The following is a 261159-nucleotide window of genomic DNA, read 5'->3' as shown; positions in this document are numbered from 1 at the left end:
TACATAATTAGCGAACTCATAATTAGCGTGTACAACATGATCACGTGATCTCTAATCTATGTGGGGAAACATGGCTTCTTCCATGTGCAAAAATAAGCATTACAAATATGATTTAAGAACGGATCTTTTACGAAGCGCCAGGTAAGATTACCATAATTATGTATCGTCCATTCGTATTCGTATTGAATCGTTATATTTTTTTTCCTTGCACAATTACAATTTTGGTATACAGAGAAGAAAAGAAATTTTAAACCATATTACCCATACCCGTTTTCCACAGTTTTGCAAGTGATTTCAAAATAAAAATTGTTTAAAAAAAATAACTGCATATGTGTAATTAGCAATTAAACTTAAAAATATCAAAAACTTTATTTGTTTCATGTTTTATGCATTCAATAATTTTCACATCTTTATTTTTAAATTATAGTATTACAGGAGTCATCACAGGAAAATAGTTACTAACTTGAGATTGCATTTAGAAACATGTTATATATGACATGACTGACTTCCTAGCAGATGTGATATCAGTGATCTAGGTATCTGAATCTTACTGTTAGCTAAAAGTCAGCTCCTTGTTTCTAACAGTAGCTTTTACGTTTATTATCATTCTCCTATCACTGCAAGAACTGTTTCCCAGGTTTGTCATTAAAAAAGAAATCATATAAAAATTATTTAAGTGACAATTTTTCCTTTTCAAATAAATTAAAAAAAAAAATAATAAGAATTCTTAATTAATTTTAAGTTAAAGACTCTATGCAACGTAGTTTTGAGCTTTTTTTTTCTTTCATTTTTGTCTTTTTCCCTGTATAATTTAAGAATTCCAATAATTGAAGGACCTTTGTGTATCTAATGTATATTTCCCGTAATTTTTCTATTGATGAGTTGCAATTTTATTTGCAAACCACACATTTTTTTGAAATATAAAAATTCCCCAGCAATTGTCAAAATTTCTTCCTCCTACACTGGTCACGCAATGAAGTGTTCTAGCTACAGTATTCTTATATTATCTTCATTAATGTAATTTTCAAACATCGTCAAAGGTGCTGAACATATATACAGATAAGAAATTAACTAGTGTCTTGAACAGTCTATCAAGGACATATAAAATAAGATAACTGATGTGTAAGCTTCAGACCAGGGAAAGAAAATGAAATCATTCATAGCTTTGAAATTTATATATAAAAATTAAAAATTAATATGATCATAATTAAATTTTTGACACACATAGAAGAACTGGAAACGATTTCTCTTTTTCGTCGGTGATTTCTCTTATGTAGCGATAAGTCTTATTTTGGGAGTTATACTTGGAAGAAATTGATACCTTTACGTCCAGTACTGTGACTTTATGGTCCTTTAATCTGTAATATTTTTATTTCAATGATTTTAAATGATTTCAGAGATGAAATGGAGGCAGGTGGTAGTTTTGTATGGATTTGTCTGGACACTTTGCATCGCATCAGCGCAACGAAGTAATGGTTACTCTAATCTCTCTCTCTCTCTTTTATTATTTTTAAATATTTAAATATACTTCAAATAAATAAATTTTTATTTATCATTAAAGCAAATACTGGACCAGAGTTTGGATTTGCCCGAACATTGATCTCCCCTGACAGTACGGATCCAGATCCATTCGGGACTGAGTCGTCTTTCAATTCACTGCCAAACCTAGACGATCTAGCTAATGTGCCTCTAGATTTCTTGGGAGGGACAACAATGAGGCCTCCAGATTTCTCCTTGGAAAGGATATTTGAGAACATCACTCCACCAGATGCCTCTGTGAATGATGGTTTATTCACAAGTGCAAATTCTTTCAACGACATTTTGTCCCCTGATGGAATAGTCGACTTTCAACTACCACCAGGAACAAATGGAGATGTTTTCCCTGTAAACGACTCAAACTCTACTCCAGACATAAGTCAAACTCGCGTTGAGCCCATACGTCCAGAGCTTCCTGATTTACAGTCAGTGATGTCTATGCAATCCCAATCCTCGTCTCAACAAAATGCAGCACCACCTTCCACAAACCAAGATATTAATCCAAACCCACTACCACAGAATTTTCCTCCTGAGCTATCAGTACCCAGTGGACCCGGTGCCCCCTCCTCTGTTATAAATGACTGGTTATCATTTACATCAGACCAGACACAAAGACCCCAGATCAATAATCAACTAATAACAGGTGCTGGTGGTCAAAATTTAGCAGGTAACATAGGCATTAATGACAATCAGATCGCTGGAATCAATGATGTCCAGCATGATATGTGGTCAGATAACTCATTATTTAACAATCCAAATCTAGGCGATCCCTCTGATGTTTTTGGAAACATGAACATCCCAATCAATTTTCCCATAGAAGAAAATTCTGCACCAAGTGGGATAGAACAGCAACGAAGACTTCCTATTTCTTCACCTGAAATGAATACAAATCAGAATCGTGTAATTCAATCATCAATTCCTGAAATCACAGGAACGTCTGTAAACAGACCGTTTTTGCCACCATTCAATCCTCAAAGCAGGATTCCATCGGGATTTGCGTCGGGTCCTAACTGGAGAGAACCCCCTGAACGTATACCAGTATTTCAAGTGGGTGGAGGACTGCCAGCCCAACAGAATCAGATTAATCCTGCCCGTAGAATCGATCCATTTAATGAACAAATCCTCATCAGAGATGTCTTTCGAGACTCTCCTACGTCCCCACAAAATAACAGAATGAGGCCTAGGAATCTAGAAAGGGACAATGCGATCAACAGTCAAGCTCGAATGGTTCTATCATCTCCAATGCCAATTGCTCGTCCATCTCGAGTCAATATACCAAGTCCTCAGCAGATTTTTGCGGGTGGTCAACAGTCTCAACAACCAACAAGAGGTGGTTTAACTGCGTTTCCCCAATCTCTTACTGCTCGTCGATCACCAACACTGAGTATATTTCAGGGAACTCCAACAAGGCCAGCAGACATGCAGCTGAGACCATTACCAAGGAATTCTTTTCTTCCATCAGCAACAAATATCCAATTTAGACCAAATCCACCATCTCCTCTCCGTGTAAATAATCGATTGAACTCTGTTCGAACCGTCACACGTCCAGTACCGGTTGGAAACCAAGAAGCAGCACGCTTTATAACCGATCAGCGTAATATGAATAGAAACATGCAAGTATGGACAAGGATTGAAGGTAGAGCTCAGAACTTCGCTGGGCAAACATCATTTCCAGGCAACCAAATAGAGCGTTCAAATTTGGCCTTCAGACCACCCAACCAGTTTCGTATTAACCAAAGACTACCCGAATCACTTCTCAGGGGGCTCCCTATTTCTAGACAAAGACAAGCCTTACGTTCAACGCCATCGACACCTATTCCTTCTCAAATTGGTTCTCGGCGACTGCCATTTCGACTTCAAGGCCCTTCGCCATCACCCTTGGAAAGAAATCGCCTCCGAATTTCTCCGATGCAACCTTCAATTACGCCAGGATTACAAGCACGGCAACAAAGGAGGGAATTCCCGATTGGGAACCGAAGATCAACACAAGGTGGGCCTCCTTTCGATCCTGTTCTCTTCCTCTCTCTTCAAGACTCTTTTCAAGCTCCTCTTGACTATGAACTCTTTGATATCTTCGAAGACAATCCTCTGCTCTTTCTTCAAGATCTTAATTTACCTTTGACAAACAATTTATTTAATCCGTTATTAGAATTTTCAGGCGGACGGCTTCGTGAAAATCGACGACCACGACAGTTCCCTTCAGGACAAATTCCCAATCGAATGGTTGTTAATATACCATTTAACCAACAGACAACTAATAACCCATTCGGAATACGACAAGTAGCACCACCTGTCTCACCATTATTAAGGGACGAAAATCTTCCTTTTCTGGGATCCGGGTTCTTTAACCCCAGAATGATGATGCTTGCTGACATTACAGTGAAGCCATCTTCAAAGAAAAGAGTAAAACCTGTATCGAAACAGAATGCAACACAAAATCTATTAGATAAAGTCAATTTACAGGGTTTAAGGAAAGCTGAATATATAAATACACCTGTAGTGAAAGAAAATAGGGTATTTTGATTTTTAATGTATAGGAAAAATACCAGCTTTGTATATGTAAAATGGGTTTTTTTTTCATTGTGTATAAGCATATCTACTTTTCTACGAGTTTTAAGAAAAGAATAAACATGTAATAATGTAGAATGAATTAAAAAAGAAATGTTTTTGCATTTCTCCAAAACTGGGAGTTATACATTTGGTAATTATTCATCTGAGTATTTGAAAAATGATTATTCGAGAAAGAATTTCCATTGCTTTTTTATTGCTCAAAAGCTATTGATCCATATGGTTATTATCAATTTAACCTTTCATCATAAATAAAACTATGTGAATTTGATTGAAGCATTATACTTTCTGTTATTCCTTTTACACTACATTTAGATATTGCCTCAATTTAAAATGATCTGATCAATTGATTAGGTTTTAATATGGATTAAAGTGCCTCATAAAAGGTTTCAATAGGGACAGCAGGAAAAAATATCTAAAATGGCCATCAAACTTTTGCTACATACAATTGCATTTTACATGAAAGGATGTAAGGTTGGACGAAGTCATTTGCCATAGCTGTTTAGAGTGTTAGAACTATTCTTTTCAATTTGATTACGTGTGGATATGTCCTAATGTGACCTGTAGATACCATAACACGCATGCGCATTCAGCATCTGAGAAAAACTTAAGCACGCGCCTATAGAAACACTTCAAATGAGAGATGCAGACGGACTTCCCACTCAAAATGAAAATTTGTAAAAAGGATTTGTTTGTAATTTTTCTTGCTTTCATATTTAAAGGTAAGCTCCTAGTGAATAGTGGACTGTAAAGAAGAAGAGTTATGTTTCTAATTCTTTTCATTTTCAACCACTAAAACTTAACGAACCTTTATTTACTCCATGAGAAAGTTTCAATAATCAATCTTTTCGCATTGAATTTTGAAAATACATTTTTAAGTAATTCACAAATTCAATCAAGTTTAAAATGTGTTTTTCAAAACTGAAGTTTAAGGTACATGTAGCAATTCAGAAGTATTTTTCATTTTTTTAAAACGCCCTACTCCCATGAGAAAGATATTGTACCTGAATGGAAGAAAACACACATTCATCTTATTTTAAATGTTAAGTGCGTTGGTATTAGACTAACAAGTAAAAAGACTTTCACTAACCACACTACAGGTACATGTAGTTAGTTACAACAAATCTGTTCAAAATAAATACATGTATTATTTACATGTTTACTGAATGTTCAAATTTCAAATTATATAGGCCATGAATGCCTAAATTACATTATAATGTATTATAAAATGTTACCATAAAGTTAAGGATCCTAAGTAACATAGATTTTTAGCTTTATTTTCAGTTACTCTAAGTAGAAATTCTTTCCTGTGGCATGGAGTGCCGGAATGGAGGAACAAGTTAGCCCATGGAGACTTTCTATGGCAGTCACGGGAGCGTAGCAAGATTATATGTTCCTACCGTTGTCTACAGCACAAGTCTTGTGTTTCTTTTTTCTACCAGAGCTCGACACAGTACTGCCAGGGTCATTCATCTGTGTTCCTGCACTTATCTGATGCAAGTAGTAAAGATTCATCAGAAACAGTGTATTTCAAAAGTAAGACTTAGTTTTTGTTGTCATTGTTTTTTTTTAATTTGTGGTGGAGGAGGGTACAAAATAAAGACAGTCGCGTCAACTCCTGGTGATACTATCCATTCCAGAATTTTATTGATATGCGTACATCTTACTGGTTGATCGCGTGGTTCAGTGGTTAGAACGTTTGCTCTAAGGTTGCGGAGGCGGAGTAACGAGTTGATCCTTACGTCGAGGGTTCGAATCCACTGTGTGACGCGGAGACCCCTCCTTCGAACCGAGGTCTCGTGTCGCAGTAGGTGCTGGCACAAAAAATATCCCTCATTGCTCAAAGGCCGTAAATGCCAAGTACAGATCTAAATTTGCAGCCCTCCACTGGCAATTGATGGCGTCTCAATATGAGTAAAAATTTTCGAAGGGACGTTAAACAAAGAAAAACATCTTATTGAAATAGCAAATATATACTATTGACTATTGATATATTAACAAGGGGATGCATGTTAAATCGATGTATAGGCCAACAGATTCCTTCCAGTTTCATAACCTCTTTATATATATATATATATATAAATTTTCTCCATTATTGCATATTAAAACAATATTGTTGTCATCTGAAGCAACACCGTAAAATTCATGTTCACTGTTGTTAGATCCCGCCTTATTATCTCCAAAAAATGGACAAGTGTTTAACGTCAACTGTTTCATTGCTCTTCCATCTTTGTAACGTACGGAGTGAATATACTATGGTGGCATATTTATGCCATCAACATAATTTTTTATCAACATAGCATATCATGACAATTCAAGATAACTATCTCGTCAAGTCATAATAACTTTCTGGTTTGTCGTCAAACACCGACTTTTATCTTGTCCAGGCAAGATAAGCTATCGTACTTTTTGCGATAGCTATCTCGACAAATAGAGATAATATATCTTGTATCGTGACTATAAGTTCTCTCCTCATGTCAAGATAGCTATCGCTACAAAATATGCCACCATAAAATACAATACTAGTATTTTACATGTATGTTCTCTCATCCACTTTTAACGTTGATTGATTGTATGGTGTTTTTAGTTCCCATTCGAGAATATTTCACTCATATATAGACCTATACTCGGCACTCAGCCTTTGAGCAGTGAGGGTTCTTTATCGTGACGTGGGACCTTGGTTTTTAAGGTCTCATCCGAAAGACCCGTGACTTTCATTTCTAGTGCCAGGAGGTTGGCGAAGGAATACGTCTTAGGTTTGAAGTGGGCGGGAGAATCGAACCCGGGCCTCCCGATCACAAAGCGAACGCTCTATCACTAGGGTACCGTGACCGGATTCCACTTTAAATGAATAACTAAAAAATATAACTTTAAACAAGCATTCTGAGAGTGTTGCAATAGCAATACTAGTCCCCTACCGGCAAGTGTAATCTGGTTCCCGTTAAAAAAATGAAAATACCATAATTCCATCAAAAATCAATGAAGCGGAACGAAATGCTAACCTGCTCTATAACTCATCAAGGTAAAGTCACATACCAAAAATCAGCTCAATATCTGCAAATATTTAGGAAAAAAGTGCGGAAAACCCTGAAAAATTGAAAAGGTCGTAATTCGTCAAAAAAATCAATGAAGCAGAACGAAATGTAAACTTGATCTGTAACTTATCAAGATACACTCACATACCAAAAATAAGCTCAATATCTGCAAGCGTTCAGAAAAAAACTGCGAAAAACCAAGTGGGACAGACTGACAGACAGAGGGACAGCTAGACACCGGTAGGGGACTAATAATAGGACGTCTTTCATTGTTTTGTTTTTTAGGGTTGACGGTTGCAATCATTGAAAAAAAAAGTTAAAAAATTATCCGCTATTGTCTCTTTTTTCTGCATTGTTGGCATTCTGATGCAAGTTACAAATTTGTCGTATTTCCCCCTATAACACATTAAAGACAGCATTTTATTAGTCAACTACCGGTGAAACCTGAAGGGACTATAGGTTTCCTCTGAGTCTGTCCATCCATCTGTCTAGCTGTCTCTCTATCTGTCCCACTTGGTTTTCCGCACTTTTTTTTAAACGCTTGCAGATATTGAGCTATTTTTTTTTTATATGTGACATCCTCACAATGTCAAGGTTTTGTGATTTCGGAACTCCACACAAACCCTTGACATAAGTCGTTATTTAAAAGTTGGGCTAGAAAGCTACTATTTCATTTGTTCCTGGTCTAGGACTGGAACCAATCAGAAAACAGATTTTATTGTAGTTATTAAAAAGTTTTGTAAATAAATAGACTCGTCTTTAAAATGGAAAGTGCCAGTATTGTAGGATTTGTGACTAGTTACTTTAAATAAAACATCGGGGATTGATTTTTTGAAGATCGTCCTCCTTACAATCACGAAAGATATGCTCTGGAGTTGGGCAATTTGATAACGACAGATTTGAAAAAAATATCTTCTCACTGGTTAGTTTATAATTACCCATTACGTCATGTGTAACTACAAGCCCAACATTTAAATAACGACTTATGTCAAGGGTTTGTGTGGAGTTCCGAAATCACAAAACCTTGACATTGTGAGGATGGATATGTGAGTGTATCTTGATGAGTTACAGATCAAGTTTGCATTTCGTTCCGCTTCAGTGATTTTTGATTTACTCTCAGAATGCTTGTTAGTCCCCTACCGGTGAAACCGGAGGGGACTATAGGTTTCCTCTGGGTCTGTCCGTCCGTCTGTCTGTCTGTCCCTCTGTCTGTGTGTCAGTCTGTCCCACTTGGTTTTCCGCACTTTTTTCCAAAACGCTTGCAGATATTGAGCCGATTTTTGGTATGCGAGTGTATCTTGATGAGTTACAGATCAACTTTGCTTTTCGTTCCGCTTCATTGATTTTTGACTCAACTACGACCTTTTCAATTTTGAAGGGTTTTCTGCGATTTTTTTCTAAACGCTTGAAGATATTGAGCTGATTTTTGTTTTTTTTCAATTTTGAAGGGTTTTCTGCAATTTTTTTTCTAAACGCTTGAAGATATTGAGCTGATTTTTGGTATGTGATATTACCTTGATCACTTATAGATCAATTTTGCATTTCGTTCCGCTTCAATGATTTTTGACGGAATTATGGCATTTTCAATTTTTAACCGGAACCAGATTACACTTACCGGTAGGGGACTATATTGCTAATGCAATACTCTCAAAATGCTTGTTGTTTAAATTATATATGTACATTTCTTGCTGATGATTGTTTGGTGATGAACAAGATCATTTCAAGGCTTATATATTGTGTCACGCCATGCGTGTACTTATGAAACGCCAATTCAAATTAACAAATAATCAAATAATTGAATATGCCTTTAATTATTTGAAGATATAATTAATTGAATTCATTTAATTTGATCTCAGCTAAAATTCTGTTAAAGATCTTTTCTTATAATTCATACTGTATCTTTAATTCTTGATTAATTCATTGTTCTTACTTATAAATAATCTTAATAATTGAATTGCTCTCTTTCAAATAAATGAGTGATAGAAACTGACTCGAAGAAGTCGAAAATGTGAAGTTTACAGACAGACGAACGGACAGCGAGACACGGACTGCAGACAAAGTGTGATCAGAAAAGCTCACTTGAGCTTTCAGCTCAGGTGAGCTAAAAATCAAAAATGCATGGCCGTAGGAACCGGAGGGAGCACGGGAAGGGGGGGGGGCTTTGTTTTTGGCTTGACAAGGAATTTTGGTAGTTGATAGTGTCCCCCCACCTGAAAATGTATGGCTGTGTCCCCTCAAAGTGAAATTGCTTCCTACGGGCCTGAAATGTTACAAATTTGTACTACTATAACTATATAGATTTATCGAATCAAAAATAAAGTAAATGTGTCTTATTTTCAATATCTTCTAAAATAAAAAAATTTAAAAAATTCGTATAATTTTCAAGAATCTGATTGGAATGTGGTCTTTATACCTGCCAAATTCTAGAGAAATTATGTTAAGAATTCATTTGAAAAGCCTTTATTTAATAAGTTTGTGAAAATCTTTTCGTTTATTATTACATACCTTGGAGCCTTTTACTGTTATAGACATATTTACTGTACATGTACAGCCTTGAGCCTTAATTATTACACACAAAAGTATCGGATAAAAGTTCTTTCAACTAACTGAAACTTTTATAATCAACGACTAATTTCATATCTGATGGTTAATACTTTTACATTATATAGCAAATTAAATGAGCATTCTTAAAGAGCTTGAAAGACTTTCCATTAGAAATTTAGTGAAATTATAATGCAATTCTTTATAATTTTTTTTTATTAAACATCTATCACCATTCAAAACCCCAACAACTTTTGTATTGCACAGCACACTGAAAAAACACAATGAGATCATACAATATAATGAATACAAAAAATAAAAACAATTAAAAAAAATGGATCATTACAATTAGGTAAAAAAATTAAAAATGCCACTGAATGGGCTTGGTGGGAATGTAAAGCATTTATATACATAATAAATCTCATGACTTGCATTAAATTAAAGCATATCAAGAGTTTAACCTTGGTCCACATTGAACACTGATAGGCCAAACCCAAATCAGAAAACTCTGTGTACATTTTGCATTTCAAGCTTTGTGACCTTCATGTTTGGAAATCATTTCTTTTCCAAATAGATTTAATACAGTAACGCATTTAAAGGGTAAATTCATGTTTCTCAATCAAATGTGAAATGTACATTTTATAGCAATGTACAATTCATAGCCCCAACTGTGTGAATGTGTTGTCTGATGACTGATGAGCCTAAATTGCTGGAGATGCATCAAGTCTTTATTAAATGAGACATTTTCCATACTTTTCCAATTCCATTATAATCTCTAACACAAAAAAGTGTATGCTTCGACATTAACTCCCTAATGAAAGGCCTCTGCCATCAATGAAGTTGCACAAATACCTAGTAACAGCTTCATTAAATATAATGCTAGCATTTTTTATGCTAGCACCATTGACTACTTGTGTGTCAGCAGTTTTAATACACATTGTATTGAATATTTTTTTCTAAATAAAAATTCTTTTGTTCCAGATGCTATTGCATATACATTGCATACATTTAATAATTATCCTAGAGCTATATTAATTTCAACACCAGAGGTCATTGCCATTTTCAATATATGGCATGCAAGGAATAGTTTTCTAATAATTTCTAATAATTTTCTAATAATTTACTATGTCATATTATAAACTGCTTGTGATTCACACATACACATGCTAAATGATCAAAATTGAAATTTCAAATAAGAATTTGGCAAATAAGACACAGTATTTAATAAAGGTCATTGCATGAATTTCAAAGAAAAAAAATTGACAGAGACTATACATATTCCTGTACAACAAAGAAGCATTATAGTAAGTACATGTAAGTATACATAATGTATGGCACAAGTCTACCAGTATTACACAATGCCCATGTACTTCTCACTTGAACATCTTTTCCCCATCACAATGAATGGGATGTCATTATAATACACAAACATTACCTTCTGTTTAGAAATGAATCACAGCTTTATGATCCTGTTTCTTTTGTAAAAAAAAAAAAAAACCAGGAAGTTCCTTTGTGCATTTGAGAATGCAGTTATTTTGACAGCATAGCTTTTTATTCCACTTTGCTGCTTTGAACACTTTAATGTCCTGGCCTGTTTATGTCATTTACACATACTCGCATAATATAATCTATGGAAATCGTGTTTGTTTGGAGTTCTCTATAAGCTTCTTGAAAGAGCTCTGAGGTTGAATATCCATGATCGGATATAAAACACGGAATGTATTTAGCATGTGGACTGCCATTTCCTAATCTTATGAGAAAGCTGATATCAGAGGGCACAATTCCAACTTTCTGTGCAACAATACCTAGATACACATCATCCTCTCTAAAGTGGGGGATGTAAGGAATGACTTTCTGAAATTTATTTATTGTTGCTTTGTTAAAGAAAACTGTTCCGGACGGTATGTATGGAGGAAAACAGTCAAAGGGATAATCTTCCCAGGACACATAATGTTTGTCGGAAAAATCACGGATGGGAAATGGTTTTTCCACCAGAAATCCACTATAAAGATAATCCACATTACTTCTGTCAATAGAGCTAAGATATTTCAAACTGTTTTGCATGTTAACAAACATGTCATCATCCACAAACAAGATATATTTTGCAGAATTACAGTATTTTGTAATCCAGCTAAATGCCATCTCCATTTTGTATGTATTGCTCCAGTAATTATCTTGGAAATCCTCCTGGATTATGTCCTTAAACACTTGATTTTCATATTCTATAGAAGCTTGTTGCACTTCTGAATATCCAAGGATAAAAACCAGACGCCGATTTTCTAAGCTGGCTTCTTTGCCCCATGTCTGTCTTATGTAAAGCCTATTCTTGTAGTTATGTGTAGCAGATTTTACAAGAGTTAGAAGATAAATCTCCTCATCATTTTCACATACAGTGTTTGCCACAAATTTATATCGAAATGGATGAATGTTTAATGGATCAATACTAATGTTGTCCAAGTTTTTGAATTTGTATGGAGTATAACCGAAATCAGTCTCGCACCTAAAAATGATTTCATTCCTTTCCAAAGAAAAGCACTTTGTTACTATAAATATCACAAGTCCTATAAATAGCACTTTGATGTGCCATTTTTTGTAACGACAAAATTTCCTGATGAAGATTGATAAGAGTGCCCTCTGTATTCTGTAAAGAAAAAAACTGCTCATTTTACATTAAAATCTAATGTATACTATTGATACTATATAATGGGTATTTTCTGCAACTTGAATTCTTTGCAGTTTCATGAATCCACTAAAGCTATAGAATTCTGACCTCTGTACATACTATTTGTGGGATTCATCTGAAGTACAATTAATAAAGGGATATATTTAAATATTTTGTGATTTCATTTTCTGTGAATTTGACAGAACTATATAATTCTGCCAAAATTGGACAACTGCATTATACACTATGTTTTAATCATCCAGAAATACCTTAATGAGGGGAGGGGTTTGGAATTAAGTGGTCAAATGTAGTTTTCTATGCCACCAGAAATATTACATTCATGCTAAGAAATAAATCTGTGTAGAAATTTACAATACCTGGTACTTATCAGATCTCAGTCACTAAATAAAAATTCACTCAATGTTTGTTAATCCATGTACTTAAGTGATAAGCATTCACATCTGTTGTGGGTAACTTATCTTAATTAACTTTCATGATCACCTTTAAATTTCATGCTGAGAAACATATACATTTAGCTAGGATGCAATGATTTTGAGTACTAGAAACCTTTCATGTTAATCTACATTTACACAATTTTAAATTTTGAAATTGGTACATGTATATATGAGAGATCAATGCTTCTCTTTAACATCTTATTTAGCCAACAGAGAATGTTACCCACTGAGAATGTGAATACTTAGCAACCCTTCCACTTTGTCTTTTGTAATTGTGATTCCATTTATTTTGTAATGGCTCTATCATAAATACACTAGTTTTCTTTTAATTACCGTCTACATAGATGTCCAGCCTCCATGCAAGGTGAAGGTTCTCGAGAATGGTTTCCGTAGTGAGACCAAGGCACTTCAACATAGTGTATTCTCATCTTTCATATTCGCACTGTTGGGTGTAAAAAATAGCCTGATCAAGGTCTGTTGCCATATACATCTCTGAATCTAGCATTGAGATAAAGAAAAAAAGTATATTTAGCTAAGACTGACTAAATGTGCCACCTATAGAAAAAATTTAATTGTACATAATTATTTTGCATAAAAAAGTGCACCGTTTCTCGATTTATTTCTCTGTATATTTAAACTGCAATCTAAAAATATTACTGTGTGTTCCTAATATATTCCTTCACTATTTCCATATCAAAATATAACCATTTTCAGTAGCCCTCCTGGGCCTGAAATTGAGACCATCCAAAATTTCGCCTATTTATACTGCCATTTTGGATGGCAAGACAATTCGGTCCAAGTGCGCCGAGCAGAGGTCAACTACAATAGTAGTTGATAATTCTTTGAAATCTAGCTTTTCTCCAGTTGAGGCAAGATTTTGGAGAAATACATCCAGAACTGAGAACAAATTTTTGTGCACAATAAATGTACATTTTTTTTCTATGGGTGGCACTGTAGCTCTCCAGTCTGTCTGACTCAATATTTTTTTCGGAGAGCTACAGTTCTACAGCTACTGTGATTATTATAACTTATACTGGCCATGAGGATAATAGCAAGTTCACTGAACCCCAGGAGAGCAACAACTTCCCAAGGAGTAGCTGAGGGAAATATATATCGTTGCTATCGAGGGAGACAATAAACTTGCTTTTGTCCAAATAGTCAGTAAAAAGGTGTTTTATTATACCGAAGTAGACTTTACTTGCATGTTTAATGTCATGATCAGGATAAAACCAGAAGAGATCCGAAATTAAATGGGAGGGTAATAGAATGCTGGTGGTGAATAGTTTGATGACTATTTCATCGTGGGCAAATACCACAAAAACTATTCCATGGTAGGAAGCTGTTAATTTAGAAAATAATTGCAGGTTTATTCATCAGGGAGGTATAGTATAATAAACACTGTTATAACATGTATAAGTCATTAGGTGTACAAGCAGGATCTTGATTGACATTGCCAAGAATTAGACCCATTCAAAGGACCCATTCCCAATTCAAAAAAAAATAATACCTAATTTCCCAATTAACCGTGCTAATTTTTCCAATAGTCATTTTACACATATATAATTGAATATATTGTAGTAGGAAAGGAGAAACGCATGAAGGAAACATATGGCTGGACCGGGAATTGATCCCGGGACCCCTGCTGTACTAGTCAGGTGCTCTAACCACTGAGCTATCCAGGCCGAAGTCCACGGTCCATAAAGCCAGAACTCCTACAACATGTACAATATTATAAATAAACACTGATAAACTTTCTACTCGTATTTCTCTCTACTGCAGAATAGAAATTTGGTTGATAACAAACATCAAGAACCCAATTTTATTTTATAATGATTTTATGTACAATGATTTTCCCAAATCCCCCAAAAAGTAGGCAATTTCCCCAATTTTTAGCCCCGGCCCCAGTCCCCAAAAGGGTAGACAGACATCTCGGCCCAATGACACGTCGGCCCGTCACGTTTGACACCTCGGCCCTGACAGGTCGGTCCAAGATAATTGACACGTCGGCCCATATAAAATACACCTCGGCCCAAGCAAAATTTTGTGATAGAAGGAATTAATCCAGGGTCTGAATTGATATTATTATATAATAGATATAATTATTCTTTCTGACGATTAAACAATTTTCTTCACAAAAATCAAATTGAGAAGGGGGTGTCTTTGATAGATAATTGGTTCATTTCTATAACTAAAATCAGATAAGTCCTTAACTTGCATCTCTCTCTTGTGGAAAATGCCCAATATACATGATATATATGCTACATGTGTAATTATTTATACTATATTTCAATTTACTAGCAATTCTTTCTTACGATTTCTATTATAATTTTAAGAATCTACATTATCGAATCATTTTGCATTGTTTCTCTGATGATTTGAAACGTATGAGATAGGTCAATAATCCTGAAAGAAATGAATTACTTTTAAACTTTTTTTGTGCTTGGGAGATTAATGTGAGAATAATCAGATGCATCCTTCATGATTTTTTTGAACCTACATCTAAAAAGTTCTGTAAACTGTTTGATAAAATATTAACTTTCGTAAAGGAGAAAATATTCAATGGATGTAAATGTACTATCTCACAATTAAGCCTGCTCGTAATTAACCCCTCATTGTCACCAGTATGACACGCACTTGAGACTACAAAAGATGCGCCGCGGTATCTTGTTTGTTTATCAGTTAGCACTTTAATTAATTCATTGACCTATATACTAAGTATGAAGTTAGTATAGGTCCCTGATTAATTGTCTTCTCTCTCCTCGATTATTAAAATTACCAAAAAATTCTTGACCGTTTATTCATAATTTTTTCCAGTCAATATTTTATTCAAGTTGCAAATTGGAAATGTATGTTAATACATTTCATAATGAAATTCTGCTTGGGCCGAGGTGTCTTATAGATGGGCCGACCTGTCTTAAATCTTGGGCCGACCTGTCTGAGCCGAGGTGTCATTGGGCCGAATGTCGTTGGGCCGAGGTGTCGTTGGGCCGAGGTGTCTGACATTCCTCCAAAAGTGGTGCGAAAGCTCTGACATGGGCAGCTGATGGGAGGAGGGGGGGGGGGCTGCAAAGGCCGGGAATAGAAAGAGGAGGGGGAAATAGATGAGGAATGGGGATACAGAGAGAGGGAAGTGTTGAGTCGAAAGAGAATGAAGACAGCGAGTAGGAAGCAGGACATACCCTCAAACATCCACCCACACACGCATGGTAACGATTGTCAATATGTTCTAACATTCAAGTTTTAACACAGTACTCATGGAACTGTTCTACAAAACAGAACACATAATTTAAACCAGACTTTAATAAATATGTCACTTTGAATTTATCTTACCTTAATTATTAAGACTTAATCAATATTTTACCTGTACAGTGTACAGCAGTCACCATCATACCATGGGCAGACAACCATAATCTGAAATTCTAAACTATTACCCAAGTTTTTCTGGACCGAGTTCCGTTAATGGCATCTAAGATAGTTGTCTCGTCTTCCGAATTAAATAAAAATTTATTTTTAAAAATTTATTATAATGAATTTATTTTAAGAAAGTATGCACTGTATTTTTATCTAATGAAAGGCTGTATTTTAAAATTGTATCGTACCACCATTATAGCAACATTCGCTACATGATCGCCATTCCCGTTGTCAATTTTTAAGTGAATAGTGAGTTGCATCCTGTATGCACGTGTCAACATGCAACTTATTTACGTCAGCTTGCGAAAAAAGTAAGGTTGCATGTCAACATAAATAAGCTACATGTCAACACAAATAAGTTACATGTCAACGTAACTGAGAACTTTGCGTGTTAAAATGCAAGGGAGGAAATATGTTTAAACTTTTGAAATCAACATGTGCATAAAAATTATTTCAATAAAAAATGTGCATTTGACAGTTTTCCCTTTCTTTATTTTATTTCTTTATTATCTTTTATTTTTACTTTATTTATTTATTATTTTTATTTATCTATTATTATTGTTTTTTTTTTTTTTTTTTTTTTTTTTTTTTTTTTTTTTTTTTTTTGCTTGCTTGCTTGTCAAAGTTTTTTAAGGGAAGTTGTCAAATTAACTTTTTTATTATTAGTATATTATTTTTTATTTATTTATTTATTTGCTTGTCAAAGTTTTTTAGGGAAGTTGTATTTTTTCCCCTGCCCCCCCCCCCCCTTTCCAAAAACGATATTAGCCTGTTAAAATTATGTTGAAAGTGAGAAAACATACCTCGTCGCTGATGATCTATTACATGTATAACGAACTTGGCCGATCTATTATGACGAACTTGGTCGCTTTCTTCTTTGAATTCAAAGAAAAAATCGCATTATAAAATTAATTTTGGTTGAAGGTATTAGAATCAGAGAATTGTATAAGGAAAAGTATTTACCACGATATGCTTGAAACAATTGAGACATGTCCTTGTACAAAATATAATTAGCTACTTGTAATTAGCTAATGTAAAATATTTATTACTTTAATTAAGGTTCAGAGAAGCTTTGTATTGTCAAAATATTACATTTAGAATCTGTTTGGTTATATATAAATTGTTAAAAAAAACAAAAAAGATTTACGGATTTTTTAAGCAAAATTGTGATGCCTTATCTTTCTTCGAATTTCCTCTATCGTCTTTATTTAAATGAACATTATGGGTACTATGGTGGCCAGAGAAATAAATAATTAATTTTCTCGATGGTAAACGTCCACACGATAAATAGATTTTTTTAAAACAATATATATACTTACATTATGATTATATTTTTTACTGTCAATTAAAAAAATGTCGATATGATTGCCTTGTAGTTTACATTCGTGACTTTTTAAAACAATTTTTTAATAATATTTCGTAGCATGAATGATTTTTTAAGAGATATCGCTGAAAATGTTTCAGTTGACGAATTTTATATTAAAGTATAAAAATTATTTTGTTTCACTCAAAATTAGACAAGGATTACTAGACAGACATCTTGTGTAATGCAATGTGTATATTATTTTTGGCATACCGAGCATTGGGGCCGTCCAGGTAAATAACACCAGGAGGCCTGTTTTACAAAAGAACTTAAATTACGACTAAGACCAAAATTTAATTTGGCTTATTACTTTCTATTTTTCATTAATTTGAATATGATTTTTATCTGTTTAAAAAGAATTTAGAAAGATATTTTTTTCTAGGAATTTTAAAAAGAATTATCAATTAATTTTGCAATATTTTAAGATCAAATAAAGTTTTTGGTCTTAGTCGTAAGTTTGTTTGTAAAACGGGCTCCTATATTACCAAGACCGACTCCCTCTCCTCGGGTAATCAGACGTTAAAAAGATTTGGTCTTTATAGTGTTTTTGTACAGATATTTAAGAAATAATTTGTGTATGCAATCCTAGATTGCAATTCCTAGATTAAAGTCCTTAGAATAATAATTTAACTTAATAATACAACAGAAAATCACTGTTCTTTTAATATAAAAAGATGCATTTTTTAATGAAAGCGATGATGCTATATTTTCTATACAACTTCAATATTTTCTGTTCTTGTGTTTTTTCGCGTTCACCTGATCGACTGAAAATATAGGTAAATTCCTACAGAAAGCAGAAACACTTAGAGAGATTCACTATTGTAAACTAAAATTTTGTTGTTGTTGTTGTTGGAAATTTAATATACAAACAATATTATGGAAAACCAAGTGTATGTAAAAATATTTTATGTATGTACATTCATTAAAATGCAATACTTCTGTATTATATAACATCAGGGACCTATATACTAAGTATATAGGTCCCTGATAACATTTATTTTGTAAATGCATAATGATAATTTGGTCTGATAAGCCATAATGGCTTAAGGAATAAATAAACAAACACCGTTAATGATTACGATGGGTTGTAATATGGGGGGGGGGGGAGGTAGGTGTTGATGATGTAATCCTTTTGGTTTTTATTTTCTAGTCGCATGTAAAGGAGGACCCTCCTACATATATGACCGTGGGGCCAACACCTGCTACAGCGTGAAAGAGAAAAGGGGATCGTGGTTCACAGCACAGTCTTACTGCAATTCCGAAAATTCATGGCTTCTGGATTTGAGTGACGATCAAATTTCTTCTCAACTAATGACGAAATTCAATGATCACCGCGATCCTTGTATGTAACCTTTATTTATAAACCAGTCTTTCATTTTTAAAAGAAAAATTGGTTATTATTGTACAGGAATTCGACAATATATCAATCCGACTTTTGAAGACCAGACACCCTATAAGAAATTAAGTTAATGCTTACAGCTGAAACGACATGCATGTTTTCGAAATTAGTGCGTTTTTTTTGTTTTGTTTTGTTTTGTTTTTTGTTTTTTTTTGCTAATTTGAGCTAGGCTCCCAGGTGAGCTTTTTGACTAAAAGGTCTAGAATCTTATTCACAGTTCTAAATATCTTTCAGTTCTATTAATAGACTTTTCATGTCTTTTTCGTACGTAAAAAACTAATAACTATATCAAGATATGTTACTTTTTTTTTTCTAAAATGCCTTTTATGGCGTATAGGGTATCAATTAGGTCTTAAAATCAGTGTCTACCTAGCTGAGCGATCAGGTATGGAAACAATGTAAAATCCATAGGCGCAACATGAGATAAAGCGGGGTAATGGGGTATCGCATGAGTTGAACAACAAAAATGTCAATCCTTCCATTCTTACAAAGCTACTACAATTAACAATTTGGTCCTAGATACGTGTTCGCAATCTCTAGCAGCAAATAAAAACATTTTAGTCTCTTTCGGGCATTTTCCTGTCTGCACACATAATTTTTTCAATAGCTCGGTGCTCCGCCAAGACGTTCAATAACATTGCCATTTTTGACTTCGTTTTGACGCATTGATTATCTATAATAAGCGATAAAGCAGTCATAAATCCCTCTAATTCAATTAAAAATTTCGCCAAATGACGTTTCATGAATATTGTAGCCACAAGTGAATTAACATAAATCCAAGGCCGTAACTACCATTGAGGCAAATGAGGCAAATGCCTCACTAAATTTTTTGGAGTTTTCTGAAAAGTGAAAACATTTAACTTTATAGTTCAGTTATAGTTCAATATGGTGAATTGTGTGAGTCTTTGTACTAAATTAATATTTTCAGCTTTGGTTTCATTTTCTGTAGGCCTAAATCGATCATCTCGCCAGGTGCTTCATTATAGTTTGAAAAGTATTAAAACAATGATTCAAAACGTGATACTTTGAAAGATGAAGTCCTTAATTTGCTTAAAGGTTTCGGGAACCCTCTACCCCTAGAACCCCCATCAGAGTTCTACCGTGGACCAGCTTAGGATTCAAGTAGACCCCCGAACCGTTGCCTCTCTAAAAATTTGGGCCTAATTATGGCCTTGAAATCTTTTTATCCCATGTTTACCCCTTTATCCCGTGGATATCACTCATTGGACTTTTTTTTAGCTCACTTGAGCTGAAAGCTCAAGTGAGCTTTTCTGATCACATTTTGTCCGTCGTCCGTCTGTCTGTCTGTCCGTTCGTCTGTAAACTTTTCACATTTTTGACTTCTTCTACAGAACCACTGGGCCAATTTCAACCAAACTTGCCATGAAGCATCCTTGGGTAAAGGAGATTCAAGTTTGTTCAAATGGAGGGCCAAGCCCTCTTTCAAGGGGAGATAATTTGGAATTAGTGAAAAAATAATGGCATCATTTAAAAATCTTCTTCTCAAGAACCACTGGGCCAGGAAAAATGAAACTTATGTGGAAACCTCCTCAGGTAGTGAAGATTCAGGTTGTTCAAATCATGACCCCCGGGGGTAGGGTGGGGCCACAATGGGGGATCAAAGTTTTACATAGAAATATATAGGAAAATATCTTTAAAAATCTTCTTCTTAAGAACAGCAAAGCCATGATTGGTCATATTTATATGGAAGCATCCTCAGGTAGTGTAGATTCAAGTTTGTTCAAATCATGACCCCCGGGGATAGGGTGGGGCCACAATGGGGGATCAAAGTTTTACATAGAAATATATAGGAAAATATCTTTAAAAATCTTCTTCTTAAGAACAGCAAAGCCATGATTGGTCATATTTATATGGAAGCATCCTCAGGTAGTGTAGATTCAAGTTTGTTCAAATCATGACCCCCGGGGGTAGTATGGGGCCACAATGGGGGATCAAAGCTTTACATAGAAATATATAGGAAAATATCTTTAAAAATCTTCCTCTTTAGAACAGTAAAGCCATGATTGGTCATATTTATATGGAAGCATCCTCAGGTAGTGTAGATTCGAATTTGTTCAAATCATGACCCCCAGGGGTAGTATGGGGCCACAATGGGGGATGAAAGTTTTACATAGAAATATATATAGGAAAATATCTTTAAAAATCTTTTTAAGAACAGCAAAGCCATGATTGGTCATATTTATGTGGAAGCACCCTGAGGTAGTGTAGATTCAAGTCTGTTCAAATCATGACCCCCGGGGGTATGGTGGAGCCACAATGGGGGATCAAAGTTTTTCATAGAAATATATCTATAGGAAAATATCTTTAAAAATCTTCTTAAGAAAAGCAAAACCATGATTGGTCATATTTATATGGAAGCATCCTCAGGTAGTGTAGATTTAAATTTGTTCAAATCATGACCCCCAGGGGTAGGGTGGGGCCACAATGGGGGATCAAAGTTTTACATAGAAATATATAGGAAAATATCTTTAAAAATCTTCTTAAGAACAGCAAAGCCATGATTGGTCATATTTATATGGAAGCATCCTCAGGTAGGGTAGATTCAAGTTTGTTCAAGTCATGACATCCCCCCCCCCCCCCCCCGGGATAGGATGGGGTCACTATGAGGGATCAAAGTTTACAGAGGATTATATAGGAAAAAATCTTTTTGTCAAGAACAGAAAAGCCATGATTAGTCAAATTAATATGGAGGCATCCTTGGGAGTGTAGAATGAAAATTGTTCAAATGAGGGCCCCTGTAGGTAGGGTGGGGCCACAATGGGGGATCAAAGTTTTACAAATGAATATATGGGAAAAAATCTGCTGCTCAAGAACAGCAAAGCCATTTGTTATAGTGATATGAAAGCATCATTAGGTAGTTTAAAATTCAACCCCCCCCCCCTAAACTTTTCAATACTGAACTGATTTTTGCTTTTTTTCCTAGCCAATGTGCTCAGGTGAGCGATGTGGCCCATGGGCCTCTTGATTTTCATATCCCACTGCTGTGACGTCGCAATGGTTTTTGAGTGAAAGTGGTGAAGTAAAATAAAGTAGATTCCTATATAAAAACGGTGTAAAATATTGATAGTGATGCATAAAACATGGGATAAAAAGAAACTCCCATGATTTGTAGCTGGATGATTCTTATCCAACTCGTTGTGTGTTTTTATCCCCTTGCCATGGCTCGGGGATAAACACACACACACACACAACTCCTTGCCTAAAAACCATATCAGCTTTGTTCCCATTTTGCCTTAACTGTAAAATTTGCTATTCCCATTTCGCCTTAGTACCTTCTGGGGTTTATTAAGGCGAAATGGGAACTTGTGTAAACATACCGGTATAATAATGCGTACAAGTATTGTTTGCATTGCATAGCAAAATATTTCAAATCATATTCATAATTATCCAACTATAAATCATGGGAGATTCCATAGGGACTTGTCTTTCGGATTGTTAAATGTAAAATAAATTAATAAAATTTTGAATCTACTTAAAGATACACTTCAAAGTTGTTAAAATAAAGATTCTGACACTTTCAGTCATGAAAAACCACGTTTAAAAAAGACATACAACACCTATATACATAAACTCTAGAGTTTATGTGTATAGATGTGGTACGTCTTTTTTAGAGTTTGATATGCTCTATCTGTGTTATTCTATCTGTGTAGTGAAGTTATTCTATTAAAAACTGGATGGGAATCTTGACATTGGTGACCTTGACCTCCTGACCTTAAATTTTGAGTACCTGAGCCCAAAATCTGTGAGTTTCTTCCTTTCATTATCCTAAGATTTGGCTATATGTAGATTATATACCCAAACAATAATGTAACAGAAAAGTGCTAAAAAACAGATGGACAAAGTAATTTGTTTATTGCATTTCATCCAGAGAAGACCACACACACACAAAAATCAATTACAACTACAATAATGCTGCTTAATGTGGCAAGATGAACATAATGTTCCATTAAATGATCTACCAAGCATCTTTCTTTACTACTCACCAAAATATTAACAGCAGTGAAGGAGAAGCTTCAGGAGTACTGTGCAACAATATATTTGAGAAGTGGTGTAAATCAGATGTGGATACTTAAAAATTCCAAGGAACTTTTTGGAAAATTTGAAATCACAAAATTTTACCAAAATCAGTAACATGAAAACTGACTTTTCAACTCTGTATACAACCATTCCTCAATTAAGATAAATTAAAGTCCAGGCTTTTTGACATCATTGACAGCTGCTTTTTCAATAAAAATGGAATGGAAATTTACTTACCTTGTCATTGGTCATTTGCAAAATTATTTTGTTAAAAAACATTCTGATTGTACACACAAGTACTCTGAAGTTGATATTAAAAAGATGTTTGGGTTTCTGATTGACAATATCTATGTGGTTTTTGGAGACCAGGTCTTCCAACAATCTGTTGGAATTCTCATGGGTACCAATTGCGCCCCCTTGTTAGCAGACCTATTTTTGTATTCATATGAAGCAGAATTTATTCAAAATCTTATACAAGAGAAAAAGAAATCTTTTGCTGTGGCCTTCAACTCAACATTTAGATATATCGACGACATATTATCAATTAACAATAGTTATTTCCGTTCATATGTCAACACGATATATCCCAGTGAGCTTGAAATAAAAGATACCACAGAGTCTGACACATCTGTTTCATATTTGGATATTTTTCTAGAAAAAAATGTTAATGGTAATCTAACAGCAAAGCTTTATGATAAACGTGATGACTTAACTTTTCAATCGTCAACTTCCCTTACTTATGCAGCAATATACCCTTATCACCTGCATATGGGGTGTATATCTCTCAGTTGATTTGATACACAAGAACATGCTCTAGGTATGAACAATTTCTAAAACGAGGTAAGTTATTGACAAACAAGTTGATGAAACAAGAATATCGACAGTCTCGTTTATTAAAGTCATCATTTAGTAAGTTCTATGGTTCATACAATGACCTTGTCAGCAAATACAATCTATCATTAAGTCATTTGCTGACTGACGTTTTTCATACTAATTGTTAGGCCTTTATTTACACACTGAATTGTCGACAGATTTTTTCGTTATTTACTGAATATGACAAGGAGCACACGGCAGGTGTGACAGGTTGGCAGGGGATGCTCACTCCTCCATGTCACCTGATCCCACCTCTGATGTTTTTGGAGGTCCGTGTTTGCTCTGCTCCCAGTTTGTTTTGTTTCAGTGGACTTTGAGCTTGAACACTGTTCGTTATCTCCATATTTCATTAGACCAAACTGCCATACATTGTTTATCTTTACCGGTACTCCAACTTTGTTTTTCATTTTTAAAATCCATGCCTATCATCTAATCTATCCATTTTCTTGATCGCAGATTTTGCCTACTTTTGGTTCTGGATTGGATTAACCATTCAGTCAGATGGACGCTTCATTTGGAGACATTCACAACAACCCCTAAATGGGTCAGTTTATTGGTTGCCAGGGCAACCAGATAATGCCACTGGGAATCAAAACTGTGTCTACATGAGGAATCATGGTGGTAAATTTCTTTGGGATGACATAGACTGTATGACAGACTTTATCGAATTCATTTGTCAGTCTGATGTTGTTTAAAGCTCACGAGCAAAATCCCTGTTTTTTTTCCAGATATAATGCCATATATAAAACATATTCACTAAATAAATTAATTCTGCTGATTCACAGCTCCTTAACTTTACTGCTGTGTATGCATACCTCCATGATTTTTTCAACTGTTAAATTTTTGGAGTGTGTCTCATTATAGGCAGATTGAAACATTTCTAATGTTGTGTATCCATGATCAGAAATCAAGCATGGCAGAAACTTGAGATCTGATCTATCATCTCCCAGTCCAATTAGAAAATTGATTTTTGATGGTGTAACTCCAGATTTTTGAGCAACCATGCCTAAATATACATCATCCTCTCGAAAATGAGGAATATATGGCATCAATTTTTGAATTTTTCGGATGACAGCCTTGCTAAAAAATACTGTTCCAGACGGTATGTATGGAGGGAAGCAATCCAATGGATAATCCTGTCGGGATATGTAATGTTTATTAAAGTAATCTCTTGTGGGAAATGGTTTTTCCACTACAAGTCCACTGTAAAGATTCTCCACTTTTCTTTCATCCACAGAATGAAGATATTTTAGAGTATTTGGCATATTCAGATACATATCATCATCCACGAATACAGCATATTTGGCATTACTACAATATTTAGTTATCCAGTTAAATGCCATTTCCATTTTGTATGTGTTGCTCCAATATCCATCTTGAAAATTTTCTTGAATGATGTCATTAAACTGTCTAGACTCTGATTCTACTTGTGTTTGGTCTTCTTCATTGTATCCCAGGATAAAAACCAGTCTCCTATTCCCCGAGTTACTCTCCCTTCCCCAGGTCTGTCTAATGCAGTGTCTCTTGTATGAGTTTTTAGTTGCGGACTTTACCACTGCTAAAAGATATACCTCTGGAATGGTATTACACAAGGACTCTGCTAAAAGTTTGAACTTATATGGGTGAATATTAATGGGACTGATGGTTATATTGTCTAAATTGTCAAACTTATATTTGGAATATCCATAGTCTTTGCTGCATGTGTAGATGTAACTTTCGTACACCATGTGTCCAAAGTAACAAACGCTTATAATGCAGAATACTGAAAGGCTAAGGAAAAGCCGATTCAAATTCCTTATTTTTGAGTAACTAGAGATGAGGTTATGAATTCGCATAGTTGGGACTAGCCTGAGGGATCTGTAAAAGATAATCAAGACAATCAATTAACAATCAAATGTTTGTGCTTTTGAAAATGATAAGAATCCATCATTCCAACTCCAACCAAATGCTGCTAAAATTGTAATAAACTGAAAGTAGATGATGTATTATCACATGGAATTTCTTATTTTGTATTAATATGAAAACATTATGCATGATATCTGCAGTTTTTTAGCAAGTCTAGTATGTATTTGATATGATAATATCTTTACTGTGAATTACAAAGTAGTGGTAATGGTTTCAAGTGCTTGCTGGATAACTCAATAGGGTATGATATATCTAGCAATGAGTTGTACCTGTTTTTTCCATTCATTTTTCAATTGTTATAATTTGATGCTAGTCACAACTTGGACATATTCTAAATATTTGTATCTTGAATTATGCACTGAAGGAAAAAATGAAATAGGATTTTCGGGTTTGGACAATTTTCAATTTCTTTTTTTTTTTTTGCTTGTCAAGTTTTTTTCAGTTTTTCAGTTTTTTTCTCTTTCAATTAGCCCCCCACCCCCACCCCCTTCAATTTGCTTCCAACGCCTATGCAATATATCAAAAAGAGCACAACCGCTGATCCAAAATTTGCAATTATATACTTATAGAACTATTTCAATCTGAAGATTATAAAACATGATTCAATTTTTGGATCACAGAGAACATTGCATTTTCACAAAGCCTGTTTTCAATACCTGGGCTGCTTTCAGAGGAAACTTTGTTGTAGGAAATGAAAGAACTAAGTCTCTACTTTATATTGATGCTTGAAATGTGACACAGAGTGTTAGTCAATTTACTGGTATATATTTATGCATATAGTGAACCTAGCTCTTTAACAATTGATAGGGAACAGAGGGCTATATCCTTAAATAATATTTTATGTCTATATATATGGACACATTTTCAAACACTTATTAAATTATAAATGCCTTACATGCATCCCACATTGGCATTAGTTGTCCCAGTAGTCTGTTGTTAATTAGGAAGTGATCCTAAATTTTTAAACTGTCATCTACAAACCTGAATTCAAAAACTGACTCAAAGAATTATGGTCAGTCAATCCAATTTTGTGTATCAGGTTGCTTTAATAACTAATACAAGAGGCCCATGGGCCACATCGCTCACCTGAGCACATTGGCTAGGCAAAAGCACAAATCAGTTCAGTATTGAAAAGACCGGGACCGGGGGGGGGGGGGGGGGGGGGGGGGGGGGGGGGAGGCTTGAATTTTAAACTACCTGATGATGCTTCCATGTCAATGTAACAAATGGCTTTGTTGTACTTGAGAAGATTTTTTAAAAAAATTCCCATATATTCTTTTGTAAAAATTTGATCCCCCATTGTGGCTCCTCCCTATCCCAGGGGTCATCATTTGAACAAACTTGAATCTACACTACCTGAGGATGCTTCCATATAAATATGACTAAACATAGCTTTTCTGTTCTTGAGAAGAAAAATTTCTTCTTTATGTTCTTATGTTAAACTTTCCATTCCCCATTGGGCCCCACCCTACCCCTGCGGGTCATCATTTGAACAAAATTGAATCTACACTACCTGAGGATGTTTCCATATAAAAATGACTAATCATGGTTTGCAGTTCTTCAGAAGAAGAAATTTTCCTTTATATTCATTTGTAGAACTTTGATCCTCCATTGTGGCCCCACCCTACCCCCGGGGGTCATGGTTTGAACAAACTTGAATCTACACTACCTGAGGATGCTTCCATATAAATATGACTCATCATGGCTTTGCTGTTCTTGAGAAGATGATTTTTAAAGATTTTTCCTATATATTTCTATGTAAAACTTTGATCCTCCATTGTGGCCCCACCCTACCCCCAGGGGTCATGATTTGAACAAACTTGAATCTACACTACCTGAAGATGCTTCCATATAAATATGACTCATCATGGCTTTGCTGTTCTTGAGAAGAAGATTTTTAAAGATTTTTCCTATATATTTCTATGTAACACTTTGATCCTCCATTGTGGCCCCACCCTACCCCCAGGGGTCATGATTTGAACAAACTTGAATCTACACTACCTGAAGATGCTTCCATATAAATATGACTCATCATGGCTTTGCTGTTCTTGAGAAGAAGATTTTTAAAGATTTTTCCTATATATTTCTATGTAAAACTTTGATCCTCCATTGTGGCCCCGCCCTACCCCCGGGGGTCATGGTTTGAACAAACTTGAATCTACACTACCTGAGGATGCTTCCACATGAATATGACTCATCATGGCTTTGCTGTTCTTGAGAAGAAGATTTTTAAAGATTTTTCCTATATATTTCTATGTAAAACTTTGATCCTCCATTGTGGCCCCACCCTACCCCGGGGGGTCATGATTTGAACAAACTTGAATCTACACTACCTGAGGATGCTTCCACATGAATATGACTCATCATGGCTTTGCTGTTCTTGAGAAGAAGATTTTTAAAGATTTTTCCTATATATTTCTATGTAAAACTTTGATCCTCCATTGTGACCCCGCCCTACCCCCAGGGGTCATGATTTGAACAAACTTGAATCTACACTACCTGAGGATGCTTCCATATAAATATGACTCATCATGGCTTTGCTGTTCTTGAGAAGAAGATTTTTAAAGATTTTTCCTATATATTTCTATGTAAAACTTTGATCCTCCATTGTGGCCCCGCCCTACCCCCGGGGGTCATGATTTGAACAAACTTGAATCTACACTACCTGAGGATGCTTCCACATGAGTTTCATCTTTCCTGGCCCTATGGTTCTTGAGAAGAAGATTTTTAAATGATGCCATTATTTTTTCAGTAATTCCTAATTATCTTCCCTTGAAAGAGGGCGTGGCCCTTCATTTGAACAAACTTGAATCCCCTTTACCCAAGGATACTTTGTGGCAAGTTTGGTTGAAATTGGCCCAGTGGTTCTTGAGAAGAAGTCGAAAATGTGAAAAGTTTACAGACAGACAAACAGACGGACAGACAGACGGACTGACAGACAAACGGACAGACAGACGGATGCCAGACAAAATGTGATCAGAAAAGCTCACTTGAGCTTTCAGCTCAGGTGAGCTAATAAAGAAAAACCTCTAGAACAATCTCTTAAAAGGACTACATTCTGTAATGACCAAAATCTGCTTTAAAATCTTTTTTTTTTCAACTTTCAAGGAGAATTTTTTTTCTAAACCAAGGGGATATTTGGAGGACCTCAAAGCTTAAATATTTTCATCAATCATGATGTTGACACTAAAAGTTAGATACAATATGTGTGAGGTCAACAAAATATTTAACTTAAAAATTAACTTTTGATACAATGTGTACTAGAATGAAATATACCAATGAAATATGTAAATATACATGTGTTACATTAAATGTTTAAATTTAAATAAGTTTAAACTTATCTATCTATAACTTAGGTATTGTAACACATGTGGTACATGTAGTATCAGAACAAGTTTGCCCTCTGTGAAAAATTTCATCAAAACTGAACAAACTTTGTGCATTTTGCCCTTAGTCTTTTTTTTTTTAAGTAACATACATTAAGTCCAAATAGTTTTTGACATATAAGATAGAGAATGTCAATAATTTTCTTCAATCAACAATATACTTTGTTAATTCAGATTTTTTAAATTCAGTTTTTACAATTGTGCACATTTCAAGAGATTTATAAAATTTGACTTTTATGGGAACAGGAACATGCCTTTACTGTACACAGTTCTTTCAATCAATTTTTTTGCAATGCTTCTTGTCCATGATGCCCTTGTTTTTATTTGTTAAATCATTGACTACATGACCATTTTAAATGTCTGGATACTTAATTGAGTCATGAAAAAGAAATATAATAAGGTGCATATATTATTTTTGAAGTTGTCAAATCTCTGAAGCAACAAAAAAGTACCCACATTATACATTGTTATATGCAGGAAATCCATTTATCAATGAAAGAGTATTTGTCATGAAAAATATTTCTAATAGGAGCAAAATATTGCTTTACTTATAGCTTAATACCTTTGAAAATCCATATTAAGGAAAACAGATCCTCATAAACATTGAAATCAAATTTACCTGTAAAATCTAATACCACACCTGAGTAACACATTGAAATCAACTCAAATTTACCTGTAAAATCTAATAGCACACCTGAGTAACATCATGACTAAGATTTAAACCTAATGCGACTCCTGGCAAACCAAACTGTTTCTTTTGTTGAGCTATCCAGGAAGCATTATTGAAAACACTATCACTCTTTTGTAATTCGCTGTAAAAAATAGTGTTAACTGTTAAATAGAGTAAATAAATTGTGCAGTACAGGTAATGATAAACACAACATACATATAAAAAACATTTTGATGAAAAATGTGCTAAATTTTGTTTGAGTCAAAAGTGGCATGATTTATATTAAAACCATCATGCTGCCATTATATATAATATATTAATTAACAATACAAGGATGTACACACACTGACGGATACATACAGTACATATTACATAGGTCTAGTACAATTAGTACATTTAGCTAGTCATAGCTAGAATTGCTGCGTTTGAACACTTTTAAGCAAAAGATGTATTTTCATTGTTTCAATAGCTGTATACCACTTTGTGAGCGGTGAAGCATGGATAAGTATGATTACTTCACATTGTGCTGAATAATTACCAATCAATTATCATGTTAACAAATACTGGTCTTCTTTGTTATTTCATTCAAGAAGTAACTGTTTGGTCACAAATTAACTGTTGTATATAGCCCCAAAACTTTTAGAACTTTGGTTGCAATTGCGCAGAAAAAGACACATTTTCAAGAGTGATTTTTTCATGAATTATTTTCAGATTAGTTTAAAGTTGAAAATTATCACTGCACTGCGATTTTCTGCACATCCAGAGAAAAATGCTAATTTAAGAAATGTTTGATTTAGTAGCTAAATAAAGCTACTTCAGGTAGGAAAATAAAGCTATATAGGTAATTCAAGTTACGTAGCTAAATCTAATGATGGGACCAGACCTGTTACACACTGTATCAAGGACACGTGGTGTTTGCTGCCAAATCGTAATTGAGTTCAATATTAATTATATAGATAAATATACATTCATTTGCAGACTATGGAATGCTAATCATTCTTACTTAAATTTATTTGATATACCTTAAACAAAGCCACAAACCTCGCTCATTCGTTCAATACTTTGTCACCACCACATATGTACACAATAAATCGAAAGTGGAACTATAACCCAAACCGTTTCGTCAAAGCATCCGGAATAATGTACCTAGTCCTAGGAACTGATGATTGAACTAAATTTAGACCCTGGTTTTTATGCCCCCGTGATCGAAGATACGGAGGCATATAGCTTTTGCCCTGTCCGTCCGTCCGTCTGTCTGACTTTCTGCCTGTCTAGCTGTCAGTCTGTCTGTCTAGTCTGTTTGTCCGCAAAAACTTTAACCTTGCTCGTAACTTTTGATTGGTAAGAGCTATGGCTTTCATATTTCACATGTGTATTCCTTGCGACAAGAGCTTTCTTTGGGTACCACCAATTTTAACCTTTTGACCTTGGAGTCTGACCCACTTTTGCAAAATTTTATCAGACTTTAACCTTGGCCATAACTTTTGAACAGTTGGTGCTAGGGCTTTCAAACTTCACATGTGTATTCCTTGTGACAAGACCTTCCTTCAGATACCAACAACTTTGACCGTTTGACCTACTTTGGAAAAGCTTTAACCTTGGCCATAACTTTTGAACAGATAGTGCTAGTGCTGTCATACTTAATTCACATGTGTATTCCATGTGACAAGACCTTCCTATCGATACCAATAACTTTGATCCTTGACCTTGGAGTATGAGCTACTTTTTGAAAAACTTGAACCTTGGTCATAACTTTTGAAGAACTGGTGCTAGGGCTTTCAAACTTCACATGTGCATTCCTTGTGACAAGACCTTCCTTCAGGTACCAACAACTTCGACCGTTTGACCTTGACCTTGGAGTTTGACCTACTTTTGAAAAACTTTAACCTTGGCCATAACTTTTGATCAGATGGTGCTAGGGCTATCATATTATACTTCACATATGTATTCCCTGTGACGATTTTTTTTATCTTTTGACCTGGAGTTTGATTTGCATGTGAGAAACTTTAACCTTCGCCAAAAGCTGCCATACGAGGGCATCAGTGTTTCACAAACACATCTTGTTTTTAATGGGGGCGTGGATAGAGTACTCAACACAAGTCATATTTTTTTTGAGTGTATGTCGACTGCAGAGTAGAGCGACACTTCGGGATCACTTTACCCGGCGTCTGTCTGTTTGTCCGTCCGTCTGTCACACCTTAGATCTCGAGAATTAACTGTAAGACGTATGAATGCATGTTATATAGCTTGTCATTTTTCCTAAAATGCTGAAGAGCCATATATGGTGACATGAAAATTGCTAGTTGATTTCAATTTGCTTGATAATTAATTGTCAATCTGAAATATAAAGTCGTTTGAAGTTTGTTGAACAAGCAAATTCAAAGAGTTGTGATTCTCCGCTTTAGCTGTCTTAGTGGATGGGGTGACATTATTTATAGCATATTGTAATTGTCTTGGTCAAACTTCAAGGTCAAGATCAAGGGGTCAAAAATTATAGTACATTTGGAAAGGTCTTACCACAGGCAATGTACATGATAAATATGGAAGCCCTATCCCTTCTTAATCAAAAGTTATAAGCAAAGATTAAATTTTTGAAAAGTAGTTCAAACCTCAAGGACAAGAGGTCAAAAACCGTAGTAATTTGGAAAGGTCTTGTCACAGGTAATGTACTTGTGCATTATGAAAGCCCTACCTTTTCTCATTCAAATTTTATAGCCAAGTTAAAGTAATGTTTAAATTTTTGAGAAAAAAAGTAGGTTAAACTTCAAGGTCAAGGTCACGGGGTCAAAAATCATAGTAAATTTAACAAGCAAATTCAAAGAATTGTGGTCCCCCGCTTTCGGTGTCTTAGTGGATGGGATGCCATTATTTATGGCATATTGTGTCAAATATGTACGCCCTATCATATTTTATGCAAAAGTAATAACTTAAATTAAAATTTCTAAAATTTAGGTCAAACATGAGGGTCGAGGGGTCAAAAATTAAAGCATGCTCGGAAACATCTTGTTACAGGCAATGCACATGTCAAATATGAAAGCCCTATCTCTTCTCTATCAAAAGTTATAAGGAAAGATAACATTTTTGAGAAGTTGGTCAAACTTCAAGGTCAAGGTCACATGGTCAAAAATCATAGTGTATTTAGAAAGATCTTGTCAGAGGTAATACACATGTGAAATATGAAAGCCATATCTTTTCTCATTAAAATGTTATGACCAAGGTTAAAAGTTTTGAAAAGAAGGTCAAATTTCAAGGTGAAGGTCACGGGATCAAAAATCATAGTGCATTTAAAAAGGTCTTGTCACAGGTAATACACATGTGTAATATAAAAGCCCTACCTTTTCTCTTTCAAAAGTTATGGCCAATTTAAAGTAATGTTTAAACTTTTGAAAAGGAGGTCAAATTTCAAGGTCAAGGTCACAGGATCAAAAATCATAGTGTATTTAGAAAGGTCTTGTCACAGATAATACACATGTGTAACATGAAAACCCTATCTCTTCTCATTCAACAGTTATGACCAAGGTTAAAGTTTTTGTGACAGACGGACAGACTGATAGACTTACAGACTGACAGACGAATGAGATTTAATTTCCCCTCGCTTTCGCGAAAGCGGGGGACAAAAAGGTCTTGTCACAGATAATGTGCATGTCAAATATGAAAGCCCCATCTCTTCTTAATCAAAAGTTATAAGCAAAGATTAAATTTTTGAAAAGAAGGTCAGTCTTCAAGGTCAAGGTCATGGGGTGAAAAGTCTAGTATATTTAGAAAGGTCTTGTCAAAGGTTATATACTTGTTTAATATGAAAGCCCTATTTCTTCTCATTCAAAAGTTATGACCAATTTAAAGTAATGTTAAAATTTTTGAAAAGTAGGTCAAACTTCAAGGTCAAGGTCACGGGGTCAAAATTCATAGTATATTTAAAAAGGTCTTGTCACAGGTAATGCACATGTGAAATATGAGGCCATATCTCTTCTCATTCCAAAGTTATGACAAAGGCTAAAGTTTTTTGACAGATTGACAGACGGACAGACTGACAGACGAATGAGATTTAATGTCCCCGCGCTTTCGCGAAAGCGGGGGACAGAAAGAAAAAATTGTGCCCAGCTATGACATCTTACTAGCAAATTGCATGTTAGATTATTTTGTTTGTAAGATATTTTAACATGCAACTTACTTAATATTGCTAACATGCGACTTTCTTACATGTAGTATGAACATGAAACTTAGATATTGTAAGTTATACTTATGATTATCTTGTCTTTTTTGTATAATGCACAGACAAGACAGGGCACACAAACAAGACAGTTACAATATGCCATAAATAATGGCATCCCATCCACTAAGACACAGAAAGGGGGTACCTGACAATTCTTTGCATTTGCTTGTTTTACCAGATTTGTCAATTTTTGGACCACTGGGTCAAGGGTTTTGGTGTTGGGCAGGGCTCTTTTGATCCTTTAGGGAAAGTTGCGCTCTGCTTTGAGAGAGGTTATTGTTCCTCGCTTTCGCGAAAGCGAGGGGACATTAAATCTCATTCGTCTGTCAGTCTGTTTAGCTGTCTGTCTTTCTGTCTGTCCGTCTGTCACAAAAAACTTTAATCTTGGTCATAACTTTGGAATGAGAAGAGAAGGGCTTTCATATTTCACATGTACATTACCTGTGACATGACCTTTTCAAATATACTATGATTTTTGACCCCGTGACCTTGACATTGAAGTTTGACCCACTTTTGAAAATTTTTAACATTTCTTTAAATTGAGGAGTTTACGTTTTTTTTTTGTTTTTTGTTTTTTTGCTTGTCAAGAAATTTCTGGGTTGGATTTTTTAGACTGGCGTGGACCCCCCCCCCCCCCAAACAATCCTGGATCCGAACCTATAATGCCTGAACCCATAATGCAGTTCAACTCATTTAGCTGATTGGTCGGTTTGTAAGTCACGTTGATGCCTCATTTAGCATGTAAATTTATTCTGCTGTCACAGAAAATAGTTTCCTTGACCTGTTAAAGCTTTTATCTTTTATTAAAATTAATTTTCTTAGTCAATTGGCATTTCCCTTTTGACTTTAAAATCAAATCAAAACAAATCAAAATTGAAAGACACTTGTCTTACTGCTACTACTGGTAATGTTCTAGAACGTCAGTTTGATCTGGTGTGCCAGAAAAAAGAGAAAAATATCAAACCGCTCATTGTCATCGTATATACATGTACGAGGGGTGATCAAAAAGTTCGCGAACTACATGTATCTCTATATTTACAAAACCACACTTCAAATCAGAATGGAATATGGCACACACATAGTCATAAACATGTTCTATAAGTAGCAGATGTTATGTAATATTTTGCTCCATGTTTATGACGTCACATTGTGCAAATGACGTCAATATGTAGATAACTTGTGACAGAAAATGGTTGACTCAGTCGTACTCGTGCAAGGAACGGCTGTAATGTTTAAGGTATAACTTGGAAATTCCTGTGTAGTAGAATATAAAAATTTGTACAAGATAAATGAAGACAAAGGACTTGCTAGAAGTTCAATCATTAATTGGATATTTAAATTGTTTTAATGAAGGAAGGGAGGTGGTTAAAATGATGTTTGCTCTGGTGCCCAGTGGAAGTAAGCTGGGGAAAAGATGTGTCCTTAGTTGAACAATTTGTTATGGTAGCTCTCCAAGTTACAGTTAGAAAAATAGTTGAATATCTTAACAATGAAATAATTATTAAATCCCTAAAACATCATTTACTTTAGACTTTAAACATAACAGATATGATAAAGAGAAGGCACCCATACGTGATCCACATTGGATAAACGACGCATCAAAGACAGAGGAGTCGGATTGTGATGGTCACTATGCTCATTCTGGGAAAGGATATCCTTATCCACCCATCCTATTTCCGAGATTTGGCCATTTGTGACAAATGGAGTATTCTTGTTATAAAAAATAACCTGCAAGATTTTATCCGCTCAAATGTCCGAAAAACTTTTGAATATTTTCGATTTCTTCTGATGAACGGCTTAACCAAGTCTAACCAATTTTGGTATATAGCACCTTTGCGTTAAGGGAAAGAATACTTGTGAATTTCATGGTCCTTTCCTGAAGCCTGAGAGATGCAGTGAAAAACCATCAAAATTAATGCAATTTTCAAAAATCTTCTTTATTTCTGGACACCACGCGCTCAAACTGTTGACTTGATTTTAACAAACAATTATAGGTCTTTTACCAAAATTGTGAAATCCATGACCACTGGGTTAGGAGTTCTTGTGTTAAGACGGAACCCTATTAATTATGTGGTAAAATGCATTATATGTCTTTGTTTATTACTCTCAAACCATACAATGGTATTTGAGGTATATTGTACATGAACATATTTATATAATACAAAATACAAAGTCATGTCAGGAAGAGTAGTATAAAATAATAGAGTACATGTATTACTGAAAACAGACCAATATTTCTTTTAACAAACAAAGAGAGCTTTATCAATGAATCGACGTTTGAGGTGGATGTAATTATAAGAGTCTCAAATTTATAATTATTAACATGAGAATATTTCTTATCAATAAGTTTCCTACGAAATGAAAAAAATGGACAATCCATTACGTAATGGAATTCATCAACTAAAGAGCTTTTATTACAAAAGTTACATATTCTCTGAAAATCTTCTCTGCTCCTTGGTTTGAAATAAACAAACTAAATGCATGGTTACATGTATGATGAACAGGAATGCCTCTTCCAAACGTGTGAAATTCGCTGTCCCTGCGTCAGAGGTTCTGGTATTAAGACGGGGTTTTATTTATTAGATAGTGAAAATGTATTATTTCATCAAAATTGTCTTCTCTGTCGATGGTTATTTTGCAAACATATTAAGCGGATGATTATGATGAGCCAGGATGCCTCCTCCAAAATCGTGAATTTCACGGCACCAGCAAGGATCGAGTCAGCGGCTCTGGTGTTAGGGTGAGGCTCTATTGATTTTATCATTTAAAATGCATTTTTTTTGAAAATCTTCCTCTCTGCTCCTGGGTATTTAGGAAGCAAACAGAATGCGTAGTACGTTGTAATGAGCAAGGGAATTTTTACTGATTTGTGAAGTTCTGCATGGTGCTTGGCTTGGCTCTATTGATCTTTTGGGGGAATTTATGCTCTACTGATAGAAGTTATTCATTTAATCCTTGTAAATAATGTAATTGATAAGTCAGTTGAATTAAAGAATTAAAAAAAAAGATATAAAGAACTTTTTAATGTACAATACAAAAAATACTTTTATAGTTTTTAATACTTATGTAAAATTGTAAACAATAGATAAATAAATATGATACAAAAATATCTTTTTTCTGTACATTAAATCTTCGAAGACCAATTAAAAGAGGGCAGTGTATGAGGGATCGAATAAGATGGGTTTACTGTGTGTACTCAAGCACTCCTGTGTTGTTCATAGTGTGCATGGTGATATGATAGTGTCTAATGAGAATAACTATATACATGTAAATCTGCTTGAAATGTTTTATTACTGAGTATTTGACTAACTATTTTGTTGATCCCTGATCACCCTATTTCTCTTGCCTTTGGGCAACATATCTTTATCTATCAGTTTATTATTTTTTTTATTTCATACAATATGTTGTTTGACCCATGCAACTGAAATAATCAACAAATTCAGATAAAATAGAAATTGGTGTTTGTATCCTTAAATTTTTCGCTATCCCTCGACAAAAGTAATCAGAGTCATTCTAACTTCCTTATTGGAGTAATGTGTAAATATAAACACTCCGTAATTACAGATGATTATCAGTTTCGATCAAGAGAATTAATTACGCAAAACAATATTTTATATATATATATATATATATATATATATATATATATATATATATATATATATATATATATATATATATATATATATATATATATATATATATATATATATATATATATATATATACATGTATATATAAAACTTTCAGGACATTGAGATGAATTATGAGGATTTCAAGAAGGGCATGAATTTGTATACTTCATATTCGAATACTACATGTATGTACTGTTATGACATCCCGTTGACTAAGGCCCAGTTTCCTTTCGTTTCACACAGGGAAGTTTATTCTTTGAAGTAAAACTCTTAAGCAACTAACAGGGCATATTTTGATTAAAGCTACTCATAATCCCAGTTTTATAAAAAATGAAAAAGGAACTTTTATTTCTCTTAACCATCGTTTTCTGGATTTACCGAATATCAACAGATAGCGAATTTTCAGGTAATGAAAAATACAATTTCATACTTATTTTATAACACATCTACGACGTACGTATTATCTAAACAATAAAATGCTTTCTTTGTTCATTTTTCAAGCATTGAATTCTTATTTTGGATGTCGTCGGTGATATAACGGCACCTGACCGTGCCGAAAAATTGAATTCCGCGCGGTGGTACAATGTATAACATCTCATATCGAATTCAAAAGTATTTTTGATAGGTCTTTTGAATGGACCTCAGAAGCATTTCGATAACCCCTATTTAAACTAAAATGAGAGGTGCTGGTTGATAAATAAGTAGTTGATAAAATTGTAATAATTATTGTAAATCTAATTCATATCGACCCCGAAATTAATTTTGATGACTATTAATATACCGAGGTAATGTTGGACAATGCAGTATTAATCGTTTCCTGTAATTACAATGTAATAGTAAAATATGAAGGAGATTTTCAGTATTTCTTTTCAGTCCAGACAACTTGCACACCACCACACAACTGGCGTGATGAAATTCAAATCAACTGTGCAGTATGTGGCTTCAGTGACAATGATTTTTTGCATTTCGAAGTAGAATGGCATCTTCAAAAAAATCTTAGTATTACAAGTCCAGCTAAAAGTACACCTGGTAATCCAGAAGGAAACAACACAAAGTACTGGTGGGAATTTATTACGTTAACATCTGATGGAGACTACGAAGGAAACAAGACAGTCTTTAAATTAGTTGACAAAAGTAAGGAAAACCAAAAATGACTCCCATCACTTACCATTTTTTCATAATCTCTATGAATATTCTTAAAATGGCTAATTTTTTTAAATCCAAAATGCATTATATATCTTTAAAAAAGATTTAAAAGTAATTATGATTTTTTTCTTTACACTTTGTTTGAAGTATACTGAGGCAGCTTCATATTTACATTTAAACAACACTCTGTGTATGAAGTAATTAAATACTGTCTTATATACATTGGCTTCTTTACAGATCCTACTTCCTTGTCACTCGGCATTTACACTTGTTATGTAACTCTAAACAAAAACATGACTAAACATAGCAGCGTCGATCTTTCATGTAAGTAAAGCAACATATAAGTGTTGATTTTTTCTCTCAACATGACAGTTTTTTTTTCTTCACTTTAGGACAACAGTAATTTTTTTCTATTTTCATTAGTACGTAAAGTACCAAATTTTTATTTCATATCATCTGATAATTACTACTCATGCACACGTTTTGTTTCTATTTTTTAGCTGGAGAGGAAGACACATCATCAAATTATATTCTGATTAACGTCACAAATGTTCCAGTGGGAGAAATCACAGAAAATTGCAGAAAATATGGATATAATGTATTAATGAATGAGTCTGTGGCAAAATCTGTACGACTGCGTGAAAAAGAAAGTGTGTATTTCCCTGTTTGTCCCAGTATTCAAATAAATAACAAAAGTATCGCTGTTTGCAAACCATGGATTTCTAGAATAGGTACTTTAAAAATATATATTCATACACTTAAAAGCATTAATTGTAAAAAATATTTGTTTACTAACTTTGTCGTGGTCTCGTTTTGTTCATGAGTTTCTTTATTCAATTTGTTTCTGTATTGTATATTTATATATTTTGTATATTCCTCTCTCTTTTTGCTTGTTTTATTTCAGTTGTTTTATTTTAAAACAATCTTATCATTTTATATCAGGATGCTACAATATCACAGTGGATATGATAGCTAATTCTACGGAGATGGATTGTAGGAACATCAACATAACGAATTGGAATAAATCGCTTCCACTCATAGGAAACACGGTATGAGCTTTTTTTTCTTTATACATGTAGTAGGTTTTTCGCTAAAAAAAATAATTTGCTGCATCCATGAACAAGCTAAAGAGTTTATATTCCCTAGAGAAAAGTGCTAAAGATATACATGGTAATTATACATGCAATGTATGCTGAATGAATAAAAACAGTAGAAAAGTCTTCTTTTGTAGAAGCCATTCTACTTGAAAGCATTTTTTTTGGGTAAAAGTCAAATTTGTAAATAATATTTGCTTGACTGACTGAAAAATAATCTGCCTCACTAGCTAACAATGTTGAATTGTCAATGGTTCTTTGTAATTTGCTTTGAAAAAGATCTTTTGAGAGTATATATTTTGGTAAGCATGTAACAATTTAATTATATTTTGTTAAAGCATTAAAAATGCATTGCTTTGTTGTTGTTGTTGTCTTCTGAGCTATGTGAAACAGCAATGGTGACGCTTTCTGTTAACATGAACTACTCAGTCTGCCTGAGTCGATGTAAAAAATGTTATAGCAGAATTTTCATTGTTTATGTTCTTCATAATGGCTAATTCCTGATTGGTCTTTATTTTAAGACAATAGAATGTGGGATTTAGTTTTAAACACTTTTTCATAGAAAAATCCAGTTATTGAAATGGTGAAAAGTCGGGCGAGTGGCTGTCAAAAGGGTGCATCATTAATATATTTGTCCGGATAACATCTCCTACAGTTTTTAAGATGTTTTTTTTTGCAGATCAGTTATACATATATCAGAGACGTGCATAGTGCTTAATAATTTTTGAGAATAATACCAGCTGTAAAACGTTTTTTTTTTCTCAAAATACTCGGGGTATTGCGTAAAGGGTACAGCATTTGTCCGAGTAACTCCTCCTACAGTTTTCAAAATAGGAAGTTCCTTTTTAGCCTAGAAGAATAATTGTATATGTATCACAAATGTGCATTTTTTTTTAATTTGGTTTTGAATTTTCGTAATTTATGAGTTAAAACAAGTTGTTGAACGTCGTCATTTTAATGCAAAACATATTCATACGGTGAATTGATATTGTTGGGATGTCACCTCCTACAGTTTTCAGAAAAGAAAATTTTTAAAATTTATATGAGAAACACCAATACTGTTCACACACAGTAGAAAAAACGACTTGCTATCAAACTGACAAATTTCCCCTAGTTTTATTTTAATATTTGCTCACTTTCACTAAGCACACAGCAGCTGTAAAGTGAGTATTTTCTTGAGTGATATAGTACATGTAGTTAGAAGCACTTAAGTAGTCTGAAATTTGTCTTAAGTTATTAAGCAGCCTTTTGTGATACCTGATACAAAAATATGTTTTGTTGATGTTAATTGTTTCGACTGTTTTAGTTTAACAATGAAACTAAGTTTATATTTATATCCACAAATTTCCCTGTAGTGAGAGGAGACAATTCTGGCTATTCGCAGCTTGTTTTGCATAACCTCTTATATATAGTATTAAGAAAGAAACATTGAGTGAAAATATCGTTTACTGAAACTAATAAATGACTAAAACTACATTTAAATATTACATAGACTTATATAACAATTAATTGGCTCGGCTTAAAACAAAATATATAGTACATACAAATTGACTAGTTAAACATGCTGACTAGTCACATGACATAATTCTTACTAATCACATGACAAAAATAGCCCAGCCAATAGTATAAATGGTAAAAAACACTTAAGAAGCAAAAAGGTGGTGCACAAAAAAGCCTGTGCACAAAAGGAAATAAATGTTAAAACATACAAATAATAACAAACATCAAACTATACATTTTTCATAATCAAAAATATACAAATTAAATGAGGTAGATTGCAAGTATTACACAAAAGGGCGGTGGAGGGGAAGAGGTGGTTGCTGGAAAATTCCGTGGCTTCTTCTCCGATTGAAAATGGCTAGAGTGAATTAACCACGTGATATGTATAACCTCATCTGATTGGTCAATACCGTAAAAACCAAGTAGTAAGTGCAAGGGGCACCCAAAAGGATAACAATTAAATAATAAATTACATAAGTTATTGGTAATACAAAAATTTTGCATATAAAACAATTTACTGTACCAATAAATGTTTATTTATTATAATACAGTGATTTAGATAACGGCGTCTGTGGCGTAATCGGTAGCGCGTCGGACTGACAATCTAGGGGTCGTGAGTACGATCCCCGGCGTGGGCGTAGCCTGGTTCCCTGTCTCATCCTTGCCAAGGCACTAGTGTCGCGGAGTATACGAAGCATAACAGGGACAGGGAACCAGACTAACGTGGGCGCTGTGGGATTTTCTGCAGAAAAAGAAGCCGTGCAATATTTCGGCATAGTTTGCTTACGCTATATAAATCCTTTAAACACTATGCGATAATAGTTGGGTATTGATTATATAGAGACAAACTGATAGGAAGCATAATTATTGAATGTTTTACTGACTATAGACATAAGGGCCAACTAACGACAAAGGAGATAACTTCAGCTTTTTCATCGTTAAACTTTCCATGATTATTTAGTTATCTTCGACTATCACTTGCATATCATGTTTACGTATCTCAGCTTATCCGATATTCAAGAGCATGCTCTGAGTAAGATCATTTTTTTCTGTCAGACTTCTGACAGATAAGTTAATGTTACAGGGATTTCAACAACCTCGCTTAGAGCCAGCATTTGTTAGCAAATGACCTTGTTAGCAAATGTATCCTCTCATTGGGTCCTATTTTGACTGGCATACACCAATTGTTCTAAGCCTTTGTTTTTATACTAAAGGAGATGGGTAAACATGACGAGCGATAAGCCTATAGTGTGACAAACATGAAGATGAAAAATTAAATTTCAATTATATCAAAATTTTCCTTGATATTTCGTCTAACATTAAAATATACTTTATGTAAAATCTCTACAATTTGCAAAAATACCTCAAAGATTGAAGTTATATGCCTGTGAAATATTAGACACACACCAAAGCGGGCAAAAAGAGTCATTTTTGCATACTATAGCACTATTTTTCGATATGACTGGGTCTTCGCTCCACCTTTTTGAAAGTTAATCCTCAAAGTTTTCATAAAAATATACATTTTTTGGTTACCAAAAATATGGAGCAATGACCCACTATACCTTAAAAATATACTTTTATGACATAACATTCGCTTCTTTTCGAGAAATACTTGAAGTCCATTAAGTCAAGGGTCATATCACAAACATGATTTAAATGCCACTGTTCGACAGGACTTGTGTAGTCTAGTGGTTAGCGTGCTAGTCTCGAAAGAAAATTATATTCAGGATTTTTATTGCTAGGATTCGAACCCCATGAATACCACATTAATTTTTTTAATAAAAGAACACATTTTGCCGAGAAAATTTTCCTCAGAAAAGTTTTGTTTATCACAATTTCATAAATTTCAATAATGAGAACTTTACTCTAAATATTAAATTCACAAACTGAACATTATTTTTATATTTCTGAAGCTATAGGCTTTCTGCACGCTATGTTCGCCCATCTCCTTTGACTACGGAATGTTCCGTCTACCTAATCAATACATAGGGCTTATGGCGGGTGTAACGGGTCAACAGAGGATGCTTACTCCTCCTAGGCACCTGATCCCACCTCTAAAATTTCCGGAGTCCTTGATTTATTCCCTGTTCACAGATTTGTATTGTTTGTAGATTTTTTGGAGATTGTTCACTGTTTGTTATCTTCACCTTTCTCATTGAACTCTTCCCGTCATATTTTTACCCTGGGAGAGCTACAAACTTGGTGCCTAAATCAAACTACAATGGATCTGGATACGAATGATGGGTGGGGTTGGCGGCTAAAGTATTGATTTGTTGTTCTATAATCACGTCTTCCTCTAGGGTTGTTTCTGTTTGTTTTTCTGTCGTATATTGTTCTTAATGTTTTTTTTTTGTGTAATCTTCAGGCCATTTCTTGAAACCTCTACAACTATATATGCCATTCTGCGGTAGCCACTGTTCTTGATTATTATTCCTTTAATTTGTCAATGGCATATGTTAGTGTATCCGATGGTTCTATTATTGGAGGGCTCAAAACTTGATATCATGTTGAAAGTGTATAGTTTTTATAACAACGATTCATGAAAAAATTATTTCCACTAAATGATAAATTTCCTTACGCAGATATGGCTATGGTATGTACATTTCAGGATGATTGATTCATGAATTACATAGTAACTAGATCTTTGGCCATGCTGAATCCCTAAGAAGAAAATATTGGTATTGAGCAATATAAATACGACATTTACATCACATTGTACATTTTCACCTGCGTATTTGACTTAAAAACTTGTTTGAAGTGCAGTTATTTATAGTGAAATATTGAAGACATGAATATGAACGAAAAATATTTTCAGAAAGACTGAAAGGCTCTAAATATGTAAAACATTACGTTATTTTAACCAGAACAAAGTCTGAGGAGATATTATATTGTTTTTGTTCCACCTTATTTTCTCTGCAGGAGTTCGGAGTACTCGCAGACTGTTTAGACAATCTTAATGAAACTTCAAACTCATAATAATCATCTGGTGTATTTGTACATGCAATACTCAAAATGGACATCGTTGCCATGGGAAAGGGGGATGTTTAGTTCCGGATGAAATATGATAGCTTTCAATATCAAAGTTTGTGTTTGCTCCAAAGTTCAGTTGTGAACTTCCGACATGTATGCAATGAATAAAATATTCAAAAGTTATGCCTGCATAAAATGTCTATTCATATATTAAACTTTCAAAACAAGTTTTCAGTCTGAAATATCTTAAATTTATTTAACTAAAATGCTAAAATACGATAATCAATATCAAATTCCGTGAATAAAAAACTGTGCATATGATACGTGAATTTTAAAACTAAATCTTTCTTCAAGATAATAAGAACAGTTCTCAACCTTGCATTTCAAATTATCTGTTAGTGGAAAAAAATGCATTCTGTAAAACCTAAGTCACATTTAAGCCTATGGTCAGGCGACCAAATTTTTCTCGTATCGTCGGCTGAAAAACCCCCCATAATCGACCGACACTAGTATCGGGCTACGCAGAGTAGTCACATTAATACCTAGGAACACTGATGCCTTTAAAAGTTAAAAATTCATAAGTCGGCTAACCGTCGCCCGATCATCGTTCGCTGAGCCGCATTTTGATTTTCACCATCGGCCGACATTTACGAAAACCCAATTCCTAAATGTCGACCGACCAAAGACCTACTTAATAAACTGCCTGCCGATGGTCGGACGATGATCGAAGGTTGGTCGACAGACTATTCAACGACAGCTTCAATTGAAGAAAAAATTATAATTTGGCCCGACGGACACAAAGTTAGTCGGCCGACAAAAAAAGAGGTAAAAATCGGGCAAGACAATGCCCAGTGAAATGCCGACTGTCGCCCGAAGAATCCATTTTTTGCCTAAAAAAAAACGTCGGCCGTTGGTCGTTTTTGGAAATGTGACTGGGGTTTAAGCAGTCCAAACTGGAATAAGATTTTAAGGACCCTCTATACACTAAAGGAAATGTTTCTTTCGGACATTGAGAAAATTATAGTGAGTAAAGGTGTAAATATTGAGCTTATCTATAACATTTTTAACATAGGGTACCTCACATTTACCCCCAGGAAAAATGTTCAAAGACAATGAAGTACTGATGAACAGAAATCATTGTTATTTACTTAAGTTGGCAAAATACCTGCAAATGATGTGATCAATCTATTTATCTTGGCCTTTTAAATGTTATGAATGCTTGATTTGATCACAAATTAAGGAATACACTGTACATTTCAATTTCTTTTATTCTATCAAAGGGCGGATTACTCTGCATAAAAATACCACAAAATCAGAACTCTTTAGTGTGCAGTGTATAGAGGGTTCTTAAGGTTGAATTCTTCTGGATCGACTACTACACATTCTTTTCTTTTAGATACATGTCTTAAACATATGACCTTGTTAAGATGAGTATAATAACTCATATTTTTTCTCTCTATTTTATATGTAGACCCATGGCTCTTGTTACCTACTGGATGGAAAACTGAAAGACGTCAACCCAAAGGTTTCAGACGCTTACTGCACAGAAGCAGGTTCTGACAATTCTTATCACGACAAAACAACAATGTTTCTAACTCTCTTTTCCATCGTTGACAGTGAGTTTATTTCATTAAAAATATTGAATTTCTATTGAGATTTTTAAATTAAAAAGATCAATTTGATGGGATTTATGAATAGCTCGAGGTATTCAGTTCATGCATCGCATAATTTAGCAATAAAATGTATGAATAAGTCAACATAAGAAAAGTAGGCCTCGAACTTTTTCTTCACCAGAGAGGTACTTTTATAATCTGTTGTGGTGTCATTGATTATATTAGCAAATTTTGAAAAGCTTTTATGAACTATCTAGTAAGATCATGTATTTTGTGGTTAGTAAAGAAATAATAGAATCCCAAATTTACTTAACAAAGAGCAAAAGAAATCACAATTACCTTATTTATTTCATCAATTTATCATTCTCGTCAGCATTAAACTAAAAGATGTACATATAACAATCCTTTGAATTTGCACTGAAAATCATTAAATATGCCTTTAATACCCAATTTAGTAGATCCAATCCAGTTAACAGAAGAAACAAAATCGGAATGTGTGGCTACTCACAAAGACTTTGCTACTTCTGAACTCTATGAAAAGGCTTGTGATGAACGCTGTGATGCATTTTGTACTCAGTACAGTAGGTATTTTTCATTTCTATTTGTAAAAATATGAGATCATCTCTCTCTCTCTCTCTCTCTCTCTCTCTCTCTCTCTATATATATATATACATACTTTATACGTTTATAGTTCTTTTTTCCAGACGAGCCCAGTGTTAGTTCTCAAGGTTTCTTAGATTGGGAGGATGCCTTGGAAATATGCCGCAGCCAAAATAGTTCTCTTCCCAATGAAAACTTTCAATTCTCTGACCCAACGCAATTCAGTAATGGGAGTGCAGTGTGTCTTTATGTTTTTAAAAGTTCTTCTGTCTTATTTGAACCTGTCATCAAGCTTGCAAGGAACAAAAATGGAACTATAATCATAAACACTCCTACTAATTATTCAGAAAAACTGCCATTTTTATGTGGGATGAAAATAGGTAAGAATATTTGTGAAAAGTTCTGGAAGAAGATTTTTGAGTTTCCTTTTTCTGTTTGCGTAATTTTTACTGATAGGAAGTTCAACCCACCCACCCCCAAAATATATTAATGTTGTTTCTGTGTTTTACAAAATTGTACATCAGTACTACTATAGTGTCATCAATGTCCTCACTAAGATTTTTAGACTTTATTCCCTAGATGCAAGTTTTTTCGAGATGGTTGAGTTCGTGTATAAGGAAAAATATTGAATAGTGGTTATTCTCAGAAATTCAGTAAACAAAACGAATCGTGAACAGGGCAAAACACGGACCCCTGGAAACCCCAGAGGTTGGATCAGTTGCATCGAAGAAGTAAGCATCTCCTCCAACCGATCACACCTGCCATGAACGTTATGTATTGATCAGGTACACGGAGTACTCCGTTGTCAAATTTAGTATAAACGCAATGACCTAACAAAGGGTATGAAACATGTCTGACAAAGTCCGATACAAAGATAGGTTGTATTTACAAAAAGGGACATTATAACGACCGTAAAATTTGCTGACTTTAGATGGGTTTGTTGAAATCCTTGTAACTTCAACTTATTTGCCAGTAACTTGCCTCGGTTTAAACATTGATCGTGTTTAGTTATTATTCGGTCATTTTCGTCTTTAGTTAGTAGACGCCCAAATTTGAAACAAATGTGACACACTCCGAAGTGTCTTTTATTTCAACTTCACTAGGATATATCGAGTCGACATATCAATGAAAGTAGCTCTATATAAAACGTCTTCGATATATCTAACTGTTTAGTAGAAGGCCACAGGTCTTCTCATGAAGAAGTTTTTGAATATATTCTTCCTCATATGAATATAAAAATAGCTAGGTTAATAAACCTGCACAGTGCCAATCGAAATGCCGACAGATTTTTCGAAACCTTGTCTCCATAGACTACGTAGATATTGTCAATTGGAACTCCAGCATCTTCTATATATCAACTTTAGAGTACTTGTATGTAGAAACAGAATGATTTTTAACAAAGTAATTTTGTAGATGACTAATCACCAGATATGAAAATGCGAGCTCCATTTTTATTGAGGAAGCAGTTGTCTATGATGTCGTAAAAGCCTGCTCTTAAATTTATCGTGAGGAATGGTTGTATAAAGCGTAGAAATTTTGATGAATCCAAGACAAACTAGAGGTACTGTGAGCACCGAGATCACAAAATGATACCCCCACCTCCCATATGATTATAATGGCAAAGTCCATGTTTGATATGGGAAACTCGAAATAAGTGTAACATCAAAAAGGAAATTGGAGGTGCACAATGAACTATGTAATAAAGATTCTGTGAAAGTATCATTAAATTTTATTCAGTAGTTTAGGAGGTTTTACGGATAAGAGATGGGTACCTCTCAATGTTAAATGTCAAAACCTATATTTTATCAGAAATGATTATTTTATGCAATTAATAAAATATATTTCTATACTGCATCTTAAAAAACATAATTATATAAAATAAACAATTGTATGTTCAAATAGATAATAAATTGTTGTGAAATGAACAGACAAGTTATGTACATGTACCCTCAGTTGACCACAGAGGTGCATAATACAAATTGATATCAAATTCACATGTGCCTTAAGCAAGGAAGGGTAAATAATCCCCACGGTCGTCTTCTGGGTGAAATTCATGACATTATCAAGCCACATTGCGTGTACAAGCAGTAATCATGGTTTCTACAAGTTTCCTGTGTGTGAAAACTCCTGCCATGCGTTTACACAGTTACAGTTATCGGAGTTGGAAAAACTGTGAAGGAATAGGGAAATATCTAATTATCATATTCATTAAAAGACTAGTAAGGTGATGGTTTTTATACTTGTATCACTAAGAATTTTTAAACCAGATTCCAATTTCTTATGTTAAGAGCCTCATAAGGTTCATTTTCCTGCAAATTTTTCGGTCATGAGCACCCTGATTTATGTTATAAAAACGTAATAATTTATATGCTAAATCCAATAATTTAAATGGTTTTAATAAGGCCAATTATTTTTCTCGTGATTCATTTCTATGATCTCGCCAACTTAGACCAATAATGATTTTACATCAGTAACAAAAACTAGGAATAACCTTACTATAGATATGGTCACTTGATTGACCGAGTACATGTGATTGCTGGATAAAAGTGACTTATGATAAAAATTTGCACGGCTAACATGGTTGATGATTACTTTCTCTTTTTTTATTTGCACACAGAAAAATCGAATCCCAGAGAGTGTGATATGGTGACAGGTGATTTCAACGAAACCCACACTAGGGGTACAACTTCAGAAACGTTGGAATTCCAAACAGAGATGCAACCAAGACAAGACACGTGTAAAGCTTTCATTCATTTCATTAGCATTTTGCATTTCTATGCATGAGGAATACCATTACTAATCGTGAAAATACTGCACATTTCATGAGTACACTGTAAAAATTGTGTTTAGGAATAAACACTTCTATTACATGTTTAGATCTAAACGTGTACATAGTATTGTGTTTAACAACTAAACACTTATGTCTTAACGTGTTTTATATCTAAACGCGTTTAGAAATTAAACACGTTTTACTGTAAAGTGCAGAGTTATCTTCCCGGAAATGACACACATATATTTGAACGTTAATTTGAGCGGCTATCTAAACAAAGAAAACACAACAAACTAAGGTGATGTATCAACGAGAGTTATGACAACCCAGTTCAAAGGATAACCATGACGAAATAGTGAAATACGTGAAAGGGCATATTGTTACTGCAATACATTAAAGGTTTGTTTTCTTTTTCTGTGCATTAATTAACCACGATGAGCAACGTAAATAAAGCTGACTTGGGATATCTTGAATTCGTTCATAGACTTGCAGGAGAGGAAATATTATTAATAATATTAAATGTCATTAAAAACATATATATTCATATCAGTATAGTTTTACTAAAACTTGAACAATTTTGTTTTTCTAAGTAATATAAAATATCAGTGATAGTGTACTTTTTCTAAAATCTGACTTTCTTTCCTACAGGCACTGTAGTCCAGATCGAACTCAAAATACACGTATAAGAGTACCTGGTGTCAACTTCAAGTGCAATTTTGTTGTTCCATAATCAACACTTTGAAACTTCATTTGCTGAAGACTACTGAGTTAATTCGACAGTGTTTACAGTTATCCTCGTGCATTCGAAATGGATTACTTTCTGGCAGTTATTGATGGGATATAGATTATGATACTAGTATCTGGTGCTTTGGGACTTGCTGAAAGTTCAAATAAAATTTGATATTTTTGTGATTGACATGAGGAAAACTCTGCAGCCGATTAAAATTATAATGATTATAACAAATTTATATATAAATATACATTTTGTATTTTTAATATAAAAATTCTTTGATAAAGCCTTTTAGAAATATTCAATGAAGTTTTGAAATTAAATTGTCAGCTTAATATTTTTTTCTTAATAATTTTGAAGATTAAAAGTTTGTTATCTATGTGTAAGTTATAAATAATGTGTCATTCTGATTGAATTGTTGAGACTAATCAAATCTATTCGTGAAAGTGTCACAAAATCATTTTCTGTCTAATGTACCTATGGCCAAACTGTATATTACTAAAGTATATTACATTTTAACAATTTAACATTTATACTACATGTGTTTATATTACCATGCCACACAACCTTCTTTTGATGTTTGTTATATTTACTCAATGCTATATGATGTATGTTTTGGGCAATAAAGATTACATATTCAGTTCTATCTCCTACATTATTTGTGTAAATTAAGTACATGTACATTGCACAGTGTCCATTGTATTGTATAATTAAATACATATCCCAACGTTCAGTGGCTTTATGGAAAATAATTAATATTGGTTACATATTTTGAAAATTTTGACAATTATGCGCATTGAAAAAAACATATACTTTTTGTGCCTAAATTTACGAGAGTGTTTTGTTTTTCTGCAGGTACAAATTATACTTATGATGTGTTTAGATTTTAAACACTTCTGCTGTTATGTGTTTAGAATTTAAACTCTTGTTTTTATGTGTTTAGATATGTTTAATTTCTAAGCACACAAGTGTTTAACTTCTAAACACTTTCTAAGACATTTACATGTTTAGGAATTAAACATATAAAAAGGAGGTGACAACAAAGTGTTTAGAAAAGTGTTTGAATTGTAAACACATTTTTTACAGTGTAGTTTGAGTCACATCGTATTTTTAAAATAAAAAATATACATTGAAAAATTAAAATAAGTTGTTTAAAGATAAAAATATACGACTCTCTGAAAATAAGAGCAGATAAACGACTATGGATGATAAGAGTCGTTTTTGCCCCCCAAAATCAACAATTTAGAATGTTATTCAGATTTGTGTCATTTATTTTAATTTGTTAAAGAGATTATATTAGAGATATTTCCAGTATATTTTTCACATTTATATGCACTTACAGGCTGTAAATGACGTCAGAAATTATGCTATTTTTGCAATCCAATCAAAATAAGACAAAAATGTGCATTTTTCCTGAAGTTTTTTCTATGGGAAACAGAACGCACCTTTGAACATGCAATTGTTTTTCTGTCAGTTATTAGTCTCGGATAGATACATCTTTGGTAAAAATAAAATGTTTGCTAAAGTCTGCGCTCAATATTTTCTTGAAGAAAACTGCTTGAATCTGCTTCGATCCTGTACATGTACGAACGCCACCATTAATCATTTGAGCTTTTCTGGAATTTAGGTTTTGATACGAAGTGATGTTAATCGATATTCCTACGATTTATTTCGCTTTAATGCGATATGCGACTGATCAGTTTCAGATGTCACTATCTTTCAATGTTACAACGGCGTTCAGATATGACCATGTACGGTCTGAAAGGATTCTTTCGATCGAGTCTACGATTTGATTTCAATCTGACATGATCATCACAATCCAGGTATTGTAGATTCCTAAATATACGCGAGGAATTAATAATCGCGTAATTACGCGAGAAGCACCACTCACAAAATAAAATTACTCGCTTTTATTTTTATGGTTCTGAAATCCATGTAAAATCTCTTGATCAACAGCCCATTCGCGAATTTTTGTTCTCGCGATTTGACGTTAAAGAGCCATTTCGCGATAATAAGTACTCGCGAAAAATAAGGAAAACTTGAGTGGGATTTACGTCCGCAATTACATCACTATGCTTCAAGTATTCTCTAGTTATTTGTAAATTAATTTTTGACTTGATTTGTTTGTTTGTTTGGTTGGTTGGTTGTCCCATCGAGAATTTTTCATTCATATTGAAACGCCCCCACTTGCCGGTGGAAGGCTGCAAATAAACTTACTTACGGCCTTTGAGCAGCGGGGGATCTTTTTTCGTGCCAGCACCTACTGCTTCACGGGACCTCAATTTACACGTTTTCATTCAACGGACCGGTCTATACGTCGCATAGTGGACGTAAGGATCAACTTCTTACTCTGTGATTCTAGAGCAAACGCTCTAACCGCTGCTCCACGCGAGACAATTTTTGAATTGAAGAATACAAGACTTGTAGAACCAGTGAACACCTAGTTTGAAATATTCCAGTGTGTCCTACTATTTTGTAGCAACTGCATCTTCTGGGGCCTTTCTGGCAACTCGGAAAATCATTTCCGAGCTTGCCAGAAACCTCCCGGAATGAAGTACTGTAGTCGTCCTACCAGACACTCGGTTGTCTCCGTTAATCTCAAACAAGCACTTCGTCGGAGATATACAGAGACGGCCGAGCGCCAGTTGAACGACACTAGGAAGGTAAGTTTTTATGATAATTTTAGAAATAACTGATCTATACAATCTTGGCATAATAGAGTCTAAGTTACTATCTCTTTTTTTTTTTACTTATTTGTATTTTCGAGAGTTGATAAAATGAAATTGACACGGTACAATTCATTTGTTCCAAGAATGCCCTACCATGAATTCGAACATGCGTATTCCAGTGAAAAAAAGACTGGAGAGCGCAAGCAATCACTAACCGATGCACTCTGTGTCGATAGGATACGATTTTTGGTCATGATGTCGTTTATGATCCGGATTGAGAGTTCTCACAAAATATTGACAATCACTTAATATTTCCTTTTTATATTTCCTGAAAACCGATTGTCATTATCATCCATTAACAATAAACTAGTTAGAACCGTTGTTAAAACCATCTGTTTGAAATATTTCTTAAGAAATGAGCTTTTCCACCAATGCTACAATATTTTACGCACTTTCACATACTTTACACGAATAATTTTTTCAGATATGAATATAAACCATAAATGTCTTATTATTTGTTAATGAAGTGATTAACGGTTGAAATTATTGCAGAAAAAATACACATCCCGCATATGCATGATATATATATATATATATATATATATATATATATATATATATATATATATATATATATATATATATATATATATATATATATATATATATATATATATTTCTGCAATATCACAACCTTTATTCTCGCATTTAGAATCAATGAAAGCATTTTATCCTTAATTGAGTTTCCCTTGAATCCCGTCTAGTATATTTGCAGACGAACTTTTAAATTATTACTGATTACAATTACAGTTTGAGAATTGATATTAAAATATTTTTGAATCGTGATTAAAAGGAAAAAGATACGTGGGTCAGTGACCATTTCCCACATTACGTTCCGTTAAAGATATAAAATGGAACTGACCATCTTATGCTTGCATTTGTGATATTGATAGGTACATTCTAAAGTAAAAATTCTAGTCCGATTTCAATCGTTATAGTGGAAAAATAGTCTCATTAATGAAATTTTTTCAGCTGAGGATTTACAATTACCAATCATCATTACATCCTCAATTGTTGGACTTCTTTTGATCGTTATATTTGTCTGTCTCATCACCAGGTGAAGTAAAACATGAAAACATATATTAATATGTATATTAATATATATATATATATTCTTTAAACTTTCAATAATTTCTACATATTAACTTAAAAATACAATATTAATATTATTTTCTTTTACAACGAATCATTGTAGATTAATCAAAAGAAAAGAAAAACAAGGAAATAAACGTTCCACTACAGAGGTAAACATGTTAACAGATCTTTACTCTGAGCCGATACCTGGGGCGGGTGAAAGCAAAATGAAAACAATGGATCACATTAATGCTGAAGAAGAACCAGCGTATTCTGTGACAGATTCTAAAGAAAATGAGTATTCACAACCCCTCATCAACAGAGACAATAATGGATCTGAACCTACAAAAGCTGTTACCTCTACAGACAGTGAATATGCTGATACAGATTTGGGTGAATATGACGTTTTAAGAGGCCAAAGAATGAAACTCCCCGAGAATGCATCATCGCATTGTGAAATTTATGACAGGACAAATAATGTTGTCACTGGTATTTATGACGTCACTTCAAATACGCAAAACGAAAACGAATATTCAATGGTTGATAACGATTTAAAATAATACTGCATGATTATATAATATGATTAATAATTTGTTGACGTTATGGGAATGTTTAGGGCATACTCATTTACTTTAGGCAAACAAACCGCCAAAATATAGAAAATATATATAAATGCGAAATGCGCTAGATTTTCAGAAGTTTGATTTTTCATCAGGTATATAAGAAAGTAGATATACATGTATTTTTTTTTTTTTGGGGGGGGGGGGTTCAATAAAGATGAAGAGTATTAATAGTGAAAATGTATGCTTTTATTTAATAAAATTTCCCGTAACAATTTTTTTTTTCAAATGACATACTTAAAATATAAATCACAATTATGCTCGCAATACAATTTGTTTAAAAATCATTAATAAGTATAAATTGTTTGAGTCATCATGTAGAAGTCACATTCTGTCAAGAACTGCGAACGATAGTATTGTTCTCTCGCCTATCTCCAAGTCAATTTTCAAAAGTTAACAGATTTGAATGATTTTTCATAATTATCTAGATATTCATATGAATTTTCATAAAACATTACTTCATTGGGAAAACAAAGAGAGATAACTCTATAATTTTGGTAAAACTTATGTTTTTCACTATAGAAATCAACGGAAAACGGAAAATATTTTTAAAACATCTCCCCCCCCCCTCCCCCCGTGAAACAAAAATTCCTTTTTACATGTAATATGGACTGTCATTTCACAAATTCATACCAAAGCTTTTTGTGTTTCACCGGGGGGGGGGGGGGGACATATGTCTACAGACAAAAAACTACAAAAATGCTAATTTTTTCCACCAATTTCAATGGGTTTACAATTTAAACATTGTATTTTATTAATAATATATGCTTAACTTTATATGCGTAAAACATAAGAAAAGATTTAAGGGACATTTATTCATATCCAAGAATATTTTAAAATGTGGTGATGCTTTAAAGTCCGATTTCAATGGAAAATATCGTCTACCCCCCTTATTTAAAGAGCTGGAATTAGGGGGTAATTAACAATTCAACACTGGTATTAAAATTATCAGTCAATTACCATTGAACTGTTCTTTGCATTCAACAAAGATTTTAAGGCCAAATTACCATTAGTATTGAATTATATGGGTTTAAAATGTAGGCGGGAATCGAAAGTTAGCATGCGTAGTTCTTTACCAACTTTTAAACAAATGGTTTTCTTACCCACAATTGTATTTTTCTCTGTGGAATGTTCAAAATATGCTCTACATCAATTTTTTTAATCATTTTGATATCGATCATGCCTTGAATTGAAAATGTCGCACAAAAAGCATTGCTTTGAATTTCAATATCAGATCTAGACCTACCATTAACAGCAACAAAAATATACGCCTAATTTGGCCAACCTGAATTTTATAGAAGTCTTTTGATCGCGGAAGAAAATCAGTATATATTTTTTTATTAATAATATTTATTTTCAAGACCCTCCAATCAATTACATGTTTTAATTCTTAATTTTAGGGGTGGATTTCCTGTGAACTAAAAAACACATATTTTCATCATGAATACATTATTTTTCATCATTACATATCGGAGTGACAAGATTTTAAACATGATTTAGCTCGGATATAAATAGATTTTTAATATCGTTACATGTCTATTAGATATATGTATATTATTCATTTCTTGATAAACAGGAAAATCTATGTCTAGTATGTAAAAGGTTGTACATCTTCAGTCAAGATTCTTTTTTGCAAAGTAAAATGCGTCTTAATAAAATTGAACCAATCCAAATAATCTTTGTTTTCGAAGAATTTTGAAGCATGATGATTTATAGACATAAATTTCAGTATTTTGTAGGAATGTGTAATCAGCTTATTGGAGATTTTTATGTTATTTCAATTTCATTTCATTTATTTTGTTTCATGTGAATAGTACGGAAGCCCAATAGTGCAAACCGAAAAAATAAAAAATAAAAAACGAAATTATTAAATAAAGAAAACGAAATTATTAAATAAAGAAAACGAAATTATTAAATAAAAAACAAACGAAATTATTAAATAAAGAAAACGAAATTATTAAATAAAGAAAACGAAATTATTAAATAAAGAAAACGAAATTATTAAATACAAAACGAAATTATTAAATACAAAAACGAAATGATTTTGAACCAAATAAAGTTCACCTGTGGTTTTTTTTCCATAACCAAGATATTCCAAATCTTTATACATGTAAATAAACAAGCATGTAATAATTTTTAAAAAATCAAATTTTATCAGCACCTATAACTTTAAGGAAAGGTGGGGGAAGTCAAGTAATACGAAAATCTCTTAAACATTAAATACTAGTATTTTCTTATTCAGTTAAATATCCTCCATTTTTATATCCAGTACGTGTTTCAGATAAAAATGACTATGACATCCAGAAATAACCTTGCATAAAATACGCATGCTCTGGGTTTGAAACATTCCAAGAATTCTTTATTTTTGAGAAATAAGAATTTTAATTTAAAAAGAACATAAGTTATTGAAGATAAAATATAATTATTTAACCTTAGCAAAAACTTCCAGCTGATGATACCTTTTTGTATTTTTCCTCCTCAAATACTTTATTTCCACAATGTTTCTCTGTAGTGTATATGATTGATTGATTGTATGTTGTTTTACGTCCCGTTCGAGATTTTTTTACTCATATAGAGACGTCACCAGATACCGGTGAAGAGCTTCAAATTTAGACCTTTACTCGGCACTCAGGGCCATTGAGCAGTGGGGTTCTTTATCGTGCCAATGCCTACCGTGACACGGGGCCTCGGTTTTTAAGGTCTCATCCGAAGGACTCGCAACTTTCACTTCAAAGTGCCGAGCGCTTGGCGAAGGAACAGTTGCTACCTATTTTTTATCGACTTAGGTCAGTTGCGGCCGTGATTCGAACACACGACCTTCCAATCACGGAGCGAGCGCTCTACCAAATGAGCTACCGTGACGGCCTGTAGTGTATTTAAAATGATTTTTGGAAAACTTCAGATTATGTATGTGTTTATAAAGATATCTAAAAAAAACTTCTCAAAGGTCAAAACTGAGATGTGCAACTGCGCCAACTACAGAGTTATGTAAAAAATAATCTGGTTTAAACAGGTTGGGACCAATTTCCCAAACGGGATAGGTATCACAAACGGGTTATTATGAGCCGAACGGACTATGTATAAACAGATAAACTAAGGCTATAGACCGCGGTTTTTTATTGGACAACAGAAAAACATGATTTGCAAGATGCCCCTTACAGTGGTGAAGAAATACATATCTAATGTGTAGTCTCGGTGATCATTTACATGTTTTTCATCTCTAATTATCAGCGTAGGTTATTTTCTTTAATAATAAAAGTTGCCGTGATCTTATTTATTGATCAGTCTTTGTAGAATTGAAACAATGAATTATCGCAATATCAAATTATCGAAACAGAAATTGATTATGATCTTTGATGCGCCTCAATATTGGAGTTAATGTATGGAGTACAGTTAGATCTTTGATTGTAAATAAAATAAATCTTAAAGAGGGAAAATAAAATATAATTATTTAACATATTTTGAATACATTCGCCCCTATTCAATAGAATTTTAAAATTTTAAATTTTGTGCATAGTCTTTTAATATATTTCATACACTAAATCCACATTTTCAATGAATAAACATTTTTCTTAAAAAGAAAATACAAAAAAAAAAACAAAAAAAAAAACAAAAAAAAAACCAAATTGATGAAACTGTTACTCTTGGAAAGACAGCTAGGAAAGAACACGAAGTCTGTTACAGCAACGGTGGGTCAATGGGAGTGTCATTGGCATTTTGTTAAACAAAAGAACATTCTAGAAATTTGAATGTGCTTTTGTGCGTGTATTTGTGCACCATACAATCTGAATGGATTTTTTTTTATAAACAATATCTAAACACTATATCGATAGTTTTTGATCACAAGAATATGCAAGCACATCAACATGGCGGAGAGAGGATAAGTTTTTCGACGAGTAAGAATACTTGTGGTATTTTTTAACTTTAAAAAGCATTTAAACGGAAATTCCTATTGTAACTCAACAAGTGGCATACAGTCCACCTGCTGTACTCCCATTTGTACAATGTTTCTTTGTGTGACACCGTACATAACAGTGTCTTAAATTGTATATTTGGGTCCAATGTGCAATCCTAATTCTTTGAAAGGAGTGTATTTGGGAATTTCTTGTGCAAAATATAAAGCCAAAATTAACATAGCCTGTTTGAGATACTCATTTATAGTTCCTTTAGATCATCTTACCCGTTTGGGGTATTCAATATCGCATTTGGGAGGTTGGTCCCAACCTGTTAAAATTTCTAAATAATCATAAACATTTTCTTCCTCCAGTTAGATATTATTTAAATAGCTATCAGACTCTCAGTTACAAAGCGACAGATGATACATATAAAAAAATGGATGCCTGGATTGGTATATATGTATGGACTTATTTTGGTTGTAAATGATGCAAATAATGAACTTCTTAAATACTAGAATAATTGTAGAACATTCTATGATGTTTAAAAATTCTACCTTTCGGCAACCATTCTTTTAATCTATATAACTTTTTGTCACTTGAAATGCCATTGTTGTGAAAATTTGAATGAAAAATCAAAATCTAATTCAGTTTGCTTATATAAAAATTGCTTAAATTGTTATTGTCAAGATTTCTGATAAAAGTTTGTGTCATCCGTCCTTAAGTTACGACAAAATTAAAATGATTTAGTTAACTTCCAATGCAGTTCAAGTAGGAAATAAACTCTTATGAGATCAACACGACCTTTTATCTACTATAAACACAAGGATGATCCTTACAAACAAAATAAGGGTTCCAGTAAATGTTCTACCAAGCCTCTTTCTTTACTCTTCACTAAGATATTAAAAACAGTGAGAGAGAAACTTCAGGAGTACCGTACAACAATATTAGAAAAATGGTGTAAATCAGATTTGGATTCTTAAAAACTCTGAGGAACTTTTTAGAAAATTTGAAATCAAAACATTTTACCATAATCAAACATCAAAACGTACGACTTTTCAACACTTTATACAACCATCCCCCATGTTCAAATTAAAGTTCAGGCTTTTTGGCATCAAAGACAGCTGCTTTTTAAAATAAGAATGGAACTTGTAAATTGACTTACCTTGTCACTGGTCATTTGCAAACATATTTTGTTAAAACATTCTGATTGTACCCACAATTACTCCGAAGAAGATATTAAAAATATGCTTGGGTTTCTGATTTACAATATCCATGTAGTTTTTGGAGATCGGGTCTTCCAACAATCTGTTGGAATTTCCATTGCATCCCGTTATTAGCAGACCAATTTTTGTACTCGTATAAGGCAGAATTTATTCAAAAATTTATACATGACATGCAAGATGAAGACATTTGCCGTCGGCTTTAACTCAACATTTAGATATATCGACGACGTACTGTATCAATTAATAATAGTTACTTCCATTCATACATGTATGTCTACTCGATATATTCCAGTGAAATTGAAAAAAAAAGATATCACAGTTTCTGACATATCTTCTTCATATTTGGATATTTTTTCTAGAAAAAGACGTTAATGGTAACCTTAAACAAAATTTTATGATAAATGTGATGACTTTTCTATCGTCGACTTTCCTTACTTATGTAGCAATATACCTTTATCATCTGCATACGGGGTTTATATCTCCCAGTTGATTCGATATACTAAAGCATGCTTTACGTACGAACAATTTCTTAAACGAGGCAAGCTCCTGACAAACAGGTTGATGAAACAAGGATATCAACAGTCTCGTTTTAAGTCATCATTTCGCGAAATTAATTCTTTGGTCGATATAATAACCTTGTTAGCAAGTACAATCTATCATTCAGTCGAATGCTGACTGACGATTTTCATACAAATTGTTAGGCCATTATTTAAACACTGAATTATCTAGGGTTTTTCCGTTGGCCCGATAATGACATTAAGCACACTGCGGGTATGACCGGTCGGCAGGGGATGCTTACTACTCCATGGTACCAATCTCTGATAATTTTAGAGGTCCATGTTTGATATGCTCCCGATTTGTATTGTTCCAAAGTACTTTTGAGCTTGATTACTGTTAGCTATTTCCATATTTCATCTTATAGGCCTATTAGGCCCTTGACACTCTACCTTCTTTCATTTACGGAATTATTTTCTTCTTACGGTAATTAACAACTATACACATACAGTGTACCACTGATACGTTTAAGAGCGAAAGAAGTTTCGCGTTTGGCTAAAATAATTCTGCTTTAGATAGCTTTAAATCTATATCTTTCAACTTTGATATTAAAGAACCGTTGTCTGTATTCCGTGTTCCACTTGTTAACTTAAAAAGACAATTTTGTAGATTCTGCTAAAGATATTGTCTATCCAAATGATGTTCATCAGAGTGGCGACAAAGATTTTATTGGGAAAATGCTACCTTTCATTTTTTTTTTTTTTTTTTTTTTTTTGAAATTAGTATTTTTTCCTATGTGATTTACTTTTCACATAAAAATAGGATGTGTAAGCATTATCATCTGTTATTTTGACATTGCTCATAGTATATCAAACAGTTTTCAATACACCGCATGATTGATGTTGATAATATCACACTTAAATGATGACAGCAGAAAAAATTGATTTCATGTAAGATGCTGATCAAGTATACTGTTAAGAGGCAGTCCACCAAAAACACTAGGCAATGAGTCGCACATCGTATGTCATGGATTTTAATTATTTTTTGCTTTTGCATGTAGACTTATTAAAGCAAATGTTTACACACGGCAACATCAAAAAAATTTTTTAATGTTCCTCAAGTCCTATTTTTGGTAAGTGCTTAATTAAAGTGCAAAAGGTCAACATGTTGGTTAAAATTTACTACGTTTTTTGTTTTGTTTTATTTGAAACAGATACTCGAAACAATAAATATAATTTATAGTATAAACCCTTATCTTTTATAATATCAATGAATAAGAGAACAATTTATATTATTTAGAAAAAAAAATAGGTGGTCTAAACTTGAATTAAGCAAGTGACTTTATGAATTCATTATCCAGTTTTTATTACGTTCTAAAATCCAATACATATCAATGTCAAAACTTTCTCCTCATGTTATCATAAGTATTATTATTATTATTATTATATTTATATTAATATTATTATTATCAATATTATTATGTTGCTATAAATACAAAGTACAAATTGTTGAATCCAAAAATAAAATCGGTGGGAACAGGTATATTGAGAGAAATAAGAGTTGTCAAATTTTCTATTTTTTTTTTTTAATAAATGTATCCAATTTAAACCGATCCCGACCGGAATTATATAAAGAAGAACGTAACTATGATTTCATCATGAAATTTGGTTGTTTTGTTGTAATATGGTTACAAATTAATTGATTTATTTTTTAACATTTTTTCTATTTGGAAATTGGCTTTAGTTTGATTACTTAATAATTTTGCATTAATTTTGAATCGAGATTGGTTTTCATCTTAAAAATTAGAAATATTTCCTAACATCGGCTCTTCATTGTAATTTATCATAAAAATATGTGTGTATTTTGTTTCTTTTCTGTAAGCCAAATGTTTTAGATGATTTTATCCATAGATTCAATTAATTTTTAATACTATGATAAATAAATGACAAAAGTTTTAAGCTGGTTGGTGCATTCGGAGGTACTGAAATGTCAAAGAAATTGTAGGAAAATGGGATGTTTTAGGGATTTTGCGTGAAACATCATCAGTTTGATTAGTATTTGTGACGTCATTAGTGCACTATATTTAAATTTCTAAACATTTTAGCGTAAAACAGTTTCCAAACATTAAGTACATAAACAGTTTTCATAACCTTGGTGACTTTAAAATTTTGTGAATTTTGGGGCCATTTTAGAGGCATTGCAGCCTTTTCCTCTTCCAAATTGACCAAATTCTTTGACAAATTAATAGAAGTAAAATTGGATAAAATATGGAAATTACAGAAGATACCGAAAAAACCCAAACCTGGTGTTAAGTGCAGAATCTTTGAAGTACACACTATTTTATCTTTATTTATTATTTTTTTAATTACTTTATTTATTCATTTATTAATATTGTTTGCATAATGTTATGTCTGACCCTTGCAACTGAAATAATCAGCATATCCAGATTAAAAAAGAAATTGGTGTTCCTTAACAAAATTTATCAATAAATATATATGCAGCTACCAAATTTCTACACCCCAGACATAAATTTCTTTAAAACCTTCCTTACAGATGTTACATCATTTCCGATCATTAGAATTAATGACACAAAACAATATTATTTTCTGTGCGTACTTCGAGAGCGTTTTTATGACATGTAGATGAAATTTAAAGATTTTAAAGTGACACTGTGACGGTCAAACGGGAAAATTGACAACAGTAGAATTTTTGCATGACACATGCAAATTTTGTTCAGTTCTTGAAGATATAAGATTTCAGAAAATTACAGGTTTCAGAACCTAAAAAATCTAATTTAATGGAGAAAAATAAAAGTAAAAAAATCTTTGTATAACCCAAAAATATTCCTTCACTTCTTCCTCTTTATTGTACGCATGCGCTGAAAAGTTGAAGAATTTTCCATGGTTTCAATTCCATAGATATAAATGTCGGATGACTGAGAATTTTGACACAATCTTAAAAAAAATAATAATAACTTATTCCTTACTTTTGTTTGCCCCAATTCAATGTTGTTTACAAGTTTCACTCTAAAAATAAAGGACGCGTGACCTTGACATTGTTGACATTGACGATAAAAGCAAAGCGGTAGATACAACATTTGTTTTTCCGGCACTTATAATTTGCAGTTATTTTTCTTGCTTTACAGTGCAGTTGAGTTGTCAAAACTTCGCTATATTCATATTTTACAGAAATCTTTTGTTTTGTGATACAATTTTCTTGAAAGAAACACATGGTTTTGACACATTAAGCAACTTTAAGACGGGCATGTATTTGTGTACTTTATTTTCGAATAAGTTAGTATTATCGCATCCCGTCGACTATAAGGCCCAATTTCCGAATCACACAAGGAAGTTTGTTCTTTGACGCAAAACTCAAGCAATTAAGGGGGTATCTGTTGATCAAAGCTATTCATAAACCCAGTTTTATAACCATGAGATGCGAACTTTTATTTCTCTTAAACTTTCTTTTCTGGATTTACCAAACATCAACAGATAACACATTTTCAGGTAATGAATAATATATACTGCTTCAGTAATATGTACAGCGTATAATAATTATTTGTAGACAATACACTGCTTTCTTTGTTGATATGTATGGCATGTCAAACGTTGCAATATTCGATCTTTTCAATTTATATTGTATAACTTTCCATTTGTATTGTACAAGTTTTATTTGTATTGTATAATATTCATTTGTATTGCATAATTTTTCATTTGTATTGTATAATTTTCCATTTAGATTGTATAACATTTATTTGTATTCTATATTTTCCATTTGTATTGTAAAAAAAATCATTTGTATTGTATAACTTTTTATTTGTATTCTACAATTTCTTATTATGCGATAATTTTTCATTTATATTGTATCCGAGGATTGTTTATTTATTTCGTTACGAAGGATTTCATTGGTCATTAGTCTGTATAAAGTGTTCAAGACGAGCGAGATGTTACAAGTGCCCAACATAAACTTAGTCTGATACCCTTCCCACGATCCCGATCGCGCACTTTCTACAAATACAAACTCGGCTCCTCTAATTGCTTGGATGCTAAGGGACGACCATTTGATTCTCGGAGGGGGGTTGTCGAATCCGATTATTTATTTTCATGCTCTGCAAGAGAAAATATTTATTTCCAATATGACCAGAAAAAAGGAGAGAAAGGAAAAGAAGAAAATCTACCCAAACCCGCCGAAAACTCAGTTTCTTGGGGCTGGGGGTAGGTACCACCCCTCAAGGTCAATTTATTCATTTTCTCAGTCAACATTTCTAAGGACAGATTATTTATTTGCCATCTGCCAGCGCTCCCTTTTTAGAATCCAATGACCGTCTAACATGCACGCAAATACATATGAGCCCAGTTTGCTTTGAGCACCCGGAACATCTCCAACCCGATACAGACTAAAACTTGACCAATGAAGTCCTTCGTAACGAAATAAATAAACAATCCGCGGATACAATACAAATGAAAAATTATCGCATGCAAATAAGAAATTTTACAATACAAATAAGAAATTATACAATTAAAATGGAAAATTATAGAATTCAAATAAAATCATATAATACAAAAGAAAAATTATAGAATACAAACAGAGAATTATAGAATACAAAAAAAATTGAACAATACAAATGAAAAATTATACAATACAAATAGAAAATTATAGAATACAAATAGAAATTATACAATACAAACAGAAAATAAATTATACAATGCAAATGGTAAAGATCGAATATTGCAACGTTTGACATGCCATAGATATGAACAGTAATGTAACCCGTTAAATATTGGAATTAATGAACAGTTGCAACATCGGAGAAAAAAAAATCTTATTTTTTTCTTATTATTTGGAACCTTTAATCCATGTATTAACAAAGAAAGAAAGACATTTCTTTGTTTTAAATTCATATCCTTATTTTAATCATTCATAGAACGTTGAATACCATTGTAATATCGGTCAGTACACGATTAATTGATGGAGGAGCTAAATAAATAATATTGCTTCTGATCAACAGCAATCTATTCCTAAGGAATAAAGAAGAAAAAATCATGCGCCGATCTTGAGAGGGTAGGGGGTCGGAGGGGGGCCCCCTACTCATTTTTTTAGAGTTATCAAATTTTTATGGTTAAGTAATTAAATCCTGACCCCGGTAAGGAGTCTTAAATTTGAAGGAGGTTGACTAGGAAAAGCGATCTGTCCTAGGTGCTGGATGATAAATCTTGATATAAATTTGTAATATAATTCATATCAACCGGGAAATACTGATGACTATTTTATGATATGTTGCAGTAGCAGTAGTTTCCTGTAATTAATAGCGAATTATGAAGGAGATTTGCAATTATATTTATTTTCAGTCCACACTACCTGTAGTGCAACACCACATGACTGTGAAATTCGAATTAATTGTACAATATGCGGGTTCAGTGGCGCTGATTTGTTTAATTTCGAAGTAGAATGGTATCTGCAAAAACATCTTAACATTACGAGTCCAGCTAATAAAACTACACCTGGTAAACAGAGAGGGAATAACACAAAGTACATGTGGGATTTTATTCCGTTGACGTCTGGTGGAGATTGCGAAGGAAACAAGACGGTCTTTAAATTAGTTGATAAAAGTGAGAAAAGCTCTTCAATTTTCCACCATTTTCACAGTTTTTTAACAACAGTGTTATATCACCTGAGCGTAGATTCAGATTTTATTCTGATCCAAAAATCATTAAACATTGTATCAAAACAAAATTTTAAAAACTCTTTATTTGAATTAATAAGACAACTTTAAAACCATCATATGTACGAGTAACAAATATTTGTTGAACTTTTGTCTGAATCACCTTCTGTATAATTGACACAATACTGTAAAAGTACTTTATGTCCAATGATTTCTTGTTCCTTTTAACAGACTCTACTTCCTTGTCACTCGGCATATACACTTGTTATGTAACTCTGTACGGAAATTCGACTAAGTATAGCAGCATAGATCTTTCATGTAAGTAAAGTAGCCGAGAAGTGGCTTTTTCCTACTTGTATAGGTGGTACAATGTAATAAGATTTTAGTATTAAATTCTACCATCATTAAATATGTAAAATATCATTTTTTTTTTACTTTATATTATGAAGTAATTACTACAAAATTTACTATTCGTGAAAATTGTTTTTGTCTGTTGTTAGCTGGAGAAGAAAACATATCATCAAATTATGTTCTGATTAGAGTCACCAATGTTCCAGTAGGAGAAATCTCAGAAAGTTGCAGAAAATATGGATATAATGTATTAATGAATGAGTCTTTGGCAAAATCTGTACCACTGCTTGAAAAAGAAAGTGTGTATTTTCCTGTTTGTCCCAGTATTCAAATAAATAACAGAAGTATTGCTGTTTGCAAACCATGGATTTCTAGAGTAGGTAGAGTAAACAATTTTCATATAATAATTAAAAGTTTTCTTGCAAACAATATCGTCTGGCTTACATTCTGTGGTATCTTTTCCTTTATTTTCTAGTTCAGTTTCTTCTTGCTGTAGTTTTTTCTTTGAATCAATATTATAATTTTAAAACAGGTTGCTACAATCTCACAAAAGACAGGATTGATAATTCAGTGGAGATGGATTGTAGGAGCATCAACATAGCAAATTGGAATAAATCCCTTCCACTGATAGGAAACACGGTATGGACTTGATTTCGCATAAGTTTCTTAATAGATTTTTAGCTAGAAGAATTGTCCTGTGGCAAACCTTCTTCTAAGAACGAAGATACTAATGTAAAACACGATTTCGAAATCCCTACCTAGATACATGTATAAATGGTAAAGGATATGATTGCTTATTTGTCATGCATACAATGTAGAACGGAATAAATAAAAGCAGTTCTATAACACAATTGTATTCGGATTAAGAAGATTCTTGTAAGATTATAAAGATATATTTTAAAATTCACAGCAAAGGCAAATTAATATAACACTGGTACTAAAAAGTTCATTAGCTAGAGGCCAAGATAGTAAAAGCTATTAATACTAAATGCGAACATGTTTTATTGTTTTTGCAAGATGAGAATAACATTTTAGCAACAGTAAATAGTAAGTTAGAGGGTCCTTAAATATCTATAGCCCAACATAGCTTAGGCTCTGTCTCTCAGCTTTTTGCATGAACAATGTGAATTTTGCACATTTTCAGTTAATTAGATGGTTGCAGATTTGCACAAAGTCTGATTGGAAAGTATCAAGTGAAGTTCGTGAACAATACTAAACAACTACTGGCTTTTGACGAGATCTACTCGTAACTATACGGACCTTAGTTATTGGTTGACCGAGGCAAACGTTAACCAAGGCCTGACCAGGTCCGTATAGTCAGGAGTAGTTGAATTCAAAATTCAATAACTGTTTTATTAAATAATCAGGAATTTTACAACATTTTTGACACATTAGTTCTTGTCTCCAACAAATATAAATGTTCATAATATAATGCACAGTGCAACAAAACATAATAATTATATTTCAACAGCTAAACAACTGTTTGAAAGTGGAAAACAATATTATAAAACAATAAATACTCAACCATTCACTAATAAAGGAGTTAAGTCTCTTCGATACTTGCATCTGCCATGTTTACATTTACAACGACGCATGCGTAATTTAAAACGCGTAAATTGATTGGTCGAAAAAATGTAAACAAATCTTTGGTTGGTCAAGAGGAAAAACCAGAATAAATCTCCCGGAACTTCATTTTGAGGTGAACTTACTCCTAGCTACACCTCAGAAAAGGGAGTTCAGAGCAATCAGAAAGCATCAAAATTCCTCATCATTTAATAAATTGTGAAATCAAATTGTCCGTCAAATGATTGATTGATTGATTGATTGTGTGTTGCTCAACGTCCCATTCAAAAATTTTTCTCGCATATAGAGCAGAGCTCCCACTGGAGCGAAAATATTTTTCGCCACTTTTCGCGATGAAAGGAATCACATTTTTACATCTCGTCTCGACAAGTGTACAGTGTTAAACACTCCACTAATAGCACTATTTCAATTTGTTTATATCACAGGCATTGTTTTAAAATTGTAAGATTTAAAGTTGTATCCACTTAAAAACTGATATAGGAATTATTTCTACATTTATACAATTAATTTGATACTGATATTAGCCAACTCTCGACAGTAGTTGTCCTCTTGTTCATAACTTTTTAGCCTGGGGAGGGGGGTTACAGACTTAGTAAAGATATATGAAATTTTTTTAAAAAATGAAAAAATAATATAATAGGCGAAAATTTTAATCATATCAACAATTTATTGTGAAAAGAAGTATTACTAATTAAAATCAGGTTTAAAACTTGGCTTAATTTAACAACTTGGACACTGGGTGTATATGCATGTAAATTCATATAACTGAAAGTAATTCAGCGTAATTGACAAAAGTATTGTTTTGTTTCCAAGCCAGAATCTCTTTCACTCTTTGTCAGTTTATGGTATAATGAACACACTATTTTGACTTTAATCAGGTAAAATTAGCAGCCATGCTCTGCAATTTTCGTCATGCTTTCCTACTTTCGGTTTAAAAAATTAAAACAATCTATATAGATCCAGATTTTATTGATTAAAATCTTTTATTAACTAACTTCATCTCCCCAAAACACTTCGTCTTTCCTTGTTTAATCCATCTTATATTATTTCAAGTAATTTCCCCTTACTGCTCCAGGCTAAAGTTACCTACTAAATCAGCTGTGTGCGTTCAAGCGAGACATGATTTCCTACATGTACATTGCTTTGTTAGTTTCATGGAGTTTTCACACCCTGAATTCACACGTCTGCTTGCATTAAATAAACAAAGGGGCTAATCTGTATACATTGAATAAACAAAGGAGATAGCCAGGAGTACACACACTTTTGAATTTTATAGCTAAAAAAAAAAGTTCAATTTCGCCACTTTTGAATTTCTTTTCGCCACTTTTGGAAAAAATTCGCAATTGGCGCAAATGGCGAATTACAGCTCGAGCCCTGATATAGAGACGTCACCGTATGCCGGTGAAGGGCTTCACATTTAGACCTATACTCGGCACTCAAAGCCATTGAGCAGTGAGGGTTCTTTATAGTTCCAACGCCCACCGTGACACGGGACCTCGGTTTTTAAGGTCTCATCCGAAAAAACTGTGACTTTTACTGCTAGTGCCGGGCGCTTGGCGAAGGAACAGTCACTACCTATGTTAACGTCTTAGGTTTGACGCGGCGCGGCGAAGATAATTGAACCCGGGCCTCCCTATCACGAAGCGAGCTCCATACCACTAGGCTACCTTGACCGGTTCCCGTCAAATGAAGACATTGTATCCAATCTTTCGGAATCTGTAAATTTATTCACTCATTGTGTGTTACAGTAGGATTTTTTCAAAGCAATTCCTCTTGGAAACATTTTCTGGTTATATAACCAAATTGATGGCAGCATTTGCTTTGTCGGGGAGAATTACTGGCTTGAGGAAAATGGTATCTATTTCACAATTCTCTAGTTTTCAGAGACTAATTGCATATATTAATCTGCTACTTGGTTTTGCCTAATGGATACAGATATCTGTTAAGAATATAATATTGTTAACAAGTAAACATTTGTCTTATTAGGCTTTCTCAGCATAAGATCAGATTCTTATAAAACAAACGTTGAAGATCGTAGCTCTACGTACATGTAGTTCGATTATTTATTTTGTAGACCGTTATTGGAAGTGGTCATCGTTGTAATTAACTCAGCTACAGTAAACAGATTACGAGGGATCGTCCTCATTCATAGTCATCTAGGACCTTTTTTCTCTAATTGCTTGTTCACACAACTCTTTAAGCATTTAGATGTCTATGGCACTATAAATTCATTTAGTATTTTAAGTAAGCCTTAAGTTACGAGCTCTATCTCCAAGGTGCTGCTGACCACGAAGTAAATACTTTTAAATGAATGAGGAAGTTTTGAACGTTTGAAAATAATAAATGTACTTTAAGAAGAACTGAGTTGTTTTTCGAGAAATTTGAACCACTGCATGGCGTTTTCAAAAAAATGAAAACGAATCGACAGTAAATGTTCATAACTGTTACTTTTCGTAAATGTAAAATCGCTGGAAATGCCATCCACACTGAGTTCACTGAGTTTTTCACGTCATATTTTATATAAAGGGGGAAAGGGGTATAACCTTGGGCTAAAGTCAATGTGCAATGGTTCTGGATTATAGACGGAAGAGTTAGGTTGGCGGCTTGGATATTGATGATAGTAACAAAGTCTTTCTCTGATGTTGTGTTCATAGGATTGTTTTTCTGTTGTGTGTTGTTTTTGATTAGCCATCTGTAACATGTATGCCATTTCTTCTAGTTATTCTTGAAGAGTTTGCAGATCCAGGTTTATATGCCTTTCTGCAGCACCTGTAGTGTTTTTGTTTAGAGCTAACTGTCCTTCTTATTTTTAATAGCTGATGTTAGGATATTCTCTTATTTGTATTTGATGATTCTATTATAATCAAAAGGTACATTATTGAATGTAATCTTGTAGTTTTATTAGCTGTAGTGTTTGTAATAAGAAATGAGAAATAATTAGTTTTTAACAAAACGATAAATATAGGATCTCCCATGATTTGTTGTTTGATGTGGTTTTTGTCTTTATCCAAAAAGTATGTTTTTATCCCCAAGCCTTGGTAATTCATGTTTTACACTTAGCTTATTCATGTTTTATATTGTTTTATATATTTGAACGTAAAAACATTATAACGACATATCCGTTGATTTATTAGTTATCCAGACCCTTCGGGCAAGGTTTTATTTGCCAACAAAATCTCTCAGACATCGGGATATATTCTCCCATTCTCTATCCAGATTTGTCTTTCGCTACGCTTCCAACACCTCTGTCAACGGTCGTTGTACAAGATTCTTTTATAAGTTTTAAATGGAGAATATTTTAAGTTAAAATCATTATAAATTAATTTCATTATCAATAAAGGTGACATTTTATCATTTCCTAGTATTTTAAAACCGTCATCCCTTAAAACAATTTATTTTCTCGGTTATAAAGGAAATATTTTGCGGAATAAAAATTGAAAACTTAGGGAAAAATCCTTTAAAGAGGTGATAGATTTAAAAAAGTCCTTTAAACTGATAAATAACATGATTAAAAACTAATTTAATATAATTTTCACATGAACAATTTTTCCAAAATCTTGTATTCCAAGCGTTGACAGAGGTGTGTATGTGGGAGCTTAGTGGGAACCACAACTCTGGATATAGATTTAAATTTATCATTAATTCCTCCGACGCGGGCATTATTTATAAAATAACCGAAAAAATTACACAAAGTCACTGACTATGCCTAATACCTAAGAAAAATAAATTGAAAATGAGCACTTAGTCTAATATATTAATATGACACCTGCGTGTACTTCTTCACGTGGGTAAGTGACCGTAAAGTTTGTTGTTAATACGATAATTTTAAATATACCTTAGTTATTCAACTATATTAATATAGTATTAATTATTATTATAAATTTCAGCGTAATGTTTATAAAAAATAAATCTAGAGAATAAAACACTGTCATTATGTGTCGGTTTAGCATAAACTGGTTCAAAGTATTTTCCAAAGACAATATTCTTCCCAAATCGGGAAACTTTGCATTTCAAATTATCTTTTAGAGGAAAAGATTTGCTCTCTGGAAGCAGTTGAGACTAGAATTAAGGTTGAAAGGATGAACGTTTTATTCTGCTGCATTCACTGATAGTTTCTAGATACTTATGAATATAGTTTTGTTTACATGTCTAAGGACTTTTTTAAAGATCGGCGGCTCTTGTTACGTACTGGATGGAGATGTAAAAGACCCTAATCTCAAGGTTTCCGACGCTTACTGTTCAGATATGGGTTTAGACCTTTCTATGAAGGACAACAGAACAGTGTTTCTAAATCTCTTTTCCATCCTTGACAGTGAGTTCGTTTCATCACATTTCTATTATCATAAAATACTAAGGCTTATTTCTACTTTCGCGAGACAAAAATCTTAAAACTTCCAAGCAAGAAAGATAAACAGGATTTTTCCATATTTCTAAGCGTTCATTTCATCTACAGCATAAAGAGGAAAGGTGTATTTTTTTCTGATAATAAAACATAAAAAGAATCTAGTCTTTTCCACATTAGAAGTTGCTTTGTATTTAGATGTGACACTTCTTGAATGTTTCTAAAATTTAGAGTCCAAAATGATTAAATATACTTTAACACAATCACAACAATGGTCTTATTTATATCATAAAATACTTACATGTAAATCCTCACTTATTCTGTCATTTCAAAAAATTAACAATTAGTTGTATTTGAAATTACTGAAACATGTTAAATTAAACTTTACAAACAATTCAGTAAATCCAAAACGTTTAGAAGAAACGAATTCGAAATGTGTAGCTGCCTACATGGACATGGAATCTTCTACTCTCTTTCAAATTTCTTGCGATGACCATTGTGATGCCTATTGTCCTCAGTACGGTAGGTGAGAACTTCTACAGTATATCATATCGTTATTTCAATTATGAAAATACCCCCGCCCCCTCCCAGAAATATATATATTATACTCATCATTTCTCAAATTTTAATTTTTTTTTTCCAGGTGGGTCCAAGGTTAGTTTTCAAGGTTTCAAAGATTGGAAGGTTGCCCGGAAAATTTGTCAAAGTCTAAATAGTTCTCTACCAAATGAAGAGTTTACTTTAAATAACAGACAACAATTCAACAGAAGTAGTCTTGTATGCCTTGATGTTTTTAAAAGTTCATTTGTTTTATTTCGACCTGTCATCAAGCTTGCAAGAAAAGAAAACGGAACGATAATCATTAACGCTCCCATTGACTATTCAGAGAAACTGCCATATTTATGTGGGACAAAAGTAGGTAAGTATTGGAAAGTGTTGGAGTAAGGCTTTGTTTAATTCAGTGTTGTTTGTCTTTTTATTATGTCTGCAAGATATCCCAACAAGGACCCATGAGCCACAACGCTCACCTGAGTTACAATGGCCCTTTTGTTCTTTGTCAGCAGATTTTTTCCTTATACATTCCTATGTTAAATTAATATTGTGGCCCATCCCTACCCCTAGGCATCATGATTTGAAAAATCTTGAATCTAAACTACATGAGTATGCTTCCATAAAAATATGAATAATCATGTCTTTGCTGTTTTTGAGAAGAAGAATTTTAAAAAAAAAAAATTCCTGTGCATTCCTATGTAAAACTTTGACCGCCTATAGTGACCCCATCCTACCCACGAGTGCCATGATTTGAACAAACTTAATCTACACTACCTGAAGACGCTTCAAAATAAAAATAATTTACAGACTCTCTGTACACTTCATGCAAACTTGTTTTTTCTTTTACATGATGTTGTACGTATTTCTTATATTGTTTATACTAAAACCGCAGCTTGATGCTTTTCCTTGAACAATGATAAACTTGTCAAGAGAGTCCAATATAATTAATCCCTAATAGTATATTAAATTTAAAAGAAGTATGATAATATAGAGCAGAAATAGGAGAAAATTTTCAATGTAACGTTATATATTTACCCACATGTACAGGCCAAACTCTGTTATAAAGCAAGTTTTCTATAACAATATTTTAAATCGCATTCTAAAATTTCAAATTATAGGAGAAATATAGCACTCAAAGGGACAACGATACTTCTAGGATGCAAAGCAAGTTGACTTATGAATATGCTTTTATTGATTTGAACGCCGTAAAAACGTAACAAAGCACTAGGACTTGAATTTGAGAAATTTTTAGCGTAAGATAAGTGTTTTGTAGAAGAAAAAAATGAAAACATTGTATTTATTGCAGTATTTACCAGTATATCTTTCAAAAAACTTACCATGTAGTTAGTGCGTGGAAGCATATTAGCAAAGATATTTTTTAAAAGAATAGTCCTTGTTCAAAACTTGAGATACATTTCTTTGAATTTTAAAGGGGGACAACTTCTGATTAGTACTCAAATTCATGATAGATGAATACATGTAGGCTTATATGCTGGTTATGAAAATATTCATCGTTAAGTTTGCGCGGCTTACACTGATGAGATGCATTCATTATTTCTCTTTTTTTTCATTTAGACACAGGAAAATCAAATTTAAGAGACTGCAATATGATGACAAGTGATTTCGACGAATCCAATACGAGGGATACAACTACAGAGATTTTGCAATTTCACACAAACATGCAACCAAAACCAGACATTTGTAAAGTTCCATTTATTTTGTTACTAGCATTTCCGCATTTCTATATATTACAAAGCCTGAAAATACCAGACAGTTAAAGACTAGTTAGGGTCAATCTAATTTTATTTCTTAGCAAACAAGGAAAGTACATTGGAAAAATTTTTTAAAACAGAAATGGTCGACTTTCTGAAAGCTTAAGCAGATAAAGATTCCCAACCGCGCTATCAAATATGAATACCACGATTAACCATTCGCAGCTGATCGCAGAAATTCTATTGAATTTTAGGTGATGTGAATCGACACATTTTTATACAATTCATTTCGATTTAATATGATACTGTCACGATTGGTCAATTCAGATAACACGATCAGATCACTGTTCAGATACGATCACTCACGTTCTGAAAGGATTGTCCCGATTGAATGCACGCGATTTGATCTCGATCTGACACGATTATCACAATAGTGGTCCCCTATTTACATGTAGAGCGATTGGGATTCGTGAGGGTATTCATTTAATACGTTAATCACGACTTGATACGATATGTTTTGATAGGATGATTGATGTTATGATGCTTTTCATGATCTAAATAAAGCGTTATCACAAATTGAGTAATGAATTGTCCAGGTTAGTATATTTTCAGTCCGACCATGGATTTTTTTTTTTTTACTGATGAGAAAATGTGAGAATTGGTATAAAACAGTTTTGTCGTGATTAAAAAGAAAAAAAAAGAAGATTTGAGTGCATCGTAAACATTTTTCTCAATAAAGGTCCGTTAGGGAATATATACAAAGGGACTGCCCATCTTATACGTACTATTTTCTGGCATTGATATGTACTTTGTAAAGTAAAAACGCAATTCTGAATAGGACTGCAGTTTGTTATAGAATCAAGATTTCCAAAGAGACAAGGTCATCAATTTTAATGTTGGACATTGCAAGACATAGAAATATGAATGGTGCTTTCTTTGTTTAATGCCATGCGTTCTTATGAGATTATCATGATTAAAAATTAATTGTGTTGATCGTAGAAATGTTTTTGACTTGTCAAAAAACTTACTTAGATCAACCAGAGAGAGATGACTGATCTTAAAATCTGGTTAGATCTCCTCTTAAGCAGGGAAGAAAGTCTTATCAATGAATTTTTTTTTCAGCTGAAAATTCACGGTTGACGATCATCATAGCATCTTCCATTTTTGGACTTCTTTTGATCGTTTCGATATTTGCTTGTCTCATCACAAGGTGAAGTAAAATATGAAAACATATATATTCGTCAAACCTTCAATGATTTCCACAGGTTAACTCTTAAAAAACAATATATTTTCTTTAACAACAAATCTTTGTAGAATATTAAAAAGAAATCAAGGAAATAAAAGTTCCACTACAGACGTGTTATTAGATCTTTACTCTGAACCGATTCCTGGGCCAGAAGAAAGCCAAATGAAAACAAAGGGTCACATTAAAGCTGAAGAGGAATCAGCGTATTCTGTTGCAGATACTAAAGATAATGAATATTCACAACCCCTCGTCAACAGAGATAATAATCGACAAGGACCTGCAAAAGCTGTTACCTCTATAGACAGTGAATATGCTGATACAGATTTGGGTGAATATGATGTTTTAAGAAGCCAAAGAACGAAACGCACCGAGAATGCATCATCGCATTGTGAATTTTATGACAGGACGAATAATGTGGTCACAGGTATTTATGACGTCACTTCAAATACGCAAAACGCAAACGAATACTCAATGGCTGAAAACGATTAAAAACAATAATGCAGAGTTAATAATTCAGAGTTAATAATTCATTGACTTTATCGGAATGTTACAGGGCATTCTCATTTACATAAGGCAAAATTATTGTGCAAAAAACCTCCAAAATATTGAATGCGAAATGCTTGAGATTTTCAGAAGTTTGCTTCTACATCAAATATATAATAAAGTACATATATGTAATTTGTATTTTCCAACTCAGATGGAGAGTGCCGATAGGGATAATGTGTATTTTTATTTGGTATAATTCCCCATGACTAATTTTTTTCCCAATGACATATATACTTTTAACATATTTTAATATTACGATCACAATACAATTTGAAAATAATAAATTTGTGTAAATTGTTTTATGTAATAATGGTGATCTGACAAAGTTCCATATCATACAGACCAACGATCCAAACATAATATAACACATATATTGTGTGAATATTGTAATTTATTAGATGACAATACATCAAATATTATCATTCTGTATAATGATAACAAAATCAAGCTAAGGGGAGATCCAGACAATATACTACTGACAGCAGAAGTTGCTTTTGTATAAATTGTTTGAGTCATGTAGAATTCACATTCTGTCATTTTACCAACTTTTATACAAATGATTTTGTATAATTGTATTCTATTGTATTCTATCGCTATGGACGGTTAAAATTGCTTTTGTATAAATTGTTTGAGTCATCTAGAAGTCACATTCTGTCATTTTACCAACTTTTATAGAAATGATTTTGTATAATTGATTTCTTTTATATTCTATCACTATGGACTGTTAAAAATCTGTTTTACGTTAAAATAATTTTTCAAACGTGTTGATATCAATCATGCGATGAATTGAAAATGTCGTACAAAAGAGTTGTTTTGCAACAGAAAATATAAAACCTGCCATTAATTGCAATAAAAATGTCCGCCTATTTTGGCCAATGTGAATTTTCTTTAAAGTTAACTTAGCCTTTTGACCCAGGGAAATCTGTGATATTTTTTATTAAAAATATTTATTTTTTGAAGACCCTTAAGTCGAATTTGTTTTTATCTTCTTGATTTTATCAAAGTTGGATTTCCTGTAAACATATTTCATAAATAGATTATTTGCATGATGAGATTTTGGACTGAAATGATTTGAAACATAATCATGCTCGGAAAATGAATTTATTAATCGGATTTATGTAGTGAATGCATTATAAATCCATTTATCACAGCGCCCCACGTGGAAGGATGCGCGCGCAATATATGCGCAAGCATTTGTACATTCCATTCTCACACCATTTCCAAATGTTGCACGTTTAGGGTTTGCTGTGAATTTTTAAGAAAATTTAGAATATTGCACAATGACATTGTCAAAAGACTGTGGTGTACAAAGACGAGGTTTTACTGATTGTTTGCACTAATTGTACCGTTAGTGTACTTCAACATGCTAGAGTTTTCGACTTCGCGCCGAAGGGCTGTAAAGAGCGTATGGACGTTAGCCGAGGCTCTTACTTGTAGGAGTATTGTTGCTGTAAATATTGACCAAGATGTCCACAACATCTATAGTCGCCAAAGCCAAACAAGGCATTACAAAACGGAGAGAGAGAATAACGTCAATACCAGCGCTAGCAATGAGGAGGACATGCATAATACTACGACACACAGCACAAACGGTATGTCATCTTGTATGCCTACATCAATTATTAGTATAATGTTTTCACTGTTGTATCAATTACATTTTTAAAAAATGCACAAGAAAATACTAAATGTTCAGTTAATCGATCATTCTGTTAAAATCAGTGGGAAAAGGCAAAGAATAAGCTAGTCATTACAATTGGTTTTATTGTATTTAGTAGACTCTAAATTTAAGCACACCCCCTTCAACCACAGAGTTTAGAGCAATATAAATATAATTATGCACACGTTAAGATTGGGTTCCATAAAACTCCCATTGACTTGAATTAATTTAACCTCATACTCTCAAGATCACGCACTCGGCATCGTCGGTCATTGTTCCGATGTTGTAAGCGCCCGAGTATATACTTCATGGAGCCTTAATGTTATCAATATATGAGGCTATAATAATAAGACTTATTTATCTATTCACCAATCAATGAGCTTTGAAAGGGTGGCATATATATATAATTTATAAAAACAATACAATTACGTTTATAGCAAGTAATGGCTGCATTACGTGCAATATTAACCTGATCCTCACTTGTAATCTTTAACTGCCCTCTCTAGCATCCCTCATACAATTGAAAGACTAGTGTTTTGATGCCAAATATCGTTACTTATTGTGTATATATGTGCACATTGTTATAAAATATGTATTTTAAGCTTGTTCTCCCTTCGATTAACATCTTCGTGTCCGTCCTCAACAAATCAGCAACTCCGGCCTGGGGAAACACTTTTTGAAACAGAAAACCTTACATTTCGTTACTCCTAGGCATTCAATTAATAAACATCGGTCATTCTTAAGTAAATATTAAACTACTTCCAATATTTATGCATGTCATGTTCCACCAAAGCAAGAATTAGGCGATGAGTTGAGAAATGGTTTTAATTTAATTTAGGGCGCATGGAGTGAAGAGCAAATTAATTAATTAATTAATTGAAATTAATTTCAGTAGATCTGTATCAAGACAAATTCAGTATATGTTGCTGAGTGAAATAGCTATGGCTGTTCCTTTTCCTTAACACCTCTATCAAAACTAGGCCCATAAATCATGGAGGGGGATCAATATCCACATAACAATAAACCCAAAAATTTTATAGATTGAGGGCCATAATCGGTATGATAGCACCATTGATAAGATCTTTACCTGGCAAAATGGATACAAAAAATATCGTTTTTAGACTATTGTCTAGAAAACCAGATGATTTTTTGCTTACTTGGCTTCGAATAACTACTATGTCAAACGCATTCCATTTGTTGTTACACATCGTCACAAATAAATAAATAAATAAAGTGATTAATAAATTAATTAAACACAAATGAAATATTATCTTTTTTCAATGGGTCGTCAGGTCACAACCTGGTTCGAAATATGAAAAGCATTTATTTATCTTGATGTCTTTCTGTTTTGCAAGTTCAGCTCACGCCAACATTTGCTCAAAATTGATGACACGTTTGGCGATTTTGGTCAGCATTGGGAATTCTTCAATGCGTTGAACATTTGTTCCCGTCACAAAAATTAATTCATCTGGGTTTGGAAATTGATACATGTCAAGTTTGTATTCTGACGAAAAGCTAATCAAACCTAAGATTTTGCTGATAGGAAGGGCCAATAAATCTTAAAAGTCACTTCAAATGAAATGCAATTCTTTTAGTGCCGTCTTACCGCGCTGTTACCAGCGTTCCCACGATGCAATGAATGGCATAAAAATTGCAGCAACTTTTCATTTGTATAAAGACCATTTGTTTTTATGTCATTTAAATTTTGAATCACTTTATATTTATTTCTTTACGATATGGCTGATTAAGCAGTAATTTTCTTTAGCTGAGCACGGTAAGCGCAGACGGAAGGCATACTGGCTGCGGGAAAGCCAGCATATGATTATACAACTATAATTGTAGTAAAGTTATTTTGGTTACGATTAGATCACACAACTTTATAAACAGACGTCAAAATATGTAAGATCTATACAGTTTGATTTGATGTTTAGTATATTTATAAATGACTTATACACGTTTTTAGATTTTACCTTATTAAATTGAGATCTCCATCTTAGAATTACTTGATCACACTTCACATGTTACCATCACGGAAGTACTATTTCATTTATCAATATTACTTACATATACAGTGTCAAATTTTACAATACACAAATACATGTATAGATTATTTAGTATGTATACACATAAATTGTTTGTACTGTTTGTAATTGTAGAAATCATGCTTGTTGTTTGTGATGCCTGAAAGGGCCCTGATTTGGAAATAAAGAATCTTATCTACCATACTATCATCATCAATAAATAAATAAATAAATAGTGTATTCCATTTCATGTTCTCATTAATGTTAATATGTATCCAACAGTAGATAATTAACTATCTTTAGTAAGAAAACCTTTTTATACTAAGCACTTTAAGTTTAAACTCGGCATTGCATAAGTAGAACCTCGTTATAAACGAGTACTTTCATCACGTAGACGTTAAACTGCAGGGGGGGGGGGGGGGGAGGGCAGTAGGGTAAAGAGACACAGTTACTCTCTGTATTGTTAATTATTAGTCATGCACCATTGTTTACGAATCAGAGCAAACATTCCTGGTAACTTATTATTTATATTAACCTTAAACTACATGTGTTGCGTCTCAATATAAATATATCCACTACACATGTATATTAATATTCTTTTAGAACTTGAAAAGCTATTACTTTCATGCGAATCAATTCAATTATTTGGAAGAGAACAATTTAAATGTTATCATTCATAGATTATAAACCCTGCAGTTCAATAGAATAAGAAAGACATTTGAACTTTTTCTCTAGATATTTGGTTCATCTGTTCATTTTAATCACAGGCTTCTATAGCAGTAAATTTTAGTATGTTGTAACAAAGCAAGAGAGTAATGTGCTAGAATGGGGTTCCTAATCCGATATTCTATTGCGGGGCAAATGACCTTGGCTGTGTAAAGATATGCACTGCCGAATCCTTAAATAGTTCAGTAAAGTTAACTATAGGGTCGTTTCCAGATGTGATGGGAAGTTCGATCAGGAAAAAGATCGCAAAAGTAATTAACTCAGTTACCAAGCATAATTAATCTAGTTACAACAGAGGATATTTTATATATACAATTCGTCTGGCAGTAAGCTAAAATTTTTAAAAGCGGGCTTAAAAATAGTGAACTGCCAACTTGATTTAATATTATCATTTATAGTAGTAGTAGTATCATTGATATATATTCTGGGGGTCACGGCTGGTTTTGTGAGTAGAGTGTTAAGCTACCCCCACGTTTGTGGCGGCGTGCATATTACATGAGTAACTATGCACGTTTGGCGGATTTAGCTTAACACAATTCATCTCGACTAGCGCCGCTGTGAACAGGGCGCGGCTGCAACATAATTATTCTGACAACTGGTCAATGGAAAACAATTGACAGAACATTGATTAATTGAAATATTGTTTGGCTTAAACATAAACTTACTACAATTCATTGAATTGAGTGAGTATTGATTGATTGAACATTGATTGATTGAACATTGATTGATTGAACATTGATTGATTGAATATTGAAACATTGATTGATTGAACATTGATTGATTGAATATTGATTGATTGATTTAATATTGATTGATATTATTGAAAATGGATTGATTCATTGGACTGAAACTTTTTGATTGATTCAACTGAATATTCATTAATTGATTGGATATTCATTAATTGAATTGATAAATTTATTGATTGATTGATTGAACTTGATATTGATTGATTCAATTGAATATTGATTGATTGATTGAATATTGTTTTATAAGGCTGGCGCACCGCAAAATTTGGAAAGCAAACGCCAGTCTTATAGTGTAAAAAATGACATGTGTACAGTTAATATTGATTGATTGATTGTTTGCTTTGATTGGAGGTGTGCCAAAAACCAATTGGGTCGGCACCCACTGAACACATGTACCTTAAATAATTGATCTGCAACCAGCCGTGGCCATATGATGCCAAACTTAATAAATAAATAATTAAGAAATGGTGTCACTTGTTTTTTAGTGGTAGTCTGTGATAATCGGATTTATGTAGTGAATGCGTTATAAATCCATTTATCACAGCGCCCCACGTGGAAGGATGCGCGCGCAATATATGCGCAAGCATTTGTACATTCCATTCTCACACCATTTCCAAATGTTGCACGTTTAGGGTTTGCTGTGAATTTTTAAGAAAATTTACCCGCCCTTCCACACCCCATATTACTTTGAGTTGTTTTCTGCGCCGAGTTCTTTTCATTTCAGAGAAAGAGGCCTAAGGAGCCAAGCTGTCAATCATTCTAAGACCTTGCCTTAGTCACGACCGGCCAAAGCTGCCATTCCTCGCCATACAGTGATGAATGCTATCGTGATGGACACTTCCAAGTACCAGAAGGAAGGATTTCGCTCACCCAATCGTATTGGCTTATTGACTCTAAACAGGGTGAAGCTGCAACACGATAACTATCGATCAAGGACTAGACAACACCCATCGTCACGGCTGGTCATCTTATTATGCGGACAGTATTGTCTCTGTAATTGACAGAGCGAAGAGCCAATTGGAGAGATACATGTACATCGTATAGCGCTTAACACAAATCATCTTGACACGCGTCGCTGTTAACAGGGCGCAGCTGCAACTTGATTATGTGGATAACTTATCGATGGAAAACAATTAATTGACTTGATAATTAACACAGAACATTGATTAATTGAAATATTGTTTGGCTTAAACATAAACTTACTACAATTCATTGAATTGAGTGAGTATTGATTGATTGAACATTGATTGATTGAACATTGATTGATTGAATATTGATTGATTGATTTAATATTGATTGATATTATTGAAAATGGATTGATTCATTGGACTGAAACTTTTTGATTGATTCAACTGAATATTCATTAATTGATTGGATATTCATTAATTGAATTGATAAATTTATTGATTGATTGATTGAACTTGATATTGATTGATTCAATTGAATATTGATTGATTGATTGAATATTGTTTTATAAGGCTGGCGCACCGCAAAATTTGGAAAGCAAACGCCAGTCTTATAATGTAAAAATTGACATGTGTACAGTTAATATTGATTGATTGATTGTTTGCTTTGATTGGAGGTGTGCCAAAAACCAATTGGGTCGGCACCCACTGAACACATGTACCTTAAATAATTGATCTGCAACCAGCCGTGGCCATATGATGCCAAACTTAATAAATAAATAATTAAGAAATGGTGTCACTTGTTTTTTAGTGGTAGTCTGTGATAATACTATTATTATTAATATCGTTACAACGCCATTGAATCAATGTTTAAATTTTTGGTAAATGAAAGTTAATGATGACTATTATTAATATCTTGAATCTATTTTTTCCATGGAAGTTTTGATTACATCTTCAAAAATCAGGTTGTCATGTTTCTTTCTCCAAAAATGGATCTATGGGTGTTTTTAACTAATCAACACAAACAGAAAATCTCCAAAATCTCTAATACTAGTGCATAAGATTTTGAAAAAAAGAAGTACTTATATAAAAACCATCTTTCTAGGAAACAGACTTTTCAAATGATGTCAAAATATTTGCCATACAGGACTTCAGAGACAAAATGAGGATGCTGACTTAAACATCATTGCGGCTTTTTCGAACCGACATAAAAATGACGTGAAATTGAAAACTGCTGCTGAGGTTCAAACTTAAATGCCTGTCTAAAAATAATTGATTTAACATAAGTTCAACTTTCATATTGATAAAATTGCTTGGTTATGTGGTTTTCATTTTTACAAAATGTTTTTTACATTAATACTGTCCAACTTTATATTGAAACCGCGAAGTCGGGCATGTTTGCTGAAACACCCTGTATGTCTGGGTTGCAATGATAATATTGGAAAATGAGATTTTTAGCCACTATGAAGTCTTGACATTAAAGTCGAAGAAAATAATTTTGACCACACATGCAAAATATAATATTTGTGGATTCTTATGATTAAGAGACACAAAGTTTATGATATAGAGATGTGTTCTCAGCTTATTGCAAGATCCTATGGCTTTTTAAATTCCTTTTTATTTACATGTATTTTGTTTGATGTGAAGTGCAAGGACTTTATAAAACATAAAGAAGAAATATTCATGATGATATACATGTATCCTATAATAAATGCTCATCTGTGGTTTTTTAGGTAACCTCAAGTGATCTATTGCTATCTGTTATTGTCTGTCGTCGTGCTGATAAGCGTCGTGCTTGAACTTTTCACATTTTCAACTTCTTAGGAACCACTGGACCAATTTCAATCAAACTTGCAACAAAGTATCCTTAGGTGAAGGAAATTCAAGTTTATTCAAATGAAAGGCAATGCCCCCTTCCAAGGGGAGATAATCAAGAAAAGGCCAAAATAGGGTGGGTCATATAAGATCTTCCTGACATACATTGTATACTAGACGAAATTGCTAACGCACCACTCATTATTTTCATTTGTTTAATGGGCTGTAGTATATCTAATATGCATCCTTGCCCAATGCAGTTGAATTGGCAAATACCTTGGTGTCATGACAAGATCCACAAATGACCTTGCCCGGAAACCAATTTCCCAAAGTCCACTGCGCACGATATTAATTTGTTCTGATATGAAGTTGGTGGGTACCAATGCTAGTCAATAATGTTGAAACAGAAGTAGTTTTCCAGTCAAAAATCGAACGACAAAGGGCAATATGTCTAACATATCACCTAGTATTCACCCAGAGCTTTCGTGTTCATACCCCGTCCACCACACTTCCGGTTGCCATATTTTTGTAGAACAATCTTGCAATTGTCGTGTGGTGACAACTGAATGCTGTTGTCACCTATAAAACTCTTTAATATGTTTAATTTTTACAGACTTTTGCAAAGGAACACCCTGCAGACACGATACTATTTACTCCCATGCGTGTTGTTATTTTTTTCGAAGTTTTTTTTTTTATTTGGACAAACATAAAGAACACAAACACAAAGAAGAAAATGGAAATTTTTTTCCCTCCAAAATCCGTTTGCACAATTTTAATGTTTTCTATGAAATGGTTATGCTTCAGTAAACGTTGTAGCCATGTATCGGTTAATACATTTAAATGACTTACTGTTAACTTTAGTAACATTTTTATATATTAATTACATCATCAGAAAATTTGAAAAGTTGAGTATGAATTTTCTTTGGTTGTGCGTTAGCAATTTTGTCTAGTGTAGTGTAAATTTAAGTTTGTTGAAATAATGGCCCCCGGGGGTCGGGTGGCGCCAAAGAAAAGGATCAAAGTTTACATGGAAATCCATAGCTAGAATTCTTTTAAAATCTTCTCAAGAACAGCCAAGCCATGATAAGTCATATCAATACGGAAGCATCCTCAGGTAGTGTAGATTCAAATTTCTTCAAACCCCAGATGGGGCCACAATGGGCGATCAAGGTTTTACACAGGAATTATATAGGAAAGATCTTTAAAAATCTTCTTTTCTTAAGAATAGCAAAGCCACGTAAGTCATATTAACATGGAAGCATCCTCATTTTGTGCAGATTCAAGTTTGTTCAAACCATGACCCCTGTGTATGGGTTCCGGTGTAAAGACGAATGATGACTCCCGTAGAATAATGACCGGGGGGTTATCGAAAAATGACCCCCTAGCCGTAGAAAAATTTAAGTTTTTGTAGAAAAAGAACCCTAGGAGTCATTTTTTTATATGTGCAACCTATAAGAAATTGACCCCCTTTGAAAAATGACCCCCACCCACCCCCCCCCACCCCCATCGGAACAGATTGATACAAAGTTCAAAAGAGATTATTGATGCCAAGGTTTGGATTCTCTTTGCGTTTTTATCTGATTACATGTAATACTAGACGAACAAGCAATTAAAGTTTGTTTAAAAACATTGCATATGTTTCTTTCTATTAGACCTATTGCGTTGGCCTAAAATTAAAATTGCACAATAGATACATTGTTATCGCCAGACCTGTTATTTTGTCTGAACATTTTCTCGGACATGACTTTGATAAACTTAATGAAACGTTTCAGAAATGACGATTATCAATAGTTACTCTAGATATTCATTAAACATTTTGATATTTAAAACTGACCACCGTTGTCATGGGGAAAAATTGTCAACTAATATTTTCACGGTTGCCTTGTTAAATCTTTGTGAAACTTCACAAATGCGTTTACATTTACATGTAAAATTTTTAAAACTGTTTCCATTGCCGTGGAAACGATTGGACAAACTTTTTCTCACAACGAACGAGTGAATTAACGCGCAGAGGTACAAAAATTTCGTTACAGGATCATTTATGGATCATTGTGTATTTCTATTGTATCAGGCGCAGCATTGGTATTTATTGCCATTTAGTAATATCACCTATTCGAATAGGTGATATCACCTGTTTGAAAAGGTGATATCACTTATTCAAATGGTTGGTTGGTTGTTTTTTGTTTAACGTCCCTCTCGAGAATTTTTCACTCATATGGAGACGCCACCACTTGCCGGTGGAGAGCTACAAATTTTGACCTATACTCGGCACTCAGGGCCATTGAGCAGTGAGGGATCTTTTTCGTGCCAGCACCTACTGCGACACGGGACCTCGGTTTATAGTTTTCATCTGAAGGACCGGTCTCCACGTCCCACAGTAGGATTCGAACCCGCGAGGTAAGGATCAACTCCTTACACCGCGACTCTAGAGCGAACGCTATAACCACTGCGCCACGCGGGCGACTATTCAAATGGAATAGGTGATATCATCTATTCGAATAGGTTATAACACTTATTCGAATAGGTGATATCACTTTTTGAATTGGTGATATCACCTATTTGAAATAAATAGGTGATATCACTTATTGGAATAAGTGATATCATCTTTTGATATCACCTTTTTGTTTTGAATTGGTTATATCACGAATTTGAATTAGTTATATGACCTATTTGCGTTTTATTACATTAAAAATGAATGCGAAAAACAAGACAATCTAGCCTGCAAATTAAAGGATAAACATTCAAAACGCCTTCAAATAGCAGTTCTATTTCCTCAGCAGTGATTCAAAATTGATGAAATTGATTCCATTGCTCTTGCACAAACTTTTACAAAAAGATAGTAAAGTTTCTATGGACTTACTGCACTTAATTTGAGACATACCCTCTAGTATGTTGGCATTGATCAAATAAACTGAAGATTCTAGGTAAGATCATTTATTTGGCACAAAGAGGAGAGGGGACACTGTTTTTAAGTTACAATGTACCGGTATATAAAAAAAGGCCATAAAACAACCTGTTTGCATATGAAAAACTAGATTTCTATTGACCATAAGCAAATTTTCCTCTGCGTTATAGTCCAAGGCATTTAAAACGCCATTTGTTTTCAATTCCTGTGAAGTTATATAAATTTCACTTGCAGTCAGTTTTGCTATATTTATTGATACTTTCTCTCTGTTATAATTATCTAAGTGAAAAGAGACTGAACTTTTTCCTTCCTGTTTAGAGTAAATGAATGCACTTTAATACTTAATTTGAATAGGTGGTATCACCTATTCAAGAAGGGGATATCACAAATTCAAAAGCTAAAAAGGTGATATCACACATTCAAATAGCTGATATCACTTAATAGCGGTTAATACTAAAACGGTCCCTCATACTATTGCTTGCAATAGCATACATTCTAGTCTTGATCCTTTTAATCATTTGTTTCATACTTCGATATTTTACTGATTATAGACGTTTATGGCCAATTAACAAACGGGTTGACTTTAGATTGATTGATTGTATATTGTTTTACGTCCAATTCGAGAATTTTTCCCTCATATAGAGACGTCACTATATACCGGTGAAGGGCCTCAAATTTAGACCTTTACTCGGCACTCAGGGCCATTGAGCAGTGAGGGATCTTTATCGTGCTAACGCCTGCCGTGGCATGGGGCCTCGGTTTTTAAGGTCTCATCCGAAAGACCTGCAACTTATTTTCACTTCAAAGTGCCGAGCGCCTGGCGAAGGAACAGTTGCTACCTATTTTTTATCGACTCTGCCGCTGCCGAGATTCGAACTCACGGCGAGCGCTTTACCGACTGAACTACCGTGATGGCGGTTATTTTAGAAGTCTCTAAAAAAGTAATTCTTCTTATTTTAAAAATTGTGAGGCACTTTTGCTATTTGTCCGAAAATTACATGTATGTACACTATTTAAATCATTGGCTTAAAAAGGTATTTGGACGCAACTTAATTAACCGATAGATAGACATCGTAAACATCTCTCTCTCTCTCTCTCTGGACTCTGGATAGTATAAGCGAAATAAAAAAAAGTTTGTTTTTTTAAACAATGATACATAAGACAATTAGAATGAAAGCATTTCCACATAAGGTACATTGTCAATTCACCATAAAAGACATTTGAAAGATTAAATGAGAACGACAGATCATCGCTATATCTTCAATTTACCTCAGGTGAGCATTTTGATCCATGACCCTCTTGATTCATTAGTTCTTAATTTTTTTTTAATCCAAAAAATATATTTTTGATCAAATCTACCAGGGGTCATTATTCTACGGGGGTCATTTTTCTTCACGTAGGGTATGCAGATTTTAAGGGTGATGCCACTTTTTCTACGGGCGAAAGGGTCATTTTTCTATGTCGAATAATGACCAGGGGTCATTTTTCTACGTCGAATAATGACAGGGAGTCATTTTTCGACGTCGGAAAATGACCCCCGGTCATAATTCTACGGGGGTCATTATTCGTCTTTACACCGGCCATAATAAGGGATAAAATATCTACATAGGAAAATATAGGGAAAATCTTCAAAATTCATTAATACAATAAATATTTTTTTCTATAATCATTTTTTTACAGAAACAAATCATAATAGAAAGTGATCATAAAGGAGGGAAATTGTATACGTTGTTTTGGAGTATATACAGCAGAAATATTTTCCGAAAAACAAGCAATAAACTTCCTTCTTTAATTTCAGAAACAAAGTCAGAACGTCCCACGTTTTGCTTTACTCCTTGTAGATCTCACAAATTCCACTCAATTAACGAGTGTTAAACCAAAAATAATGTCACAATTGCTGTAAAATCAATAATAACGGAAAATTTTATACAGAATTCTATTGATCAATATCTCTATCTATTGTGACTTTTGCCTTAAAATTTCATTCACATATATGCAATACTTTTCAATATATTAAAATAAACACAACGTCAGGTTTCGATTATCGCCGTACGGCAAGAATATTTAATATTCGACGTCGTTATGACGTTTGTCTTCGGGACTCATTTTCAGTTCATCCATAAATCTATTTTAATCTCTCACATATACGTTTATAATTATTTCATGTACTTTCAACTTCTGCTGAAGCTTCATAAACTTGTGCTTAAGTGTCTACTTCTGAGCTAAAAAAAAATTATTTTAACTTTCCTTAATGCATTTGCATATTTATTTGGCTGTGCGTACATGTATATCAAGCGTAGTGTCAGATTCAGAGGAGGTGACGAGAACGGCTCATCCTCGACGCACTTTCCTCTTCCTAGTATCTGTCCATCTTTTGACTTCCATTTACATTGGTACTTAATGCAACTTTTGTATCTTTATGATGTTTAAACTGAGGAAGAAGAAAGTGAATGGACTGAATTCGCAGCAACTGCTAATGATGAAACGCCGCTTAATGATAGAAATAAAAATGATATAGAAATTGCAATGCATTATTGCATTAATAATTGACTTTTTCAATCGCTAATGCTAAATCGCCGATTAATGAAAGAAATATATCATTAAGCGGTTGAAAATGTCAACTATTAATGTAATTATTTATTACATTAAGCGTTGCAATGCAACTCTTAATGATATTTTTATCATTAAGCAGCGTTTTATCATTAGCGGTTGCTACAATGGACGATCCTATAATGTCACCTACTCTTGAATCTGATGAAACACAAGATCTACACAAATGGAATGGATTTAGAAATAACATTTGGACAGAGTTTGAATAATTTTAAAAGCAACTCAAAACAAGACGCTTTATAGTAAAATGGTAGTAAATATTATTAAAAAGAAGCATGCCAGAGATTAAAAAAATTGTGGATAAACCGAGAATGAAAGTACCAAAAAGTAAAGTTATAACGACATCGGCAACATTCTTGTCGTGCGGCGATAAACAAAACCTAACGTTGTGTCTATCTTAATACGAGTATTAAAAAACTATTTAATATAACTGATTGAAAGGACAAGGTATGGTAAGGGCCGAATCTGGCCCCTAATTTGATGTAAAAATCAGAACACAGTTTGAATTGTGATAGTTTTTACTTAAGAACTTAAAATGATGCTTGTTTTAAAACCAGCACTAATTTTGCTTCAAAGCTTATACAGAGGGCACAAGAGGGTGCATAAGTTGGACATTTTCCCGAATTTCCTCAATTCTGATGGATTTTTCTCAAATCTGAGATACTTTTCACTTCGGGAAACATAGAGCACAAGCTTGCCTATCTGAGATTTTTATACACAAGATGCATCTGATACTAGTGTATGAAACATATAAATTTGGTAGATAGGCAAGCTTGTGCTCTATGTTTTCTGGAACAAAATGTGCTGTAAAATCCATGAAAATTTGCATAAAAATGAGAAAATTCAGAAATTGACATATTTTCTGACCTTCCTGTGACCTCTATGTATGCCATAACTTAGAACCAATACTCTTTTTGTGGTAGGGGTGGCAACATGTTTTTATTGAAAAAACTGTTGCACCATTCTAAAACACTCCCCAAACCAGGGGCCAAAAAGGGGTCTTAGCCTATCTTGTCCTTTAATTTAAAAATCAAAATAGATAGGGTATTATTATGTAAAATTCTGTTGATAAGATTCGAGTTTTAAAGATTTTATAGCTGTTGTTACATTATCTTTGGATCAACCCTCGTATTATGATATTAACACATGTACGATGGTTGTCCATAAAGTTCGTGACAAATGCTATAATTTCCTGAATAAAGTCCGCACTGGCAAACATGTACAATAATATTTTAATATAGACCGCAATTAAGTAAATAAATAAAAATTAAAATAATTAACACAATTTTACAAATGTTATAGGTGTAAACACTTTGTTTTTTTTCGGACGGCCGATTTCGATTTTTCTGTTAATTTTTGAAACATGTTTCTTCCGGTTTTTACTAAATATTTTCACTTTCTTTATAGTAAGCGATACTAAAGATATAAGAAAATAACGATAGCCGCTTTATTTGTGACACATTTAATTTTCATTAAGCTTTGGCTCGTTTTATAAAGAAAATAATCATTTTAATACTTTATTTCAAAGTTTATAGTGTTTTAACCCTGGGCCATGCGCACTATCTGCGATCTTAAAAGACCCAAATTTTTACAAAAATATTAAATAATAATAACCAAACTATTATGACTTGGATTTTCATGAGAAATATTTTGATGTACAATAAGTATATATATGGAACCATTCATTTTGATTAAAAAGGCATTGTCAACGAACTTCATGGACAACCCTCGTATTTCTCTTTAAAAAGAAAACGTTGTCTTTTGTCTTTTCTGCCCACTCGCCATTTTGATACAGAAAGCAAAATTCTTAGAATCATAAAGAGAGTTATATCTTTGGTTTTGTTAAATTTTAAACATAATTAAGAGCCATTCTCTGTAATGACTTTAACTTTTATATAGGAGCTGTGGCACGCATAGTCTCAGAATTTGTTCAAACTCTCTATAATAAAAGTCTTTGATAACGTAAACACAATTCAGACAAAAATTGGTTGCTACGTGTCATGGTTACCATAGCAACGTGTCCTAAAGTTTGAAAAATGGCATTTTTTAACATGTTCAGAGTCCCCCAGTTAACAATTGCAGCAAAGCAAACAAGTGGCAATGACTGTTTCTGAAAGTTGAAGGCCTGATGTCTTAAATGCATGATAAACATGTTTGGTAAATCAGCTATTACATACGTTACTATGGAAACAAAGTATTCAAAAGTAATAATTTTGTTCATTTAAATTTATAAAGTTATACACTTAAGAATAAAAACAATTATAGGTTGAAATGCAAGCATATAATAGACAAGAGATCCTTGTAACATATACCAAGGACGAAATATGATATTTCTTATAGGTTGGCAATGGTTGCCATGGTTTTAATACCACAATGGGATTTTAAATTTTCTCTCTTAGTGTTTTAATCTTATCCTATCTTTTTAAAAAGCATATTTCTATATAACTGATGATCAATTTTTAAAGGCATTGGTGTGATCCTAATTTCCACATTTCAAAAAATTCAAATTCAATTCTTTAAATAGAGCGTTGCTATGGAAATTAGCCGAAAAAATATGCATAAAAATCTGAAAAATATTCTGTTTCCTTGGATACGTACCCTTGTATGTAGATTCCCAAAACTTTTATGATTGATATAAATGAACAACTAACCTGACTTTAAAATTTGACTTCCACCCAATCTCTAACTGGATGCAAAAAGCTGGCACATAGGATCTAATGTTGATATAAACTTAACAAAATCGAACATTTTCCCTTCTTGGTAACCATAGCAACAGTGTTGTATTTTTCAACAAACTTTATCAATATATGATATTCAACTTTAGTTCTACCAGATAAATACTATTCAAGATGAGTCAAATAATATGTTTCTTGATTAAAAGGTAAGTAAAATCCTAAAGCAGCAAAAAAAAATATCACTTTAAACAACTGGTACACTGTTTCCATGGTTACACTGCAAATAAACAATTAATACCAATTTTTCTTATGTTGTCGGTGTTGCAAGGTCCTAAGGATGTATATGTGCCAGTCATGAATTTTATTGTTTTTCCTCAAGATGGTAGCATTAACCCAATCTTAGCAACAGATTTTGCATGGTTACACTGTGTTACCATGGCAACCATAAAAGTTATTTTTAGAATAATATTGCCAATACCTAATTACTTAAGGTCAAATATTTTTATTGTTTTTCTTTGGTTGTTGATTGAGTTTTATCATGTAACATCTTTCATTAGTGAATATTAAGCGTTTTTCAGCATTTTTCAGCATCTAAAATGTATTCCAAACGTACCCATGGTTACCACTTACTTAGAGATAAACTCTTAATAGTTTCTTTATAGCATACGTGACAACAAGGTGTCATGTTTTTGTGAGAATAGTTTGTTTGGTTTTCTTAGTCTTTATTTAGGCTTAATAAAGATTCAAAGTAGCTGAAAATCTCAATTTTTTCAACTTTTCTGGCTGTTACCATGGCAACCAAGACACATAGCAACAAAATTTTATTTGATATATGTTTCTGGTGTCAAGTTGTAATAATGGGCAAAGTTTCATCAAAATTGGTGACCATGCGTGGCAAAGAAGTTTAAGTGGTTACAGAGAATCGCTATTAAAACCAGAATAATAAGAAAAGGAATCATCACAAAATCAAATAATGAAATAACGTTCTCTGTTAAGTGAAACGTCATTAAGTCCCTCTTAAAATTGGCACTTAAAAATATGCTTAATGTGGTCAGGTACTCCATGAATACGAACGCTATAGCTTATAAGGAAGATGAAGACATAAGCATTTAATTTTGTATATCATACGATTTCCTATAAAACACTTTTTCCGCATACATGTATTGTAATCAGTTCCCCGGCATTGTTTACCACAGACGACGGGAAGTAAACGACTAAGAGGAGTAAATTTTGTTTTAATGTTTTCTTAAATAAAACGTCCAATACATCAGAAACCATGATGGGAAAGAACCTTGTGATTGGAGTCCTTTTCCTTTGCAAAGGTATTTTTCAGATTTGTACGTTGTAGTCGAAAAACTGATTGTAAATTAAAATAAAAAAAGACGCGGATAAAGGATTTTTTTTCGGGGTGGGGGGGGGGGGCACTCCAGTCCAAAAAAATTGCACCCCCCATAAAACAAAACCTAAAATCCATTTCCCAATCATGAAAAAGACTTATTTAGTGGTGGTGGTGGTGGCCAGGGTCCACGTTTCCTAGGGGGGTCCAAAGTCATTTTTTATTTGATTTAGTATATATTTTTAATAACTCTGCAAATTCCAGGGGGTCCGGAACCCCCCCCCCCAATCCCCCTCTAGATCCGCGCATGAAAAACTTTTTTTGTTTTTAAGGAACAGAATCTATTAATGTTCCTCCTGTCATAACATCAGAGTTTGAGCTGGAATATTTTGTACCGATCTTTCATTCTACTCCATTATCCTTGTTTTGCCAAGCAAATAACACTGTAGTCAGGTGAGTAACAGTGTATGATTACCTTTGCAATTGGCAGATGATTATGAAAAAGCTTAATACTTTAGTTAATAATATCAAACAGAATACAATTCATGATCTAATTATCTTATGTCTAAATCATTTGAATAGGTATCAGTGGTATAAAAATGATTTGAAGATTGTGGAAAATGATCGAGTTTCCTGTAATCAGTCAACTGGTGAAATCGTCTTCAGAAACCTAGAAAAAGAGGACTTTGGTATCTATTATTGTATGGCAGAAAATAAGTTTGGAATTTCAGTCTCACTGTTTGTCAAATTATCGGAAGCAGGTAAAGCATTTACAATTTATAAAATGTCATTATTCAACGTGACTTTAGCTCGAAAAGGTATAATATCAATTTCAAATCTTCTGTAAATTGAAATTTAAAAAAAAAATTAAAAATACAGGATTAACGTAATTAGCATGTGATAGTAATGCGATGGGGTTTTTTAATACGACACGGCTAACAACAAGGAATATTGTTTTTAATTCCTTGTAAAGAATACCTAGAGTTTTCCCAATTTATTCAAGTATTCCAAAATATTAGTCTATATGTTCATAATTAGTCTCTATGTTCAAACATTAAATCAATTATCTTGAAAATAGATGTATATGTTTCATTGTTGTACATTTTGAACATTTTGATTGATTACTTGATTGATTGTATGTTGTTTAAAGTCCCATTCAAGAATTTTTCACTCATTAAGAGACGTCATCGTATGGCGGTGAAGGACTTCAAATTTAGACCTACCGGGTATACTCGGCACTCGCGGCCATGAGCTGTGAGGGTTCTTTATCGTGCCAAAGCCTACCAAGAAACGGGATCTGGGTTTTTTAAGGTCTCATCCGAAAGACCCGCGACCTTCACTTCTGCCGGGAGTTTGGCGAAGGAACAGTCACTACAATTGTTTACGTCTTAGGTTTGACGTAGCGAGAATCGAAACCGGGCATCCGATCACGAAGTATGACCGGTTTTGAATATTTTGAAGTTACCACCAAAATGCACAAAAAAATATTTTGAAAGCATTTTCATGGCAGCAATATATCGAAAAAACGAATAAACCATTCATGTTATATGCATTTAAATGTGTGAAATAATTACTTAGGGTTTGTAAAGTCTGAAAATGTTATTGCATTACCAGCAGCTCTATCTTGATCATGAAATGTTTTCCTGTGTTATTTACTTGACAGTCACGTTGTGGCAAACAGAACTGAAGTTGCCATTACTTGTTATTGTAGTTCTTGATCAGTTTTCTTTAACATCGAATGTGGAACAAACTTGCATGGAATATCATCATTGCACACTCATCTGTCATAATCAGCCATTTTGCCAACCAAAAACTGAATGTATGATAGAATGGAAACTTGGATATGGAACCACAAGAATATCGTACAACGAATCTGTAACCTTGGATCGTGAGGGTAATCAAATCTCGTAATTGCTAAAATAGATGTTCGAGAAGCTACAATATCAATTTATACTAAAAATATTTGTATTTTCACCTTAAATACAATAGTTAGAGTACGATTTAATTGAGTTTTAATATATTGAAAAAAATTCACTCAGGAAATCTTCATTTTCTGAACATAAGTAAATCTGACGGGGGACAAAATTACACATGTGGAATGTGGAATGAAAAGATCAGAGTATTAAAAATGGGCGACATAACAAATCTCAAGATAAATGGTAAGTGGAGTTTTGGATTGCTATTTTTAAGACGTGGAAGAGATAAATCCAATTACATGTATTTTTATTTACCACCAGTGGTCGAATTGACGTAAAATACTACAAATGATCTCGACAACAAAGGCAACACGTGCACAAACGTACAGACCTAAACATTTATATTCATGTAACTATTGTTATGGTTCTATAAATATATACAGTACCAACCAGACCCAACCTGACACAAAGCAGTCCCACAGCAGTCCCGGGGACTGCTTTCTGGGACTGCTCTGGGACTGCTAAAGCAGTCCCAGAGCAGTCCCACAGCGGTCCCAGAGCAGTCCCACAGCGGTCCAAGAGCAGTCCCAGCGGTCCCAGAAAGCAGTCCCAGCAGTCCCAGTGGGCGGGGTTAATTAATTTAATGGGCGGAACTTACTCAGAAATGAGATTATCAATAAACAATGTAACTATAAAAGGCAGTTGAAATTGATGATCCATTTCTTTCTGAGCAGTATCAATTCTCATGCGACAGTCATTTTTTAACTGTTAAGAAAATCACACCACGCGTATGGAAACAAATAATAAATATTGAACAAAGAAGACGTTCACACCTATAAATAACATGAATATTTAAACACAGTTTTGTGGTATATTAATTTTTCAACAAAATAAATCAATTTCTAAATTACTGTGATTGATATTGGTTTCCATATTTATTTATTTATTTTTTTTGTAGATAATTAAGCTTGAGTTATTTATTTTCTATCAAAACTAGCTTTAAATAGGCCTTATAATTATAGAGCAAGGCCGATTTCCATACTATACTCTGAATGCAGTTTTCTTAAGTACTAGAGCTTTTGAAAAATTCTTTGAGTATTATATTTCAGTCATGATTATTTTCACTGACTTGCCAATTTAATTATCGTTAAATTATCTATGTAACAGAAAACAATAATACTTTTATTATATAAACGTTTGAGTGAGTCTGAGTGGAACCCTCAGATTATGTTCAAAATTAATTAATCCCGAAATAAATTTATATACATTTATTGAAATGAAGATTTTTTGCAGTACATAGATTGAAATTACTGTCATTGTTGACCAGCATGTTCAGTGATGTGTAACACTGATACCCAAATAACATGCATTGACTTTCTGCTAATAATGCCCGAAGGCGATTGAAACTTCAGGTGTTGACACCATTTTATACATTTGTATTGCTTTTTGTTAATCGGCCAGGAAAACACAAACAAAACAAATAAGAAATAAGTCACAATTCCCAATATTTTAAAATGTTTATAAATTTACTCTTTTAATTACTTGTTTATAAATCAAAAACAAATTCATAAATAAATCCTCCAATAATTCTTCACAAATATAATGCTTTAAATGACTGAAGAATGGTACAATAATTTCATTTCATGGTCATTTAATAAATTATTAGGTTTTATTTGAGGGCAGTAAAAAAATAGCATGGAATGCTCTTTTTTAGCATGCATATGGTTTTAGCTTTTTCAATTTTAAAAAAAAACCAGTACAGTACGTCCCTCTGAATATCTTATTGTAATGACAAGTTTGTTTGTTTTTTTGTTTGTTTGTTTGTTTTTAAATAGTGCTAATGCAAACTTTGAGTACATTCTGTAACTTGACAGCATTAATTAATGAAATAGGCCTCGATATTTTTTTTCAAACACCTGTATTAAAGTCTTAATTAGCATTAATTAATTAAATAGGCCTAGATATATTTTTTTTCAAACACCTGTATTAAAGTTTAATTTAAAGGATAAAAGTCATCTCCTGACTTCCCTTTTAACTACTTTCATTTTTTTTAAAATTAATTCTAGACTACAATTGTGTAAATTTACAGCCCCTGAAGACATTTAGTAATTACATGTATATCTATCTCTACTTATTAAAATGTAGTAAAAACATCCTTGGTTTTTTTTATTCTTTATCTTAAACACCTCTGTGCTGAAAGTAAACAACACAACAACAGGGAGCCTGCAAATTCAGAATACACAAGGGGCGGAGCTATCATGTCACTCAGAACCTTTTTCATGCATGAGTGAGCAAAGCAGTCCCAGAAAGCAGTCCCAGGGACTGTTGGGTCTGCTTTCTAGAGCAGTCCCAGAGCATTCCAACAGCGGTCCCAGAGCAGTCCCACAGCAGTCCCAGAGCGGTCCCAAAGCAGTCCCGGGGACTGCTTTCTGGGACTGCTTAGGTGTCAGGTTGGGTCTGGTTGGTACTGTATGTACTTTTTTTTAATTTAAAAAGTGTTTCCTTCGTTATGCGAGATTGCTTGATAGATAGGAAGATATTTAAATTCATATGGACAATAGTCATAAAATAAAGCTGAAACCGCCTTCTGTTGGTCCAATAAATAAGTTTTTTTTTTCTTTGATTTGGTATTTATGAGGTTTGGTACGTTGAAATTGTGTTCGTGGATAAAATTTGACAGAAGTATTAGCAAAATTAAATATGATTTTATTATTTCCCCATGCTGACTCAGAAAGAAAGTACACAATTTTTGACTCATGTGAAGTCATCTCGACAATTTATCTTCCTTAAACACAAAAGATGATATTCAAACCTAGTCCTTATGAATGTATTGACATCATAAAGGTCAGTACTTATGATAAGAATTTTTTTTTTACATTTGTGAATGTAATTGGTGTGTAATTCACATATTATATAAGGCGCGCTAGCCCTTCATGAAAAATATGCCTACGTGCAAGTCTGTGTGATTTACACACACCAATAACATTCAGAAATGGAAAGCATTCATTATATTTACATATTAAAGCAATGAGCCCTACAAAAATACATATTATTTCAAATTTTGTTCTCCTATATCGTTATAGATAGCATTTCCGTCCGGTCATTGCTACGTCACTTTAACAAGGCTTTCTCCGTGTATATAACGACACATGACTATACACAAAGAAAGGTATCAAACACTTCACAATTCACCTAAAAGTGTTCAGGTTTTAGCATTGAGATTTAATTATCGCCTCGCGCAACTAGTTGCGAAGGGGATATAGCATCGCTACTGTGAGTAAGTGTGTGTTAGTGTGTCCGTTACAACTTGTGGACAGGATTTAAAAAGAACCTTTCCACTATCAATTCTCAGCCTCTACTTACTTATGGGGCATTGTAAAAGGAGGAACTCTATTCATTTTCAAGATTATCGGTGAAATATTTTATAAAATATCTCTTTTTTACTACCTTCAAATCCTAAAATTTTATGTACAAGATGACAATACTCACTTCCGGTTAATTAAACTGGTACCCTGTTGACCTGGTAAATTCGGGTCGCTTCGATAGAGTCGCTTCGGTAAGTTGGTGTACTAACTTTGTCATATTATTGTGCGTATCTTGAGACAGTCTGTATGAATTAAAAGTGTTATCTCTGACACTGAGTAATTGATATAATTTGATGAACGTTTCATTACCAAATTACCACACGTGTATGCTAACAATATGGAATTTATTTTTGAGGCGCATGTAATTCTTCAAAGCTATAAAGACACTTCACAAGTTTCATCGACCTCTCAACACCGGTATATTGTCATTTTTCATTACAAAAATATTGCTTCCGTGGGTATTTTCAGATTTGATGCATATTGTATGCAACTGTGAGATATACTCAGGTAGGTAAATTACTGAAATTTAGAGCATACGTGATATGTTTCTGCTAGGAATAGGGGAAACTGCCCAATCACGTATGCATCTTATGCCCCCATCCCCACCCTCACCAAGATGATATGCACCTTGCTTTTGCTAAAAATGGACCCCCCCCCTCCCGATAATATCCACCGTGACTTTGTTAAAATTTTAATTAGTGTTGCAATACATTTTAATTTCTTTACCGTATTTTTAAGCTGTATATAGAAATACTGGGTACCCTCGATTACTATAGAGGATTGTATTTTGTTTAACATCCCTCTTGAGAATTTATCTCTCTTAAGGAGATATTGCCATTACTGGTGAAGTTCCTGCCGCGAGGGGATGCTCCGCTTAACGATGCCCTTGTTTTACGTGTTTCCCTCAATCGCACCAATAAACATTTTGGAGGACAATATATTTGAAAATAGGATTTCACTCCAGGAGCTCTTATCTCCGCCAATCTGAAATCAAAGTACACAAACAAAAGTTATCTCTTACATGTTAATTTGGCCACCTAGTTGCTGATACAATTTGAATTATTCTTCCTTTTCTCAAATGACATATCCCCACCCAGTTAGATTTCACTTGCAACTTTAAGTGAGACAAATTTCAAAAAAAAAAAAAAAAATACAGAAAATATTCAAACATCTACAGAAAATATTAAAACATCTTAATCTTAAGCTAAATCGTCTTCAAAAAATTTTCAAAACAGATTTTAAAATTCCCTAGGAACGTTAATTTTTTTTTTTATTTTCATAAAAATCAATTCAAGACCGTTTTAAAGTGATCAGAGAAAAACCTGGATGAAATCATTACAATGTCATCTTTTAAACTTCATTGCATTGATGGAAGTTATATTTTTCGTAATGTTATCGATATTCAAAGAATGATCTTAGGCCAGTGACATTCTTTTTTATCTACAAAATGGAGAGTTTTTGCCCTTTCTCCTCATTTTAATAAACTATAATATACATTAAATTAATAACGTAAACAGCGATAAACGTATCGCACTTGGATACTATAATTCTGTTTTAGGTAGCTTCAAATGTATGCATGTATAACTTCAACTTTAATTTAAATTAAAATTGTATTCTGAATTACCGAGTATCTTAAAAAAGATTTCTGTAGATTCCACTAAAGATGTCATCCCAGAGGCTGTCTATCAAAGTGGCGACAAAGTTTCCATTGGGGAAAATGCTACTCTTCAATGTATTTTTTCTGGAAAGTAAGTGTGGTTTTCTTATTAATTTCCTATTTAAATTCAAAACACAATTTGGAAACCCGAAATTTTGCATGATGTATATAAGAGCCATTTACTTCAAACTTGCTATGATAAAAGGATTTAAACTCATATCAGGCAATCAGGCAAAAATTTGTTGCTATGTATCATGGTTACCAGATTAACATATCCTTAAGTTTGATATATATATATATATATATATATATATATATATATATATATATATATATATATATATATATATATATATATATATATATATATATATATATATATATATATATATATATATATATATATATATATAAATTTTGAACATGTTAAAGGTCTCATCATTAATATTTGAAGTAATACAGAAAAGTAACAGTGATTGTTTCCGAAAGTCGAAGACTCAATTCGTACAAGAATTGAATAAATGTGGAATTTTTTATCATATTGATTGATTGATTGATTGTATGTTGTTAAACGTCCCATTCGAGAATTTTTTTTCACTCATTCAGGGACATCACCGAATGCCTGTGAAGGGCTGCAAATTTAGACCTATACTCAACACTTAAAGCCATTGACAGTGAGGGTTATTTATCGTGCCAACGCCTACCGTGACACGGGACCTCAGTTTTTAAGGTCTCATCCGAAAGACCCGTGACTCTAATTTCTAGTGCCGGGCGCTTCGCGAAGAAACGATCACTACTTAGGGATGAAGCGACGCGGCAAACGAGAATCGAACCCGGGTCTCCCGATCAGGAATCGAGCGCCCTACCACTAGGCTACCGTGACCGGTTACATTTTCTATTAGAGATATATTTGAAAAATCCTTTTCCGAACCCATGCCATCTGTTTCTGAATGTTCTGCTAAAATTGAATCACCTGTGATGTTTTGATTATAAGTTGTTCTTTACTAGTTATTTTACTGGACAAAGCTTCTATACCAAACTTGGGAAAATCGTAACTGCAAATATTCTAATGTTGTCTTTGTACTAGTTTGTTCCCTTTTTTGGTGAAACAAACGGTTTACTTAACAAAAGAATATTTGGGCATTGATTTCAAATTAACAAGGGGGGCCAGCAGCCTTCACATTAATTTACCTGATCATTCTGTCAATGAAATAATTCTAGAAAAGATTAACCATCATACTAATAGCCCCTCACTGTGTACACCTTTCCGTAGACAACGAGAAGGCATACTGGATTAGGAAACTAGGCACTTCTTTTCCATATACATGTAGTTGCAATGACAATGTCGATTGTGTTGCGAATCTTTCAAATCCACAATGTAGTAATGTGAATGCGATGGGACTTTTAACGATACACAGAGGTGTAAGAGTAGTCATGGACATCGATCTGTGCTGATACACGATGGCTTGGTCATAATGACACGAGGCAGCATAGCTTCCGCGAGTTGTCATTATGACTACGGTCATCGGGTATCTGCACATAATCAACAATATTATATGGGGTAAGTGCCTTGTACCATAGTTCTAAAAAATCAATCATATCTACTAGTAAGTCTACATACGTATTCGACTGATTTGTGTTATTTAAAAAGGTGCTTTGTTCCGATGTGACATGTTGATTTGATCTAATTTTTTTCCCGTATATTTAAAACATCAAAATGAAATGAAATGAAATTAAATAATTCCAACCTTTAATGAACTTCATTAATTTCTTCCTCTTCTTTTTTTTTTTTTTCTTTTTTTTTTTTTTTTTGCCTGATACCTACTCTCCTATTGCATTGTTTCATTTTTTTGCTTGTATTCTATATTTTTTATTTGTATTGCAAAAAAAAATCATTATTTTATTTGCATTCTATATTTTCTATTTGTATTGTAAAAATTCTTACTAGTATACAATAAATTTTCATTTGTATTGTATCTGAGGGATTGTTTATTTGTTTTGTTATGAAGGATATCATTGGTCAAGTTTTAGTCTGCATCATGTTAAAAACGAGCGAGATGTCCTCGAACTCAAAGTAAACTGGGCTATTTCCATGCATGTAGGGCGAGGAGCATGGGGGGGAGGGGGCTGGAAAATTTTGTTGAGTCAGATTATTTTCATGCTTTCGTAGGACAGACTACTTGTTTCCAAGATGACCATCGACAGATTATTTATTTTCTTCAATAGGAAAAGTAGACAGGGGTTAAAAAAAGGTTTTGGTACCATCAGTCAGAGTCAGATTATGTTTTTTTTCTTCACCGTGGAGGACTGATTATTTATTTATTATTGAAATTTCTGAGGACAGATTATTTCCACCCACCCCCTTTCAGAATCAAATGGTCGTTTCCTAATTTGCACGCAAATAAGGGCCAGTTTGTTTTAAAAATCGCAACATCTCGCTCGTTTTCAACACGATATAGGCTCAAACTTGACCAATGGAATCCTTCTTAACGAAATAAAAAAAAAAAAAAAACATCGGATACAATGCAAATGAAAAATTTTCGCAGACAAATAATAAATTATACAATACAAATAAAAAAACTTTTTTCAGTACAACTGGAAAATATAGAAAACAAATGAAATTTATAAAATACAAATTAAAAAAAAATTTACAATACAAATGGAAAAATAGAATATATACAAATAGGAAATTATGAAATACAAATGAAAAATGTTGAATACAAATAAAAAAAAATTATACAATACAAATAAGAATTTTTGCAATACAAATGGAAAAGATAAAATATTGCAGCGTTTGACATGCAGTAGAAAACAAAGTATTGAAATGCAATATTTTTTATATTCATTTTGATTATTCATACGTTCGCAAAAATTTTCATTTTACACACATTTTGATTGATTTATGTTTCTAATGTCCAACTTTAATAATGGGCAAAGTTTCATCTTAAGTGACAATGTGTGCCAGAAAAGTTTAAGTGGCTACAGAGAATAGCTCTTAAATTTTTTAATAAATCAGGCTATTTCAGTTTTGTTTACGTTTCACGTCCATATATACGCACATAAATTTCATTACCATTTGACGTCTGTAAGAGTAACTAATAGCAGTAGTAGTTATTGTTTCTTTTAACAGCCCTGTTCCAAAAGTAGAATGGCAGAACAAAAACGGAACAACCATAACAACAAACCACAAATACGACTTTAGTCAGTATGGACGACAACTACATATCTTGAATGTAACTTTTGATGATGAGGGTTTTTATAAATGTATAGCCAATAAAAACTTGACACAGCGACCATTCCTCAATGTCACATGTAAGTTCAAGTTGTTGCTTAAAAAATGCAGTTATAAAAATCGTCTTTGATGTTATTATTTATATATATATTAGGGATGTCAATTTTGTCAATAATTCATATTCGAATATTCAATGAAAGTATTCGAATATATTTGAATATTCGATAGAATAAATAAAATCTGTTTTATTTTAAATATGCATCACCCTACTCTCATGAAAGGTTTAGCATAGGTGTACTTATATTGGAAGTAAAATTGTATGGAAACTTTTGTAGGTGTACAAAAAGGAATTCCATTTGATATTTGTCAATGCTTGAAATTAATAACTGATTTAAATGTAGAAAAGAGTCATTTTAACAAATAAAACCCGCGTATTTATAGTAGCTTCAACTGAGGAACCAGTCGTCTTACCAAAGGCAAGATAGTCGTAACGGTATACTGTTTATAATTCAATACTTGTAATAAATTACAATTACCTGCGTAATAAGAGATTTCATAATAATCTTTGATGCAATGTTTTTTAAAATATGAACAAATATTTCCACAGACAATTTTCATAGATAGTTAACTAATTCCCCGATAATGAATAAAAATTTGAGGATTATGTATAACCGGAGATAATCAAGTAATTTACACATTTATTCTGAAATTGAGCCCCTTACATTAATTACAGATTAATTCTATCGGACATTCATTCAATTATAAATTAAATTTATTTTGATAAGTATACTCTTCACATCTTTTAGACATTCTAAGAAGGATTTCCTTTTGTTGTTCTCGATTCTAGATCCGATCGTATCTAACTAATAAAACTATGAAAGTAATTTTTGTATTATACATAAAGCACCATTGTATAATTCTTTAACACCTTACTCAAAACAAAATAATTTAGTAAATCAGGCGAAATCGAATTGATCGCTAGTAAATTAAACAGGGATAATTCCAACACTGTTCTAAACAAAATTTATTAATCACAGTACTTCTTTTTATGAAATCTGGAAAACACCGAATATTCTAATCTAAAATTCATATTCGAATATCAACTCATCGAATGAATATTCGAATATTCGTTGCCATCCCTAATACACACACACACACACACACCCTCACACACACCCACCCACCCACCCACCCACCCATATATATATATATATATATATATATATATATATATATATATATATATATATATATATATATATATATATATATATATATATATATATATATATATATATATATATATATATATTAAATTGTACGTTTTATTTTGTAATAATGTTTTGTTTTTTTTTTTTAAAAATTTCATATATACTTAGGCCCTCCACTATTTCCTGACGTTGGTAAACGTTTCATGACCAAAATAGTGCATATATCGACAAAAGAGTCAACACTTTTCCTGTGCAATACAATGTCCTTATTGACTGAAGATGACCCCGTTGTGATCAAATGGATGAAAAATGGAAAAATCTTGGATGAAGGTTTTTTTTTTGTTGTTAACAATATATTATGAATAGTGTTTTGAGTGTAAAAATGTTATCATTTTTTTAAGATTATTTATAGTAAAATAATGATAATGATATCAGAATCGATCATCGACCCTCTGTTCAGTTGCTGTTGTTGTAGCCCTGATACTTTTTTCAAGTAGAAAGAAGAGGGTGTTTGAATATCTGTTATTTTCACATTATTTGCATAATATCAGTATATTGCCTTACATCAGTCATAAGTTCTTTTGATTGCAGAAAGTCCCATCTACAAAAATTCTGAAAAAAAAAATAAAATAATAATCATACCACCAGCCAGGACTAACAGTGCACTGTGCCTTTTTTACCTTCTCCTCTTATATTGCAGAAATAGATATTTAAGAAAATAAGACCTTAAGACAAAGGAAATATTAGCTTTTGGCTTTCAAATTTAAGTTTTGTAATGGCGAATAATCGAATAATACATCTTTTTCTTTTGATTTATTTATTTTAGATATAAGAAATATGTACCAACTTTCTGAGGACAAAAAATCTCTTCATATCTACAACATAAAATCATACGGCACTGGTTGTTACACGTGTGTGATAGAAAACAGCGAAGGAATTGCAGTGGCCAATTTTTTAGTCCCTTTCGGTAAAATTTTTACGATTATACTTCAAAATTCTGGATCTTGGATCAGGTTGAATTACTGCTACTCATTACAGAAGAAATATGAACTTTCAGTGAAACGACGGCATTCAGTGACTGAATGGTGCCTAATGGCGTGTAGATTTCACTTACCTTTCATTTATCTTTTAGTGATCATTCAGTACATTTCTCTGATGTTTGATGGTGACGAAATAACTTCATTTTTCACGAAGATGTATTTGTACATATTTTAGAGGTATTAATGGGATAGTTTATGTTTTGCTGTTTATTTAATCGTTCGTCAACTTGTTATTGGAAATTTAATTTCCTTACGTTTGGCATATATGAATACACAAATATTTAATTTTGAATGTTCTTTTCTATAAACTGAAATAAATATGATCATAAATTCTATTTCATAGAATATTTTCCGCTTCTGAATTTATTGGTGGGGATATTTATTCGTTCGTCAGCTTGTTAGATATTTGAATTAATTTCCACGTTTTGCATATTTGAAGGCACAAGTAAATTATATGCTTTTTTCTAAGAAACTACCGTCAGATTGTGTTATTGATAATTCTATTTTTAAATAATATCCTTTTCCTAATATAACTTTTTAATCCTTGCCCAAAATTTGTACACTATGAGATATCAATATTATATACTAGTAATCTGATGACATATTCATTGAGTGAAAAAGGAAATCAGGCAATTAAACTTCTCCGATAGATAATTATCTCCTTCATTTTTCTTAATATCGCCCTACTTCCTGAATTTAATTTGGAAATTTAAAATGAAGTTAGATATTATATGTTGATTATTGTTTTTTTTTTTTTTAGAATATTTGATTTTTTTAACACATGTTTTTTTATGTTTCCTGAGAAATTGGTTCACTTAGTATCCCATTTATACCAATTTGCAATGGAAAAATACATACATTTCAAATGAATTATCTAATTAATAGTGAAAGATAAATTATTAATGATGCAGCAGTGGGAAAAGATTAGTAACATTAGCATGTATCAAATTAGCAAGAGACAACTAATGATCATAGGAATTTGGTTATCTTTTGCATGAATGATTTAATGAACCACACAACGATTTTGAATTTTCAAAATAAGAATTTCCTTTGCACATTAAAAGTTCACCATGATATTCATTTGATTCTCGTGTATAACTAATTTGTAGCGAAATCAGATAATCATCAGTCATGTAAGTAAAATTTATTACAAAATAAATTGATAATGAAATAAAACCATCCTTATCAGTCTGCTATATGCTTTTTGGGTTTAATTTCTTTACTTTTACTAACCGATTGCAATATACAACTATCTAAAAAGCCATCAACAGTTTCCAGTGTCAGTCTCAAAGGAAATATGTCTGGGGCAAGAATAAATGATAAAGATTTGCATGAGCATCCAAAGAAAGACGCAGTTTTCCCCCTTAAATTGCGCGTTGGAATAAACCACACTTTACATGTCTAACACTTTAACACGGAGAAAGATGATCCTTGTTTGTATACTTAGTTTTTCAGTGATAAAATTATGCCATCTAGTTAACTTCAATTTCCTTGTGGGTTTTTTTCTTATAATTAATGTTAGTGCGTCTGTTTCTCTAAGCCATTATTGTTCTTTTTTTTCTTTTTTTTTGCCCCTGTATAACATAATTTAATTTTTGCTTTATGTTTTCAGCTCACGTTATGACAACTGCATTAAGAGCTATAATTATAGCTTTTGTTGGACTATTATTATTGATTATAGCTGCAATATTCATATATAAAAGGTGAGAAGAAAACTGTGTTGTTTAGGATATTTTAAAATTTGTATATTCATTGTAATTGAACGAATCAAATGTAGTGTTAACAATATTTTGTAGAGCATGCATTGTTATGAAAGACAAAAAATTAACTGCACGATTCCAGATCGCCAGAACCAGTAATCTTTTTCCAGATCCAGACGACAGTACTGGTCCTATAACCGAGGAACCTGAATATACATATGTTGATAATCGAAATACACATACATGTAGCGATGGTGTTGAAGCTGTAACAAAATTTCAGTATGAAGATGTTTGTGATGAAAACCACTACAACATTTTGGGAGAATGTAGAAATATGACTTCAGAATATGCTGAATCTAATCTTTATGACTATTCAGAAAATGTCAGTGGAATATACAGTAGTACATGTAGAGGAAAAGTTAACATAACAAACATTGAATCAAATGATTGAGAGTGTTTCATACGAAGAATCTATCTTAATATCCATGTCTTTGAGGATAATGGTTATCGAAAATATTTTATGCAGAATATGAGTTGGTTGGTCATAAACAATGTTTGAAGGCAATTTTGGGTATTAATACCTTGAATAAGAATTAATCACTGACTTTGTAAGGAGGTCGTTCTTTAAAGGTTAAGTTAATATGTAAGAATCTTGTTTTCGATTAAGACATCAACTACTTTTGTGTAAGAAAACAAAAACTTCTTTACATAATAGGAAATCTGCATTTGCTATTGCACTGCATATTGTTATCAAAATTGTAAAATATTAAATTTTGATATTGATATTTATTTATCTAGTATATGGTTATTTTGTCTGTTTAGAACATTTTTTTTTAATTTAAGATTTTGTAATTTGCATCAATACAATTCTGTCATCTAAAACCCTGAGTAAAAATCATCCTTAAGCAAGTGTTGAATGTATCTTCATTTTAGACATTACTGGAAAGTATGTGATGTATATGTAAATATCGCTAACAACTGAAGAAAGAGGGCAGTAATCATGATCTCCCTAATATAAAATATTACAGTAAACTATAATTTATCTAAATTTAACATATTCATATCTAAATATTCTTATCTATTGATATTCCCAATTTAACACAGATTTTAACTTAAGGAAATACTTGAATTTAAACCACCGATATTTGATTGAAACGCGAATTGTTACCTTTAAACTTTAGAGAGTAACAAGTATCCGTAAATCTCTCCAAATTCTATTGTACAGCGAGTATGTCCACCATGCATCAATTACACGCAGATTGTACGATGCATTGAGTTCATGAGTCTCTGGATTTTAGGTAGAAAAAAATATTATTCCAGTCTTTTTAATTGCCTGTTTCTCAGATGCTGAAGTCGCATTCCTCCTTCCAGGTGCAGCGTAGTAGCCATTTGCCTTCCGGTTTACAGACTGTCAGTCAAGCTTTAGAGACGTATGCGCATCTAGAGTGAATCTTTGCATCTGAAACACTCTTTTCTTCATTTTGAGAATATTTCCCGATAGAAGCAATTGGCATGCATGATAACAATCAATTTCAGGAAGTCAAGCATTAAGCTTAAGAAACGAGAAGTTTTTTTATGCCCCCAGATCGAAAGAATCCGGGGGTATATTGTTTTTGTCCTGTCTGTCTGTTTGTCTGTCTGTCTGTCTTTTGTCAACTTTAACCTTGCCCATAACTTTTGATTGGTTGGAGCTATGACTTTCATATTTCACATGTGTATTCTTTGTGACAAGACCTTTCTTTGGGTACCATCATATTTGACCTTGACCTTGGAGTTTGACCCATTTTTGCAACATTTTATGAGACTTTTACCTTGGCCATAACTTCTGAACAGTTGGCGCTTGGGATTTCAAATTTCACATGTGTATTCTTTGTGACAAGGCCTTCCTCTGATACCAACAACTTTGACCTTTTGACCTTGACCTTGGAGTTTGAACTACTTTTGAAAAACTTTAACCTTGCAAATAACTTTTGAACGGTTGGAGCTAGGGTTTTCATACTTCACATATGTAATTCTTGTGACATCACCTTCCTTTGAATACCAACCACTTTGACCTTGAATTAGGAGTTTGACCTATTTTTGAAAAACTATAACCTTGGCCATAACTTTTGAATGGTTGGTGCTAGGGCTTTCATACTTCACATATGTAATCCTTGTGACAAGACCTTCTTTTGGATACCAACAACTTTGACCTTGACCTTGACTTTAACTTTAATCTTCGCCATACGCTGCCATACGGGGGCATCAGTGTTTCACAAACACATCTTTTTTTTTAAATAATACTGCGATACTTATAATGAACAGAAACATTCTTCTATAGACCAGGTTTTAGTAAATTATTTGTTTAATTGCAATTTGAACCGTCAGGGTGACGCGAAAAATTGACAAAAATAGAATTTGTTCAATTTTGGACAATTTTCCCCCTTTTTCTTCTGCTTGTCAAGGTTTTTGCAGATATTATTATTTTTTCCAAGCTACCCTCTTTTCTCATTCTCTCTCTCAAAATCAATGCTACGTGTATGAGGAATATCTTTTAATGTGGTCATACTTGTATTTTTATATGCATACGAACCCAAACTTTGATGGATTGTATAAGGAAGATAAAGCCTTGAGTAGATAATCCAATAATCAAACAATTTTTCTATAGAGCACATTTACTGAATGTTCACAATTTTGTAACTTGGTACATTATTTCCTATTATATTTATTGCCCGTATATATTTTGCACAGATGACAGGAAAAGACTCAGAGAAGTATATTCTATATTTAATTTTTTTAAATAAAAAGTACCATATATGAGGAACCATGATGGAAAACCTAGTGATTGGTGTCCTTTACCTTTGCGTCAGAGAAAACACCTTCTTTTGCAAAGGTAAATTTGTGTTTCAGACTTGTACGATGTATTCAAAAAACTTATTCAATGTAAAAATAAAAATAATATTATGAATCTAAGGAGCAGAACCTATGAATCTACCTCCTGTCATAACATCAGAGTTTGAGCCGGAGTATTTTGTACCGATCTTTCATTCTACTCCATTATCCTTGTTTTGCCAAGCAAATAACACTGTAGTCAGGTGAGTAACAGTGTATGATTACCTTTGCAATTTTCAGATGGCGAGATGATAATGAAAAAAAGGATGAAAATATTAATTTATAATGTCAAATACATGTAGAATACAATTCATGATCTAATGATCTAAATGTTTTATGTCTAATTCATTTAAATAGGTACCAGTGGTATAAAAATTATTCAAAGATTCTGGAAAATGATCGAGTTTCCTTTAATCCGTCAACTGGTAAAATTGTCTTCATAAATCTAGATAAAGATGACTTTGGTATCTATTATTGTATGGCAGAAAATAAGTTTGGAATTTCAGTCTCACAGTTTGTCAAATTATCGGAAGCAGGTAAAGCATTTATATTTTTTTTAATGTCATATTCTAATTACGGAATGTTCCATCTACTTGATCAATACATAGGACTCACGGCGAGTGTGACCGGTCAACAGGAGATGCTTATTTCTCCTAGGCATCTAGTCTCACCTCTGAAATTTCCAGGGGTTCGTGTTTATGCCCTGTCATATATTTGCTTTGAAGTTTGTCTTTTTTTTTTTTTATAAAATCAATATTATCTTTACCCTTCATCATTCATCATCATGATCGATGGAGAAATGATAAATATCACCTTCAGATCATCTGTAAATCTTAATTTCAAAGAAATATTTAACAGGATTAATATAATTAGCATGTGCTGGACCTTTTGAATACATCACTACAACAAGCAATATTACAATCCTTATAAATAATACCTGGATTTTCTCCCATTTATTCCACTTTGCCAAGATACAGTATCAGTCTACATCGTCAAACATTATATGTTATATGTAACATTACACATTGGTATTTGAAAGTACATGTATGTGTTTCATTTTTGTAGCATCAGAGATTATTGCTAGTAAAAATATGTTCAGACAGTTTGAATAATTTGAAGTGACCACCAAAATACCAAAAAAAAAAAAAAAAGAATTATTTAAAAAACTTTTCTATGGCTGCGATACTAATGAAACGAAAGATGCATTCAACTATAAGGCATTTAAATGTGTGATATCTTGGGGTTGGTAAAATATGCAGATGAAATTGCAACAACATCAGCTATACCTTGATAATGAAATGTTTTTCTGTGTCTATTTACTTGTCAGTTACGTTGTAGCAAACATAACTGAAGTTGCCGTTATTTGTTATTGTAGTTCTTGACCAATTTTCTTCAATGTCGAATGTGGAACAAACTTGCAGGGAATATCATCATTGCGCACTTACCTGTCATAATCAGCCACGATGCCGTCCAAAAACTGAATGTATGATAGAATGGAAACTTACATATGGAACCTCACGAAGTGTGTTGTACAACAAATTTGTAACCTCGGATCGTGAGGGTAATCAAATCTTATAATTGCTAAAATAGATGTTCCAGAAGCTGCAATGTCAATTTATACTTAATATATCTGTATTTTCACCTTAGATACCATAGTTTGAGTAAGATGAAATCAATTTTTAATTTATTGAAAAAAAAATTATTTAGGAAATCTTCATTTTCTGAACATAAGTAAATCTGATGGGGAAAAGAATTACACATGTGGAATGTGGAATGAAAAGCTCAGAGTATTAAAAATGAGCAGCATTACAGATCTCCAGATCAATGGTAAGTGGATTTTGGTTTGCAATTTTTCAGACGTGAAAGATGTTATTTTTGTTTCATGCCAGTGGTCGAATTGACGTTAGAAATGCTTTAAAGAATCTCAACAACAACAACCCTTTATATTAATGTTACTGTTTTACCGTATAGGCAGGAAGAGTGGATAACAGTCATATGACAAACCTGAAATGTCCTTCTTTAAAATTACGCATGTTGGTGCAATAAATCAAGGTTAAAATGTATTATTTATTTGATAATTAAAACAGTTTAAGATTAAGAATAATTAACCAGGTATATTAAGTTGAGCATTGTATTCAATGAAAAAATTGACACACGTAAAATATAGACAAAACTAAACATGATGTAATTATGGTAATTGAAGGAGAAAATAAACAATATTTTATCTACTCTACACACGAAGGAATATATTATAGCGTAAAGTCTTTATGACTGTACTGATCTCATGAAGGTCAGTACCTATTTAAGTATTTACGTACGTATTACCTTTGGTTAAATATGTATGAAATGAGATAAATTTCGTCATTCTAATTTCTTTGCTTTCTTTTATCTTTTCATATAATTATAATTCCTGGAAAATCATCTAAAACATCTGAATGATCTTCACCGGTGTTACATTTATACAGAAAAATTTTATTGATAGAGAGTACAAATCGAAGTTGGTATCTAACACTTTACAAATCAGTTTAAAAGTACTTAAGAGTCATTCTTTGTAAGCATCAAAATGGGACGGAAATTGACTCTCACCGATTTTGTTGAAACTTGGTGAAATAATTACATTATAAGCCCATTTTATAAAAATATTATTGGAAATGATGGATTGGTCTTGTTTCCATGGCAACAGGTTACCTATTTTTGCACATAGGTGGAAAATACCTATAAATGTCATTTCATCCGGTTAATGTATATTTAATTAATATAGGTGACAATTATTAATTTTTTTTAAAAAATAATTTGTAAGTTGTATTTTCTATACAAGAAAGTTAAAAAAAAATCTTGGACCTGCCAATAAATGCTAAATGATATCAAAAATCGCTTTAAAAGAGGAGGGGGTAACATAACAGTGTGCACAAAAAACGCAGGCACTGGTGGAATATTTTGATGCTCTGAATTTTACCCTAAACAATTATGAAGAACATATTAAAAAATTGGAGAGGTATTATTTATTTTAAGAAAATAAATTCATTTTAAATTTTCTAAAAATCTCTAAATTTACACACATTTTTTGTCAAGAGTTATTTCCCCTTTCGGAAATCTTTTGTTAAAATCAAAGAAAATGAAAGTTAAAGTAGAGAGCAGAACATGACTTTGAGGAGTAGATTCTGTCTGTTTTGGATATTTTCAGACTTTTTTTTAACCAAACTTTTGTAGTATTTTATATTACCCATAGTTAAATGTTTGTTCAGGCCTTACGGTGTCTGAGAAATATACATGTATGCGTATAATGGTGATTAGCATGAAAATGGATTGCACCTATTCCTACCTAGTATATGACACGTACTGCATCATTGCAAAAAAGTGTTCAAAAACAAAGCACATCAGTTACATGGACTTCAGAGCTACAAGTTGAGTGGGATAATAAGGTTGTAATGTAGAAAGATACCTGACAGTAAGAAGATCACTAGGCAAGTATCAGTGAAAATTTTTACTTTTCTCAATATTTACTCAAACTCACACGTTTTGTAATAATTAAGTTAATTAGTAACAGGGTATGACTATATAAAGTAAAGAAACATTAAAGTATCCAAAACATAATTACATGAATCTAATTATATCATAATTTAATGTCTATTAGTATAGGCATACTTTTAACTATCCGTTGATGAAAATTATGTTAACCTAAAGCATACCTGTAGTGCATATATGACAAAAGCTATTGATTTTAGGCATAGTATCAGCTTTCTAAGTGTGTGCTGTGAAGGGGGGGGGGGGGGATAACAAGCTATTGCCATGCAAGGTATTTCATCCATTTATTTATTCATTTTATTTTATTTTAATTATTATTATTATTATTTTTTTTTTTTTTTTTTTTTTTTTTTATTATTTTTTATTTTTTTTATTTTTTTATTTATTTTTTTTTTTTTGCTTTTACATGTTTACCTCAGTAGACAGTATATATATTTTAAATCACATCGCTAAACTGAACACGTGACAATATTGCAAGTTTTTTTTAGATTTCAGTTTGTGCAGGGCTTAAATTTATTATGTTTTTGTTTTGTTTTTTGAAGGGGGGGGGGGGGGGGTCCTTTCATTTAGGAACTTATTGCAAAAAAATTGTAAGAACTTTGAAATTTATCTCTTATCAGATTATCTAATTGCAGCAAAGAGAAAATTAATTATATATTAAGAATTTTTTTTATCATTATAACTAAATACTCAGTTAAATTTAAGTCAAATTACAATGTGTATACTTTACTGAAACAATATCAACGAATACTATAAGATGGGGGAAATATGGCAATTTCCAGTGGAGAAGAGTTCCTTTACATGCATCCAGATGTTGAGTATATGTATAATGCACATTGTTGAAATCTTGATTCATAGATAAGATTTATGTGCCCAAATTTTAGTAGAGAATTTTTTATTTTTATGTCATATTTTATGAGAACATCTCATTATTCCATTTATTACAGATTTTATGTTCTGGAAAATATTTTAAAGAAGCTTTCCAAATAGTTTTAGGTAAAAATGAACCTGAAAAAATATTTATGCTAATCGATCAAGGCCCTTTTTTTAAAATTACATTTTGGGGGGTGGGGGGTCACACTTTAGTGTGCACCCACTTAAACAAAAGAAAAATATTTCGGATATAGTTTTTCTGTCATAAATCGAGGTACATGTGTACTAAAGGTAAATTTACACCCACTTTGAGTCAAAATGAGGTTGTCTATTTATTTAATTTCAAAAGCTTTCAGGGAGTTCACTCCCAGTGAGCCCCCTACGGACAGTTTTTTGGACCTCATTAGAATGGTTGTGGTCTGTAGACTGCTTTCCACCTAATAGCATCTCCCCTAACACAAAGCTTGGTTTTGCGCCTGAATGAGGAAGAACAAAATCTTTAAACTATATATTGAATTGTGATTGTCAATTTTAATGTGTATGATGATTGACAATTATATCTTCAACAGTTTCTTTGTACTTGAGCTAAAATGTAAAATGATGGAAGGGAGAACAAAAAATGAGGCACCTGACAAATAATATATTCCCCTAGCATATTGTTTGTGGCAAAATTTGAAGGACATACTATATTTTTTCAGGGAGGGGGAGGTATAAGATGGAGGGTGTGTGTGTCAAAATTCATCTTTTTAACAAGAATTTTTTTTAGATACATGTGGCAAGGTTTTAGACCATACATCTGCTACTGCAACAAAACGGAATTTTTTTATATCATTTAATAAATAATTCCCAACTAAGTGAACAGCAGAAGATTATTTAAAAAAAAAAAGTGGAGTCGGGGGGGGGGGGGGTACTTATTACTATGTGCTTGTCCTACTAGAAGTTCATGTTTAAACATGTATATCTGTTTCAATGATAAAAGCATTAGCTTCAATAAGCAGTGAAAAGATTGGTCATGATTATATATAGGTAAGTATTGCTTGTTTCCATGGAAACTGCACAGTGCAAAAAAAAAAAATAAAAACCTATGCTGCAGTAATTCAGAAATGTGATCAGTTTAAGTATCAGGGATTTATCAGTACCTTCTCAGGGGTCGAAATTCGGCCCCATTCCCAATTGAAAATGAGTTCAGTTTTTCCCAATTTGGCAGTATTTTTTCCCAATTGATGACAATACTTTAACACTTCGTTATCTTTGAAAAAACAAAGAGTAAAATTGTCAGATTGTCTGTAATTTTCATCTATATAACTCATTTAGCAAAGCTACAGTCATAACGCATGTTTAAAAACACTGTAAAAACATCGCCAACTTTTAATCCGAATTTCCTCTGTTTTTCTGAAAAAGGTGATATTGTGTAATTGAATAGATTTATTAAGTTATTTCCACCTACTCAATTGATCTACGAGTGAATGGTAAGGACTGTAGGCATTCTTTCAAATAGAAAAATATATTTTCAATGTTTTAATACATATTAAAAGAGGACTTTGAGAAAATGTGTACTTAGTACAATTTTTTTGCAGGAGGTTTATAATCTCCAGAAACATATTCTATAATGTCCTAAGTTGGAATCTCATACACACATGTACTACCCTAAGTTGTATAGGTAAATACTTTATATTCATTGAAGTCGATTTTACTTTTATTAGTTTATTATTCATAATTGATCTTGTTTGATGAAGTTGGATCAGTTAGGATTTAATTGTCTGTTTGGTTTCCCAAATTAGAGTTCCTGCTGAAATGTTAAATAAATTACACCTGAATACATGATTTAAGCGATATTTAAATTTTTTACCAATTTCATAAAAAAGCCGATAATTTTTTCCCAATTCCCCAAAAATGGCGTTTCCCAAAATAGGCTGATAAATCCCTGAGTATTCATCTGTATATTCCGAGTAAATATATAAATAAGAAGTACAACCAAACACTGAGACTATAGGTTTTGTATATTGATACATCGATAATTATAGGGATCATTCCTGGACTATTTGGGTGCCATAGCAACTGCTTTTTTTAAATTATGAATTTCTATTTTAATGAAAATGAAATACAAATTTAATTAATGTTATTTATTTTATTGAAAAAGAAAAATAATAATTATGCATGAAGCTATAATAATATTTGTTGTATATACTTGTGATAGTAACCGTTATAAGGAAGTGTTCCAGAACTATTTAGTTACCATAGCAACATGATTTTTAGATGTATGAATTATTTTTTTAAATGTTAGTGAAATAACAAATATAATAAGTGTGATCTATTTTATTGAAGAATCATGCACTGAGGCCATAGTTTTTGCATAATGATAACATCAATAGTTATAACGATTGTTCCTGAACTATTTGGTTGCCATAGCAACACAATATTTTTTTTTAAATTTATGAACTTATACATATTTTTAATAATGTAAGTGAAATTACAAGGTTTATTAATGTGATTTATTTTACTAATGATTTTTTAAAGCTATAATGTACAAAAAATGAGCCAAATGTTGAATATACAAATTAATCCAAATTCTCCATAGCAACCATTTTCGTTTTCAATTTATTTTATTTTAAGAAATAATACCTCTCTAGAAATTTTATATTTTGTTAAGTATAGAATGAACTTTTCAATGATGGTAGTTGTTTGTTATGGATTGCCCGCGTTTTCTTGCTACTATGATTAGAAAATGCCAAAAATTGGCATTTTTTCAAATTTGTGAAATTTCAAAAAATTGACACTTTTCACTGAAAGATGACTCCTCCATGAGCTACTACTGAATCAAATCATTAGTTGAGGAAGTTACTCCAACAAATAGTCCATCAGAGTAGGCAACAATTAATCCTGTAAAAAATATGTAGAAAATAGAAATTTAAGATGAAGTTGGTATAATTTCAGCAGGCCGCTCCATATTTTTGGCCTTAAAAATGGTGGTTTTGGTTACCATGGCAACCGGAACTCAAATTTAATAATTGACCTCAAATATGCTCTATACATGGTGTTTCTACATTACATGCAAAAAATCAGCCAAATCTGTGATGTACCATTTCCAACTTTTTTCTAAATTCTTTGATTCTTACAGAGAATGACACTTAATATGTGTAATGCATTGAGATTTTTTAAAATTTCTACTTGTTTTCCTCAGGTATCACTTGTAAAACGTTTTGGAGGACGATTTAATTGATAACAGGATATCACTCACAGATCTTTTATCTTGGCCAGTATAAACTTAAGCAAGAGTTATCTCTTTTACATGTTATAATTTGGCCATCGAATTTATAATTAAAATTGTTCTTCCTTTTCCAATACTACACATTTCCACTCAATTAAATTCACTTGCAATATTTCTCGAGTGCAAAAGAAAAGCACTTACAGAAAAATTATTCAAGCATATTAATTTTAACACCTTCGCAAGATTCCCAAGGAAAATCCTTTTTTAATGTCATCCAAATCTGTTTTAGATAATTTGTGGACAGAGAAAATTGTGCATGAAATCATTACATCTTTGTCAATTTGTCGAAATGCGCATCTGGTGCATCAAAATTGGTACCCTATATAATTTGCATCTTTTAATTTCATTGCATTGATGGAAGTCGTAAGTTTTAATTAGTGCTCTCGATATTCAAAAAATGATATAAGGCCAATGGCACTCTACTTTTTTCACTTGTCCTTTCTCCTCATGGTTATAGACAACAATATACATAGGATTGATAACATAAACTGCAATAGAAAATTCACACTTGGATACAATAATTGTGTTCAGGCTTCAAATCTATGCTTGTCAAGCTTCATCTTACAAAAAAAAAATTATTGTATAATGAACCACTAAGTATCTTAAAAGAGACATTTGTAGATTCTACTGAAAACGTCTCTCCAGAGGCTGTTTATCAAAGTGGCGACAAAGTTTTCATTGGAGAAAATGCTACCCTTCTATGCATTTTTTCTGGAAAGTTAGTATGTTTTCTTAAAAATTTTCCATTTAGATTTAAAACATAATCTGGTAACCCCAAATTTTGCATTATATTTAAAAAATTATAACACATCAGGCAATTTCAAATTTTTGTTTCTCTTTCAAATGCATATATATAATAGTTTTTGTTCCTGTTAATATAGCCCTGTTCCAAAAGTAGAATGGCAGAACAAAAACGGAACATACATAACAACAAACCACAAATATATCGTCGGTCAGTATGGACGACAGCTACAAATCATGAACGTAACTTTTGATGATGAGGGTGTCTATAAATGTATAGCCAACGACAGCCTAATTCAAAATCCATTCCTCAATGTCACACGTATGTTTTGTTTCTTTAAAGTTTTTATAATCTTCTTTTTCGCGATTAGATATATATTGAAACATAATTTAATTTTCACGAGAACAACTGATTTTTTTTTTAATTTTGCAATTAGCCCCTCCGCTTTTTCCCGATGCTGATAAACGTTTCATGACAAAAATAGTGCAGATATCGACAAAAAAGTCCAATGTTCTCCTATGCAACGCAATGTCCTTATCGGCCGAAATTGAGCCTGTTGTGATCAAATGGATGAAGAATGGAAAGATCTTGGATGAAGGTTTCTTTTTGTTGTGTTTAGAAATGTATGGTAAATAGTGTTTTTTTTTTTCTAGCGTAAACGTTATTATTCTTATATTATTTATATTCAAATAATGAAAATGATACCAGAATTGATCATCGGCCCTCTGTTCAAAGTTTCTTTAGTCCTTATACTTTTTTTACGTAGAGAAACTGGGTGCTTATACATTACCTTCAATTATTTTTGCATTGTTCATATGATGTCAGCATAATGCCTTAATTGATAAGATAATATCACGCTCTATTGATTCCAAAAAATAAATCTAATCACAAGCCATAACTAGCAGTGCATTGGGTTTTTTTTTTTAACTTTCCTTATATCACATGTCCGTTACCCAAAAGAAAAAAAGACGTGAAGAACAAATGGAGAAATAGCTTTTGGCTTTTAATTTTAAGCTTGGTTATGACAAATAATACAACTTTACGTGTATATTTTGATAATATATTCATATATATTTTTTCATAGATGTTAGATACAAGTTTTCAAAGGACAAAAAGACTCTTCATATTTACAACAAAACTGCTGCTGCTTGTTATACATGTGTGATAGAAAATAGCGAAGGGATTGCAGTGGCAAATTTTTTACTCCATTTCGGTAATATTTTTAAGATATTTTTTTTCTCAGTTTCTGGATTCCGGATAGGGTTTGAAATTGCTGTACTATCACAGGAAGAAATATGAACTATCAGTGAAAGGAGGGCATTCAGTGATTGAATGGTGCTGAATGGCAGGTAGATTTCACTGACATTTCATTTATCTTTCAATGTGCATATAACATATCACTGACCGTTCATGGTGACTAAAGAGGAACTTCCTTATCACTTTATAAAGATCTTTGTAAATGTACATATTTCAGCGTTATTGATAGAGTACTTTGGGTTTGTCTGTTTAATTATTGATTTGTTTGTCAACGTGTTAGATACTTGAATTAATTTCCCTGTGTTTTGCGTATTTCAGGAAACAAGTCAATTCAATTGCTATCTAAAAAAAAACTGTAATCACGCATATTATATAATCAATAATTCTATTTTCAATATTTTTTTCTTCTCTAAATCTATTTTTGTAATGTTTCCCAAAGGTTCGTAACCTATGGAATATTAATATTGTTATATGAAAACACCTTCATTCAGTGAAAAAAGAAAATCAGACAATTACAATTTCTTTTTTCGATATGCATTTATCTCCTTCAGTATTCTGAATATCACCCTATTTTCCTAATTTAATTTGTAATTTTAAACTTAACTTTAATATTATATGCTGATAGTTTTTTTTTTTTTCTAGAATATTTGATTTTTTTTAAATCCTATGTTTTCAATGTTTTCCGAGAAATTTTTTACTGAGTATCTCATTGATATCAAGCGACAATGGAAAGATTTCAATGTACATACATTTCAACATTAATAATCTAGTTTGTAATGTGACTGGAAATAAATTATCTATGATATAGCGATGGAAAATGATGACATTGATAATTAACTCTTGTACGTATCAAAATATTAAGAAACGAGAAGTGATCTTAAAGATTCGGTTATCTTTTACATATATGGTTTTTATGAACCACGTAAGTATTTTGCATGTTCAAAATATTTAAAGTGGTTTTTTTTTTTTTTTTTTTTTTTTTTTTTTTTTTTTTATTACTATCATTATAAAATGCACCACAGTAATCATTTGATTCTCGTATGTGTTTCCAATTTTTAGATAAATCAGATAATCATCTGTCAAGTAAGTAAAATTTAATTACGTTTATAAAGAAAATTGATGTTAAAATAAACTTCTTCCTCTGTGTGCAGATTGTATTGGGTTTAATAACAGTTTCCAATAAAAATTTGGTGGGAAATGTGCCTCGATAATAAAAATTTGCAGGAGCATCCAATAAAAGCGGCAGAGGCAAGATTTCTGTAAATTGTGCATTGGTCGAGGGATCCCTGCAATTGCCTTTTTCTCGGTCCGTTTTGTTTACTGAATTTATGAGATTGACACTGTTCGTTAACTTCACTTTTTGCATTCCCACTCTTTATCAACCGTTTACAATATACTAGTATCTTAAAAGTTATAAACAGTTTCCAGTGTAAATTTTGTAGCAAATATGCTTCGGATCAAGGCTAAAATGTTAAAGATTTGCAGGAGCATCCAAAAGAGGTAGAGGCAGGTTTTTCTGTAAATTGTGCATTAAAATAAGCCTCTCTGTATTGTATGAAGAAAACGCTTGTTTGACCACAGTTTTCTGTGCGTTTGTTTTTAAAAGTACATGCATCTTCTTTTTTGTCCCTTTGATCTTCGTCTGTGGACCTGTAACATAGCATTATTCAATTTTTACTTTATTTTACTTTATTTTTTCAGCTCGCGATTTTGGGTCTCTATTAATAGTTATTATAGCTTTTGTTGGACTTTCATTATTGAGTGTAGCTGCAATATTCATACGTAAAAGGTGAGAAGAATACTGTGATGTTCATGTTTTAGATTTGTAAATTCATTGTAATTGAACGAATAAAAATAGTGATATCAATTTTTCTGTAGATTTTGCCTCATTAAAAAAGACAAAGAATTAATTGCACGATTCCAGATCGCCAGAACCAACAAACTGTGCTCATATTCAGACGACTGTATTATTGGTCCTATTACCGAGGAACCTGAATATACATATGTTGAAAATCAAAATACACGCACAGATAGTGATAATGAAGAAACTGTGTCACAAAATCAGGGTGAGGATAGTTGTGCTGAAAATCAATACAATATTTTGGGAGAATGTAGAACTATGACGTCAGACCATGCTGAATCTAAACTTTATGACTATTCAGAAAATGTCAGTGGAATATACAGTAGTACATGTAGAGGAAAAGTTAACATAATAAACATTGAATCAAATGATTGAGAATTTTTCATATGGAGAATCAATCTTAATATCTAATGCTTATCGAAAATATTTTATGCAGAATATGAGTTGCTGGGTCATATACAATGTTTGAATGAAATTTTAGGAATTAATACTTTGTATAAGAATAACTGACTTTGTAAGGAGGACTTTCTTTAAAAATTAAGTTCATATGTAAGAATCTTGTTTCCGATTAAGACCTTAACTACTTTTATGTAAGAAAATAAAAACTTCCTTGCATAATCGAAAGGCTACATTTGTTGTTGGATATTGTTATCAAGTTGTAATATTTTAAATATAGATATTGATATTTATTAATTTATTAAATGGTTATTTTGTCTGTTTAAACAGTTTTTGATTTAAGATTTTGTAATTTATATCAATGCATTTCTATCAACTAAAACCTTAAGTAAAAATAATCCTTAAGTAAGTGTTGAATGTGTCTTTCTTTTTAGCCTTTGCTGGAATGTATGTGATGAATATGTAAATATCGCTAAAAAAAGAGCCAAGGGATCTTGATCTCCCTAGGCCTAATATAAAAATAGTACAGAAAACTATAGTTTATCAAAAATAAACATATTTATGTGTATATATTTTTATCTATTGATATTAACAATTTAACATGTCGCCCGCGTGGCGCAGTGGTGCTGGCACGAAAAAGATCCCTCACTGCTCAATGGCCGTAAGTGCCGAGTATGGGACAAAATTTGCAGCTCTCCGCCGGCAAGTGGTGGCGTCTCCATATGAGTGAAAAAAGAATTCTCGAGAGGGACGTTAAACAACAAACAAACAATTTAACATAGATTTTAACTTAAGAAAAAACTTGAATTAAAACCACCGATATTTGATTGAAATGTGGATTGTTACCTTTAAACTTGAAAAAGTAACAAGTATCCGTTGATCTCCCCCAGATGTATTGCAGCGAGTACATGTATGTCCACCATGCAACGCAGATTGGATTGTACAATGTATTGAGTTCATGAGTCTCTGGATTTTAAGTAATCATTATTCCAGTCTTTTGAAGTGCCTGTTTCTCAGATGTTGAAGTCCTGGTGCAGCGTAGTAATCCTTAGTATTCCGGTTCACGGACTGTCAGTCAAGCTTTTAGGACGTATGCGCATCTAGAGTGAATCTTTGCTAGAAGCAATTTTTATGCATCATAACAGTAATTTGTGGGAAGCCTTGGCGTTACACTTAAGGTAAAGAAACGAGAAGTCTTTTCTGAATAGGAAATTATGAAATACAAATGAAAAATGTACAATACAAATAAAAATTTATACAATACAAATAAGAATTTTTACAATACAAATGGAAAAGATCAAATATTGCACCGTTTAACATGCCGTAGAAAGCAAAGTATTAAAATGAAATATTTTTTAAAATTCAATTTGATTATTCATACATTCACGAAAATTTTTATCCTACACACATTCTGATTGATTTATGTTTCTAGTGTCAAACTTTAATAATGGACTGTCACAGAGTGGCTGGCGGCTTCCCGAATTTTTACAATTCAATTTTTTTGATAAAATAGTTTTATTTACAAAATATACAAAACACACGCGTTTTCTGCATGGCTGAATGGTTCAATGGCATAATGGCACAATGGCATGATGGCTTAATGGCTTTATGGGATCTATAATATAAATTAAAGTTAGATACAGACATAATATACTTGATATACTTTGTTCATACTCGTACATTTTCCTGTACATCCACTAAGGTGCATTTTACTGCATTATACATATAATAAGTTGCATTTTACTGCACAGTATATATACCTCATTGATTCAATTTACTTTACTTTACAGAACTTTAACGTTCACAGTTAGACTAAGTGTACTACTTGTAGACAATAACTTTACTTTAAGACGAATACTATACGCCATACTTTGTACATACAACACAATATCTACATTATACATATACTCATACACTTATACTTTTACTTGTAATATACATACATCACATGAGCAATTGCAAATACTACTTTGAATCTAACTTACGAATGAAAATATAGAACAAAGTTCTGTGGCCATTTCAGGAATAAAAACCATCAATAAACAATATTAACTAATGATAATAAATAAAATACACTTACCCAGAATAGGTGGACCTCTGGTCATTAAATATTAAGCAATTATTCGAACATATAGGGAAAACTTGAGACTGTCTTACAACACGACTGCTCTGGTCAATTGCTACTCCCAATTTCATTTTAGAATAGCACGGGATTTAAATCGCTGAACAAGCTTAAAAGTATGGAGAACATATTGGGCAATAAATATTAGTTATACAGTAATCTGATAAATATACGGAAACAATTATGGACATGAATTGTGACATGGACAAAGTTTCATCTTGAGTGACCATGCGTGCATTTAGTGGCTACAGAGAATGGCTCTTAAAAATTTTAGTAAATCAGATATTTCCAATTTTGTTACTTTTCACGTGCATATTTACGCACATAAATTTCATTACCATTTGACGTCTGTAAGAGTAACTAATAGGAGTAGTAGTTACTGTTCCTTTTAACAGCCCTGTTCCAAAAGTAGTATGGCAGAACAAAAACGGAACAACCATAACAACAAACCACAAATACGTATTTCGTCAGTATGGACAAAAGCTACATACATGTATCTTGAACGTAACTTTTGATGATGAGGGTTTTTATAAATGTATATTAAACTTTCATGTAAATTAGTTGAATCTGATTCGTCGAGAAAGATTTGTTAAAAAAACACTATTACCTGCTGAATAATGAAGCCACGCCCTCCAGCATAGCAACAGTTAACATTGCTTGACGACGGGTGTTATTCCAAAAAATATTGACTGCGCAGAATTTATACACGAAAGGCTCACTGTTATATGTATTTGTATAAAACAGTATAATATATATAAAACAGTATAATAATAACTGTAATATGTATTTGTATAAATCAGTATAATATAATAAATACTGCATGTAGTTGAGTGTAACATTGAAAATTTTCACCCCTCGAAAACCATTGTCAACCTCGGGTGCGCCTCGGTTGACAATGGTTTTCTTGGGGTGATAATTTTCAATGTTACACTCAACTACATGCAGTATTCATATACTAGCCAACAAAAACTTGACACAGCGACCACTCCTCAACGTCACATGTAAGTAAAAGTTGTTGCTTCAAAATTGAAGTTATAAAAATCATCTTTGACGTGGTTATATATCTAGAGAGAGAGAGAGAGAGAGGAAAAAGAAACGCGCGCTAACATAGTATTGGATAATTATTTTAATACTTGACAAACGTTAAGAAAATTTATATAGGAGGTATTTTGGTTACATTGCACCTAAATTGGTGTTCAAAATTACTCAACCATAATAGGTATGATGTCACATAGGGAAAGTGGTATAAAAACAAAAGCACGTGCATATTGACAATAACAGGTTTGTCAACATTTTTTTTTAATAAAAACTTATTTTCGCTATTTAAAGTTAATTTGAATTTCTTGCAAAAATGGTACGGCCTATGGAAGTGTAAAGTTGTCTGCCAATTGCTTTGCATGAGAACGAACAAAGGTAACAATAGGTTGTTGTAATGTTTGTTATGGATTTTCTACCATAAGACGTCTTATCGGTCCCCAGAGAAAGAGTGGAAGGGATTTCGTTCAACTTATGTAATTGATCCATAAAGTTTCCTTTTATTATATTTTGCTAGTTGTCAAACGGTGTATAACAAATTTATTATTATAACAGTAACTTGATCCGAAGAGCCGTATCACGTCTCGTTGACAGGCGCGGATCATCAGATCAAACTCGACGCTTCGGGTCTCGTTTGATCTGATAATCCGCGCCTGTCAGCTTGACGTGATACGGCTCTTCGGATCAAGTTACTGTTATAATAATATATATGTCTCCAATTGAACATTTGTGGGACTTACTGGACTGTAGAGTAAGAAAGCATCGGAATATCCCAGCCCCTCTTGACCAGCTAAGGGTTACCTTGCTGGAAGGGTTGAATAATATCCCTATGAGAAAGATAAATGCACCGAAGATCTACATGCACAGGAGTATTAAGGCTGTGACCGTTGCGTTTTTTTACCCCTCCTCTTATATTGCATGTCCGCTAAACAAAAGAAAATAAGACTTTAAGACTAAGGAGTCAATAGCTTTTGGCTTTCAAATTTAAGTTTTGTTATGGCGAATAATCGAATAATACATCTTTTTCTTTTGATTTAATTTTTTTTAGATATTAGAAATATGTACTAACTTTCTGAGGACAAAAAATCTCTTCATATCTACAACATAAAATCATACGGCACTGGTTGTTACACGTGTGTGATAGAAAACATCGAAGGAATTGCAATGGCCAATTTTTTAGTCCATTTCGGTAAAAATTTTTACGATTATACTTCAAAATTCTGGATCTTGGATCAGGTTGAATTTCTGCTACTCATTACAGAAGAAATGTGAACTTTCAGTAAAACGACGGCATTCAGTGACTAAATGGTGCTGAATGGCGTGTAGATTTCACTTACCTTTCATTTATCTTTTAGTGATCATTCAGTGCATTTCTCTGACCTTTAATTTTCACGAAGACGTAATTGTAAATATTTTTGCTGTATTAATGGGATAGTTTATGTTTTGCTCTTTATTTAATAGTTCATCAACTTGTTATTCGTGATTTAATTTCCTTACGTTTGGCATATTTGGATAAACAAATAAATTTAATGTTCTTTTATATAAATTCAAATAAATCTTTTCCGCTTCTAAATTTATTGGGGTGGGGGAGGGGTGTATTTATTCGTTCGTAAAACTGTTAGATAGTTGAATTAATTTCCATTTTTGCATATTTGAAGACACAAGTAAATTCTATACTTTTTTCTATTAAACTACAATCAGAATGTGAAATTGATAATTCTATTTTAAAATAATATCCTTTTCTTGATATATCTTTTCAATCCTTGTCCAAAATTTGTACACTATGGGATATCAGTATTATATACTAGTAATCTGATGACATATTCACTGAGTGAAAAAAAGAAATCAGGCAATTAAACTTCTCCAATAGACAATTATCTCCTTCATTTTTCTTAAGGACATACGCAACGTACCTTACCTACTGATAATTTTTCAAGATATTCTTAATTTAAGATTATAGTGTCATCAGATGTTCGTAGACAAAAAATCGGCATGCATTACCAGGGGTTTTGAAAAGATATCAGTTGATGAAAATTCTTGTATAATTCAAAGAAAAATACACAAAAATTACTGAACATATATTCAAAATGTTTTGTTTATCAAAACTTGTTTTAGAAGAAGTGTACAACAGGATATATAGACATTAAAATGTAGCACACAGTTCCTTTAAGTATTGGAACTCTTCAACTCCAGGAAAAAAAACAATAAAGTTCAAACTATGTTGCGTATGTCCTTAATATCACCTTACTTCCTGAATTTAATTTGAGAATTTAAAATGAAGTTAAATATTATATGCTGATTATTGTTTTTCTAGAATATTTGATTTTTTTAACACATGTTTCCTGAGAAATTGGTTTACTTAGTATCCCATTTATACAAATTGGCAATGGAAAAATACATACATTTCAAATTGAATTATCTAATTAATAGTGAAAGATAAATTATTAATGATACAGCAGTGGGAAAAGATGACACTGATAAGTACCATTAGCATGTATCAAAATATCAAGAGACAACTAATGATCATAGGAATTTGGTTATCTTTTGCATTTATGATTCAATGAACCACACAACGGTTTTGAATTTTCAAAAAAATATTTTTATATTTCCTTTGCACCTTGAAGTTTACCATGCTATTCATTTGATTCTCGTGTATAACTAATTTGTAGCGAAATCAGATAATCATTAGTCGTGTAAGTAAAATTTATTACAAAATAAAGTTTTGATATTGATAATGAAAGAAAACCATCCTTATCTGTCTGCTTTTTAATTTGGGTTTGGGTTTAACTTCTTTACCTTTACTAACCGATTGCAATATACAACCATCTAAAGTCATCAGCAGCTTCTAGTGTCAATCTGGGACAAGAATAATATTTCCATGAGCAAAGAAAGAGGCATTTTTCCCCTTGAATTCTGCGTTGGTATAACCACACTATACATGTCTTACACTATGATATGGAGAAAGAAGATGATCCTAGTTGTATGCTTAGTTTTCCAGGTATAGAATGTATGCCATCTAGTTAACTTCAGTTTCCTTGTGTGTTTTTTTTTTCTAATGTTACTAGTATATGTGTCTGTTTCTCTAAGCCATTGTTGTTCTTTTTTCCTCCTGTATAACATAATTTAATTTTGCTTTATGTTTTCAGTTCACGTTTTGGGAACTGCATTAAGAGCTATAATTATAGCTTTTGTTGGACTTTTATTATTGAGTATAGCTGCAATATTCATATACAGTGGCGCCGCGTTTATCCGGACGCCATTTATCCGGACGCTTCACCATCCGGATGATATTTTTTTGGAACCGATTTTTTCAACGTTATTTTGTCTCATTAATCTGGAAATTCGCGTTCCGTATCCGGACGGTCAATTTCTACTACAAAACGTAATATTTCATTGAAAAATGGCTCGTTTATTCGGACGGTAATTTTTCAAGAAACGACTTTCTCACACTTTTCTTGCACTCGTGTTAATTGTTGTAAAAACATTGGCCATGCAGTCAGTTTGAAGGCGGTTACCTGTGACCTACAAACAATAGCGTCTATAATTAGTATGTGTTTACCCCAATTCAGTCACACGTTTATCTTTAGTATGAAGCAAAGAATTTAGCTTATACTGTGCATTAATTAAATGATAATCCGTTCAAATTTATATTGCTAACCGTATATACATCGGTAAATTGATGAGAATTTTGGAGAGTTGTAAATAAAATGAACAATAAATAACGAGCGATTTCGTAATGCTCTTTATCATGTCGATTGTAGTTTAAAATACGAATCTATTTCTAAAAACGTTACTCTATTTCAAACGCTTTTTCCCACAAGACAGTTTACAAAGGTACATATTTGAAGAAACATCTCTGTTTAATGTACTACCGTTTACAAACGTTCATTACTTTAGAAAGGATATATAAAACTGGCGTTACGTACAGAAGTTGATTACGTTTTTCAAGGTATTTTTAATGATGGGAATTCAAACTTTTTTTTCTTTAATCAATTACTGCTTTTAAAACAATAAACCAAAATATAATTTAAAAGTTTTTTTTTTCTTTGCTGTCACATTTTAAACAAGAATGTGCATATATACATGCTTAAAGAGTGTTTTTTGAGATGTAATTCAATTATCCGGACGATTCATTTATCCGGACGATTTCGTTGGGGACAGAGACGTCCGGATAAACGAGGCGTCACTGTATAAAAGGTGATAGGAAAACCTTGATGTCCAGGATATTTTAAAATTTGTAAATTCATTGTAATTGAAGGAATCAAATGTAGTGGTAACAATATTTTGTAGAATTTGCATTGTTACAAAAGACAAAAAATTAACTGCACGATTCCAGATCGCCAGAACCAGCAACCTTTACCCAGATCCAGAAGTCAGTACATGTCCTATTACCACGGAACCTGAATATACATATGTTGATAATCGAAATACACATACAGGTAGCGTTGAAGCTGTAACATAAATTCAGTATGAAGATGTTTGTGATGAAAATCACTACAATATTTTGGGAGAATGTAGAAATATGACTTCAGACTATGCTGAATCTAATCTTTAAGACTATTCAGAAAATGTCAGTGGAATATACAGTAGTACATGTAGAGGAAAAGTTTACATAACAAACATTGAATCAAATGATTGAGAGTGTTTCATATGAAGAATCTATCTTAATATCCATGTCTTTGAGGATAATGGTTATCGAAAATATTTTATGCAGAATATGAGTTGGTTGGTCATATACAATGTTTGAAGGCAATTTTAGGTATTAATACCTTGAATAAGAATTAATCACTGACTTTGTAAGGTCATTCTCTAAAAGTTAAGTTCATATGTACCAATTGTGCCCCGTTTTTAGCAGATCTATTTCTGTATTCATATGAAACAGAATTTGTTCAAAATCGTTTACGTGAAAAGAAGAAAACACTTGCTGTGGCCTTCAACTCGACATTTAGATATATCGACAACGTATTGTCAATTAACAATAGTTATTTCCATTCTTATGTCGACACGATATATCCCGGTGAGCTTGAGATAAAAGATACCAGTGTCTGACACATCTATTTCATATTTGGATATTTTATTAGAAAAAGACATTAATGGTAATCTATCAACAAAGCTTTATGATAAACGTGATGACTTTAACTTTTCAAACGTCAACGTCCCTTACTTAAGCAGTAATATACCTTTATCACCTTCATACTTGGTTTATCTCTCTCAGTCGATTCGATCCGCTAGAGCATGATCTACGTATGAACAATTTCTAAAACGAGGTAAGATATTGACAATCAAGTTGATGATACAAGAATATCAGCAGTCCCGTTTAAAGTCATCATTTCGTGAGTTCTGTGATCGATACAATGACCTTGTCAGCAAATACAATCTTTCACTAAGTGAAATGCTGACTGACTTTTTTCATACTTATTGTTAGACAATTATTTACACCCTGAATTGTCGATTTCTCCTTTATTTCCCGATCATAACAAGGAACACACGGCGGGTGTGACCGGTCGGCAGGGGATGCTTACTCCTCCATGGCACCTAATCCCACCTCTAAATTTTGAGGTCCGTGTTTGCTCTGCTCCAGATTTGTATCATTCCATTGGACTTTTGAGCTTGAATACTGTTCCTTATCTTCATATTTCATTTGTGTAAGAAAATAAAAACTTCCTTACATAAACGGAAATCTGCATTTATTGTTGCATTGCATACCATTATCAAATTGTAAAATGTTTGAATTTTTATATTGATATTTATGACATTTTTTAATTCAAGATTTCGTAATTTACATCAATAAAATTCTCTCATCTAAAAACGTACCCTGAGTAAAATTCATCCTTAAGCAAGTGTTGAATGTGTCTTCATTTTAGTCATGGCTGAAAAGTATGTGATGTTTATGTAAAAATCGCTAAAAACTGAAGAAAGAGCACAGTAATCATGATCTCCCTAACATAAAAATACTATAGTAAACTATAAATAATCTAAAATTAACATATTCATATCTAAATATTCTTATCTATTGATATTCCCAATTTAACACAGATTTTAACTTAAGGAGAAACTTGAAATTAAACCACCGATATTTGATTGAAACGCGAATTGTTACCTTTAAACTTTAGAAAGTAACAAATGTCCGTAGATCACTCCAAATTCTATTACAGCGAGTGTGTCCACCATGCATCAGTTGCAGCGCAGATTGTCCGATGCATTGAGTTCATGAGTCACTGGATTTTAAGGAAAAAAATTAATATTCCAGTCTTTTTAATTGCCTTCTCTCAGATGCTGAAGTCACATTCCTCCCTCCAGGTGCAGCGAAGTAGCCATTTGTTTTCCGGTTTACAGACTGTCAGTCAAGCTTTTGAGACGTATACGCATCTAGATTCGTAGTAGAGTGAATCTTTGCATCCGAAATACTCTTTCCTTCATTTTGTGAATATTTCCCGCTAGAAGCAATTGGTATGCATGATTGCAGTCATTTTCAGGAAGTCATGGCAACACTTCAGCTCAAGAAACGAGAAGTTCTTTTTTTCTAAATAATACTGCGGTACTTATGATGAATAGAAATATACTTCTATAGACCCCGATTTTAGTAATTGTTTGCGGTGACGCAAGAAATTGACAAATATAGAATTTGTTCAATTTTGGACAATTTTCCCCTTTTTCATTTGCTTGTCAAGGTTTTGGCAGATGTTTTCATTTTATCCAAGCCGTCCCTTTTTTCTCTCTCTCAAAATCGATGTTACGTGTATGAGGAATACCTTTAATGAGGTCATATTTGTATTTCTTATGCATACGAACCCAAACTTTGATGGATTGTATAGGGAAGATAAAGCCTTGAGCAGATAATCCAGTATCAAACAATTTTCTATAGAGCACTTTTACCGCATGTTCACAATTTTCTAGCATTGTACATTATTTCCTATTTTATTTATTGTCCATATATATTTAGCACAGATGACAGGAAACAGCTCAGACAAGTAAATTTTATATTTAAGTTTTCTTAAGTAAAAAGTACAATATATGAGGAACCATGATGGAAAACCTGGTGATTTGTGTCCTTTACCTTTGTGTCAGAGAAAGCACCTTCCGCAAAGGTAAATTTATTTTTCAGATTTGTACGATGTATTTGAAAAACTTATTCTGATTGAAAATTTAAAAAATATTATGAATTTAAGGAGCAGAGCCTTTGAATCTTCCCCCTGTCATAATATCAGAGTTTGAGTCGGAGTATTTTGTACCGATATTTCATTCAACTCCGTTTGTTCTGTCAAGCAAATAACACTGTAGTCAGGTGAGTAACAGTATATGATTACCTATGGAATTACAGATGGCGAGATGATAATGAAGAAAAGGATGGAAATATTAATTTATAATGTCAAATACATGTAGAATACAATTTACGATCTGTTGATCTAAAAGTTTTATGTCTTATTCATTTAAATAGGTACCAGAGGTATACAAATGATTCAAAGATTATGGAAAATGATCGCGTTTCCTTTAATCAGTCAACTCGTGAAAACGTCTTCAGAAATCTAGAAAAAGAGGACTTTGGTATCTATTATTGTATGGCAGAAAATACACTTGGAATTTCAGTCTCACAGTTTGTCAAATTATCGGAAGCAGGTAAAACATTTATATTTTTTTTAAATGTCATATTCTAATTAAGAATGTTCCGTCTACTTGATCAATATATAGGGCTCACGGCGAGTGTGGCCGGTCAGTAGGGGATGCTTATTCCTCCTACGCACCTGATCTCACTTCTGAAATTTCCAGGTTCCGTGTTTATGCCCTGTCACATATTTGTATTGAAGTTTTTATAAAATCGATCAATGTTATCTTCACCCTTTATCATTCATCATCATGATAGATCGAGAAATGATCAATATCAATTTCAGATCATCTGTAAATCTAAATTTCAAAGAAATATATAACACGGTTAATATAATAGGCATATGCTGGACCTTTTGAATACCTCACTACAACAAGCAATATTGCAATCCTTATAAATAACACCTGGATTTTCAACCATTTATTCCACTTTGCCAAGATACAGTATTAGTCAACATCGTCAAACATTATAGCACATTGATGTTTGAAAATCCATGCATGTGATTCATTTTTGAAGCATCAGAGATTATTGCTAGTAAAAAAAATGTTTCAGACAGTTTTAATAATTTAAATTGACCATCAAAATACAAAAAAGAATTATTTAAAAACCTTTATATGACAGCGATATCGATGAAACGAAAAATGCATTCAAAAACCACGCATTTAAATGTGTGAAATAATTACTTCGGGTTGATAAATTCTGGAGATGTAATTGCTATATTATCAGCCAAATCTTGATCATGAAATCTTTTTCTGTGTCTATTTACTTGTCAGTTACGTTGTAGTAAACATAGCTGAATTTGCCTTTATTTGTTACTGTAGTTCTTGACCAATTTTCTTCAATATTGAATGTGGAACAAACTTGCAGGGAATATCATCATTGCGCACTTACCTGTCATAATCAGCCACTTTGCCAACCAAAAACTGAATGTATAACAGAATGGGCACGTGGATATGGAGCCATACGAAGTATGTTTTACAAAGAACCTGTAACCTTGGATCGTGAGGGTAATCAAATCTTGTAAATCATCCACAATTGAAGGTTTGGTAAAATAGATGTTTCAGAATCTACAACGCCAATTTATACAAAAAACATCTGTATTTTCAACTTGGAAATCACATTTAGAGAAAAATAAAATAAGTTCTCATATATTAAAAAAAAAATTCATTCAGGAGACCTTCATTTTCTGAACATAAGTAAATCTGACGGGGGACAAAGTTACACATGTGGAATGTGGAATGAAAAGATCACTGTATTCAAAGTGAACAGTTTTTTCAAATCTCCAGATTAATGGTAATTGGATTTTTGGTTCGCATTTTTTCAGACGTGAAAGAAGTAACTGTTGTTTAATGCCAGTGGTCGAATTGACGTAAAAATACGCATGTTGGTTCAATTAATCAAGGTTAAATATATTATTTACTGGGTAATTTTAACAGTTTAAATTAATTTACCTGGTGTTGTAGATCGAACATTGTGTTCATTGAAAAAAATTGACAAACTAAAGTATAGACAAAATTAAATATGATGTAACTTACGGAAAAAATAAACAATAATTTATAGACCCTTCACAAAAGGAATTATGTTCAAACTTATAGTTTTTATGATTGTATTGATCCCAAAAAAGTCCCTTTTTATTTGAGTATTTACAGTACAATGTACGTATAACCTTTGGTTAGATATGTATGAGATGAAACAAATTTCGCCAATGTATTTTCCTTTGCTATCATTATCTTTTTATTATTGTTATAACTCCCGGAAATCATCTTAAATGACCTTTGAACAGTTTTACATTAATACAAATAATTCATTTATTTTATTAATAGAGAGTATCGAACACTTCACAAATCAACTTAAAATTATTTATATTTAATGCATTTAGATTCAATATCTACTTGTCCTCAGGTATCACCGATTAAACTTTTTGGAGGACAATTAAATTAATAACAGGATATCACCCACAAAGCTCTTACCTTGCCCAGTCTAAATTCTAAGTACACAAACAAGAGTTATCTCTTTTATTTGTTATTACTTGGACATTGACTTTACAATTTAAATTATTCTTCCTTTTCCGGTATGACATATCCCCACCAAATATCATTTTACTTGCAACATTTGATGAGGGCAGAAGAAAAAAGGCTTGCACAATTATTCACAATCTAATTAAAACTAGATGTTCCGAATCCGCTACCGCTTGTCAAACGGTAGCGGATTCAGAACGTCTTATTTTAATTCGATTGAAATTATTCAAAAATCTGAATTTAACACATTCATAAGATGTCCAAGGAAAATCATTTTTAATGTCAACAAACTCTATTCAAAACCGTTTTAGATAGTTTGTGGATAGAGAAAAATGTGCATGAAATCATTACATCTTTTAAACTTTTTTGCATTGATGGAAGATTTATTTAGTGCTATCGATATTCAAAGAATGATCTAAGACCAATGGCACTCTACTTTTTTCACTTACAAAATGAACAACCGTTGCTCTTTCTCTTCATGATTACACACAACGATATTCCTAGGGTTGATAACGTAAATATCAACAGAAAAGTTACACTCTGATACAATAATTATGTTCCCGTCAACTTTAAAAAACATTGGTTGTATAATCAACCACTAAGTATATCAAAAGAGACTATTGTAGATTCTACTAATGTGTCCATCCAGAGGCTATTTATCAAAATGGCGACAAAATTTTCATTCGAGAAAATGTTACCCTTCTATGTATTTTTTCTGGAAAGTAAGCACGTTTTCTTGATAATTTTCAATTTAGATTTAAAACATAATCTGGTTATCCCAAATTCTGCATGATGTATCAAAAATTTGATCACATCAGGCAATTCAATTTTTTGTTTCTTTTCACATGTATCTATAGTAGTTATTGTTCCTGTTAACAGCCCTGTTCCAAAAGTAGTATGGCAGAACAAAAACGGAACAACCATCACAACAAACCACAAATACGTCTTTAGTCAGTATGGACAACAGCTTCATATCTTGAATGTAACTTTTGATGATGAGGGTTTTTATAAATGTATAGCCAACAAAAACTTGACACTGCGTCCATTTCTCAATGTCACATGTAAGTAAAAGTTGTTTCTTTATACAGTTTTTAAAAATCCTCTGTAACGTGATTAGACATGAATCATAATTTAATTTTCACTAGAACAACTTTTTTCTTTTCTTTTTTAATTTTTCAATTAGCCCCTCCACTTTTTCCTGATGCTGGCAAACGTTTCATGACCAAAATAGTGAAGATTCTGAAAAAAGAGGCCACTGTTCTACTAAGCAACGCAATGTCTGTATCGGGAGAAATTGAGTCTTTTGTGATCAAATGGATGAAAATTGGAAAGAACTTGGATGAAGGTTTCTCTTTTTGTTAACAATGTGTAATGAATAATGTTTTAAGCGCAAACACGTTATTGGTTTCTTAGATTATTATACCCCCACTTTCTAAAGAAAGTTCGGGTATATTGTTGTTACTCATGTCCGTCCGTCCGTCCGTTCGTCCGTCTGTCACACTCTTCTTTCTCAAACTCCTCTTACATTTTACACAGTAGCTTAATCATCTTTAGGGAGATGGTTGGTGGTATCCTGTAGATGTGCATTAAGGTTTCGGAATTTTCATTTTCACCCTAGGGGTCAAATGGGGGTCGAAAAATGACGTTTTTTTTATGCAAAAAGCCCCTGGTTCCCTGAACTCCTCTTACATTTTACACAGTAGCCTAATCATCTTTTGGAAGATGGTTGGTGGTGTCCTGTAGATGTGCAGTAAGGTTTCGGATTTTTAATTTTCACTCTGGGGGGTCAAACAGAGGTCTAAAAATGACGTTTTTTAAATGCAAAAAGCTCCTGAATCCCTGAACTCCTCTTAAATTTTACACAGTAGCCTTATCATCTTTTGCGAGATGGTTAGAGGTATCCTGTAGCTGTGCAGTAAGGTTTCGGAATTTTCATTTTCACCTTAGGGGTCAAACAGGGGTCAAAAAATGACGTTTTTTATGCAAAAAGCCCCTGGTTCCCAGAACTCCTCTTACATTTTACACAGTAGCCTAATCATCTTTTTGGGAGATGGTTGGTGGTGTCCTGTAGATGTGCAGTAAGGTTTCGGAATTTTTATTTCTCCCCTGGGGGTCAAATGGGGGTCTTTTTTTTTTTTTTTAAAAAATATTTAACATGTTTAAACACCCTGGTTCCCAGAACTCCCCTTATATTTTATGCACTAGCCTTAAATTATTTGGAAGATGATTGTTTTTTTCTCCTGTGGATGTGTAAAATGGTTTTAAAATTTGCATTTCCATGTGGATGGCAAATAGGGGCAGGAAAAAAATGGCCACTCCCTAACCCATGGGGTCATGATTTGTACAAACTTGAATCTACGCTTCTTGGGAATGTTTCCATATTAATCATGCTTTTGTTGTTTTTTGAAAAGAAGAATCTTGAAGATTTTTTTTCGTTTTATTCCTATATTAAATTTTGATCCCTTATTGTGGCCTGACCCTATCCTTGGAGGTCATGATTTGAAAACTAGAAATATGTCCATAGGACATAAATGCCCCGCCGAATGTATATTACTAATGCAACATGGAAATTTGTATGAGTGTATGAAGTTTGATGAGAATATCTTGAACAGTTTCTTAAAAATTGAAACTAAAATCTTTAAAAAATTGATATAGATGATAAATTCTCACCAAATTATGTATAAGTGCATGCTTACATAAAAATATCTTAGATTGTTTCTTTAAAACTAAGCAAAATACAAATTAAAGAGAAGGGAGGTCAAGGTCACAGGAAAGTGCATGGTGAAAAGTTTTTGATGCAGTTGAATAGCCCTCACTAATACATATCAGCAGATTAGGTTTGATAAAAATATCTTGAATGATTTATTTAAAACTGAGCTTAACACTTATTTGAGAAAAGAGAGGTCAAGGTCAAAGGAAAGGTTGAGGTCAAAATGTTGATGCAGTTGAAAAGCTTACATCAGTATGTATTTACTATCAGCATATGAAAGTTGATAAAAATATCATAAAATGATTTCTTTAAAACTTTGATCCCCCATTGTGGTCCCACCCTACAACAAACTTTGAACACACTTGATTCTACAGTACCTGAGGATGATTCCATATCAAGATGACCAATCAGGGCTTTGTTGTTCTTGATTTTTAAAGATTTTTTTCTATATATTACTATGTAAGATTTTGATCCCCCATTGTGGCCCCACCCTATCCCCGGGGGTCATGATTTGGACTAACTTGAATCTACAGTACCTGAGGATGATTCCATATCGATATGACTAATTGTGGCTTTGTTGTTCTTGAGAAGAAGATTTTAAAAGAAGAATTTTCCTAAATATTCCAATGTAAAATTTTGATCCCCGATTGTGGCCCCACCCTACCCCGGATGTCATGATCTGCTCAAGACCTCAGGATCGAACCTCCTTAAAAAAGAATGTAAAATGTCAAGATACTAATTTTAAGTGAGGTCAAGGTCAAAGGAAAGTTAAGGTCAAAAAAGTTGATGAAATTGATAGCTATCAGCAGTATATATCAGCATATGAAGTTTGATAAATATATCTTGAATTGTTTATTCAATACTGATCTAGACACCAATTTAAGAAAAGTGAGGTCAAGGTCAAAGGAAAGGTCAAGGTCAAAAAGATTGATGCAGTTGAAAAGCTTACATCAGTATGTATCAGCATATGACGTTTGATTGAAGTCGGACATGACAAACACTATATGCCTCGGCCATATTCATGGCAGGGCATAAAAAACTTGAATCTACACTATGTGAGGATGTTTCCATATCAAAATGACTAACAAGCAAATTCAAAGAATTGTGGTCCCCTGCTTTCCGTGTCCTAGTGGATGGGATGCCATTATTTATGACATATTGTTTCAAATATGCACACCCTATCACATGTCATTCAAAAGTAATCACCAAAGTTAAAATTTTTGAAAATAAGGTAAAACATCAAGGTCAAGGGGTAAAAAATTCATAGCATGCTCGGAAACATATTGTTACATGTAATGTACATGTCAAATATGAAAGTCCTATCTCTTCTCAATCAAAAGTTGTAAGGAAATATAACATTTTTGAAAAGTAGGTTAAACTTCAAGGTCAATGTCACAGAGTCGAAAGTCATGATATATTTAGAAAGGTCTTGTCACATGTAATGTACATGTATAATATGAATGCCCTATCTTTTCTCTTTCAAAATGATCAATTTAAAATAATGTAAAATTTTTTGAAAAGTAGGTCAAACTTCAAGGTCAATATCATGGTTCAAAATTCATAGTATATTTAGAAAGTTCTTGTAGGTAATGTACATGTGAAATATGAAAGCCCTATCTCTTATTATTCAAAAGTTTTGACCAAGTTTAAATTTATTGTGACAGATGGACAGACTGACAAACAGACAGACTGACAGACAAACGAGATTTAATGTCCCCTAGGTCCCTTTCCCGAAAACGGATAATAATAATGCCCTTGCTGTTCTTGAGAAGAAGATTTATGATGGAAAAATCCCCTGCATTTTTCTATGTAAATCATTGGATCCCCATATGTGGCCCCACCCTACCCAAGTTGGTCATAATTTGAACAAATTTGAAGCTACACTAAGTCTATGTAAGGAAAGTTTCAACTTTTTGGGCCCAGTCAGTGGTTCTTGATAAGACTTTTTTAAATGATACCACCAAATTTTCACTAATTCTTGATTATCCCCCCTTGAAAGAGAGTGTGACCCTTCAGTTGAACAAACTTGAATCCCCTTTACCCGAAGATGCTTTGTGGCAGGGTTGGTTGAAATTGGCCCAGCGGTTCTACTGAAGAAGACAAAAATGTGAAAAGTTTACAGGCGGACAGATGGATGACAGACAAAATGTGATCAGAAAATGAGAAAAACTCAAGTGAGCTAAAAACTTATGATCACAAGTACTTGGAAAGAGTTACAGTATTTGAAAAGCAGTTTTTTTAATGCATTGTTTTGACAGAAGCTGAAAAGGTATGACTTGTATCCATGTTGAAAAAAACTTCACATTTCAGAAAACAGTATGATTAAAAATAGTTAATCAAGGTGCTTTGAGTAGCAAAATAAGCTAAACTGGTATAGCTAATTCAACCACAGAGCTTTAAGTCAATTTTAAAATGCACAACCTTTTCAACTCTTAATCATTCTTAAAATATTTATATCATTCATTTCTGATTCAAGGGAGAACTAGAGATATGACCAGAAGTATATCCATTGACTAATAAACATGTACATGTATATTGTGTTTTTTAAGTCATAAATGTTTGTTTGTTGTTAAATGTCCCTCTCGGGAATTTTTCACTCATATGGAGACACCACCACTTAAAATTAATGAAGACGTACAAGTCGGATTTGATGTTAACATTCATTAAAGGAGTTTTCAACAATTAAGACGTAAAGAGATAACTCCTTCCCCTCGCCCCTTCCCCTGTTTGTTCATGAAATTAATACTTTGTTTTGACATAAAAAAATGTGAATAAATACAAATAGTTTAATGGTCCATCTTTTTGAATGATTTTCATTCCTAATTCTACATTGGTTGACCCAAGTTCATGAATGAAATATCAAGCAATCTTATCATTGATGCACTTTTATTTAATTTGATGCAGTCATATTGTGAACATTTCCAGTTCATTAAGAGAGTGGGGATGACTTCCATGGGTTCATAACCTTAAACCATTAGATGTACATAACATAATAACACAAGAAACAAAATTATGTATAGTCAAATGGAAAAGTTTTCTACTATTTTGGTAGATGATGATCAGTGATCATTTGTCATTTCAGGGATAGGGAGCGGCTAGGGAGATTGGACCCCCCCCCCCTGGAATTTGCAGAGTTATTTAAATAGGACTATATACTGATTTACAGAAGCAAATAAAAAATGACTTTGGACGCCCTCCCCCTTTAAAAACATGGACCCCACCATCATTGTGTTTATTTTGTTTGTTTGTTTGTTTTTGTTTTTTTTCCTGGAAAAAATTCCTGGATCTGTGCCTGTAACTGAATGTAATGTCAACAACGGGAGATAACTCTTCAGAATGTGAAATTCGTCTACTGTGGCATCCGATGATCTTTGATACTTTTTAAACTTTTACCTAACCATTTGCATTTCGGTTATTTTACCCCAATCAATACTTAAACTTGTACTTACCGACTGTCATAGGTCCTGTCAACTTCATGAAATATAATCCAATTAAAACACAAAATGAATTAATTTCTACTGATATACATGTAATGATGTTTACACCACGCTGTACCATGTGCAATGATAATGGTAAAACTAGTACTAGTAGGGTGATGCAAGCCCAATGTGATGTAGAAATTTTCAAAAAGGTGTTCACATACATGAACAGTACAAGAACAAATTTTAAATTATCATAACAAACGATGTTTTAACATAACTTTGCCATCTAGGCCCATTTCCAAAAACAGGCAATTTGTGTGTTGGAGGGGGGGGGGACAAAAAATGATTGGGTATGGCTTCTCAAGAAGGTTTTTGCCTAATCAAATACTAAATAAAAGATTGCACATTTTGATAAATTCATCAAAAACGCTATTACTAAAATAATATTATTTGTTGTTGAGAAAATAAATTTAAAAAGTTCCAATTATGGGCCAAAAATTTATATCCCCCTTTTATCAAAACCTAAGAAGATGGGCGTACATGTCTTGCGATCTGCAGGAATCATGCGTACGAAACATTTATGGTTTAAATGTCCACGATTTGGTCGCCTGACCAGAAGTGGACAGACTTTACAAAGTTAAGCACATAGGAAAATGTTTAGATTTACATTGAAATAGCTTTCAAATTTGAAATATTTTAGTCCACTTATCTTAATAGTTACGATAACACAGTCAATTGATACTTCACACAAATAATAAACACCTAACAACTTATAGTCTCTGGGTCTTCTCTCCATTGTTTTAAAATGTTTGTTCGTTTCTTTGAATACAAATGCACACAAATGTCTTTTTAAAATCGTGGAGAGATGACCCAGAGATAGCAAATTTTTAGAAAAACGTGTTTAAAAATGTAACAATTTAACAATGTAACAGTTTAAGTATCGACGTGAAAAAAACTTTTCTCATCACACTGCTGAACTTGTCTCTGTATAATTCCCCTTCCTTTAAAACCTTTGCAATATACCTTAAAAAGATATCGACAGTTTCTAATCTTAATGTGGAAGCAAATGTGCTACGGGTCAAGAATGAATAATAAAGATTTGCAGGAGCTTCCAATAAAAAAAAATAATGATAATAAGGTAGGTTTTTCTGTAAATTGTGCATTGTGCAATGAACCACAGTTTATTACACCATCATATGAAAAAGGGGACAAGCCTTGTTCGTATACTTAGATTTCTAGGGTTGGAAGGTATGCCTTGACGTGATGTCAGGAATTGCTACTAACATGAAATTGTACTTTTAAACCTTTTTCTGCTAAAAATTCTAGTACAGTTCTGATGATAAACATGTAGTGTTGTATATGAAAATATAGGGTTCTTTCTCACCAATAATATTATAACAGAAAAATTATTATTCCAAAGGTATTCATACACTCCCTAACAAAAATTTACTATAGTTAACTATAGTTTACTATAGTTAACTATAGTGAAAACTTTGATACTTTTATTTACTATGAAACTTTACTCTGGAACTTTTTTTGAGATCTTAAAGCTTAAAATCTCTACAATTTGATAACAGTAATGTAAAATTTGGAAATAATGTATGAATAAATAACAAATAATATCTCAATTTAATATAAAAAATGTCAACATATGAATTGAAAAACAAAAAATATAACGATCTGAAATCCATAGTAAAAATACTGTGATTTACTATAGTGAAAAAACTTTGATACTATAGTAAACTATAGTTAACTATAGTAAACTATAGTTAACTATAGTACTTTTTTGTTAGGGAGCTGACAGGTCTTAATATTCGGGAATTACGTCATTTTCTGCCTTGTACCGTTGTAGCAGAAAAATACCTTCAGCAGAGACTTTTTCTAGAAAAAGTTGAAAAATCTTCTCAAAGCTCTTCGATATTTCACAGGATCGTTCTATGACATCACATTTAGACGTAATATTTGTGTTGACAACCTCTGTTTAGAGAATGAATACGGCCATCCACTGAAATAAAGGTCTCTAAGATGTCCCATTCGAAGAAAGTTTAGTTTACCGCAATTTCAGTAGGAAGAAAATGAAAAATTCGTCAGCAATTAACAAATTTGATTTGACATCCACTGAGTACTTTTAAGTAGTTACTTGTGCCGGAAATATAATGAAAATTTTCAATCTTTTAAAGTGCATAATCAAACATCTTCCGTGTCCTACAAAAATGTCCCGATGCGTACATGACGTCAAGTCAAATATATACATGTATTAGTTAATAGCTTATTGATAAAATATGTGGAGATAACAAACAGTATTCAAGCTCAAAAGTCCATTAAACATTACAAAATAGATGCAGAGCAAACACGGACCTCCAAAATATCAGAGGTGGGATCAGGTGCCATGAAGGATGAGCATCCCCTGCCGACCGGTCATACCCGCCGTGTGCTCCTTGTCATGATCGGGAAATAACGGGAAAATCCGTCGACAATTCAGTGTGTAAATCTATTCCGAATTCAAGAGGCAAAATTTGTAAAATTTATATCACTGGAAAGTACTTAAAATTACTTTCTATACATGTAGGTTTCATCCAATATTATCGGTTATTAAGAAAATTACAAAAGAATCGAAATGTCTTGCGGAAGTTTCCCCAACTGGCTAAAATGACGTCTGACGATCTTGAAATGCACGATTCGGGATGGTACGTCAATGTGGATTTCCTATTTTGTTTATTAACGTATTTTTGTACCCTTCAAACTTTGCATGTTTATTCTCGATCATTAGGTCTCTCTTTCCTTAGATTACTTTTTTTTTGAAAAAAATCACAATGAAACAATTATCTCATACAAAGGTAATTATTATTTTTAAATCTAAGCAATTGTACAGTTTTTATAGCTTGACCTTACATGGAATAGAAAACCCAATGATAGAAATTTAAAAATAATTCATCTTGATGAACTGCTTTAATGAAAAGAAGGTACGTGTAGCCAAGGTTCTGTCCACAAATTACTATTACCTCAATATGATAAATTATTCTCTAGATATATATCTTAAACACTGTCAAAACAATCCATTTCAACGCCTTTTTGGCTTTACAACGTTGAGTAGCAATTCCTGACTTTGCATCTTTATCATTGATATCGATGCGTGCGTGTGGTAATTATTTCAAATAGATTAAATTATATTACACAAATTTTACCTACTTCAAATTCAGCATTGCTGTAAAAATATCAGAGAAAAGTACATTTGAATCAGAATATTATTTTACCTAGAATATCAAAAATATTTATCAAATGTTCCTTGTTTTTAATCATTCGAACGGGGAATTTCCTGAAATATAAACCCTAAATAGAAACTAGGGCTCAAAATATTCTAACATGACAAACAATCTACAAAATGATAATCGTTTCCAAAATGCACATGAATTTCCTTCTACGATCCGTTTACGTTTTGTCGGAGTCAGATCTATACCAATTAAAAGTGTTATTGGACATATGTGTGCCTAACAATAATGCACAATGAAATATTTTGTACTTGGCAGCATTTTCGTTTATATTCACGGTAATGTATTAAACTCTAATGAGCATACTAACATGAATTCTATACTTTATTTTTTTTTAACATTCTTAAATTTCATTTCATTTTTATATGATTTTTTCATATCTGATAAATTAATTAGATAAGTCTTAAAGGAGTTTTATTACTGATCAATAGGAACATATCCATCCAAACTTCCTCCTATAATAACGTCAGACTTCAAGCAAGAGTATTTCTTACCTCGCTCTCATTCTTCTCCCTTGTCTCTACTCTGTAGAGCTCACAACGGTGAGATCACGTGAGTATGTTTAACCATACCTCTTATCCTTGAGCTACAGTGAAAATGAATTACAATCCAATGTAACAGTATTGTAAATATCATCTCAATTTGTTTTATGCCCTGTTCACAGATTCATATTGTTTGTAGGTTTTCTTGAGATCGATCATTGTTTCTTATCTTCGCCATTTTCATTGTACTCTATAAAGTATAAAGTAAGAAACAATATACAAAATGCTTACTGATTTCTATCGTTTGGACATGTTTTTCAGGTATCATTGGTTTAAAAATGACATGAAAGTCAACAACAATGGGCGCATTGCTGTGAACAAGAATGGCGAAATTGTCTTTCAAAATCTCACACAGAGTGATTTTGGTGTTTTCTATTGCTTGGCAAAAAATAAATATGGATCCTCAGTCTCCTTGTTTATCAAGATCTCTGAAGCGGGTGATAATAAAATTCTTTCTGTAAAACGTCCTGAGTAACACTCAAAAGGGTCAAAATTAGGGATGTCAACGAATAGTCGACTATTCGACCATCAGTAGAATGGACCGACGATCGAATAACGAAACGACATTCGAATAAATAGATTCAATAAAAGAGTGATAAAGAGGTGGAATTCTCATCCTAAAATTGAGAAACCGTCTTCCCTCAGACACAGTCGATAAGATAATTTTCCTCATTAAAAACTGCTGACTTTACATGTAGAAAGTACAGTGATTAGAAACGCTTCACTTCCGCGTGAATTATTGTCAATGAATGTTTTGTTTTTATGATAAAATTATCTCGCCATACTGCGCTTTCTTTGTAAAACTATTAATTGGACTTGATCTCATACCATGTACCCATTATAACCGTGACATATTTGGACACTACGATAATTATTATAAAATTAATATTCTTTTACATATTTTAAAGACATTTTGATAATTGATACAAAAAGTATATTCAAATATTTAACATTATCAAGGGCACCGTATGTGCCCCCCATCATTTTAATAAGCTTTAAAAAAAATATATCACACAGTCATTTTTTATGCTTCCTAAAAAGCCGACTTTACAGACCAATTTATGAACATGATTGACGGTGAAATCCTACATTTTGGAGAAATTAGCGGTCTTTATTAAGTAAATATAAACACACTATCCACATTTTAAGTCCATGTGAACATCTGTGTGTAACATTTGATGTAACTTTTTAATCAGTTTAAAAAAGGGGGATTTGAGATTAAATATGTGATGTACCAGTGAAGTTTGAAATAAAATTTCAGTTTCCGAAAAAGTTTCGAATATATTCGACTATTGTTCGAATAATGCAATCGAATATTCGACTAAAGAAAATAAATATTTGGACATCCCTAGTCAAAATTATATGTACAAAATACATATATCTACATAAATTCGTAAGAAAGTTTTGATTTGGTTTATTCCTATTTGTACAATGAAATTTCTAATTTCCGTGGATTGCCAATTTTTGCAGTTTCCGTGGCAAAAAGATAATTTGGAATCCATGTCCTCCATGAAATGCTTAATTTTCTACAAAAGTATCATTTGTGAATTCCGGCCACGAAATTCAATCTCCAGGAACCAATATTTTTTCTTCAAACCGCGATAATTAAAGTTCACGAAAATACGTGATTTTACAGTATTACATATATTAAGATGGACATGGTCTTTGATACATATGATCTCTTGATTTTCGATGCCAAATTTATTCTGGTTCTCTTTCATAACATTGCAATATTTACCATTTTGATTTTTCTCTTAAAATATATTTGTAGTTCTTGATAAATTTCCTACAAAGACATTGACACAAACTTGTGAAGAAAAACAACATTGCCAGCTAAATTGTCAGGATAAACCTAGATGTGAACCAATAAATGAGTGTCATATAGAATGGAAATATGGAATTGGGACTTTGAATACTATATCTGCGACCAATAAAACAGCTGTGGATGGATTGGGTAACAAAATTATAAATGCTAGTATATCATTGCGTACGAAAAGAAGCTAAGTATACCCTGTTAAAGAATTAAATTGGTGGAGGTAAATGCAAATTTTACAGGATAAAGTCTTCATAATCATCAGATCGTCATAAAAATTTTCACTGCATTTCAGAAGGGTTTTAAAACATAAAATCATATATATAGAAAAGCTCATTAGACCATAACATAACATAACTTTCATTATTAATTCCATTATTACAGGGAATCTTCATTTTCTAAGCGTAAGTAAATCTGATGGCAACAGAACATATGATTGTGGAATTTGGAATGAACGCACAAAGACACTTGTCAAGGGAGGTTCAATAAAACTTCAAATTCATGGTAAATTGAACACAAACGAACAAAATGTGAAATCTTTTTTTGGTTTAGTTTAATGATGCAATAATTGTAATTGAACTGGCAGATTCATTAGTTCTATACGAATATATTCAAGTGTTAATAAAATTTTAAAAAATCCCACGATTTTCAAAGTTTCGTCGAGTGTTTTGCAAATTTACTGAATATATTTATGTGCTTTTATAAGCATTAAAGTCTTTGCCTTTGATTTAGAAAAAGAAAGTTCAGATATCCATTTTTTTGTTGAAGAATTTCTTCTCTCTGTTTTCTGGAACAAAAAGAAAGAAAAAATAAACATTGTCATTGAAAAATGAGCCTTTAACCTATAGGCCTAAACTTGAAATTTTAAACTAAATTTTAAGTCATGCGGGGAGTTCTCAAAGTAGTCGCGCACTAGTAATACACTATGTATTCATGCTTAAAGTTAATAGTTTCAATATATAAACAAATATATTAATTTAGAAACATATGCCAGAAATGAAACCGTCCCCATTCGAGCAGTATATCAAAGTAGATATAAGGCAGTTGTTGGTCAATACGGAATACTGAAGTGTATTTTTTCTGGAAGGTGAGCTTTGTTTCCAATTTTTAAACACTTCTTTCAAGGTTTCATCTTTAAAAATATAATGCAAGATGCTTTCAAAGCTTTAGTGAACTATAATTTTATTTTCAAGCTCAGTTCCGGTTATAAAATGGAAAAACAAAAATGGTTCTGACATAGAATTAAATCATAGATACAGCATTAAGGATTATGGGAGACAACTACATATCATGAACGTAACCTTTGATGATGAGGGTGAATATCAATGTATAGCCGATGGCCACATTTCCCAGAATCCATTTCTTAATGTTACTTGTGAGTAAAAGACTTTTTGAATGAAAAAGATTTTTTTGTAAGGATCAACCACGAATTAAGAACTAGAGATGATTTTCTACTTTTTTCGTTTTTTTAGCCCCTCCGAAATTTGTTGAAAACAATAGATGTTTCCTGACCAAGATTGTAGAGAATTCTTCTAGTGAAGTAATTATCTTAACATGCGATGCTGTTTCTGCGCCAGAGGAAGCGAATCCTGGAGTGACCAAATGGATGAAAAACGGCAAGGTTATTAACTCATATCAAGGTATGTATATATTTATGTGTGTTTACTTTCCTTTCAACATGTGTGTGTGTGTGTGTGAGGGAGGGTGTGTGTGAGGGTGTGTGAGGGTGTGTGTGGTGTTTACTTTTTTCAATAATGAAAAAGGCTTGGCATACATGTATTTTTTTCATCTCAGCAAAATTGAAATTAAAGTGATGCAGTTCAGTTATTTAATCCAAAGGCATCTTTTTATGTAAGGAAAGAAGGTGCTTAGACATCACTTAGTTTCACATTGTTTTCATAACTTCAGCATATTGCCTCACGTCAGACTATTAATACAGTCAATATAAAGCTCTTTAATCGTAGAAAGTTGATTTTATGATAAATACTGGGAAAAAAATAATCATATCTGAGTCATGACTAGCAGTGAACTGTGTTTTTAGACTCTCCTCTTTTATACCACACCCCCTACCCAAAAATTAAGACTTTTAGGAGTCATTACCTTTTTGGCTTTCAACTTAAAGTTTAGCTAGTATAGCAAATAATAATGTTTATCTTTTGATATATTAACATTATTTATCTTTTTTAAAGATGTTGGAGACAGGTACCAACTTTCCAAGGACAATAAATCTCTTCATATCTACAACATAAACTCAGAAGGTACTGGTTGTTACGCGTGTGTGATAGAAAACAGCGAAGGGATTGCAGTGGCGAATTTTTTACTCCCTTTCGGTAATGTTATTTTATCATAAAACTTCAAAATTTTGAAATGACTGCAAGCCATTACAGGTAGAAATATGAACTTTCAGTGAAACAACGGCATTCAGTGGTTGAATGGTGGTGAATGGCATGAAGATTTCACTGACCTTCATATATCTTTTAGCGAAGATTCAGAGTATTTCACTGAACTTTCATTTTTCCTTTAGTGACCATTCAGTACATTTCCCTAATTTTTCATGTTGACTAAAGAGAAACTTAAATTTTCACCAAAATGTCAATGTTCATATTTTGGCGGTAATAATAGGTTTGTTAGGGTTTTTCTGATCATTAAATCGTTTGTCAACTTGTTATTGTTGAAATAGTATCCCTATCACCCTATTTACTTTATTTAATTTGAAATAAAGTTAAACATTGTATGTTGATTATTCTTTTTCAAGAAATTTTGATTTTTTTATCCAACATTTTTAATGTTTTCCGAGAAATTGTTTTACTTAGTATCCCATTTCTACAAATTGACAATGGAAGAATACATACATTTCAAAATGAATATTCTACTTTATAGTGAGAGCCGAATTTTTAACAATACAGCAAAGGATCTGTTTCTCTTTGCCATTGTTGTTCTTCTTTGCTCCTGTATTCAAAACATAATTTAATTTTTGATGTATTTTTTTTTCAGCTCACGTTATGGAAACTGCATTAAGAGCTATAATTATAGTTTTTGTTGGACTTTTACTATTGAGTGTAGCTGCAATTTTCGTATATAAAAGGTTAGAAGAATACTGTGATGTTCAGGATTTTTAACAAAAATTGTAAATTCATTGCAGTTGAACAATCAAATGTAGTGTTAACAATATTTTGTAGAATTTGCATTGTTACGAAAGACAAAGAATTAACTGCACGATTTCAGATCGCCAGAACAAGCAATCTATACTCAGATCCAAACGACAGTATGGGTCCTATTACAGAGGAGTCTGAATATACATATGTTGATAATCGAAATACACCCACAGGTAGCGATAGTGCTGAAGCTGTAACACTAATTCAGTGTGAAGATGTTTGTAATGAAAATAACTACAGCATTTTGGGAGAATGTAGAACTATGACGTCAGACTATGCTGAATCTAATCTTTATGATTATTCAGAAAATGTATGTGGAATATACAGTAGTACCTGTAGAGGAAAAGTTAACATAACAAACATTGAGTCAAATGATTGAGAGTGTTTCATATGGAGAATCAATCTTGATATCTTTGTGTTTGAGGATAATAATTATCGAAAATATGAGTTGTTGGGTCATTTACAATGTTTGAAAGGAATTTTAGGAAATACTGTAGATTCCTAAATGTACGCGAGGAATAAATTATCGCGTAATTACGCGAGAAGCACCGCTCGCGAAATAAAATTACTCGCTTTTATTTTTATGGTGCTTTAATGTATGTAAAATCTCTAGATAAATAAACCATTCGCGAATTATTATTCTCGCGATTTGACGCCCTTGGGTCATTTCGCGATAATAAGTACTCGCGTAAAATAAGGAATCTACAGTAATAGCTTGTAAAAGAATATCTGACTTCGTTAGGAGGTCATTCTTAAAAATTATGTTCATATGTAAGAATCTTGTTTTCAATTAAGAACTAAACTGCTTTCATGTAAGAAAATAAAAATTTCCTGATATGATCGGAAATCTACATTTGTTGTAGCATATTGTTATCAAATTCCTAAATATTAAATTTTGATATTGATATTTATTTATCTAGAATATGGTTATTTCGTTTGTTTAGAAAAATTTTTTGATTTAAGATAACTATAGTTTATCTAAAATAAACATATTCACATCTAAATATTTTTATTTAATGATATTCACAATTTAACACATATTTTAACTTTTAAAAAAATTGAATTAAAACCATCGATATTTGATTGAAACGCAGATTGTTACCTTTAAACTTAGGAAAGTAACAAGTATCCGTTGATCCCCACAGTTGTATAACAGTGAGTATGTCCACAATGCATCAGTTACAGCGCAGATAGTACGATGCATTGGGTTCATGAGTTTCTAGATTTTAGATAAAGAATTATTATTCCAGTCTTTTGAAGTGCCTGTTTCTCAGATGCTAAAGTCGCATTCCTCGTTCCTGGTGCAGCGCAGTAATCCTTTGTCTTCCGGTTCACGGACTGTTAGTCAAGCTTTTGAGACGTATGCCATCTAGAGGCGTAGTAGGGTGAATCTTTGCATCCGAAACACTCTTTCCTTCATTTTGAGAAAATTCCCGCTAGAAACAATTTGTATGCCTGATAACAGTAATTTTCAGGAAGCCTTGAAGACACTTAAGATAAAGAAACGAGAAGGCCTTTTTCTGAATAATACTGCGATATTTATCATGAACAGAAACATATTTATATAGACCCAGATTTTAGTCAATTGTTCGTCAAATGTGCATTTTGAAGCGACAGCGTGATGCAAAAATAAGGAAAATTGACAACAATAGAAATTTTGTATGACATGCAAAGGATGAATTGCCATAACTTATGTCAGGGGCCCCTTTTTCTAAGACAAATTCTAATAAATCTACAATTATTTTGGATTGTTTTTTAAATAAGAGTGAATAAAAAAGACACCTTGTGAACAGTTTTCAATATAGTTTGGATACTTTATAATTATGAGATATATCGCATTATTGTTGATTTTTTAAGACCAGGTTACAGCAAACTTCATCCTGGTTTTTAACAATATTTTGTTGTATGAATAAAGATGAAAAGAAAGGGCGGGTATTAGTACAATAGAGGGATATGCATCTCAAGACAGAATAGGTTTTCATATTACGTGACAATGTTTACCAGTCGAAACTCAAATTACAGATGTATTCATTGCAGTTGAACACCTCAAGCAATCAATTAATTATCAGATTACGATTATGTAGTTTTAAGTAGTTATTATTTTATTATAATCATCAATTAACAACGCTGTTGATTTATCATCTACTGATATAAAGAGGACAAAATTGCGAGGTTATATTCTTACAATTGCAAGTAGCATCGATCACATGTGAGAAGAATATATACCACATGATACACGTATACTAAAAATAGTTAAATAGTTAATATCTGGACAGGTGAGTAAGGTTAAAGGTCACGCGAGTTCACGCCTGGTAAATAACAATCGTTTACAACAGGGTCGGGTCGCCCGCCTAGCGCAGTGGTTAGAGCGTTTGCTTTAGAGTCGGTAGAGCTCGAGTAGAGTTGATCATTACGTAGCAGGTTCGAATCCCACTGTGGGACGTGGAGACCGGTCCTTCGGATAAAGCGAGGTCCCATGTCGCAGTAGGTGCTGGCACGAAAAAGATTCCTCGCTGCTCAATGGCCCTAAGTGTATATGTTAAGGCTGTCTGAAGGCTTAATATGCATTAAAAATACGCTATTAGATTTTGAGCTAGATTTTGATTTCAATTTGTAATCTATGTATACATGTGCAGTAAATTTGTGAAGAGAATTTAATAAGGTATTGTAAAAAAGCAAATTTTTGATGTCACATGACTGTGTTGATCACGTGACGGACACATAAATTTTCCTAATTGTTGCACAAAAATCCCATCAGCACAAGTGAATCAAACATAACATTATTGAGAACAGTTTGTTACATAAATCAATCAAACGTATTCTTGGGTATGTATAAAGTGCTGGGGGCAAATCTGAGTTTTTCTTATTAAAAAAATATTTCACTAGAAATTCAACATACCCACATACAAGGGGGCATTTTCCACTCGTCATCGCAATTTATACAAAATAGCTAGGATAATTACATACGATCCCCCCAGCAAAATACAGTTAGAAGACACATTTCTTTAGTAGATTCACATAGAAAATCTGCACTTTATCAATCACAATTCTACAAGTGGTAATCCAACTTATACTCATAGTTCCCTTTCTAAGGAAGAAATTCTTCAAAATCATATGTCAGTTTTGAATATTTTTAATATTCCAAACAACCAAAATGAATTCGAATTACCATATTTATATTGGATTCCGAAACTTCATAAAAGTCCTTACAAACAAAGATACATAGCGGGTTCCAGTAAATGTTCAACCAAGCCTCTATCTTTACTCCTCACTAAGATATTAACAGTGGTGAAGGAGAAACTTCAAGAGTACTGTGCAACAATATATTCGAGAAGTGGTGTAAATCAGATGTGGATACTTAAAAATTCCAAGAAACTTTTGGAAAATTTGAAATCACAAGATTTTACCAAAATCAACAGCTTAAAAACTTACGACTTTTCAACTTTATACACAACCATTCCCCACGATAAATTAAAGTCCATGCTTTTTGATATCATTGACAGCTGCTTTTTCAATAAAAATGGAACTCGTAAATATACTTACCTTGTCATTGGTCATTTGCAAAATTATTTTGTTAAAAAACATTCTGATTGTACACACAAGTACTCTGAAGTTGACATTAAAAAGATGCTTGAGTTTCTGATTGACAATATCTATGTGGTTTTTGGAGACCAGGTCTTCCAACAAACTATTGGAATTCCTATGGGTACCAATTGCGCCCCGTTATTAGCAGACCTTTTTTGTATTCATATGAAGCAGTATTTGTCCAAAATCTTGTGCGTGAAAAGAAGAAAACACTTGCTGTGGCGTTCAACTCGACATTTAGATATATCGACGACGTATTGTCAATTAACAATGACTATTTTCATTCTTATGTCGATACGATATATCCTGGTGAACTTGAGATAAAAGATACCACAGAGTCTGACACATCTGTTTCATATTTGGATATTTTACTTGAAAAAGACGTTAATGGTAATCTAACAACCAAGCTTTATGATGAACGTGATGACTTTAACTTTTCAATCGTCAACTTCCCTTACTTATGCAGCAATATACCTTCATCACCTGCATACGGGGTATATATCTCTCAGTTGATTTGATACGCAAGAGCATGCTCTACGTATGTACAATTTCTAAAACGAGGTAAATTATTGACAAATAAGTTGATGAAACAAGAATATCAGCTGTCTCGTTTAAAGTCATCATTTCGTAAGTTCTATGGTCGATACAATGACCTTGTCAGCAAATACAATTTATCATTGAGTCAAATGCTGACTGACGTTTTTCATACTAATTGTTAGGCCATTATTTACACACTGAATTGTCGGCGGATTTTTCCGTTATTTCCCGATCATGACAAGGAGCACACGGCGGGTGTGACCGGTCGGCAGGGGATGCTCACTCCTCCATGGCACCTGATCCCACCTCTGATGTTTGGAGGTCCGTGTTTGCTCTGCTCCTATTTTGTATTGTTTAATGGACTTTTGAGCTTGAATACTGTTCGTTATCTCCATATATTTCATTGTGCCAGTCTAATATATGCATGATTTATAAATTCTAACTCTGTCTACGGACGTGTAAGGAGGAGCGTTTCATATTCATTTTTTGTTATTGTTTGAATACGTACATTATCAGAAATTAAAGAGAAAGGAATAAGGATACTGTATTGCAATAATCACCATCATAACAGCACATAGAAACTTTAGCCAACAATTCAGACACCTGATTTAAACATCAACGTCGTAATAAAATCTACATGTCATGTTTCCAGTGACTTGACGTCAAATTCTATCTTGACGTCATATCTTGGTAGTTCAGAGAAGTAACAACGGCTGGTACACTGTGATATTTATCGGACAGCCTTATCCTATAGCTGCGTAGGTCAAAATTTGCAGCTCTCCACCGGCAAGTGGTGGCGTCTCCATATGAGTGAAAAATCCTCGAGAAGGACATTAAACAACAAACAAAAAGACCAAAAACAGCAGGGTTCCATTTGATTTTTGAATGTTTTTATTCACATGAATTGAGCGCAATTAGGTACAATTTTCTCCTGTCACATATAGGTAGATTTTTGATAAAATGCAATGACCAACCGAGAGAGAGATATGAACCTAGTTGGGCTCTTGTATTTTAAGAGCTTTGTAAAGTTTGGCGGGGCTAAAAAGGAATAGGAATTGGATGTAAACAGTCTACTCCTACCTGAAATTAAGTTATATATTTACATATGCTCTTTTTATTTTCGGTAAAAATAGAATTCCATGAAGGTACAACTATATCAAAGACTAAGTATTTGCAAAAATTGGTGTAAAATTCGGATACTTATTTTTTGTCAAACTACGTTTGGCACATCATCCTTTTGTTCAAATCCTGAAAGTATTAAGTTTCAGAAAATTATAGGTTTCAGAAGCTTATAAAAAAAATCTACTGTTATGGAGAGGTAACCTATTTTGAAAAATTAATACATGTTAGGTACTAGTAACATACTCGGAGGCTTATTTTTAGCTCCATTGGTCAGAGACCAGAAGAACCGTCGTCCATCCATCTGTCTTTCTGTCCGTCCATCTGTCCGTGAACATTTTTTTCAAAACGCTTCTCCTCCTACAGTTTTGGTCCGATTTCAATAAGACTTGGTACACAGGTAAACTATACTACGATACATTATTCTGTATATAGGTTTTGATTTCAACGAATGGGGTTGACATGATAACAAAAAAATGAAAATCTATTTGAATTGCTTTCAAAACACTACTGCTCCTACGGTTTTGGTCTAATTTCAGTAAAATTTGGTACACAAGCAGACAATACTAAAATTCTGTTTAACTATATGTTTTGGATTTCGACAAATGGTGTTGCCATGGTTATTAAAAAAGAAATTTCTTTTTATCGCTTTCAAAACACAACTGCTTCTACATGTATAATTTTGGTCCAATTAATGTTGGTCCTTATCCTGTTTATTGATTTTGATTTTGATAAACGATTTTTCCAACGTTACTAAAAATAGGGATTTCATGAAAATTCTTTCAGAACACTTTTTCCTCCTATAGTTTTGATTCAATTTCAATAAGACTTTGCACATAATATAAGTGGACTATACTAAGATACCTATTTTCCTTTTTCGCTGTTGGATTTCGGCAAAAGGTTGCTATGGTTACTAAAAATAGAAAATTATGGATTCCTTACAAACCTTCTCCCCTACAGTTTTGGCCTGATTAAACTTTTTATACAAGTAGATTATACTAACATACATCTTTCTTTATTATAAATACACACCAGTAAAGCTATAGTCTCGTCAGAGATTTCTGGTTTATTGCATAATTGTTTTACATTTACTTTCAGGAACTGTATTCTTATGTCATACAGTCTCCCTGTCTTTTTTTATCAGCCTTCAAATATATAATATGTTGATACCGTTTGGAACTTATTCTGTATTGTGCCATTTGACAAAAAAAAAATCTGAAAAACGCAAAAAAGATTAATGAAGTCAAAGAAGTGTTTGAAATGAAATTTGAACTTAAATTATTTTAATAGTTTTTGACTTATATCGATGTGGCAATTGTTTCAAATTATTTAGATTACAATACACAAGTTTTACTTATATTTCAAATTTAGCATTCCTGCAGAAATATCTGAGAAACGTATATATTGATTAGAATATCATTTTGATGAGTATATTAAACGTTGATTAAATATGCTTTATAAAGAGACATTCCAACGAGGAAAGCGCATATCCTGAAATAAAAGCCCTAAAAGGAAACTATGAATCAAAATAATCTCGCTTGAGAAACAATCTACACGATGATGCATAGTTTTCCGAATTGCACACTTGGATTTTGTTCTCTGGTCCGTATACGTTGTGTCGGAGTTAAATCTATACCAATTAAAAGCATATTGAATATATATGTTAATAGGAATTACGCGTGATGAAATATTTCGTCCTTGGCAGCATTCTTTTTTATATTTACGGTAATGTATTTTACTTAAGCATACTATTATGAATTCTACAATTGAATTTTTCTCATTATTCTATAATTCAATTTAATTTTTTATATTAATTTTTAATATCTGAAAAATTAATTAGAAAAGTCCAAAGTTAATTTTGTTTCTTACCAATAGGAATATACCCATTTAAACTTCCTCCTGAAATAACGTCAGAGTCTGTAGTGCTCACAACGGTGAGATCACGTAAGTATGTTTAACCATGTCTCCTTTGGTGACAATGAAAATGAATTACAGTCCAATGCATCAGTGTAGTCAATATCATCTCAGCTGTACTCTATAATGTAAAATAGGAAGCAATATGTAAATGCTTTATGCAATTCTATCGGTTGGACATGTTTTCTAGGTATTATTGGTCTAAAAATGACATGAAATTCAACAGCAATGGGCGCATTGCTGTAAACAAGAAGAATGGCGAAATTGTCTTTCAAAATCTCACAGAAGGCGATTTTGGGATTTTCTATTGTTTGGCGGAAAATGAATACGGAACCTCCGTGTCCTTGTTTGTCAAGATCTCTGAAGCGGGTAAGTATATAATTTCTTTATATAAAACGTCCTGGAAAATACTCAAAAGAGTCAAATTTATATGTACAAAATACATAAATCTACGTTATTTCAGGAGAAGGTTTGGTGTGTATTCCTATATGTACTGTAATTTGCTAATTTCCGTGGAGGATTAATTTTTGCTGTCTTACTGTATGAAGAGACTCTGGTATTCATGTCCTCCACGAAATGCTATAATTTCTACCAAAGTATCATTTGTAAATTCCAAACATGAAATTAAATCTCCAGGAACCAATATTTTTTTTTTCATTAAAATTAAACCTTACGAATATAAGTGATTTTACAGTATTACCTTTATTGAGATGGACATTGTCTCTGACACATATGAACTTTTGATTTTCGAAAGCAAATATATGTTAGTTCTCTTGTCTTATCATTGCAATATTTACCTTTTGATTTTTTCTCTTAAAATATATTAAAATATATTTGTAGTTCTTAATAAATTTCCTACAAAGACATTAACACAAACTTGTGAAGAAAAAACAACATTGCCAGCTAAATTGTCAGGATAAACCTAGATGTGAACCAAGAAATGAGTGTCATATAGAATGGAAATATGGAATTGGGACTTCAAATACTGTATATATGGAAGATAAAACAGCTGTGGATGGATCGGGTAACAAAATTTTAATTGATAGTATATCATTGCGTACGAAAAGAAGCTAAATATAACTTTTTAAGAATTTACTTAGTGGAGGTAATGCAAAATTTACATGAAAAACTTTCATAAACGAGATCGTCATCAAAGTTTTCACTGTATTTCAATAGAGCTTTTAATAACTAAAAATAATATCTAGAAAAGCTCACTAGACAAAAACATAATGTCATTTTTACAGGGAACCTTCATTTTCTAAGCGTAAGTAAATCTGATGGCAACAGAACATATGGTTGTGGAATCTGGAATGAACGCACAAAGACATTTGTCAAGGGAGGTTCAATAAAACTTCAAATTCATGGTAAATTGAACAGAAACAAACACATATGTTCCAAATTATGAAATCCTTTTTGGTTCAGTTTTATGATGTATTAGTTTATAATTAGACTTGAAGATTCATAGGTACAATTTGACTTTATTCAAGTGTTAACAAAATACAAAAAAAAAAATCCCACGATTTTTCAAGCTTCGTCCAGTGTTTTGCAAATTTACTGAATATATATTAGTGCTTGGTATGCATAATAATCTTTACCTTTGATTTTGAAGATGGAGTTCAGATATCCAAATCTTTGTTTTCTGGAACAAGAAGAACGAAAAAAAAAAATAAATATTAAAAATTAGTCTTAATCTATAAACTATTGAAATTTTCAGCTAAATTTTAAGTCAAATGGGGAATTCCTGAAGTAGTGAAGTACTAATAATACACTGCATTCTCATATGTAATACTGTTTGAATATCTAAAAATAACTTTAATTTAGAATCAGATGCAAGAATTGAAACTGTCCCCATTCGAGCAGTATATAAAAGTAGATATAAGGCAGTTGCTGGTCAATACGGTATACTGAGGTGTATTTTCTCTGGAAGGTGAGCTTCTTCTTAAAGATAAGAACTGCTTTCAAATAAAAATAAAGTCTCATCTTTAAAAACATAACGCAAAATGCTTTCAAAGCTTTATTGAACTTTAATTTTATTTTCCAGCTCAGTTCCTGTTATAAAATGGAAAAACAAAAATGGTTCTTACATAGAAATAAATCATAGATACAACATTACAGAGAATGGGAGACAACTACAGATAAAGAATGTAACCTTTGATGATGAGGGTGAATATCAATGTATAGCCGATGGCAACATTTCCCAGAATCCATTTCTTAATGTTACTTGTGAGTAAAAGACATTTTGAATGAAAAACGTTAGAAAGATTTTTTTAAGGATCGACCACGAATAAGAACTGGAAATTAATTTCTACTTTTTCGTTATTTTAAGCCCCTCCTAAATTTGTCGAAAACAATAGACGTTTCTTGACCAAGATTGTAGAAAATTCTTCTAGTCAAGTAATAATCTTAACATGCAATGCTGTTTCTGCGCCAGGGGAAGCAAATCCAGGAGTGACCAAATGGATGAAAAACGGCAAAGTTATTAACTCATACCAAGGTAGCTCTGATTATATTAAGGTGATCTATACTGTAAATCACTTTTTATTCAAGAGAATTTTATTTTCGCATAATTACTCGAGACGATTTCCTCGCGAGAATATCATTCTCGCATATATTTTTATTAGTAAAGATTACGAGGGTTGATCAAAAAGTTCGCAAACTAATTGAATTACTTCCATAAAAGAAAATGAAATAAGGATTCAGTGTTCATTATTTTTATCGTGGTCTCCTCTCCGATTTAAATGCACATCTGCCACCGTTCTGCCCATTCGCGAATCACGTGATACAGGTGGTCACGTGACATGCTCCGTAGCGTTCTGTTCACAGAAGCTAAAAGATTTTTCCGCGTCTTATATTTCTTATCATGCAAGTTATTTTTTAAAACAAGAACAGTCCATTTGTCAGAAATGGCATAATCTCGGTAATAAGATGGGTGGATAAGGATAGCCTTTCCCAGAATGAGCACGATGACCATCACAACCCGAGTCCTCTGTCTTTGGAGCGTCGTTTATCCAATGTGGATAAAGTATGGGCGCCTTCTTTTTATCATATCTTATATGTTTAAAGTCTAAAGTAAACGATACTCTAGGAATTTTTTAATTATATTATTGTTAAGATATTCAAATATTTTTCGCGCTCGCTCCGTGATTGGGAGGTCGTGAGTTCGAATCTCGGCCGCGACTGACCTAAGTCGATAAAAAATGGGTATCAACTGTTCCTTCGCCATGCGCTCGGCACTTTGAAGTGAAAGTTGCGGGTCCTTCGGATGAGACCTTAAAAACCGAGGCCCCGTGTCACCATAGGCGTTGGCACGATAAAGATCCCTCACTGCTCAATGGCCCTGAGTGCCGAGAAAAGGTCAAAATTTGGAGCCCTTCACCGGTATATGGTGACGTCTCTATATGAGTGAAAAATTCTCGAATGGGACGTAAAACAACATACAATCAATCAATCAATCAAACATTTTTCTAACTGTAACTTGGCGATCTTTCATAACAAATTGCTCAACTAAGGACACGTCTCTTCCCCAGCTTGCTTTCACTGAACAAACATCATTTATAGCCATCTCCTTTCCTTCACTAAAACAATCAATCCAATTAATGATTGACCTTCTGGCAAATCTTTTATCTTCATAAACCTTATACAAATTATTATATGCTACTGCAAAGGAATTTCCAAGATACACGTTAAACTTTACAGCCGTTCTTTGCTCGAGTACGACTGATTCAATCATTTTTTGTCACAAGTCACTTACGTATTGACGTCATTTTCACATTGTGACGTCACAAACATGGAGCAAAGCATTACATATCTGCTATTTATAGAACATGTATATGCCTATATGTGTGCCAAATTTCATTTTGATCTGAATTCTTGTTTTGTAAATACGGAGATAGTTCCCGAACTTTTTTATCACCCCTCGTATATATAACAATAAGAAGAATTCGCGAAAAAATTTTATTCGCGAAAAAAGATGTCGCGAATATTAAGTGACCTACAGTATATAGGTTTACTTTTCTTTCAATAATGAAAAAGGTTTGGTACACATATATTCATTTGATTCTACTAATTACAATACCTGAAATTACAGACCTTACGAGGCGTTTTCGCCTTTTCTACTTTTTTCATAAATTATCTATCGAAAACATTTTTCTGTTCTAATCCATTTCATCAATTAAAAAAGAAATACATAAACATTTATTTTAAAAATCTTATCCCACTCTGTTTGAGCAAATAACAAGGTTGTTTTATGTATATACGTTATATTGATGCTAATAAACTCATATGAAGTACACTTAACAGCTGATAATGTATTAATTTCGGGGACATAAAACACTTTTGGGGATTTGTTGCTTCAAAACTGATTATATATAAATTAGACTAAATGTCAAAAAATAACTTTCATTTAAAATTCATACTAATATTGAAAAGGGAAATCGTGTTTATATAGTTCTCTCAATTCAAATTAATTATAGTTATATTGGAAAATCAAATATTCGTCGAATCAATCCATGTTAACCTATAATGACAGCTTGCTGCAGTCATATTGTTATGAATACAGCAGGCACAATTCAGTCAATCTAAATAAATATGTATTTGCTCTAACTTCAATTACAGTATGGTCATATTGAAGAGGTTTGGGATTGATTGGGCTCAACTATTGTACTTTTGCAGATTTTGTTATTCAGTTGTTTGGAAACAACAGAATATTACAATTACATAAAGCAGAACCAGGATATGGTGGAAGTTACCAGTGTGTAGTAGAAAACAGTGAGGGCGTTGCAGTTGCTAACTTTTTAGTTCGCAATAGTACGTGTACTCTGCATCATATTTTAGTTCTGACAATAAATGGATTCTACAATACCAATTAAACTATATTCAATCAAAAAACCACGAATAAATTCTATATAAAAAAATTATTAAGTGAGAAACTATATTATGATGGAAGGCTTTTTCAGAAGAAAATGATCAATTTTTTCTCTTTTGAAGCATTTACAGTTCTGTTGTGTTCGGATTCCTATTTTTTCCATGCAGACTGCATACAGAATTATTTTGTACAATGAAATGTTTTGTGCTTGTCCCGAATTATATTTTAAATTAACTAGTATGAATTCTCATCAAATTGTGACAAATATAGAAATTATAGCAAATAGATTATAAATAATTTAGCAAATAGACAAATAGCAGGAGTGAGAGGACAATAAATATATAATCATCAGTCCACCACTCAATTAAGGTACAGGTGCGATTAGAGAAGTTCATGATTATGTGAAATGGACACGGCTTCGAAAATGGACCAATAGCCTGACCCCCTTTGACTTCCTTTATAATTTTCACTGAACCAATGTGCCTACGCAGAACATCTGAAAAACTGAAAAACTACATGTCTTTGACCCCATCTTATTTAAACTGAATCTTTTTGATAAACTATCAAGCAAAATAGTAGGTTGTCTTGTTAGATATTTAGTTATATAAAAACTGGGGATCCTATCTACCCCAGCTGGTAAACAAATGTGGTCTTAAATTCCTATGCCCTTTTATTATTGGTCTGCTGGAGGCCGAAATTGCTCAAAAACCTCCTTGTCTAGCCCCTTAAGAGAAGTGACATCCTGATAGGTAAGGTTGCTGCTGGCTGAAATCTGACTAGTATGTGGATTTGGCTGACAATGTACAATTCGACTAAGGGTGCTCATGCCCCCACTTTATACACCCTGAATTGCTCATTGTAATGCTTCCATCCAACTGATATTTATGTCTCATTCTAATGATCCATTTGCATAATAAATATTGGAAGTGTATTGACCCCAATTTTTTGCATTGGTTTTTAATTAAGCTATGTATGTAGATACTAAAAATATACTTGACAAAAAATTCTTAAGTCTTTTGATATTAGGATCCAACCTCCTTAAATGTTATTGTGAACATGTTTTTTTTAGATAATTCAGATTTATTCTTTATACAAAAGGAAATCACTATATAAAATAATTTTATTTCAATATTTGGTTCCAACTAAAATTAAAAAAAATAATAATTATGCATGTAATGATTAGAATTCATTGCGTCTTAAGACATTCGGACACTTACATCGTCAAAATGATTTTTTAAAAAAAAACACACTTTAAAGCTGATATTTATTGGATGAAATGAGAAGCCTTTGTAACAGAAAACTAACAATATTTACAGTTTTAATACTTCAATTAATTGTACTTTTATTTATCATTTAGATTTTTATCAGCTCATAAAATTATATCTTAAAAATCAAAATAGATATCTATTCTTTCCTATCATATGCTTACAAAATTATTCAATTTATATAATCATATAATAGTACATAATGTTGACCTCTAAAAACATCAGAGGTGGGATCAAGTGATATGGAGTGAGTATCCCTTGTCTACCGGTCACATACGCTGTGTACTCCTTGTCATGATTGGACACACACACGGAAAAATTAATTAGCAGACAATTTAGTATGAAAACAATGGCGTAACAATTTGTATGAAAAACGTCAGTCAACATTCGACTTAACAATAGATTGTTTTTGCTTACAAGGTCATTGTTTCGACCATAGAATTTGCAAAATGTTGACTTTAAACGAAACTGTTGATATCCTTGTATCATCAACTTAAAATGGCAATACTTTGCCTCGTTTTAAAAATTGTTCGTATGTAGAACATGCTCATGTGTATCGAATCAAATGGGAGGCATAAGCTCCATATACAGGTATTAATGGTATATTGCTACATAAATAAGGGAAGTTGACGATAGAAAAAATTGAAGTCAACACGTTTATCATAAAGTTTTGTTGTTAGTTTGCCATGAATGATATTTCCTAGTAAAATATCCAAATATGAAACAGCTGTGTCAGTCTCTATGGTGTCTTTTATTTCGACATCAAAGGAATATATCAAATCAACTGTAACAGGAAAGGAGAAAATGTATGACTGAACCGGGAATCGAACGCGGGACCCCTGTATCACTAGTCAGGTGCTCTACCCAGACCGATATCCATGGCCCAAACCATTACAGTCCTCCCTCCTTAAATTGTCTTCTTCCTCGAAGACACAACCCAAGTTCTTATTAGCCCCTGACAGGACTTTCACCTGCAAGTCCAGGGGTGGTCAACAGCACCAAATCTGTAACAGGAAAGGGGAAAATGTATGGTTGGAGCGGGAATCGAACCCGCGATCCCTGTATCACTAGTTAGGCGCTCTACCTACTAAGCTACCCAGGACGATATCCACGGCCCAAACCATGACATTCCTCCCTCCTTAAATTGTCTTTGCCCTCGAAGACACAACCCAAGTTCTTATTAGCGCCAGGCAGGACTTTTACCTGCAAGTCTAGGGGTGGTCAGCGGCACCAAATCTGTAACAGGAAAGGAGAAAATGTATGGCTGGAGCGGGAATCGAACCCGGGATCCCTGTATCACTAGTCAGGTGCTCTACCGACTGAGCTACCCAGGCCGAAACCATTACACAACGTAGGTATGAAAATGAATATTTGAATTGATAAAACGTCATAAATATATTTAAATGTCGAATTGAAGACTAAAACAAGAGACTTCTTTTTATATAGAAGTTTTTGAATAAATTCTGCATAAATTCTTCATATGAATACAAAAATAGGGCTGCTAATAACGGGGCGCAATTAGTACCCATGGTAATTCCAACAGATTGGTGGGAGATGATCTCCAAAAGCTTCAGAGATTGTCAATTAGAAACTTAAGCTTCTTTTTAATATCAACTTCGGAGTACTTTTATGTACAAGCAGTATCGTTTAACAAAATAATTTTCCAAATGACCAATGACAAGGTATGTAAAATTCGATCTTCATTTTTATTGAAACAAAATAGCTGTATATGATGTCAAAAAGCCTGGACTTTAATTTTTCGTGGGGAACGGTTGTATAAAATGTTGAAAGACGTACGATTTTATTTGGAATTTGTAAAAAAATTTTGATTTCAAATATTCTAAAATTTCCTTGTAGTTTTTAAGTATTAAGATCTGATTAAATCACGTCTCGAATATGTTGTTTTACAGTACCTCCGAAGTTTTCCATTCACTAGTACTACTGTTAATATTTTGGTGAGGAATAAAGAAAGAGGCTTGGTAGAACGTGTACCGAAACTAGCTATGTATCTTTGTTTGTAAGGAATTTTATGTAGTTTAGAAATCCAGTACAGGTTTGGTAATTCAAATTCAATTTGATTGTTCGGAATATCAAAATATTTAAAAGTGACATATGATAATAGAAAAGGATATTTTCAATAAACATAAAAATATTCATAAAAATATTATGCTTTACTCTGATGGCAAAAGTTACCTTTTCCTGGTCACACTACCCAGCATAATTAGTATAAAAGCACCAACTGTTGAACAAATAGTCACTATTATTATTGTTCGGTTTCCAACTGAAATAAACAAATGGTTATTTTTACTTTTTGATTTTGTAAAGATTATTTCACATAAAATAAACAGATAATCATCTTATTTTTTTTTTATTTTGTAAAGATTCTTCCGTATGTATGTCATCGCAAAACAAGAAAAACTTGGTTGACTTACCCACCCAATGATGTTGGAATTCGAAAGGTGCTATATTATCATTTCAAGTGCTGGATGTCTTTATAAAGGAAAAATGAGGATGTGTATAATTGATAGTATTTATTCAATTATGTATCCTTATTCAATTGTTGTTCAATCCATATAAGAATTCATTTCTCAATACTTTTTAAACATATACTTGTATTCGTTTGTGATACGTTAGGGCATACATATCTTACTTTCGTTGTATGTGCCTTGATTGTAAAGTAAAAGTTTTCAAACACAGATGCTTTAGACAGATGTAAACATCTTTATTACATATCATATGTATTATTATGTCCATTGACCAATTTGATCCTTACAAACGTTTGAAATCATCATTTTGCAAGTTTTATGGTCGATACAATGACCTTGTCAGCACATACAACTTATCATTGAGTCAAATGCTGACTGACGTTTTTCATACTAATTCTTAGGCCATTATTTATAAACTGAACTGTCTACGCATTTTTGCTTTTTTTCCCCGATCATGACAAGGAACACACGGCGGGTGTGACCGGTCGGCAGGGGATGCTCACTCCTCCATGGCACCTGGAGAACATTTTTTATATGTACATGTATATGCAATAAACTGTTTTGGAGAAGAAATTGTGTTCCACGATACTTAACTTTATAATTTGATTCTTTTAAGGTGCTCTGGTGTTCCATGATATTTAACAACCAGAAGGACATGTTAATGACGTGTACTCAATTACATAGATTTGATATGAATATTGCCCTTCTTGTGTCAACACTTTTTAGATTTCTCTCGGAACAGAGACATCTGGGGTGCGTTCAACAGCGTAGCCTCTACAAAAAGCTACGCTCTTGAACGGAGAGCTAGCCCGATACGTAGGGAGAGCTAGCATAAATAATTGATGCAGTAAGGGGGAAAATATTGTATCACAGTTTAAATCAATTTGATATTTAAATTCGGTTCCAAATTGACCGAATTCTATGAAAAATTAATAGAAGCAAAATTAGATAAGATATGAAAATGACAGAAGCTACCGAAAAAGAACACAAAACCCTGTGTTAACTGCAGAATCTTTGAAGTATACACTATTATTCTTTTTAATTATTTTATTTTATTATTTTATTTATTCATTTATTAATATTTTTTCTAAAATGTGATGTTTGACCCATGCAACTAAAATAATCAGCATATCCAGATTAAAAAAAGGAAATGGTATGCGTATCCTTAACAAAATCTAACCGTTCACGGTAGCTCAGTCGGTAGAGCGCTCCCTCCGTGATCGAGAGGTCGTGAGTTCGAATTTCGGCCGCGACAGACCCAAGTCGATAAAAAATAGGTAGCAACTGTTCCTTCGCCATGCGCTCGACACTTTGAAGTGAAAGTTGCGGGTCCTTCGGATGAGACCTTAAAAACCGAGGCCCCGTGTCACGGCAGGCGTTGGCACGATAAAGATCCCTCACTGGCCCTGAGTGCCGAGTAAAGGTCAAAATTTGAAGCCCTTCACCGGTATATGGTGACGTCTCTATATGAGTGAAAAATTCTCGAATGGGACGTAAAACAATATACAATCAATCAATCAATTAACAAAATCTATCAATAAATATGCAGCTACCAAAAATTTCTACACCCCAGACACAAATTTCTTTTAACCCTTCATTAAAATCCATTGTGACATGACCCGGCGAGTTTTCCTTTGAAGTCAGCCGTACAATAACTGCGATACAGAACACTTTTAGTGGGCGTTTCTTATGCAAATGAGCAGAAACTGTACTGTATCTGCAAAATATCAACGATACAGTACGGTTTATTTTTAGCAATGACGGAAAACTGAATCCGTATCTTAATGATATAGACATAAGAATCAATCAAATCGCATGATAGCGCTATTAGTATTTATTCAAAATTTGAGATGAATTAAGAACAGAATTTTACAACGTAAAGTTACAAGTGGCGGATTCAAAAATTTTAGAAAGGAGTGAGTGGGGGCAGTTCACAAATGGTTTTCTTCCGGAAAAAAAAATGTCCAGACTGGAAAATCGGGGGTTTCGTGGGGGGTAGATTCATAATCAGGCCTGACACTGTATGTGCGTGATCGTTTTGTGTTGATAAATTAAAAGTGTATACAAGTTTAGCAAACATAATTTACGAAAGCCAAAATTAAAAAAAAAAAAAAAACAACTCGAAAGGGGGGGGGGGGGCACGCGCGCGAATGAGTGCTGGATTTGCCTTTGGTTCCTCTACATTTTGTTTCACTGAAACATGAAGGTAATATGCCCCCTTTCTTACATCTGTTTATTTCAATTTGGAGCCAAGAATTTTGCATACACATGTATGACGACCGGTCGATGACATTGTTGGACATTTCTTTTAGAATATAACCAGTGAACCTCCCCGAAACATTTTTGCTTCAAATACATTCCCATATATGATTCTTATGTATCAAAATGTTTTGCACTAAATTTGTAGCTTAGATATAAAAAAAAAAGTCAGCAAGAGCTAAATAGAAAGGAAAAAAACCTACGCAATCAAATAAAAATAAAATTTTGGGAAAACACATTATATAATGCATCTCATAATTATAATTATTTAAATTGATAGATACCTGCACGTCCACCTCACTCGGTATTTCAGTTGCGATTGCTTAAAATGGGTTACTAAATCATCTTTCTGTAAAATCATCTGATTGGTTTAGAGATATATACCCAAATACACATGTAAATTAGCGAGGTCATAAGAAAGGTCATGTCACAAGTCATTTAGAATACTCGTTTCCTATTGTATCGGAGATACAGGGCGGGGCCCGGCTCGAGCTATCGCTCTCGCCTTAAGCCCCGCCCTGTATCTCCGATACAGTAGGAAACTCGTACTCTAAATATAACTTAAGTTTACTCCTGCATGATCAACCAGATCTTCAAAATAAATTAGTTCCGAGACATGACCTTGCTAAAATTCAGTTGAAATCCATTTGCAGTTTTTTGAAGTATACAAGTTTTTGGGACAGACTCTCTCTCATTCCTCGACAAAAGTGTGAAATCAAGAGTCATTCTAACTTTCTCGTTGGAGTAATATAACCTAATTACAAATGCTACATCAGTTCCGATCATAAGAATTAAGGACACAAAACAATATTATTTTCTGTGCATAATTCGAAAGCGTTTTTCGAGACATGTAGATGAAATATGAAGATTTTAAGACGGGCATGACTGTGTACTTTATTTTCGAATATGTTAGTACCTATCAAATCCCGTCGACTAAGGCCCAATTTCCGAATCACACAGGGAAGTTTGTTCTTTGACATAAAACTCAAGCAACTAAAGGGACATGTGTTGATTAAAGCTATTCATAAACCCAGATTTATAACCATGAGATGTGAATTTATATTTCTCCTATCCTTCCTTTTCTGGATTTACCAAACATCAACAGATAGCACATTTTCAGGTAATGAATAATATATACTGCTTCAGTATAGATGTACGGCGTATTATAATTATTAATAGTATTATTCAAACAATACTATACAATTATTGCTGGTTTTTGAGGTCAATACGATGATTTAGACACCTGAGAAGTACAATATTCACCGAGCCCGAAGGGCGAGGTGAATGTTGTACTTCGAAGGTGGCTAAATCATCGTATTGACCGAAAAAACAGCAATAATTGTTTTATTATATGATTCAATGATTGAATGACACACACTCATTTAGCAATCCATGCCATCTTACTTGTTCACATCTACTTAAGTACTAGCCGAACATAATGAGAAAAACGGGGTTAAAAACAACCAATTGTATCATTTTGGAATTTTTAATTTTAGTCTAGGTGCAATGTAGAAAAAATAAATGTCAGGCATATATATAGGATTGATTTTGAAAAGGGGGGCATTAAAAGAAAAAAAAATGACAACTTACCTGAAAACAAATCTTTGACTAGCTCCCCCCCCCCCCCCCTGCAAAAAAAAAAAAGGAAAAGAATTCTCCCAACTCAAAATTTTATTTGGTTGGATGTAAAGGTCCATAAAAGAGGGGAGGGGAGCTTTCATTGAATGTTTTAATCCTTAAAATTTAAATTAAAACTTTACATTCTCAAAAGGTAGGGAGAGGGGCAAGCCTCCTGCAACCCCCCCCCCCACACCCTCACCCAAGAATCTATGTGCCTTAATGCTATGTTCATAAAAGTGGAAGTCAGATGCAAGTGAAATAACTTTCCAAAACTATTTGCATCAATTTGGAATTGCCATATCTATTTTTGGTCCAATGTCGAATGAATAATTCCTTATATTGACCTGGAAGGTCACGTGCAGGTCAATATAACGTAGTATTTTTCTAACATTGTTGGATCTCAGCCAATCAGAGAGATAGGAATTATTCAATCATATAATAAACTGCTTTCTTTGTTGATATGAACAGTTGTAACCCGTTAAATATGGGAAAGAACAGTTGCAACATTGGAAGAAAAATCCTTAATTTTTTTCTGTATTATTTGGAACTTTTAATCCACGTATAAACAAAGAAAGAAAGACATTTCTTTGTTTTTTAAATTCATATACATGTTATATATTTTAATGATTCATAGTACGTTGAATACCAGTATTGTAATATCGGTCAGTACACGATTAATTGATGGAGGAGCCAATAATATTGCTTCTGATCTGTTTTCTTAAGGAATGAAGAAGAAAATCATGCGCGGATCTAGAGAGGGTGGGGTCGGGGGAGGGGGGGGGGTCGGAGGGGGCCCAACCTCATATTTTTAGAGTTATCAAATTTTGGTAACGTAATCAAATACTGACCGTGGTAAGGAGAGTCTTAAATTTGAAGGAGGTTGACTAAAAAAAGCGACCTGTCCTAGGTGCTGGATGATAAATCTTGACGAAGGCGTCTAATATAATTCATATCAACCGGGAAATTACTGATGACTATTAAATAATAGTTGCACTAGCAGTAGTTTCCTGTTATTTATAGCGAATTATGAAGGGAATTTCCTATATTTATTTTCAGTCCACACTACTTGTAGTGCACCACCACACGACTGGTATAATGAAATTCGAATTAATTGTACAATATGCGGGTTCAGTGGCGCTGATTTTTTAAAGTTCGAAGTAGAATGGTATCTGCAAAAAAATTTGAGCATTACGAGTCCAGCTAAAAGTACACCTGGTAACCCAAGCGGGAACAACACCAAGTACATGTGGGAATTTATTTCGTTGACATCTGACACAGAATGCGAAGGAAACAAGACAGTCATTAGATTAGTTGATGAAAGTAAGAGAAACTAAGAGTAAAACCCTCCCCAATTTCCCAGCATTTTCATAATTTTTTAATGACATCTTGATATCACGTAAGAGTAGATTCAGATTTTATTCTGATGCAAAAATCATTATACATTTTATCAAAAAATAATTCAATAAAAAACATTGAATTAAAAATAAGTAATTATATTTTTTTAATTCACTCTTTATTTGAATTATTGAGACAACTTTATGTACGAGTAACTTAAGTTTTTTTTACACCTGCCTGAATTAGCTTCAGAATATGACACAATACTGTAAAAGTACTGCTTTCATGAACATGTACAATGGTTTCTTGTTCTTTTTACAGATCCTACTTCCTTGTCACACGGCATATATACTTGTTATGTAACTTTAAACGGGAATTTGACTAAGTTCAGCAGCGTCGATCTTTCATGTAAGTAAAGTAACTTAGAAATAGTATTTTTTCACTTGCATTGGTGGTACGTAAAAATGCAAAATGTAATTACGACGCAAAATGTAATAAACTGAGATTTTTACATTTTGTGTGGAGGTCAACGCAGAGTGTAATAACGCAAAATCATATGTAATAACACATTTTAATGTTACATTTTGAATTATTACATTGAGCGTCGAGGTCAACAAGCACTGAATGGAAAACGCAAAATGTAAAAACACACTTTTTGTGTAATTACATCTTGCGTTATTACATTTTTTGTAGAAGTTTAAGCAGAATAACCATCACGGTATCTCAGTCGGTAGAGCGCTCGCTCCGTGATTGGAAAGTCGTTGGTTCAAATCTCGGTTGCAACTGGCCTAAGTCGATAAAAAATTTGTAGAACTATTCCTTCGCCAGGCGTTCGGCACTTTGAAGTGAAAGTTGCAAGTCTTTCGGATGAGACCTTATAGCCGAGGCCCCGTGTCACGGTAGAAGCTTGCTCGATAAAGATCCCTCACTGCCCAATAGCCTTGAGTGCCAAGGAAAGAGCTTTTGAAGCCCTTCACCAGTATACGGTGGCTTTTCTATATGAGTGGAAATATTCGAATGGGACGTAAAACAACATGCAATCAATCAATTAATGCAGAATGTAATATACGGTATCACAGTATGTTATTATCGCTTATTATGTAAGGGTTAATGTACGAGTAGCGCTCGATTCCTCAAAAGTAATGGAGCCGAGGCCCCGAAGGGGCCGAGGCCCATTGATTTTAAGGAATGGAGCGCTACGAGTATATTAAACCGCGTAAAATCCACCTTTTTAAATGTTTGTAATTATGTTTGTTAATATATAATAAAGAATATTTACAAGATACACTGTAAATATACATATAACATATTAGTAGTATTTATTTATATAGAGAGAGAAAGTAAGGCGAAAAAAGTGTACTGAAGTTAATTAAATCTGCTGTCATTCAACAGGTTCGAAAGCGTAGTGAGATGAGTACCTGACTCCGAAGGTGAAGGTACCGGGTTCGATTCTCAACATTGCCATATTTATTTTCTCTAAGTGAAAATAAGCTTGTTAAAATTTTCTAAGTTCTTTTCTCGGTGGAGGTACGGGAAGGAGAATATGAACATAACAAATTCTGTTTTCAATGTAATTTTCAACTCTCCATTCCTGAAAAATAATGGAACAAAAGAGTGACGTCACAGATGGATTTTACTTTAATAGGATTTAGTTTTATTCACATTTATATGTTAAAGTTTTCTGTTATATTTTATTGTAAATTTGCCTCAGGAAACTGTTTCTCCCTGAATTTGATGGGATAAGTTTTTTCCTTGAATTTGTGCAAATTTCAACACAGAATGTTAGGAACACAAAATGTGAATATACAGGTATTTATATTTTTTAATACCATATGCTATTGACAGATTTTTGAAACCTTAGGAAATGTGATTTAAAATAGTCTCCAATGATATCTAGATTTTAAATTAAATCCACAGAGTGTGTTATCATAATTTGCGCTAACCCGGAGGAAACATGTATAATAACGCAAAACGTAATAAACCAAAAGAATGTTTTTACATTTTGCGTTATTACATTGTGTGTTGACGTCGACGCAAAGTATATTAACGCATAATGTAATAATCCAAAAGTATGTTATTACATTTTGCGTTATTACATTCTGCATTGACGCAGAATGTAATAATACAAAAGGCATAGTCTCAGTGTATTACATTTTGCGTTGTAACACTTTAGTCACTTTTAGGAAATTCTATCATAATTAAATTTGTAAAATATCAATTTTTACGTCATATTATGAAGTTATTACTACACATAAAAACTGTTTTTGTCTATTGTTAGTATGCCAAATACCAAACATTAATTCATATTATCTAGAATTACTATTCATGAACACTTTTTCTATCTATTGTTAGCTGGAGAAGAAAACATATCACCAAATTACGTTCTGATTAGAATCAGGAAATTTCCAGTAGCAGAAATTGCAGAAAGTTGCAGAAAATATGGATATAATGTTTTAATGAATGAGTCTGTGGCAAAATCTGTACCACTTCGTGAAAAAGAAAGTGTGTATTTCCCTGTTTGCCCCAGTACTCAAATAAATAACAGAAGTATTTCTGTATGCAAACCATGGATTTCTAGAGTAGGTAAAGTAAACAATTTTCGTAGTATAATCATTTAAAAAAAACATCGTTTGTGTAACATTCTGTGGTTTCTTTTCGTTACACGAGTTTCTCGTTCAGTTTCTTCTTCTTGTTTTTTATTTTGTTCCTTTTTTATTTTGTACTTTGCACAGGATGAAACTCTGCCATTAAGTTAACTGAAAGGTGATTGAAAGTTTACTAAAAGGTGACTGAATGACAGAGCTCTGCCATTCAGTCCCCTTTTCAGACCTTTCAGTGACCTTTCAGTTGACTGAATGGCAGAATTTCATCCTGTGTTGTTTGGTTTTGTTTTTGTTATTCTTTGAATCAATATCATCATTTTAAACAGGATGTTACAATCTCACAGTAGACCTGATTAATAATTCAGTGAAGATGGATTGTAGGAACATCAACATAACAAATTGGAATAAATCCCTTCCACTCATAGGAAACACGGTATGGATTTATTTAGCATTGGTTTCCTTTGAAGATTATCAGTTAGATCGATCGAAAAATTGCTGTGAGGCAAATTTAACCTTGATCTATGAACAAAGACACTATCGTGTATGAGTTAACATTCCATAGAGGTACAAATGGATAATAGATACGTATGCGTGGTCATTTTGCATATATACAATATAGACAAAATTAATAAAAACAGAGAAAAAAAATTGCAAGTCATTCTTCTTGGAAACATTTGCTTGTAATAGCCAAATTATTAACAGCATTTGCTTTGCCAACCAGAATTATTTACTTGAGGAAAATGATATCTCTAATTCACAATTTTTTCTAGTTGTCGCAGGCTATGATTTTGACTAGTTGACACATATCTGCAAAGAATATGAGTTGCAAGCATTTCAACATTTCAATTGTCTCATTACGCCTCTAGTTTAAATTTGTCATCTGAGAGAAATTTTCTGTTAAGATGAACTACTAACTCTTATTGTGAAGAGTCCCACTTGAAATTTATACAAAAAAGAAAATTTTAAACTACTGGTTAAAATTACAAAATTGTGACAATTTGATACTAAAGTCATGTTTACAGGATATGGTAGAGCACTGTTGCTTACTTAAATAAGAAAAGTACATGCAAATAAAGTGTTTATTTTATCTAGGCCAGTTGAAATATTCAGAATGCTTGAATTTATTACAAATTGAGGAATAAACTTTAGATTTCAATTTATATTAGAAAATTATGATATGTGGATTACAAACATAAGAAAGGAAATCAATCTAAATGGTCTATCTGATCTGTATAACAACATAATGTAGATTCACACTCTGTTAAGATATTGTATGAAAGAATTTGTGATATTTTCAAACAAAAAACATTGTCAATTATCATACTTCTGTTAAAACAGTTCCTGTATAAAGTTAAGAAGGTAAAATAACTATTTTTCTATAGTTTGAAAATTTCACGTCTAGCAAACTATACCCCGGGGTATAGTTTGTGCTATCTACCCCTCGGAAACTTTTCATTCAATTTTTGCCGCCAATTTTGTTTTTCTGCGATCAGTCTTTAGACTACTAATGTCATCCCGATTTCAGTAGCATTGTGACGTCACTAGGATTTCAGCCCTTGGGGAATAGTTCCTGTCGCGGGTTTGATAAAAGAGCTATCCCACTCACAGCCAGTGGATAAGTGTATATATTCATGCCTCGTCCAAAGAATTTTTATACCGACATTTGGTGGATAATTTTACTTTACAATCGTACCTTTGTAAACCTTTACGCACAAATTATAGAACATGTGTTTCCCGAATAAGATTATGTGCTTATGATTTAAAAGTTGAAAGAGGAAGATATAATGATACACCGAAGAATTTTAGAAAATGTGATCTTTGTTCAACGGGTGATTTAGAAGATGAATTTCATTTTATACCTTAATTCTCAAAATATGAAAATCTGAGTAAAAAAAAAGTACATCAAAAACTATTATGCATGTCGTCCAAGTGTTTATAAGCTAATACAATTGTTGACCAGCTCAAATACGAAGGAAATGTGTAACCTTGGAAAATATATATGTTTTGTTTTCTTGTTTGTTTGTTGTTTAACGTCCCTCTCGAGAATTTTTCACTCCGATGGAGACGCCACCACTTGCCGGTGGAGACCTGCAAAATTTGACCTATACTCGGCACTCAGAGCCATTGACCAGTGGGGAATCTTCATCGTGTCAGCACCTACTGCAACACTGGACCTGGGTTTATACGGTCTCATCCGAAGGACCGGTCTCCACGTCCCACAGTGGGATTCGAATCCGCTACGTAAGGATCAACTCCTTACTCCGAATCTCTAGAGCAGATGCTCTACCACTGCACCGACTATATGTTTTGTAGATTAAGAAATGAACTGTTGGATTTATAAATGCTTTATTCTAATATTATACTTTATATTTTGCTCATATGAAATGTTCTGTTGTGTTCTATATGTATAATGTATTTATACCTATGAGATGTATGTCTCTTGGTTTTAATAAAATCTAAATTAAATCTAAATCTAAACTCCCGAAGTGAATGTTTTGTTTGTTTGTTTAACATCCATTCGAGAATTTTTCACTCATTTTGAGACGCCATCATTTGCCTATGGAGGACTGCAAATTTAGACCTGTACTCAGCACTTAGGGCCATTGAGCAGTGAGGCATCTTTTTCGTACCGGCACCTACTGCGACACGGGACCTCGGTTTATACGGTCTCATCCGAAGTACAGGTGGCCACGTCCCGCAATGGAATTCGAACCCGAGTCGTAAGGATCAACTCCTTTCTCTGTGACTCTAGAGGAAACTCTCTAACCACTGCACCACGCGGGCGACCCAAAGTCAATGTAGAAAAGTTACAGTAACACAATATAAGCCACGGTGAAGTACATAACAAATAATTTTGCTACTGATACTAGGTTATCTAGTAAAAAAAAATCTCTTTTCACCATCGACAGACAAAAGAATGATTTATTCTGCAGAGTTTCTTTTCCCGAAGTCAATTGAAGACATGCGTCTTCAATTGCAAGGAATAATAGCCATATCTAACAGGACTTAATCTTTACGTGTTACGTACGGTCTAGCATTTGAATAATGGTATTTAAGTGAATGTGCTCTAACAGTACGGTTAGTGCCGTTAACGATTCGGTCACTGGGCCGTTAACGTTCCTGCCATATTTTGGCATTTGATGGTTGCAAACCTTTTGCCTCAAGTCAAACTGCGATAGAATGGATGGGTTTGAGGCCTGGCTTTTGATTGGTTGTTTCATAGTCGCAACAAATGCCTTGAGGATTGTGTATTTTTAGCTCACCTGAGCCGAATTCGAAGGCTCAAATGAGCTTTTCTTATCTAAATTTGTGCTTTGTCTGTCGTCGTTGTTGTTGTCGTCGTTAACTTTTCACATTTTCATCTTCTTCTCAAGAACCACTGGGCCAATATAAACCAAACTTGCCACAAAGTATCTTTAGGTAAAATGGATTCAATTTTTTTCAAATAAAGGGCCATGTCTTTTCCAAGGGGAGATAATTATGAATTCGTAAACAATTAATGGCATCATTTAAAATCTCAAGAACAGCAAAGCCATGATTGGTCATATTCTTACGGAAGCATCCTCAGATAGTGTAGATTCAAGTTTGTTCAAATCATAACCCCCGGGGGAAGGGTGGGGCCACAATGGGCGATCAAATTAAAGGGTAGAAGGTTTTGCCATCCATAAGCTCTGCCTAAAAATAAATATTTATTCATTTAATTCTTAAGATTCAAAATAAATGTTTTGAACGTCTTATGCTGGCTTGATCTATCGTTTCTATTTAGTAAATGTTTACATGCCAGTATACGCCTTGTTTAGATGAGTAAAAGAACTCACATTTTTGTTATACGTAGACCCGTGGCTCTTGTTACTTATTGAAGGAAGATGTAAGACACTCTCATCTCAAGGTTCCGGACGCTTTCTGTTCAGCAGATTTCAACAATTTTCAAGAGGACAACAGAACTATGTTTCTTACTCTCTTTTCCATCCTTGACAGTAAGTACTCTTCATTACATATGCGTTGCAATTCTTTTATCCTAAAAGGGTAAAACTCAATGGTTTATATGTTTCCAACAGACAAAAGTTCAAAAACTGCCATACAACATGCATGAAATAGAAAGATAAGCAAGATTTTTTCACTATCTTTAGACAATTATTTCATGCATTTGCATAAAAACAGAAGTGTGTAACTGTTTATGTTTGTTGAATAAAAGTTAATTATGCTTTCACAGAAAAGAGCTATTTTAGTGATATGATTTGTTTGACATCTTTTCATTAAAAAAAATGTATGTAATTTTTTGAATTATCTACATGTATATGAATATAAACTTGAAACCAATTCCTGCATACTTTCAAAAATTCGAGTCCTATAAACATAAATTCAAATAATGCAGGGGAAGCACAACAATGGGGGTATTCATATCATCAATTACTTCTATCTTCTTATAAATACAAGTTTAAAAAAACCATAATTTGAATTTTAACCTTTGAAAATCGTTAAAATATGACTTTAATACAATTCAGTAAATCCCAAATATACAAAAGAAATAAAGTCGGAATGTGTGGCTACTTACATGGATTTGCAATCTTCTGAACTCTATGGAATGCCTTGCCATGAATGCTGTGATGCATATTGTACTCAACACGGTGGGTATTTTAAATTTTTATCTTTAAAATATGAAGGCATCTACATATATGTAGTTTGCCTTATACTCTTTAAGCGAATGTTGCGAATGTTTGCGGTTTAATGAAAGGATGTATTTTTAAAACCTTTTGCTTATATCATATCATATCATATCTCGTATATATATATATATATATATATATATATATATATATATATATATATATATATATATATATATATATATATATATATATATATAATTCACTGTATCTATTACTGTGTGTTACTGTATTTAAATTGTATTTTCTTTCAGATGGATCTAACGTTACTTATCTTAGACATAAGAAATGGGCAGATGCCAGGAAAGAGTGCCACAGTTTAAATAGATCTCTTCCTAACGAAGACTTCCCGTTCTTTGAGTCAAGGCAATTCGATAATACTAGTAAAGTGTGTCTTGATTTGTTTAAACATTCATCTGTATTATTTCAACCTGTCATCAAGCTTGCAACAAAAGAAAATGGAAAGATAATCATCAACGCTCCCATTAACTATTCAGAGAAACTGCCATATTTATGTGGGACAAAAATAGGTTAAGTATCTACGTTAAAATTCCTAGAAAAGGTTTTATTTCATTTATTATATATTTCCCTTTTCTATATTCAAGATATCCCAAAAGGAGAACTACGATTTACTGATATGATCATCCTCTCAGGTAAATAGCTAGAATGACATGTTGATTGTGCATAGTGAATTGTTGGATATACAGGCCAGGGCCCCGTTTTACAAAAGAACATATGACTAAGACCAATCGTAACTTTGCGAATAACTTTTTCAATCTTTGTTTTCAATCTTTTTATAAAGAATATAGAAAGGTATTTCATGCAAGCAATTTTTAAACAGAATCATTTATTTTGCAAGATTTTACATTCAACTTAAGTTTTTGATCCAATTCGGAATTAAGTTCTTGTGTAAAACGGACTGGGGGGGGGGGGGGGTGCCCCCCACGAATAATTTTTTAAGTTTATAACAAAGCTTATTTTTAGTTGTGTTCCCTCGATAATCAATCATTTTACCAGTGTATACCCGGTACTTTTCAACAGAAAACAAAGTTGATTTATGATTACGCCCAGTGGCGTATATTCCTTACTGGTAATGTGAAGTCTAATGTGAAGTCACAGATTTCACCTGGCGCGAATTGCCGAATTGCAGGCAAGGAGGAAGTCGCCCCCTCTTAATGGGGGGTAGGGGTCCGAGGACCACTTTCTATGAACTTGGAGACATCTGTCATTGTCCTTTTCCAGTGAATATAATTATAAATAATTTAAACATATATTTGCTACAGAAATTAAAATCTTCATGACCACACTTAATAAAATTGAGAAATCTTAAAATCCTTACATAGTACTTGGTAATTGTGGAGACTTCTTTACTGAATAATCTTAATTTAACTTCCTATTAACTGAAACATATTTCTTAATTTTCTATTCCCTGTCTTAATCGTAGACTCCTGTTGCTGTCATTTTTTAATAGTCTGATATCGACTTCAAGGTAACATTTCAATTTTAGATTTAACCAGCTATGAAAAATAAAAAAAAATAAATATTCAGTTTGCGGAAGCGTTTTAGTGCCACTTGGACACTTTTTTTTTATTTTCCACACTTTAATCTGTATATTTTACACTTTAATCTGAAACTTTTACACTTTAATCTGTAAAATTTACACTTTTATGTGTAAAATTTACACTTTAATCTTAAATTTTACACTTTAATCTGTAAAATTTACACTTTAATCTGTAAATTTTACACTTTAATCTGTAAAGTTTACACGTTTATCTGTTTAATTCACATAATCAATTTGGCAACTTCATACATCTAGAGTAATATGCTTTAAAGCCAACAAACAATGAATCCTGCATGTTAAAATTTAATTTTGATTTTTTATTGAACAATAAACAAAAACAAAAAAAAGAAAAAGCAATCTAGTATGACTGATATGAGACTTTCATAGAATATTTGAGAGAGTTATGAATTCAGTGGATGTAAAGAGCAAATCAAACACACATATCTTCTCAATGAATATGATATTGATATAATTATACGCAAATTCATTTGATGCGCTCAACAGTTCTATTATTGATAGCATTAATTAAATTACGTTCTACATGTATTACGGGCAACAATTGAATTACTTATTGAATTGAGAATTTTTAAATAACTAATTAATATATTAATTATTAAAGTATATACATGTATAAATAATTAAAGTATTAATATGAGTTTATATTAATTTTGGAACAGCATAAAAATTAATATCCTTTGTTTCAATGATGTTTCTTTATTTATACATTCTAAAATGACCGTAATTTTAACTGTAATATTTAACATCATGATCATAGACTCATAAACTTGTATATTAATCTGAACTGCAAAGGAGAAGACAAAAATATTAGATATATATATTTTTTTTACTGTTCGTCGCTCTTTGTTTTAGAACTAAAGAAATATATTCTGGATTGAAAACAGATTCCCGATATTTTGCCGGGGAAAATGACGAGGTCCATGAGCAAATCGCCCATCCTTACTTATCATATATACATGTATAAACTTTTATGCAAACACTTGTGAACATCTCAGTTTTATACTATTTTGAAAATGCCATAGGTATAACACCATGAAACGACCGTTCGATTATTACAGATTAAAGAACGTGAAACGACCGTTCGATTATTAACGATTACAGTACAAGTGTTTTAGATTAAAATGTAAAATTTACAGATTAATGTGTGAAAGAATTTTACAGATTAAAGTTTAAATTTTACAGATTTAAATGTAAATTTTACAGATTAAAGTGTAAATTTTACACATTAAAGTGTAAATTTTACAGAATAAAGTGTAAAATTGACAGATTAAAGTGTACATTTTACAGATTAAAGTGAAAATTTTACATATTAAAGTGTAAATTTTACAGATTAATGTGAAAATTATGCAGTTTAAAGTGTAAAATTTACAGATTAAAGTGTTAATTTTACAGATTAAAGTGTACATTTTACAGATTAATGTGTAAATTTTACACTAATCTGTAAAATTTACAGATTAAAGTGTAAATTTTACAGATTAAAGTGCAAAATTTATCCATTAATCTGTAAATTTTACAGATTAAAGTGTAGAAATTAAAAAATAAAAAGTGTCAAAATGGCACTAATAAGCTTCCGTATCAGTTGGACCAAAACGAAAATCATAATTTTCGAGCACATGCATGTGCTCTTAAACTTTTTTCTCCCTTTACACGACGCTGCATTTCTTTACATTGTTTATACTACAATGGGTATTGCAAGACTTTTCCTTCCGGGCTTTTCGCCTGTCTTCTTGGGTATAAATTTGACGATTGAATCCAACATACCGGTAGTCATAAACCTATGGAATCCGAATAGGGACATGTACATGTAGTTCATTATCGCACTATCAAGCATCGACTAAAGGGTTGAGAGCGCGATAATGCGATGGCTCGATGACGATGAAGCGACGGCGCGATGACGATGATGTGATGGAGCGACAATGCGATGACAATGGTGCGATAGCACGATGGAGTGATAGTAACCATTTGAACTCGATAATATATCGAATTTGGAGAATTCTGAAAAAAATATAGCACAAATAAGAGAAAATTTAAACATTTATAATATATTTCCCACAGACCAAACTCAGTTTTAAAGGAAGTTGTCTGTAACGTTATTTTAGTCGTATATAAAAAACAGTAGTCTTGTTTAAGTTTAGTCTGTAAAGTTATTTAAAGCGTATTTCAAAATCTCTTATTCAAGGTTAGATATATCGCACCTATAGGGATAAGGGTACTTCATCCTCTAGGATGCAAATAAACTTTGGCCGTATGACGATTTTAACACCGTAAAAATAGATCGATTTACTGCTGGGACTTGAAATTTCAATTTGAGCAATCTTTTGCATGAGATCTTAAATTTTTTCGTTGAAAAAAAAGATAAGATTGTATTTCTTGCTGTACTTATTTGGTATACATATACATGTATTTCACAAAAAAATACACACAGAGGATATAATATCCAGTCTTCAGGTGCATGTATAAATTCATGGAAAGGTTTCTCAAGCTCAAAGTATACATCACTAAATTGAAGATATCGAACGATTATTTGGAAGAATGTATCGTTATAAAAATTGTAGATTGATTTTAATTGCAAGTGATTTCATTTAGTTTCTTCAGACCGATACGGATTGAGAAAAAAAATCAAAAGCATGCATAAATCGACCAAGTTCCGAATCGCTAAAAGGATATATTAAAAAGATTATAGAATGATTTAGATAAAAGGACTATACATAAGCAAAATTTCGTTGTCCAGATTTACTCTATGATGATCGGGGATTATTAACGTCTGCATTTCTATTCACTTTTCGACCTTACTCTATTGTAAATCCATGTTAACATATATAACATAAAAGTTTTAACGGATAGTGTCATCTGAGCTTGTATATGTCATTCTTTATCGTACAAATTTTCAAATATTTCTTAGAAATTTTAGGGGATAACGTCTGATTAGTCTCAAATTCACGATAGATGTATACATGTAGGTCTCCGGTGGTAGTGAAAATATGATATTTGTTTGCAAGGTTAAGAGGAGCATTCATTATTTCTCTTTTTTCATTTGGACACAGAAAAATCAAATTCCAGACACTGCAATATAACGACAGGTGATTTTCACGAATCCCACACGAGAGATACCACTACAGAGACGTTGGAATTTCAAACAGAGATGAAACGACAAGACACATGTAAAGTTTTTATTCATTTTGTTAGCATTTCCGCATTTATTTGTACATGTATGAGGAATACCATTACTAAGTGTGCAAATACCGGATATTTAAAGACTAGTTTGGGTCAGTATCGGTATTTTGGCAAGATTTTGCCGCCATAGATTTGAGGGGGCATTTAAAAAAGGAAATTTAGTTTTATAGAGACAAAATATGCAACTTCCTGCAATTTGAAGCATATGAAATTAATTTACGTAAGAAATACCTATTTTTTAAGCTGCCGATTTACGATTGCCGATCATTATTACATCCGTCATCGTTGGACTTCTGTTGATGGTTTTGGTATTTGTTTGTCTCATCACAAGGTGAAGTGAAACATGAATACATAAACTACATGGAAAAATATATTAGTCGATCGAATCTTCAATGATTTCTACAGATTAACGCTTTTAAGAAAATAATAGTAATTTTTTTTACATCGAATAATTGTAGAATATTCAAAAGAAAAGAAAATCAAGGAAACAAAAGTTCCACTACAGAGGTAAACGTGTTAACAGATCTTTGCTCTGAGCCGATTCCTGGGCCAGGTGAAAGCAAAATGAAAACAAAGAATCACATTAATGCTGAAGAGGAATCAGCGTATTCTGTTGCAGATACTAAAGATAATGAGTATTCACAACCCCTCGTCAACATAGACAATAATCGACCTGGAACTGCAAAAGCTGTGACCTCTACAGACAGTGAATATGCTGATACAGATTTGGGTGAATATGATGTTTTAAGAGGCCAAAGAACGAAACGCGCCAAAAATACATCATCGCATTGTGAATTTTATGACAGGACAAATAATGTGATCACTGGTATTTATGACGTCACTTCAAATATGAAAAACGAAAACGAATACTCAATGGCAGAAAACAATAATGCATGATTCTGTAATAGAGTCAATAATTCGTTGACTTTATCGGGATGTTACTTGGCATACGAAATGCTCTAATCAGAAGTTTGATTATCCATCAAATATATAATAAAGTACGTATATTTAATTTCTTTTCTTTTCTTTTCAATTCAGATGGAGAGTGCCTATAGGGATAATGTATTTTTTTTATTTGGTGCAATTCCCCATGACTAAAAAATTTTACAATGACATACTTTAATCATATTTTAATATTGCAATCACAGTACAATTTCTTTAAAAATAATAAATCTGTATAATTAATTTTGATTCAGTCATTTATATTTAGAAGTCACACTCTGTCATTTTACCAAGTCTTATGAAAATAATTTTGTATAATTGTACTCTATTGTATTCTATCACTATAGATTGTTGAAAATCTGTTTAACATCAATATTTTTTTAATGTTGATATTGATCATGCCATGTATTGTAAATGTCGTACAAAAAGATTTGTTTTGCAAAAGGAAACATCAAAGTTACCATTAATGGCAATAAAAATGTTCACATATTTTTGCCAATGTAAATTTTCCTTTAGGTTAACAGCCTTTTGACACAGGAAAATATTGGGAGATTTTTTTTAAATAAATAATATTTATTTTTGTAGACTCATCAGTCAATTTTACTTTTATCTTCTTAATTTTATCAAAGTTTGATTTCATGTAAACATATTTTCATCATAATTATAAATAGATTATTTGCATAAATGGGATTCCGGACTGAAATGATGAAAAATCTTCAAAATTCTTCTCAAGAACAACATGGTCATCATATACCAGGATAGATCTTCAGGTAATGCAGATTCAAGTTTGTCTCAATCATGGTCATTGTCATTGGGCCGCAGTTGGGGATCAAAGTTTTATGTAGGAATAGAAAAAAATCTTTAATATTGTTTGGGGGTGTCATATATTGAAATTTATTATACAATGTTTCATTTACTAATGAATTTATAGGGGACAAGCTGCATAAATTTGATAACGATTAAAGAGTTTTCATCAAACTGTAAAGTATATTTGATATAAGTCTAAACCAGTTCCAGGTGGGCCCAAAGTAGTGGTCATAGCCTGAAAAAAATCATTATACTCAGCTGAGCATTAAGGCCCATGGGCCTCTTGTTTTCCATAACCAAGTTACTTCAGTAATTTATAACAAGCATGAAGTAAGAAATTTTATAAGCACCAGTTAACCTTTAAAAATATATAAAAGGAAAACATGATAGACAAGTTATATATAAGTCTTGTATTTTCTAATTCAGCGAAATATCCTCTTTTCATTCGTCCAGTCCGTGTTTCAGATAAGTTGAACCAGGATTCGGGATTCATTATGCGACAGTGACATACAGAAATGATCTTGTATAAGACATATCTTCTAGGCTTGTCCCATTCCGAAATTTCTTCATTTTTGAGAAATATGATTTTTAATTTGTAAAAATATTATTTATTGAAGATAAAATCTTAGCAAAATATTTGAAAAGAAATTGTCACTCAAGAAGATGTTACTATTATTATTATTATTATTATCCCGCATTAAATGCTGTCATTTCTCTGTAGAGTATTTGAAACGGATTTTCGAAAACTTCAGATAATGATTAATTATGTATATATTATATACATGTGTAAAGATATCTAAATAATTCTCAAGGGTTAAAATTGAGAAGATCTGCAACTGCCCTAGCATACATAGTTTTGTAAAATTACCTGGTTTAAAATTTCTAAATATCTGTAAAATTACCTGGTTCAAAATTTCTAAATAATCATGAACATTTTCCTCCTCCAATTTTGGGACTTTCGATTACAAGGAGAAATATACTGTCTTCTGAAATCTTACAATATACCCTAGCAATGCTGTTTTCTCGAATTCTAAAGAATCAACTGTTTTTTCTTCAATAACTTCAAAGTTAATAAAATATTCTTATACTTATTGTATATGGAGAATTAATTTCCTTCTCATCACAAGACATTGCTTGTGACTGATAAAAATATTATAACATTATATCCCCAGAAATTGTTTGACCAGGATAAATCAAGGTATTAGACTATTTAAGGTGTCCATTGTGCTAGAGTTAACAATAAACATATTTTTTCTCTAATCATTTTTTACAGTAAACAAATTATGATAGAGGGCCGAGTGATTACAGGAAAAAAATTGTATACATTGTTATATAGAGTACAGCAGAAATATTTCCCGAAAAATAAGCAATGAACTTCTGTCTTTCACTTCACCAAGTCAAAACGTCCCATGTTATGTTTTATACCTTGTAGAACTCACAAATTCCACTCAATATACAGTGCAGGGAACTAATTTTGTTACATAAACCAGCATCAGCATAAGCATTAGCAGCATCAGGATAGAGCTAGCATCAGCATAGCATTTAAAAAACAGCATTACCAGGATCAGCATCAGCAAGCAAAGGATAAAACCAGCATTGACCTACATAAAATCAGCATTATCCTACTAGCATCAGAAAATCAATGAGTTTTAATTCAGTAAAAAATTAAAAAAGAAAGAAAGAATATTGGTTAAAGTATTCACATTATTGATACATAGTGAGATACTATGATCAAATAATTGTAAAAGGCACTTTTATTGCTTTAAACGGCAATGCTGAAATTCATTATCTACTTCCGGTAGCATGATGCTTCTTCCGGTAGCATTGACCTAATTATAAAACAGCATCGGGATAAGGATTACTAGCATTAAATCAGCAAGCAAAGGAAGCATTCAAATCAGCAAGCAAAGGAAGCATTCAAATCAGCAAGCAAATGAAGCATTCAAATCAGCATCGATGCTGTAACAATATTAGTTTCCTGCACTGTACGAGTGTTGAACCAAAAGTAATGTCAATTGCTGAAAAATCGTTAATAATCGAAAGTTACAAACAAAATTATGTATATAAATATCGCTATCTGTCGTGAGTTTTGCTTTTAAATTTCATTTCAGATATATTCAATACTTTTTTAGAATATTAAAATAAACACGTCAAGTTTCTTCTATCGCTGCATGGCAAGAATATTTCGACGTTGTTATGACGTTTGTCTTTGGGACTCATTTTCAGTTCAACAATAAATCTATTTTAATCTCTCAGATATACGTTTAATTTCATGTACAATACAAACTTGTGCTGAAGCGTCTACTTCTAAGCTATTACATAAAAATATTTTAACTTACCATAATGCATTTGCATATTTATTTGGCTGTGCGTACATGTATATCAAGCGTAGCGTCGGATTCAGAGGAGGTGACGTAAAAGGCTCATCCTCGACGCACTTTTTTCTTCCTTGCATCTGTCCATCTTTTGACTTTCATTTACATTGGTACTTAATGCAACTTTTGTATCTTTATAATGTTTATTATTTCTCTTATTAGAAGCAATTTTTCTAAGTCTAGCGTTAAGTTAGTGTATAAACTTTTCGACATTTAAAGTGAGGAAGGAAAAAGTGAATATAGCAACCGCTAATGATGACACGCCGCTTAATGATAGAAATATCATTAAGCGTTGCAAAGCAAGCTTAATGCCATAACTTATTGCATTAATAGTTGACATTCTCAATCGCTAATGCTAAATCGACGCTTAATGAGAGAATTATATCAATAAGCGGTTAAGAATGTCAACTATAAATGTAATAATTTATGACATTAAGCGTTGCAATGCGACGCTTAATGATATTTTTATCATTAAGCGACGTTTTATCATTAGCGGATACTACAATGGACGATCAGCCAACCTATAATATCACCCACTCTTGAATCTGATGAAACACGAGATCTACACAAAATGAATGGATTTAGAAATAATATTTGGACAAAGTTTAAATTATTTTAAAAATACAACTCAGAACAAGACGCTTTGTAGTAAAACGGCAGTAAAGCATGCCAGAGGTTAAAAAGATTTGCGGATAAACTGAAAATGAAAGTGCCAAAAAGAAAAGTCATAACAACTTTGGTAACATTCTTGTCGTGCGGCGATAAACAAAATCTAACGCTGTGTATATCTTAATACGAGTATTAAAAAACTATTTTATTTAACAATGAAATTTTAATTCAAAAATCAAAATAGATAGGGGTATTATTATGTAAAATTCTGTTGATAAGATTCGACCTTTAAAGATTTTATAGCTGTTGTTACATTACTTTTGGAGCAAAGTAACCTCATAAGTGAAAATGTCATTAGATCTCTGCTAAAATGGCATTTAAAACTATGCTTTATGTGGTCAGACACTTTATGAATACGAACCCTAGCGAATAAGGAAGATGAGGACCTAAGTATATAATTTTGTATCAAACAATTTCCTAGAAAGCACTTTTTCTTCATACATGTATGATAATCAGTTTCCCAACATTGTTTCCTATTTTCTTTATTGCCCATATGTATTTACCACATATGACAGAAACGACCTAGTAAATTTTGTATTGAAGTTTTCTTAAAAAAAACATTCTATACGTCAGAAACCATGATGGAAAACCTAGTGATTGGACTCTTTTTTCTTTGTGTCAGAGACTTCTTCTTTTGCAAAGGTAATTTTTTTTTCAGATTTGAACGTTGTACTCGAACAGCAGATTTCAAATTGAAATAAAAACTTTTTTGTTTATAAGGAGCAGAGTCTATTAATCTTCCTCCTGTAATAACATCAGAGTTTGAGCTGGAGTATTTTATGCCGATCTTTCATTCTACTCCATTATCCTTGTTTTGCAAAGCAAATAACACTGTAGTCGCGTAAGTAATAATGTATGATTACCTTTGGCAGATGGCGAGATGATTATGAAAAGCTTGATACTTAATAATGTCAAAAAGAATACAATTATTGATTTAATTATCTAATATCTTAATCATTTGATTAGGTATCAGTGGTATAAAAATGATTCGAATATTGTGGAAAATGATCGCGTTTCCTATAATCCGTCAACTGGTGAAATCGTCTTCAGAAATCTAGAAAAAAAGAACTTTGGTGTTTATTATTGTATGGCAGAAAATAAGTTTGGAATTTCAGTCTCATTGTTTGTCAAATTATTGGAAGCAGGTAGGTAAAGCATTCATAATTTATATAAAATGTCAAATTCAAGATGATGATTAGATCGAGAAAGAATAGTATCAATTTCAAATCATCCGTAAGTTGTAATTTAAAGAAAAAAAATTAACAGAATTAACGTAATTGGCATGTGCTGGTCTTTTTGAATAAGACACAATTAACAACAAGGGAATATTGCTTTAATTCCTTGTGAATAATACTTAGATTTTTCCCATTTATTCAAGTATTCCAAGATACAGGAATATGTTCAAACATTATAACACAGTGATATTTGAAAATACGTATGTGTTTCATTGTCGTGCATATATAGCTGTGAGATTATTGCTATTGAATTATTAAAAAATATTTCAGACATTTTGAATATTTTGAAGTGACCACCAAAATACACAAAAAAAATTTAAAAACCTTTTTATGGCTGCAATATCAATGAAACGAATGAACCATTCAAATTTAAGGCATTTATATGTGTGAATAGTTACTTGGGATTGGTAAAATCTGCAGATTTAATTGCAATATCATCAGCTATATCTTGATCATGAAATGTTTTTCTGTGTCTATATACTCGTCAGTTAGGTTGAAGCAAACATAACTAAAGTTGCCGTTATTTGTTATTTTAGTTCTTGACCAATTTTCTCCAATATCGAATGAAGAACAAACTTGCAGGGAATATCATCATTGCGCACTTACCTGTCATAATCAGCCACTTTGCCAACCAAAAACTGAATGTATGGTAGAATGGAAACTTGGATATGGAACCTCAAAAAATGTGTTTAATAACATATCTGAAACCATGGATCGTGAGGGTAATAAAATCTTGTAAATCATCTACAATTGAAGGTTTGCTAAAATAGATGTTCCAAAGGCTACAGCGCCAATTTATACTAAAAATATCTGTATTTTCAACTTAGAAACCACATTTAGAGTAAGATTAAATAAGTTCTAATATATTGAAGAAAAAATTCATTCAGGAAAACTTCATTTTCTGAACATAAGTAAATCTGACGGGGAAAAAATTACACTTGTGGAATGTGGAATGAAAAGATCAATGTATTCAAAGTGAGCAGCATTACAAATCTCCAGATAAATGGTAAGTGGATTTTTGGTTTGTTGCGTTTTTTCAGACGTTAAAGAAGTAACTGTTGTTTAAGGCCAGTGGTCGAATTGACGTAAAACTTACTTTAAATAATCTAAACAACAACATCACACACACCTTTAAATTAATGCTACTGTTATTTGATTATTTTATTTTTCTTTAGTATTTCCTTTCGTTTTGTTCTTTTGACCTTATAGAAAGGAAGAGTGGACTACAGTCATATAATAAACCTGAAATGTCCTTCCTTAAAAATATATGCATGTTGGTTCAATTAATCAAGGTTAAAATATATCATTTATTTGGTAATTATAACAATTTAAGATTAAGAATAATTAACAAGGTGCAGTAGGTTGAACATTGTGTTTATTGACAAAATCTGACATGTTAAGTATAGACATAACTAAACATGATGTAATTATGGCAATTCAAGGAGAAAATAAACAATATTTTATCTACCCTACACACGAAAGATGATATTCAAGCGTAAAGTCTTTATGACTGTATTGATCTCCTACAGGTCAGTACCTCTTAAAGTATTTAAGTACAATGTACGTGTTACCTTTGGATAAATATGTATGTACCTGTTTGATAAATATGTATGTACCTGTTTAAATATTTACGTACAATGTACGTGTTACCTCTGGTTAAACATGTATAAGATGAGATAAATTTCGTCATTGTAATTTCTTTGCTTTCTTTTATCTTTTTATATTACTACTATTCCTGGAAAATCATTTAAAACATATAAATGATCCTCACCGGTGTTACATTAATACAGATAATTCTTAAATTTTATTGATAGAGAGTACAAATCGAAGTTGGTATCGAACACTTTACAAATCAATTTAAAAGTGTTTAATGCATTGAGATTTCATTTCTACTTGTTTTCCTCAGGTATCACCAATTACACTTTTTCTAGGACAATTTAATTGTTAACAGGATATATCTCAGAGCTCTTATCTTGGCCAGTCTAAACTCTGTGTACAAAAGCAAGAGTTATCTCCTTTACTTGTTATAATTTGGCCATCGAATTTACAATTAAAATTGTTATTCCTTTTCCAATATGACACATTCCCAGCCAATTAAATTCACTTGCAATATTCTTTGATCGGGGGTAAAAAAGCACTTACACAGAAATTATTCAAACATCTGAAACATCTTAATTTTAACACATTCTCGGGATTCAAAAGGAACATGTTTTTTTAATGTCATCAAAATCTGTTCAAGACCGTTTAGATAATTTGTGGACATAGAAAATTGTGCATGAAATCATTACATCTTTGTCAATTTGTCGAAATGCGCATCTTTTAATTTCATTGTATTGATGGAAGTCACAAGTCTTAATTAGTGCTATCGATATTCAAAGAATGCCCAATCCCATTGTATATATTTATTGCAAGTATATATTTTCAAATCAAATCATAGATTGATCTGAGGCCAATGGCACTCTACTTTTTTCCACTTACAAAATGGACATCTTTTGTCCTTTCTCCTCATGGTTATAGAAAACAATATACATAGGGTTGATAACGTAAACAGCAATAGACAATTCACACTTGGATATAATAATAATTATCACCTTCAAATCTTTGCTTGTCAAGCTTCATCTTTACAAAAAAAATAATTTGTTGTATAATGAACCACTAAGCATCTTAAAAGAGACATTTGTAGATTCTACTGAAAACGTCTCTCCAGAGGCTGTTTATCAAAGTGGCTACAAAGTTTTCATTGGAGAAAATGCTACCCTTCTATGCATTTTTTCTGGAAAGTAAGTATGTTTTCTTAAGTATTTTCCATTTAGATTTAAAACATAATCTGGTTACCCCAAATTTTGCACGATATTTCAAAAATTATAACACATCAGGCAATTTCAAAACTTTTGTTTCTTTTTCACATGCAAATATCATAGATTTTGTTCCTGTTAAAAGCCCTGTTCCAAAAGTTCAATGGCAGAACAAAAACGGAACATACATAACAACAAACCACAAATACATCGTCGGTCAGTATGGACGACAGCTACAAATCATGAACGTAACTTTTGATGATGAGGGTGTCTATAAATGTATAGCCAACGGCAGCCTAATTCAAAATCCATTCCTCAATGTCATATGTATGTTTTGTTTCTTTAAAGTTTTTTTGATCTTCTTTTTACGATTAGATATATATTGAAGCATAATTTAATTTTCACGAGAACAACTGATTTTTTTTAATTTTGCAATTAGCCCCTCCGATTTTTCCCGATGCTGGTAGACGTTTTATGACAAAAATAGTGCAGATTTCGACAAAAGAGTCAACTGTTCTCCTATGCAACGCAATGTCCTTATCGGCCGAAATTGAGCCTATTGTGATCAAATGGATGAAGAATGGAAAGATCTTGGATCAAGGTTTCCTTTTGTTGTGTTAGAAATGTATAATGAATAGTGTTTTTATTTCTAGCGTAAACGTTATTATTCTTATATTAATTATATTCAAATTATGAAAATGATAGAATTGATCATCGGCCCTCTGTTCAAAGTTACTTTAGTCCTGATACTTTTTTTACGTAGAGAAACTGGGTGCTTATACATTACCTTCTATTATTTTTGCATTGTTCATATGATGTCAGCATAATGCCTTAATTGATAAGCTAATAACACATTCTATTGATTCCATTAATAAATCTAATCACAAGCCATAACTAGCAGTGCATTGTTTTTAACTTTCCTTATATCACATATCCGTTACCCAAAAGAGAAAAAGACGTGAAGAATAATGGAGGAGGTTAGCTTTTGGCTTTTAAATTAAAGCTTGGTTATGACAAATGATAAATCTTTTTTAATAGATGTTAGATACCAGCTTTCAAAGGACAAAAAGACTCTTCATATTTACAACGAAAGTTCAGACGCTGCTGGTTGTTATACATGTGTGATAGAAAATAGCGAAGGGATTGCAGTGTCAAATTTTTTACTCCATTTCGGTAATATTTCTAAGATATTTTATCTCAGTTTCTAGATTCCGGATAAGGTTTGGCTGTACTATCACAGGGAGAAATATGAACTATCAGTGAAAGAACGGCATTCAGTGACTGAATGGTGCTGAATTGCTGGTAGATTTCACTGGCATTTCATTTGTCTTTCTATGTGCATTTATTACATCTCACTGACCGTTCATGGTGACTAAAGAGGAACTTCCTTATCACTATACAAAGATCTTTGTAAATGTACATATTTCAGCGTTATTGATAGAATACTTTGCGTTTGGCTGTTTATTCATTTGTTTGTCATCTTGTTACTTTAGTCCTGATACCTTTTTTACGTAGAGAAACTGGGTGCTTATATATTACCTTCTATTATTTTTGCATTGTTCATATGATGTTAGCATAATGCCTTAATTGATAAGCTAATATCACGCTCTATTGATTCCATAAATAAATGTAATCATAAGCCATAACTAGCAGTGCTTTGTTTTTAACTTTCCTTATGTCATCTTGTTAGATTGTTGAATTAATTTCCCTATGTTTTGCGCATTTAAGGAAACGAGTAAATTCAATGTGTTATCTAAAAAACTTAATCAATAATTATATTTTCAATATTTTTTTCCTTCTCTAAATCTATTTTTGTAATCCTTGCCAAAGATTCGTAACCTATGGAATATTATTATCCAGTATGATAACACCTTCATTGAGTGATAAAAGAAATTAAATCAGGCAATTACCATGGCTTTTTTTTCGATATGCGTTTAACTCCTTCAGTATTCTGAATATCACCCTATTTTCCTAATTTAACTTTAAATTTTAAAATTAAGTTTAATATTACATGATGATAGGTTTTTTTCTAGAATATTTGAGTTTTTTAAATCCTATGTTTTCAATGTTCTCCGAGAAAATTTTTACTTAGTATCCCACCTTTATCAAGCGACAATGGAAAGATTAAAATGTACATACATTTCAACATTAATGATTTAGTTTGTAATGGGACTGGAAATAAATTATTTATAATATAGCGATGGAAAATGATGACATTGATAATTAACTTTCGTACGTAACAAAATATAAAGTAACGACTAGTGATCTTAGAGATTCGGTTATCTTTTGCATACTAGTATATGGTTTTTATGAACCTCATAACTATTTTGCTTTTTCAAAAATTTTAAAGTTTCTTTTGCATTATAAAATGCACCACAGTAATCATCTTGTATGTGTGTCCAATTTTTAGCTAAATCAGATAATCATCTGTCAAGTAAGTAAAATTTAATTACATTTATAAAGAAATTTGATGCTAAAAAAAACTTATGATATGTGCCTCGGTAATAAAGATTTGCAGGAGCATCCAATAAAAGCGGCAGAGGCAAGATTTCTGTAAATTGTGCATTGGTCGAGGAATCCCTGTAATTGTCCTGTTCACGATCTGTTTTGTTTACTGGATTTATGAAATTGATCACTGTTCGTTATCTTCACTTTTTGCATTCCCACTCTTTATCAACCGTTTACAATATATTAGTATCTTAAAAGTTATAAACAGTTTCCAGTGTAAATTTGGTAGCAAGTATGCTTCGAATCAAGGCTAAAATGTTAAAGATTTGCAGGGGCATCCAAAAGAGGTAGAGGCAGGTTTTTCTGTAAATTGTGTATTGAAATAAGCCTCACTGTATTTTATAAACACTTGGAAAAGAAGATACGCTTGTTTGACCACAGTTTTCCTATGGGTTTGTTTATAATGTTACCAGTCCATGCATCTGCTTCTTTGACCCTTTGATCTTCTTCTTCGTCCCTTTGATCTTCTTCGTTGTCCCTTTGATCTTCTTCTTTGGACCTGTAACATAGCGTTATTCAATGTTTATTTTATTTTACTTTATTTTTTCAGATCGCATTTTGGAGTCTTTAGATCTGTTCATAGCTATTATAGCTTTTGTTGGACTTTTATTATTAAGTGTAGCTGCAATATTCATACATAAAAGGTGAGAAAAATACTGTGATGTTCAGGATATTTTAAATTTGAAAATACATTGTAAATAAACGAATAAACAATAGTGATATCAATTTATTTTGTAGAAGTTGCATCGTTAAAAAAGACAAAGAATTAACTGCAAGATTCCAGATTGCCAGAACTAGCAATCTGTACTCATATCCAGACGACTGTACTACTGGTCCTATTACCGAGGAACCTGAATATACATATGTTGAAAATCAATATACACGCACCGATAGAGATACACAAATTCAGGGTGAGGAAGTTTGTGCTGAAAATCAATACAGTATTTTGGGGAAATGTAGCACTATACCGTCAAAATATGCGGAATCTAACCTTTATGATTTTTCAGAAAATGTTAGTGGAATATACAGTAGCAGCTGTAGAGAAAGAATAAACAAAACAAACATTGAATCAAGTGACTGAGAGTGTTTCATGAAATATGAAAATAACGAACAGTATAATCAATCTTAATATCCATGTATTTGAGGATAATGATTGTCGAAAATATTTCTTGCAGAATATGAGTTGCTGAGTCATACTGTTGAATCATTTAAACTCGTGGGCGTCAATGTTCGTGGGCAAGCAAAATTTTATTTGTTCGTGGGGGTGTAATTTCGTGGACAGCTCGTTTATTTGGTAGATTTAATTAATCAGTACATTGACAAAAAATTGTTCGTGGGGATGTAAATTCGTTGGTAAGGGTGACCCACGAAATCCACGAACATTGATCCCCCACGAACAACGATGATTCCACAGTATACAATGTTTGAATTAAATTTTAGAAATTAATACCTTGTATAAGAATAACTGACTTTGTAAGGACATTCTTTAAAATTAAGTTCATATGTAAGAATCTTGTTTCTGATTAAGACCTAAACAACTTTTATGTAAGAAAATAAAAACTTCCTTGCATAATCGGGTCTACATTTGTTGTTGAATACTGTTATCAAATTGTAACATTTTAAATATAGATATTGATATTTATTTATTTATTGTATGGTTATTTTGTCTGTTTAAACAGTTTTTAATTTAAGATTTTGTAATTTATACCAATGAATTTCTATCAACTGAAACCTTGAGTAAAAATAATCCTTAAGTAAGTGTTGAATGTGTCTTTCTTTTTAGCCTTTGGTGGAATGTATGTGATGAATATGTAAATATCGCTACAAACTAAAAAAAAAAAAAAGAGCGTAGGCATCTTGACCTCCCTAGGCCTAATATAAAAATAGTACAGTAAACTATAGTTTATCTAAAATAAACATATTCATGTCTATATATTTTTATCTATTGATATTAACAATTTAATAGATTTTAACTTAAGAAAAAAACTTGAATTAAAACCACCGATATTTCATTGAAACGTGGATTGATACCTTTAAACTTTAGAAAGTAACAAATATCTGTTGATCTCCCCCAGTTGTATTGCAGCGATTATGTCCACCATGCATCAGTTGCAGCGCAGATTGTACGATGCACTTAGTTCACGAGTCTCTGGATTTTAGGTAATCTTTATTTCAGTCTTTCGAAGTGCCTGTTTCCCAGATGCTGAGTTCCTGGTGCAGCGCAGTAGCCATTTGTCTTCCTGTTCACGGACTGTCAGTCAAGCTTTTTGGACGTATGCGCATCTAGAGGCGTGGTAGAGTGAATCTTTGCATCCGAAATACTCTTTCCTTCATTTTGAGAAAATTCCCGCTAGAAGCAATTTGTATGCATGATAACAGTAATTTTCAAGAAGCCTTGGAGACACTTAAGATAAAGAAACGAGAAGTCTTTTTTCTGAATAATACTGCGATACTTATCATGAACAGAAACATATTTAGATAGACCCAGAAAAAAAAACAGGAAAATTGACAAATAATGAATGTTTGTTTGACATGCAAAGGATGAATTGCCAGAACTTATGTCAGAGGCCCCTTTTTCTACGACGAATTCTAATAAATCTATAATTAATTTGATTGTTTTCAAATGGGAGTAAATAAAAACGACACCTTATGAACAGTTTTTCAATAGTTTGGATACTTTATAATTATGAGGAATACTGCATTATCGTTGATTTTTTAAGACCAGGTTAGAGCAAAATTCATCCTGGTTTGTGACCATATGTTGTTTTATTTGTTGTTTTAACTATAAAGATGAAAAGAAAGGACAGGTCTTAGTACAATAGAGGGAAAAGCATCTCAAGATAGAATAGGTTTTCATATAACGTGACAATGTTTACCAGTCGAAATCAAAGTACATATGTACATGGGGGTTAGAAACATAAAGCAATCATTTAATTATCAAAATACGGTTATGTAGTTTTAAGTAGATAATTATTATTTTATTCTAATCAACAATGAACAACGCTATTGCTTTATTATCTACTGATATAAATAAGCCAAAATTGCGAGGGTATGGTCTTACAAGTAGCATCGATCACATCTGAGAAGAATATATACCACATGATACACGTATACTAAAAATAGTTAAGTGTTCATCTAGATCTGAACAGGTCAGTAAGGTTATGAAAGGTCAAGGGGGTTCACATCAGGAAGTAACAATCGTTTACAACGGGGTGGGCCATTGGATTTTCGAATGTTTTATTTACATGAATTGAACGCAATTTATTAGGTACAATTTTCTCCTTTCACATATAGGTAGATTATGATAAAATGCAGTGACCAACCAAGAGAGAAAAATATACCTAGTTGGGCTCATGTATTTTAAGAACTTTGTAAAGTTTGGCGGGGCTAAAAAGGAATGGGCATTGGATGTTAACAGTGTACCCCTACTTGAAATTAAGTTGTATATTTACACATGATCTTTCTATTTTCTGTAAAAGTGGAATTCCATGAAGGTAAAACAATATTAAAGACTAAGTATTTGCAAAAATTCGTGTAAAATCCAGACACTTATTTTTTGTCAAACTACCGAAGGGCCGTTTGGCACGTCATCCTTTTGTTCAAATCCTGAAAGTATTAGGTTTCAGAAAATTATAGGTTTCAGAAGCTTAAAAATCTTTTATGGAGAGGTCAACTATTTTGAAAAATTAATATATGTTAGGTACTAGTAACATACTTGGAGGCTTATTTTTAGCTCCACTAGTCAGAGACCAGAAGAAGTCGAACTTATGCATTAGTAAGGTGTCCGTCGTCCGTCCACCTGTCTTTTTGTCCGTCCGTTTGTCCGTGAACATTTTTTTTCGAAACGCTTCTCCTCCTACAGCTTTGGTCCGATTTCAATAAGACTTGGTATATAGGTTAACTATACCACCCTTACTAATGTTATTGTGATTTAAATTCAAGGCACGTGGTGTAGGTTGACCCATTCAAAGGTTATAGGGTAGAACCGGTTTTATAAATAAAATTGGCAGTAAACAGGAAATCGCTATAATCTGTTTCTTTTAAAAACTTTCTTAAAGATTTTCAAGATTTTAAACAGAAATGGGTGGGATTTAAAAAATCACAATCTACTTAATTAATCTTTGCTTGTGTGATAATTTACGGCGAAAATTGGAGCTTAGTAGTGTTAATTTTTCCAAAATCGCCCGATACGCTGGTAGAAAAAAATGTATATGACAAACCTTTGTTTACCTTATATGGCTTTTGTTATTAATACGCACAGAGGATCTTACCACCAACAATTGACCAATCATTGAATGAATAGTAACGTTAACTTGACACCTATATGTTTACATTTTACTTCGAACACGTGGTTCAACTCAATCTACGATCGATATTGAATAGATTGCAAAAAAAAAAAATTAAAAATTAAAAAAAAAAGGTTTATATGAAAAAATATAACAAGTAGAAACTATGAAAGATGCCACGGGCGTTTGTAATTTGTTGTTACGTTGTTAACCAGAAAATGTATATAAAAATGTAGTCTGTACCACGTTTAGAACACTAGCGCTTCAAGGCTAAGGAAAACGAGCGGCATTCCTTACAGTTCATTGGACATTTTTTTTTCATATTACAATACCCGTGATCATCTGTGCTTTTTGGTCAGGGAACCCACCTGACAATTGTATTCACCGATAGGACAACAAAGGAATGCAGACGAAAATCGCCATACAGTATGACTTTGATGAACCTAGAATTCCACGTTTATTTAACATGTTACTAATGAATTGTTTGTAATTGTGAGTATGGAAATGGACAGCATGAAAATACATTCAAATGCATGGAAAAAATGTTCTATGAGCCTTTCCGATCGCCTTGTTTTTATTTTTCAAGCGTAAAATTCCTGCAGTATCCGTAGTAACCCACAATGCAATTCAACTCATTCAGATTAACCTATATTGGTACCCCATTTGCTAATCTATCGCCAAAAAATATAGTCCCAGTTCCCATGCAAGCATGTTTGTCCAAAAAGAAATTATAATACATGAGTGCAGAAAATAATGTTTTTATTTTTCAAGCGTAAAATTCCTGCAGTATCCGTAGTAACCCACAATGCAATTCAACTCATTCAGATTAACCTATATTGGTACCCCATTTGCTAATCTATCGCCAAAAAATATAGTCCCAGTTCCCATGCAAGCATGTTTGTCCAAAAAGAAATTATAATACATGAGTGCAGAAAATAATGTCATGAGGAATACTTTGGATGAATTCAAGAGATATTGAAGTACATTTCTAAAGATATTATTCAGTGGTGAAAAATGAAACGCAAGATAACTTTTCTGTTTACCATGTATCCACGTGCTAGTCACTTCCTAGCCATATTTCCATGAATAATTTACCTTATCTCGTTGTAGTCTCGCTAGATCTCGCCAGAGCTACTGTGAGAGCTACTGGGAACTCCTCGGATTTTATAATTTGCAGAACACCGAAAAATAAAATGTTCCGAACACATTAGTAGGGGTGTATACTACGATACATAATTCTGTATATAGGTTTTGGTTTCAACGAATGGGGTTGCCATGGTTACTTAAGTTGAAAATCTCCTTGAAATGCTTTCAAAACGCTTTTGCTCCTACAGTTTTGGTCTAATTTCAATAAGACTTGGTACATAAGCAGACAATATTAAGATTCTGTTAAACTGTATGTTGCCATGGTTACAAAAAAGAAATTTCTTTTTATTGCATTCAAAACACAACTGCTTCTATAATGTTGGTCCAATTTCAAAAAAGACTTGCTACACCAGAAAACAATACTAAATACATAATTCTTTTTATCGGTTTTGATTTTGACAAATGATGTTGTCAACGTTACTAATAATAGGACTTCCTGGAAATTCTTTCAGAACGTTTTTTCCTACTACAGTTTTGATCCAATTTAAATAAGACTTTATACATAAGTGGACTATACTAAGATACATATTTCCCTTTATCGGTGTTAGATTACTGCAAATGGTGTTTGCATGGTTACTAAAAATAGAGAATTCTTTGAATTCCTTACAAACGCTACTCCCCTACAGTTTTGGTCTGATTAAACTTTACATACAAGTAGACTAACTATGATGCATATTTCTTTATCATAAATACATACCAGTAAAGTTATAGTCTCGTCAGAGACTTCTGGTTTATTGCATAATTGTTAAACATTTACTTTCAGGAACTGTATTCTAATGTCATATAGTCTCCTTGTCTTTTTTTTATTATTATTTTTTAATATATAACGTTGTAATTTCCTAAAAAATGAAATTAGAACTTATTCTGTATCGTGCTTTTTGGCAAAAATAAAAAGACACACAAAAAACAAGTTCAATGAAGTCAGAGGAGTAATGGAAATGAAATTTGAACTTAAATTATTTTGTATTTGACCTATATCGATGTGGCATTTGTTTCAAATTTAGATTACAATACACAAGTTTTACTTATACTTGAAAGTTAGCATTCCTGCAGAAATATCTGAGAAACGTATATATATATTAGAATATCATTCTGATGAGTATATTAAACGTTGATTAAATATGCTTTATAAAGAGACATTCCATCGAGGAAAGCGCATTTCCTGAAATAAAAGCCCCAAAAGGAAACTATGAATCAAAATAATCTCGCTTGAGAAACAATCTACACGATGATGCATAGTTTTCCGAATTGCACACTTGGATTTTGTTCTATGGTCGTTGTGTCGGAGTTAAATCTATACCAATTAAAAGCATATTGAATATATATGTTAATAGGAATTACGCGTGATGAGATATTTCGTACTTGGCAGCATTCTTTTTTATATTTACGGTAATGTATTTTACTTAAGCATATTATAATGAATTCTATAATTGAGTTTTTCTCATTATTCTATAATTCAATTTAATTTGTTATATTAATTTTTAATATCTGAAAAGTTAATTAGATGAGTCCTAAGTTAATTTTGTTTCTTACCAACAGGAATATACCCATCCAAACTTCCTCCTGAAATAACGTCAGAGTTTAAGCAAGAGTATTTCTTACCTCGCTTTCATTCTTCTCCTTTGACTCTACTCTGTAGTGCTCACAACGGTGAGATCACGTAAGTATGTTTAACCATGTCTCCTTTGGTGACAATGAAAATGAATTACAATCCAATACATCAGTGTAGTCAATATCATCTCAGCTGTACTCTATAATGTAAAGTAGGAAGCAATATGTAAAATGCTTTATGCAATTCTATCGGTTGGACATGTTTTCTAGGTATTATTGGTCTAAAAATGACATGAAATTCAACAGCAATGGGCGCATTGCTGTAAACAAGAAGAATGGCGAAATTGTCTTTCAAAATCTCACAGAAGGCGATTTTGGGATTTTCTATTGTTTGGCGGAAAATGAATACGGAACCTCCGTGTCCTTGTTTGTCAAGATCTCTGAAGCGGGTAAGTATATCATTTCTTTATGTAAAACGTCCTGGAAAATACTCAAAAGGGTCAAATTTATATGTACACAATACATAAATCTACGTTATTTCAGGAGAAGATTTGGTGTGTATTCCTATATGTACTGTAATTTGCTAATTTCCATGGAGGATTAATTTTTGCTGTTTTACTGTATGAAGAGACCCTGGAATTCATGTCCTCCGCAAAATGCTATAATTTCTACTAAAGTATCATTTGTAAATTCCAACCATGAAATTAAATCTTCAGGAACCAATATTTTTTTTCATTTAATTAAACCTTACGAATATAAGTGATTTTACAGTATTACCTTTATTGAGATGGACATTGTCTCTGACACTTATGACCTTTTGATTTTCGATAGCAAATATATTTTAGTTCTCTTGTCTTATCATTGCAATATTTACCTTTTAATTTTTTCTCTTAAAATATATTTGTAGTTCTTAATAAATTTCCTACAATGACATTTACACAAACTTGTGAAGAAAAACAACATTGCCAGCTAAATTGTCAGGATAAACCTAGATGTGAACCAAGAAATGAGTGTCATATAGAATGGAAATATGGAATTGGGACTTCGAATACTGTATATATGAAAGATAAAACAGCTGTGGATGGATCGGGTAACAAAATTTAATTGAAAGTATATCATGCGTACGAAAAGAAGCTAAGTATACCTTTTTGAGAATTTACTTAGTGGAGGTAATGAAAAAACTTTCATAAACGAGATCGCCATCAAAGTTTTCACTGTATTTCAAAAGAGCTTTTAATAACTAAAAACAATATCTAGAAAAGCTCACTAGACAAAAATGTAATGTTATTTTTACAGGGAACCTTCATTTTCTAAGCGTAAGTAAATCTGATGGCAACAGAACATATGGTTGTGGAATCTGGAATGAACGCACAAAGACATTTGTCAAGGGAGGTTCAATAAAACTTCAAATTCATGGTAAACTGAACAGAAACAAACACATATGTTCCAAATTATGAAATCCTTTTTGGTTCAGTTTTATGATGCATTAGTTCATAATTAAACTTGAAGATTCATAGGTACAATTTGACTTTATTCAAGTGTTAACAAAATACAAAAAAAAATCCCAAGATTTTTCAAGCTTCGTCCAGTGTTTTGCAAATTTACTGAATATATATTAGTGCTTGGTATGCATAATAATCTTTACCTTTGATTTAAAAAAAGAAAGATGGGGTTCAGATATCCAAATCTTTGTTTTCTGGAACAAGAAGAACGAAAAAAAAATAAAAATAAATATTAAAAAATTAGTCTTAATCTATAAACTATTGAAATTTTCAGCTAAATCTTAAGTCAAATGGGGAATTCCTGAAGTAGTGAAGTACTAATAATACACTGCATTCTCATATGTAATACTGTTTGAATATCTTAAAATAACTTTAATTTAGAATCAGATGCAAGAATTGAAACTGTCCCCATTCGAGCAGTATATAAAAGTAGATATAAGGCAGTTGCTGGTCAATACGGTATACTGAGGTGTATTTTCTCTGGAAGGTGAGCTTCTTCTTAAAGATAAGAACTGCTTTCAAATAAAAATAAAGTCTCATCTTTAAAAACATAACGGAAAATGCTTTCAAAGCTTTATTGAACTTTAATTTTATTTTCCAGCTCAGTTCCTGTTATAAAATGGAAAAACAAAAATGGTTCTTACATAGAAATAAATCATAGATACAACATTACAGAGAATGGGAGACAACTACAGATAATGAATGTAACCTTTGATGATGAGGGTGAATATCAATGTATAGCCGATGGCAACATTTCCCAGAATCCATTTCTTAATGTTACTTGTGAGTAAAAGACATTTTGAATGAAAAACGTTAGAAAGATTTTTTATGGATCGACCACGAATAAGAACTGGAGATTAATTTCTACTTTTTCGTTATTTTAAGCCCCTCCGAAATTTGTTGAAAACAATAGACGTTTCCTGACCAAGATTGTAGAAAATTCTTCTAGTGAAGTAATAATCTTAACATGCAATGCTGTTTCTGCGCCAGGGGAAGCAAATCCAGGAGTGACCAAATGGATGAAAAACGGCAAAGTTATTAACTCATACCAAGGTACCTCTGATTATATTAAGGTGAAATATACTGTAAATCACTTTTTATTCAAGAGAATTTTATTTTCGCATAATTACTCGAGACGATTTCCTCGCGAGAATATCATTCTCGCATATATTTTTATTAGTAAAGATTACGAGGGGTGATCAAAAAGTTCGCAAACTAATTGAATTACTTCCATAAAAGAAAATGAAATAAGGATTCAGTGTTCATTATTTTTATCGTGGTCCTCTCCGATTTAAATGCACATGTGCCACCGTTCTGCCCATTCGCGAATCACGTGATACAGGCGGTCACGTGACATGCTCCGTAGCGTTCTGTTCACAGAAGCTAAAAGATTTTTCCGAGTCTTATATTTCTTATCATGCAAGTTATTTTTTAAAACAAGAACAGTCCATTTGTCAGAAATGGCATAATCTCGGTAATAAGATGGGTGTATAAGGATAGCCTTTCCCAGAATGAGCAGGATGATCATCTCAACCCTAGTCCTCTGTCTTTGGAGCGTCGTTTATCCAATGTGGATAAAGTATGGGCGCCTTCTTTTTATCATATCTGATATGTTTAAAGTCTAAAGTAAACGATACTTTAGGAATTTTATAATTATATTATTGTTAAGATATTCAAATATTTTTCGCGCTCGCTCCGTGATCGGGAGGTCGTGAGTTCGAATCTCGGCCGCGACTGACCTAAGTCGATAAAACAATGGGTAGCAACTGTTTCTTTGCCATGCGCTCGGCACTTTGAAGTGAAAGTTGCGGGTCCTTCGGATGAGACCTTAAAAACCGAGGCCCCGTGTCACGGCAGGCGTTAGCACGATAAAGATCCCTCACTGCTCAATGGCCCTAAGTGCCGAGTAAAGGTCAAAATTTGAAGCCCTTCACCGGTATATGGTGACGTCTCTAAATGAGTGAAAAATTCTCGATTGGGACGTAAAACAACATACAATCAATCAATCAATCAAACATTTTTCTAACTGTAACTTGGCGATCTTTCATAACAAATTGCTCAACTAAGGACACGTCTCTTCCCCAGCTTGCTTTCACTGAACAAACATCATTTATAGCCATCTCCATTCCTTCACTAAAACAATCAATCCAATTAATGATTGACCTTCTGGCAAATCTTTTATCTTCATAAACCTTATACAAATTATTATATGCTACTGCAAAGGAATTTCCAAGATACACGTTAAACTTTACAGCCGTTCTTTGCTCGAGTACGACTGTTTCAATCATTTTTTGTCACAAGTCACTTACGTATTGACGTCATTTTCACATTGTGACGTCACAAACATGGAGCAAAACATTACATATCTGCTATTTATAGAACATATGTATGCCTATATGTGTGCCATATTTCATTTTGATCTGAATTGTTGTTTTGTAAATACGGAGATAGTTCCCGAACTTTTTGATCACCCCTCGTATATATAACAATAAGAAGAATTCGCGAAAAAAAGATGTCGCGAATATTTAGTGATCTACAGTATATAGGTTTACTTTTCTTTCAATAATGAAAAAGGTTTGGTACACATATATTCATGTGATTCTACTAATTACAATACCTGAAATTACAGACTTTACGAGGTGTTTTCGCCTTTTCTACTTTTTTCATAAATTACATGTATCTATCGAAAACATTTTTCTGATCTAATCCATTTCATCAATTAAAAAAGAAATACATTGACATTTATTTTAAAAAAATCTTATCCCACTCTGTTCACCAAATAACAATGTTGTTTTATGTATATACGTTATATTGATGCTAATAAAGTACACTTAACAGCTGGTAATGTATTAATTTCGGGGACATAAAACACTTTTTGGGATTTGTTGCTTCAAAACTAATTAAATACAAATTAGACTAAATATCAAAAAATAACTTTCATTTAAAATTCATACTCGTGGGAAATCGTGTATATATAGTTCTCTCAATTCAAATTAATTATAGTTATATTGGAAAGATCAAATATTCGTCGATTCAATCCATGTTAACTTATAATGACAGCTTGCTGCAGTCATATTGTTATGAATACAGCAGGCACAATTCAGTCAATCTAAATAAATATGTATTTGCTCTAGCTTCAATTACAGTATGCTGCTCTGTCATGATCAAATTGAAGTGATTTGGGATTGATTGGGCTCAACTCTTGTACTTTTGCAGATTTTGTTATTCAGTTGTTTGGAAACAACAGAATATTACAATTACATAAAGAAGAACCAGGATATGGTGGAAGTTACCAGTGTGTAGTAGAAAACAGTGAGGGTGTTGCAGTTGCTAACTTTTTAGTTCACAATAGTACGTGTAGATTTTTGTCTGGACCTCTATTTCCAAAACTCTGCATCATATTTTAGTTCTGACAATAAATGGATTCTAAAAAAACCAATTAAACTATATTCAATCAAAAATAAGAAGAAGAATAAATTCCATGCAAAAAATTATTAAGTGAGAAACTATATTATGATGGAAGGCTTTTTCAGAAAAATATGATCATTTTTTTCTCTTTTGAAGCATTCACAGTTCTGTTGTGTTCGGATTCCTGTTTTTTCCATGCAGACTGCATACAGAATTATTTTGTACAATGAAATGTTTTGTGCTTGTCCCGAATTATATTTTAAATTAACTAGTATGAATTCTCATCAAATTGTGACAAATATAGAAATTATAGCAAATAGATTATAAATAATTTAGCAAATAGACCCCCATTTTTAATGAGGGGCAGGAGTGAGAGGACAATAAATATATAATCATCAGTCCACCATTCAATTAAGGTACAGGCGCGATTAGAGAAGTTCATGATTATGTGAAATGGACACGGCTTCGAAAATGGAAAAATAGCCTGACCCCCTTTGACTTCCTTTATAATTTTCACTGAACCAATGTGCCTACGCAGAACATCTGAAAAACTGAAAAACTACATGTCTTTGACCCCATCTTATTTAAACTGAATCTTTTTGATAAACTATCAAGCAAAATATTAGGTAGTCTTGTTAGATATTTAGTTATATAAAAACTGGGGATCCTATCTACCCTAGCTGGTAAACAACTGTGGTCTTAAATTCCTATGCCCTTTTATTATTGGTCTGCTGGAGGTCGAAATTGCTCAAAAACCTCCTTGTCTAGCCCCTTACGAGAAGTGATATCCTGATAGATAAGGATGCTGCTGGCTGAAATCTGACTAGTATGTGGATTTCGCTTACAATGTACATGTACAATTCGACTATGGGTGCTCATGCCCCCACTTTATACATCCTGAATTGCTCATTGTAATGCTTCCATCCAACTGATATTTATGTCTCATTGTAATGATCCATTTGGATAAAAAATATTGGAAGTGTATTGACCCCAATTTTTTCCACTGGTTTTTAAGCTATGTATGTAGATACTAAAAATATACTTGACAAAAAATTCTTAAGTCTTTTGATATTAGGATCCAACCTCCTTAAATGTTATTGTGAACATATATTTTTTAGATAATTCAGATTTATTCTTTATACAAAAGGAAATCACTATATAAAATAATTTTATTTCAATATTTGGTTCCAGCTAAAATTAAAAGAATAATAATTAAGCATGTAACGATTAGAATTCATTGCGTCTTAAGACATTCGGACACTTACATCGTCAAAATGATTTTAAAAAAACACACACACTTTAAAGCTGATATTTATTGGATGAAATGAGAAGCCTTTGTATCAGAAAATTAACAATATTTACAGTTTTAATACTTCAATTAATTGTAGTTTTATTTATCATTTAGATTTTTCAGCTCATAAACTTATATCTTAAAATCAAAATAGATATCTATTCTTTCCTACCAGATGTTTACAAAATTATTCAATTTATATTTCAGCACCTTTCGAATTCAAACAGCATTGGGTGGGTAAGTCAACCAAGTTTTTCTTGTTTTGCAATGACATACATACAAAATAATCTTTACAAAATCAAAAAAAAGTAAGATGCTTATCTGTTTATTTTACTTAGAAAATGTGAAATAATCTTTACAAAATCAAAAAGTAAAAATAACCATTTGTTTATTTCAGTTGGAAACCGAACAATAATAATAGTGGCTATTTGTTCAACAGTTGGTGCTTTTATATTAATTATGCTGGGTAGGGTGACCAGGAAAAGGTAACTTTTGCCATCAGAGTAAAGCATAAGATTTTTATGAATATTTTAATGTTTATTGAAAATATCCTTTTCTATTATCATATGTCAGTTTTAAATATTTTTGATATTCCGAACAATCAAATTGAATTTGAATTACCAAACCTGTACTGGATTCCTAAACTACATAAAATTCTTACAAACAAAGATACATAGCTAGTTTCGGTAAATGTTCTACCAAGCCTCTTTCTTTGTTCCTCACCAAAATATTAACAGTAGTACTAGTGAATGGAAAACTTCGGAAGCACCGTAAAACAACATATTCGAGACGTGATTTAATCAGATCTTAATACTTAAAAACTACAAGGAACTTTTAGAATATTTGAAATCAAAAATTTTTTACCAATTCCAAATAAAATCGTACGTCTTTCAACACTGTATACAACCGTTCCCCTACGAAAAATTAAAGTCCAGGCTTTTTGACATCATATACAGCTATTTTTTTTCAATAAATATGAAGCTCGAATTTTACATACCTTGTCATTGGTCATCTGGAAAATTATTTTGTTAAACGATACTGCTTGTACATAAAAGTACTCCGAAGTTGACATTAAAAAGAAGCTTAAGTTTCTAATTGACAATCTCTGAAGCTTTTGGAGATCATCTCCCAACAATCTGTTGGAATTCCCATGGGTACTAATTGCGCCCCGTTATTAGCAGCCCTATTTTTGTATTCATATGAAGAATTTATGCAGAATTTATTCAAAAACTTCTGTATGAAAAGAAGTCTCTTGCTGTAGTCTTCAATTCGACATTTAAATATATTTATGACGTTTTATCAATTCAAATATTCATTTTCATACCTACGTTGTGTAATGGTTTGGGCCGTGGATATCGGCCTGGGTAGCTCAGTCGGTAGAGCACCTAAATAGTGATATAGGGATCCCGGTTTCGATTCCCGCTCCAGCCATACATTTTCTCCTTTCCTGTTACAGATTTGGTGCCGCTGACCACCCCTAGACTTGCAGGTAAAAGTCCTGCCTGGCGCTAATAAGAACTTGGGCTGTGTCTTCGAGGGCAAACACAATATAAGGAGGGAGGAATGTAATGGTTTGGGCCGTGGATATCGTCCTGGGTAGAGCATCTGACTAGTGATGCAGGGGTCCCGCGTTCGATTCCCGGTTCAGTCATACATTTTCTCCTTTCCTGTTACAGTTGATTTGATATATTCCTTTGATGTCGAAATAAAAGACACCATAGAGTCTGACACAGCTGTTTCATATTTGGATATTTTACTATGAAATATCATTCATGGCAAACTAACAACAAAACTTAATGATAAACGTGTTGACTTCAATTTTTTCTATCGTCAACTTCCCTTATTTATGTAGCAATATACCATTAATACCTGTATATGGAGCTTATGCCTCCCATTTGATTCGATACACATGAGCATGTTCTACATACGAACAATTTTTAAAACGAGGCAAAGTATTGCCATTTTAAGTTGATGATACAAGGATATCAACAGTTTCGTTTAAAGTCAACATTTTGCAAATTCTATGGTCGAAACAATGACCTTGTAAGCAAATACAATCTATTGTTAAGTCGAATGTTGACTGACGTTTTTCATACAAATTGTTACGCCAATGTTTTCATACTAAATTGTCTGCTAATTAATTTTTCCGTGTGTCCAATCATGACAATTAAGGAGTACACAGCGTATGTGACAGGTAGACAAGGGATACTTACTCCATATCACTTGATCCCACCTCTGATGTTTTTAGAGGTCAACATGATGTAATATTATATGATTATTGAATGAATTACTTTCTATATTATCTTTTCAAGTACTGAATGTCTTTATAAAGGAAAAATGAGGATGTGTATAATTGATAGTATTTATTCAATAATGTATCCTTATTCAATTGTTGTTCAATCTATATAAGAATTCATTTCCCAATACTTTTTATACATATACTTGTATTCGTTTGTGATACATTAGGGCATACATATCTTACTTTCGTTGTATGTGCCTGGATTGTAAAGTAAAAGTTTTCAAACAGAGATGTTTTAGACAGACGTAGACCTCTTTATTACATACCATATGTATTATTATGTCCATTGACCAATTTGATTAAATTGATTTCAATAGAAAATGAAACAAGAAAATGTTTTTTGAAAAAAAGAGATCCAACACTTTGTTTTGAGAAAAACAAACAAGCAAAAACAAAGAATGTTTCTCCAATACCTTGTTAATGTAATGAACATGTATAATATACACATTATGTAATAGATATAATTTGTGCCCATCTTCTTTTTCTTATTTAAATTAAACACTGTCAGCCCTGCTGGTACATGTTAGATAACTGTCAAATAAAATAGAATATTTAACAATTTCAGCCATGTTTTTTACATACACTTAAACACAGCCTAATTGTAAAGATATTTTTCAGAACATTTAAGTTTTACATGTATATGCATTGAACTTTGGGGGTAGAAATGATGTTTCACGATACTTATCTTTACGTAATTTGATTCTTTTAAGGTGTTCTGGTGTTGTTCCACGATACTTGACAACCAGAAGAAGACCCAGGGCAGAACATGTTTATGACAACATCACAGTCACATAGATTTGATAAGAATATTACCCTTCTTGTGTCAAAACTTTTTAGATTTCTTTCGGAACAGAGACATCTGATTAGGATTATTTGTATTAACCTATCATGTAAGGATGGTGCATATATGTCATTTCAAACTAAGGAAATTGATTGACAGATGTTCCCTAGGAAAACTTCCTTGTGTTTGAAGTGTTTAATGCATCCTCTCGACGATAATTTGTTCAAAATAAAGTGATGAACTAGCATCAAATTAATAAAAAAAAAACACTTTACGTTAAATATTAAAGAGAGATATATTTATTGATTTTATAATTTAATTAACAAACACCACTATCACCTTTACTACAACCGTAAAATGTGAAATTATTTCAGCTCTATGTGGGAAATAGATGACTCTTCGTTAAGATGACGAGCAACAACATCTTTGTAGTCAATCAGCTCATCTGTGATTCTATTTTTATATCCTAGCATCCTGAATATGACTAATTAACCATAATTACAGGTAATTATTCAAACATCATTCGCAAAATACAGTGTTTTTTCAGTCTGATAGAACTGACTTTCAGTTCTTGAATTTTGAAGATATATTTTCATATTTTTTTCTGCCAAGCGTAATGGGAAAAACTGTTCTATGAAAAAAAAAAGAATGAACTGTTTTACGATAACTACGCTACTGCTCTTTTCAGGGCAAATTGATGTAGTTTGGCGAAGTAATTAATAGCGATTCTCTGTAACCACTTAAACTTCTTTGCCACGCATGGTCACCGATTTTGATGAAACTTTGCCCATTATTACAACTTAACACCAGAAACATATATCAAATAAAATTTCGTTGCTATGGGTCTTGGTTGCCATGGTAACAGGCAGAAAAGTTGAAAAAATTGAGATTTTCAGCTACTTTGAATCTTTATTAAGCCTTAATAAAGACTAAGAAAAACAAACAAACTATTCTCACAAAAACATGACACCTTGTTGCAACTTATGCTGTAAAGAAACTATTTAAAATTTATCTATAAGTAAGTGGTAACCATGGGTACATTTGGAATACATTTTAGATGCTGAAAAATGCTGAAAAACGCTCAATATTCACTAATGATAGATGTTACATGATCAAACTCAATCAACAATCGAAGAAAAACGATAAAAATATTTGACCTTAAGTAATAAGGTATTGGCAATATTATTCTAAAAATAACTTTTATGGTTGCCATGGTAACACAGTGTAACGATGCAAAATTCGTTGCTAAGATTGGGTTAATGCTACTATCTTGAGGAAAAACAATAAAATTAATGACTGGCACATATACATCCTTAGGACCTTGCAACACCGACAACATAAGAAAAATTGGGATTAATTGTTACTTTGCAGTGTAACCATGGAAACAACGTACCAGTTGTTTAAAGTGATATTTTCTTACTGCTTTAGGAATTTACTTACCTTTTAATCAAGGAACAAATGATTTGACTCACCTTGAATAGTACTTATCTGGTAGAACTAAAGTTGAATATCATATATTGATAAAGTTTGTTGAAAAATACAACACTGTTGCTATGGTTACCAAGAAGGGAAAATGTTCGATTTCGTTAATTTTATATCAATATTAAATCCTATGTGCCAGCTTTTTGCATCCAGTTAGAGATTGGTTGGTAGTCAAAATTGAAAGTCAGGTTAGTTGTTCATATATATCAATCATAAAAGTTTTGGGAATCTACATTCAAGGGTACGTATCCAAGGAAACAGAATATTTTTCAGATTTTTATGCATATTTTTTCGGCTAATTTCCATAGCAACGTTCTATTTAAAGAATTGAATTTGAATTTTTTGAAATGTGAAAATTAGGGTCACACCAACGCCTTTAAAAATTGATCATCAGTTATATAGAAATATGCTTTGTAAAAAGATAGAATAAGATTAAACTACTAAGAGAGTAAATATAAAATCCCTTTGTGGTATTAAAACCATGGCAACCATTGCCAACTTATAAGAAATATTATATTTCGTCCTTGGTATACGTTACAAGGATCTCCTGTCTATTATTTGCTTGCATTTCAACCTATAATTGTTTTTATTCTTAAGTATATGACTATATAAAATTAAATGAACAAAATTATTACTTTTGAATACTTTGTTTCCATAGTAACGTATGTAATAGTTCATTTACCAAACATGTTTATGATGCATTTAAGACATCAGGCCTTCAACTTTCAGAAACAGTCATTGCCACTTGTTTGCTTTGCTGCAAACGTTAACTGTGGGACTGTGAACATGTTGAAAAATGCCATTTTTCAAAATTTAAGACATGTTGCTATGGTAACCATGACACGTAGCAACCAATTTTTGCCTGATTTGAGTTTACGGTATCAAAGACTTTTATCATAGAGAGTTTGGAGAAATTCTGAGACTATGCGTGCCACAGTTCCTATATAAAAGTTAAAGTCATTACAGAGAATGGCTCTTAAATGATGTTTTGATACAATTGCTGTTATGCTGTTATGCCGTATGTCATCAAACAATATCAATTTCCCCTGCAAAAATGCAGTATCGCATTTACCGTGAAAAGGCGAATTAAACCCTTACAGTACAAATAACTTGTTCTGCTCCAGTCCAGGAAATATGAGTCGTATACAGGAACAAATGCTTAAATGCACCCTAGATTATGTAATTGTGTCTTCCTACTAAAAATAGAACAATTATAGCAATCAACCCTGAATTCTTTTTCTTCTTGTGAGATTATGTTCTAATCATTATTTATCTTTATGTTTATAACCTTGGTAAATGATTATGACAATATATAAATATATCAATTTCTTATTAAACCAATACACAGCCCAACTGACCAACCAAAATAATGCCCTTGATCTTTGACTTTGAAGTCAATGTATTTTGCTTGGGCGAAATCTATACGGAAAGGATTTTTTCTTTCATCCTCTAGCTAAAGATTGTGATATTTGACTTGTGAATGTTTCATCACATGATAGTGCATCATGACCTATGACCTTTACCTTTTACATGTACCTCTAAGTCAAACAGTAAGCTCTACATGTTTACATTTAAATGTCAAATCTTGCAATCCAATAACAAAACTTAGTTTTTAAATACTAGTACTTGAAAATATAGAATAAGTGTCAATGACAATCTTGATTCTTGGGCTTCTATGTACAGCTTGGTCGAAATGAAACATTAGAAACTCTAACTATTGCAGATCAACATGTCAGGACCATTCCGATACAAGAATATCATTGCAAACTAAAAATTTTATTGATTGTCTATGGCACGTCAAACATTGCAATATTCGATTTTTCCATTTGCATTCAATAGTTTTCCATTTGTGTTGTTTATTATACCCCCGCTTGAAAAACAGGGGTGTATATTGATGGGGGTGTACGTCCGTCCGTCTGTCCATTTGTACGTCCGTCCGTTACGCTTTGGGGTACGCAACTCTTTTTATACCATTGAGTAAAATTTTATGAGACTTTCACAGAATCTTTGTTACAGAGTGCCATTGTGCATATTCTATTTTACTTTTTGATCGGACGTATATTTCGGTTTTTCAATAGCACAACAGAAAACTGCTATTTTTTTTTTTATAGTATTGAGGGGTACCCATCTCTTATCCGCAACTCCTCTTATACCGCTGAATGAAATTTAATACTTTCACAGAATCTTTGTTACATAGTGCCATTGTGACCACTATTTTACTTATTGATCGGACTCATATTTTGGGTTTCCCGTAGCAAAACATGGACACTACCATTCTTCCTATAATATTGAAGGGTACACATCTCTTATTCGCAACTCCTTCTATACCACTGAAGAAAATTTAATGATACTTCAACGGATTCTTTATTACATAATGCCAATGTGCACCACTATTTCTCTTTTTGATCTGACACTTATTTCGGGTCTCCCAGAGCAAAACATGGACTTTGCCATTATAATCATATGGGAGGCGGGGGATATCATTTAGTGAGCTCAGTGCTCACAGTACCTCTAGTTTCTATAGTATTGAGGGGTATCCATCTCTTATCCGCAACTCCTCCTATACCACTGAATAAAATTTAATGATACTTTCACAGAATCTTTTCATAGAGTCATTGTGCACCTCCTATTTTATTTTTTGATCGGACACATATTTTGAGTCTACCATATATGGACTTTGTTATTACAAAAATATGGGAGACGGGGTATCATTTTGTGAGCTCAGTGCTCACAGTACCTCTAGTTTTCTATTTGAATTTTGTATTCTATATTTCGTTATATATCAATATTATATGGTGTTGGGGTGTTTTTCCGTCCTTACGTCTGTTACACTTGTGGGTAGCCTTCCCTTATCCGCAAATCCTCCTATACCACTGAATACAATTTAGTGAAACTTTTACAGAATCTTTATCATATAGTACCATTGTGCACCTCCTATTTTGCGTTTCAATCAGATACATATTTGGGGCTTCCCATAACAGGTCATGGACACAATGCCATTCTTTCTTTAATATATGGGGTATCCATCTCTTATCCGCAACTCTTACTACACCACTGAATAAAATTTAATGAGACTCTCACAGAATCTTTATATATAGTGTCACTGTGACCTCGTATTATACACAGGCAACTTTGCCACATATGATCCACATATGTGTATCATATGTGAATCATATGATTGGTTTCATATGAGAATCATAAAAAAAGGGCATCATATGTGAATCATATGAAGCAAATCATATCAGTCACATATGATTCACATATGTGAATCATATGAAAAGAATTTCATATGATTTGCATATGAAAAGTTTTAGTGTGTTTCAAGCCATTTACATATGAGAATCATATGAAATGGGCATCATATGTATATCATATGAAACATTTATGTGGTTTTTTTTTTCATATTTATCAAAAGGAAATACACACTTGTACACATTGAAAATCAGGTATTTCTGCTTTAGATGAAATTTCAGTACATTCCAATGATCTGTTAAATACCTGTAAATATTTGATAATGCTTGCACAATTTTTCAAAAGTATCTTCATCAACAGAAATAACTAATATCACACAGTGCACACTTTAAACAAGAAAGTATACAAAGAAGTCAGTAGCATTTGTCGATACATGTATTTTACATATTCTAAAACGAGTACAAATTATTTGAAAGGATTTCAGCAAAATGATCAAGGAGATGAACATGTATACATGTACCAATGAATAACATAATTAGATCATGAACTTGTATAAAAATACTATATGACATGGAAATGTCCTTAGCAAAATTGAAATATCTGCAACAACATTTGTCAATATATGTAATCTCTATTGTAAATTTAGGACAAAACATAAGTAATTCAGATTACATGTACCTACAGCATATTTAACACATAAATGAGTATGAAATCACAAAGGATGATGTCTCGATCGAACAAAGATACATATATACATATATATAGTTTTTCATAAAAATGTTTATGTATTTATGCATAAAGCATGAAATATAAAATGTGAATACATTAGAATGAGATTTTACAATCAAAATGATATTCCAGTATACATATAAATGTAGAAAGCCTTGCATGTCAAAGTCTGACAAAATTAAGTACATCCTTCTCATTCATATTCATTCCAGATATTTCCTAATTCTTTTCTTTCTCTGTCAACTTTTCCCATTTGTCCTCCCTCTGATCTTCCATCATCATATTGAAAATTCTTTGAACTGTACCCAGAATGCAAATCCACCAATGTCCCCTTTCTGAACAATTTGTTTGTGGCACAGAATAATCTCTAAAAATTATTTTTAAAATAATTAGCATTAATAATAATAACAAGAGGTCCATGGACCACATTGTTCACCTGAGCAACAATGGCAAACTCACTTAACTCTGACACAAGTGGCTTTTGTGAAATGTGTGTCAATACAAAAAAAGTGCTGGAATAAATTGCAAAAGTATTTTTTTGATATTTGTTCCATACTGATCAAATTTACTCAAAACTCCCTCCTTAGGCCCCACTATTGTAGCAATGTAGAATTTGTTAAAAAGACTTAATTTTTTCCTATACAGAAGTAAAAATTACTCTGTAAAACTTTGCAACCCTTCAGGGGCCCCACTGGTGGTTTAGTGGTCATTGTTTCAACAAACTTGAAACAACACTGCATAGGGATGTTTGCAAAATAATATCACAAATTGTACTGTGGTAGATCTTGAAAAGCAGATTTTTAAAGACTTCACCCTATATAATCTATAGATTGAACTTTGAACCCATACTGGTACCTTACTATTGGTCCTCTTTGCCAAGTTCAGTTGAAATTAGTCCAGTGGTTCTGGAGAAGAAGACATAAATGTGAAAAGTTTATGCCAACAATGATGATGATGGACAACGGACAATTTTGATCAGAAAACTTCACGTGAGCCTTCGGCTCAGATGAGCTAAAAACAAGTACTTTCATTTAAAATGAAAGTACTTGTTTTTAGCTCATCTGAGCTGAAGGCTCAAGTGATTCTAAAGATGAATATGATTGGAAAAATTGTTTGTGACATCCAACAAACATGAACTAATTTTCTATCATTGATCATATTTACTAGCAAAGATGTCCTTCCAATAAACAAATATATATCTCAAAATTTTAACATTAAAGTTAAACATCAATATTTTTACAATTTAAAATGTTGACTCTTACTGTTTTCACACTAGCATCATACTTGCATCAGTGTGAAGTATTCCCTCTCTGGATTTGTTAGCATAATTGTAGGAGGAAGGAAACATTTTCATCGATAATTATGTAGAGACTTAATGGAGGGACCCTCTACATCAACGTCTTTGTTACCCATCAGCTAAAACATTTTTTTCTAAACAATTCAAATCACAATGTATAGCTTAAATGGAATGCAGTGCAAAATTTTGTTTTGACAAGGTAATTCAATTTAGCAATAGACTTTGATACTTCTTAAGATGATATGTAACATATATAAATAAAATGTGTGCACACCTTTGCTCTGATCCGATTTCTGTAATATGTGAATTCAGTGGATCCAAAGCTAGACATAACTCCCATAACATTTCATGTCCAGCCAGCCTTCTTTGCCAGATTGCTGAGCATCTCCTGAATGAATAAAGCAATGCATTTTTCACTTATTTTTCTATAACATCAAACACATACCAAGATTCTTCAAGAAAAAATGGTTCACTATTATACATATTGACTATAAACTTTATTAGTTTCATATAACATGACATACATGCTCAGTGCATCTACTTAAATGCTCAGTGCATCTACTTAGATGCACAATTCTTGCAAAATACATGTAGTTAGCTATAGCATTTATATTCATCATACCTGTACTAATCTGTATCCTTAAAAGAAATCCAGGGGTTGATGCTAAATCTTTCTTTAAGCCAATTGACATTCTCTCTGCAAATTTTTAATTTATATAAAAAAAATAATAGATATAATATATATAATCCATTTCTGCTTGATGCAGACCCCCAAATCATTAACCAAAGTACATGAAAATGTATACAATGTACTTTCAATGCACATGTAATAGTACCTTGAATGTCTGATTAAGCTAAAAGTCATTATCCCCCAGAAGATAATGTATAGTTTTATAGTTCTTCACAGTTTTTATAGCCAGCAAGTTCTATAATACATGTATATGCCTTACATATTTTCATATGTTTTCATACTTATATATATATTTTATTAGTGTGCTGGATTTGTTCTATAGATATTTAGTTTTTGATATATGTTTAAGTCATTACTATATATACTGTGATGATTAATGTATTTATTTATTTATTTATTTTTACCTGCATTGCATCGTCTGCCAAACCAGCTTTGGGTTTAAATCGTCAGTCAAATCAGCTTTGTGTTCAATCGTCAGTCTAATCAGCTTTGGGGTTCTTTGAACAAAAAAAAAAAAGAAATACAAAAACAGCACTGTGACACTGAACTCAGTTCCTAAATACATTATTTAAAACACGTTTCTCATTCATTTGATGAAAGAACCGAATGAATAACGATCTCAACAAACATTTTACGTTAACTGCTTTACAAGGTTTCTACTTTCACTTTCATATCGAATATAAATATTCAAGCGTAGCTGTTAACAAAAGGGAAACAAATCTGATAAATAAGTGATGCAAAATGGCCTAAACATTCATCGTTAACAAACATAATTACTTATTCAATAAGTAATTTATTGATCACTAGGTTTATCGGCTTTTGACGAACTGCATTAATTTAACAATTATATACAAGTGATGAGAGTACTAGAAAGTTTATACGGATCTGTTACCGTAAAGAAATGATCTAAACACAATGAACTAGCCTTTAAAAAGTCTTTCAAAACGTATCCGAAATCACTTACTTTTTTCAACACCCAACTCTTCTGCTGCAGAAGTGACGTCAAACATGACGTACACTTTCATCTGATAAAAACCGAAACCGGTCCGTAAATAAAATGTGGAATGATTTTAATTTTACTCATAAAATAAAACCAACCATAACGGTTTTAGATAAAATACAAATCAATTTATTCTTGATGAATTTTGTTTTTCAAGAAAACAAATTTTGAATTTTATGAAAGGATTTTTTTTGGGGGTGGGGGGTGGGGTAACAGAGTACTTATTCCCTTTTTATACAAGCTTCTTAAGGAAATGAACATCTTGATTCTTTTGAATAAATATACATTTAAATTTACACATCTTGATATATGTTATTGAAATTATTTTTTAATCATGCAGTCTTCTTGTTAAAATATAACACCAACTTAATCATATTAAGCTTAATATGAAATTACTCATTGACAAGTGTTAACTGATTAACAGTGAATAAACGTATTTTTTTTTATCTCATTGAATTAAAAAAAAAATGAATTTTACCTGCTTATAACAAGGACAAATAAATAAACACACACATATCTGTTTCATATGATTCTCATATGATAATTCTCAAAGTATGCATATGATTCTCATATGCAGAACTTTTCATATGTGGATCATATGTATATTGCTTCATATGATTTACATATGCGTATTCATATGATCCACATATGATTTGCCACATATGGTACTCATATGATTGAATATACATATGATTCTCATATGATCCTCATATGAAAAGCAATGCATATGTGGATCATATGTGGCGAAATTGCCTATGTACATTTTGATCGGACAGCTATTTGGAGTTTCCCAAAGCAAAACGTGGACTTTGCCATTATACTCATATGTGGAGGGGGGTATCATTTTGTGAGATCAGTGCTCACAGTACTTTTAGTTTATATTGTTCAATTCACATTTGTACAGGATCATACAATCGTATGTGAATTCCATTTATACTCGATAACAAAATTCATTTGTATTTTAGAATTGTGGGATATATTTATTTTTCCTGTCAAGATTTATTAGACAGTCAGTTTAAGGCATATTGCTTAATATTATGTCTACCCTGTTTTAATTTGTACTACACACATCACCATGCACATTGCCTATTCATGAATAAAGATTATTCTTATTTTATTCTTATTTTATTAAGATTCGTTTGTCTAGAATTTGCAGGCGGTTCAGAGAAATGGCGACTTATCGCTTAATTAAAAAAAAATATTTAATAGTAGTAAAAACCTTTTTCAATCCTAATATTTATGAAAGCAAAATACTGATTTAAGACAATTATGTAAAACTCACTTGAAAATTATATGTTTAAACGATAAGTCGCCATTACTCAGCACAGCCCAAAATTTTTCGACCAATTAAATCCATCGTGACAAGTAAAAAATAAACATATTCCACAATTCTAATAATGAAATACATCGAATACGAATGCAATTCACATACAATACAAATTGAAATATTACAGAATATATATGGTGTATTATACAATGCAATGTAATACAATGGAAATAATATAATAAATGAAATATGGTATACAATATGTAAATTATAGAATACTGAATGGAAAAAAAAAACAACACAAATGGAGAGTTATAGTATAGAAATGGAAAATTATAGAATTCAAATAAAAAAGGATTATGAAATACAAATGAAAAATTATGCCATACAAATAAAAAATACACCATACATATTGTAAAATATACTATAAAAATGGAAAAGTATAAAGTGCAAATATTGCAATGTTTAACGTGCCATAAAAACCTTGTGAATGATGAATGTCACAAATTAAAATATATCTGAACTTTCTGCAAAAAGAGGAGTAAAATCTTTTTCTATCGCACCCATTTTTTCAAACAGCAGACTCTGAGCAAACGCAAAGTGGCCCAGGGTTTACTTTTGGGTTTTTTTTTTTCTGGTGTTAGGTTGTGCCCAGTAAATATGGTGTGTCAGTAAATACCTTTGTCCATTGTTTTTCTGTTTCTACGCTACTGCGATTCTTCTGCTCATTTTGTTTACTTTATTGTGCAACACATAAGTCTTTTGCAATATAATTGAGGAAGAGGAATTATATTTTTTGTGTAGATTTATCTGAAATTGGAATATAGCTGCTTTCAGACATTTCCTGATTAAGCTATTTTCAATGTAAATATCGATGGATCAAATTTTACTATGACATTAACCGAAACAGGTTCTAAAATTCTTAACATTATTCTATGTATTTTTTACTTGCTTGTGCAAGAAGTTTTTAATGGTTTTTAAGATATATTGTTTAAGACAAGTATTGATGTAGTTTATCTAAACTTCTTTGTCTTAATTGACTGAGGTTTTATCGAAGTTTTGCTTTGTATTTATTTCAACGCATCACGATACTAGGAACTAGTTCAACTACATGATCAGGTGCGCATACTAGTAGTACTGAAAAATAAAGATGCATTTAAAATACAAATAACCCTAAGTTTTATTATCTAAAACAAACTGATTTCATACACAATACATACTGAAATATTATAGAATGCAAAATGTGTACCATACAATACAAATGGAAATTATACATTATAAATTAACAAAATATAGAATAAAAATAGAAATAATAGAATTCTAAATAACTAAATAGAAAAAATTTAAAATTATAATATACAAATTAAAGCAATATGAGCTGTAACTTTGATGTCGGAAATTAATGTGGCAAAATTGTAATTAACAATTTCAATGACAGAAAAAGAGCATTTATAAACTTCTGTTGTTCGTTTTTGCAATGGAAGAACTATTTAGAAGCTTTGATTGAAGCAAAATTACATTATTTGTCGTCCTGTACAATACTGATTTCTTATATAATACTATACATTCCATTGTACAGAAACCTTTCTTTTGAAAAAAAAATCAATATATACTTTATTTTAGTCTAATTGATCATAAAGTTTAGATTACATACAGATTTATCATAACAGCACATTTTAATAGCAAAATAAAATTCTCAAAAATGCAGCTCATATTGCTTTACAAAAAATAGAGAAAAAAATTGTAAAATGAAAATAAAATAAATGTACAATACAAATTTGAAATATACTATAACAATGGAAATTATGGAACACAAATGGTGAAAAAATCGAATATTGCAACGTTTGACTGCCTTAAGAGCCATTGCTGATGATGAAGGTAACAAAACACGTTTGCTGATCGTTTTGGTCAAATTAGAATTTTAATGCAAATGAACTATTCCATTGTAATCATACATGTGCAAATCCAGGAATATTTTCCAAAAGGGGGGGGGGGGTTACACACCAGCTTGAGCAATTATCGGACTCGGTAAAAGAAAAAAAGTACATGCATACAAAGTCCCCAAACCTACTTCGTAGGGGGTGGAGTTTGGGTGGAAAAGAGGGATAGTTCAAGTCACTTTTTTTAATCAATTTCTTTCATATACATGACTTACATTTAAATTTTACGAGTGGTCTGTGTGTGTCCTGGGGGTGCTCCAGTGTCATTTTTGATTTTTTATAGACCCCCCCCTTAAATCTGCCCTGTCCTGCACCTACATGTACATGTACGCTACACGTATTGATTTATGTTCTCACTTGCATGATTCTTGCTCTGTTCATGCTATTTACTTTAGTATGTAACTCACAAGTCCTCTGCAATATATTTCACATCATTCAAATGAGGAAGAGGAATTATATGAATCTGTCGTTTGTACATAGCTTTCAAAAATTTCCTCATTGAACTATTTTTGAGAGATCAATTTTTACTATGACACTAACCACAACAGGTATTAGAATTCTTGATTTATTTTTTCATGTATTTTTTTTCATAACTAGAAGTTTTGAATGATTTTTAAGATATTTTGTTTAAGAAAGATATTAATCTAACCTAGCTATTTTAGTCTTAATTTACTAGGCTTTTATCGAGTCTTTGATTTGTATTTATTCCAAGACAGCTCAACATTGGGAACTAGTTCAACGATCCTTTCTAGTACTAATAGCACAGTCAAATACTATACCACAACCGTTAGCACAACAACCGATAGCAGGACTGTCGAAGTGTTAGGTATCAAACATCACACATTTTACCACTTTACGTACTTAACTACTCTTTGATTATACTCTGTAGTCAATCTATTGTCTTTTATTCTATCAGGTATGATTTTAGCAGACATATATACAAAGATCATGTGCGGCATCGTTGGATTTATGTTTATCATCACAATTGTAATATGCTTCAAGACAAGGTACGTCATCACCTTCATTTGGTTTTCAGAAAGAGTTTGAATGGGAAGAGTTCATAAATAATAATATTATACTTGCTATTCTGTAGACAATGTCATTAGCAATAACAAACCTATTTGAATTGTCTTGAGAAAAACAATTTCTTTCGGATAAAAAAGTGATGGAATAGCAAGGTCATATGAGCCAAACAAACCTATTAGACTTCGCTTTCCAATGTCATTTCATTACATTTCTATGAATTTTAAAAAATATTTCTAAATTATTTCCTTAACTACATATCATTTTGATTATGAAATCGATGGAATGAAAATTGAACTGTTGAATCAATTATGACAAATGATATCGTTTAATGCAATCACAGATTAGACGCATTTAATTGATTTCCGAAAACACAAGGTCTTTTTGATTATTTCCCTCGATTACTGCAAGTATAAGAGAGGGGTACAGGTAGCGAATTTCTCCTCTTACTCAAGTAACCACTCCAGCACTATGTCATGCAAAAACATATTTTGTTATTTTGTCGGAAAATATTCTATTAAATGTGTATATACTGCAGTTGAAAGCCCTTGCAATAGTACATGAATTGTATACCTGTACACGTAGACCTCGGTTAAAGGAATATGTCACAATATATTAATTAACTTATTCTTTTACGTTATTCAAAGCAATGTAGTAATATATATATATATATATATATATATATATATATATATATATATATATATATATATATATATATATATATATATATATATATATTTATTTATTTATTTATTTATAACAGAATTCTGAAGAAAAGGAAAATTCTTCCAAAAAATCCTGTTAATTGTCAAAATCATCTAGAGGATGTAATTATCAACCAACCAGCAGAAGGAAGAGGAGATGGAAGCTCTAACGAGAGTTTAAAGGATTCCACAAACGGTCATGAAGACTATGCCCTGGTAGACCATTCAGACAAGTGTTACGATGACTTAGAACAGGGGGAGTACGATTTGCTAAGATCACACAGGAAACATAAAACCTGTTCGACTGAACCCACTCAAGATTCTTGTTATGATAAATTCAAGAACGAAAACAGCCCGTATGACTTCAGTGGAGTTTGTAATCAGAAAGACGTTTTAAATACTGATTACGAGTATGAGATGATTAAGAACATGGCAAAAAAGAAACAAAGCAAAGACTTAACAGAAAGTGAGTATAAAATGTCCCCCAAGGACGCCAGAAATGGAACGGGAGATAACTCTTATGAGGATGCCATTTCAAAAAAATCTACAAAGGATAATGCTATACAGAATAATTGAAAAAATCATATGTAGACAGTTTGAAAAATACAAGTCATCTATTTACTACTTGTCTAAACACCTGTCTATTTTGCACAGGTAATCCTTGTAACATTGTGTACATACACAGTATTTATTTATTCATTTTATCTATTGTCAAAATTTTAACAATCTAAATGTACGTGTATTTTAAGTGGAAATGAATTTTTATTTACAAATAATGCTTACTAACTTTTTTATTTAATTGTTATGGCCACGTTAAACAATGTCCTTCGTATTTGTTAGTTTAAATCAGAGTACTGAAGGTACTGATAAGATGCATTTCGTGAAGATACATAGAATACAGGAAATATTACACATATAATAACAAGAACAAAGACTACAAATTAAAATTGATTAAAATTTGTTTGAATTTAACAATATCTGATACACTTTAAAATCTTATTATTTATTTTACAATAAAAATAAATTGAATCTACTTATGATATTATCTATCGTATAATAGTATTCCAGGCAACATAAACAAGAAATTTATCTAGTTTAAGTGGGGTTTTTTTTTCATAAATTTCTTAATTGTAATAATTGTTACCCACAATTGAATTTTAGGCACTGCTTTTTCATTCAAGAGGTACTTCTGAAAAGATGGAAATTAACTTTGGGAATGTAATTTATATAAAAGTATAATCGTATATTTATCTGTCAAATTACCAAACAGATTCACCTAAAAATGTTAATTTTATTCTAGTCATACATTATTACTTAGTAAAGAAAAAAGCAAATTCAAGCTTTAATATTTATTTATTTTCCGATAATTTAATTAAGAGCCCTTCTTTTTTTTAGGTTTAAATAGTCTAAAAATGACCACGATCATGCTGCACTGACAATTATTTAATAAAGAAAAAAGAATAATCTAGCTTTAATATTATTGTATTTTCCAATAGCTTAACACAGTGCCCTTCTTCTTTAGGTTGATTAAATGGTCGAAAAATGACCACTGCCTTGTAACTCTCCTCAATTTTATCAGTATATCTGTCGATCACTTATCTTTACCAGAGTGAATTTTATTCTATTTTATTCCTATTGTTATTATCATTTTTCCCTTTACATACATATTTGTACAAATGTGAGAGTCGTTTATCATAACCAAAAATAAAATAAAACTACTAGTAACTCGTAAAAATGCAATACATGTATTTATCGTGAGATTTCCATGTTATTATAAACCACCACGCATAACAACATTTTGTGAAAGGCCACAGTTTTGTTGACTGGCACCTCTTCATATCAGCTAGTATGGGAGTTTATTGAATATTGACAAGGGTTATTTTTGATATTTTCCCTGTGTATGAGAATAAAGAATTTCTATACATTTACTTTATTTATAACTCAATTGTTCATGTATATATTTGTCGTGTTATATCATGCATCTTCATGATGCAATAAATTTAACATATGGGTTTTATCTCGGGATTTTTAAATCTTAAAACGAATAGTAATACTTCAACTCTTCAAGTTTTATAAAGATACAGTTATTTAAAAATGTACTAGTATGTTTATTACTTAAAAGGGCTCGGGATAATTTCCAAAGCCTTTTTTTTTTGTTTACAATTTTAAATTTCTATTTTTATTCAAAAAATAACTTAAGGTTAATGAATTGAACTTACATAAATATTCTTAGATTCCATCCAGAACTCATTTGTTCATAAGATCACGTCAAACATCTTTCTTTGTGAACAGCAGGCATGTTCACGAAATTATCTTAGGACTATGGTGTGTTCTAAGAACAACTTAGGAAATGTCATAATCTTAAGTACGTTTCTCGAAGCTTTCCTAAATTTAGGACCGGTACCTCGCCATAAGTTTTTCCTATCTTAAGGACAACATAAATCTTGTCCTTGGATCATCCCAAGTTTGTTGTGATACTTATGTTTTTGAATATTGCATGCATTAGCGACAATTTCTTGTTCCTCAGCAGTCTGTGCATGAGCTGATGATATACACAAATCAGTTTTTCACAAATGTTACCTAAAGGCCTCTTCTTTGCCACAGTAGTTTCAATGTTCGATAATTTACAGAAGATGATATCTCTTTTTTTTCTACCTCATCAAAAGCACCTGAATTTCCCACTTAAAAATTTCGACTTTCATTTCTTATTCATATTTTTTCAAATTAGGGAAGGGGAGAATAAATAATTGTTTTTAATGGTAAGGAGACAGGAAAATGTAATTGACTAGCCAAAAATTGAAATTTTCGGGATTAAACTTTGACATTTGATTTTTTTTTTAATTTAAATCTTTCACTTTGGTAGAAAAAAAATTCTTGTTTCGATGCAATTTACATGCGGTAATATATATTGAAAATAAAGATGCAAACATTAAAATATACTGAAGTCATATGTACATGTAAATGGAATTTTTTTCATGTTATGTAAAAGATTTTTTTGGCTACAAAGGTCACCAATATTTTACATGTATAGATAAATGTGAAGAAACAAGAGTGTTCATTGTATGTTGGATGTCCTAATTTAAGACGTTCCTTAGATACCGTCGAGCTACATCTTATGATATATCCTAAGTTGACCTTAGGATGTTCCTAACTTTATTCCTAAGTTATGTTTTAAGAATGATCTTGGAACTAGTCTTAGGAAAGTGTCGTGAACATGCCTGCAGAGAACGAGCTCTGTTATTGTTAATGTTTTAGCGGATGTGTTCAATTTGTTTACTCTGCATACATCACTGAGCACGGGCTGACAATATTGGTGAGTTGGTTTTCCTTTCTCATATTTCTACTCTGAATTTTCTGGATTATAGTTTTAGTATTTTCATTACAAAATTTCTACTTTTCTTAAATATTAAAAATTAATAAAGTTTACTTCATTACTGGACTAAATGAGTATGAAATATATACATTTTGAATTTATCTTGTCAACTATAAAATATCGTATAGTCTACAAGCCACAAAGAATTTTCTAAATGAATTAAAAGATTTATCCTTTATAAAAAACTAATTATGCAAACATATTTACAATTATTGTTCAATTTTGGGTAAATGTTATAATCAAAATTCCTTATTTCAAATTCTCAGAGTTTCCTCCCAAACTTTGAATTTGTTTTTCAAAGATGATTCGCAACATAAAGCATTTCAGATCTAAAATTGTTACTAGTATACGGAAAAGAATTGTTACATCTCAGTTGCCATATATTGTGGGGTTTTTGTATATTGAACACATAACATTGGAACAAAAAGAGCAAGTGTTATTTCTATTTTAGGTGTAATATTACATGTACTAATTACATGTAATAAAACACCTAAAATAGAAAGAACACTTTGTCTTTTTGTTCCGATGTTACATGTTCATTATATAAAAATAAAATATCTCAGATAAACTTGATTGTTTGAATTGCAACAAATGCATTCATAAGTAATTCAGAGTAATTATATAGAAATAAAACTGCTTTATTTCTGCATAATTTGTTATAAACCGAATTACTCTGAATCACTTATAAATACAGGTGTTGCAATTCAAACAATCAAGTTTATCTGAGATAGCTTTCTTTTGAATTGTAGTGTAAAACTGTCAATTTCAGCACTTCCTAGTCTAACAATAAGCATACTGACCACCAATTTCCTTTATGATATTGTAATATAAACAAAGATAATTGAAATGTACTTTTTTGACAAGAGTGGCCATCCTTTATACAAGTACTGGTAAACAAACTCTACAAACCACACACATCAGTGTCAACTAGTACATTGCATATAAGAGTAACATACAATTTTAATATTTCAAATATAATTGATAAAATTACGTCATTTTTACTACATATGTATATATTTTAAATTCCTTTTTTGGATATGTTCCAGCAAAGTATTGATTGCAAAATATGTGCCTTTTACAATTGTCTTTACGTTCAAAATGTTTTAGCACAGTAAATTTTAAATTTAGATGTTGTATTATAATATGTGTAAAAGTCTTACAGGTAAACGTATATTGTGATCTGAACAATTGTAAAGTAGGTCCTTTTCATTTCTGAACTTCGCTTTAGAGTTCTGCGAAAGCTGAAAGAGCCATAGCGCATTTGATAGGCATTTTCGCCCACTCTAGTTGTGGTTTCTTAATTACATTTGTTTTAACCAAAAGTTTGTCATACAATTTTAGTTTATACTTGTGTAGAATCAAATTATGCAATAATGATACTTAAATGTTAAAATTTCCCTTATATGATAAATATGAAAATCAGCGAGTTTGTATATAGTAAATATTGAAGCATCTACCTGATGACAAACTGTTGACAAAGATCACCCTTAACCAGAAAAACAATATTTGAATAATTTTATTAAGAAATGACTGCACTTCATCACATTTAGATTAGTTTTTGTTAAAGGTGGTTTTCATATTGAAAAATGATGAAAATATATATTCAATTTTTCCTTTCCTATTGCCTCACGAGTTAACAATTCGTCTTAAATTTATCCGTTCGACATCAATGATTTCTGGCACATTTGTTTGGCTGCAGGTATGTAAATTTGGTTATTCCGAGTTCTGAACCAATATTTTCCATTTGTATCTGTTAAAAGTTTTTTTCTTTGTGTATCTTTTTCTATTTTCTTTCTTGTGTTTCATAATAAACATAATTTCAGAAAGTTATCATATACATGTACATGTTACACTTTGAAAGTATATGTATCTAAGACAGCTCTAAATTATTTCATTTAATTTTGTAAATTCATAGCTACTTGTTATATTTTTACTGATTTTTAAAATCTTTTGTCTCGAATTTAATGATAAAATAATGAAAATGTAAAATGGTTGTTATATGACATACTTGAACTATGAAAATATATGTATAACACTCTTCCACAAATGATATTACATATTGTACCTAGGTTAATCTTGAATTGAAAAGATACATCTATAATTAGAATACATATGGAGAGTTGTCTTTGTGGACATGAAATGCCATGATATATGCATGGGGTCACTGACGAAAGTTCCTTTTCCTCTTTCTTAGCATGGAATATTAAAATGTTTCAATTTCATTTACGTCCCTTTTAAAATTACAAAGTACATTTCTTCGAATTCTAAACTTCATTTAGTCATCAAAAATTTATATATCTTCATCCAAAAATATCTAATAAACAATCACATATTCATATTTATTTAACCTATATAAAAGTGATAAACGCCTTTGTTTATCAGTTTGAAATACAAATATAGTAAACAGGGTCATTGACATTTATCAAAGGCTTATTGTTTCAAAGCGAAAATGGAACTTCATGATATGACAGTATGTAAGTAAAATATCTATCTACCAAGAAGGATATAAATGTGTTCTCTTCCTTACACAGAATCTCTCTCATCGACTTTAATTTGAAGGAAAATCCGTGTCTAAAATTTTATTTGTGATTCTTATTTCTCTGGAAATTAGAAATAGGGGGAAATATATTTTATCCTTCCATGGATGTGTTTAAGAAAAGGGAGGATTTATATTTTTATCCTACCATGGTTATGTTTCTTTTTTGATAGTAAAAAATTATAATTTGTACGTAGACATGCATGTTTATGCAATATATGTAATTGAAATAGATATGTACATGTACACCTAAATATTTCATTTAGTACATACACCCTAAGGAAAGCAGACTATCAAGTCGATCATCATAAAATGAAATAAACATCCTAAGATTTTTTTTTTCATATACTAGCGCGTGCAGATCGACATTTAAACGAGAATTCCGGCGAGTCAATATGCAAAATCAAACATTTTTAAATGTTACAAATGAAAACTATTTCCAGGTACAACTGTCCGCCCTCTTTCGTGGACCGAAACTGACCTTTGTGTCCAGGTTTGAAGAAACTTCAACCCTTTAATATATGAAATCCTGACATTGTCTATGAGCAAGAAATTATCTTGGAATAGTAATTATTGTCTTTCAGAAAAAAGAAAATTTCGTTCTGAAACTGTTCATCAAAAATTCTTTGTTGTCTTTGAAATTAACTTCCTTTAGTCAGACTAAGAGTAATGGGTAAAATCATAATTTATATAGATATGAATTTATAGACGGATATATTGAAATGGAGAACCTATTGAAATTGTTGACAATTTTATTTATTTGGGAATGATTATAAATTTTAATGGAAAATTTAATTGCAAACATGGGCATACTGTCTATACAAGGTAGAAAGGCTATGTTTTCTCTGAAATCTTAAACAGTGGAATGTACTTGAATAAAGAAACAATGCTGTCTTTGTTTGCCAGTGTATTAAATTATGGATGTGAAATTTGAGAGTTTCATAATGCAAAAAATATAGAAAATGTGCACTTACAATTTTAAAAAATATGTTTTAGGTGTAAGAAAAAATACAAACCCTGTAATGATCTGTTGTGAAACTGGGAGATTTCCATTGAAGGTAGTAAGGTTACCTAGAATTATCAAATTTTGTTGTAGCTGTTAAAAATTGAAAATTTTATTTTGCTAGCCTTTTATAAAGTGTTGCTTGAGGAAGGTGAAAACAACAAAAAAGTACAAATAGTTGGTTGACAAATATAAGGAAAAAAATTGTTTGAAATTGGTCTATGCGATTTATGGTATAAACCGACAAGTATGCAATTTTTAATACATTTCCCTGTTATTGGATATTTTTATTCAAAGTAGTTTTGAACAAATAAATTGTTCATCAAGAAGCAAAAATTGATACTTTCTCTCTCCAATATTACTTTAAAAAGCTTATTAAGAAGCAACTATGTAATATACACATGTCATCTCATACTAGTAATCTAGCTTTTTAATATGGTCGTCAAAATAATATAGCAGTAAATAACAGATGTTGTGAAACGTGCCATTTAGATATTGAGAATGGTGTCCTCAATTTAGCGATATTAGATGTCATTATTTTAAGAAATGTTACTGGAAAAAAAAACTTTGTTTTCAAGTTAATTCTCTGCTCAGTGTAAAAAAAATTATTTAAGGAACTGTGCAATTTTGGTATTTACCTTCAACATACTTTTGAATTACGTGAAAGTGTCACAAAATCATTTTCTGTCTAATATATAGGGTCAAATTGTAAATTATTTAGATTTGTTATAATTAACATTATATACTACATATGTATATATTACCATTCCACACAATCCACTTTTGTATGTTTGTTGTAGTAATTCAATGCTATATAAGATGTATGTCTAGGCAATAAAAGATCAACTGATATAAAGTAGTTCCTTCATAGCCCTTGACTTGCCGAAATATCTACAAAATATCAAAGATACTTGTTATTTGGTTTCATTTCTTGTTTTTCTTTTTTTTCTTCTTTTTTCTTTTTTTGTTTAAATTGCATCTTATCCTTTTCTTTCCGTTCATCTCTCCTTGTAAGGGGGTGCAACAGTTCACTGTAACAAACTAAAACACCGTCAGTGTTTTCCAAAGTTCCAAATTTGGTTGAATTTTTTCGAATATTTTGAGATAAACCCATAAGAGTGTTAAATTTTTACGGATGATTAAAAATCAAGGTTGGAGGTTATTTATTACTAAATAAACTTTGGTGATTCTTATGTACCATAAAAAACTGGATAGGAGAAAGTTAAAAACAGGCGAAATATCGTAATCAAAGAAATATCTAGCTCTTTGGTCGTCCTTCATGGTAAGTCTCGTAGATTTTTTTTTTAAATCTTTGTCTGAGTCTGCTAAGTCTTTTTTTTCTTTAATCAGTTTCAATTTTAATAAATTTAAAAAGTAATCATTACCCCCAATTACTCACATGTAATTACAAGACTTTTTCGCCTTAGTTGAGATATAGTCCATGGCGGCAGGATAGGGATATTTTATATTTTTTTGCTTTGCTAGAACAGCATTTTACATTAATTCTACCACTGAAATGCAAAAATAGGGCAACAGGTATTTAATAGCCAGTAATTCTTGTAATTTAAATATCTGTACTTTTACTAAATGTTTCTTTTATTATATTTATAAGCTTTTATGTCATTATTGTAGAAAAGGTAAGATTTGTCGCATGAAGTATAGCCAATATCGGTTATAAATTGGGGTTTGGTGTTTTGTTCCTCTCATGTCTGAATATTTAATTAATCCTTTTTGCCTTTTTCACAAGGATTCATAAATTTAGATGATGGATTTATTATAAAGCATAATATGTATGATTGAGGAAATGGATTTTGGTGTTCTTGTTTTCGGAGTTTATTTTATTAGTTAATAATGCAGATAACCATTAAGAAGGGGTTTTTTTTAAAATCATATCTCAACTCTACGGAGGAAACGTGCTTGTTATGGTTTAGTTATCTGTATGTCTGTTTGTTACAAATCAATTCGTACGTTCTGAATTCCTTACTTGGAATGGTTTCAACTTTAATACAACTTTTGTAAGTTGTTTTAAAGTCCTTTGTTGACACGGAATCATACTTCAAATGTCGAACTATCTGGGCGACAACTCTCAAACTTTTCATTGGAATGTGTTCAAGGTTTATTAGCGATGTGTTGTTACTAATTACGTAAAGGTATACGTAATACTCTACGGTTGATTTAAAAAGAGCTAAAGGAGTGCAATTTTAGTCATGAATAGCTTCGCCAAACGTTAACATCATTTGATTGGTTGTTGTTCTCCAAGTACAGATGGTTCAAATAGTTTACGCTGAAAAATCCTTTTTGATTTTCTATTCTTAGTAATGCGAATTGTGCAGGTACAATATTGCGGGAAACGGTCTTTATTTCCATCCACTATAGGTAATAAACAAGACTTTTCGCCTTTTTGAGAACTAGTCCACTGCGACAGGAAAAGGATATTTATCGGCATTTCTTTGTTTTAACAGTATTTTACATCTTTTCTACCACTTGAATGCAAAAAGTTTTTTTTATCTTAAATTAAAAAAAAAATATGAAAACAGGCATTTGATAGTCAAAATTACTTATAATTTAAATACTAGTAGTTGCACTTTTGTGAAATGTTTCCCTAATTAAAATATTTAAGTCTTATACAATTATTGTAGAAAAGGTAAGATTTGCAACCTGAAATATAGCCAGTTACGGTTATAAATTGGGGTTTAGTGTTCCAGAACAACTTTCTTTCTCTCTTGGCTGCATATTTCATTAATCTTCCTAATTTTTTTTTAAAATAGAAAAAAGGTAATATATGTACAATTTTTTTAAAAATAATTTTAAAAATAATTCGACTCAGCCTTTTCCCCCAAGGATTCATAAATTTAGGTGATGGATTTATTATATCTAAAATCCAATTTGGGGGTGGGGGTGGGGGTGGGGTAGGGGTGGGAGGGGTTGGGTAGGCCTTTCTCTAACTTTTCGGTACATTTTGAGATCACCTGCGCCAAAAGTTCAAGTGAGCTTTTCTGATCAAAGAGTGCCCACGTCCGTCAGTCACATTTTCGACTTCTTCTCAAGAACCACTAGGCAAATTTCAACTTGCCACAAAGCAGTCTTGGGTGAAGGGAATTTAAGTTTGTTCACAGGAAATGCGACGCCCCCTTTCAAGGGGAGACAATTAAGAATTCGTTAAAATTTGGTGGCATCTTTTGAAAAAATCTTCTCAAGAACCACTGGGCAAGAAAAGATGAAACTTATTTGAAAGCTACATTACATACTCTAGATTCAGGTTCATTCATATCATAACCCCTGGGGTAGGGTCGAAATTTTACATAGGAATATGTAGGAAATGTCTTTAAAAATCTTCTCAAGAACAAGAAAGCCATGATTAGTCATATTATTATAGAAGTATCCTCGGGTAGTGTAGATTCAAGTCTCTTCCAATCATGACCCCTGGGGGTAGGGCAGGGCCACGACAGGGGATCAAAATTTACAATAGGAAATATCTTTGAAAATCTTCATCTCAAGAATGGCTAAGCCATCATTAGTCTTATTAATAAAGGAGTATCCTCAGGTAGTGTAGATTCAAGTTTGTTCAAACCATGACCCCTGGGGACTGGGCGCAGATACAACAGGTGGCCAAAGAGTTTACGCTTTGTAGTTCTGTTATATTTAGTTTAGCGGATTGTACGGGTAAAATAATGGTGAGAAATAGTCTTTATTTCCACCCACTACAGGTATTAATACTTCTTTCCATTGCAGCACGAAAACGATATTAATTGGATTTTTTTTTTTTGCTTTGTTATAACAACATTTTACATCTGTTCCACCACTGAAATGTAAAAAGCTTTTCCAAAAAAATATAGGGCAACAGGTATTTCACAGTCAAAATTTCTTTAAATTTAAACATTTGCACTTTTATTAAATGTTTCCTTATTAAGTTTTTATACAATCATTGTAGAAAAGGTAAGATCTGCCACATGAAATATAGCCAATAATGGTTATAAATTGGGGTTGGGTGTTTCAAATAACATTCTTTCTCTCTTGTCTGCATATTTAATTAATCTTCTTAAATTTCTCTAAATAAAATAAAAGATATGGTAATACAATTTTATGAAAATGATTCGGCTCAGCTTTATCTCCAAGGATTCATAAGTTAAGGTAATAGATTTATTATAATACTGTAAAATCTTATTGGGGGTGGAGGGGTGGACCTTTCTCTAACTTTTCGGTACATTTTTCCCCTTCAAATGCTGGAATTTGCGTATGTTTGGCCGTACGGCAAAAAAAAAAGTGGAAGAGCAGCGTTCAAATCAAAATTTACATATTAAAATTACAGTAAAAGTCTATTTTCAGAAAAAAGTACAGGGGACCCTGGATCGCGTGCTACGGGCCTGTAATGTGTATGATTGAGGGGACGATACTTTGATGTTCTCTTTTTTGCTTTCTTTAGTAGTTAGTACTCTTGGTAATACAGTTAACCATTAGGAACTCTTTTTACGTCTCAGTTCTACAAGGAAGACATGTTGGTTTTGGCATACTAGTAATTGTCTGTCCGTCTGTCTGTTACAAATCTTTTGGGTCGTACGTTCTCAAATTCTTAATTGGAATGGTTTGAACCTTAGTTTGAATGGGTTCAATCTTTAGTAGCAGTACGTTGTTGCAGATTACCTAAAGGTAATAAGTAATTCATGGTCTGTCTTAATTCTAGAACGGTTGATTGGAATGAACTCAATTTTGAGTATGTTGTTGACTCGCATGTGTGTAACAATTGTGAGACAAGATCATATAAATCAAGTTCAATAAACAAGGGATTGCAAAATTCATATCTCAGGAAACTTTGTAAAAATGGATTAAATGTAAAGTATGTTGTTGATGATGACATACAGCTGTGTCATGACTTTGAAAGTCTCAAAGGTCAAATTCCAATAGTGATCACAATGAGTAGTGGAAGAGGAACATATTTCCATTTTGGATACTCAGTACATTCAAATCTTTTAATATACGTAATAATAAATGTTGACCGTACGGCAACAAAAAGTGTGTGTGTGTGGGGGGGGGGGACAGCATTCAGATCAAAATTTACTATTAAAATTACTGCAAAAGACAATTCTTAGAAAAAGTGGAGGGGACTCCGGACCGCGTACTACGGGCCTGTAATGTGTGAGGGGACGAGAATTTGATGTTCTCATTTTTGGTTTCTTTATTAGTTAGTACTCTTGGTAATACAATTACCCATTAAGAGGGTTTTTATTACTCAGTTCTACAAGGAAGACATACTGGTTTTGGCATACTAGGAATTGTCTGTACTTCTGTCTGTTACAAATTTTTTGGGTCGTACGTTCTCAAATCCTTAATTGGAATGGTTTGAACTTTAGTACAACTTTATTACGTTCCTGTCCTTGACCTAAAGATGTTCTAAAGGTGTCTTTCTTGACATGGAATCATATTTCAAATGTCAAGCTAACTGGGCAATAGCTCAATAGAATGGTTGGTTGGAATGACCTGAATTTTGAGCAAGTTGTTGACTCGCATGTTTGTAACGGTTGTGAAAGAAGATCTTAAAAATCAAGTTCAATAAACAATGTATGGCGAAATTCGTTTCTCATGTATTTTTGGTTAAACTGGGTTCCGTTTAAAGTATGTTGTTGAACGTACAGGCATGGCATGACTTTGACTTAGTCTCAAAGGTCAAATTCGAAGTGATCGCCATGGGTAGTGAAAGAGGCACGTGTTTCAAGTTTTGATACTCAGTACATTCAAATTTTTAAATATAAAATTTGCATTTGATTGAATAATTAAAAGCATGAAAAGATATGGAGAAAAGAAGGGGGTGCAAAGTCAGAATGACTTTTCTATTTTGGGTATTGCATATTTTATTCATGGATCAGTGATAAACATAGGCCTGTATATAATATTTTAAATTTATTTGAATACTTTACGGTTGATTTACAAAGAACTAAAGGAGTACAATTATTTAAGGGATAAGCTTAGATTCGGACTTTTAGTAATAACTTCGTCACACGTTAACATCATTTTAGTGGTTGCCCTGTACATATAGCTGGTTCATATAGTTTACGCTGTATAACCCATTTATATGTGATTTTCTATTAATTCTTAGTTTAGCGGATTGTGCGGGTACAATAATGGTGGGAAACGGTCTTTATTTCCACCCACTACAAGTAATAAACTTACCCGGTACAAATTTGCTTACTTTGTAATCCCCATCAAATGACGGGCACTCTGTCTCGCTACTGAAGTATTTTCTTTAAAGTAAGCATAAACATTGTCCCATTATAAGGTCAATAGAAGTATCAAAGGTTTTTATCTATTAGATATGTGATCTGGAGTGTTAAGTAATACATACCCGGTGTGCATTTAAATGAAAAAAGGAACGACCTTACTGCATTTTTTTTCGCTGCTCGTTCACTCATGCGTGGCGGGAATCCGAAAGGTAAAATATTATTTATAAAAAGATACATAATGTCTTTAAACACACCTTACGTCGTTGGATTCGTTAACACGTTGACAATTAGAGCAGATTGGAATTTAGAATATACACCGGTCGTTCTTCTCTAGTGGTGGACGAAATATTGTTTGTGTCTGTGACTTTGTAACTCTATAAAGGAACTAAGACTTAACGTATATTGATTTTATTTTCTCTCTGCCAAGGCTTAGAAGGGATTTTATTTAATACATGAATTAAAGATGGAACTGGACACAAATAAAAGGGTATGTATGGTCTATTGATATATATACATGGCTATATGTACAACAGGGATAAGCGAAAAGGAATTAAGAGGTCCAGTATATTTTAGTTTAATATGGTGGTTATACAAAGCATATCATAGACATTTTACATGCATTTTCAAAGAATTTTTTGAAATTACGCAACAAGAAATTATTTCTTTTCGCAGTTGTGTCCATAAGTTTTTACATTATACATGTGTATTTTTGAAGGAAGTTTACATAATATGTATCAATACACATATACCAATTCGCTTGTGTTATTTTGAAAAGCATGATTCGTAGTAATTATTCTGTTTCCTTCTCAGAAGTGAAACATTCGCACTTGCTGTCATTCTCTTTAAGATCAAACTTTGATCCCAAACTTCCTGACATCGTCACAACCGATCACACGTTTGCACCAAAATCGACAGTTCCTCTTGGTTCAATTCGTCACTGAAAATCATACACCTTCCCCACTTCGTTAATATTAATGATTGGGTCAATAAGTAATTATTTACTTAAAAAATCCTGTGGTGTTAAAAAATTTCAATTCATTGGTCCAGAAAGCATGGTCCACATACCTTTCGTGGTGTAACCAAGCATGTCATTGACGGGGACAGTCATGACAAATTAGGTCAAAGGTCCCCTCCAACTATTTATTTTCACTTCAGTTCCCAGACTGGCTGTTTAAAGATCCTCTGTTGTTGAAATATTTTCTTGTGTTTATATTGAACAGATAACATCTTTAATATCAAAAATTTCATTCTAAAGCTAGATGGGGTTTTTTTATTTCAGTTTTGCAGACATTTATGGATCCAGTAACCTTTGTAGTTTAAGTAACAGCATATTGCAAAATTTTATAACCATAATAAACAACAATGGAAAACATACATATATACATACATGCCATAACAATAAACATATAATATTGCAAATAATGAGTAAGAATTATTTATTATAAATCTGAAATCAATACCCTACCACGTCTCCTATAACTGTTGGTTGTCTATGTTACCCATTGTGTGTACCAAAAAATAATTTGTCCCTCAACGAAATATATATTTTCCTTAGCTTTCTGTATAAACACAGACTTTTATTGTTTACTCTAGACTACCGAACTAAGACTTATATAAATAATCCACAAAGACAAACACGAGGTTTATTATACGCATAAAAGTTCATATCTTCCTTCTTTTTTACTGATCAAGTATTCAAAAATTAAAAAACAAACAAACAAACACTCGTTTGTTTACCAAAACAAATGATCTGATGAGATTTGTTCTCTACTCACAAAATTGCAGAGATTTCCTGCTTTGGTATCAAGTACTTAAAGGATGAACATAAATATAGGTATACCTGTGTCTGTATAAATAGGCTGATAAACACAAGTTAAATACTAGACCATAATGTAAAAGAATGCAAAAGGTGATACACGGTTGGCTAATAAGATATCGATTGGAAGGAACTCTTTTCACAAAACATGGTCTTGGACCTTGTGAAAGCTGAAACAAAACCAAGCTCGTTTACATTAATTTATTTTTTCTGTCAACAATGGGTTGACAGTGTAAAGCAAATTATGTAAACTCTACAAAATTTATGCTAAAAAATTATACATATTTTTCATGCATATATTTTCAAGTTTTTTTTATATTAATATAGAAACCATTCCTCTGAGTTTTTTCAGGTGTTGAGTGATACAGTTTACTCTATTTATAAGGTTAAGTCTTTATGTTGAAGTAAAGCATGAAATATAGTAATGCTTGTTCAAAATTTTTAAAATTTAGAACAGTTAACCCCTTACATAGCAAATGGGTATGATCTTCATCCCCTTTGACATATGTGCACTGAATGATTTAGGTTTGAAATTCCATGGTGTTAACGGTTGCAAAATCTAAGCCAATAGAGAGTGTCTTCGCTGACGTTCAAGATGAGTAAATGGGCCACCAAGCTTTCAAAAGATAAAAAGATTAAATTTACTTTTATATGTAATCGTCAGGTAAATTTAAGTTTGTGATCGTTGAGAATCCTCTTTTTTGGGTCAATTTTTCCTAACAATCCTTTAATCACGTCTTCTATGATCTCTCTATCCCCTCCCAATCCTTCCTTATTTTCCCTTTTGTTATTTTCTGATTTAAAGCCAATTAGCAGCATTTTTCATGTCAAAAATGGCTCAAATTTTTATCTTTTCCGTATTTACTTTGTTTTATTTAGTCCATCTTCGATAATAATTTTAATTTGTTTTACTTTTTCTCATTCCTCTTCTTCTTTTTTTTTTTTTTTTTTTTTTTTTTTTTTTTTTTTTTTTTTTGACAAGTTACAGTTGCATGCTATTTGTCATGGCTAGATTTTTCCCATCTCTTTTATCAATTTTTCACGCTCTTGCATCCGTTTAATCTACTGTTTGACGGATGGGGTAGTAGCTATGTTTGTGCATTCGACTCGTTTATATTTAAGAGTCTGGGGACTTCGGGGATGTATATATAATATTAACATGGATATTTCCTGTTCGCCAAAATTGTCTTTACTGGATAAAATTTGCATAATTCTCACATTGAGTCATAACATCAGTGTCTGTTTTAAAAGACCACATTGAGTGATTCATTGCAAAGAAAACTAAGGTACATTAAATTATAAAATTTTATTTCATTTTATTGAAAAAAAATACGTGATCTGATTTTATATCTTTTAAAGCATTATATGCGTAATATCCGATGTCATATCAGTATAAAAAATATCTGTTTATGACTTGATTGGCACTTGGAAGTGCAATTGCAATTTACACCTTACCTTGCGCGCATACAGGTACATGCATATATGTTTGTTAAGAAGTTTTTTTCCAAGGAAGGTATACATTTATGCAAAATTTAAAATGTTAGATGAAACAAGAGATTGCATAATACTCTAGATATATGTTGTGTGTAAATTTTACGTGACAAAAAGAAAGGATAGAGGCAAAAAGGAAAGAAAAAATTGAGAATGTCTTAAAATTATGCAAATCAGCTACCTTGAGGGCCGATGTCACTTCGACAGGTGCAAACATTTTAAACAAGTGAAAAAGTCTAACTTCTTGATGCTCTTTAATAGCTTGACAAGAGTAAAATTAATAGAATCGTATTCTTTACATCTTTAAATTTTGCAATTATTGTAGTTGTGAAACTTTAATCTTTTATTTATTCCAATGCTTGACAGAGGTTATAATATCGCGAAAAATACATTCATCATGGAAATCAAGAAAAGAAACAGCTCTACATGTCAAATCTCAATCTATTTATATTAATGAAATTCTTTTATGTAACTTGACATCATAAATCTTAATCAGTATAGACTTGATTTCGTACTGCTTTTTTGTCTGACTAATTAATTGCGGGTTTTGATGATTGAAATAAAAATGCAATTAATTTAATTTCTGGATATCAAACGCCAATACTGAGCAGTGTTTTCTTAGTCTTTGTCAAAGGTCAAAGTTCAAATTGCATGACATGAAAATATTCTGATCAATCCATGCATGAGGTAGAGATTATGATACGTCATTCTGGTTTGTAAAACATCTATAAATTGATTTTTTATATATTAAATGTCTATTCATGATTTGACAAATTCTTTCAAGGATTACTTTCTCTGTCAATAGCTAGCAGCGCAGGAATTGTTATGCACAACTGAATCCAGTTTGTAATTTCCTTCAACTGGTGGTTAAAATTCGACATTCTTGTGGACTGAAATCATTGGTTTTGCCGTTTTTATGCCATGTTTTGATGTTATTTTTACGGTTAGATGCTTCTTACAAAACCAATCAACATCCATTTCCTTTAAAGGAAATGTTAAACCTCTGTTAAATCTCTGTTACTCGCTGTGATTATGGGTAGCAGGAATTTGTTCCAGAGAAATAATTATATTCAATATACCACATTGAACCGAACAAAGAGATAAATCTCTCTCTCTCTCTCTCTCTCTCTCTCTCTCTCTCTCTCTGAGATTCCTTTTGTATATATTTCCTGTGTGTTTAAGAAGCTTAATCAATTGGCATGTATTTTAACTAGTCTCCTTGATACATGATTGATAATGAATATGACCATTTTATTCATTTGCGAATACTTGGATCCAAGTAATGTTCATGTCAGCCATTTTCACTCGTGAAGGAGTCCCATAGAAGTACAAATTTTATTGCTTGTATAACACGTTTTTCTACAAAAAAGTCTGTGTTAGCATTAATTTTACTTGATAAAATGTTCCTTATTAATTCATAGTATCTCTCTGTAATTACTCTACGCCTTAATTGTAAGGTAAATGATGCATATTTTTGCAACATTAATTTTATTTGTCAACCATACAAATTGTTGTTGCATTTTGAAAATCTTGTCCACTTCATTAGCAAATTTGTCACAAAGTTTAGATTTATATATAAAATACAATGCCATTATGAATATTAAAGAAGTTAATATAGATAAATATTTAACATCTGAACGGAAATAAGACAATTTTATAAAACTTTTTTTTCTTTAAAGGGATGACATTTTATTTTACGATATTTGCCTCTCACGACGTTTATTAGTAAATCATTTAAATGAATTTAACAAAGTGTTAACCACAGAGTATAAACAATTATGATGTACTCGTATTTAGATATAATTATCAATATAAATCATATCAAGCATTCCTACAAAACCGCAATTTTTCATGTGTATAAAGCATTTCATGGAGGTAAAATTAAATTTTAAGCTCTTTGAATTCAATATATTAAAAGCTATTCATTATGATGAAGATTAAATAAAAATAATTTAAGAACGCAGAAAAGGGGCTAGTTTTATTTTTTTGTCATTACAAAAAAAAATTATGCTCTGAATTGAATTATTCTATTTAGATATTTCAATGAATTGTTTTCTTCTCGTTAATCTTTTTTGACATATGTATTTAAATCATTTCTCATAATTTACGCAAATTAAATGTGATTGTATAACTTCTACAGAAAAATAATGTGACACCTCAATTTGACTCGAGCAGCTGTTTGCTAAGCACGCTTAACAAATAGTTCATGAATCTCTCTCTCTCTCTAAATTATAAAAATAGTTCAAACCTAAGCGCACGAACTGCTCGCGTTTATATCTTATAAAGCTTTAATTGTAATTTTATCATTTAGAAGATGGCTACTTTGATTCGTATCAATTTTATATAACTAGTTATGAACGGGGTTGGTATATATGTATTTCATGATACATGTATATATGTACAACTCCCTAATAATTGGCTTTTCTGTTTTTGGTGAATTAATAAGACGTGTAAATGTACTTTTCATGAGATTGGTCATTGCTTTAGATTACTTAGCAGTGTTACCAGTTATACCCTCACCAGCTCCACACCCCCCTCCCCCCGGGGGGGGGGGGGGGGGGTATTAGAACTCGTCGCCTATCGAGTGCCTGAAATGATGCCCGCGGGATTTTTTTTTTATACTTACTAGTTACAGAACTACACGTATTTTAGTTAACATGTTTGAATTGTGTTCAGGTCATCATCGGAGTACGTGTACTAGAGTAGAACTCATGGACTAAACTGATCTCGAGTTTGAAGAGGTGTCCCCGAATTTGCTAACTTCCCTATTAAAACATTATTTAGTGTCACGCTTTTTGAATTGTTGTCGGTATTTATATTTATGTACCTTTATATACATGTATCAAACATTTAATTTCCTTTTAAGGTTCTATCATTGATAGATAGCGATTTATTGATCGCAATCTACACATTTCGATGCGTCATGACGAAGGTGGAACTGTTTATGTATACGATACACATGAATAGAACACGATTATACTTAGAGTAAACAGTAGGTATCATAAAAACTGAAGAGGTGAAATTAAAGATTCTTCAGTATTGTTTGATACATGACTCAGAAAAAGTCATCCCCACATACCTAGCGTATAAATGATGACACTACGTCAAAAGTATTTCAGGTAAATAGGTGTTATTACACACCTGGGCAAAAAAGTATGTGTCGATAGTTATCTTTACGAAAGTGAAGTTAATATGTGGTTAATGTATCATCTACTTTAATAGTGTTCTAAAAAAACTCATTGACAAAAAGAGCAGAAATTGGGAATGGAAGAAAATTGTGACATTAAGAAAACAGAACATGGACTGAATTTATCGAGGTCAAACAGTAAGGACACGAGAGTGCGACAAAGGGTAAGACGATCCTAAATATAGAGGGATAGTACATGTACAAATATACATGTATTGCTATAAAATCGACTTATAGTCTTCTGAACCTCCATTTGTTTTTAGTTTTTTTTTTTTTTGGTGGATCCAGGATATTTGTGTGCAAGGTTTAAGAATGAACAAAATGAAGCTACATTAAAATAATAATAACGGAATAATACTACCATACAGGCGGACATATATATATATATATATATATATATATATATATATATATATATATATATATATATATATATATATATATATATATAATTCTGCCATTGGGAATCAACTTAAATTCTGCTCTCAGTCGGGGGGGGGGGGGGGGGCTTTTAGGACTTGTTCCCGTCAAATGAAACAGTTCTTCTGTGACTTTTGATCTTCAAAGTTTTCATAATTTGTTAAATTAATACATTGTTAAATTTTGAATTGATTTTCCCAGCTAATTATGTTCCTTGGTTTTCCTTTGACATACTTTGTATCCTGTTTGTAAAACATTAATAGTTTACATAGAAGCTAATGTCAATCAAAAGTTACCAGTACATCACCGATACTGTGATAAAATGAGCTCTCACGGATATGCGTTCATCCGCCTTCTGACAAAGTATACTTATATTTTTTCGTCAACTATCATCCTGAATTTAGACCTGACCGAGATTAAAAGCTATATGATGTGTCTTACAATGCAAAGATAATTTTGCTTTATTTGAACATTTACTCAATTGCATCAAATCATGGAAAGACAGACTTCTTATGTTCGAAGACGATTGGTTTCAACTCGATCTATTTCCATAGAGAAAGTAGAGGTTACTATATATTCACAAATAATGATATTTAAGCATTTTATTTATTTAGTATTGATATATTAGTACACTTCAAACGATCGCATCGTTTGTTTGTTTGTTTGTTTGTTTGTTTTGTTTTGTTTTGTTTTGTTTTTTGCCTCCACTTGCGCTTGTATTTTGTGCACTTGTATCCGAGTCGTCACTGCATGTAATTAAAAAAGAAATATCTTGGTGTGATACTGTTTGTGTAAATGCATGTTTGTTTGTTTTTTAATTACAATCATATTTTTCTTTTGCAGAAGTACAAACTAAGTTCATCGAGTACACCGTCCCCTTCAGAAGAAAACAAAGGCTTTTCCACAGGATATTATCACAAAAATATCTTTACAGTTAATGGATATGGTTCCGAAGTGACAGATGGAAAAGAGACACCAGCCTTTGACAATTATGCATATGCCTCGCATGAGGATGACAATGTTTTTAAACCAAAAAGTGATATTTATTTTGACCCCTCTAGTTTACAGAGAGGTGAAAAAGGAAAAAAGTCCCGAGTGGAAAGTGCTCGGGACGAAAATGTGCCAAAAAAGAGAGGAGAGAAAGGATGTTTAATGTTGTTGTGCTTTTTAACTTTCCTTGGCTTATTGGCTGGAATAGCTGTGATAATATACGTTCAATTTTTCAAAGGTATGTTATTCCGGAAATGTGAAAGTACGTTTTTATGTTTTCTTTTTTCATGGCGAGTGTTTATTTCCGGTTTGCAAAAATCGCCAAAACTGAAAATTGTCGAACTCGAAGGTTATTTTAATGGTAGGTGCTTACTATCAAAAGATATAAAACATCAATGTGCTATTCGGGCCCTTGATTGTATTTATTTTTTTTTATATGTTTTACGGTGTGACCGTTGTCAAGTTGTAACGTAACCACTCGGCCAAATGGGATATAATTGCCCGTTTGCAGTCTAGACGAACTCCAAAAACAGCGTTTCCGGAAGTAAGAAATTGAGACTGAAAAAGAGTCCGAAAATCGAGTCCGCGCATGCGCACACACACAAAAAATGGCGATTTTTCGGCAAAAATGATGGGTCTACAAAAACTGTCCGTGCAAAGTTTTGGAAAGTATGGCAATTATATCAGTACTCAGAAATGCTAAATAAAAGACTTCGGAAGAGATCGTATTTGTCAGATTTTTGATTTTATTTGCAAAAAAGGAGATATTTACTTTCAAAGTTAACGTTTCAAGTCAAATAAATTACAGAGAAAATTATACGTTTTGAGAAGTAAATATGCATAATAAAAGGGATATTTATGCAAAATGGGACAATATATATTGTAACTGTTAAAAACTTGACTGAATTTTACACATAAATTAGCATTCTGGTTTTTTATTTGTGTACGACATCTGAATTGAACGCGTAAGTTTTTACCATCGTCATTTACCGATATACGAACATATATTATTATGAAAACATTTTTAAAACTATTATCTATCAATATGAAGACTTTAAAAACCACTCTTCTGGATATATTAAGGGCACAACATGTCTTCTAAAAATGAACCCGTTAATATCTCTGCTCCGTGGTGAAAAATGCGCATTTTCTGATTAAAATGAATACAAGTTGCATGTCTTCAAAAACAAATAAAATTAAGCACCTTTATTGTAGGAACGACATAAAATTTAAATCAAGGAGACAATAAATTAAATAAGAAAATATTTCTTACCGGCAGTATTAAATTCGATGTCGTATATCCAATTCACTATTATGCAAGAGTTTGAAGCAATAAATAAGTCAATTTTCACAAAATAATTTAATAAATGCAATTATCCATTCAACAAAAAATAAAATAAAGTAATAATGCACTAAATCCACAATTATGCAGCCATATATTTGGAGAAAGCGAACGACAATCCATCGTTTGTTTACATCGGACGCCATTTTGCCGCAATGCATGATGGAGCCAAAGACTTCGTTTTCGGAGTTCACGCTGTTTTTGGAGTTCGTCTAGACTGGTTTGGGATATAATATCCCAAATGGGATTTAAATTTACATTGCAAAAAATGAAAAATTTTATTTTGGCAATAAATATCATAAATCCACATCAATATACTTAAAAAGGAACATCTTTTGGCAACAAGTTTTTCTGCAACCCTACAGTTTGTTAGATTGATCCCCAAGAAGTTAAAGAACTTCCGAGGGATCAATCTCCTAAACAACGGGCATGCAGAAAAACTTGTTAACCAAAAGTTATACCTTTATAAGCATCTTGATGCGGATTTATGAAATTTATAGCCAAAATAAAAATTTAAATTTTTTGCAATGTAAATTTATATCCCATTTGGGATATTATATTCCAAACGGGCAATTATACCCCGTTTTGGTGAGTGGTCCCAACCTGTTGATGGATCATGCCAATGATGCCACTAGTCCACTACTATTTTAATTGATCCAATCAAATAATAAAGTCATGCCAGACAGTTACTGTTTTAGTTGAATTTAATTAATTGAATTAATTTTAAGTCTAATTTTAGGGGAAAGTTGTAAATTCTATGAAATGTTTATTTTAATTTCAAATATCATTTTAGTAAACTTTAAAACAAATTGAAATCATGCAATTTTTTTTTCATTTTGTACAACTGTACCTGCTTAAAATATTTGGGAATGGCTTTACATACATGTACATAATATTTGAAATAAAACTAAGCTTACTAAGAATGATAGAAACACAATTTTATCTCTCAATTAAAAGCTAAATAAGTTAGTGTCCATGTTGCTTGATGTGATATATTTTAACTAAATGATTACAAGCCCACTTGTCTGTTTACTTGTCTGTTTAAACAGGTCTTTGATTGAAGATTCTGGCTTTAAAATCAAACCAAATTTTGATTTCTCATTGAAAAATAGCAACTGACAAGAAATAAACATGTTTGTGCTGAAGTTGATTATATCGAGCATAGCGAGCTCTAATGATGTGTATGCATACTGAGGAAATCTGCACGTAAAAAATTTGTAAAACAGTCCAGGGTCTGGTAAAAGGACCCTGTCCCAATGGAAAATTGACTCGTTTTTCCCCCCTAAATCAGGGGGGAATTCCCAAATGACAAGCAAATTGAATTTTTAAATGCTTTTTATATAAAAAGAACTAGCCTACAGTCTAACACTTTATTCTATAATTATCATAGTAAAACATAATAATAAGACATCATTTTTCCCCCCAAATTTTACCACGTTTTGGATTAAAAATTCCAAGTTGAAAGGGTACAGGACCCTGTGCCAAAGAGGTCAATTAAGCTCTGAGTTTAATTCAGAGCAATTTCCTTGTTTTCCTCATAATTTAACTGTATTTCCCAGTAATACTGGTTCTTACCATTCTAAAAGGATGAGTATTTCCTGCTCTAGCCAATTCTGTGATGCATTATGAATTTATAATGTGATGGCATCATTGCTTTATATGGCATGCTTGAAATAAGCAAGAATCATTTTGATGCTGCTCAATATTCTCAATTGAAATCCCATGATTTTAGTGTTTTGATTAATTGACCCGTCTCTCACCTTGGGATGCTAAAGATTTTAAAAGAATGTTAACAACATAATTGAAATCTAAAATAAACTTTTAATTATCAAATTAGGCATACAACACATAGGGGTGATAAGATGAAGAACTAATCCATTTGAAGTTATGTTCTTTTATTGAAGGTTAAAATTGATACTTTTTTTACTTTGTATTTCTAGAAAAATCTCCCGATCCAGCTACTCAAGCTTGTAAGTATTTACTGACTACAGACAGAGTATTGTTATTTTGTCTTATTTTGATAAGATATTTACTTTTATTAGTTACTGAAGGTCACCAAATTTTAGTATCACCTTATTTTCACAAGATAATTTATATATTTACATTGTATTTTGGAATGCATGCAAATACAATTACATGTATATGATAAATTTGGAGGAAAATTGTGTGAAACTATTTAATTGCAAAGGAAATCAACATTCTTACTTCTTGTATATACAATTTGTTTGTACTTGATTTATGTGATAGTTAAACCATTGATATTTGAATTTGTAGCACCTGTGATATTAATAGGCAGCATAACCTTAAAAGATGATTGGAATGAGGATCTACGCAATTCCTCGTCACCAGTTTTCAAGTCTACATCCACTAACATATCTGCAGAGGTACATAGTACATGTACTCTTGAAGTGTGCTATTGTTATCTTGATCAAAGCATTCTATCGTTATCATTTTGTGAAAGTTCAAATTAATTTTGGTTACTCAGCTTATTTGTTAATAACAAAGGTCATTAACATTATTTGAAGATTTGGTTCTTCAAAGCTTAGAGAAGTTTTATTTTTAAAAAAAAAAAAGATATTTCATGACCTTTGTGGTTTTTTTTTCTTGTGCATGTGTATCTATATATATATATATTGTTGTTGTTGTTGTTGTTTTGAGTTGTTTTGATGGTTTTTGTTTGTTTTCTGATCTCAAAAGCTACATGATAAATTATGAAGTATTTTTTAAGATATCTTAGGTACTGTTAGACTTAAGATGCACAGAAACTCTTTTTTTGTTTGTTTATGCAAATGCACATTCATTGTACATGCACCTGCTTTTGTTAAATTTCAATTTCTTATAACATACTAAAACGAGCAAAAATTCATTGAAAACAAAATTGAAGTTCAGTTTTTTGCAATTTGCAGTTTATAAATACAAATTCACTGATTGTTTTTGTCTTTTCAGATGGATTTCATTATGCAAAATGGCAATTTGTCACAGTTTTATATGGAAAACAAAGTATTGTCCTTCAGGTAAATTAGAATTAAGATTTATTCTAGCATATTATGACTCATTTGGAGTTCCAAACAAAAGCTGACATTTTCTGAAAACATTTCCTCATTTCCCAGTTTTCAAAGATTTCTTTGAAACACATGCACACACAAAACAAAGACAGAATTCATGCAATATGTTTTATGAAATCTGCAGCAAAAGTCTATTGGTTTGGATGGCTATGTATTTTACAGTTTCCTTGCTTTTAAGTGCTGCTGTATTTTTCAGTGAATTATTTATCTTTTCAAGTTAAATTAGAAAATAAACCAGTTTGTTCTTTTACATCTGCTTCTGCATCACTTTGAAAAATGAGAAAGAATAACAAACAATTTCTGTACCTACTTCTTTTGCATTACTTTACCAACTTCTTCCATGCCCCTCACCTTACCCCCTTTCCTATCTTTTTTTTACCCCTGCTTTCACTGAAAGTTGGGGATATTAAATGGGTGTAGCTGTCCGTCTGTCTGTCATTATGTCTGTTGTAACACTTTCATTTCAGGACAATATTTCAAAAAGCTCTTGAGGTTTTGCAATGAAATTCTGAATCACAACTCCCTTTGGCCAAAAGATTTGATTTTGTAATGATTTTGAGGTCAAAGGTCAAGGTCAGAAATTAATAAATATTGCTAAAATGGTTTCCAGCTGATAACTTTAATTTTCTTGTAGCTTTTTAAATGAAATTTTATATCATAACTCCCAATGACTTAAAGAAGACTCCCATTGATTTTATAGATCAAAAGGTCAAGGCCAAATTCATATATTGCATACATGCATAGTTTTCAGATGATGATTTTAGTTCTCACTTCTCAGTAAGCCTTTACAATGAAACTTAAAGTCATGAATTCCTTTAACTTTAAAAAGACCCCTTTTTGACTTTAAAGCTGAAAGGTCCAGGTCAACTTTTGTTTTCTTTCTCCATCTGCACCCCCCCCCACCCCCAATTTTCCATCCTCTTCTTTTTTCCTTAAGAGGGGGCACACATTCTCTGAATTAGCTTGTTGTCATGATGATGAGCACAGACACAGATGTAATAAGAACTGCTATTAAGGGTCACATGAGCTCACAGATGATTTCATTCATTCTGATTGGCTGAAATCCTCCTTTTAAGAAAGAAAAAATTGTGGAGCAGCTGCATTACCTCTTACAAGTCAATGACTATAAAATATTTGATGACCATAAAAAACTGTAAATTTAAATCAGTTCTGATCACTGTGTTATTCTTAATTCATGTCTTTTCAGTCAGGGAAGTATTGTGGCCATATTAGAGATCTTCTTTCGCCCAGACTATGGGTCAGTTTTCCAAAATGTTGAAGAATTAGCTTCAACAGCAGAACTTCATGTTATGGCGGCTGTACAAAATGGATACACAAATCTCAATATTCAGGCAGTCAACTTAACTGGTATGTATTTTATTTTTCAAAAAGACATTAAGTTTAAGAAAACAATTTTTATTAAAATGTGAATTTTGAGTGCAAAAAAGTTTTTGTGAAAATTGGGATGCAAAATAAATGGTAATATCTGAGGTGTCCAGCAATTGCATTTTTTTTTTTGAATGGCAAGAAAGTAAAGTTGCTAAAATATTCCAAATCTTTATGACATAGAAATTAAAAATACCGAATTTTAAATGCTACATAGAATTGCAAAGTACATGTATATTGTATTTCAAATTATGTAAATAACGTCATTTGTGTGTGCAGTGATTGATTTTTTGTTATTTTTAGGAGAAATAAAGACTTCCACCACTTCACCATTAAGCACAATATCATCTACCATTTCATCAACAACATCAACAAAAGTTGTTAGTACACCCTCAAGCACACTTTCAATGTCCACCACCAGTTTTCCATCATCATCAACTCCTGAGGCCACAACTATCACAACCACTAATACACCTGAACCAACAACCACTACAACTCCTGAACCAACAACAACCACAACACCAGAACCAACAACCACTACAACTCCTGAACCAACAACAACTACAACACCAGAACCAACAACCACTATGATGGAATCAACGACCACTACAACTCCTCAACCAACAACCACTACAACACCTGAACCAGCAACCACCACAACACCAGAACCAACAACCACCACAACACCTGAACCAACAACCACTACAATGGAATCAACAACCACTACAACTCCTCAACCAACAACCACCACAACACCAGAACCAACAACCACCACAACTGAACTTTCTTCAACACCCGAGACAACAGAATCTGCATCAACAACACCATTACCAGGTACTACTTGCTCAAATTTGACTCTTTTAAAATTACTGTTTGATTTTAAACATTCTTTTCCTCTTAGTCTTTTATTGAATATTATGAATAGGATGATTTTTATTATTAAATGGATTTTTTATTTAATAACCATAGTTAATTTCCACATTTTTAGGCCAAAAACTTTAGATGCCTAACAGGGTATCAATATTTTGAATGGTAGATTCATATGAGGTGAACATTCCTGCACCACTGGCATTACATTTTACAAAAGATACTTTCACTGTAATATATATTCTTGTTAATACTTGGTGTTTGATTTTAGGAATGTGTATGCCATTACCAGTGGTGAAATGTCAGGCCTTGGGCCGTAACAGCACAATGCTTCCTAATTTTTTTAACCAGACAACGATTCAGGAGACCTTGACCCCGTTTGAGATGTTTAAAATGCAGAGTTGTTCTAATAATGCCTTGTTGTACATCTGTGACATGATGTATCCAAGGTGTGAAGACGAACATCTTCCATGTAGGGACACCTGCTTGAGTAAGTAATATGTGTGAATCATGATTTTGGTGTAGCATATTTACATCAGGCAAGGAAATGGTTATTTAACTAGAATTAAAGAAGTAATGGGAATTATTAACAACTTAAAGGTTCATGATTTCATCAATGTCCAGTAGGATTTCATTCCTTTGTGTGATTAGGTTTCAAAAGAGCACAATATTTTGTATCTTTGTCCAATCAGGCTAGAAGATTTAATGATATTGCATGTTGGGTTTAATTAAAATGAATTATTTTATATAACAGGTATTCAGAAAGAATGTGGGAGTAACTTTGAGCTGGCAAAAGAGCAGTACTGTGACAACCTACCCACTATGAACTGTATTGGTCCAGCAGTGACCACTACCAGTACCACTTTAGCCACCACTACCACTTCATTATCAACTATACCCACCACTAGTACAACTGTGGCACCATCTTCAACTGTTGGTAAGAGTGCAAGCTTGTACCTCAAAATACTGCAACTTTTTTTTTTAAATCCGTTTAAGTACATGAACATGCACAACAACTTTATTTTTGCATAATTAAGTGGGACTATATGTTCACAAAAATTTCATTCTCACATATTTTTGTATTATTAAAGATTATCATAAATATATGTATGGACATGATATTATCCAAAATTTCGGAACATTTTGTCTGTCTTATAAATACCAAATATTTGGTAATCTACAGTGTAGGAAATCAAAATCTACCGGGGTATTCTTAAAAGGGTATTTCACTTTACATGATATAATCATAATGTTTTTGCAGGTTTTTGTATGTTGCTACAAGTTCCAGAATGTCAGGCAGTTGGCCATACTTCTGTCATGTTTCCCAATCCTTTCCAGCACAATTCTATTGAGCAGGCGTTGGTTTACTTTGAGCGGTTCAAGAATTCAAGCTGCTCACCCAGCTCCATGTATTATCTGTGCAATATGCTTTTTCCCAACTGTGATCCCTCCACTGGACTTTTGCGTTATCCATGCCAAGATCACTGCAATGGTATGTATAAACCTGAATATGTTTTTATCACTAGCAGAAATTTGTTTTTAAAAAAAATAAATTATTGGTATGGTGAGGATCAAGAAATGTGTCAAAATCTGAATTGATTAAATACAGTCAAAACTCATCTCTAACTCAGTGGCACTGAGAAAAACTTCCAAGGATTTGAGATCTTATGGTTTAAAAAGGTAAAAAAAAAATGTGATAGGGAATCCCAATTTGCTTTGATATATCCATGTTATTTGAGATATCAGTGTTCAAGATATCAAAGTCCAACTGTGTGTTCCTTACTATGTTTCAATAAAAACAGGGGCTTACAGTACACAAACAGATATCTAATGGCCTTGAGGGTTTATCTTTGGAAATGATAGAGGTTCTTTCAATAAGGTCATTTGTAACTTGCATGAATTTATATTTCTTTTAATTGAACAATTGAGGATATGAATATGGCAAGTAACACTGTAGATTTTAATGATCTTTGATTTTAATATATAACAAAATCAAGTTCAATGGAAGGATAGATAGGAACTATGAAATACTTGTTCACACTAAAATTTCATTTTGGAGGTAGAGTGAGAGAGAGGAAAAAATATAGTATCATACTTGATGCAGAAAAATGGTTATGATGAGAGGGCATATCTTGATTTTGTTTCCAAATATTGAATGGAATAAATACGACAAATTTCTTAAGGCAAAATTCTTAATAAGAATAATTTTTTTTTATACACATAGCAATGATGTTGCAACTGAGCAATCCAATTCATTTGTATTGAACAAACTAGGTCAGAAGATGTCAACAAAGATAAGGAATTACTAATGATTAACTGTTTTTTAACCAGCTACCTATGATTCTTGTCCGGCCTTACCTGTGGCTGGCATCTCGTACTGTGTTCAGCTACAGACTGCCAACTGTGAACCGAAATACCAGGAACCAACCACAACAACCCCAAAACCAGAAACTACAACTCAGCAAGGTATTCTTAAATAAGGGAAAATTCACCCATCTTCTCATACTCAGCATTTTTGATATAATGTCATTTTCTAACAGAAAATAGTAGTCAATTAGAGGCAAAATTGAGACAACACATCGTCAAAAATGAAAATGTTGTAAACATATTGATTTGTCAATTCAAGAGTTATCTTCTCCTAGCAGAAGGTGTTTTCTCTTAAATAAATCAAATGCTGTCTTAGAAAATAAAAGTACATCCTTAAACTACATGTACATTGTCTAAATCTACGGTCTGGAGTTCACATATAGCTCTCTCATATTGGATGGGAGAGTATCATACTATTAAGTTGTTGTTTGTGACGGTGTTAAAATATAATCAGATTGATGACTCCTGCTTAATCTTTTTGTTTCAGAACTGTGTTTTACCTTACAAGTACCAGAATGCCAAGCAGTCGGCCATACTTCTGTCACATTTCCAAATCTGTTTGATCACACTTCTATTGAGCAAGCATTGGCCTATTTCAAAGCATACAAGAATTCAAGTTGCTCACCCAGCTCCATGTATTATCTGTGTAATATTCTTTTTCCCAAGTGTGATCCCTCCACTGGACTTCTGAGTTATCCATGCCAAGATCACTGCAATGGTATGTCAAAATTTAACGATATAATTGTCTCTTTCAAAAAATTGTTTTCAAATAATAAAAAAAAAAAAGAGAAAAGAAATATCCACTACTTTCACAACCTTCTTTTACTTGCAAATAATTCTCATCAATAACCATTAATTTACATGTAATTGTTTATTACCAGTAATATAGATTGTTTCGTAAGTCATGAAAATTGAAAGTTGTTGATGGAATTCACACTGAAGAATCACAATTAAATTTTGTTGCAAATAAATACAAATGTAGTTAGTTTATAGTATCCAGTATATGTGCATGCATGTACAATCTGCCTCATCAGGAGTGTACTGTTTGGGAGAGTGTTAAACTTGGGGAGAGATTGAAGATTTTAAATTTCAACTGATGATATGTGATTGATTTATTGAACAGCTATTCAACTCACCTGTCCTGCCTTATCGACTCTGGCTAATTCAGCTATATGTTCCAGTTTTCCAACAGCCAATTGTGTACCAAGTTATCAAAAACCAGGTAGCCTTTATTCAATAACATTTCTGAATAAAATTGAGAAACTTAATTGATTTTTAGCTTACCTGAGCCAAAGCCTCTGTGATCTTTTCTGATCAAAAAGTTTCCTGTGTCTGTCTGTCTGGCTGTCTAGCTGTCTGTCACTTGTTGTCTGTAAATTTTCCATTTTCATTTTCTTCTCAGAACCACTGGGATAATTTCAACCAAATTTGCCATAATGCATCCTTGGGTGAAGGGTACTAATATGATGAGTCACACTCTCTTTTTGCTTAGAGATACTGTGATTAAGAAAGTAAAGAAAATTTCGTGCAATTATTTAATAAAATCTTCTTAAGAACCATTGAGCCAGGATAAGAAATCTCATGTGAATGCAACTTTATAGTGTACAGTGAAGATTCAAATTTATTCATTTCATGGCCCCTGGGGATAGAGTTGGGTCATTATAGGGGATCAAATATTTACATGGAAATATAAAGCAAAATTTTTTGAAAATCTTCTCATGAAAAGCAGGGTCATGATTAGTGATAATTAAAAGCAAGCATCCTCATAGTGCAAATACAAATTTGTTAAAATCATGGTCCACAGGGGGGAGGGTGGGGGGCTATAATGTGGGATCAAAATTTTTCATCAAAATATAGAGAAAAAAATCTTTAAAGAATTTCTCAAGAAAAGCAGGGCCAAAGTGGATCAGGTGAGCATTGTGGCTCATTGACCTCTAAATTTCCTGAAGAGGGAACCCCCCCCCCCCTAAACTCGCTAAAATGATATTTTTCTGTAATTATTACAATTTTTTAACAGGAGATGGAAATTTTAAAGGAAATTCAATTTTGTATCATAAACAGGATAGAATTGGAGACAAATTATTAATGACAATGAACATTTTATTATTTATTATATTTTATTAAGGATGTACTGTACACGTGTTGTAATTTATCAGAGTTAGAGTTACCTTTCTTTGCACATTTGTACTCAAATAAACCTTTGTTGAATGTATTTATTTTAGATTCATGTCTTCAACTACAAGTTCCAGAATGTCAGGCGGTCGGCCATACTTCCGTCATGTTTCCGAATCCTTTCCAGCACAATACTATTGAGCAGGCATTAGTTTACTTTGAGCAGTACAAGAATTCAAGTTGTTCACCCAGCTCCATGTATTATCTGTGCAATATGTTTTTTCCCAAGTGTGATCCCTCAACAGGAGTTATCACGTTCCCATGTCAAGAACATTGCAATGGTTAGGACCTAAATATCATAGAATCAAAAAAAAAATTCCTTTTGGTTTGAAAATTACTAGTCTTATATATTGAGACATTTGAGAGTAATTATTTGATTTCCTTGCTTCATAATAAAGCATATAGAAAGATCACACAAAACCAATATTACTAGCATTTTGTGTACTTGAAATAAAGAAGATCAAAATTAGTCTGTGCCTTTAAAAAAAATAGCAGCAGCCATTTTAAATATATTATATGCAACATTAAGATAATTTTTGTTGATTTCTACAATACTCTTTTGAATGATCATATGGAACTAAAGTGTATGAGTATAAAGTTATAACTGTTTTCTTGACCAGCCACCCATGATTCCTGTCCTTCCTTGGCTGTGGCTAGTATCAATTATTGTGTCCAGCTACCAACAGAAAAATGTGAACCAAGTTACCCAGAACCAACCACTACAACTCAACAACCAGGTAACTTAGCTAAGAATTAAAAGTTATCCTCTCTAATTACAGTGAGTTACAAGTCTCTTTTAACCCTTATTTCCTATACATCAACTTAAAGCGAGGCCCTTTGAAATGGTTTCAATGCATTTCAAAGATATCTAGTTTTGAATTTCTTGCACTATGATTGCGTTTGTACGTGTGCCTTACTTTGTAAGTGTAAAGTTTTCTGATTATTCTGCCTTTTTTTGTAGAATTGTGTTTCACTACCACTGTACCAGAGTGCCTTGCTGTCAATCATACGATCTTTACCCTTCCCAATGTGTTCGGTGATACAACTGTGGATGGTGCTATTCAGAGGTTTAATTCATACAAGAACCAGAGCTGCACAGATAATGCAATGTTTTATATCTGTAATTTGTTATTCCCCAACTGTGATGTCAATACAGGGGTCATGCAGTTTCCATGCATCAGTCTTTGTAATGGTATGTAACTTAAATACAGAATCCATAACCAGCAGCTGGTGTAATAATCACACCTCCCTCTGTAATCACTCAATTAAGTTTCAGGTAGTTTTTAACTTAGTCTATAATTACAATCCCTGATTGAAAATTGGAACTAAGAAAAGAGACAACTTTGCACATTTTTAAGCTGCTTCTCTTTTCACTATTTTTGAAAAATTATGACAATCCGTATTTATTTGAACCTTTCTCTGAAAGCATCTACAATCATGAAGATTGGATACTTTTGTGCATGTCTTTCTGTCTTTCAGAGGACAAAAATATTTCTATCTCAAACTCCGCTTCATCCTTTGAGGTGGAACCATCAGAAAGATTTCTTAATTTAATAGTTTTTTCCCATCTTTTGGTAGATGTAAATGCAGAGTGTCCAGATCTGATACTAGCCAACTCTGCTTACTGCCAGCAACTCCCGCGGACAAACTGTGTAGGACAAGGTATATATATGATAATATTACAGCTGCTGTATGCGGGGTTAATTTTCCTCTGTCACACTTGTGAGCAATTAATTCCCATTTTAAAATTTCCTAGACACAGTTATGTTAAAAGAGAGATAAAAGGTCTCTGTTGAATTTGCCCCCTTTTGAATTCATCCAGACTGACAAGAAGGCCAAAGAAGCAAATATAATATATGGATGGAAATTTCTTTATACACTGTAGTAAATCTGGAATAAAAGTGTTCCTGAATTTTGTCACATGAAGTTGAGCAATTTTACATTATAAAATCATTGAGGGACACCTGTGTTTATACTTCAGATACTTGTCTGTCTATAAATGCACCAGAGTGCACAGCTCTTGGACTAAAATATACTACCTTGCCAAATGTATTTGGACACAGAGATCTTGATACTGCCAAAGCATATTTTGATCAACTCAAGCAGCAGAGCTGTTCAGAAACGGCTTTAATCTACTCATGCATGATGCTTTTTCCACCCTGTGATTATGCAACAGGAGAAGTGAAATATGCTTGCAAGGAAGACTGCCTAGGTATACATCAATGTTAAACCCAGAAATCTGTGTTACTTTGTATTTCTTTTGATATTTGATGGTTGAAAATGTTTTACAGTGTTATAATTTACAATGTAGTGTATGTACTTTTGTGATATTTGTTGCAGCCATCAACCAGGAATGTGGAAATGGAACCCAGTTAGCCAATCCTTTGTATTGTAACCAGCTCCTTGATATCAGCTCTGGTAGATGTTCTCCAGTAACCTCCGTCACAACCACTACCGCTCCAACCACCACTACCACTGTCGCTCAAGGTGAGGTCCATTCCCAAAGATGCCCCATCATTATAAAATTTTCAGTCGCTTTCATATGAAAATCAATTTGATTGGCTCATGACTAATGAAGACCCTGAAATCCTAAGATCACTTGCGAGATTCCTTGATAACCTACCTTAACTGAAGAATTTGAATATGGGGAAGTATATCTATGTATGGCAATATATCATCTCTTTTGTTCTTTGATATGCATATACATTTACATATTCCAGTTACTTGACTATATATTATTATAACATATACAATATGTATATTCAGTACATCTCTTGTAGATGCATTTATCAACGATTAAACAATTAAGCACTGCTCATTATATTTAAGATCAGATTTGTTCTATTATTTGGATCCTCCTCCTTCTTTCATTTCATATGTGTAAATCTTTTTTGCTCCTCTGGGGGCCCAAATTGGACTAATAAAATCTTGTTTCTTGTATTGAACAGTCTTTGTTTTACATGAATGTAATAAATGATAGCTACTTTTTGCTTGGTGTGATTTGCTGCAACTGCATGTGTATATTTAATTAATTTTTTTTCTGTTGCTCTCTTTAAGATATCTGTATGGAACTACCAGTGCCTGAATGTCGGTCTCTTGGCCATAACAAAACACTGCTACCTAATGGATTTGGACACACAATGAGTGATGCTCGATCCCTGTTTGACTTGTTAAAGGACACTGCCTGCTCTCAGAGTGCTATGTACTACCTGTGTACCTTTTTGTTTCCTGGCTGTGAAGTAAATGTCCAAAGATATCCCTGTAGGGAGTATTGTCTAAGTAAGTTCCAGTACTAACTACTGCTTTAAAAAATGACCAAAAATCTTTACAACTTTTTGATGGAAAATATTCACTAGTGAAGGCAATATGCCCTTCTATTGCCATATATATTGTATCAAATAAAAATGTGACGCAGTCTGTGAATTATTCAAAATGGCATTTTGTTGCAGATGTACAGGCGGAATGTGGTGTTAACTTTACCCTGGCTAGTGATCAGTATTGTTATCGTTTTTCTGATCAGGGCTGTATAAGCTCCTTCCCTGGGGTCATTACCACTGTGACCCCCACCGCAACTACCCAACCAAGGCCAAGAGAAAGTAGGTCCACATAAGAGGTCATGTAAAATCAGAATAGCTTTAATTTGCAAAATCTTCTCTTTTTTTTTTTGTAAATCACTTAGACCTATTGGGAATCTTACAAAAAAAAAAAATTAACATATATTTAAAAAAAAATGATTTAACTCGGATAAGCTGAATTGAAACATGTTGATTTCTAATTCAATTCCTTGAATGATGTATTTTGTTTGAATAAGTTGATTTCTTATATGATTGTTTCTATGACAGATTGCAGTGAGACTGAACAGTACACTTGCCCTGGTGATGGCCACTGTATAATGAAAAAGTGGCTATGTGATGGGGAACCTGACTGTCAGGACCAATCAGATGAAGCCAACTGCAGTAAGTGTTTAATTTCTAGACCAATCAGATGAAGTCAACTGTAGTGTTTAATTTCTGGACCAATTAGATGAAACCAACTGCAGTAAGTGTTTAATTTCTAGACCAATCAGATGAAGTCAACTGTAGTGTTCAATTTCTGGACCAATCAAATGAAGCCAACTGCAGTAAGTGTTCAGTTCCTAGACCAATCAGATATAAGCCAATTGCTTTTCAAGTAAAGCTTACTGCATAAGTACTTAGAAGGAAATGTCTAGACCAGTCAGAGGAAGCCAGGTGTGGTGGGTCATCAATTTTTAAACCAATCAGATGAACCTGACTGCAGTGGGTGGTGAATTTTTAGACCAATCAAATGAGTTGACTGCAGTGTCAGTAGACTGGGTCAAGACTAATCAGATGAAGCTAACATCAGTAAATGGTAAAATGTCTATACATGTACTAATATCTGGTGAGTCCAGCTGCAGTGAATAGTCAAATTGTAGAATAAGCAGATGGACAGCCACATTAAGTTGTCAAGACACCAGTCAGAGAAAGGCAAAGTTATGACACAGATTTCTGACCAATCTGATGTTCTGTACAAAGTAATATTATAAATTCAAAGCCAACCATACTAAGTACAGTAGTTTTAATTACATGATAAATGTACATGTACATTGTATTTTGTATTTTTTTTTAAGGATATGCTTGACCTGTGATTGATTTGAATCTAATGGGTAATTAAAACTTGTATCTATTTGTAACAAGTTTTATACAATTTTGCATGATTACATACATTGTAGGTTCATGTTCAAGTACTGAGTTTACCTGCCTAGATAGAACCTGTGTCCCAGCTCAAGAAAGATGTAATAAAGCTCCAGCTTGTCCTGACCAATCAGATGAAAGGAATTGTGGTATATTAATAC

General features: G+C 32.4%; 15 protein-coding genes, 1 long non-coding RNA gene and 1 pseudogene across 19 annotated transcripts in view; 14 read left to right on the top strand and 3 right to left on the bottom strand.

Annotated features, from left to right (window-relative positions):
• Positions 1–1399: 1399 nt before the first annotated feature.
• Positions 1400–4218, top strand: LOC133195257 (uncharacterized). The gene is made up of 2 exons (XM_061331114.1): positions 1400–1469; positions 1562–4218. Exons 1-2 carry the CDS (start codon positions 1400–1402, stop codon positions 4057–4059), a joined length of 2568 nt encoding a protein of 855 aa, XP_061187098.1. The 3' UTR covers positions 4060–4218.
• Positions 4219–4524: 306 nt separating this feature from the next.
• LOC133195247 (C-type lectin-like) lies at positions 4525–24576 on the top strand. Its single transcript, XM_061331106.1, has 4 exons — positions 4525–4573; positions 5389–5640; positions 18722–18913; positions 24338–24576. Exons 1-4 carry the CDS (start codon positions 4525–4527, stop codon positions 24574–24576), a joined length of 732 nt encoding a protein of 243 aa, XP_061187090.1.
• On the bottom strand, positions 10889–16189 carry LOC133194547 (beta-1,3-galactosyltransferase brn-like). 3 transcript variants are annotated; one of them, XM_061330637.1, is made up of 3 exons: positions 16159–16189; positions 13131–13295; positions 10889–12321 (listed from the first exon to the last, which is right to left on the bottom strand). In XM_061330637.1, exons 2-3 carry the CDS (start codon positions 13223–13225, stop codon positions 11259–11261), a joined length of 1158 nt encoding a protein of 385 aa, XP_061186621.1. In that variant the 5' UTR covers positions 13226–13295; positions 16159–16189; the 3' UTR covers positions 10889–11258. The 3 variants fall into 3 exon arrangements, with proteins under 3 accessions (XP_061186621.1, XP_061186554.1, XP_061186505.1); XM_061330570.1 differs by having other exon boundaries at positions 16128–16169; XM_061330521.1 differs by lacking the exon at positions 16159–16189 and adding an exon at positions 15977–16057.
• On the bottom strand, positions 24541–29957 carry LOC133186531 (beta-1,3-galactosyltransferase brn-like). The gene is made up of 2 exons (XM_061321766.1): positions 29846–29957; positions 24541–25738 (listed from the first exon to the last, which is right to left on the bottom strand). The coding sequence occupies exons 1-2, from the start codon at positions 29878–29880 to the stop codon at positions 24661–24663; spliced, it is 1113 nt and encodes a 370-aa protein (XP_061177750.1). The 5' UTR covers positions 29881–29957; the 3' UTR covers positions 24541–24660.
• Positions 29958–38020: 8063 nt separating this feature from the next.
• Positions 38021–48034, top strand: LOC133181200 (uncharacterized). The gene is made up of 9 exons (XM_061315739.1): positions 38021–38096; positions 38564–38824; positions 39074–39160; positions 39337–39567; positions 39779–39885; positions 45872–46016; positions 46472–46594; positions 46718–46993; positions 48027–48034. The coding sequence occupies exons 1-9, from the start codon at positions 38021–38023 to the stop codon at positions 48032–48034; spliced, it is 1314 nt and encodes a 437-aa protein (XP_061171723.1).
• A 1190-nt stretch (positions 48035–49224) lies between these two features.
• On the top strand, positions 49225–54494 carry LOC133194444 (uncharacterized). Its single transcript, XM_061330430.1, has 3 exons — positions 49225–49350; positions 53815–53899; positions 54038–54494. Exons 1-3 carry the CDS (start codon positions 49257–49259, stop codon positions 54474–54476), a joined length of 618 nt encoding a protein of 205 aa, XP_061186414.1. The 5' UTR covers positions 49225–49256; the 3' UTR covers positions 54477–54494.
• An 11021-nt stretch (positions 54495–65515) lies between these two features.
• Positions 65516–76401, top strand: LOC133186520 (uncharacterized; annotated as a pseudogene).
• A 1107-nt stretch (positions 76402–77508) lies between these two features.
• On the top strand, positions 77509–109111 carry LOC133195236 (contactin-1-like). Its single transcript, XM_061331097.1, has 12 exons — positions 77509–77737; positions 93874–93994; positions 94124–94302; positions 95253–95435; positions 95581–95700; positions 100474–100570; positions 103610–103791; positions 105091–105252; positions 105749–105889; positions 107575–107665; positions 107759–108044; positions 109007–109111. Exons 1-12 carry the CDS (start codon positions 77509–77511, stop codon positions 109109–109111), a joined length of 1896 nt encoding a protein of 631 aa, XP_061187081.1.
• Positions 109112–110607: 1496 nt separating this feature from the next.
• On the top strand, positions 110608–190059 carry LOC133186507 (contactin-1-like). Of its 2 annotated transcripts, XM_061321745.1 has the most exons (3): positions 110608–110736; positions 188911–189089; positions 189716–190059. In XM_061321745.1, the coding sequence occupies exons 1-3, from the start codon at positions 110627–110629 to the stop codon at positions 189916–189918; spliced, it is 492 nt and encodes a 163-aa protein (XP_061177729.1). In that variant the 5' UTR covers positions 110608–110626; the 3' UTR covers positions 189919–190059. The 2 variants fall into 2 exon arrangements, 1 of the variants encoding a protein (XP_061177729.1); XR_009721060.1 differs by lacking the exons at positions 188911–189089; positions 189716–190059 and adding an exon at positions 110891–111063.
• Positions 119470–122503, top strand: LOC133181188 (uncharacterized). The gene is made up of 3 exons (XM_061315729.1): positions 119470–119569; positions 121900–121987; positions 122077–122503. The coding sequence occupies exons 1-3, from the start codon at positions 119470–119472 to the stop codon at positions 122432–122434; spliced, it is 546 nt and encodes a 181-aa protein (XP_061171713.1). The 3' UTR covers positions 122435–122503.
• LOC133181177 (uncharacterized) lies at positions 132637–136595 on the top strand. The gene is made up of 7 exons (XM_061315719.1): positions 132637–132700; positions 132782–132863; positions 133051–133229; positions 134037–134222; positions 134388–134483; positions 136091–136294; positions 136417–136595. The coding sequence occupies exons 1-7, from the start codon at positions 132637–132639 to the stop codon at positions 136593–136595; spliced, it is 990 nt and encodes a 329-aa protein (XP_061171703.1).
• LOC133181166 (contactin rig-6-like) lies at positions 137121–148923 on the top strand. Its single transcript, XM_061315708.1, has 9 exons — positions 137121–137130; positions 145066–145186; positions 145438–145613; positions 146948–147130; positions 147374–147493; positions 147971–148076; positions 148183–148364; positions 148462–148629; positions 148898–148923. Exons 1-9 carry the CDS (start codon positions 137121–137123, stop codon positions 148921–148923), a joined length of 1092 nt encoding a protein of 363 aa, XP_061171692.1.
• LOC133181158 (uncharacterized) lies at positions 172317–178662 on the top strand. The gene is made up of 6 exons (XM_061315700.1): positions 172317–172344; positions 173481–173630; positions 174058–174164; positions 177567–177708; positions 178237–178363; positions 178653–178662. Exons 1-6 carry the CDS (start codon positions 172317–172319, stop codon positions 178660–178662), a joined length of 564 nt encoding a protein of 187 aa, XP_061171684.1.
• A 65-nt stretch (positions 190060–190124) lies between the features above and the next one.
• LOC133195226 (contactin-2-like) lies at positions 190125–209178 on the top strand. The gene is made up of 14 exons (XM_061331087.1): positions 190125–190185; positions 191863–191959; positions 192120–192301; positions 192414–192575; positions 193013–193147; positions 201454–201574; positions 201736–201914; positions 202373–202555; positions 202762–202881; positions 203349–203454; positions 203569–203750; positions 203853–204020; positions 206184–206318; positions 209123–209178. Exons 1-14 carry the CDS (start codon positions 190125–190127, stop codon positions 209176–209178), a joined length of 1887 nt encoding a protein of 628 aa, XP_061187071.1.
• Positions 209179–217745: 8567 nt separating this feature from the next.
• On the bottom strand, positions 217746–219217 carry LOC133194370 (uncharacterized). Its single transcript, XR_009722076.1, has 4 exons — positions 219102–219217; positions 218542–218634; positions 218069–218143; positions 217746–217834 (listed from the first exon to the last, which is right to left on the bottom strand). It is a non-coding gene; the product is annotated as an uncharacterized LOC133194370 (long non-coding RNA).
• Positions 219218–223292: 4075 nt separating this feature from the next.
• Positions 223293–224650, top strand: LOC133195215 (uncharacterized). Its single transcript, XM_061331076.1, has 2 exons — positions 223293–223351; positions 224134–224650. Exons 1-2 carry the CDS (start codon positions 223293–223295, stop codon positions 224648–224650), a joined length of 576 nt encoding a protein of 191 aa, XP_061187060.1.
• A 19936-nt stretch (positions 224651–244586) lies between these two features.
• LOC133195205 (uncharacterized) overlaps positions 244587–261159 on the top strand; it is a 27767-nt gene continuing 11194 nt past the window's right edge. Inside the window, exons 1-23 of the mRNA XM_061331066.1 lie at positions 244587–244680; positions 244959–245343; positions 248388–248417; positions 248722–248831; positions 249394–249461; positions 250720–250880; positions 251202–251732; positions 252037–252255; positions 252520–252702; positions 253027–253257; positions 254097–254231; positions 254620–254850; positions 255256–255354; positions 256355–256585; positions 256925–257041; positions 257266–257496; positions 257883–257966; positions 258286–258516; positions 258645–258791; positions 259362–259583; positions 259754–259900; positions 260147–260260; positions 261037–261147. Of these exons, the coding sequence (XP_061187050.1) occupies positions 244609–244680; positions 244959–245343; positions 248388–248417; positions 248722–248831; positions 249394–249461; positions 250720–250880; positions 251202–251732; positions 252037–252255; positions 252520–252702; positions 253027–253257; positions 254097–254231; positions 254620–254850; positions 255256–255354; positions 256355–256585; positions 256925–257041; positions 257266–257496; positions 257883–257966; positions 258286–258516; positions 258645–258791; positions 259362–259583; positions 259754–259900; positions 260147–260260; positions 261037–261147 (4090 nt within the window). The 5' untranslated portion in view covers positions 244587–244608. The remainder of the gene's footprint in view (positions 244681–244958; positions 245344–248387; positions 248418–248721; positions 248832–249393; positions 249462–250719; positions 250881–251201; positions 251733–252036; positions 252256–252519; positions 252703–253026; positions 253258–254096; positions 254232–254619; positions 254851–255255; positions 255355–256354; positions 256586–256924; positions 257042–257265; positions 257497–257882; positions 257967–258285; positions 258517–258644; positions 258792–259361; positions 259584–259753; positions 259901–260146; positions 260261–261036; positions 261148–261159) is intronic.

Source organism: Saccostrea echinata, unplaced genomic scaffold (genome assembly GCF_033153115.1).
Source record: "Saccostrea echinata isolate AGI-Se365-2 ecotype Australia unplaced genomic scaffold, CSIRO_AGI_Sech_v1 ptg000001l, whole genome shotgun sequence".
In the NCBI taxonomy this organism is placed as follows: Eukaryota; Metazoa; Mollusca; class Bivalvia; order Ostreida; family Ostreidae; genus Saccostrea; species Saccostrea echinata.
This window is presented reverse-complemented; position numbering and strand designations above follow the sequence as displayed.

Coding starts and splice junctions, on each gene's coding strand:
- LOC133181158 (XM_061315700.1), top strand. CDS start 172,317: ATGGAGCGCTACGAGTATATTAAACCGC. Junction 172,345..173,480: donor CTACGAGTATATTAAACCGC/GTAAAATCCACC, acceptor ATCTATTGTTAG/CTGGAGAAGAAAACATATCA. Junction 173,631..174,057: donor ACCACTTCGTGAAAAAGAAA/GTGTGTATTTCC, acceptor CATTTTAAACAG/GATGTTACAATCTCACAGTA.
- LOC133194444 (XM_061330430.1), top strand. CDS start 49,257: ATGGTGACAGGTGATTTCAACGAAACCCACACTAGGGGTACAACTTCA. Junction 49,351..53,814: donor GCAACCAAGACAAGACACGT/GTAAAGCTTTCA, acceptor AAATTTTTTCAG/CTGAGGATTTACAATTACCA. Junction 53,900..54,037: donor TTTGTCTGTCTCATCACCAG/GTGAAGTAAAAC, acceptor GAATCATTGTAG/ATTAATCAAAAGAAAAGAAA.
- LOC133186531 (XM_061321766.1), bottom strand. CDS start 29,880: ATGATGTTACTCAGGTGTGCTATTAGATTTTACAG. Junction 25,739..29,845: donor TGTGCTATTAGATTTTACAG/GTAAATTTGAGT, acceptor TATCTTTTACAG/ATCCCTCAGGCTAGTCCCAA.
- LOC133181166 (XM_061315708.1), top strand. Junction 147,494..147,970: donor AATAAAACTTCAAATTCATG/GTAAATTGAACA, acceptor ATATTAATTTAG/AAACATATGCCAGAAATGAA. Junction 148,630..148,897: donor GGTTATTAACTCATATCAAG/GTATGTATATAT, acceptor TCATAACTTCAG/CATATTGCCTCACGTCAGAC.
- LOC133186507 (XM_061321745.1), top strand. CDS start 110,627: ATGAATCTACCTCCTGTCATAACATCAGAGTTTGAGCCGGAGTATTTT. Junction 110,737..188,910: donor GCAAATAACACTGTAGTCAG/GTGAGTAACAGT, acceptor TCATTTGATTAG/GTATCAGTGGTATAAAAATG. Junction 189,090..189,715: donor TGTCAAATTATTGGAAGCAG/GTAGGTAAAGCA, acceptor TTGTTATTTTAG/TTCTTGACCAATTTTCTCCA.
- LOC133195257 (XM_061331114.1), top strand. CDS start 1,400: ATGAAATGGAGGCAGGTGGTAGTTTTGTATGGATTTGTCTGGACACTT. Junction 1,470..1,561: donor CATCGCATCAGCGCAACGAA/GTAATGGTTACT, acceptor TTATCATTAAAG/CAAATACTGGACCAGAGTTT.
- LOC133195247 (XM_061331106.1), top strand. CDS start 4,525: ATGGCCATCAAACTTTTGCTACATACAATTGCATTTTACATGAAAGGA. Junction 5,641..18,721: donor AGAAACAGTGTATTTCAAAA/GTAAGACTTAGT, acceptor TTTATTTTCTAG/TCGCATGTAAAGGAGGACCC. Junction 18,914..24,337: donor CAATGATCACCGCGATCCTT/GTATGTAACCTT, acceptor TCTTGATCGCAG/ATTTTGCCTACTTTTGGTTC.
- LOC133181200 (XM_061315739.1), top strand. CDS start 38,021: ATGAAAAAGGAACTTTTATTTCTCTTAACCATCGTTTTCTGGATTTAC. Junction 38,097..38,563: donor AACAGATAGCGAATTTTCAG/GTAATGAAAAAT, acceptor ATTTCTTTTCAG/TCCAGACAACTTGCACACCA. Junction 46,595..46,717: donor TGCATTTTGTACTCAGTACA/GTAGGTATTTTT, acceptor TCTTTTTTCCAG/ACGAGCCCAGTGTTAGTTCT.
- LOC133195236 (XM_061331097.1), top strand. CDS start 77,509: ATGCTAGAGTTTTCGACTTCGCGCCGAAGGGCTGTAAAGAGCGTATGG. Junction 95,436..95,580: donor TGTAACCTTGGATCGTGAGG/GTAATCAAATCT, acceptor AAATTCACTCAG/GAAATCTTCATTTTCTGAAC. Junction 100,571..103,609: donor CAATGTATTTTTTCTGGAAA/GTAAGTGTGGTT, acceptor TTCTTTTAACAG/CCCTGTTCCAAAAGTAGAAT.
- LOC133195215 (XM_061331076.1), top strand. CDS start 223,293: ATGTGCGGCATCGTTGGATTTATGTTTATCATCACAATTGTAATATGC. Junction 223,352..224,133: donor GTAATATGCTTCAAGACAAG/GTACGTCATCAC, acceptor TATTTATAACAG/AATTCTGAAGAAAAGGAAAA.
- LOC133181188 (XM_061315729.1), top strand. CDS start 119,470: ATGTCCTTATCGGCCGAAATTGAGCCTGTTGTGATCAAATGGATGAAG. Junction 119,570..121,899: donor GTTGTGTTTAGAAATGTATG/GTAAATAGTGTT, acceptor TTATTTTTTCAG/CTCGCGATTTTGGGTCTCTA. Junction 121,988..122,076: donor GCAATATTCATACGTAAAAG/GTGAGAAGAATA, acceptor ATTTTTCTGTAG/ATTTTGCCTCATTAAAAAAG.
- LOC133195226 (XM_061331087.1), top strand. CDS start 190,125: ATGTGGAATGAAAAGATCAATGTATTCAAAGTGAGCAGCATTACAAAT. Junction 190,186..191,862: donor TACAAATCTCCAGATAAATG/GTAAGTGGATTT, acceptor AGACATTTGTAG/ATTCTACTGAAAACGTCTCT. Junction 202,882..203,348: donor AATAAAACTTCAAATTCATG/GTAAACTGAACA, acceptor ACTTTAATTTAG/AATCAGATGCAAGAATTGAA.
- LOC133181177 (XM_061315719.1), top strand. CDS start 132,637: ATGATGGAAAACCTGGTGATTTGTGTCCTTTACCTTTGTGTCAGAGAA. Junction 132,701..132,781: donor AGAAAGCACCTTCCGCAAAG/GTAAATTTATTT, acceptor TATGAATTTAAG/GAGCAGAGCCTTTGAATCTT. Junction 134,484..136,090: donor CACTGTATTCAAAGTGAACA/GTTTTTTCAAAT, acceptor ATGTATCTATAG/TAGTTATTGTTCCTGTTAAC.
- LOC133194547 (XM_061330637.1), bottom strand. CDS start 13,225: ATGAGAATACACTATGTTGAAGTGCCTTGGTCTCACTACGGAAACCAT. Junction 12,322..13,130: donor GCTGGACATCTATGTAGACG/GTAATTAAAAGA, acceptor TTTTCTTTACAG/AATACAGAGGGCACTCTTAT.